Genomic DNA, 204,561 nt, shown 5'->3' with positions numbered 1-204,561 from the left:
AGACCTCACTTTGAGAACCTCTAGAGTCCTGTGTCGCTGCTTCCCCAGGCACTGTGGCAGTGGCCCACTCTGCCTGCCACCCCCCTTTCCCCTCACCCTGATTATGGGGCATGCAGTTGAGGGAGTGCTGGGAACATGCGGCTGTCCCCATGCGTCTAGCAAGCTGAGTCCAGCTTCCTGAGTGTTCGGTGCTGACATCGGGGCCCTGGTGCAGAAGCTGCAGACAGCAGCCAGGGCCTCTTGTGAGTTGGTCTTCTCCTTTCATTACAGCTTGGCACCTGCCTGGGCCCATGATCCTTCATCCTTCCTTCCTCTCCACATCTTAACTTGCCTGAGTGCTCAGTCTTCCAGAAACTACGGACTTCACCCCTCACCCCCACTGCAGTTCTAGAAACAGCTGCACCATCTCCACCAACTAAGCACACACACCTGGACCCACGGTTCATGCCTTTCCTACCCAGACTGGCTTGTTCCTTCTTAGATAGGGGACAACCTTCCACCTTTACGGAATAGCTTATAAAGATGGTATCCCATATCGGACTGCATAATTTACCACTGTGAATGGGTACTTGGAACTGTTAGACATGGCCAGGAGATTGCTGAATACACTACGGTTGCTGTTTATTTACTTAAGAGGCAGAGTTGCTTTCAAATTCTGAGCCCTACATTTAGAATTCCAGCCTTGGTTATTAAAATTTGCCTGTTTTGTCTATTTCATGTGCCAGGAAACACTTGTTGATTAATATCTCAAAAAATATGTGCTAATAATGTATGCCAGTGGTTTTATCACTAAGTAGGCAGAGTGTGGTTTTGTTTAAGTGTTAACTAATAATGCTTTGTTTTGTTGTGGGTTTTGAGTGAGAAATGTTCAATGTTCTATTTTACCAATAGAGTACAGAACCACCCAAAGCATTAGTCATTCCCCATAGCCCATCCTCAACCCACAGTTTTCTTTTAGTCCTGAAGTCTATTTTCATAAGCATGTAGACGTAAAAATGTCTGCCATGCAAACACATTCATGGGTTATGGAATTTTCTACTTGGCCTGCCCAGCATCTCAGTAATATCAGTAAGATCATATCCCTCTCCAGCTTGAAACCCTCCGGCAATGTCCAGAAAGATCCTTAGAATAAGATCCTTTTCTGGGCCCCTACTGGGCCTCTTCCCTACCTCTATGACCTAATCTCCTTCACTCACTGAACAAACTGTTCTTGAGCACCTAGGATGCCCCAGCCCTTTCCCAGGTGCTAGGGATGTTGTGGTAGAGTAGATAGACAAACATCCCTGCCCCGTTTGGACCTACATTTCGGTGGGGGGTGGCAGGGTAGACAATAATATAGATACAGGCATTATAGAGTATATTAGAAAGTGTTGAGAGCTATGGAGAAAAACTCATTAGAGTAGAGGACATAAAACGGAGTGTGATTTTTAGGTACAATTTTAGAAGGTCTCCCTGGGAAAGGGATGCCTGAGCAAAGACTGGAAGGCAAACAAATGGAAAGAGAGATCTTGGAAACAGCATCCAGACGACTCTTCCCAAGACTTTTGTTGGGTAAAGTGGAACAGAGGGAAAATTGGCATCAAGAGAGGTTTGTTTTGTTTGTTTTAATTGCGTAAAAGGTGGTAGATGGTACAGTGTGTTTCTATGCTAACAGAAATGATCCAGTGGTGGTTGGGGAAGTGGAAGAAATGTAGAAGAAAGAGGAGATCATCTTTGGATCTCCTCTAATGTAGAAGAAATCTCTAATGTAGAAGATCTCCTTTAATGTAGATTAGGATCTCCTCTAATGTAGAAGAAAGAGGAGATCATTTTTGGAGTGACATCTTGATTAGCAGTGAGGGGCTGGGATCTAATGCACAGTTCCTCCCAGGTAACAGGGAGGATGGATTTAGGCAAGAATCAGGTAAGTGAGTAGATAAGGTGTTAGGATCTAGCAGTGGGATCTCCTCTGAGTGCTTTAATTTTCCCAGTGAAATGGGAAGTAAGGAGGGGGTTATGGGTTGATTTGTGCCCACCCTCCCCCCCCCGAAAAAAAGATACGGTGAAGTCCTAACTCCCGGTACCTCAGAATGTGACCTTATTTGGAATTAAGGTCGTTGCAGATGTAATCAGTTGAGATCATACTAGAGGAGGGTGGGTCCTCGAATCCTCAAAAGAAGAGAAGAGACGTACAGATGCAGAAAGGAGAATGCCATGTGAAGATGGAGACACAGGGAGAAGACAGCCACGTGAAGATGGAGGCAGAGATTGGATTTTTGCTGTCACAAGCCAAGGAACACCTGGGGCCACCAGAAGCTAGGAAGAGGCAAGGAAGGATTCTCCCCTAGGACCTTCAGAGGGAGCTTGGCCTTGATGTCAGAGTCTAGCCTCTAGAACTGCAAGAGAATAAATTTCTGTTGTTTTGAGCCACCCAGTCTGTGGACCTTTTTACAGCCACCCTAGGAAACTAAAATGTGATTACTGAGAGTGGGGCGGGAGGGGTGCTGCTGGGAGTTGGCTGTCTAGGGGAGTGGGAGAAAGTGCTAGGGAAGCATGGCATAACAGCAGCCTGGAGACTCCCCCACCCCCGAGGTGCTGAGCAAGTATTTGAATGTATACAGGATATTTGACCGAGGCCAGCCAGCGTGGTCACCTGTTTTTCTCTAGCTGAGGTTCAGCTGCATGGGTGCAGGTGTGGAGTAGGCAAAGAGTTGGGTCTAACCAGGGCTGGCTTTTGCCAAATGAATGCAACATGTCTAGAGTGGGGAAGAGAGTGGCCATTTCTTCTGCCCAGAACCAGCTCCCACAGATTTCCATAGGACTCTGTATCTTACAGCCCACAGGTCTCCCATCAGCTGTCAATTCTTGGGGAAGACTTTCCCGACACTCCTCTCTCCACCACTGAAACCGCAGTGAACGTTTGCTTGCTTCTTTGATTGCTGTCTGAGAATGCAAAACTCACTCAGGCCAAGGATATGACCATTTTATTAATTGCTATATCCCATGAACCTTTAACAGTGCCTGGGACATTGTAGTGGCCAAAAAAAAAACATGCTTGTTAAATGAATGAATGAATTACATCAGAAAAGGAAGCACAGGTGTTGCCATCTATAGGTGGAAAAAATTAACTTGGTTTAACTGTGACCCAGATTTGGAGAAACAAAGAATGGAGACCATATTATTACTTCTGTAATTTTGCATGTCACTGCAAACATTCAGAGGATCTTGTTTGATTACTTGTACAGATATTTGACCTATATCACATATGATAAATATTAATGATATATAGCTTAGTCAAGAGTATGAATATATCTAAATACGTGTACAAGTATTTGAATGTATACAGGATATGTGACCTAAGAATATCTGTTTGCATGCATATATATTTTTAATGTAGGTGTGCATAAAGAATCATTGACTCAAGGGCATTGAAATACCTCAGTCCAAACTGTAGGCAGTAAACAGGGCTCAGACAGCCTATGAATTACTGGGGGGTCTGTGAAGCAAAGGGCCCCTGTCTTTGGACAGAGCCCTGCTTATTTTGCAGTTAAATGAAAGAGCCTTTCTGTCACTTTTGCTTGGCTACCGGGAATGCACATAATGCTGCATGTGTCCCAAAGCTGGTGGGCCACTTCAGGGAGGGCCCTGAAAAGAATCTTTATATTTCAGCCGAGCCGACGGATGAAGAGTTAAGAACTCAGGTTCCTGTGGACCGTTTCCATCCCACCAATGCCCAGAGGAGCCTGGGAAACCCTGGCCCCCTCCAAATCTGTTTCCTGAACCTTGAGCTTCTCTGGGCCCAAGTCTCACTGGAACTGCCCCGTGAAAGAAGAGGAGCGGTTGTGATTAAGGCGCTTTCCTAATGCTCGTAATGAGCCTCGTGATGTTCTGGCCTGGAAACCTGCCTGGGCAGACCCAGATGTTAGGACCATGACCTTGCGCCAGGCGTGCAGCTCCACCAGGCCCGCTGGAGCCCACTCTCCTCACCTGGCCCCTCGGCCACAGAAATAGACCCGGCTAAAAGCGTGTGCCTGGACACAGCGCCCCCATGCGGCGCCGCACACAACCACGGGGAGGGAGGCTGCCTCCTGGCTCTGGCCCACCTCCTCCCAGCACCATCTGCACAGAAGGCAGCAGAAGGCACTGAACAGGACATGATGAACTGGAGTTCTGATTTCTGAACCCACCCCAGTCTCTGGCTTACTCCTAATACTAATACTACTACTACTAATAATAATAATAAATGTATATGACTTAAAATTCAAAAGATATGAATGAACACAATGAAAAGAAGGTGTCCCTCCCACCCCTGAGCCCCAGCCAACCCCTCCAAAACCCCTCCAAAAACTGCTATCATCATACTTCTGGAGAGATTTACCAAACTACATGAGCATGTATACTCCCTTTATCCCCCCTTTATACTGAAAAAGTGTACTGCCTCTTGCTCTTTGCACTTAACCGTAATCTTGGAAATCTCTTCACATCACTTCACATGCAGTCACCTCATTCTTTTTGAGAGCTAATAATTCTCTCTTTGGGTGAGCCATGGATTATTAACTAGCCACCTATTCAACCACATCCAGGCTGCTTCCACACTTTTCCTATTATGGATTCCATAGCAATGAATGACATAAACCATTTCACATGCGTGCAAACATGTCTGTGGGATAGACCCCCGCGAGTTAGATAGATAAACTTGAGATTTCCAAACTATTGCTGAAATGACTTGGTTGGCTTGATTTCTTCATTGACACCAAGGAGGCCTGCCCTGCTTTTCCCTGGTTACCATCTCAGCTGGGGAAAGCGTTGGAGCTGTGGATTGGACATAACAAGAGCAACGATAACCACTAACTTGTCATGGCCCCTCCTCTGTCTCCAGCACCATTCGGTGCATGTATATTAAGTTGTCTACTCTTCCCAACAACCCACGAGGTAGTTTCTGTTATCCACTCCTTTTTACATATAAGGAAATTGAGGCAAAGAAGAGGGAAGAAACTTGCCTAAAGTTCCACAGCTAGGAACCTGTGGATCTGGGATTCACATCCATACAGCCTGATCCTAAACCACACCACCTCTCTAACAAAATAATCTAAGTGATTTCTTGGTTACTGAAGTCCCTTACAGCTGTTCCCACTGTGTATCTGTAAGAGGATGCTTTTCTGCAAAGCCCAAATGGGAACAATGTCTTCTGTTTCCAACTCCACCGTGTCCCCACAGGGAGGTTGGATGAGGCTTTTCAGCTCTTTGAAGACAGGAGCCAGGTCTGCCTGGTTCACCAGCTTCTCTGGGGTACCTCACACAGTGCCTGGCACAGCTTCCATGCTCAATTAATCTTTGTTAAATGAATGAATATTGTACCAGGGAATGACAATGCAAGAATAGCTGACATTTACTGAGCACTGGCTAAGTTTGCCATACATTGTCTCATTTAATCCCCTCAACAGCTCTCTGAGATAAAGTCTATTATCATTTCCATTACACAGATGGAGAGGTTAAGTAGAGAAGTTAAGTAAACTGTCCAAGGGCACCCAGCTGGTAAGCAGGGGAGTTGGGATTTGACCTCTGGACGTCTGCTCTCTGCCCCGAATGATTTCTGAGTGATGTCTGAGGTCCTTTCTGAACCTAGGTTTGTGAATCTATGGATTTCTCACCTAGGAATTGACCTGCATTGGGTGCAGGAGGCTGAAGGTAATAGTTGCACATCCTTTTAACTTTTGATTGAAGAATAACATACAGAAAGGGTACAGCGTGATGGATTTTTACAAACTGAACACAACTGTGTAAACTATACCCAGCTCAAGAAATAGAGCACGGCCAGCTCTACAAAAGCCCCCTTTACCCCCACCCAGTCACCACCTCCCCGAGGATGACCACTATTCTGACTTCCAAAGCACAAATTTGTTTTGCTTTTTTCTGTTCTTTATATAAATGGAACCATTTTATTGTTTGGGGTCTGGTTTTTTTTGCTCAACATTATGTATGTGAGAGTCATCTACATTGTTATGTGTCAATATAATTTGTTCATTCTCATTGCTATATAGTATTCTGCTGAGTGAGTATACCATGCTTTATTTTATCCATTCCATGGTGATAGCATTTGGGTAGTTTTCATTTTGGGGCTATTTCAAATAGTGCAGCTATGAACATTCTAGTACAGATCTGTTAGTGAATTGATGCAGGTGTCTGTTGGGTATGCCCACAGGAACAGAATGTCTTGATCATAGGGTATGGATAGGTTCAAGTGTAGTAGGTCCTGCTAAGCAGAGCTCCAAAGTGCTGGTACAGTTTACACTCCCCTCCTCACCCCCAACCCCCAGCCACAAAGGAAAGCTCTGGTTGCTTCACATCCTCACCAACACTTGATATTGTCAGTCTTTTCCTTTTAACCATTCTGGAAGGTGTGAAGAGGCATATGGTTTTAATTTGATTTCTCTGATGATGAATAAAGGTAAGCACTCCAAATCCCTTCTTTTAAAAAGTTCAGGAAACAAAACCTTTGTAGAACTACTGGATTTCTTTCTTTCTGAAAACTTAACTGAAAGGAACATTCCTTTCTCTTTGGGGGAAGAAGTGGTGAGCCCTCCCTTTCCCTTGGGATACCTTGGTAAAGCCCCAAGCTGGTGTCAGACTCATGGCCTATTCTCAGTCCCTTCCATGATTCTCTCTCCTCCCTCCCTCTTATGAACAAGAACCTCCAGATAGCACAAAGAAGACTCGCGTTCATACCATCTTTGTCAAGCATTTCTATTTCATCAAACCAGTATTTCCAACAAGGCCATGTACACACAGACCCAGCCTAGCACAGCCTTTGACAATCCAAACCCATCACCCACTCTCCTCACCTGGGCCCCTCGGCCACACAAATAGACTTAAGTATGCTCCAGATTAACCGTGGCATTCCAAATAGACCAAACCACATGGCTTTCCTCTCTGACAGCAAAACTTCAGAGGACTTTGCTGTACAAGATTCTTTCCATCCAACAGATATTTTCTTTATTGAAGCAGTTTTGATCCATCACAAACAAAACAGAATAAACAAAATCCCCAAACCTTTGAGAAAGGCATAATTCAGATATGCCAAAGTGGACAACTTGGGTCGGTGTGGAGGTGGCAGAAATACGGAGTTTCTAGAACCTGGAGAAGAAGTTATCGATGAGAGGCAGACAAGGGAGTAGAACACAACAGACACAGTCAGCACACTGTGTTTGCACCTTACAAGGAGTTCCTCAGTTGGTCGTTAGGGGCTGTCCCCATTTTACAGAAACTGAAGCTCAAACAGGTCATCATTTGTCTAAAGTAGCACAGCTGTTTGTGGTGGGACCAGAAGGCAGACCCAGCTCCTTTCAACACTGAAGACCCTGCTCTTACCCTAGGACCTGGAATAACTCCCAGAAGGCAGCCTCAGGAGCTGGCTCACCCCTATGCTGCTAGGTTAAACACCCAGCCCCATCTTTGGGCAGGACTGGCATGTAGAGAGAGAAAGCTGCCCACTGGACTCCCCACCAAAGGAGCACCGATCACAAAACCTGATAGCACCAAGTTTGGAAAAATTGTGAGTGTTAAAGGATGATCACTTCAGAAATAATTGCCTTGTAGAATAACATAGACCTCAACCCAGCTATTCCATTCCTAGGCTATCCCTATAGAAACTCATGGAGACAAGTACTGGGTTTTCACAGCAGCATCATTAACAATAGCAAAATCCTGGAAACAAGTCAAAAGTCCATAATGATAGAATGGATATAGATATGTGTGTGTGTGTGTGTGTGTGTGTGTGTGTGTGTATTTCATTCATACACTCTATGAAATACAGCTCCATGTATTATCATAGATGCATCATAATATCCCAGAAGATTACTTTTAGTAAGAAACTATTTCTATAAAGTTCAGAAACAAGCCAAAGTATAGGAAATACAAGTGAATGATTTAAAAAATTAAACATCAGGTATTGGTTATCTCCCTGTGTTACTGGGAAGGGGAAAACTTGAGCTTCAGCAATGTGGGGGGAATATTCTAGTTCTTAAGTTGGATGGTGGATACATGGGTATTTTTATTTTTATACTTCATAAATTACATATATGGCATATTATACATATCCAATATTTTCTAATTCATTTTTAAAATTATTTTTTTAAGTAAAATGTTTGAAGAACAGACACTGAACTGTCAAGAATGATTATCCTGAAACCGGGGTGCGGTGGGTGGGGCTTATGAGGGACTTTCATCTTCTATTTTATATATTTCTTATCATTTAAATCCTTTAGACCAAATAGGTTACAGTTTGTGTTTCAGGGACCAAAGCTTAATAAAGTTTAAAGAAAGAAAAAAGAAAGAAAGCTAGAAGTAAACCACTGTTTCTGGAGAGAAGCAAGGCTTAAACAGTAGCAGAAAGTTGTCTGTCCTGTACCGAGGGGCCTCACTCAAATGTGAGCCCTTCACATAGGGCCACAAATTTACACTTTAGACACTGTCTTCAGGAGAAGGTAAACACAGAGAAGTACCAACAAGATTGAAACAAGAAGATGTCTATCACATAGCTTCAAACCTGTGTCCCCTTACGAGCCACACTGCCCAGACTGTCTTCTAGGAAATATTTTCAATATTTTAAAAAATTGATCCTGTCATCATGCTGTAAATATGGAAGCTCTGTGAGAGTGTGAGTGATTTAAACATGTTAAGTTTGTTAAGTGTAAATGTAAAAAAGCATACGTCACACAATTTGAACTCTGTTTTGATGTCTCTTCGTGTTTGAATATATGGGGAGCCTCAAGGAATTAAAGCAGCGAAGCCCCTTGAGAGGCCCTGGTCTGCCTGGGGTCTGGGAAAGAAGGGGACAAGAAATAAGAAACTAAAACCCAGTTATAATTCCCCGGGGAGCAAAAGCCAGGATGCAATTAAAATTGAAGTAATTAATGTAGGATAACACCAGTGAAAATAAAGGGGGCGGGAGCAGAAGTAGGCCGGGAGAGCCTTCAGGCTGTGGTCCCACCCCTGTGAAAGCAGGGGAAGAAGGAAGGAGGGCTGGGAGGAAGAGCCTCACACTGCAGTGCAGCTTGGAGAGCAACTTGGCCAACCCAACATGCCGTTCAGCACAAAGACTGCCTTGAGGCATCCTTCTTGGGCAGAAATGACCAGTCCTAGTGTCCCCACCATGCTCAGCCATTGCCTAGAGAGGGCGTGGCCTCGACCATAGCAAAGTTGCTGCAGTGGGAGGCTCTCAGCTAACTGCACCCTTGACAGGTTGTCTCTTGAAGAGGGATCTGAGTGGCTTATCTCCGTAGCCACTCTGTGTGTGTGTGTATAAATGATTTTTGTTTTACAAAATGGTGATCATATTGTAAAACTGCTTTGTGGTCTGGTTTTTGTCCTAATTTATTTTTCTTAATTTATTTCACTGAGTACATTGACCCATATCGTTAAATAATTCTTTCAAAACTGGGGTCTAGGAACTTTGGGTATCTGTGTGACACCTGAAACTCAGAGCTAGAGCTCAGTAGATATGAATGTCAGTATTATCACATACAGCAACTGTTAAAAAAGCTGAAAAAGAGTCCAGACTTCAATTAGAGATGTGAATGAAACAGATCTAGTTAGGACTAGGGCAAATTGGGCCAAAGGGTAAAAGAAGATACTGACTGTGTTTTAAAATTTCAACTTCCATGTAAGACTATGGGAAGAGATGTTTATTTGGTGCAGGATCTATATTTCCTAAACAATTTAATTTGTACAGTATGTTCAAATACCATAATTACATGGAACTTTGAATAGGAAGTAAGACCTGGTAGGTTTGTACAGGTTAGTGTGAAATAGCAACACATCCCAAAGTAATTTGGGCAGAGAATAAAAATGTGTATGCAGGGACCCCTGAGGAGCCGGGGGAAAATGCAGAAGTGTTGGACTTCCTCACCTGGATTGTTGCTCATCTTCTCACAAACATTGAGGACTGGTGGTTTGGTATACTGAGCCCTCTATCTTGGTGCTCGCCCTTATGGAACTTGTTTCTGCCAAGGAGAGGCTAAAGCTACTTATAATTGTGCCTAAGAGTCTCCCCCTGAGTACCTCTTTGTTGCTCAGATGTGGCCCTCTCTCTCTCTAGCTAAGCTGCCTTGGAAGATGAACTCACTGCCCTCCTCCCTACGTGGGACCTGACTCCCAGGATGTAAATCTCCCTGGCAACATAGAACATGACTCCAGAGGATGAATCTGGACCCGACATCATGGGATTGAGACCATCTTCTTGACCAAAAGGGAGATGCAAAATGAAACGAAATAAAGTTTCAGTGGCTGAGAGATTCCAAATGGAGTCAAGAGGTCACTCTGGTGGACATTCTTATGTACTATATAGATAACCTTTTAGGTTTTAAGGTATTGGAATAGCTAGAAGTAAATACCTGAAACTACCACACTCCAACCCAGTAGCCTTGACTCTTGAAGAAGATTGTATAACTATGTAGCTTACAAGAGGTGACAATGTGATTGTGAAAGCCTTGTGGATGGCATTCCCTTTATCCAGTGTATGGATGGATGAGTAGAAAAATGGAGACAAAAACTAAATGAAAAATGGGTGGGATGGGGGGATGATTTGGATGTTCTTTTTTACTTTTATTTTTTTATTCTTAGTTTTACTTTTTCTGTTATAAGGAAAATGTTCAAAAATAGATTGGGGTGATGAATGCACAACTATATGATGGTCTTGTGAACAGCTGATTGTACACCATGGATGATTGTATGATATGCAAATATATCTCAATAAAACTGAATTAAAAACAAAACAAAACAAAACAAAACAAAACTGTGGTCCGGGGTTGAACTGCAAGGGATCCATGAGTTTTCTGAAAAGATATTCTAAATTTGTGGGAAAGCACATACGTGCATTTTCCCAGGAGAGTTTTTTTAGTTTTCCTTATGTCCTCGAAGGGGTCCAGAAAGATTAAGAACCACTAATCTAAAACATGGTTTTATGTCAGTGGGACACCCTGATTTATGAAATTAGTCCCCTTCTGTTGGGTAGTTTCCAATCCTTGGCTACCATGAATATTGACGTTCGTAAATCTTAGCCCAATATCATTACTTCCTTGGGATAAATTCCTACAGGAGCAATGCTATATCAAAAGGAACATGCCTCATCTTTAAGGCTTTTGATACTATTGCCAAATAGACCTGATGTCTGGGAATAGAGAGCTCTGGGTATAGGAAAAGTAAATCTGGTCAGTGGAACAGCCTAGCCCCATATCATTTTCATCCCTTTTTTTTCTCCATAATTCTTTCCAACATTTTCCTGATAAAGACACTGAGTCTCCAAGAGGTTAAGTGATTTTCCCAGGGTTACACTGGATTTAAGGCAAGCTAAGATTCAAACTGAGATCTATCTGGCTCCAAAATCCATGGGAAGGGGAGCTAGATATGTGTGTGTTGGGGGGGGGGGGGCTGCAGGTAGCCTAAGGAGGTAGCCCCCATTATTTAATCATCAATAACCTGAATCTTCAAATACTTCCCTTCTGCATTATTTGGATTCTTTTGATGGCAAGTGGCAGAAGCCCATCTCAACCTAGCTAAGGAAAAAGGAATTTGATGGTGGGAAATGGGCATGTGTCATGGAGCACAAGGGCAAGAATGCAGTTGGTGCCAGGTATGTGAGGGAAGGCACCCAATCAGGAATCAGGGTGCCCTCCTCACCCCTTCTCCCCTCTGCTCGCTGCTCATAGTCTATAGAGAGGATGTTAATTAAAGGGGGAGCTAAAATAAAGTTGTGAGAATTTTCCGGGAGCCTGTTAGGAGGGAACGTTGAGGGGAGATCTGAGGGTTGAGAAGAGGTCTAGCACTCAGACACCGGGGAGGAGCACTCTTGCAGAAGGGACACAGTGCCCAGCTCTGGGAGCGGAAGGCCAGTGTGGCTGGAGACCCTAGGGCACTGGAAGAGGGGCAGGAGCTAAGGTGGGCCAGGCCAGGGCAGGTGGGGGTGCCCAGGCCTATTAAAGGGCTTGCACTGTGTTCCCAGAGCAAAGGGAAACTGGTGGAGATGGCTAAGAGGGAGAGTGACATGATCAGAACTAAGTTCTAAAGAGATTACCACAGCTGCCATGTTAAGAATGGACTTGCAAAGCTAAGCCTACTCATAATTATGCCCAAGAGTCTCCCCCAGAGAATGTCTTTGGTTGGTCAGATGTGGCCTCTCTCCACTCTGTGGCTAAACTCACTGCCCTCCCCCCTACGTGGGACATGACTCCCAGGGGTGTAAATCTCCCTGGCAATGTGGGATATGACTCCCGGGGATAAGTCATGTGGGATTGAGAAAGGCTTCTTGACCAAAAGAGGGAAGAAAAATGAAACAAAATAAAGTTTCAGTGGCTAAGAGATTTCAAAGAGTTGAGAGGTCATTCTGGAGGTTACTCTTATGCAAGCTTCAGCCAGATACTGCAAAATGCCACAGTATGCCAAGCCCCAACCAACAGTATTCCTGAAAACCCTAAAGAATACCCTGGGCTCTAAGACACTATAAAAATTTTACCTATTAAATTTATTTTTTCAGAAACTTAAAGCCTCCAGATGGCTCCTATGCCAAATACGCTCTGAAACGCAGAGGTACTAGTCTCTCCAAGAACATCAACTAGTTTCATTCCTCTACCCCATAATGTTGACTCCCCTTTTCAGCACAAAGAAGTTAGAATGGTCATTGCTCAAATATCCCTGAAGACTGAGAGAATGATCAAATGCGAGGGAGGAGTGGTAATGGAGAAATTAGGATTTAACAAATGATTATGACTAGTGACTCATTATATGGATATTTCTTTTTAGTTTTTAGTGTATTAGAATAACCAGAAGAAAATACCTGAAATTGTTGAACTATAATCCAGTAGCCTTGATCTCTGATAATGATTGTATAACTATTTAACTTTTATCTTGTGAACATGTAATTGTAAAAACCTTGGGACTGACACCCCCTTTATCCAATGTATGGTTAGATAATAAGTTGGGAATATGGAGAAAAATACCCCTATGTAAACTATGGACAGTAGTTAATAGTACTAATCTTTCATCAATTGTAACAAGTGTAACTTCTGTTAAAAAAATAGAATTACAAAAAAGTGTTATCATCAATTGTAAAAAAATTTCTTCACCAATGCAAGTATTGGTGGTGGGGAGGTATATGGGAATCTTGTATTTTATGCATGAATGTTCTGTAAACCCAGAACTTCTCTAATAAAAAAATTTAAAAAAAATAAAAAAAAGAATGGACTTAGGGTGGAAACAAACCAAGTATCCAGTCACAGATGAACAGATAAACAAAATGTGGTCTATCCATACAGTGGGATGTTATTCGTCCAGGAAAAGGAACAAAGTTCTGATCTGTTACAACATGGATGAACCTCAAAAACATTATGCTGAGTGAAATAAACCAGAGACAGAAAGGGCAAATACTGTATGATTCCAGTTACATTAATTATTTAGAATAAGCAAATTCATAAAGAAAGAAAGTAGATTGCAAGTTACCAGGGGCTGGGGGCAAGAAAGAATGAGGAGTTAATGCTTAATGGGCACAGAGTTTCTGGTTGGGGTCATGGAAAAATTTTGGTAATGGATGGTGGTGACGGTAGTACCACACTGTAAATGTAAGTAATGACAGTGAATTGTACACTTAAAAATAGTTGAAATGGCAAATTTTATGTTGTATATATGTTACCACAAGAAAGAAGAAAAAAGAATGCACTTCGGGGTGGGGATTAGCTGCCAAGGATGGAAACCAGGAGATGGTGAGAGGTGAGAAGGTAGTTGTGGTGCAGGCCGAGATGATGGGGCTGAGATCAGGGAGGGGACAGTGGAGCCAGAGAATGGTGGATGGGCTTGAGATATCCTGGGAGGTGAGTGAACAGTGATTGTGGATGGAGATGTAGGGAATGAGGGAGAGGGGAGAATGAAGGGGGAATTCCTGTTTCTTGTTTGAGCAACTGGGAGGGTTGAGTGACAGATGATGGGACATCCATTGGGTAAAGCAGAGTTGAACAGGAAAATCAGGAGGAGAGGTGACGAAGGAGCTGAGTGGTCAGAGATGAGAGGTCGGCCTGGAGATGAGATTTGGAGTCATGGGTCCTGATGAACTTACCTGGAGAGACAGTATAGTTAGAGAAGATTAGAAGGCCTAGGACCAAGCCCTGAAGAACTGAAGGGCAGGAAGAGCCAGAAAATGAGGCTGAGGCAGAGTGGGCAGGGGAGAAGGAGGAGAACAGAGAAAAGAGTGTGACCATGAAATTCAGATAATGGTGGAAAGTGTCCATTGGCTTTGACAGCATGGGGGTCATAGGTGACCTGGACAGGGGCAGTTTCAGTGGGGAGGGGGCATGACTGCCCCATTTCATGGGCTCGGAGCTGGATCTCTTTTATTTGGGTAATAGAGAAATGGATGAATCCAAGAAGCCAGAGAACTTGGAGACATTTGTGCTACCTTTGTAAAGCAACATCAAAAAGTAAAAGGTCCCTGTGGCATTTTCATTCACCAGCATGGCTGGGCTGTGAGCTAGGAAAGAGGTTCCTCATGTCTGGAGGGCAACCTTAGGAAAACCCGAGAAACTGCTGGAGAAGCTGCTAACTGAAGCTCTGGGTGTGAAGAAGTTCCCCATCAGCCATCTGGGAGAAGAAGGGCCCCACCTCTTGGAGAATACCAGCCCCACAGGCAGGAAGGAAGGGTGCCTTTTTATTTATGCCTGGTCAATTTCAGAACTGCTGATGTCTTCACCTCTATTGTCTCTTCTTCTTTAAGTTTCAACTGTTTAATAGACAAAAATTTAATATTGAGGCCAGAGCTATATGTCATCCTCAGTCAATGTGGCACAAGTAATCTACTGGGGAATTCAAGAAAGGTTATGTTTCAGATGGGAACATGGAGAGAAACCGAGAGCAGCAAATCTCACCTGGGGCTTTGGGGGCTCAGAGACACAAGCAACTGGGCCTGGAGACTGAATATGAGACTGAAATTTTCACAAATCTGTCTCCCCGAGAAAATGCCTTTTAAACCTAAATTCTATTGTCTCTGGGAAACCATCAAGCAGGGCCAGGAGGCCAAGACATTCTCACAGCATTTCTCCTCTCAAGACACTGCACAGACTGGCAGCTGGCACAGATTTTTCTCTTACAAAATGCTCACAATTTACCAAGCCCCCAAAAATGCTCAAAACATGAAAAAGATTTGATCTATGCCCTCCAAGAGCTGTGGATGGACCACAAGATGTAGCAGTCATCCAAACGGCGCCCACCACATCTGAAGACTGATAGCGCCTCTATTTTTCTCCTTGTCAAAATAAATGGGCCTTTGTGATGAAAATGATTTCATGGTTTGATTTCCTCTGAGTTGTTCCAGCCCTCATTGAGGTTCAAGTGCCCCATTGATCCTCCCTCTGCTTTGGGGCTGGCTGTCCTGGGTGACCTTTACTCTGGGTGGGCCAGGAGGCCTGCCTGGGGATGGCTGCCTCTCTCCACAGCCCCCGGGACTTGGGAACTGACCCAGCTGGATCCCCCAGACCCCAGACTTCTCACTGGCTCTCTTGGTCCACGGGCAGGACCCAAGATCTCCTACTCAGGACAGCACAATTGCCTGATGGCCCCTGCTGTGCTCTGAATCCAGTACTACATTGGCATAGAGGCCAGGCTTCCCATGGACTGCTCCCAGCCCATGGCTCAATATGACAGAGATACTAAGGTAGGCCCGAGCCTGCGAGATGTGGGATCCTTCAACAGGTGATTTTGACCCAAGAACTCCCTTAGACAGCAGTCTAAGACCTTCCTTCCTTCCTTCTCTCCTTCACAGGGGTCAGACCTCCATTGAGGTCTGATTGTCTCCCAACCTCCTCCATCTACCTCCCCACTTTCCTGCACAGGCATTTTCTCCAAAAACTCTCTTGCATGTCTAATTCCATTTTGGTTTCTGCTTCTCAGAGGACCTGGGGTTCATACTAGCAGCATCCAGAAATTGATGGGAGAGCAGCAAACAGCCCTCATGTCCTTTGCCTGGAAAGCAAGGTCAATCTTATGCACAGTATATGGCAGTACCTTTCCATAATCAGGGTCATATTCTTGTCCTCTTCTGGAAAGACACAAATTTCCCCATGAGAGGTGCATATTGTGTTTTTTGTCTTTGTGTTTTATGCTGGAGAGTGCTGACACAGGACCCCAGCCTGTATCTGAAGCTGTCACTCGGAACTGAGCGTCCCCATGACAGATGCCTCAATGAGCAGACGATTCCACCTTCAAGTGTGAGTTGACATGTGACTTCACACTGAAAAACACTAAAGGGCATTGGGAAGCCATCAGCAGTTCCTCCTTTTTTGTCAGGTGATGTGACCTTTATTGACTCAGCTGCAAACCCAATTCAAAACCCTGTTCTAAATGCCACACTGATCCTCCACTCCTCTGTTAACACTCTCCTCTTCCAGAAGTTTGTGCATTAAACAAATATTATTGTGACTAAACTCACAATAATTATCATTTACCACTATGTATCAATGGAATACAGAGAAAAATTAGACATAGCCCTTGTTCTCAAAGAGCATACATGAGTCTCAGCTTTGGTTCATTTTGGTTCACTCAGTTTCAAGTCTTCAGTGGGGTACCAGGCCCCTCTAGCAAGCAGAGATGGTTTCTGATCATGTGGCCAACTCTTTGAACACTGAATGTTGTCCCCAGGAAGTCTGCTGGATTTCTAAAGGACATGCTTCTTTAATAAGAACCACTTTAAGCCAAACCACTGTTCATCTACAGGGCTTCCCTTAAAAATCACCAAAGAAACAAGACATTACCTTCAATGAATAACAAGAATTACAACTAATTTTCATCAGAAACAGCAGAATGCAAAAGTAAATGGAATGACATCTAAAATGTTGCAAAAGTGTCAACTGAGTACTCTATATTCAGTGAAAGTAAAGGAAATAAAAACACATGTTCACATACACACACAACGTAAAAGAACTCTTTACCAGTAGAACCACACTAAAAGAAGCACTGAAGAAAATTTTTTAAGCTAACAGGAAATTATCTCAGATTGAAGGCCAGACCTGCAGGAAGAATGAAGAATACTGGAAACGGTAAATATTTGAGTAAATATAAGACTACTTTTTCCTTTGTACAAATTTCTTTAAAGACTATAAGCTATTTAAAGCAAAGATAATAATTTATGTGGGATTTAAATAACAATTATTATCTGACATAATAACACAAAGGACAGGAAGGGATATTGTCAGAATAGTCCAATTTTTACATTGTTTTTGAAATGTCATAATATTGATTCAAGGGAGATTGTGATCCATTAAGGTTACATGTAATGTCTAGAAAAAACACTGAAATAATACAAAGAGGCATGATATATTTTACCCATTTAATCCTCACAACATTTGGGTAAACTAGCTCTCTCGGACTCTGGATCCCAACATTTTGGTAAATAGAAAAGTTCTGTAACTTTTCATTCTGGCCTCTGGGGATATTTCTAAGTAAAGGCCAGAGACTGCTGCACCCAATTGCTGCAGCACTTCATGCTTCCTAGGCTTTCCTCCCTTCCAGTCCTAAAATAAACACTCAGTGCTTCTCCTGGGAGCTCCCTCACTCCCCTCTCACGCTCTCTCCACGTGGCTTTTGCTTAAAGCTCCCTCCCCAGTGGGCTTCCAGCCCTTGGGGTCAGCCCTCTTGGCCATCAGGACTTGAAGACACACACAAACTATATTTGCAATGGGCTATTGTGTTCCAATGATGTCCCATGAATAATCCTCAACCATCAATTATTCTGTGGCAGCCAGGGCAAGAGGACCAGACCTGCAGCTTAACTGAAGGGCTGAGCAGGAAACTATCCAATAGTTTGGTGCTTTTGCTCCACAGGCAGAGACATTCCCGGGCTGTCCTTTAGGCCTGCTCAGCAGTTTGCAGTTTACAAAATGTCCCCAGGCTATTTTCAGCAGTTTTCCTCCCAGGCCTTCCACCCCACCCACCTACCAACTGGCATCACTGGGTTCGTTTTCCAATTAAGGAAATCAAGGTCTCAGCTATGCTTAACAACTGGCTCAAGGTCACAGAGCCCATTTAGGATCTGGATCAGAATTAAAATTTGTCCTGCACCAACAACTTCACCCAAAAGTCGACCAACTCTCAACTCCTGGAATCACTTCAAGACTCTTGGATCAATTCTGAAGGTCAGTCTTTTAGTCCATCTGATCTGCTTTCTAGGACCCCTAAGGTGAGAGGGACTGCAGAGAAGATTTATAGAATCACTGTTATAGAATGTCTGTACACATGAGAAAAGCTGCCTCTCCGGGCAGCCACGATCCCACGGGTACATGGCTTGGCCAGCAGGGGAGTCGTGGATTTCAGCGCCACTAGCCGCCTTGAGTGAGCACCTGTGTGCATGTACAGCCTATACAACCACACCTGACAGTCCTGCTGAGGAGGCAGTCTGGGAATTTCAAACTTTTCTAACAATCCCAGAAAAAAAAACGTTCAGGCACCTTTGTGACTGGTGTAAAGGAGCACGGCACAACCCAAACCCACTGGTTTTCAGGACAATACTGAGCTGCTCCTCCTGTGTATTGTGGTATGTTCTGGAGACTCAAAGTTCACCAAGGCACTCCTTTAATACAATGCAGCCAGTGCTTTCTTAAGAAGTAAACTCAAGGTACTAGGTGGGATAATTATCCATATTTCATCAAATTGAAGACACTATCATTTTAAAGATGCACCTTTGTTGTATGTATTACTAAAAAAGGAAAAGAAATGCTGCCATCAAACTATGGCACATGTTTTATCACTTAAATCTTAAATAGTACACTTATTGAAATATATCTGGCAGACTTAGTTTTTATCAGGGACCTTTGGTTAATTCTCAGGACTGAATCCCCCTCCCTGCACCTGCCTCAGTCACATGGCTGCAAGGCGCTGTCCTCTGTGAGACAAAAGTAAATCACCAGCACCTTCCCCAAGGCCGGCCCTCTGTTGTTTGTGTGGGGGTGGGGGTGGGAATGAGGACAGTAAAGCATTCAGGAAAGTGTCACATTTCCACCCTGAATGAACAGCCCTGACTCCAGTAGCAAGAAGCTGTAGAATTTCCCAGGTTTCCTGCAGGGCATCTGCTCTTGTCTACCTTTCAGAATGTCCCCACACCTTCCACAAACAGCAAAACGTTCCATCTAGTGTCTCCACAAAGTAGTGGGAGCTGCATGGAGGAAGGAGAGTGGGGAGAACTGGGGACCAATAAACTCCTTGGAATAAAATTCCCCATTTCATAAACCAGCACAAAATGCATCTGTGATTCATTCGTGTCTGCGGAGTGAGGGCCCGGGATCTGGCACGCAGGGCAGAGTGGGCAGCCCAGTGTGGAAGGAGGTGTCTGTAAACCAAGGTGTTAGCAGACAATTAAGATGTACGCTGACAACCAAGAGTCAGAAAACTAAGATTGCTCATTTTAAAGATGCACCTTAGTTGTATGTATCACTAAAAAAGGAAAAGAAGGCCAGCTGCCCTTTAAAGATTTGGGCTCCCCTTCCATAGTGCAGAGTTGTTGCTGCCAGGAATGACATTTCCCAGCCTCTGGGGCAAATGGCTGAGGCCAATAAAAAGTGGACAGAGTGCTGTATGCTACTTCCTGAGCTGGCCCATAAAAACCTCTTGCACAACACTCCATCTCAATTTTCCCCTATGTGTGGGCTGGACGTCAATGTTTAGGGCAACCTCGAAAGCCAAGAGTGGAAGCTGGTAGAGCCTCCATCAACCTGGGGTCCTCCATCAAGCTAGAACTGAATGGGACAGAACCTCCCCTTGCCCCTTGCAACCTTCTCCAGAAGATTAGATTCAAGGATATGGGAAAGAAAATTTGCTGTGATAAGCCCACTATGATTTAGATTTATTTCTGTTACAGTTACATAATTAATATGGTTAGCTGATAATAAAATTCTTATTAATAAACATGATTTTTTTATTAGCAAACTAAGGTATTGGTGAATAATTAAGGTGGTCCCATGTAGTAATGAAGTAACCTATGGTTAAGAGGTCCACTACATTCACTGAGAGAACTGACATCTAAGATATTCGCTGATAGCTCAAATTGTTTGCTGATGACAAAGATGTTAGTAGTCAATTAAAATATTACTAGACAACCAAAATGTTTTCTGGGTAACTAAGATGTTAACTGACAACTAAGAAGTTAGCAAGATAGCTAAGTAATCATAGAGATATTAGGTGGCACTTGGCTTGGAGTCCCTTTTCTCTGCTCTCAGACAGTTTCTGTACAGCGCTGACATCTGTATCCAGCCCACTGACAGCTAGTCCATCTCTAGAGTCCACCTACCAAAGCCTCTCCATCCCACTTTGTCCCTGTTTCTAGCTGGAAGGACTTGTCTCTTCTCCCGGTGATTGATGTGCCAGACACCACCTTTTGAGTGGCTCCTGCCTCTTCTATAGACCTCTAACGGGCCACCGATTGTCCATTACACCCCTTTCCATGCTCCTTCCTACCCCAGATGGTGTCTGACGAAGGCAAATCCCTCCCCCTAAGACCTGGTTCTCCTCTGCAGTTTCTGGTTCTTATGACAGGCAATGAGAGTGTAGCTGGAGCAGGTGTGGTGGATGAGTCCTTCTTTGGATGGGGCCAGGGGGTGAATCATCATCAGCTAAAACCAAATGAGGTTCTTCTGCTGTGCTTGGAAAGGACTATGCTGGCTGCTGTGAGACTAAGTAAAGTTGACCCCCTGGCTTTAGGTCCCCAAAAGGGTTCCATCTGTCTGCCAGAGGCAATGGCTCCTTGGGAGTTGTGAGTCCCAGGCTCCCAAAGTGAGCCCAACCTCTCCCCAGGCACAGGCTGATGGGATACCTCGGGATACCAGTGAGGTGTACCCATAGCCAGCCTATCTTCCCAGCTGCAGATCAGGAAACCGTAGTCTTGGCAGGTTCTAGGGTACTTTAGAGACAACAGGAGAGAAATCGGGCAAGCAGGCCTTTCTTTGAGAATCCAAGTGGTACAAGGGCCATTGGTTTGCATAAAGACTTTTGCAAACCCTGCAGTGGAGCAGGGTTTGAATCATGGCTCTGCTATAATCTTGTGTGGCCTTGGGCAAGATCCCTTATGCGGTAAAGCCCTTAAACAGTGCCTGGCATACAATTAGCTCTCAATAAGTGTTAAGTAAAATTGTTGCTGATGTTACGGCACCCAGAACACGACTCCTACACACAGTGTGTCAGGTCTAGGCGTGCTCGTCCAGAGATCCAATGAACAAGAACTAGAATTCAAGGCCTGGAAGTCAGGGCTTGAGGCCCAGGCTCATAGGAAATGAGTCATGGGAGTTTGGGTTCCAGGCCCCCACCTGCCCCCCAGGGCCTCATTATCCGCTGTAACCACCGCCCTCATGTGAGCAGGCCTGGGGGTGGTGTAGGAGGTTGGAGTGAGGTCAACCCCTCTGGCCATCCTTGTCCCTGCCCTAGAGGTCCTGGCTGCTTCCCCACTCCTCTCTCTGCCAACACTGTCAACATCCACCCATCCACCCTGCGGGGATTCCCCACTTGCTCACTTTTGGTCACCCCAGATTCCATTCTCCAAACTCATCTGCTTGGAGTATAGCCTTCAGCTGCCCAGGCTGAGCCCCGAAACACTTTTTCTGCTTGCTCTTTTCATAGGAGGAAAGTGGAGAGCAAGCGCTTCTTATTTGGTCCACTCCTGCACTGGGCCTTTCCTTGACCTATAGGGTACAGTGGGATCCGCCTGCCCAAGAAAATTTACCTTCTGGGGTAAATTTTGCCTGGTGGTCATACACTGGGCTTTCTCTACAAAGTAGATGGGAAGTTCTCAGGAATGAACACAGACTGGAGGTCAAGATACTTTATCACTTACTGTCCTGGTCTCAAGCAAGTCAGAGCCTCTCTGAACAATTTTGTCATCTGCAAATAGGAATGATAATGCCTTCCTATTTGGTCATATCCAGTGCCCTGAATCTAGTAGGACTGTCTCCAAGCCTCTCAACACATGGGGTATAAAGATAGGCCAGAGGCACTGTGCTTGGTTCAGACTCCATCCCATACTCCATTTCTCTGGTGACTTTGGCTTCTGTTCATAGTCTTTCCTCGCCCGCAGACTTGCTGCTTCTTGGCTTGGACTCTGGGTTTGGTAGTGCATGCCCAGCTGCTATAGGTATTGGTTGCTGATGGTGCAGCCATACCCTTCTCTGGAGACCTTTTCTTGAGCTGATGGGAGTACCCTCACCCAAAGATGCTCAGGAAATTACGTTACTTCCTCCCAGAGGTGGCCCACAGCTAATGACTAACAGATACACGATACAAAAGCCCAGCCCCCTTTCTCAAGAAGAGACAACTCTATGATGCCACACGTACATGCACCAGAGCTCCGGTTTAGAATTCCCTGGACAGAACAAAGAACAAGGACAAAGAAAGAAGAATAAGACATGCCTCTTCTTCCCTCCCAGGAAGGTAGCATGGTACTGTGGAGAAAGCATGAATTGTGAACAGAAAGGAAGACCTGGGACTGAATCCTGGCTCTAGCAGTTATTGGTGGTGTGACTTAGTAATTTACTATAATTTTCTAGGCTGCAATTTCCTTTTTTGTAGGATGTGGGTCATACTTGCAGTAAGGACTCAAGAGCAGTAGCAAAGCCCCTTGCATGGCACTTGGTACATAGTATGTTCCTAGAGCCTTGGCTCTTTTTTCCTCTTCTCTTCTAGGAGGAGAAAGGCTGTGTGGTGAATGGAGGCTGGGCCAGCTGGGGCAGGGATCATGTCCTCTTTAGCCTGTGGTCTGTAATGACCAAATCTGGCCCAGCAGGAAGTGTCATCAGTCCAGCTGCAGCATGTCCATGTGTACTAGTGGCTGATAAACCATCCTTTGGGGCCCAGTTCAAGAAACAAGCTACCCTTAAATGAAAAACAAAGCCAATTTTAGATGCTGAGCTTTTGATTTAGGCCATGAATGGCCGGAAAGTTTCTAATGGACTTGTCCACTTGGCCCCAAACCTCCTCTAGCTCACACCACTGGGCCATCCATACTCCCAGCAGCCTCAGGTCATAATCAGTAAACCTCAAGCCAAGTTAGCAGAGGGCAACATGATGCATGATGGCCACTCCATTCAGTCAAGAGGCTCCCACAGCAAACCCCTTTTCCAGTAACTGTTGTTGAGGGAATGACCCAGAGTCCGCAGGGAACTTTCTCCTCTGGGCCCCACGGGCAGCTGCCAGGCCAGATGTGATCTGAGGGCTCAGGGTGGGCTCACAGCCAAGGTTTCCAGCTCTTGGCTTTTCATCCCCTGCTCCGTTCTTACTCATGTCATAATCCCAAATGTTACTGGGCAGAAATGTCTGGCCGTAGTGGGGCCCAGAGGTTTGGGAGCCAGAATGACCGAGGTCATTTTTTAGCCTCCAGGTATCAGATTTTCTATTCAATTATTCTATTCACTGTCTCTTGGTAAGTACTAATGAGGTCTTGTTTTCAAGTTTTATCCTTAGAGAAAAGGTCCTTAAAAGTCATGCTGGTATCAGCCAACTGTCATGGATACTGTAGCTTTGACATTTTAGTGGCCAATTGCTCTGGCTTGATAATGTGCAGATAAAGGGTTTCCTACTCTCGTCTTGTCACTTGGTTTAGGACTACTTAGCTTACCTTAGGAAAAAACAAGACAATCAAGTAAAACCACTCATCCCTCCCTCTGTGTACCAAATGCCATGGGATTGTGCGTAGCCAGGTCGTCACTGGGAACATCTTAAATACCTGTTTTAGCGTTCTGGTCCCTGTCTTTCCTTCTGGCCCTCATCTTTCCCAACCTCACCTCATCATGTCTTGGTCCTCAACCAAGCTCATCCCAGTTAAACTGAAGACCGGGAAGAGAAAAGACTAGATAGAAACTGTGGTATGAGTGCATCAATAAATCCAGTGGCTCTTAAACGTTGCTGTCTGTTAGCATCATGTGGGGAGCTTTTAAGAGTATGGTGCTCAGGTCACACCCCACCAATTAAATCAGAATTTCTTGGTATGGGGACCAAGCATAGTATTAAGTTTCTTGGGTGGAAGTTTGATCCATATTGAGAACTAATGACTTAATTGCTGTTGCTAAAGTGCCCGAATCAGGGTCATCCACCGTGCGTCTCACTTTATAACATTCCATGTGTAGTTAGGCGCACAACCAATGTTTCTGAGGATGATGGGATATTTTAATCTGTTCCTGATTAACTCCTAGAATTAGAATATGGTTCACACATATGTGCCAAAGTTATACATGATAAAAATTTACTACTTAAAAAAAAAGGTCATATTAACTGCTGAACTGCAGTTAACCACATCTGAGGCTTCTTCACAAAAATAACACCAAATAACAAATATAGATTTCCAGCAACACAAAATGGCGAGATTCTCCCTTGTCTTCCTCCATTAAATATTAACCTCAACTAATGTTAATCATTGCCTTTGGCCGGTTCTGGTAAGAGCACTTAATTGCTGACTTCCCATAAAACCAGGATTCCCCTGATATGCCAGTGGCAGGGGTCTATTTCCAGCTGTCTCCCTAGCAACCAGACCTCTGCCACCGGAACAGAAGGAGGCAGCACTCGGCAGCATCAGTACTGATCCTCTGAGGAGAACTCGCTCTTCCTGATGCCTGGCTCTGGAGTCACATTCACGGAGCGTCACCATCTAAGGCCCACATGAGAAGAATTCCTGTCGGGCCCTGGTGGGGCTCTGGGATTGGGGGCCAGCGGCCCACAACCTGGTTCTCCGTCACTATGCAGCATATTTCACCCCCTGAAGGAGTGGTTATGAAGTGCTGCTCATCATTCATGTTAGCAAATGGCGCTTCACCCAAGAGCCTGGGAATCAGCACTAGAGCAGGCCCAGCAGGCGCATCCACTGGGGCTGGGGGAGGAAGAGGCCTCCAGGGCAGAGCTGAGGAGTGGTGGAGACTCATGTAGAGGGACTACCCCTGCTTCCCTTTTGGTTCAGAACAATCTCTGAGGACTAGAGTCCATGACCACATACTGGGTATTTGAACAAGACCCAAATGTCTTGTGGAGACCACCACCCACAATTCTGAGGCTTGGTTATTCGGTCAGCAGGGACTAACCATGCTGCTCCTGAGCCACGTGTGGCTCCTCAGTGTAGACTCATGCTCCTGGGTACAGCCTAAGGCAGTGCCATTTCTGGAATCCAGAAGCTCCTGGGCTGCCAGAGAGGCATTGTGCTCATCCTCACTTGCTTCTCTTTAATTCTTCCTGGTCCCACTCAGCAGCATCTCTGGTGGCTTCACACTGGATTGGATGGTGGGAGAGGAGGGCCTGAGGGACAGGCTGTAAGACTCCTCCCCATCACCCTCCTCCTTTTCCACAGCCACCCTCACCCCAGCACCAGACTACACAAGAGAGGCACACACTTAAGTCCAGTCCTAGTCTGAAGGTGAGTATTCAAATCATTTGTCTTTTCCCTTCCTCTGGGGAGGGAGATGTCTCCCCTTCATCCCAGGTCCAGAAGGAGGTTCCTCAGAGGCCCTCGTGGCAGCTGCAGTTCTCTGCAATCACTCTTGCACCAGGAAGTTGATGAGGGCAGTTCTGGGGGACAGAAAGGCCTTCTTAATGCTTCGCCCCTGTAAGAGCTTGACCCCCAGCTCACTTTGCAGAACAAGTTCATGGACTTTGTCCTGGTCCTGGGCAACTTGTTGGGGTACAGGAATTTTGCCACAGGCTTTGTTGTTGATCTGAGGAGGAGAAAAGTTGAGACAAACAATGAGGAAAGTCTTGAGAGTGGCAGGCAGCCCAAGACCCAGTTCCACTGCCTGTAAAGGGCACTACTGCACTTGTTTGGGGGAAGAGAGGAGGAAAAGTCAATACCCAGCTTCCCAAGAGGATAAAATGCAATCTAATGGATATGATTATGCCTGAAAACTGCCTAGAGAGAGAAAGAGACAGAGACAGATGCCGAGGCTGCATGTGAGGCTCCAACCCATGCCTGGAGAGAGGACTGCTTCATGTTTCCTGATCTCTGCCTCCAAATCTGGCCATGGTGGAAGGCATGTCAAAAACCCTCAGCATGATATGGCTTGGGCCATTTCCAGGGGGAGAGAGGTTACTGTGTCACTGGGATCAAATCTAAGTTAAGATCTGGGCTAACAGGGACTGTCGCATGGATTTTACCTGGGTCAGAAGTAGACTAATGTCTGGGGAACGCAGTCAACTCTCCTTTCTGGTGATAACTTAGGAACTGGACTCACACCTTATTACATTAACAATTATTTCCCTTGTTTAGAAAAGGCCAGTACAGTTCCAGATGTCAGTGGGTATTCACTGAATATTAGTTCAATAAGGATAAACCTTCATATCAAATATGAACTGACGTGTCACTGCTGAGGATGGCAACCACATGGCCCAGAGAGCTTCTGAACGGCTGTTTCCAGGCCTCCATCCACTGCTCCCACACGGACACTCAAGTTTCCTTCACTAATGCTACCATTTTTTACTTGGAAAATATGGTCATTGTGTCATGAAAAGTTACCTGAAATAATTTGCCAAATTTCAACCAAAGCGTATTATCAAGTGGTCCCTAATCCCCCACTTCATTTGTTCAGATTTGCATAGAACTCAGTGGCACATTTTACTGTTTGTGGTAGCAACCAAGATCACCAGATGAGAGACACATAAAACACTGTGGCCGGAAATATTTCTGAAATATTGTTGCTCAGTGTAATGAAGCTGCACAACCAGGGCATGTTGCTTAGAAGACTGTGGTCCCTGTGCTTTGTGTTTCTAAGTCTTTAGAAGTTGCCTTCTTTGCAGGCCAGGAGCTTGGTTTGACTGAGAACTTGGGAGAGATCTCCCACTGTGTCACACCCTTGCAGAAGTCCCAGAGGCTCCAAACATCGAATTATCAGACCCTGAGCTTGTTAATAAATCGAGGCACCAGCCCTCCCTTCTGTGTTTATTTTTCCTTTCCTATGGAACAGCATCTCAAGGAAATGTCTCCTTGGGGCCAGCATCCCTGATGGAGGGTGCGGGGAGGAGAGCATGCGTTCTGAGCCACACAGACTCATGCTCGACTCTCAGGATCAACTGATAAGCTGCTGGACCTTGGGCCTTGGATTTTTCTGTTCTTTAAAGATAGACTGCTCTGGATAAACCTGTGTCAAGTGACCAGTTCACTAAGCCTCTCTCTGCCTTTGTCAAGAGCCCCAACCAGATGGAAGCAGCCGGCTATGGGGCATCCTCTTTGATGCATGGTCTCAGTGCATCAACACGACACCCTCCTTCTAAACCCAGAGCTTTCTGTGCTTCCTAGAGGACCTGGGGACTGGTCCTGTCCATTGACTCATGAGAGCTCATCCAGGGGAGCTGATTCATTCTTTTTCATAGCCGGGCCTTTGGGGCCGGGGCGGGTCCAGTATACCAAGTGGTCTTTCCCACACTGCCGCGGGCCCCATCTCACGGTTTCTGGTTCCCTGGGACCTCCTTGACTTGCCTCAGGGTGAGTGAGTCTCAGTGGCACTTCCTCCTCCTAGGGATGAGGCACTGATCAGGGGGCAGCAGAACCCAGTTGGGACTCAATACTGGGCTTGGCCTTCAGGGGCCCAAAGCAGAAGAGGCACTGCCACACCACCTCAAACAGGCTGCTCCAATTTAGAAAAATCTTCTGTTCCCCTTTCAATGGCCTAGCCAGGCTGGTGGGCCTCCAACTTTTTCATCCCCAACTCATCACCTGTTCTAGCACCTCAGCCTCCCTCCCTTGGACTTTTTCAACAGCTGCCTGTCGGGCTCCCAGGCCATGAGTGTGGACCCCGTCCCAGCCATCCCCCCTCACCGACGTGAGGGTGACCCTGTAATGGTGAATAACAGTAACAGCTCCCATTTATTGAATTTTCACTCTGTGCCAGGCACTGTGCTAAGCAACTCACTTGTGTGAACATGTTTCTCTTCACCAAAACCCTGTTAGGCAGATACATGGCCATCCCATCCTCGCTGCACATGTGGGGAAGCTGAGTCACATGAGGTTAAGTCACTTGCCCAAGGTCCCCCAGACAGGATGACCTGATGTCGTCTTCCCCAGTTTTCTCTCCAGTGCTGTCCTGGCCATGGCCTCAGCTCCAGCCACTCCTCAGCTCATCTGCCTCAATGTGGCCGTGAGCTTTCCCCTTCCTTTGCTCCCAATGTTCCAGCATCCTTTCCTCCACTGGGAATATGCTGTTCCTCTTTCAAAGCCAGGTTCCCATGTTCCTTTCCTCACAATGCCTTTTCCAGTCTCCCAATTGCTGGAAGCGGCAATGCTGGCGCTAGCAGCAGTTACCACTTACTAAACAGAGTCTGACCTGGCTGTGTAACCTTTAAGAAGTTATGAGTCTCTTCCTGCCACTGTTTCCTTGTCTGTAAAATGGGGTTAGTCACAAATCTACCTCGTCCGCAAGCGGAGAAACAACAGGAGCTGCCTTCCAGGAATGTTGTGTACAGGGAATGAATTAGCATCCGTAAAGTTCTTAGAGCAGGGCCTGACCCAAAGTCAGTGCTCGCTACGAGTTAGCGGGTTTTGTCAGCGTATCCAGGTGCCAGCGAAGCACTTTGTGACATTTTCCCATTGAACCCACTCAACAAGCGGATAAGACAGGCATGTATCTGCCTCCATGTTATAACTGAGGAAACTGAGGCGTTTTATAAAACTGAGACGAACCCAGAATGGTCCAACTCTCAAGCTCTCACATCTCAACTCGAGGATCCCTACACTCCCTCAGGGGTGACACCCTCACAACCCTTGTCCTTCCCTTCCAGGCACTAAGCTCTAAGAAGTTGGGGGTGATGCCTCTCGTCTGTACCCTCAGCATCTAGCACACCCCGGCACGTCACGGGTACAGAGAACTTGTCAGCTGAACTGTATTACACTGGATCACATCAGACTGTGCTTGCAGCTTCCATTTCTGGCCACGGCAACAACTGGGCTCACACAAAGTTAGAACACAGGCCTCTGCAGAAGCTCTGCTGCCTGCTCCATGTGCCGAACCAGAGTTTCTAAAAGTGGGTGTGTTGGCAGGGAGTCCTACATATGTTTTTAATTTTGGTTTTTCATTTCAATGATTAAAAATAAATTACTTAACCAATTATCAAAATTAAATTTCTTTCCTGAAGCAATGATTTAAAGTAGAAAGATATTTTGTCAGAAGAAGACTTCAGTTTCTCGAGTTGCCATTTCTCAGCTGTTTTCTGAGGACAAGTTCTCAGGGTACATGAGATATTTTTGCCTTAAAAAATTGCTCAAGTTAAAGAAACTCCACTCTGAGCCACCGGGATGTTTTTGGATTTGAGAATTTGGGGACCTCTGCTGGGCAGCACCACCTCCTCCTCCTCCTGGCTCTGGGAGGTTACCGTGTTCACCCCCCACTCCTTGGGACAAAGTCAGGGCAGCAGAGAGCCAAGTGCCAAGGGGAGGTGGCAGGCTGAGAGGTGGAGTGGAAACAGCGGCTGGGAAGGAGCCTGGTCTCCTGGGTGAAATGCTGTTTCCAAATACTGACCTTTCTACTGGGCCCGGGGTTTGCACAGCTGCAGAAGGGCGGGAGCCTGGCAGGCTGAGCCTCTGGGCAGCCACTCTCCTTAGGCTGCCAAGAATGGCCACCCTTCCTGCTCTCAGGGTCTCAGGGTCTGCAAATGAGCCCAGATGGCTCTGAGGCCACCAGAACAGCAGCTGCTTTCCTCAGTCTCTTTTTAAAATCAGTGTCAGGGGTTTACATTAGAAAAACGTCCCATTTCACAGGAGGGAGGCTGGCTCAGCCTTTTCTGCCAGGTGTGGGCCTGAGGCTTCCCCTCAAACCTGCATCACTGGGATCACCTCCCACCCAGTATCTCTCTGTCCTAGTTCCTACTGTGTGGTCACTGTCCCCGGCTCCCCATTGCCCTGCTGAGGTCTCTGCCCAGTTGGTCATATCTTCTCTCTCTGACCAACCTGGTTTCCCCAGCTCCTCCAAGGGAACCTCCTGCTCCCCCTCCTGACACCAGGCCAGGCTCATGTGGCCTCTGGCCTGGGCCCTGCTGCTCTCCCTGCCCCCAGCGTGCTGCCCTCAGCTGCCTAGTGGCTCTTCAGCTCCCACCTCCTGAGGGAAGCCTTCTGGGGTAAGCCTTCCCTTCACTGACCCCCTTCTTACAGCCTGTAAAAGGGGTGGCTCCAGAATGACATGTGGCCCTATATTTCTGGCATGTCTATTCTCTTGACGTATGCTGAGAGCATCTGGACTCAGGGCCTCCAGGCTGTCCCTTGTGTCACCCTCCATGTGAGCCTTTAGAGAAGAGGGCTCGGACTCTATGACAAAGGGGATGTCTATAAGGAGAGAAGGTAGCAAAGGGGGCTGCATTGTAGTGATATTACCTGACAGCTGTGTCACTGACACATTACTTAACCTCCCATGCCTCAGTTGCTTCACCTGTACAACGGGGATAATAATAGTAACCTCCTAGGGTTGTCAGGAGGAGTAAATTGAGTGAAGGTGGCGGCCCCTCAGAGCAGGGCCTGCAAATCGCGAGTCCATAATGGGCCTGTCTCTCCTCTCAGTGGGAGGCTAGGGCAGGAGACAGGACACCTGGGTTTAGGCCTGGATCTGCTGCAAAATGCTGACATCTCCCTGACTGATAAAATCTTTAATCTAGCTGATTTATTTACACTCACCTTACAAATAAGCATCAAGATATCGCAGATCTCCTAGACTCTTAAAAAATTTAAAAAAAATTTTTTTTAAACAGTCTGCTTTTTGATAAAGAAACACACAGGCTGTAAAATTAAAGGGACCTGTCACACAATTGTGACTCATCTGGACAGGCAAGCAAATGGCTGCTCCTAAGCCTAATTTGTGACACACACAGTACCTTGGAGAGATCATGGGCTTTGACACTAGTCAGAACTGGGCGCAAGCCCTAGGCCGCCCCGTTTCCTAGCATGGGTCCTTCAATGGAAAACTCTGCAGTGAATTCTGACCACACTTAAAATAAAACCCGAGCTCCCCAGAATGCCAGAAAGGCCCAGTGGGCGACTCCAACCCATCCTCCAGCCTTATCGGTGTCCCCCCTCCCTTAGCTAGCTCGGCTCCAGCTGCACTGGCCCTGTGGCAGTGTCCGGAACATGCTGGGTTCTCTCTCCACATGGGGTCTTTGCCTGGATGCTCCTCACCATTGTGTCATCCCTTACGTGTTGCCTCAAATGTCTCCACTTCAGAAAGGTGTTCCAAGTCTCCCTAAAGTGGCTCCGCCTCAGCTACGCTCTCCTCAGACCCTAGGTTGGTTTCCTCATGGCACTTCTCACAATTTGTATCAATTCTTTTTTTCTATTTCCTTTTTATTTTTCCCTATCTCTCCCACTAGGCCTTAAGCTCCATGAGAGTAGGGATCCTGTCTGTCTTGTTTGATTTTGTACCCCCAGAGCCTAGCACTGGGCCTGGCAGAGAAGGTACCCAATAATTACTGTTGAATAAACAAATAAGCCTGGGAAAGGTAACTAGCATCTCTGAGCCTATTTCCTCAGCTGAAACAATGAGAATGGTAATGCCCTCCTCATAGAGTAATATGAGTTAAATTCAATTTTGGATGTATATTACCTGGCTCCTTGTATGGTTCAGAGGAGATATGGTAAAAAGGTCCACCCCTTGCCCTCCTGCCCTCTTGAGCCACATCTTAAGCTTATTTAAGAGATGTTCCCTGTAAGTGTGTCCCACATTAAATCAGAAACAAAAATTACAAAAGATTAAAGTATGAGGGAGTTTTTTGCTCTATAAAAGGTTTAAATGATAAACTACTCTTCTGCATTTAAAATGACATGACCCAATTAATCACAAAAAGACATTTTATGTAAGCTTTCTGAAATATATTATATAGAACGAGGTGGTGTTCCTGAATGGCCAACCACCTCACCCCACCCCCCCCCCGAAATAAGAGCAGCTGAATGAAACTTAGAAATATTGAAACAAAGCCCTCAGTTGTAAGTAATAAAATTAGAACCTTACTGTAAACCAGGAAAGGTTTGTATTTTCCCACTTTCCAATCCCTGGAGGGCCAAGAGAGTTTTGTTCTCACAAGTTTTTGGTAGATAGTGATGCACAAAACTGAAGGCACGGGCAGAGAGCAGACAGGCCGCTGTGCGTTCTCTCTGCTCAATCAAGTTACTCGTGACTGTTGTCTTGGGCTAGGTGGGGAGAAAGCCCTAACCAGAACCCCCTCAAAGCCGAGCCAGCAATCCCACCTCTAGGTATAGAACCAGAAGAACTGAAAGCAAGGATTGGACAGATATTTGCATACCTATGTCCACTGCAGCATTATTCACAATAGCCAAATGGGGGAAGTAACCCAAATGTCCATCAGCAGATGAACGCATAAACATACATATCCACCTACAATGAAATATTATTCTGCCTCAAAAAGGAATGAAACGCCACTACATGGATGAATCTTTAAGACATCTTGTTGAGTGAAACAAGTCAGACACAAAGGGCCAGATATTGTATCAGTCCACTTCTGTGAAACAGCTCGAATATGTAAACTTGGAGAGACAAAAAGCAGAGTACTGGTTGGAGGATGGTGAGGAACGGGGAGTTCATACATAATGAGTGTAGGGTTTCTGTTTGTGTTGATGAAAAAGTTCTGGTAATGGATGGTGGTGAGGGTAGTGCAACATTGTGAATGTGATTAACCCCACTGAATGGTATGCCTGGGAGTTGTTTAGATGGGAGAGTTTATGTTGTATACATTAAAAAAAATAAAACAAAATATAGTTACTACAGCTAAGAGATTTCAAATGAAGTTGGAAAGTCGTTCTGGAGGTTACTCTTAGGCAGGTCTCAGCTAAGTACGCAAGGCCTCAAGCAACCATGTTCCTCAAAACCCCAAAGACATACGGACCATTAAAACAAACCACAAGATAAAGAACTCAGTTAACTATCTAACTTGAAAGACACAGTACCCCAAATATTCACCAACCACAAATAACTTGTCTAATCTTCTTCTTTTCCTTTAAAAATCCTTGTCTGGAAATGCCAAGATGCGACATGATTTGGGTTGCTACCCCAAATAGAAATTCTAAGACCCCAAATAAATGCCTTTGTTGCCTTGCAGCTTAGTTTGTTATTTCTTGGTTGACATACATATGAGCCCACAATTTAAAAAAAAAAAGGCAACTAAAGAGACAATGGTAATTAAATGCAATACATGATCCTGGACTGGATCTAATAATGGAGGAGAAAAGGCCCAAAAGGACATTATTGGGACATATGAAAAAACTGGCATATCAACTGTAAGCTTTATATCAATATTAAAGTTATTGAATTTGATAACTATACTTAAGGTGGTTACATAAGTGAATATCCTTGACTTTATGTACATGCAAGTATTAAGAGTTCAAGGAACATGATGTATACAACCTATTCTCAAAGGTTTGGAAAATGATAGATAGATAGATAGATAGACAGATAGATGAAACCCCCACAAAATTAAAAATAAGAAGTCTTAAGGGTCCCTTTGAACAAAAGACTTCCTCCTCCCTCCCATCTCTTAGAATTTACTTTAGAAAACCTGCTTAAATTCTGTCTTTTGTCCTTTCAAAATATAATCAAGGAAAATATCACCCCTATCTCTCAAATTCCTGGGAAGAGGTTAGCATAACTTCCAGAGGGCTCCTGTCTCCAAACTGTAAGCCCACATCTGAAATACCTTGAGAATGTGTATGTAATGGGTTGGATGCACTTAGCGACATAAAAAGGGTGGGTTCTCTTTCTGGTTTTGCAATCTCTTTGCAGATTGCCTGTGAAGCATCACATTCTGGTTTAACGCTTACTCAATAACAAAATTGATTTTCTTTCTCTTCTACCTTTGGGGAGAGATTTTCTGAATTGGGTGAAGATTTTGTTTTTAATTATATTCCCCCAATAATAGATAGATGGATGGTTAGGTGGATGGATGGATAGGTAGAATGATATTGCAAATGCAACAAAATGTTAAAAATTGGTGGATCTGAGTATTTGGGTGATTGGGTATGTTGGAGTTCTCTGTATGGTTTTTGTATTATTTTTGCAACTGTCCTGTAAGTTTGAGCTTATTTCAAAGTAAAAAGTAGGGGAAAAAAACAAAAACAAAAACAAAAAAAACCCAAGCCAGTGTTTATAGGTTGCATGCAGAACAGTGACCTGCCCTGGCACATTTGCCACTAGCTCTAAGGCCAGGGGGAGACACTTACCAGAACCACCATCTCCACGACATCGGGCTGCTGAAGGAACTGAGGATCCACGGCTGGCCATGCCTGAAGCAGCACACCGGCATCCCAGGCATAGTGGGCACAGAGCTTCTGCGGTACCAGTGCCAAGCCTGCAATGCCAAGGCACAGAAGGGTCACTGTTCCATACTTCCTCCGAGGAGGCTTGTCAGAGCAGGATAAAAAAATCTTTGCTCCAAGACAGCCTGGCTTGGGGCTGTCTGAGGATTCAGAAGGCCACACCACAGCTTTTCACAGCCGACTTTCACAGCCTTTCCACTTACTGGCAGCCAGGCTAGTGATACCAGGTTTACAGGTACAGCTGATTCTTGCTATTCTACAGTAGTTATGTTCTATGAAGTTGCCACAAACATTGAACTAGAGAAGACCAAACCATTGCTCCCAGGGGAAACATATGGTTAGGTTTCTGTGAGCCTGTGGTCTCTACACTTTTAACCAACGGATATATGACCTTGTTTTATGTGCTTTTTTGCTTAAAGGTTTCTTATTTAAAATATATTGTTGGTTCATTAACACTGGACTCAGAGACAACTGCACTGTAACTCATGCCTGGACAAAGTTCATCTAATATATGTATTTTCTCCATAAGGCACATTACAGCCTTCTTGCCCTTAGGAACACTAGACAGCACTTCAGCATTAGATTTGGGAGTCATTTCAAATAGCAAAATCATCAACAAAAGGCATAAAATTGCGAAAAACATGGCACTGTTATACTGCGAAAAGGGCAAGTTTATAGTATGAGCTGAAACAAGAAGGCAGACCATCACCTTGTGACCCCAGCTGGGAATGTGTGCATCAGGTGACTTAAATTTTTTGCCACCCTGTGCATGTTCACAAAAGACTGTGAAAGCACCATGAGTATCAATTTCTGGGGTTACAAATAAATTCTGGTCAGTAGGCAAATTTGCAACAAACACAGAATCTGCAAATAATGAAGATCAACTGTAGCTTTTTTTAATTTGAAGTGACAGTCAGAGCTCTGAAAAGAAGGACATGCTGCTCTAAAGTGTGCATTTATAACAGCAAGGTGGATGATTTTATTTGGTCATCTCTCTGCAGAATGGATCCCAAAGTAACAAACCGCATTCGTTTCCTTCCTTGCCCATGAATGCCTATGGATTGGGATACCTCCCACCCAGGGCTTTTAGGGAGCCAAAATGCAATGAACAGTAGGCTGCTCTTTCTCTGCCTTCTCAGTGGGATCTCAACCACTGTCCCATTAAGCTTCCTCTTGGGAGGATCTCCACCTAATTGGAAAGAGCTTTCTCCAGCTTAGGGTGGGGCAAACATGAGGAACTGTGAAGAATGAAATTCTCAAGCACTGTTTCCCAGAGTGCTTCACACCACAGTTCCTAAAACAAAACCAGCAATGACCAGGACACACCCTGCTAAGCATTCAAGCAAGTGTGCAAGCACAACTGCAGTGCTCAGTGCTTTGGCTTCCTGGTAGGGAAAGCTTTGATCTAAAATTCTCTGTCAGTCTCATGAAGAAGAGATGCCTCTAAATGTGTAGGAAATGCATGCATCAGGGAAATGGAGGAGAGAAGTCCTACAAATGAAGGCCTCTACAGGCTAGGTTTGTATAAAAGAATGGGGAAAAAGCTTGTTTGTGTAACCTGCCACACACATCCAACTCAGAGAATTGGTCAGGGGAACACAAGAAAACATTATGTTTTCTCTTTGTAACTTTGTTAAGAAACCATTTACGAGCTGAGAGTGGAGTTCACCTTCTACCCAATCTACAGTGTACAGATGTAAATGCTGGATTGGCCAATGCATGTTTTACCTCCACTTTCAGATCATTGCTTGCTGTGGTCGTTGGGAAACTCAGTCTGCTGACCCCACTGCAGGTAGCTGGGGATAGAAGCGCACAGGGTGTCCTGTGCACACCCCAGTGCCAATCCCGGTGGCCCTCCCTGGCAGACAATCACCCTTTATCTATGGTTTAAGTGAAGGAAAATGGCCAACCATGAGATTTAGACAAAATTGTACTCTCTTCTGCTTTGCCAGGAGCAAAGACAAACTGGCCCCAAGTGGGGCTGTACAAATCATGCTTGTGGTCCAAAATAAAACCAAACAAATTGGGAAAATGATTTGTCCCGATCCCTGCATGCATTAAGGCCTGGCGTCTGGGATGCCTGGTGCAGCCATGTGACACTGCCCTGCTCCCTACACTGCCCACATCAGGGATCCTGGACACCAGTGTGGCCACATCCCCACTGCCTCCTTTTCCCAGAGGCAGACCCTGGGCAGGGAAAGGCAAGTGAACGAGCAGGCATGCTGTACGGACGCTGTGCACCCCCTTGCTGTGAACGGCTTTTCCCTCGGGGGAGGACTGGCCCTTCCACACCCCACTTGTTATAAGCTCTTGAACCAGGATGATGCATTTGAGAGATGGACCCACAGCTCAGGGTGGGTGCTGAGGCTGAGTCTGGGGTAGAGGGAATGAATTTCACCAATGCCAGTCTCAAGAATACTGGGCTGTGAATGGCAACTTTTTGTTTTATGTTCCTGAAGACTAACGTAATGTATGCTCCTTGCAGAAATTTTGGAAAAGGCCAAATTATAAAGAAAATCATGGTCACCTACAAAGCATTTTTTAACTTTTAATTTTGAAAGACAGTAATTTTTCCATGTTCTGAGATCAGTTTAAGATTTCTCTTCTGGCTTCTTTTTAAGGTTTCTCCCCCTTCCCACCCCCCAACCCCCATTTAGCTTTCAACTCTATCTGCTATTTTGTGTATGAGGGGAAAAGATATTTTTTAAAAAGAAATACATGGTTGACTTTCTAAACCCACTTTGTTGAATAAACCATTCTTTCCCTTGTGACTTTTCCTTCAAAACATATAACAGCAGTGATTATTTCAGGACTCTTCATTTCAGAGCTACTCAAAATGCCCATCTGTGATGAGATAGAGAACTTGGGTCAGAATGTAAACCAACACACTGCTTCCTTCATTGAGAAAGTCTTGCCATCAAAAAAAAAAAAAAAAAAAAAAAAAACAAGTCAGCTGAACTCAACAGTGTGCTTAGGAACACGGCTGATTACATCCCAGCACAAGCTACTTATCTTTTCCTGGATTCTAACAGTTCATGGACCACTCTGAGTAGCACAGGTCCATTCTATTCTGTTGACATCTGTCTTGATTCTTGTGCCAGTATCACAGATTTGTTGTATCTTTATAATTTGTCTTACTACCTGGTACTCTTGTTATAACTTCGTGCTGTCAAATAATCTGAGGGAAGTAAAGGCTCATCAAGGTCTGAGAAGTGAGTGGGGTAAAAGCTGAATTCCCAGTGTCCAGTGGGCCCCTGTGCCCTTGGGCTTTGACAGAAGCAACAAGGAGCTTCCTGCTCTTCTTAGGAGGAATCCTATTAAAACTCATATCTAAATGTAAGACAGAGGTCATAGAAGGGAGATAATCATTTCTTTAATTTAGCAGGCTGGTCCGCTGGCTTGTCTGGTGACCCAGCTGCAGTGGGAAGAATTCCAAAACCTCCGTATGGCAGTTGTACAGGATGCCTGGGAGATGAAAGGACCTTGGACACAAATGTTCTAGCCAGAAGCTGTTATAAATTCCACTTAAAAAAAAAAAAAAAAATGAGGAAGCCCAGCCTTCCTGGAGCAATCCGGATGCTTATTTATAGTGGCCTGGAACCCTGCCAGCATTTCCATATAAATGGGAGTGGGGCCATCCTGTTCAGCAGTATTTTGGACTCTGGTAGTATTTTGCCTCTCTGCTCTTTTTAAGGAAATAAAAATATTTCACATTTGCAAGGCAAATACAATGATATCTTTATGTGACGCTACCAAGGAGACACACGCCAGATCCAGGGTTGGCCTTTGGGAAGCACGCGGAGAAAGTCTGAACTCAGGATGGGAAGTGGCAAGGCCCTGGCACGTAAGGCCACCATGCAGGGCTGGCTGCTCCCCACGGCCCACCCCTTTCCTTCCCCTCCTCTGGGAGAGCTGTTGTCCCTGACCCTCCCAAGAAATAACCAAAACAAACCTCCTCTCCCACACTGAGAGCTGGGGTGGTCACGGCTTCTGCAGAGGGCAGTCCCCTCCTGGTGATCGTCTTCAGACCTGCTTCCACCCCCCATTTTCCTATCTCTTGCCCTCGCACATGCCAAAAGAGAGGCTGTGGGGACTCAGTGGCGTCTGATCTCCATCATGCTCATCTAGCCTTGGCAATTCCAAGGAAATGAAAACAAAGTTTTGCTTCTCAGATCGGAGGCTTCAGGAAGGAAAAAAGATTTCCTCATCCTGCTAAAGCCTACAAACTGCCAAGACATTGCTTCCTTTTCTTAGGGAAGGTCTCCTTTTATCCACTGAGTGACTGATAGAGGACTGTCAGGCTCCAAGAACTGTGGGCCTCTCCGAAATGTTTCCTTTCTATCCAAGGCAATAGTGGCCATTTTGCCAATAGGATTTCAAGTCTTTCCTAGAAGTCAGATTTAAATTCTGCTGCTCTCCAGGGAGAATCTCTGCCATCAAAATCTGCTTCCCTGGGGAACTCTGGGAAATGAAAATTTCTGAATTATCATGGAGAAAGCAGACCCTTTCTGCCCTGTCTTCCAGATGCTGAGACTGGGAGGGCCATGGAGGAGTTTCTGAAAATACCACTTATATCAGTCCCTCCTGAGGGAACTGAAATGAAGGAGGCAGACAGATAATGTGGGGCAAAAATGGAAGACAAAAGGGAGAGATGTATATATTATAGGATGAGAATGAGTTAATTACAAATTAGATTAGTATTGTTCTACAGCACAGGAAGACTAAGAAAGAATTAACAGTGCGCTATTTAAAAGACTTAATGTGATCACCAACACTAAATGAAAGAGCCATCGCTTCCTGCCTAAGGAGATAATGAAAAGCTGCATAACATAATATAATATGGCTGCAGCCTAGCCTGGCAGCCTAAAACACCACTCTCCCTTAAGGGCATTGGGTCTGATCAGCAAGGAATAGGTGCAAGTCCTGTCCTTTACTGTCAGTTCTAAAGCACAACAAAAGATAGAAGCAACCCAATTCACTTCATGAAGTCAGCAACACCCTGATTTCCAAATCTGACAATGCATGCTGAGAAAGAACTAGCCTCACTTAAGAAAATTGTGAAATTCTAAATAAAACACTAACAAATGTAACTTCTTATTTTCAAATAGAATTTAACAGTATATTAAAAATCTACCGCACAATGATCAAGATGAATTTATCCCAGCATAGCTTAATATTAGGCAATCAATTACTGGGCATAAATCATATTAAAAGCGCAAAGGGAAAAATCAAAAGCAGATGCCATATCACCTCAACAACTGAGCAATGGACCTTAAGTAACATTTAACTCCCATTCCTAATATGAGTTCTGGTAAACAAGGATAGAAGTCTGCTTCCTTAGCATGACAGGGAACATCTATCCTAAGCCAACAGCCCACATCAAACCCACAGGGAAGAGCTAGTTTCATTTAAATTTGGACCAAGACAAGGTTGCCTGTTGCCACTGATCTTTAAAACTGCATAGGGTTTTCTAAGCAGCATAACAAAGAAAACAGACACCAGGGCATAGAAAGAAGGAGAAACGTAATCATTATTTGCTGCTCATAGAATCCTAGAAAATCCAAGAGGACTTAACTCATTAAAAAAAAAAAAAAAAAAAGTAAGAGAGATGGATAGAGAACTTGGGGAGAGAATAAGTACACAAATATTGATATATATTTTTATTACATGTCAGCCATTACCAATGAGAAAATATAACAGAAAAAGTTTCCAGACACAAGAACAAAAGGTAAAAAAAAAATGAAGTAAAACAAAATAAAATACTTGAGGATAATTTAAGAAATGTACAGGACCTACATGAAGAAAACACTACAAACTTTGACTTGAGAGCATAATGGGAGACTTGAATAAAGGGAGGAGACAAGCCATTTTCTTTCATGAAACCCCAGACATGATAAAGATGTGAAACTTTCTCAAATTAATTCTAGTTTTAACCAAATTTCTATAAAATCTCTAGGAGATTTTGGGAGAATTTCATAAAATTATATCACTGAGAAGAATAAACAGGTGACAAAAACTAAAATAATTATGGAAAAGAAAGGAAAGGAGGCTAGCCCTAATAGATGTTAAAATTGTTGTCAAAAATGCAATAATTAAATCAGGGAAACAGAACATAGAGTTCCAAAACAGGCACTAGAGTGGAAACAGGGATAACTTTTTTGGGAAAATAATTTGGCAACATCTATATCAAGCTTCTTAAATATATCCATATCTTTTCCATTCCATGAAAATAATTTTAAGTGGAAATAAAGATTTATGGACAGAGATATCTATAGCAGGATTGTTTTTGAAAGTGAAATGTTAGATACATTAGTAGAATCGTCACAAAGTCATGGTGCATGTGGACAATTAATGCAACTGTTAAACATGTTTACGTTTATAGCTTATTATTAAATCGAAAATAGGGTTGAATTTTTGCTAACCCTGGGATACCAACCAAGCTCTATGTGAAGCAACAATGGTCAAACTGTTGCTTAGCCAAAAAGAATTGAAAGCAGGGACTGAAACAGATATTTGCAAACTGATGTTCATCAGGGCATTATTATTCACAACAGCCAAAATGTGGAAGCAACCCAAGTGTCCAACAACATATGAATGGATAAATAAATGTGGTATATATATACAATGGAATACTATTTCAGCTGTAAAGGAATGATGATGACCTTGAAGACATCATGTTGAGTGAAATAGGCCAGGCACAAAAAGACAAATGTTGTATGCTGTCACTGATAGGAAATAACCAGAATATGCAAATTCACAATGACTGAAAGAAGATTACAGAGTACGGGGGTGGGGGTAGGGAATGGGAGTTAATGCTTAATGAGTACAGAGTTTCTGTTTGGGGTAATGGAAAAGTTTGGTCATGGATGGTGGTGATGGTAGCACAACATGGTGAATGTAATTTACACCACTGAATTGTATACTTGAAAATGGTTAAAATGAGAAATCTTACGTTGTATATGTTACCACAATAATTTTTTTTTTTTTTAAATAAAACAACAAGAAAACTGTTGCTGCACATGCTGATCTGAGTGTCTAAATCCGCCCACATAGGAAACACCTGATGAAAGGGCCCTGGGACTTGGGGGACTCTAAGACTTCTTTCCGTACCTGCTCTGGGCTCAGAAGGTATGTGTGTCCCCTGACATCCATCCTCACGGCCACAAAGGTGCAAGGAGGCAGGGTGAGTTTATCACAAAAGGATTGAAAAGTTCACACCCAACACCTGATATCATGTTAGATGTTCCTGTCTGCTTAAGAATATTTGCAAATGAGCCAGGGAATTTCTGGAACTTGATTTGGGTATGTGTCTGAAAAGCCTTAATAATTTGTATGTCTTCAGACCAAGCTTAGATATGTATTTATACATACACTTAAATACATATTTTAATGAGGTAATTTTGAATGTGAACAAAATATTAGCAAGTCAGCTTTTGAAAAAAATAATGGATAATGTACAAATGTAAACAGTCGAAACTCCCAACAATAGAGGAATGGGTAAATCCGAACATTGAAATGCCATAATCGTTAAAAATGGTGTCACTGAAGAATATTTAATGACCCAATAATATTCATGGAATATTTAAGTGAGCAAATCAGGTGACCTCTAGAATAATAATAAAAACAACTAGATGAGCAATAAAGGAAATGAACTATTGGGACACACCACAACATGGAAGAATCAAAAACACTATACTCAGTGAAATCAGCCAGATAGAAAGGCGTGCACCTTGTCTGATTCCATTTATCTAACGTTTCTGGAAGAGGCAAAACCATGGAGACAGAAAGCAGATCAGTGGTGCCAGGGGCTGGGAGCAGGGGCAGGAATGAGTGCAAACATCCTGGGGAATCTTTTGGGGTAACAGGAATGTTCTAAAACTGATCATGGTGACGATTGCACAACTGTGTAAATTTATTTAAATCATTTACTTAAAATGGATGAATTTTATGGTATGTAAATTTTACCTTAAAAAAGAGACATGATAACTAAAACACAACACAACAAAACAAAAAACAACTAGATAGGTAAGTAATTATAATCATCAATCTGTACCAAGATGTTGACATTTGGTTGTTTATCTCTAGGAGTTAAGGGTAAGGGGATCTTTATTTTATCCTCTGTGCTCATATGTGAGAAATCAGAAAAAACAGAACAAAAATAAAAAACAAAAGCAGCTCCTGACATCTGGGGGCTAGTCTGACAATTACAGCTAGGTCTTGGTATAGGAAACCTGTACTTGATACTCATAGCCAGGCCATGTAATTCTCCTGTGGAGATAAATGCTTTCACAGAATATCAACATCAAACAAGGTCCATACTGGGATCACAAGACAATACGAGCCCACTTCATAATTTTGTTTACACACAGACGAAGACAAGATCACTGTGCCACCCACAAAATACCAAACATCTCCCTCTCTTGGCAAACATCAGTGACTGTTACTTCTTTACCAATTAAGAGCTTTATCCTGGGTTCTGGGGTGCCCTCCCTATAGATAAGATTTATTGAGATACCCAATCATAAAATTGTTCCCACTTTCTGACAGCATCCAATCTAGATCAACCCCCCACTTCCTTAGACTCTCCCCAAAACTACCTGACCAAAGCCTAAATCCTGTAATGTCCTTTCTAACACCCTCTTACTGAGAAGCTCCATGGTTCCATTGCAACAAAGAGTAAAACCAACTTGTCAACTATAGGTGTATTCTGGTGGTCTCTGGCTGGAGGGCACTGGTAGGATTGGAGGTTCACCAGGACTCAGCTGAGACCCTCACTGCTTTAGACTGGGACCCTTGACTCAATAACAGTGCACACATCTGAGACCCCTTGTGTCTCTACCTGCCTTTGACCAGGATCTCAGTTCACTCTGAATTGAACTCCTGTATTTTGATGAAGACCCTTGGTGTTGCATTTATTTTGTTTTTCTAGGAATAAGGTCCCTTTGGGATTTTTGGTTTCTGATAACATTCATATTTATCTTTGGTGAAATTGTTTTCTAGCATCTAACATCCATCTTGTCTGTCTGTCTACTTGTCCAGTGTCTTGCCTATAAGACGAAAAGTTTGTCAGGAGCAGATGGGCATAGACCTCTATCATTCTGTCCTCACACAGCCCTGGGAGCTGAGGCTCCAGGTTTCTTCTCAGCCTGGAGTCTCTGGACAAACTTTGTCCTGAGTCACCATTTCAAAGCCTTCTAAGGACTTCTTAGTCTCGTTTTTGTGTTCCAAAGAACTGCTTTTATTTTGGGTTCGTCCGCCCAGAATGAGGAGGTTTTGCCCAGCCCCTAATTGGTGAGGAATGGCCTTTGACCAGGCTCTGGAGATAAGAACTTACACAAGCACCAACCCATGGACACGTGCCAGTTCTCATGGAGTCTTCTCAGTTTAAAACTGTGCCCCTTCCAGGAGGGACAGCTGTTTTCTTTAGGTCTCCTCACTGTCATGTTAACTCCTGTGCATAACTTCCTAACTGGTACAATTTCATCAAAGATAATTTGGAGTTACAGAAAATTTTAGGGAACTTCTGACATGCACAAATTGTTAATTTGAGAGTTGCCTAGAACAAACAGGAAACAAAATTCTGACTGTGGAATGCCCTGCTTTAATGGGTATGAGACGCTTCCAAAAACAAATTGGATTCCAAAATTGCCTCCCTAAAAGTTTCTTTAGTTAAAGGTAATGCGAAAATGTAAGAAATTAAAAAAACTGTCTGCCTTGTAGATCTACCAAAAATCTATTCCAGTTCTATCTTTCCTTACCTCCTCTGCCTTCACTCTCCGAATCTTGTTCAACCCTCACAGAGTCCTTATATTTCCCACCTTCTCCTTCTAAATTGGTCACACCACCTCATTATCACTTAAAACTGCAACTTCTCTGGAAGTGGGATCCTGACACTGACTGCTATGTACATTTTAAGCCCCGGCCATGTTCAGATCTCTGTGCTATTGTTAAGGACTTCCCAAGTCCCCGAATAGAAAGAGAGAAATTCATTAAAGAACTCAGACTGGTTTTGGATACATATAACCTTGGCCTCTTAACCTCTGCTAACCACCTTTGGGTGGGGTCAGGAGATGCAAAGTTTGGTTAGAAAAGGCAAATTGGAAAGATCCAGAAAATGACTCAAAAAATAATGAAATACATTTTTGCTCAACCAGGATTACTTTAAAGCACACCAAGCAGGGCAGGATCTTTTGGGAACTATAGAAAAGGTCTTCCCTGCTAAAACAAACTAGACTTTGGTTCAATAATGCATGCATGCATGAATGAATCCATAGGAGACTTCAGAGAAAGGCCCATCAACACCTTTAGATGATATTCAGGATCAGCACTCGATGTTAACATTTCCAATGCCCTTTCCACTTATTTTTGGTTGATGTTTAAAGCCAATAATTGTAGCTGTGGTATGTAAATGAAAAATTGGCTGGCAAATCTCCCCATTGCATGAACTTCAGCATTTGGTTAAATATTTTGAAGCGGTTTTAGACACCAAAAAGATATGTAAGTAAGCTCATGGCTTTAAAGTGAAAGTAATTAAATAGGTCCTCCTCTTCCTCAAGGGAAGAAAAACACTTTTCTTTTGACAGACACCTGCTGAGAGTGTAAAAAAGGGGGAAGGACATTGGAAAAGGACTGTCCCATCTTAGCTTAAAAGAAAAAAAAACTAATGCTTTCTCCTCCTCCTGAGGAATTACGAAGGAACTCTGAGGGAGAATGTAGTGCCCAATTTCCAATGATTCCCTTAAATCAACAAGGAAACTATCTTTAATAATTGAAGGACATAAACGATAGATACGGGTACCACTCTGTCAACCATAAATTCTACCACATTTTCTACCCATGTCCCTTGTAGTCATAAAACTACTCATGTGGTTTTATTTAGGAATTTTGAACAATCCTGAAATTCTTGTCACCACTTAACCTTACACTGCAACTCTTAGGCCCTCACTAGTCAACGTGCATTTCTTCTCTGTGACACCTCATCAGTAAATTTAATTAGGAGAGATCTTTTATGTAAATGAAATTGCCAAATCAAATGCTCTGCAGATGGACTGTTTCTATTGATGGCCATTGGAAATTAGCCGTAGAACCTGTAAAATATTCTGAAGAGGCTGTTCTATGAAAGAAAAAGTCTGGAGTTCTTTCCATGCTGGTTCAGCAAAGTTCTGCCTTAGGCTTTCATCTGAAAGTCAGGCTTTCCCATGGGGGAGTGCTCCCTTATCTGCCTGTGCATCAGAATCACCCGGCAGCTGGTTGAAAACACTGATTCTTCACCCACTCTCCAGAGCTCCAGAATCAAGATCTCTAGGGACTGGGGTAGAGGCATCTGTACTGAATACACGAGAGCCTCAGGCAGTCAGCCTTGCTTCAGCCTGTAGTTTTGGAATAACGGATTTGGGGGATGGGTCTGAATTACAGTCTCAATGGGTAAACTTTGGATCTGCAATCTAATTCCAGGTGCTCTTTCTCCATCTGTAAAATAGCACTAAACACGAATTTTCCATCTTTAATGGATAATATGGGGCTATAATATGGGATTGAGGGAGGCTGGGTTATGAAAAGCAATGTTCTGTAGCAATACCGATATTCACGTTGGTCTGGGCACATTTTTCCAAAGGTGACGTGTCTTTCCCTTCAGCTGCGGTGACCAGGCTGAAGCAGGGCCACTATTCGGAGTACAAGACAGAGAGGTCCCTGGGCAGAGAGCTCAGGACTAAAGGCACTGGACCCTAGGACTGAGGACATCTGAGCACCGAATCATGTTCAAAACGAGGCTTGGCCACACCCTGATTCCTAGTAAGTGGTTAGACAAGGACTCCCCCCCATACCTGCCCAGAGCTCTGAGGTTATGTGAGGGGCCATCGGTGCAGCCATCACCATCAGGGCACACAGAGCATCCTCAAACTCGGGGCTGTGGAGCACAACTCGCTCAGAAGCTTGCTGAAAAAGAGGGAAAAAAAACACCACCATGTAAGAATGCTGAGGTGTAAAAAATAAGCATGGGTAAGAAAGGCCATTAAAGTATCTTAAGTCCAGAAACACAAGCAGGTAGGAAGAAACCTTTACCAGCCAATTTTGCTCTGGACAGAAAATGTGCCCCAAAGTATTAAAAATAGCTACAGCAGCAGCAACCACAGATCTATTGCTATTAACTGAGTATCGACTATGCCCTCAGTCTGATGCTAATACATTTCCTTCTCACCACTCCCTTTGGAAGGAGGTATTCTTACCCCATTTGACAGATGAAGAAGCTAAGGATCACAGAGGGACGGTAATTTGTCCATGGCATGCGGTTAGCCCATGAGGGAGCTAGGATTGGAATCCATGTCAGTCTTAATTCAGAATTAAACTCTTAACCCACTCCACTGGGTTTCTATGTGCTGCTGCCCAGTGAGAAATGTGCAGAGACTTGATCAAAGGTTTTACAACATGGAACCCCCGGGGCAGGGGTGTCCCCCCACCCTCTCAGGGATCTCCAGATGGCTTTTTCTTAAGCAGATCTGCCAGTTTCCATAAGCACAGGGCTTCTTCCTGAGGGGTGGCTAATCAGTTCACCAGTCACACCTATTCAATTTACACAGTATCTACCATATGCCAGCCTTTAGGGATAATAGTCCAAAAGGCACAGTCTCTGCCCTCAAGGAGCTTCAGCCCATTGGGTGGATATAGAAAAATGAATCAAGGATGTCATGGGATTCCACGGCTGGGTGTGAGCTGGAGTGTGCAAAGATTGGCCAGGAAGGGAGACGGGCTGAAGGAAGAGTGTGGATAAAAGGATATTGTGCAACCAGAAGTTCTCAGAGCACCTGAGAAAATCATGAGAAAAACTCGCCTAACACAGTCATGGCACTCAGTACATGCTAATAACATGCTGTGACGGAAACAATTTTGGTTTAAGCTTATATGTTTGTTAAAATTAAAAGTAGGGGCCCCAGTGGTATATTTGCTTGGGACAGAAAGAGAGGCCAAAAATATTATACATGATCTTGTTTTTTCATGAGTGTATACATGATGTTTGTAAAGCTGCCTCAGAGACTTGAATATAACTTCATGAAAAGGTGCAGAGAGAATCTACCAGAAGGGCTATGGATAGCACTAGCAGCCTAAATGGGGCCAAGAAAAAGGAATCTCATTTTTTTAATAATATTTGCCTTTTTAATCCTGATTAAAAAAATGATACACATTCAGCACTGAAAATTTGGGAAATACAAAAACACAACTGTATGACCAAGAAGAAAAAGCAGTGTATATTATCCCAGTCTCCAAAAAAATGCAAAAATATGTGTATATGCTCACACACATACCATAACATAAATTCAAAATTGAGATCTCTATCCCATGTACACTTTTGTATCAGGTTTTTTTCACTTAACATTATTATCACAAACATTTTCTGATATTAAGTATTCTTGGAAGACAGGATGTTAATGCTAGCATACTTCCTTCTTGATATAATGTAAATCATTTCACCATGCCTCCATCGGAGGAGACTTCTCCCAACCAAATCTCTACAATTATAAATGATCTGCAATGGACAACCCTGGGAAAAAGGCTTTAAGCAATGAAGGGGTACTGACTCTAGGGCCAGAGTGCTTCTTAGAGAGGTTACATCAACTACACACCATCACAGGTGTATGAGAGCCTGTCTCACTGTCTACGCAACAGCACGGAGGATGGTTGTGTTAACAACTTGGATTAATTCACAGTTCATGATCATTAGTGAGGTTGATTTTATTTTTCTCCACAAACTTATTGGCCATTTCTATTTCATTTTCTGTGAATTACTATATTTTCACATCCCTTGTCCATTTTTTGGTTAGGTATTTTCATATTAATACATAAGAGCTCTTTATATATTAAGGATATTAACCACTTGCCTAACATATTTGCTATAAATGTTTTTTCCCCCAGTTTTAAATCAATCTTTTAATATGGTATGTTTTCAAACACTGAAAATGTCAAGTTTTATGTACGCCTTTTTTTTGTAAATTTCTTCCACTGTTTTTCAAAGCATGGAGAGGCCTTCATTTTAAACAGCATTTGTTAATAGTTTTAATGTGCATTTTGTGTTTGCTGTTGTCCAAACAACTAACCACTTGTTTGAGGTAACATTTGTTGAAATTCCTTCCCTTGGCAAGAAAAATCATAGTCATACATAGCAAGACGATGCTGGTACTGAAAAAGCTGATTTTTGTTTTCAGTGAGAACAAATCTGGACCGTCTAGTTTAAATATGTATCAAATGTCAGTGATGCCAGGGAGGTATCACAACTCATTGAGGAAATCAGGAGGTGGGGACATGAAGAAAAGACCATGGCTGGAGGAAAGGGACCCAAGTTGCTCCCGGTTTTGTCCCTAACCAACTGGACATGTAATTTAACTTCCCTGGCCAAATTCAAGGGGTATAAGGTTTGTACCAGACAATAGTTAAGAATCTTCCAACAGTAAAACAAGGCTGCAACTATGGAGAAAATGCTTTTTTAAGATGACAGAGCCACGGTGGGGAGGTGACGCTGTGTGCAGCTGCTCTCTGTCCCCAACCTGGGATTCAGCAGCCCATCTCTCCACCTGGCTGGAAGCTGCCCTCCATCTTCTGCTGCCAGAGAATGAGAACAGACAGGCCACCTACCGAGAGGGCACCGCTGAATCCCATCAACTGAGAAATCACCGCATTCAGGGAGAAGTCTTCTGTGAAATGGGCTGTCACCTATTGGTAAAAACAGAATGATTCATTTTCTTCCAGATCCCTTTAAACTTCCTACAAACAACTGTATGATCAAAAAAAAAAAAAAAAAAAAACAACAAAAAAACTGAAATTAAGTAAATGAAATCAAAGATATTTGTAAATGTATTTGCTATCTCAAATAATCACTGTAAGGCTCACGGGCACAAAGATTTTTAACTCAAGGTCAATGTTCCCACTATTCCTGTCCCTCTTCCCCTATATCTGGACAGTGTTGGCTCCTGCAGTCAACGCTGCAAGGAAACGATGCTAATTACCTGAATAGGATGCAGAGCTCATTGATGATGAAACATCAAAACAAGAGTAAGCAGGAGATGGGGTAAAGGATGTCCTTCCCCTCAATTATGTGCCTTTAAGTCACAATACTGGTTGTTAATATGTGGGATACAGTTAGTTTTACATTTTGAAATGCAGAGTCAAAACAAGAACATGAATACAATTTGCCAGAATTTTCCTGTTTACTTTTTAGTTCTGACCATGGGCAAGAATATACAAAAATAACAAGCCTTCATGATGTCAAGAGTTTCCAACTTGTTGAAATAACCCAATTCTATTATCTGACAGAAGAGAAGAATCTGCCAAATTCAGGGAGAAAATATGCAGTATGAAAACAATCACTCAGGCATCACTAACTTCAGTTTTGTAGGTTCTGTTTCTCTGTGGTACAACACAGAGAATTGACACACAGCTGAAGAAGTGTCACCAAATGAGAACCATCTGACCCCAGGCCACTCCAGGTTATACAAACAGGAGAGGAAGAAACCTGCTCCTTCAATGCATCAGTTGTCAGAGTCCCAGGTAAGTGACCCTGGCTGAACTTACAGTCTGAATTAGCACATCTTAAAAAAAAACAACAAAAAAAAAACCTAAAGAGAATTTGGGATACCAGGTACCATTAACAAACAACTTCAGATTTTCAAAATGCCTTCTTTCAAAGACATGACATTTTACACAAAGTTCTTAAAAAGGGGGAATGTCATTGTAGTATAACAGACTTGTAGATAAAAAATTTAGATGAATTCTTTATCAATAAAGAATGTTTTAAAATGATTTAGACAATAACATACTATTCTCTAAGGAGCTAATATGAACAAATTATTTACAAAAATTAACCCTACAATAACTTATAAAGTGACAGCATGGGAGAAGCCCTGCTATGCTGGGTATCAGGGAGCTTGGATTCTAGTCTTCGCTCTGTTCCTGACTAGCTGTGTGACTTTGGACATGACATTTAACTTCTCTGGGCCTTATCTCTGTCCCCATCTATAAAGTGAGGAGGATAAAGAAGACGGTCTCTTAATGTGCCTTTTGACTCTAATTTTCTGCTTCTGTTACTACAGCATATGTAGCGTGTAATCAGCTAAGAGAACCCATTGTTACGTATGGAAACTTATTAAGTGGGCAGCTTCTCGGGACACAGGATGGACAAATGTGAGACATCATTAGAGGGAGCCATTTCCTGTGAGTCCCTCTTTCCATTAGAAAGTTTCGCACTACTTCTCTACCCTCGTGGAACATCTAAAATGGTGAGTATCAATTAACCAAGGCAAGCAGGGCCACCACAATAATAAGGAAGGAATAGACCCCCGGGGCCCACCTCAAGATAGGGAGAGCCACACAGACCACAAAGCAAGGGCACCCAAACAAAGCTCAGTTACAGACTCAACCAGGGTCCGCTGGAGGGTTCCTGACCTGAGAGATGACTGAGTTCTTGTACTCCCACAGCTTTCTCGCCACGGCTTTCTCCTTGCTACTCAGCAGCTGAGGACTGGGAACCTTCCCAGAAGTCCTGGCCTCAATAAACCGGGTCGCCAAGGACCACAGACGTTGCTGCCATCTCAGCACCCCAGGTAGAGCGTCGGCTGAGTTTAGTGTCGGTGAATGAGAAAGAGAAAGAGAATGATTGATTGGGTTGGCCGAGGAAGCACCTGTGAATTGATAAGACGCTTCACTGTGCCCCATCTGAGGGCAGAACAAGATGAGGGTCCTCCCTAGTTTCCAATGACTGGGATGACAGGCCAGGATTGACGTCATCACAGTCTGTGAGCCCTGGACGGCAGGACTACTCAAAGTGCTGCCCACCAACTGTCACTGGCTGATAGTGAGATCTGAAGCTTGGCCAGGATGCCTTTCAGCACACTGCCTCCTTCATAAGAAAGCTTGCCGTGACAAAAACATCCACAGGACTGACAGCGTGCTTGGAGACACGGTTGATTTACACTGTGGTGCAGGTCTCTTATCTCACATGGATGGGTGACACACAGAGGCAGTGAGTGCTCCGTGGACCATGCTTGGTGCTGCACTGATAAACAGTGTGGATGAAGTGCTTTAACAAATCCCTGTCCTTGTCGGATAGGGGAGCATTGCATATTTTAAGCATGTCCATCAAATCCAGGTGGTAATCTGATCTTCTGGGGAAGTTGAACAGCTGTACCCCCTGGCCTTGGGTCCCGCAGCTAACCAAGTTAGGGCCAGTCCAGGTCCTCTTACTCTTTGGCAACTGGACTAGGTATTCTCAAGCCTGGATGCATAACAGGACCCTCTGGGAGGCTTGTTAGGAACAGACTCCTAGAACTTGCCTGCCAGAACCTGCACCTGCACCTGTACTTTAACAAGTCCTCCCACCCCCGAGCCCCCCCCACCCCCCACCCAGTGATTCTAATGCAGCTTGTTCTAAACTGGCATCTATGAGTCACTGCTCCAGATGACACTTCTCACTAGAAATGGTATGTCAAGATAAATGCTGATTCCTCAAATAATGTACATAATTCACACAAATTTCAAGATCCGGGGCATCTGATTCTCTCCCCATAACAACACTTGGGGCAGATAACGTGAAGGAAAAATGAGTGATTGTTTCTCAGTTTACGCTAGGATATCCAGATTCCCAAGATTACTTTACCTCCCATCATTTTAGATCTAAACAACTTTGAAGAGTCAACTCTCCTCTGAGAGGGCTCTGGAGGCTGCTGTGGGAAGTTTAAAAGGGCTCAGGTAACATCAGGAGAGTCTCATCAGGGGTTTTCTGGATTGGTGAGGGAGGATGAAACTGTTCTAGAAATAAACCTTTCCAGGTAGAACAAGAGGGGACCGGTCTCTTTGGATCATAGCAGGTCTAGGAATAGCATGGAAGCCCGACTCTCCATGGAAATAATTCCCCAAGTGCGGTCCTTGTACAACTTGCATCGGCATCACCACAGAGCTTGTTAAAAGATAGATTCCTGGAGCTGCTTCCTGGGATTGAATCAGCAGGCCCGGGGTGAGGATTGGGAATCTGCATTTGCAACAAGTTCCTCAGGTGATTCTGAGGCTCACTAATGTATGTGAACACCAGTCTAAGAACGATACAGGATGCTGGATGAATTGTTACTTGCTTCATGGAACTGATTCCTAGAATTCTCTAGAACCAGTCTTTGACAAAGACATTTCCTTCCCCCCATTCCTTTGAGTCTGAAGTAGATCATAAAGGAAGCAGCCAGGAAGCAGGAAGGTGACTTACTCTTCACATCCCACAAGATATCCTTCTCAGGAGGGGCGGCAAAAAGGATGTAGAGCCGAATTGTGTCGATCCCATACTGCTCTACAACTTTCTCAGGGTCTACCCCATTGTGTTTGGACTTACTCATCTTCTCCCACGTCACCTCTAACTTCTCTTTCGTTTTTGCATGTATGGGAACAGGACCTAGACACAAAAATAATATACAGGTAAGGTATGTGTGATCCTGAATTTGGCTTTATAAAAATACATTCAATAAGAAAATATTTGGTGAGCAATTAAAAATGTCCATTTGAAGACTCAGTAATTCACTTAATGTGCCTCTTTTTCCTCCCTCTTTATTATATTATAAAACATGTTTTGCTTAATTTTTTAAATAAATGAGGCCCACCTCCATCCTACAAACCTTCCTTTCATGAATAAACAATGCAGTTATAATGGCCTGTGCCAGCTTTCATTAACCACCAAACAATTTTACCCCTTATAAGTAAATTGTTTATAAACAAAAAGGAAAAGTAAAAATGAGTAAGAAAGACTTGCACACATTGCTTCTTTTTTAAGGGTTTCAGGATGCCCTATGGAAGTTGGCAGCTGACCAATCAGGGTCTCAGAGCAGCAAAAGCAACCTGAGAGGTCACTTCACCTCGAGGACACGTTGCAGTCACCAAACACGATTTTGTACCATCAGGGCTCATGGAGATAATTGACTGGGCTCATGCTATAGGTGGTGGTCCCAACTGTGGTGCGAGCTGCCTGCATCTTGTTCTTTGAAAGTGTCCCCCCCTTAGATAGAAGGGGTTTTAAAAAGGGCCATCCTTAAACGGGGTGACCTTGCCAAGCCACAGTGGAAGGGACCACTAGAGGGCATCTGACAACACCAAGCTCCTTTCTCAAGAATTGGAGGTAAAGCAACAGAATAACTGTTTCGATGCTGTTGAACACCAGAACCATAAGGTCCAGAGGAGATGTGGCAAGACTTGGCCTTACGGCCACCCAAGGTCACTTTGTAAACTGAAATCAGGGAAGAGCAGAATCCAACCAGCAGAGGAAGGAGAGCAGAGCAGAAGAGCAGAGAGAAGTGGGATGAGGAAGTAGAGGCTTGAGAAAGAGAGAAGGAGAAAGGAGTAGCCTGGGAAGTTCCTACTCACTGTATTTCCTGCAACTGGGTCTGGGTGATGCCCCTATTATCATTGTGATAAACCTGACTTTGGGTGGATTTCTGTTCCTTCCAGACAAATAACCTCTGATTCTAACAGCAACCAACCCCCAAAGAGACAGATGTATATACCTGAAAGCCAATTCCATACTTCACGAGAGGTACATTCATTAAGTGATGGAAACCTGCCTGTGCTCAGTCAAAGAACTTCCACCCAGTGGACAAGTCTGCGTGGGAAGTGAGGAGACGTTCAGAAGACTGCCTGGCCTCATGACATCAGAGCAAAGGGAGACCGAAGTCCTGGAAGATGTTTTCTCCATGTTATGGTGAAGCTCACAGAAACATTGTCTCCCCTACTTCTCCACTGCCCTATCCCCCAGGCTGCAGCTGGCCTTTATAGCACTCATGTGCAAATTATGAAAAAGGCATCTTTCTGGGCAGAGAAGTTGAGAAGTTAGAAAAAGGTGCCCTCTCTTGGCAGATGTGGCCCTGAGTTGTGTGGTTTGGCAACTGGCTGGATTTCAGGTCCTGCTCATGCCTTGGTTGGGTGCCTTCGTGCAGTGTACAAACTGCACAGTTATACATGGCTGCCCTGCCCATAACACAAAGAGTACCTCACTAATGACTGAAATTCATGTGCCCCTGGATTTAGCTCCTCTCCCCTCTGGTCTGTGCTGGAGAAGCCAAATTCTGCTTCTCCAGCATCTTTTTCTCCCATGGACCATGCTAATCATTTCAAACCCTGATGTATTATTGCTTTAAGTAGGTAATTCCATAGACCACTTCTACCTAAAGCCTCTCTCTAGTGTTTGGCTTGGGAGGCTGCCTACCATCTAGGAGCTGTTGGGTTTACCTAATCTCATCCATTATGCACTGACTTTTTTGAATGTAATGGCCAGAGTGCTGGGGGTTTGGCGAGGCTGTCTCTATCTACCGCCCCTATTTTCAAACATGTCATTTATTTCATTTGTGTGCTGTGGGCACATAATATGCCCTCATCATGCCACTTGAGGATCTGGCAGGAAGAAATATCATAAGGTAGGGTGAAAGCACAGAGCCAAGAGGGAAAGGCATGAGGGGGACTGGGAGAAGAGGGAAGTCCAGGGGAATTGGGGAGAGGTATTCAGCTAGGAAAGTGCTAAAGGGGCTGCCGGGGGCAGGGGCTGTGCAAGAGTAAGCAGCGTGTTTCCAGGCCATGTGGGGTGGGGGAAACACTGGGAGTACCCCAGTCTTGGGACAGTGTCTCTTGGTTTGAGGCCTCTGTCCCTGTGATGAGTTGTTGAACATGAGTTGCGACAGAAAGTGATGCCCTGAGGTGATGTTACATACAAATGAAAACACCACCAGAAGCTGAACTGACACTTGAACGGGTTGGGGTCAGGGCAAGCTGAAGCTTAGAGATCACAAGGCCAACATGTCCCTCTCCTGGATTCTCCACCTGGCTCGGCCTTGAGGCGTAAGCCTGGTTCTTTGATTGCTCTTGGGCCTGGCCTTGGTTCTCTGAGTACCTGTGTACTTGGTTGGGACCAATGGGCCATTCCAAAGTGGTCCTCTTACCTGTGAGATCTACTTCGTTTCTTTGCAGATACTGTCCAGATGGCAGGCGGAATGTCTGCCCCTTGATAAGGCCTTGGGCTAGCAACTTATGAAAAGGCTCTCTGAGGAAAGATAACAGGAAAATAAACTGGTGGGGTGGAGATTAGAAGCATCCAGAAAACAGCAACACAAACTTCACCTGCTGATGGGCAGAAATAAATGCTCTTTATGAAACAGGTAGGCTGACCAATGCCATTTGTAAACCCATTTGTACACAAATGGCTCCTTATAAACAAGCAATAAAAAAACAAAGTCTTTCCTAGATAGCTTTTCATCCACAATGATGAGAATGCTGTCCTGCTTTTTTGAAATTGAGTGCACTTCTCCATTAGGGTCTGCCTAGCATATGTGGCCTGAAAGCTGAATAGGATTCTAAAGAAAGTCCACATCACAGCTGAAATGTTTATACAGGTCTGTAATAGCACCCAAACATGTGTGCACTTGTAAGTCTATACACAAACATGCATACACATATACACAAACATGCATACATGTTAAAAAAAAAAAAAAGAGAGAGAAAAAAACATCCTGCCTCAAAGGTTTGTTGGGAAGATTAAATGAAATGACTGCATAAAAATACTTGTAAATTACAAAGAACCACACAAATGTCAGCTATATGCCAAGCCCGGCACAAAGAGGAGCTAGAGAGGACATAGAGGGTTTACATTGGGGTTCTAGTCATGAAGATCACTTTTCTCCTTAACCTTATATATGATGCCTGCTTGCATTCTTTTCAAATTTTTAAAAGCATACAATTTATACATGGATATACCTTTTTTGTTCATATGAACTCTCCTTTTCCCCCTGCCCCAGCTTATTCCCCTCTGAAGAGGCAGTTAAATTTGGTGTAACATCTGGAAAAGTATGGAGACATTTTTCTATGCATTTACCTACATAAAGGCGTATATACATGTATACGGCTTTATAGATTTTTTTTTATTAAATTCAGTTTTATTGAAATACATTCACACACCATACAATCATCCATGATATACAATCCACTGTCCACAGTATGATAATAACATAGTTATGCGTTCATCACGACAATCTATCTCTGAACATTTTCCTTACATCAGAAAGAACCAGAACAAGAATAAAAAATAAAAGTGAAAAAAGAACACCCAAATCATCCCCCCATCCCACCCCATTTGTCCTTTAGTTTTTATCCCCATTCCTCCACTCATCCATACACTAGACAAAGGGCATGTGATCCACAAGGTCTTCACAATCACACTGTCACCCCTTGTAATCTACATTATTATATAATTGTCTTCAGGAGTCCAGACTGCTGGGTTGGAGTCTGGTAGTTTCAGGTATTTACTTCTAGCTATTCCAATACATTAAAGCCTAAGAGGTGTTATCTATATAGTGCATAAGAATGTCCACCAGAGTGACCTCTCGACTCCATTTGGAATCTCTCAGCCACTGAAACCATTTCGTCTCATTTTGCATCCCCCTTTTGGTCAAGAAGATACTCTCAGTCCCACGATGCCAGGTCTACATTCATCCCTGGGAGTCATACTCTGCGTTGCCAGGGAGATTTACACCCCTGGGAGTCGGGTCGCACGTAGCGGGGAGGGCAGCGAGTTCACCTGTCAAGATGGCTCAGTTAGAGAGAAAGAGGGCCACATCTGAGCAACAAAGAGGTACTCAGGAGGAGACTCTTAGGCACCATTACATACAGTTTGGACTCTTCTTTGTGGTAATGAGCTTCATAAGGGCAAGTCCCATGCTCAAGGGCTCAGCACATCAAACCGCCAGTCCCAATGTTTGTGACAACATCAACACCAGTCCAGAGGATGTCCAACACATCCACACCTTCCTCCAGATCCTCAGGGCTGGGGAGGGGGAGGCTGTAAATATATTTTTTATTATCTGCCCAAATTACTCTGGGATGTGTCACTATTTCACTCCAGCCTATACTAACCTACTGTATCTCACTTCCTATTCAAAGCTCCATGCAATTGTGGTGTTTGAACAAATCGACTGTAGAGCTGTACCGTTTAGAAAATTTAGATCCTATACCAAATAGGTATCTATTCCCTTGGTCTCATATGAAAGATGAAGTTTTAAAACACAATCAGTTTCAACCTTTACCCTTTGGCCTGGCTTGCCCTGGTCTTAACCAGACCTGCTTCATTCATATCACTAATTGAAGTCTGGGCTTTTTTTCAGCCTTTTTTTTTTTTTTTGACAGTGGCTGTATGCACTAATACTGACATTCATATCTGCCGAGCTCTAGCTCTGAGTTTCAGGTGTCTCAGAGATATGCGTTGTTCCAGAGACCAATTTATAGATTCTTTTTGATTTACATAAGTGGGATCATACTGTATGTATCATGATATGTATTTGTGTTATTTCACTTAACACTGTGAGCGGATTTTTCCATAGAGGTCCATTAGATCTGTTTCATTTTTTAAACAGCCACAGCTAGGCTGGGGCTTTGACACCCAAAGGCCCAGGTCTACATTTTTCAGGCCCCCCTTGGGAAGCAAGTTGGCTAATGAAACTGCCTCAGGAAGCTCAGAGAACTCCTGCCCACCACCAAACATGTGGTTCTCTCTACCATCTAGCCCGACTACCTTCCTGAAGGGGCTTCTTCTCTGCCACCTAAATGTACTTGCTCCTCACAGAGGCTGCAGAGATGCTCAGCGGGTTCCCTGCTCCTCAGAACTCGGTGCCTTCCGGTAGGAAGGCCCATCCCAGCTTGGGCTGCCAGAGAAACCGGATTCATTCTTCACTACTGAGCTCCCTGCGTTCCCTTCTCTGGAAGGCTACCCTGTCCTCTGCACACAGCCCCTGACACCCACAGGCCTTCCTTTGTGCCCTGCTGCATGGAGACCCCCACCAGGCTGTGTTATGCATTACAACCAAAGACTGGTCCAACCCCCACCTTGCACCCATCCCTGTATCCCCAACACTTAGCACTGTGCCTCACAAATGACAGGCTCTTTAAAAATGTTCACAGAAAAAATGGATGAATGAATGAACAAATGCAGATGAACAGAAAGATATCTGGTAAGATCAAAGGAAGAACTGGACTGGGGGTTTGCTCTGTTGTCTGTTCCTAAAGCCATCTTCACCTTCCATTCAATTTGAGGTAGTTTATATAAAGAGGCTATAACAATACAACACCGATTTTAAAACAAAAGAAAAAAATTGTATGGCTATTTTTTGTTGAACAGGTGAAGGAAGAGACTGGATACAAATACGTTTAAAAGCACAAAGCAAATGAACCCAGTATCATACAAGGAAGGGATGCCTGTCCCTAATGCCAGGAGCACCTGCGGGCTCGACAGGGCTAATTGGTCCACATACCCTGCGCACAAGTTCATGTTTTAAACTGAAATCTTCCTCAAATAATTTTACCTGCTGCTGCCTGACACAAAAGAAATGAACCATAACCTTTTCCTGATATGTTCAGTGCAGGCAGGATGAATTTTCTATTCTGGTCTTTGGCTCTGGTGTCTCTGCACCAGCTTTCGAGGTTTTCCCTCTTCTCTCTCACTGTGCACAGGTGGCTTTGGACACTCTTAAGAGAAATAAGAAAGCGGTGCCTTTGGATAGAAGGAGGGAGAGAATAACCTGGATTCCAAAGAAACAGATGAGTCGGATGACCCAAATCAGCAGCTTTCAGCCCCAAGAAGGGGCTGGGGAAGAAATAAGGGATCTTTTTCTCAGTTCTTGCAGTTTATGAAGTGGCGTAACACCGCCACCTTCTGGGAATGGATAGAATTGCAACCTGCCAGACTCCACTCTTCAGCTGTTCTACCAAAGGCTGCACTTTGCACTTCTCCAACCTCAGCTTTCAAAAAAAAATTTTTTTTAGGTAAACTTTTAAAAGAAGAATAGGTCATATTGAAAAATGTATAAATCTTAAGGGTATAATGATGATTTTTCACAACATGAATACATCTGTGTAACTAGCACCCGGATCAATTAACAGAATGTGATCGGACCTTTCCCCAGGCACTACCCAAGTGCTACCACTCTCCTGACTCCTAACACCATTGACTCATTTTGCCTGTTTCAGAACCACTTTTAACCGTTTCAGAGAGAGGAATCTCAGGTGCTTTCCCCAGAATTGGTGGGTATTCCCTCACAATATTAGGCACCCAAAATAAAGCCTGCTGGTTAAAGGATTAAGTCCTAATTTCTGAAAGTCAGCAATGATGCAACCTGACAGCCAGAGCTCAACTGGCCTCTTTAACTTCTCTGGGGCTATAATACCACAGGGGCCTTCTCAGAGCAATCACCTGGAGCACAGATGGCAAAACTTGGCACGACTGCCCCCACTGCTCTAGTGGTGTCTGTCTAGACGGCACTGACAGTAGCAGCACTTCTTGGTTAACTCAGACTTGAATCTCAGAATTCTTCTTAGTGTCACATTATCAGAAAGCACAGTTATTATGTGAAAGTTATTTATTTATTCAACAAATATTTAATGAGTGTCTATCATGTGTCCAGCACTGAGCTGGACCTTGGGGATATAATGGTAGGCAAAATAATCCCTGCTCTCATGGAGCCAGCCAGTTGCTATCATTGCCTGACCACTCAGAGCTGTGAGGGAGGAAGAGTCCAGTTATATTTGAAGATCAGCTCTCTACAAATCAAGTCCAAATTGCTCAGTCTAGCAATCAGGGACTTCTATCCCTCCCTTTCATGTCCTCGGCTCTTTCCGAATGATGCCCGTCATGTGTCCAGCTCCTCACTCACACTCTTCTCTCAACTGTAACCACAATTGCCCATCTGTCAAAACTCTCCTGTTCTTCCAGGCTCAGCTCATGTGCCGCCTTCACTGGGAAGGCCCTCCTGGGCAGAATTAGTTGTTCCTTCCTTGTTGATGTCACAGTGTGGTATCCATCATTGAAAATGGCAGAGATTATATTTCACTGTGTATTCAGGTGAGTTGCTTCCCTGTCTGTCTTCCTCCTATGATGGGTAGGAGGAGGAAAGTCCTTGAAGACCTTTCATTTCAGCACCTAGTTCCTAATGGATGCTCAATAAATTCTAATGATTTGAACTAAGTTGAATTTGTTTCAGTGAATGAATAAATGAACCTACCTTCAGCAGAGTTGGTGAACAATGTGGAGGGGGACAAAGTGGAAGGAGGAGACGAAGAAATAAAGAGGCGAATGAAGGGGCGGGCATTTAGATGCTATGGCTTTTGGTTGGGGCCCTGACTTTTTCTGGAGGAGGGCACATTGAAAGATTTCAAACTCCATCCGCTCCCAGCTGTAAGAAGGTCAACAGGAGCAAGGGGACGGGAGTGAGACAGTGCCCTGACAGGGTTCACATGGAATTTCACAGTGGGGACAGGGGTGCTTCCTAGCTTTTGGAATCCTGCTCATTCCCCAGTGATTCCCTCTCCCTTCCCTCCCTTCCAGGGCTTGAGGGAATGCTCAACAGGGTTTTGGGAATCTGGTTCTCACTTTCTTGGCTAAAGCTCAACTAGCCTCATGCGTAGTTTAGCTCTGAATGAGGAGTCACACTTGTTCACTCTTTCAGCATGCATCTGAACAACAGCTGGGTCCCCAGCACTGTGCATCTCATCAGCAAGCTCACAGGAGACAGGGCAGCCCACAGTGCCACAGTGAAGAGGCACTGAGTGCAATGTGGAGGCATGAAGTACTTGGGAGTGAGGGGCAAGGAGCTGCCAGGAGCCCCGCTGGACTTGGAACCTGGTCCTGCTGGCACAGAGATCCCACCACACTGCCAAGCTCATTCGTCACAGACTCGTGACAGGTGTAACATTTTTTCCCATTTGTTTACTCATTCATTCACAACATGTAGTGCTTGGGAAAGCAAGAGCAAATAAACTTGTGTAAGCAACTGAGTTATTCATTAATTATATTGACTGTGAGAGAGCTAAAAGTATGCCACTCTAAACCACACCCAAACCGCTCTGACCTGGGGACCAGCAAAGGTGGCTGTGTTACGCAGGGCGTCTGCCTTGAGGAAGGCCCTGGTTGGTTCCATTCCCATGATTACAAATTTGTGTCCTTTTCCCTCTGAGTCTTTTCTTCTTACTCCTTCAATACTGCCCTAGAAGGGGGTTACTTTTGCTTTTATAGCAGCACAGCTATATGCACCCAGGATAATAACCCCACTAATTCCAAAATTACAGCAGTAGAGGCCTCCTGGGCATTGAAGGCCACCTTTGTCCCATTGAAAAAGAAAAGGAGAAAGAAAGGAAGGGAAGGACGGAGGGAGTGAGGGAGGAAGGAAAAAGGAAAAAGAGAAAGAAAGGAAGAGAGAGAGAAACTGAGAGGGTGGGAGGGGGTGAGGTTTGTTAATCATTAGGATAAACAAGGAATTTCAGAACATGGATCGACAGGCTATTTTAAGTGTCCCTATAGAAATCATTGGGGAGTTCTCATGTACTAACCATAACATGGCTAAAAGAATCTCAGGACTCATAACTGACTAGTCACTGTGAGGCCATTTACCTAATTATGAAGCCCTAGAGGATTTATGTAGCCTGCGGCCCATTCTTCTCACCTGGTCAGGCAGCTACTCTGTAGATCTGAACAGGAAATAGAAGGCCATGGATCTCTGAAAATGGTCTCTCACTCAGAGTTTTCATTAATCAACTTGCATTTCCCTTCCCCTTTTCCTTGCCCTGTGCCTAGAAACATCATGTTCGTGTAATTAGTCAATGTCGAAGCATTAAGCCATGGCTCCTTCTTAAAATATCATCACTTCCATTTCCTTGCAACCAGCCAGTAGCACAGAAGGAGGTCTTATTAATACAATGATTCTCAAATAAAGCTTTTCTTCCCTTTCCTCTTCGTTTCCCAATAACCCCGTTTCTGGTGTGATCAGAGGAAAAAGGTCCATGGACCAGGGCCTGCAAGCTCTCAGAGGTCAACAGGTGGCTGTAAACACAAAAGCAGCGGCTTCTGACGGCCACCACTCTGTTGACTGCAAGCTGCAGGGAGAATTTCAATTCAGGGAATTTACTGTCGCTCTGAGTTACATTAAAGAGCAACAACAAAAACGGACAAGATTCCCATGTTTACAGCTGTCTCTCACAAAGGGAGAGAAAAGGCTTCCTTATCTCAGTTCAGTACAAATGAGCTGTGACACATTCTCCCTCTGCAATGTGTCCCTCTCTGCATCCTTTCATCCTAGTGCTGATGGCCAGGAAGGAGGAAAGCCAAAAACTGAAGCCTCCCCCATAAGTGCAAACCAAACTCAGCACACTCCCCTTCTTCTGAATATACACCGTCATTGAGTTTGTTTTTTTCCTATTATAAAGCTACACAATCCTTGTAAAAAATCTGGAAAAATCAGAAGTGCATAAAAAAATCACCAATAAGCTCGCCACACAGAGATAACTAGTGTTAACATGTTGGTATGGGTTTTCCTAATCACTTCTTGCTTGGTGTAGATGTATATATGTGTATATTTTTATAAAGACAGAGACTACTAAATGGTACCTACCATTTTGTATCTTGCCTTTTTCACTTTCCATTATTCAGATGTATTTCTCCACGTTATTAAATATTCTTTGTAATATAATTTAAAAGACTTGTATAAGAGTTCTCCTTATGGATGGGTCAAACTTTATTTACTTATTCTCTGCATTTTGGGCATTTGGGTCATATCCAGATTTCTAGCTACTTGAAATAGCATTTACTTGAGCACCTTGGCGCATAAGCTTGCATTTTTGATTAGTCTCAGGAAAGAGTTCTAGAAGTGCAATGTGTGTGTTCAAAAGTGTGAACATTTTTAAGGCTCTCACTATATATTGCCAAAAGACTTTTTAGAAAGGTTGTCCCAAACTCTCTCCTTCCCGAAGTAGATTAGAGTGCTCCTCCCATCCTATCTTCTTGCTTCTTTGCTATGAAAATGGGACCTCACTGCTATTTAATTTGTATTCCTTGGATAACCTGTGGGGGAAACATTTTACAGTATGCTTAATGGTCCTTTGTATATTTTCTTTTGTAAATTTCTTGCTGACATTAATTCCAGATTAATCATTAATCTGGTGTTTCAGACCACACAGTAAAGGCACCTGCTGCTCCCTGAGGTAGCACACCCAGCCCAGAGGCCAGTCTCTTAAAAAAACAGCTAAGACACCTCCTGATGGTTGAAACCACACATCGAAATGTGCAAGTGATTAAAGAACCATCCAGGACTCTTTTAGAAAACAGGAAAGATTATTAGATCCATACAAAGCTTTTCCCATTGTGTTTGAGGAAATTTAACCAGAATCCTAGAGGTAAGAGGGTGCTCAGAGATGATCAAGTCTTTCTTTTTTTCCTTGTTTTTGTTTTGTAATACATTTATTTGAAGGCTTTGTCAAAATGCACAGCCCTTTCATAAAGTATTTTGAGAAAAGGGAAGTGGAAAGAAGATGGGGCATGGACAAAAGCTTACTTGTCTGTTCCAATAGCATACAATGATCAAGTCTGTAACACAGGAAGCCACTGAGGGCCCAAATGGTCAGGTCTCTTGCTCAAAGTCACACCATTAGTTAGCAACACAACAGAGTACGGAACACAGTCTTCACTCACAATTCAGAGCTACTACGTGAGACAGTGGCCAAGGAGCTGAGGAATATAAAAATCATGCACAAAAGCTGTGGTTCTTAAGTCCATCCTCAAATGACAATGCTGATCAAAAGGAATACAGAAACAGACATAAAATTCTGATGTACACACATTTCAGAAACATTATTTCTAAATAAAGAGAAACATACAGATGACTGACAGGTCTCAATTCTTCCTCACAGGCCATCTTGATAAAATTGTTTGGAGAATTCTGAATTACTCATTAGAGAGAGTGGGTGATCTTCATTTTATCTGTGGCAGATCACTTTACCAAAACATATCTGACGAAAAGGTAGTGCTCAGAGATAGTTTTCAGAGGCGGAGGCCCTTGCCCTGATGGGATTCAACAGGAGTGATCCTGACAGCAGTGCTGAGAAGGAGAGATAAGACGACTTTCTTCAAAAAGGTCAGCCTTTCAAAGAACATTAAATAAATCTTTTTTTTTTTTTTGGAGGGGGGGCATGGAATGGAATTTTACTATCTGGAAAAGAATTTTAGAAAAACAAAAGAATTGCATAGGTGTATCTCAGCTGACATATAGAGCTGTCCCTTAAATTTGGCAGTAAAGCAAATTTGTGTACATGGAAGTATTGCAAATTAGAAATGCATGTGGGCAGAAATGGTATCATTCTCCAAACTGTATTTTAAAATTATACATGAATACTACAAATCTTTTTTTTTGTCCTTGAATATAGTTTTAAACCACTGTAAAGAAGGCATAAAAGTAGCCAGACATGGTCCAATAGCTTAGGTTAGTTGGCATTGAATAATCAAATACTTGGCCATTGACTGAGTCACTATTTCTACCAATATTTAGAAGCTGGCAGAAACATGCCCTATTGTTAAGGAGCCAGAAATCATTTACATATAGTCTTGGTTTCTAGACCTAGAATGGAAGGAAATATTTCTTTACGTTATTATTTGATCTTCAAACTTAACTTCTAACCAATTCTTGCTATTCTAAGGAGGATACTTCCTTTGAAGAACATAAATTTTTATCTGTTTATACCAAGGGGTTAAACTTTATTTATTTAAACAAATATTTTGCTGAAAATGTACAAGGTGAGAGTAACAGAATATAATTCCCATCTGTTTTAGTTTGCTAATGCTGCAGAATGCAAAACACCAGAAATGGATAGGCTTTTATAAAACAGGGGTTTATTTCACTACACAGTTACAGTCTTAAGGCCACAAAGCGTCCAAGGTAACACCTCAGCAACCGGGTACCTTCACCGGAGGATGGCCAGTGGCATCCGCTAAACCTCTGCTAGCTAGGAAGGCAGCTGGCATCTGCTCCAAAACTCTGGCCTCAAAACGGCTTTCTCCCAGGACGTTCCTCTCCAGCAAGCTTGCTCCTCTTCAAAACATCTCTCCCAGCTGCACTCAGTTTCCTCTCTGTGAGTCAGCTCATTTATATAGCGCCACTGATCAAGGCCCACCCTGAATGGGCGGGGCCACGCCTCCATGGGAACATCTCATCAAAATCATCACTGACAGCTGGGTGGGGCACACTCCAAGCAAATCCAACCAGCAGCAAAACTTCTGCCCCACACAAGACCACAAAGATAATGGCATTTGGGGGACACAATACACTCAAACCGGCACACCATCCTCAAGAGCTATCTTTACCCACTGAGGTAAAGAAGTTGTTACAGATAAGAGATGCAAACAGGATTGGTAATTTCTATAATCCAAGGTGCAAACATTTTAACTAACCGATTTAACTGAGGATTAATGCTGTTAATGTGTTTAGTGTTCTTCTGATTCAGATCAGTTTATTTTTAACATGAAGGTCTCAGGAACTAATGAGAAGAAACTTATTTAAAGCATTTAACTACACCCTAAATTAGCTTTCTGTACAACAGACTTCTTCTAATCCAGGTGTGCATGTGCAGAGTCAGGGAACAGGACCAAGTATGGGATACAGAGGGGAAGACTTCAGTGTGATCATCTCAGTGGAAAAAGGAAAAAGTGTGATAGAATTCCACATCTATTGATAATAAGACTCTAGCAAACTGAGAAGAGGGAACCACTTTAAGCTGATAAAGATGAAATCTACAAAAAGCCTCCAGTGTACATAACGCTTAATAGAGAAATGTCAAAAGTATTCTCTTTTAAGATCAGGAACAAGACTGAGATAATAACCATTACCATATCTACTCAACATTGTGCTTGAAATCCTAGCCAATGCAGTAAGGAAAGAAAAAGAAATAAAATACATAAGAAATAAGTAAGAAGAAACAAAATTGTCATTATTTACAGATGATGTGATTATCTATAAAGAAAAATCAAAAGAATCTGCACTTAAATTACTAGAATTAATGAGAAATTAGCAAGTTTTCTAGATAAATCAATATTCTAAAATCAACTGCATTTCTAAATAACAGCAACAGCAAAAAATGTAAATAAGATAGAAAAAGCATTTATAATAGTACCAAAAGTATAAAGCAACAAAAATGTGCAACCCACTGTGGAGAAAATGGAACTTAATTGAAGGATATTAAAGAAAACCTAAATAATTAGAGAGATACGTGGTGTTTATAGATAGGAAGACTCAATATTCTAAAAAGTTCAAGCTTTTCCCCAAACCGACCTATAGAGTCCATGAACTTCCAAATTCCAATAGATATTTTGATGGAATTTGACAAGCTGATTCTGAATTTTATATGGAAGCACAAAGATTCAAAAATCAATTATCCTGAAGAAGAGGAGCCAAGTAGGAGGACTTCCCTTACTGGACAGCAAGACTTACAAAGATAAAATAACAAAAGCAGTAAAGAACCAGCATAGCAAAAAACAAATAGATGAGTAGACAGAATAAAGATCCAATAAAGAGGCCCCTGTATATATGAAAACTTAATTTATGATAGAGAGGGCACTACAGATTGGTGGGGAAAAGGATGGACTGTTCCATAATGATACTGGGACACTAAAAGCAATAATCACAAAGGAAAGATGATTAAATTTTACATTAAATTAAGAATTCTCCTTGGCAAAGACACCATAAATATAAGCCAAAAACTGGAAAAAAAATAAATTTGGAATACATATTCCTGGAAAAGGATTAGTATCCAGAATATTTAAAGAAGTCCTACACATCAATGAAAGATAACACAGAAGAAATAAGGGAAAAGGACACAAACAGGGATTTAATGGATGAGGAAACATAGAGGTCCACAAATACATTAAAAACATGCTAAACTACATTAAGTAATTAATGTCTTCAAATTCAGGTTTAACTCACAAAGTGATCCATTCTATACCCAGCAGGTTGACAAAATGTAAAAAGCTGGATAATGCTACGTGTTAATGAATCCATACAGCATTGAGAACCTCATTTCTGTTGGTGGGAATGCAGGTTTATATTACCACTTTGGGAAACAGTTGGGTGTTACCTAGTAAAGTCAACATGTTCATACCCCCTCATTTAGCTATTTCACTCTTAGGTATACAGCCCAGGGAAATGCTGATATATGTGCATCAGGAAAATGGACAAGAATGCACACAGCAGTTCTGTTCATAACTGCACAAAACAGTCCAATGAGATCTACGATGGAATGGATAAATAAACTGAATTCTGTATGATGGAATACCAAACAGCAATGAAAAGGGGATGAAATATAACTCCATGCATCAATGCAGACGAATCTAAAAAAAGTTGAGTGAGGAAAGCAAGACAAAACAAAAAATACGATTCCACTTATGTGAAGTTCAAAGATGGGAAATGATACATATTTTTAAGGACACATACAGAGGTGATAAATTCATAAAGAAAAGCAAACAGATGAATAATATAAAGGGGTAGGCCTGGGGGAGTGGTGGCAGATGCAGGAAAAGGTATGTATGATTAGAGAGCGTATATTCTAAGATACTGGTAATGGTCTATTTGTAAACTGAGAAGTGGGTATATGGATGTTCACGTTATTCTTTAAACTTCACACATATATTAAATACTTATATATATATGTGATCTATTTCATGGGAAAAAAGCACCCATACATTTTTCTGAACACAGTGGGGAACAGATTATAGGCCCAATAAGAAAAGAATTCAGAAATTGATTTACAAAGTGATTCCCCAGCTTCCAGTCCATTACATACTTTTATTAGAGTGAAACTATCAAGGCAGGATTCAGCCATGCTCAGAAATAGAGCTTACCCAGAGAGGTACAGATGATCAACATGACCTCAAATGAGAAGCCATAAAAAGCTGTATAACATTGTGAACCATTCCTCTCTGTCTCACAAGTAAAAGTCTCAATTACTTAACTCAACTAAGCAAACAAAGAAGAGCCAAAAGCTGGATTCCATGTAAAGATGCAACACCATGTGTTAGGACTGATTAAGCAATACAAATGTACTTCATGGGTTAAGGCTGCCAATGATCTCTAAAGTATACTCAGAAAATAGGATTCTTCTGCTACATATATTTACCTTGCTTCAGAAGAACTGGCATCTGCTACTGTTCATGGAATTGAAATCTTTTGCAAAGTAGTATAAATGCTCACCTGTGCTTGACCATCTTTTGATCGTGGCAAAAGTGGCTAAAGAATCTTGCATAGAACAAGTGCATGACGGCGTGTTCTTTTCCTCCAATGTACAAATCCACAGGCATCCAATAATCTGCCAAGGCTGTGTTAAAAGGGCTGGATGAAAGAGAAATGGTCATTTTTAAAAACCCACTTTGTCACAATTGTGTAAATTAGACAGACCCATAATTAACTGCATATGCCCAGAAATAAATTATGTCAGGAAAACGCAGTGATTTCTTTTTTAAATATAATAAGAGAAAAGCTTATATAATAAAGGAGAAAAAAGCCAGATCAGTGCTATTTTATGAAATTTACAAGAACTATTGGTGACATTACCGATATATTTTAACAAATGCCATTTTCATAACAATAAGGACAAGAGGAAAACGTAACAGCCAAAAAAGGTATCTTGGCACAATGCATATTTGAATATTTAGATTTATTTTAATTTTTATTATGATCAGACTATTGGAGATTTTTTTGTGTGTTCTTACCCATAGAGGGCAATGTGGCATTTACCGTGGAGAATAACAAGCAGAAACTACAAATACAAATTCAACCTTATTTTTAAAGGCAGTCTTAAAATACAGATAGCAGGTGCCTGTATGAGGCTTACTGAATGCAATGAAGCAAATTTAGGGTAAACTGTCATAAAATAGCCCAACAACATTCTTTAACCTAATAGACACTTTTTAGCCACCAGAGATATAAAAGAAAGGTTTCCTCACACTCCACTGTCCTAACGGATGTCAGGGAGGAGAGGAAACTCACCTTCCCTCTGTTTTCTGGCTGGGATCCCAGTGGGTCTGTGACTGGGTAGGGTGTGTGTGTGTGTGTGTGTGTGTGTGTGTGTGCACGCCTGTGTGCATGTGCGTCTTTCGGGGGATAGCACTAGGGGAGACAGACGTCTCCATTCTCAAGGTAATGCCCTCACTTTATGTCATCCCCTCGGGTAAGTCTTTGCCTTTGGAGGATTTGTACTTCACGATTTCAAATATTTGTGAATTCTCTCCCCTACACCTCAATACATTATTTTCCAGCACTGACTTGGCTGGCTCCAGCTATAAGGCTGGAAGCAAGGGCCTGTCATTCAATAAGTACATAAGCCTGGCCAATACATTTGCATCTTAAGGCCACTTGGTTGTCTCTTCTCTTTTCACCATGACAGTATTCTGGTGAAATTAAAAAAAAACTTTTTCTTTTAGTTTGTGAAAAATGGTTTCCCAAAGAAATCCAACTGCTAATGCCAGTGACAGAAAAGAAAGGGTAGTCAAGGATGGTACTCAGCCAGACAAGTTTGGAAGATATTAAGGAGTGAAATGTTAAATATAGCTGTAGCTCGCTTCTATGATCTACCCAGGAAACCATCCTGGTGAGAACTCAAGGCAGTGCTGAAACGAACCATGTGAAAGGATTGTATTCTAGGGGGGAAATGACATGCTACGTGGTATTCACACATGGGGACTGCGGCGAGCTCAGGACGTCTCTCCCACCAGTCAAGGGTCCCATCGTAATTTAGAGTCTCTACCACTTGTAGGAAGGCTTTCCGTTATACAGAGGTGGTGAAGAGCCTGACTCCCGTTGCGTGCTAAGCCAGCTATTACTAAATGGAGCACACGGACAGCCCCATTTGGAGGAAGGAAGCCCCAGAGGGGGAGCCCCAGTACAGGTTAGACAGGGCATCTGGAGACTCCAGCCACAGCACCACAGCGATCCCTTCTACCTTTGTAGGGTACTGTTAACTTGGGGTCTCACTCATTTCTGGATGGCCTGAAGTAAAATTATGAATCGCAGTACTGTGGGGTGGAATTTTAGCAGGGGGAGGGTGAGAGCACCTGTCTCACTGGAAATAATATTATTTTACAACCAGTGAATAAGGGGGAACATTTTTATACATGGAATATAGGGTTTCAAGATAATATTTTGACTATGGAAGAGGGTAAGTTACTTTTAAACACAGTGTTCAGAATTTTCCTGTGTTCTGAAACAGTTTCCTTTCACTCTTACTTTCTTTCTTGATCTATTACCTACTGCTCTCTTTTCCTTACTTGGTTTAGTTTTTTTTTTTTGTCAAAAAAAAAACATATGCACAGAGCTGAAAAATCAAATGAGCTTATAATGAAAAATGGTGGTCTCCAGCCCCATTCCTTCCTCATCCCCCAGTGGTTAGAAACAATCACTTTTAATTATTTTACCTTTTCTTCTGGTAATTATTAAACATTTTATACTCTATTGATTTATCAATTTTTAGAAATTGTCTACTGCCTATATGTGATAAGAGATCACGTGCCTCAGCTCTCTCACACTCCCTGTCTCCTACCCTCCCTGTATAGTTGCATCACCATTCTCAGTTAAATAAATAAGCAACATTATGTTTTTATAATCCTATAAATGGGTTCACTACAAGGCCAAGGGGAGTATTATGATGGCATTTACTTCCTTTTTCTCCCTTTTATTTTTCTTGTATTTGGAATTTATTTGGCTGTGAATAATCTAACTTAATAATCTAATGTGCTCCCTTCAAGAAAGCCTGTTTCGAGGCGCACAAGTGACCAACAGCCTCCAGCTGTTGCATCTTTGAATCCACCGCAGTGCTCATGCCCTGCCGTGCTCTCCTGGGCTGCTCCGACACTCCCTGAGCATGAGAATTGGACAGAACCATTTCTGCTGGACTTGGGACTCTCTAATGACAAGCCTTGCTCTGTGACTCTTCATGGGCCTGGTTGAGACTTTCTCAGAGCTGCACTAGAGTCTGAGGTTTTCCTACCCAATCCCTCTTCCTTCCCCCGCTCCTTTCACAGCTGGCAAACCTGCATGGTCTAAGGGCTCTTCCAGCTACTCTTGCTCCCTCTTCTCTTTATCCTTCACAGGCATTTCCCCCAATAAATCTCTTGCACATCTTATTCCATTGTGGTGTCTGCTTCTTGGAGGACCCAAACTGACACATGCCCAAAGAATACAGCAGGGGGCTTTACCTGTGAGCATTCTGAGGGTCAGTGTATCTGAAGAAGTACCAAGCAGAATCAACAAAGGTATCCATGGTGTCGGTCTCTCTCTTGGCTGTTCCCTTGCACCTAATAAATGAAATTCATCAATTGTTTTCTTTTTAAATTTTAATGTAGCTTTCCACTAGCTTTTGAGAAGTCTATGAAAATGAGTATGAATTTAAAATGTCATAAGAACAATGTCATATCATGAAAAACAACTCAGAGAAAGCTTTTTTTTTTTTGGTATTGTACAGTATATGGTGTGTTAAAGAAATTTACAGAATAAATATTTAAATTTTTGACAACTGAAAGACCTAGTCTCCACTTCTCTGAATTTAACCTGATAGAAAATCTAACAACCTTAAAGGACAAAATGAGATTAAGGATCTCTTGTGTATTAACCTTTATTTCAGGCATGTTAAGTATGCCTTCGGCCAATGCTTACTTTATGATGCTCATGAAGCAAATCAATTTATGAAGAGAAGACGAAAACCCAATTGCAGCGAGACGTGCTGAAAAACGAACTTGAGTTTTTCTACAACTGCTCTAGGGAGAGGGGTGCTGAAAGCCAACAGGGTGACTCTAAGAAGAGAAATCTTCCCTTGGAGGCTGTAAAGGCAGTGGTGTGCTAGAGCCAGCTCATGAGAATCAACTGTTAGCATCTCTTCCCAACTCCACAAAAAGTGAGGTCAAATTGGTAGAAAATAGCCCTGGTGGCAGTCTTTATGCTACAGAAATTGGCAAATGCAACAGATTAGGGCCTCCCTCCTCCCCTCTTCCAGAGAGCTGGTTGTTAAACATTTACCAACGAGAGCCCCACTGCCCAAGAAAGAGAGTGAAGTGAGATCCTTGGTGTGTGAAGGGCTGAAAGGAAATAGCAATCCATGTCCTAGGGAAAACAAGATTCCACAATGCTGAAGCACATTCCGGGGTGGTGGATTGTGGGACTGAAGAACCAGGTGCTGAAAGCTGCAACCCCAAGGAAGCCAGGAGAGTGTGCCCTCAGGCCTGGCCCTTTGTCAGCTGAGCCATCTATTAGCAGGACTCCTCCTACTCAGGAGTAAGGATGGATGGAAGGGGGACCAGCCTTCTGTCCAAATACCTCACTTTTGGCAGTATAAGTCCTTGGGGTTCTTGGAAAATTAGGAGTGGGGTGGGGGGGATAAAGAGGCCCAAGAGACACTGATGAACTTTCCGCTAATACAGCATTTCAGGCCTTGAGTCTGTTTTTAATTAAAAATAAATGAAGTGTTGCATCTGTGAAGTAGTTCCTTCTGGTTTTATAGATACTATTGAAGGACACAGTTGCTCCCACCTCACCTGCCAATTTGATGGTGGGATTCCCTGGAGGCCCTCCATGACAGGCTCCTACCCCCAGAGGCCCTGTGCAGCTTAGTCAAAGGGTCTTAAGCTGGGCACAGTGGTGGTCCCTGGGAGTAGGAGCTTATCTGAGTGCCCCGAGGGAATCTTGTTTCTTACCACTCAGGGCTGCTTCAGGATGAATCTCAACAGTACAGCTCTAAAATAAAGCCAGGTGTTTTTATCTGGATAGCAATCAACTAGAACACAGATACCATTTTGGGAAATAATTAGAAGATACAGAAGACAAAGGTCCTTGCCAACCAGTAACCCCCCCCCCCCCCATTAGGGCACTGGTACAAATTTGGAAGAAAACATAGGGCTCAATTTTGGCTAAAACTTGCCACGCTGATTTTCTTTCTAATGGTCATGTTGGATTCAAAGACAACTAACACATTTTATAGGTAACACTAAAAACTGGATATAGAGAAAGGTACTTGGTTAGCAGGAGGGATAGATAAGGGTAATAACGTTATTATCATTATTAGCTCCAATAATAACACCAGGTGGCAGACACTGAGCCAAATGCTTCACAGCTCTCCAGAAATTCAGATCCGTATTTTGCAGATGAGTAAACAGGGTTCAAAGAGGTTAAGGAACCCACCCAAGGTCTTGGAACTCAAAAGGAAGGAATCCACATCTGCTGGACTCAGGTGCCTGCAGCCCTTGGCCACATGGGCTCAGAGACTCTCAGCTCTGGACACTCACTAGAATCATCCGGGGAGCCTTGACCAAACATCAAGGCCTGGGCCCTGCACCCCAGGAATTCTACAGCCAGGGTAGGGAGACTTACCCCCACCCACCAGGTCCCAGCTGCTGTAACTGCTGGGCTGAAGGCCCCCAACACACCAACAGGGAAGCCCTTTGTCACTGTTTATGAACAAAGAGAGAGGCCATTCTCCCCCTGGAGTGCAATGGTCTACTCTAAAATGGCCCTAGGCTTTCTATGTTCCTGCCTATTGTCCCTTCTCATACCTCAAAACTGCCTAGTTGAAGACCTGATAGGAAGACTGCTGTCAAGTCCCTGGCAGGAGGGCAAGAATGCTTCCATTTACTGAACGCCTGCTAGGTGCCAGGCACTCTGCAGGAGGACATGTATAAATTCTAATCTACTTAATAGCCCTTCAAGGGCAGTATTTTCGCTCCTGAGAGGAACCAAAGCTCAGAGAGGTTAAGTGACTTTTCCAAGGCCATACAGCTAGTAAGAGGCAGAGCTGGGACTGACTTCCCAGCCTGGGCCTTTCAATTGCACTACACGGTTATTTATTTACCAACCTAGTAACTTAGCTCTGTCCTGGAAGAGAACTAAATTATTAAAAAATATCTTCCTCATGATGTATAAGGCAGAGAAAAATGCTTCTCCATAGAAGGGGCAAGGAAAATACCAGAGCCTGGTTCTGTTATTTATTTGTTTAATCAGTTGGCATGGCATCATAAAAATCACACTTGAAGATATGCCAGTGAACTGACAGAGAAACATGATCCTACTTCCAAAATGAGAAGAAAGGAAATACGATGTTTCGGTATATTAAAGAATTAAACCCCTGAGCACACTTGCCTTCTTAGCTACTATTCTGCTACTTGTGATAAAATCTCCACTGTTGTCATAGTCATTATATTGAAAACTATAAGGCAGAGAAGAGAAAACATTTTGTTTCATCTTCAAGAAGGTCTTAGGAATATACAGTGGAAGTGGCCTTTTACAAAGCTATGATGAAAATGTGTAGCTTTTACATCAGTTGGATCAGAAGTTTCTGGGAAAGATCCTAACTGACACCTGCTGCTTGCACCAGCTCGGAGGAGAAGAGAGGTGAGGGTGTCCATCCCCGGCCCTCTCTCCACAGGTATTCTTTCCAGCCCAGTGGAAGTCAAGGCAGGGGAAGCAGAGTTAGCACCAGGAGGAGGAGGCTGTTTGAAACCCCCAAAGGGTGCGGGGCCACCGGTACGGGCACCGAGGCCGGATGTGGTTCCTCACCTGGGGCAGGAGCAGTTTACCCACTCCGAAGCCGTGGCCAGTGGGGATCCTCCCTTGCCGGTGAAAGATGTGATGCTGGGCAAGGTCACGGGCAAGTGGTCCAGAGGCACAGGCACGGGGCCGCAGGCTGGGCAGTGGACAACGGGGATGGGCGTGCCCCAGTACCGCTGCCGCGAGATCAGCCAGTCTTTCAGTTTATCACTCGTCACATCTCCCCCTACTCTCTTCCTCCGGGCTTCCTGAGTCAGGGCTTGAAAAGCCGCCTGCCGGGTCATGCCTGTGAGCTGGGAGGGAAAGGAGAGAGACCTCGTTCCTTCCTTCTTAAGAGCGGGTTCCTGCCCCCCACCCCTCCATCCCATATGGCTGTTGGTATGTGTGATTCTCCCCAGGGATCCATCTGTACAGGTGTTAGGAATTTTGTGGGTCCTTGGCATTTTTGCCTTTGTGGGACACTTCATCCAAAAATTAATAATAAAAATCGTATTTTACAACAGTGTTGGTTTAAATAGGAATATAATTTTCAACCCTAGAAGTTCATTTTTTTTTTCTGGTTTTAAAAGAAACTGAAACTGTTTTGGGTCCCCTAAAAGTACTATGGGCCCTGGGCCTGTTGTGCCTGATGGGCAGGTGAGTCCTGGTTTGAGGCCCTCCTTATCACCTGAACCCTGTGATTCCCACAGAGATAATCGAATGCCAGCATTTAGCTTCCAGTGAAGAACTGCATGATGTGTATTTTTAGTGACTACTCCATTGTCTGGAGAAAAATATCCAAAAATGAAAAATTCAATCTTATCCTAAAACAGAAGGACTTCAGGCAAGCAGGGGAATGAATTGGGGCCTCAGCTTGAAGGACCAGGACATCTCTTTTTGTATTTAAATGTTCTCATTCTATAGACACCAGGGCAGAACTCTAATAGTACAAAAGAGAAATCTCTTGTCTCCTGACACTTTCAGTGAAGCAAACTAATTATAAGTCAGTGTGGTTCAGTGAAGATGAACTGTGCATAGACTTGTGCCAGACATCAGGGGCACAAAGATAAATAAGATCTTATTTATGTTTCCCTGCTCTCAAGGAGCTTACAGTCACAAGGCATAAAGAATAAGAAAACATAACTGCATTTACCAAATGCAGCCCTTTTCATGAACAGTCCGTTCACAATAAGTGACGCGTCTTCCCAAATACGCAGCTCTCTACCAAGGGAACCACTTACGATCTGGGGGGATGTTTTCTATTCTATCACTGCCTGATATCTATTATCATATAATTAGGATGCAAATTATAACAAGTTCTCTTGAAAGTCTCCCTTCTCCATGGATTATTGTCTTTACATTCCAGAAGCTCATGAATGGAAAGAACCTTTTGCCATCCATTCTCCTTCTCTCCACTGAAGAATTCCTTTATTTCATGTCTTCAATCTAGAGTCAGAAGAGAATTCAACAAGACTATATGACACTTTTTGAAGGAAGCCAGAGAGTACAGTTAATGCTAGTTCTATACTAGGGAGGGGGCACTTATCTGGGCACATCCGAAGCCTTATTTTGGCCATGGGTGTCCACTTTCTTGCCCTGAACAAAGTTATCTGGGACCCTCTCACAGACACCTGGGAGCTTGCCCAAACAAAGTCTAAAAACAGAGTCCAGGATCAATATCTCAGAGGATGACTCATGACTGGGAATACAATTTATGAAGTGAAGACACAAACATGAAGTCAGAAAACACTGTAACTTCTTATAAAGGAAAAAGCCTTTTTGCCCTTATTCTGATTCTAAACAACAACAACTAAACCTGTAACCAGGTGGTCCCAAACCTGAAAAACGTGCATCTCGAGGTCTCATTGAATCAGGATCACCCAGCATGAGATTCATAAGCTCCTCTCCACTCTGCTGAACATTGGAATCACCCAGGGAGCTTTGAACACTCTTTATGACCAACCTTTCTCTTCTCTCCCCATACCTATTAAATCAGAGTATCTGGGGTGGAACCCAGCCATCAGTAGTTTAAAAAACTTCCCAAGTGTTTTCAGTGTGCAATCAAGTTTAAGAAAGAGTACTCTAAACCAGTACTTCTCAAACTTTAATATGCATACAAATCACCTGGGGATCTTATTAGACTGGGGAGGGTCTGAGATTCCACATTCTCAACAAATCTTAGGTGATGCTATGCTGCTGGTCCAGGGACCAAACTTTTTGAGTAACCAGGAGCTAAGCCGGTGGTTCTCAATATTTGATCTTTAGACAGCAGCAGCAGTACCACCTGGAAACTTGTTAAAATTGCAAATTCTTGGGTCCCACCCAGGACCCACTGAATCAGAATCTCTAAGATGGGGATGAGACAATCTTGTTTTAACAAGGCCATGAGGTGAGAATCACTGCTGTAAGCCATTTCCCATTTCCCTCTCCCGATCCTCTTTCATCACACTTTCTGGATTAGTTCAAACAGAGCTGGGGCAAACAAGAGATAACCTTAACCAAATAAATGTGACTCACAACTTCTCTGTTTGTTCTTGTAAATGAGTTGTACTTTAGTTGGAAATCAGTCAATAATCTAGGGGGAAAAGAAATCTTCTAGAAGAACAGCCAATTTCAGTCACCACTCCCAAGGAAACAGAGTTCCCCAGAAGAGATAATTTTCCTCTCTAAGAGCATATTCCCAAAATAAAATTTAATTACTTCAATACCATACTATTCTAGGATTGGGTTCGACTTCGAGTTGATAAACGTCTAGATCTTCTAGAAGAATATTATTCTGTTTGTATAGATGAAGAAACAAGGCTGTGTGATTGTTAGGTACAAGGATGAGTGGAGCAAGGTTATGATTTGCATTTGAAGGGCAAGGCCTCATCATCTTATCTCAAGGTCATGATTTTAGAGATAAGTCCTTAGGCCCATTCCATGGGACACGAACCTCAGCAGAGTTGATTAGTCTCTCTGTACCATCTGTCAAAGTTTCAATAACTTCTGAGTAGGACAGGCCCAGGGTTTGGGCTAAGATGGTATCCTCCAAGCTGGTGCTGGGAATGCCTATTCAGAGAGTAAGAAACATAAAACATCTCCTTCACAAAATGGTCAAAGCACAAAATAATTGACAGCACTGATGCTCAGCTTTAACTTCTTTAAGGAGACTCTCTTAATTACAGGAGTTACAAAACCACATTACATTCATTGAGAAAATGGAGAACAGTCTTGGAGAATCCGACTACCCTAACACAACCAGTTTATCATATTGGTATTATTTCCTTTATGTCTCTTTCCTTTTGCTTAGTTTATTTTTTTTTTTAATACTTGTAATTCTAAAATATACAATAAGATGGTAAATCACAAGGGTCTGGGGAACTCGCTGTTTTAATTCTCTCAATGACAGAAGACAGTGCCTTTCTCTTGAGAAGCAAGGCTGACTCCTTCAGCACCCAGAACCCTAGAAAAATCGTCGGGAAGTCGAAAGCTAGCAACTGTGTTTCTTCCTACTGTGCTTTGTTCATGAAGGCAATAATACATTCTGAATAGACATTTATTCTTCAAACCACATACGTCCTTGAGAAGACAGAGTTGAGCATAAGTAAATCACTAATCCAGAGGGGCTAAGGCCTGCTGTTTAGGCTTCAGCTATTTATAAAAAGTGTTTTTTTCAGTTTTTCAGTTGCTGGTCTCTAGGGCAGGGTTTCTCAACCTTGGCTGTACTGACATTTTGGACCAGGTAATTCTTTGTTGTGGGGGCTGGCCTGTGCATTATAAGATGTTCAACAGCATCCTGAGCTCCTATCAGTAGCACATCCTTAGTTGTGACAACCAAAAATGTCTCCAGAAATTTCCCTATGTCTTCTGGTGGTAAAATCAGCCTTGATTGAGAACCACTGCTAAAGGGTCATCATCTGTCATGACTATTGGAACCCTTGTGGATACAACACATCATGTGGTAACTGAGGAACATAAAACTAAGGATAACGCACAGAATGCTTATGTTCGGCCTCTGTGGACAACCTCTCTGAAGCACTCCCCTAAAAGGATGGCTTACTGCTTGGGAGATATATTATAAAGCTCTAGAGTATGATGGAAAGTTCTGTGGTGCAATGGAAATCTCTGTGTTGTTTCAGCTGTGACTTTTGACAAGAAACATCTAATGAAGCAAATAAATGTTCAGAGTGGATATGAAGGATACTGAAGGGTGAGACAAATGGCAAAAAGAAATATTACCACAATTTATGCTCAAGAAGGGAAAAGAGTCATTTATTACATTCCAAAAGTGTACAGTTTAGAGTAACTAGGAGTAATATTTGAAAGGAAATATTGTGACTAAATTTATTTGGCCACAAAAAGAATGCTTTTCATGGAACTACCATCTGACCTGGCAATCCCTGGCAATCTTTTTGGTATTTACCTAAAAGAATTGAAAGCAGGAACTTGGACAGATAATTTGTACACCAATGTTTAAAGCAGCATTATGCACAACAGCCAAAAGGTAGAAGCAAATCAAGTGTCCATCAATGAATGAATGGATAAAGACAATGTGGGATACACACACACACACACACACACACACAATGGAAATTACTCTGCCATTAAAAGGAATGAAGTTCTTATAATGCGATAACTTGGATGAACCTTGAAGGCATCATGTTGCATGAAATAAGGCAGACACAAAGGGATAAATATTGCATGATTTCAATTACATGAAATAACTAGAATATGCAAATTTATAGAGACAAAAAGAAGACTACAGGGTACCAGAGCGGGGGTGGGGGTGAGGAATGGGAGTTAATGTTTAATGGGTACAGAGTTTCTTTTTGAGGTGATAGAAAGTTTGGGTCATAGATGGTGATGATGGTAGCACAACATCGTGAATGTAATTAACACAACTGAACTGTATATTTGAAAGTGGTTAAAGTGGGAAATGTTAAGTTGTATATATGTTAATACAATAAAAACTAAAAAGGAAAAATAAAAACAAAAGAAATAAATGTTGGGCACATGAAGTTGAGTGGAATGGGAACCACTTGTAACAGTGCAAGTGGATGGTGAAATACTGTTTTATCTCTGTTTATTTCTGCTTATGTTCTTCTTGGATGGCAAGAAGCAGTAATTTAGAAAATGTTAATTCTGTAAGTGCGGGAAATGAAGCCAACAAGAAAAACTATTCCCCATGCTCACTTAAAAAAATCAGATATTTTTTTTTCCTTCAGAATTCTCAATACTGTATCAATGATTTGACTTAGAATACAAAAAAGTTACACCAACAGTAGCTTCCTTTGTTGTTTATCCTGGCTGACTGTTTTATTAAATTTTACTCATTACAAAACAAATAAAAGTAATGGGAAGAATTATTCCCTTTAAACCACACCTTTTCCAGGTTTAAATGGTCATAAGAGAATGACTTGAATGGCTTAATATCTTTTTTCTGTTTAGATGTTTCTTCAGCTCTCTTCATCGAAAACTGACCTGAGCACTATGAGGAAAAAACATGATTTTGATAAGAAATGTTTCTTCTGTGTGCTATGAAATAATGTGCAATAACTTTTTCTGCAGGGTTTTGGTACTTTGGAGACTGGCTAGGATCTACAGCATAATGTTACTAAAGAGAAATACATTAGTCCATCCTAGAGGCAGGACATCTACAACAGGGTTGTCTGTAAGCTGCCCATCCCTTTGTTCATCCTCAGACTTCCTGATATGTGACAATAGATTAGAACGCTCAAAAATGAGTACGACTGCCAAGGACATCCAATTTACGGCTCTAAATATGCCTTGTGTTTTACTACTGTTTCATGCTCCTTTTCTTGAATAACTCAAGTTTATCTACCCCACAAAGCCTTCACCAAAAACCCAGCCCACATTGATCACCTGTGCTTTAAAACTCCACCTCAGCAGTTGCTGTTGGTTCTGTGAATTCTGACACTGAATTTTCATCTGAGTTGTATTGTTCCCCACAGTGTACAAGCCCCACCAACTTTTACAGGCAAAAATCTGTGGGCCAGACATTTATTATTATTCTCAATAGCAATTAGCAAGGTGCAATATTCTTAGGATGTTTTCAAAATGTAGTTCTTAAACAAGGGATGATTAAATGAAGGGGCATTCATTTTTTTACAAAGAAGCAAAACAGATTATGGAACTAATGGTTGACTCTTCCAGTTGCTGGCAATAGGTAAGTATTTTGATCTTAAGACTGCAAAATAAAAATGTCTGGTGACATAAAAAATAAAAATTCTGATGATATTTGAAGAGCTGCTTACCTATTTTTGAATCCAGGGAGCCCTCGAAGTCTGCTTTGGCCATGATAACCACAGGGACCTCCTGCTGGGTGAGCACGTTTACAGCCACCACAGGAGTGCAGCAATCTGAAAATGAATGCAGAGAAGCGTGGACGCCAGTCAGCCGCGACACCATGGTCTGAATCTCAGAGGAGAAGAGTGAGAAAAAAAGCATTCCAAATTCTGTGTTTTGTGCTAATTGTTAAAGAATTTGTTCTTTGAAGGGTATTAATAGATAATTCACACCAGAGGAAAATCAAAAGCTTAAGCAAGCACATGGCTTGATGTTCATCGTGTTCATAACCAAGGGAGAGAAAACAGCATAGTTGCTTTCTAGATAGAGGGGTAAAGACATTCCCACCACCTCCTTTTCCTTTGGAAAAATACCTCAACTATACAGAAGAAGGAGAAACTCAAAAGGTATCTACATAGAAACTAGTAGATGTCTGAAATTCCAAATCACAATACTTTGAAGATGGAAGTAGATAGGGGAGTAGAAAATGACAGAGCCAAGAAGAGGAAAGAGATTTCCAGACACAGAAAGTCAAATATATCCTTTCCAAGTACTTCTTAGGAGATACTGGAGGATGTGTTCCAGCAACATGAAGGGGTCAATTAAGAAAGAGGCAGACATGGAATCCAGGAAACAGGGACTCCGAACAGGAAGAAGATAAGTAAGGACATTAGCAGAATAAAGAGGGAAGTTCTAGGACAACAGCTGTGCAGCAGAGGTCTGGAGAGTGACCAGGTCTGGTTGGACCTGGATGGGGAACCCTGGGAGGCATCATCAGGAATACAAGGGAAATGATGATATTATCTGGCAGGTTGGAATATACCGAAAACTGTCTTGAGAGGAGTTCTAAAGAGCTGTTGGTAGGTGTGGAGAGACTTAGCCAGGAATTCAAAGAACACAAAGCAAATGAAAAAAAAATGAGGAAATTATGAATTTTAGGAAAAATAAAGTTATATAAAAAGGAAAATGTAATCATAGTACACTTGGCTCAGCTGTGAATGATATTTATGTGGTCATTATAAAACACTTAATTTGGATTTATCCCCAAATTTTGTCCTCTTTAATGAAGCTTGTTACAACTACCACAGCAGGGAGACAAACCATACATATCTCACTGAATATATGTAAGGCTGGGAGCATAAAGACCCAAATATGGTCCCAAGGGAAGAAGAGATGGGGGGCTGTGTTGGTAAACAAACAATTAATGAATTCACTTGAGTTTACTTATCACTTAAGCGCTTACCAACAATTTTATTAACTCCAACTATTTAGAATATTTGCCATGTTTTAAGACTTCATGTAATTATCTAAACCATGTTTTACAACCCCGAAGTTAAAATAAAGCTAGGAATTAGGATTTATATTTCAAAGAAGTAAAGACAGGCTCTGTAGGTATCCAAGCAAGCTCCTATCTTCTTTCACCGTAGGTGTTAGGAGGCGCAGGGTTGGGGAACAGGAAGGGGAAAGAGTGAAATTCTACCTTAATGGTTCACCAAGGCTGAGGTTCAGCACCCACAGTACAGATATATTGGCTGGGAAATACCTGCCACCTGAGCCACCCTAGTGTTGATTCACTTCTCAAAGTGAAAAGTCATATTTCTGATTGCATGTTTTCCCTTCTCAAAGAAGAGGTGTACATTTTCCCATTCTGCAATTATGATATTATGCTATAAGGAGGATGCGAGGTGGGGGAGATGGAGTAAGAGGGTGAAAATTCTCAACTACCATAATAGGAAGTCACTCAGTAATGTGTGGAACCAGTGAATTGAGAGACAGCAGTGCAGGGATATCATACTGACACGTTGAGGCCCAAAACAGAGAAACAGCTTGCAGCACAGACTGCCAGCTGATGCCAATATCCATCTCCCCTGTTGCTTCAGCAATGGACTGTTTACTAGGCCATGTGGATGTCCAGCTAAAGGCAGCCCTGCTGAGCCTCCCCTGAAGCTCAGTGTGGTCATGGGTATTTCTAGGTCATGCCCTTAAAGGGTAGATATATGCCCATTTTTTTCCCATTTCTATGGAGCATTTGGGACCACATAAATAAGGCCAAGACCCTAGGAAGGGCAGAGCATGAGGACAGAAGGAGCCTTGACACTGACTGCCTCACAAAGTAGAGGTGTCATACCTGCTCAAGAGTTCCATGTGGACAAGAAATAAACTTCTGTCTTTTTAAGCCACTGTTTATCTAGGGCTCTGTCATGGCCACTAAACTTATATCCTGAGTAATACATGCCTAAAAGAACTAAAAGTGGTTGGGTGAGGAGGCTACTGTTATTGTTGTTTAAAATCTTTTAGCACTCTTTGACTTTGCATATAATGTACATACATCACTTAGATTTAAACAATACAAATTGAATTTTAAAAAGAGATGAAAATTAATCTTCATATATTATCATTTTACACTTGATAATTAGTAAAAAAATAGAAAAAAAGTTAGAAGGGTGTGCCAGTTTGAAGCTGTTATGGACCCCAGAAGAGCCATGATCTTTTAATCCAATCTTGTGGGGTGGGGCCTTTTGATTGAATATTTCCATGGAGATATGACCCACCCAACTGTGCATGAGACCTTTAATTAAATTATTTCCATGGCAGTGTGAACCTGCCCATTCAGGGTGGGTCTTGATTAGTTGACTGGAGTCCTTTAAGAGAGCTCACAGAAGGAAGGAGTTCACAGAGGCTGAGAGAGACATTTTGGAGAGAAGCTCAGATACGTAATCCAGAGTGTGACCCTGGGAGAAGCTAAGAGTCGATACAGACGCAGTCACTTGGAGATGCAGACAGAAAGACTCTGGAGTTTGGAGTTGCTAAGCTAAGAGATTAAGCCCAGAGTGTGCGCCGGAGAAGCTGAGAGAGGACCCCCAGACGATTAGAGAGAAACACCCTGGGAGAACAAGCAAGAATACACAGGAGCCAAGAGAGAGACGCTAAGAGAGACAGAAGCCCAGAGACATTTTGGAGAAAGCTATTTTGAAACTAGAAGCCAGGAGCAAAGGACCAGCAGATGCCAGCCACATGCCTTCCTAGATGACAGAGGTGTTCCGGACGCCATCAGCCTTTTTTCAGTGAACGTATTCTTTTTTGATGCCTTAGTTTGGACACCTTTATGGCCCTGGAACTGTAAATTTGTAACCTAATAAATCCCCATTATAAAAGTCAATCCTACAACCCAGAACCCATGAATCTTGAAGACGATTGTACAAAAATGTAGCTTATGAAGGGTGACAATGTGATTGGGAAAGCCATATGGACCACACTCCCCTTTATCTAGTTTATGGATGGATGAGCAGAAAAATGGGGGAAAGAAAAAAACAAACAAACAAAGGCACCCAGTGTTCTTTTTTTACTGTAATTGCCCTTTTTCACTTTAATTATTATTCTTGTTAATTTTGTGTGTGTGGTAATGAAGGTGTCAGGGATTGATTTGGGGGATAAATGCACAACTACGTAATGGTACTGTGAACAATCGAATGTACGATTTGTTTTGTATGATTGCATGGTGTGTAAATATATCTCAGTAAAATGAATTAAAAAAAAAAGTCAATCCATTTCTGGTATTTTGCATAACGGCATCTTTACCATACCAGAACACAGGGTAACAATGTTTGTGAAGCCCCAATGAAATGCATATATTATTGGATGTAGTGCTGTAAAGCCCTTTAGGAAACAACAAAGCAACACGTAGCAAGAACTAGAAAAATGTTCCTGGTCTTTGACCAAAAAATCCCACTCTTGGGAATGCTTCCTAAGGAGGAAATTCTATAGAAGTAAAGAGCTATGTGGACACAAATGTTTACAGCAGATATTTCTATAATGATTCCAAACATAAAAAAGGTCAAATGTTCAACATGACAGGGGAGATTTTGGATATTATGATACTATGATGATCAACTTAATAGAATATTATGTATGAATTAAAATTGACAATTGTGAAGCCTGTGTAAAAATAAACATTTTCTGATACCATATAAAATGAAGACAAGGGAATAAAGAGACAGAAGGAATTTTATTTTTAAGATAAGTGTTCATGGGAATATGAATTAAAAAGTTATTTGACCACATGCAAAAGAATGAAGTTGGACTCCTACCTCACAATAATAGAGAGAAATTGACTCAAAATAGATTAAAGACCTAAAGGTAAAAGCTAAAGCTATAAAATGCTTAGAAGAAAACATAGTGGAAAAGTCATGACCTTGGCTTTTGCAATGGACTTTTAGACATTATACTAAAACCACAAGCAACAAAATTAAAAATAGGTAAGCTGGACCTCATCAAAATAAAAAGCCTTGTGCATCAAAGGATATTGTCAAGAAAGTGAAAAGACAACCCACAGAAAAGGAGAAAATTTTTGCAAGTCATGTATCTGACAAGGGATTTGTATCTAGAATATATAAAGAACTATTAGAACTTAATAGTGAAAGACAAATAACCCAACTAAAAATGGACAAAGGATCTGAACAGACATTTCTTCAAAGAAATGTGAAGTAACAGAAGCATTTCATATGGCAGTTAGATAACAGCTAAAACACTTTAGTAATTGCAAAGGAAACATTTCAGGTAAAAAAGGTGCTCTGTGTTCTCAGGGCACCCACTGCAAAGATGGAAGGCCTCTCATGCCCTCTGGAAAAGCAGACAATTGACTTTCCTTCAGTATTCACCAAAGCAGTGCTCCATGCAACTAGTTCTCAGGGATATTTGGTGGGAATGGAGTCCTAGGGTCAAGTAAGTGTTAAAAGTGCCCCAAATGGCAGCCTCTCTTTGACAGTCACAATGCACATTAGTACAGCAAAGGTTCTGAGAAGTCCAGAGCAAAGAAATCTATTTTCCTTTATTCCAGATTATTTGAGCAAAGAAGCTTTTCTCCTCCACATAACACCTATTAACATGTGCTGAAATAATGCTATTAGAAACAGTTTGGTTAAAACCAAACTATAATCCCCACAACTACAGACTCTGTTCTTCACCCTTCATCCCATCCCCATGCTGATACAATAGTGAGCTGAAATACATGGTTCCAAAGCTCTAGGGTAGGGGTATTTTAATATTAGGAATGCAAGAAAAGACTCCAGGAAAATGCAGAACAGTGTCTAGAACTCTGATGATATTTCCCTATTGATATTTTTCATGGTTCTAGTTCCTATCAAATCAGAGCTTACATAATACAAATTTAAATCAGAGCCAGTCAGTTGAGAAAAGGAGGCAACATCAATGATTGTGGAAATAAACCTCAAGACGTCTAGTGAAGCACTTCACTTTTGCTCTCTTAAAGAAATCTGTGCCAAATTATAAGATGCTAAGCAACAGCGAGCACATTTAGACAACAACATCAGCAATCCAGCTGGCCAAGCCAGAAATCAGGAAATCGTTCCAGGATCCTCCGCCCTCGCCGCCTTCCCAATACTTCTCAGAGCTGTTTCCTCCTCTCCATTCTGACCACCGCTGTTCTGTGATCTTCACCATCTCTTCTGGTCCCCTGCCTCCACTCTGCCCCTTGTGCATCATCTACCTGTCACTTTCCTTCCCCAGAGCCCCTCAACACTCCTTCTCTGCCCCATGCCCTCCATGACCACCTGCCTGACAGCATCGTCACTTGCTCTGCTAAGAAAGCTAAACTTGGAAAGGTTAAGTGACCTTCCTTAAGTCATATAGATGGATCTGGGACCAGAACTTTAGTCATCTTATGCTAAATCAGGAGCCAATATGAAGAAATCAACTTAGTAAATGAAGGCAGCTATGTGCTGCCATGACCCTCAGAGATCATTGCTTTAATACTAGTCAGTCTCAAAACCTGACATTATAAGGGAAAAACAAGTCACTTGCCTGCTGTGAGTCAGTTGGCAATGGTAAATTCAGGTTTAAAATATAACTACAAAGCCCAGGAGGAATAAATTCATATCCCTATTGTAATTTTAATGATCCTCTTGGGAAAACTGCATTGTTTACAACATGCCATACTGCGTATCTGTATATACGTCACTCTAATATGATGTCACATGTCCAAATCCAGGGACCTGATGTGCAAATTCATCTAGAAACTTTGAATTAAATTGACACCTGCAAAAAAGAATATTTCCACTCTGAAAATTAGAAGAGGAGAATTTAGAGCCACGTATGATGTTCTGTTTGGAATTATTTCAGAAATTATTAACAAGAGGGGAGAAAGAAGCTAATGAATCACTCGGTACCCAAATGGAATGACTAGGTCAAGTCAGGTGTGCCAATACCAAAGTCGTCATGAAAACAGTGCTCTCTTCATATACTAAAATAATCTCTCAATTTTTTGCATATGAAAATGTTTTGAATTTATCTAGTGACTTTTGTCTCGGGAACTGTGTCTTTTATAACTTATTAGCTCATTAATCCCCTACTAATATTACCTCATTTTAATTTGAATCCCTAAAATAAACCATAAGAAAAAAAAAATCTAAGGACTAGATGCTTACATTTTTCAGTTTTTCAACTTTAGATATTATTCAACCATCATGGCCCTCAAGGAATCTCAAATTGCTCATGAGAGAAAAAACTATGAGTTTTCCCTCCAGTATACTGAACAGTGGAAAAGAATCCAAATTTTCTTTTAAGTGGAAAATAAAACAGAGGTAGCTATATTGGACTTTGTAAGCATACACTGAAATTTTAACTCAAAAGAAGTGGTGAAACCAAGTGATATCTGCTTGGTGGAGTGAATTATGCATCTACCTGGCTCTTCTCTACGACTCCTGGAAGGCAGGCATGCTCATCTATGCATTCCCAACAGAGTTTAGCATGTAGCAGGCTCTTGGTAAGTACTCACAGATTTGAATGTGGGCTTTAATGTCAAGTAAACAATCAAGTAGAGGAAAATTGGGATGGCACTGTTGATATCTCCAACCTGATATCGAGAAATGTTTCATTTCGTTTACTTCAAGAATGGCAATTTTTTTTTTAATCTTGAACTCACCATCCAAAATAGTTTTGTTATTATATTTATTACTCCAGACCCCAATAATTCAGATTGTGTATTTTGGGTTAAAATTTATACTCTATGAAAGGATAATATGGATGAGATTTTTGTAGAAATATTTAAATTTCTCCAGAGACCAATTTCTAATCCATAGTGGACTTCCTTTCACCTGCCTAGGATCCATATCCCCTTCCTCTGGTAGGAGCCCCTGCGTTTGTTTTGGAGAGCTGCCCTTCCCTCACTGGGTACAGTCCTGATGGGACTATCAAGGAAGGTGCACTATCTTCCCTTGGCCAAGAAAACAACCAGGGGTATCAGTTACACCAATCAGACCCCAGAGTCTACAACGAAAATCTCAAACAAGTGCCCAAGCACACCAACAGTGGCACCCAAGAGACTGTTGGCAACTACGGCCAAAGCCCCCGGGGCTGACCGGTCTAAGTGCTCTCCAATGCTGGGTCTTCAGCCTTCACTCTGAGTCAGCCTTCCAATATGTTCCCCTTTCCCTCCGGGTTAGCCAGAGATGGATTCTGTTGCTTGAACTCCCCAAATCTTCACTGACCAGTAACAACTTGATATGCTAATTCCAGGTCAGCGCATCCATTCACAACATGGGTCTGTACTGAGCAGGACTCTTCCGCTTAGATTACTGTGTCAATTCTTTAAAGTAATTAAGTTGCTGGAAAAGTTTCCTGTAATTCTCACTGGCTTCCCTCTAGTCCCTATCAATGTAGTTTTATGTAATGACGGAATTTATAAATTAAGCAGTTTTCATTCCTACTGGAAAAGAACCTTAGATTAGATTATATTTAAAAAGAGAGAGCTGAGCTATCAGTCAGATGCTCAAGAGGCAGACAAACTCATAATTAACAGCGAAACCAGGGGCAAGTAATTTAATGTTTTAAGAGCTCTTTTTTATCTTCATGTTTCAAAATTTTAAAAATAATAAAAAATAAAATTATGGTGAAGAACAAATCATTTAAGCTGATACACGTGAAAGGAGTATGAACTCTGTGAAGTGCTGTCCAAATGTACAGTGGCAAATCCTCCCATGTTAGCCTTAACTTGCTGACTTACCTTTGCCAGGGACAAATGCCTTCCGAAGGGCTTCCTTCAAAGAGCTATGCCCGTGTAAGAGTCTGTGGCTGGGAGAGATGGCAACGTGAGAAGTGCCATAAATGGCCTCGGGGGTGGCCGTGTAGGCAGTCAGTTTGTCTCCCGTGTCTTGCCCATCAACCTGGCAGGAGGAAAGCGGAGTCATTGCATGTCTCAGTCCTCCCTTTGGCTGTACTGCTCCCTCCCCGTCTCCCTGCTCATTCCCAAACAGTGGGGATGACTTCTGACCACCAGCCCAGGGCTGTGGTGCCTGGCAGGGACCAAGAAAGAAGAGAGAGAGAACAGAATTATAGCTTCTCTTTTGGAAGCTCTCCCCAGAGTGCTTTGCAGCCCCAAAGTGAAGGCAGCCAAAGTATGCTCAAAAAGAAGCCTTTCCGTTTTCTTTGCTCCTTTACTCACAGATAAAAAATAATCTTCATTGTTTCTGTTCTGAGAAAGGAGCTATACTTTCCTCCAGGATTTAAGACTATAGTAGAAAACAAAGTCATTTACTTTTCTAACCAGAAACATAGTTATTAAGATGATTACAATGTTTAAGAAAGAAAGAAAGGATAGCCTGAGCTGAGCTCACGACTGAGGGTTCCTCGAGCTGGCTAAAATGCCTTTCGAGGAAGACGCATACATTAGGCATCAAATGAATGCCAATCATGTGTCAGACGTGGAGGACACAGAGAGGAAAGGCATTCCTCCCTGCATGCATTCGTTCAACCATTCACAGAGGGCTAATGATGTGGGAGACACTCAGGGCTGAGAATTAAAAGACAGTCCAGAACTATGGCCTGAGTGCCAATGAGGGGCCACTGACAGGACCAGGCTTGGGGCCACAGAGGCAGAGGCACAAGGCCCTGCCCTGCAGGACTGTGAACATTCCTTTCCCTGAGACTGCATGTTGCCACATGTCATTTTCAGGTGAATCTAGGAATGGGGATGAAACTATTTTCACAATAAAATGTTGGGCGGGGGGAGGGAGTGGAGAAGATATCCCATGCACAGCAGGTGAATGGTTCAGAGACCCACATTTTTCTCCCTGGTTGAGGAGCAAAGGCCTTCCACATGGGGACGAGGCCCATTCTAACACAAGGGCCTCCAAAAGAAGAGATGACCCTGCAGAATTTAAACAAAAATCCTGCGGGACAGAATTTCTGAACTCTTGCTGCCCTCTCAGAAGAGGAAAAGCTTTGTACAAGATTTATTTTTTCAAAGTACATGCTCCCTTGTGGGGGTTTCCCACCTCTGCAGTTGGAGTGAGTTGAGTCACCTTTGGGAGGAGAGGGCACAGGGAATTATGAGCTCGGTGACAAGCATCAGGTGCTCAGGAGATAGATGCCTGGAACACTAAAGAGCACTTCGGTTGTTGGTAGGAAAGAATCTAGAAACACGTTGACTTTCTCTCTCCCAGCTGTTGCTTCCTCCTCCTAAAAGTGTCGACTGGGTCTGAGATGAGGGAATGGTTTGGAGGCTAATAGGGCACAAAAGTCTTGACTAGAGAAGGAGAAATCAGAAGGGATAAAAAGAACACCCAGGTAAGAAACAGAACAATCCTTTAGTCAGTAGAAAAGTTTTAGGGGCCCTTCCAGAGTGGGTGGGCCCTAAGCAGTGACCTTATAGCAGTGTTTCTGCAGCAGATCACCTCTTTTGGGCCCTGGTGACCATGTAATCATTAACAGCTTTAAGTCTGTCTAGTTTTGAAATCGTGTAACAGCTTCCGTTCCCCTGGCTTTTAAACTGTTCTGTGTGGACTCCTTCGAGAATATGAGAGCTATGGACCCATTCTTCAGGAAAATGTCTACACGTTTTGCATGTAATTTCAGGGAGTTCACAGACCTCCCAGAACACCACGGACCCTCTACATTTGTGCTGTCCAACACAGCAATCAGTAATATGTGTTTGTGGAGCACTTGCAATGTGGCTAAGTGTAAAACACACAGCAGATTTCAAAGACTCTATCCTAAAATAAGAATGTAAATGATAGGTTTAACATTTTAAAAAATCACATTTGAAATGATAGTAGTTTGGATATATTAGGTTAAATAAAATGTTATTTAAATTAATTTCACCTGTTTCTTTGCACTTTTTAAAAACACAGCTACTAGAAAATTAAAAATTACACATGTGGCTTGCAATATCTTGCTTTTGGACAGTGCTGTTGCAGAGTTCCAAGTGGCTGGCTGGTCTGTTCAATGAGTTCCAAAAATATGGAAGGGGATTTTTGAGCATTAATTGCTGGAGATGCTACTACTTGATCACTGTGCTGGTTTGAATCTATTATGTCCCCCACAAAAGCCATGTTTTAATCCAATCTTGTGGGTGTAGACTTATTACGGGTGGGATCTTTTGATTAGGCTGTGTGCCAGTTTGAATGTATTATGTCCCCCAGAAAAAGCCATATTCTTTGATGCAATCTTGTGGGACAGATAGAATAGTGGGGATTAAATTGGAACGTTTGAATTAGGTTGTTTGCATGGAGATGTGCCCCACCCAGCTGTGGGTGGTGACTCTGATGGGATACTCCCATGGAGGTGTGACCCCACCCATTCAGGGTGGGCCTTGATCAGTGGAGCCATATAAAACATGCTGACTCAAAGAGAGTCAGCTGTGAGTGATGTTATTTGAAGAAGAGCAAGCTTGCTAGAGAGGAATGTCCTGGGAGAAAGCCATTTTGAAACCAGAACTTTGGAGCAGACGTCAGCCATGTGCCTTCCCAGCTAACAGAGGTTTTCCGGACGCCATTGGCCATCCTCCAGTGAAGGTACCCGATTACTGATGTGTTACTTTGGATACTTTATGGCCTTAAGACTGTAACTGTATAGCCAAATAAACCCCCTTTTTATAAAAGCCAATCCATCTCTGGTGTTTTGCATTCTGCAGCATTAGCAAACTAGAACAGGCTGTTTCCATGGAGATGTGACTCACCCAACTGTGGGTGAGACCTTTTGATTAGATTATTTCCATGGAGGGAAATAAATAAAGTGGGTCTTTATTAGTTTACTGGAGTCCGTAAGAGAGCTCAGGGGACGACACTGATCCAGACGCTTGGAGGTGCAGACAGAAAGATGTTTGGAGACACTACGCTAAGAGATGAACCCCAGAGTTTGCCCTGGAGAAGCTGAGAGGATCCCCAGAGGCTCAGAGAGATACCCTGGGAGAACAAGCAAGGATGCACAGTAGCTGAGAGAAAAGCTGAGAGAGACAGAAGCCCAGAGACATTTTTGAGAAAGTCATTTTAAAACCAGAACCCTGGAGCAAAGGATCAGCTGACGCCAGCCACGTGCCTTCCCAGCTGACAGAGGTGTTCCAGAAGCCATCGGCCTTTCTTCAGAGAAGGTATCCTCTTGTTGATGCCTTAGTTGGACATTTTTATGGACTTAGAACTATAAATTTGTAACCTAATAAATCCCCTTTATAAAAGCCAATTCATTTCTGGTATTTTTCATAATAGCAGCTCTTGCAAACTGGAACAATCACCTTTAATGTGAAGTCCAGATGGCAGCCCACACAGTCCCCAATCCAGTGGGCCTGCATGCCTTTTATTCCATACCATTCTGGAAGGTCTGCCAAGGCGTCCTGCATGGCCTGTGGGAATGAAAGGAGAAAGGAGAGGTAGACAAAGAAAGCTTTATTTAAGAGACATCAAAGCAAACGATTTGGGGCTTGTTAAGGTGGGAAACGTGGGGATTGACTAAAGGAGGTTCAGGATTTAGTCCTCTCCTCATTCACTTGCTAAGTCAGGGGAGCCCAGCAAAGGTCCGAAACGATGCACTCCTCATGGATCAATTAGGTGAGTGGGTTTGACGGAAATCTATCCTGAAGGAGCCAAGGTTCCACAGAAGGAAGAAAATTAGCAAGGAAAGATACTAATTAACATCTTTTGCAATTCTTTCCCATAGTTGGGAACCAAACAAACAAAGTTCAAGTTTATGAATTTTGAAATAGATTTTGAAGGATAAGCCATCTGTGGGTATTATACAACTCAACTATATCATATATAGAACATTATACATTACATCTTTGATTAAAAAAATAAAAATTGCACAAGGGAAAGCATCACATTAATTTGCTATTAGAAACACACATTTATTTTCATCCTTATTTGTCCACTTTAATCCTAAATTCCTAAAAAAGGGAGGTCTCTCTATAAATTATTCCCTATGGTCTCAAACACATCAGCCTTTATCATCTCATGAAGAGATCTGTTCCTTCAACAGATGGATTTAAAAGCAAATCATATATTTGTAATGTGAAGATTCTAATTTTAAATTCCAAATCATATTATGATTAACACAGGTAACATAATGAAGCTTTATTGTCTAGTGCTTTCTGATTTGTCAAATGCTTTTCCATATACTTTTTTCCTCACACACTTGGGTAAGGCTGTTCATTTTCAGAAAAATGAATTTCTGCTGAGAGGTTATATGGCTCATGCAAGGTGCAGGACCAATGAGCAGGGACTAGAATCCAGACTTAACAAGAGTGTTCTTTCTGGTATCACAGAGATTTTTACTCTACTGTGTGATCAGTGAAACAATAAACAATGCAGACCATTTTCCATACCTGTCATCCATCTATCCATCCATCTATTCAGAGAAGTCAGGAAATTCCAAAATCCAGAAATTTTTTCAGAGTATAAATTGTGGATAAGGGATATCATCAAGCCAACCATCAACCTGTTCATTCGTTTGTTCATTCTACCGGAATATATGAATTAATCTCCACTCCAGGCCCTCAGCTAGGGATTGTGGGCCCAGTGTACACAAAGCAGGATGTTCCATAGTCCCCATCATGAAGTTTAAATAATGTACAAATGTTGCTATTAGTTGGGCCACTGATTAAAATTCAGTGCTCAATGCTGTTAGCATCAAAGGGTTGTGGATGTGAACCAAGGAAAAAGAAAAATAGAAGGCAGGGGAGAAAAGCAGCAGAGTGTAAGTAAGGAGAGATACAAAAGAGCTGGGAGCATGGATCACAGGGAAGGGAAGGAAAGTCACAGGGGGTGGGTGGGAGAGTAAAGAAAAGCTCCAGAAACGAAAAGAAAGGAAGGAAAAAGAAAAGGAATTTGAAAGCAGAACCAATACAGATGGGTATTGGAGAAATGGTGCAGGTGAAGGAATGGAAATTGAGGAAGGAGAAAAGTTCATCGTGTGTGGTGCCCAAGTAGCTAAAAAACAATGTCTGCCCACAGTAGGGTGCAACGAGCAGCTGCTGAAACAGAAAACACTGGGCTTACTGTCTGGTCAATAATGGTATAAGCCTGCCACGTGGCTGTCAATTTTCAGTGAAAAGCAAAGGAAAGAGGGAACAGAGTTATACTAACATTGAAACAGAAATCAGATGTGTGTGCAACTGGAAAAAGGAGCACATGAGAAAGCTCCAGTGATGACTTCAAGTCATCTTTTTAATATAACATAGCATCAAGGCTCAATCAAGATAGTCACCCTTCTGTTCTTCTACCATCCAACCTGCTGGACATGACACACTCAATACAATCCTTAATGCAACCCAAATTGTGTTTATAGTGTCTTTCTCAACAAAACGATCCTAGGATTCTCCCATTTTTGGACTGGTTGCTCATTAAAGGTGGAAATACATTTTATGAAGAAATGTAATCAACTAGAAACTGTAGGCACTTAAAATCTACCTGGTCATTTGGAAAGGAGAGCCATGAAAACCAAATGGCTGATGAAGAAGAATCAGAAAAATTTAAGCTAAGTTAAGAAATTTAATAGTTCAACAGGCTCTGTGTTTCAAACACTTTATAATGTTGATGAAACTATATTCTACTAGGTATGCTTGTCAAACCTCCCAGGGTAGGATCAAGGTTATCTAGAGTTGCTGGTTTTAACTAAAGTAAGGAGATCAACACATGCTAATGCCAATCATATGTTCCAGCTTCTTGTGATTGTCAGAAGACTTTCCATAGGAAATACAAAATATTTTCTGATTACAAACAAAGTTTGCCCAACAGAACCACTATGTTTCTGTATTTGCCTGAGGGAAAAATGATTTTTCAGAAGGGGGAAAAGTCCTGCTTAGTCTCTTCATTATGCTTCAGTAAAGTGGCTTTGTTTCACTTTCTAAAAAATAGCAAGCCTGCCTCAGGGCTCTTGGGGCCTTGACATGTGCTATGTTCTTGGCCTGAAACACAGTTTCCTCAACCTCTGTATGGCAGGCTTGGCCTAAGTGTTACCCCTGAGAGAGGCCTGCCCTGGACACCCAGTCTAAAGCATGTCTCCTATTATTCACTGCTTGTTGATTCTCCATGCTAATTGTTTGTATCTTCTTTTGCTTGGTTGCTTACTTGTTGACTGGCTGGTGCCTCCTCTGGACTGTAAGCTACCTGAGGGCAAGGACCATGTTCAATTTAGTTTACCACTGTACACTCAGTACCAATAGTTCCTGGTACACAATAAGCATTTAATAAATATTTTTGAGTAAACAAAAAAAAATGAGTAAGTGAATTAAAGCATAAATGAAAAATGGGTCTTCTGCTGGGAAAAAGTAGAGACAAACCATTTCCCTTCCTCTTTTCCCCTATTGACAAAGAAGAGGAAACCTACATTTAACAATATGGATCAGCCATGGGTCTAGTTTCAACAGACCTGTCCTGGTACCACACTACTGACTGTGGACAGATGGCCTCATCCTCCATAAAGCCAGGGGAAGCTTGGCTCTTAGTGGAGCCCTTCAGTTTCACTTATGTCCCTTTCTTTCACTCCCTCAGGGATCTCAAGATGGCTCTATCCCAGGATTGTAAGTCTGCAAACTTTCCACTTTAAGAGGAAGCTACAAAAGAAAAACAAAACAAAAAAAACTGATACCAGATTTATTTTTAAATGTGAATTTTGGGGCATTCAAAAGTCACTCATAGTGATGGCCTTAAGGCAGAAGAGCTTGACTCATCAAAGAAAAGTTAAAGTATATTCCATAGTAGTTTAAATATATTTAGTTGGATACTAATTCTTTGGAGACTAACTGCTTACGTAAAGGATACATATGAATACTCAGCTAACTAGAATATTGATTGAAACAGCCTGTTCCCTAATAGCTCCAGATAAATAGTAGTTTCTATATTTTCCCTTCCTGGCTTACATAAATGGAACATGAACTTGCAGAGCTATCTATGGATGTAATGATGTAAGAACTGCCCGAACACAAGTATTAGAAACTTGAAGGGGTTTCTGTTACTGACAGCATAGTAACAACTAATTTTAGTACGATCCAGAAGTTAATGGGAGTTCTGTGATTCAGTCTTTGTAATATTTTCTTAAAGATACATAAGAAATAAAACCAAATCAGTTGGTAAGATTTGCAACATACAGTTCATCTAAAATAAGGCTATCCTATAGGTAAGTTCTTCCAAAGAAATGAGTTGCTTGGAAAATGAGAAAATGGCACGTAGTATCTTAAGTATAAGTAAATCACATTCCACAGTTTCCATGTACTTGTCAACTTCAATCACAAAATGGCCATGAGCTCTTATATAGAAGACACTGTATGTGGTGTAACAAAGGGGGCCAGGAAATCCAGAGGTCACAGGAACATATTGATCTGCACCACTGGTATTCAATCAGCAAACCTGGGAAACTATTGGCCAAACAGCTCAAGTTCTTCACAGACAAATTATAAGAAAAAGAAAGGGGGACAGGGGAAACCTGTAGGTTAAGATACTTAACAGGCATTATCACCTAAAAGGAGGGACAAGAATAAACTATTGAGACCAGGGAGGCACATTTAAGTGAGAAAACTATAGAGAAATGTAAGTGATTGTTCTAAACATCAGGAGAGTGGCTACTTTAAGGGAGAGGGAGGAGGTTATGATTGGAATGAGGCATATGGATGGCTTCAGGGGTGCTGGCAAAGTTCTGTTTCTTAACCTACAAATTTGGTTGCTTTATAAAAATTCAACAGCTATATATTTATTTTATATGGTTATCTGTATTTCATTTTACAATAAAAATGTTTAAAAAACAAAACACCTTATTGCTCAATTTGGTATTGTGTAGGTCACACTTTTTTTTTTAAATTCAGTTTTACTGAAATATATTCACATACCATAAAATCATCCATGGTATACAATCAACTGTTCACAGTACGATCATATAGTTATGCATTCATCACCCCAATCTATTTCTGAACATTTTCCTTACATCAGAATCAGAATAAGAATAAAAAATAAAAGTAAAAAAAGAACACCCAAACCATCCCCCCCATCCCACCCTATTTGTCATTTAGTTTTTGTCCCCAGTTTTCTACCCATCCATCCACACACTAGACAAAGGGAGCGTGATCCACAAGGCCTTCACAATCACACTGTCACCCCTTGTAATCTACATTATTACACAATCGTCTTCAGGATTCCAGACTACTGGGTTGGAGTTTGGTAGTTTCAGGTATTTACTTCTAGCTATTCCAGTACATTAAAACCTAAGAGGTGTTATCTATATAGTGCATAAGAATGTCCACCAGAGTGACCTCTCGACTCCACTTGAAATCTCTCAGACACTGAAAGTATTTCATCTCATTTTGCATTCCCCTTTTGGTCAAGAAGATATTCTCAATCCCACGATGCCAGGGCCAGATTCATCCCCAGGAGTCATATCCTGCATTGACAGGGAGATTTACGCCCCTAGGAGTCAGGTCCCAGGTAGTGGGGAGGGCAGTGAGTTTACCTGCCGAGGTGGCTCAGTTAGAGAGAGAGAGAGGGCCACATCTGAGCAACAAAGAAATACTCAGGGGGAGACTCTTACACACAATTATATGCAAGTTTACCCTCTCCTTTGCAGTAATGAGCCCCACAAGGACAAATCCCATGATAGAGGGCTCGGTACATCAAACCGCCAGTCCCAATGTTTGTGGCAACATCAACACCAGTCCAAGTGAGGAAGTCCAACACTTCTGCACCTTCCCCCAGCTCCTCAGGGTGGGGGGGCTGTAAATATATTTTTTATTCTCTGCCCAAATGACTTTGGGATGTGTCACTATTTCACTCTAACCTATACCAACCCACCATATCTCACTTCCTATTCAAAGCTCCATGCAATCGTGGTGTTTGAACAAACTGACTGTCGAGTTATACTGTTTAGAAAATACAGATCCTGCACCAAATAGACATCTCTTCCCTTGGTCTCACATGGAAGTGGAAGTTTTAAAACAGTCAGTTTTGAAGGTCACACTTTTAATTCCACTCTGCATATGATCTGAACTCAGAGTATGGTGTAGGAAATGTTGATCTATGATCCCTGTAACTTGGCTGCAAACTCTTTGCTTTTTCTTCACATCCTACAAGAGACCTGGCCCAGAGCATAGAGCTGTGCCTTGTACTAGACCAGTGCTCATTAAATTCCATTTAATCCCCTATACTTAGAGGAGGAATCAAAGAGCAGTACCATAGAATCAGATCCCAGGGAATCTAGGAAGGGAAGGAATAACCTTTGTAGAACACTTTTGATGTGCCAGGCACTTTTATGCTTGTTGCCTCATTTAATCTTCGAAATAACAGCATAAGTCAAGTAGTATTATCTCCACCTCCCAGATGGGGAAATGAGTTTCAGAAACTTGCCCCAAATCATCCATCCACAATTACGGGATGAAACTCCAGAAGCAGCATCTGAAGCAAGGTGCAGCTGACTCCTAAGTCCACATTCATTCCTATACCCTATTCGGCAAGTATTACTTTCCAACAGCAGTACTTACATTTGGCTTTCCCATATCTGTATTTCAGACAGTTTCAACTTATCATTCTGTATCTTAGAAGAGATCTGTTTCAATATTCTTATTTACATTTTAATTTTATTCCTGGAAGAAAGACTTTGGTTACAGAACCATAGAGCTAAGGGTGTCATCAAAATCCCTCCTCTTTTTGCCACAGAGGTTTGACAGTCTGCCTAGTGTCAGTTAAGTAGAGCTGCATCAAAAACTCATGTCTCTTGGTTCATTACTCAGCCCTCATTCAACTACGACACACCCTCCTGATAGTAACTCCCCCCCAACAATGGCACAGTGAACTTCAATTGTTCTGGCCACCCCGTACCTGAAGTTCCTTCTTTCTCAGGGGGAAAGATGGGTGAGTAGCAGGGTCCTACTATCAAAATGTGAAAGGATGAAGACTATCCATGTTCTACTCCCCACCCCTCTGAAGCTAAAGAGTGTAACTAATCACTGATTCAGTAGTCTTTGAGCATTCTGGGGTATACTGGTTTGGAGCTGTTATGCACCCCAGAAAAGCCATGTTCTTTTAATCCATTCCTGTAGGTCCATACCTATTGTGGGTCAGACCTTTTGATTAGGTTGTTTCCATGGAGATGTGACCCTGCCCATTCAAGGTGGGTCTTAATCCCCTTGTGGGAGTCCTTTATGGGAGGATGAAAGACAGATAAAACTCAGAGAGATCAGAGAAGCTAAAAGAGAAATCCCTGGAGACATATGGAGAGACAGAGAGAGCCATTTTGAAACCTGAACCCAGAAGAGAAGGTCCAGCAGCAATCGCCATGTGCCTTCCCATGTGACAGATGGACCTGGATGCCAGCAGCCTTTCTTCAGAGAAGGTATTCTCCTCTTGATGCCTTAATTTGGACATTTTCATGGCCTTGGAACTGTAAACTTGTAAACTAATAAATCCCCATTGAAAGAGTCAACCCATTTCTGGTATATTACATTCCGGCAGCTTTAGCAAACTGAAACATGGGGTGACCCAGGGGCATGGGGTCAACTGGCTTAGCTGCCACACCAGAGTCGAGAGGCTGGAGGTGCTAGTACCACTGGCAGCAATGGCTTAATCAGACCATCCTGGCTGTCCCCGGGTTCTTCCCCTGACTGCTGCCTGAGACTGGGTCTCCAGCATTCCCATCCAACTGAGAGCAACCTAATCCACTTCCGATCAATTTATTGTTGGCTTTAAGTTAACCACAGCAGCTTTATGTTGTTCATAACCAAGTTTCCTAACTAATATCAATAATTTATAGAAGTTTCAATGTTCTGATATGGCACTGGCTTGATATCATTGCAACAAAAGTGTAAAATCTTTATTATATAATTAATATAATTGTTATAATAATTCAGATAATACTTCACTCAACTATTAATCTATCTCCTGATGAAATTATGCTTTCCAGGGGGATTTTCAATTTTTGGAGCAGTTTAGGGGGATCTTAAAACACAACAAGCCCTTAACTAGTGCATTATAACTGAAAATCACCCATGGCTTTTCCTCTCCAATGATCAGTGGAATTTCATATAACTTCCAAGCACACTCACACATATCTTTCTAAAATAAGACCTGCATTATGTGATTTGACAATTAGCCCCATCTCTCACTCTGTCCTTCTATGCCAACAGAAAATTCCAAGTTGACTGAGTCCATTTCTCACAGCACTTTATCCCACCTTCACCCAGGATTACCGAGCCACTAGTATATACGCCCTCTCTCATTATGTTTTTTATTTTGAGATTGAATTGTTAAGGTTGTAATACTTCTTGTAGATGCTTTGCTTAAAATATTCAGATCTCGATGAGGACAAAAGATTCAAACAGAATGAAATGTGAATTTTTGATATGCTAATTCAGGAAAAAATGCCTGCTTAAAACCTAACCAAATCTATGAATATTTTTAAAAAATCAAAAGAAATAATAATCACATTACGCAAAACTGTTTTTTGATGAACAGGGCTTTAGAGAGCACCTTGACCAACGGCTCCCAATAGCCTCTCTGTCTTCCCTGGGCTGGCCTCCACCAAATTTCCACCACCAGAAGAACCAGGTGATCAGCGTTTACAGTGCTATATTGTGCAACCTGAACTTTTTTATTTGCTTATTTGTTTGGGTTATGCAAGACTATATCCTTCCTGCATCTTTTGGTGTTAAAATTATGGTAATAGTAGATGGTATTCATTTCATTTCATGTCTTTACAGGTGGCAAAGAGTTGGCAGTCCACCCCCCACCCCCATCCCTTTCCTGCCCTGGTCAACTTCAATTTATAGAAATCTTACTTGTCTACAGAAAACCATTCAGACTTTTTAAAAGAGCTATGAAATCTCTCTTCAAATAAAATCTGAGGGGACCGAATATGTAAGAGTTGGAAGCTGAACTATTCAAAGAGATGCCCTGCCTTCTCCTTTTACCCGTTCCTATGTACTCCTATGGGTCAGACACAACTTGAAAACCATTAACCTATTCAACTCCCATCATTTAATATATGAAAAATGGGGTTCCTGGAGGTCACATGATTTCCCTAAACACACTCAACCCTTTAGCAGAAGACCCAAGATAATAAATAATCCAGGTCTTCTGATCCTTCTGGGACCACCTTGCTCAGTTTCCAGCTATCTCTTTGCCAATAAAACAAGCTGCAAAAACTAGGAATAAACTTTCCTTCAGTTTTTACATTCCATGTATTATGCTAATCAGACTTCAGACTTCACCTGGAAGACAAAAAATTATTGTATTTAATACTCATCTAATCTGAAGTCATATTGTAAGGTTTCTGTGTGGTTACCATTTAGCATGCAGAAGTATGCTATGATTTGAAAAGGGGCCTTTTCATCACTTTTGCTAGAATAGGTCTGAATAGACAGCCTCTGTTGCTCCAGAGGTACACCATCTGAATGAAGATGCTTTAGGGAGCAGTTGAAACAGAACTGTACATTAATGTGTCTGAAAATGAGCCAATGGTTAAGAACATGAACCAATAAGAGATGCGCTGAAACAAATATCTATTCTAAAAGGCCAATCAAAGAGGCTTTAGTAAGACAAAATATAATCAAGAATAAGAAAGAGAAAGATTAAAACTAAAAAGCTGGGAATAAAAAGAGGATTAAATATAACATGGCTAATCTGATTCTCTCTTTAAAGAAGCAAAAGTAATGTCAGGAATAAATCCGTACTTCCCGAGAGGACAGTGAGTGAACTAGCGTTAAGAACAAAGTGCATCATGACCTCAAATAAGAATTCTAAAAGAAGTGGTTTGAAAAACATGACACATCGTAGAAGATTTGGGTGAAAAAAAGTTTCAGGCAAACTAGGAGGTATGACCTTATAAAACAAGTGGATTTATTAGCTGTTAAGGAGAGGGGTGAGAAATGAACCTTGAGAGCTGGACACAGATTTGAGATAGGAGAAGATTTAATTAAAAAGGGCATTTTTTTTTAAAGGTTAACACTTCGCTTACTTCTGAGTCAGTGAGATATGATTAGCAATTCCTTCTGAACTATAATTTGTATATTCTTTTCTACAACTTTTCCTTGCTGCCAAGAGTTCTTTATTCTTTTCTAAGAATCATTTTGATATAATCACTCCAAAGCCACAGTGCATGAGTTCTAATAAAGGAAAATCAATTCTGAAAACAGTAAGATGTTTAAGAATCTACAGGTCCTCTCTAGACTATTCTAGATATTCGGAATAAACTTTCTCTTCACACTATGGTTCTATCTCCTGCTTTGACTTTGGCATGAAGTTATGAAGGAAGTTTTTATACATTAAAAAAAACTTACTTGGCATGACATTTACCTTGCTTGAATTTAGAGAGGACATGATAAATAAATAGACATAAAGCCTCTCTATGATAGCTATACTTTAACCTCTCTCTCTGAATTGCGATATGTGTTTTCAGCAGGATTCCTTTATTGTAGTACCCCAATGCAAAATATTTATTTACAAATACAATTCTGCTACCCAAGAGTTTCACCTCCAGTGAAGGTGCTTTGTTTTGATTTGTTTTCAGTTTGCTTTTATGTTTTCCAAATCAGGGCAGGGATCAAAAAGTGTGGGGAACCCTGAGCCAGATGGTCTCTCAAGTTCCTTCTAGTTTTAAAATCCAGATGTCTCCCTAAGCCAAAGAACTGCACTAGTGACACCAGCCTTTTCTCAAGGCGACCCCTCAGCATGGTCTCCTTCCTCTAGATGGAGTCCAGGCTAACGCCTTGAGAAGGAAGGAGGCCTTTAGACCCAAAAAGGCCGAGCAGGTCGCTCAGAAGAGACTACTCAAGGGTTAAGAGGAAGGTTTAGTGTTTGCTTTGAGTTACTTTTTCCTGATCAAATTTACATTTATTTACAATTTATCACATTGTCAATACAGCATAAGAAGTATATTAATTTATTTGCCTCATTTCCCTTTGCTGTCATTCCTTCCAACTGGGAAACAAACAAAAAAAGAAACCCTCCTGTGTGCAGAGCACATGTGCCACTCCGGAGGCTCTGTGTTTCCTTCCTAAGTTCTATCGTTCTCATACAATTTGGAGTGGGTGTGGGCAGGAATGGCTGTCTTCAATTCCCTGACAGGGAGGCACAGTGGAATGTGGGCAAGAATCCAGGGGTAAGGGAAATACGGTTCATACAGAGAATTAAATGAATGAGACCACGCAAACCTGTGAATAAGCATTTGGTGGGAGACCTGGCAGTGGGAAAGGAAGACCATGCATTTAGGGAGAGGAAACCTAATTGAATGTATCATCTCTGGAGTCTGCTGATACCTTTAGTTTCTGAATCCCAGAATCAGGGCCCAGCCCTGCACCAATCCTGGTGACCTGTCCCCAGGCAGAATTTGTCCTTTGGCCTACTGACAGCCAACTAGCTGCCTCCTCCCGGCAGCCCCATCTCAACTGCGATCAGGACACCTGAGGTTATGTCAGTTCCTAATCTCCTCTAGGCAGCCTCTTGCTTACCTGGGAAGGAGAGCTGAGGACTGCCAGCCTCAAACTGCCTCCTTCGGTATTGCCTCTGCTCAAACCAACTCCCACCTGAGCCCTTGCACACTGGGAGAGACTGGAAGGTGGAGAAGAACAGAGCTCAACTTGTAATAGCTTAGGAGAGATAAGATCCTGGAGAGGCAGGGAAAATAGAGACAAGAAATAAAATACTATGTAAGAAGGTGTAGAATTTAATTAGTTTTGTAAGACAGGGAGACAAAACCAGATCCTGAGACCCAGGAGGCAGAGCCTGCCATTTCCAAAGGGAAAGATGGCTGGGCCATGGGGGCAAATTCTGGCTGGAAGACAGGGCACTCAGAGGGTGTATGAGCACTAGTTTGAGAGTCCACGGGTTGAGAGCCTTTATCAGCTCGACACTCCTACCACTCAATATTTTTTTAAGAGGGGAAAGGATAATGCCTCCCTCAGCCTTGACTGACCAGAGGAACATGGTAGGGATAAATGTGATGATAGTTTTAAAACCACAGGGCTTTTAAGAGAAAAGCCTCACAGTAGATAAACCTAAGCATTATGATCATTAAATCCCAACCCTGGCCTGTGTCTTCAAGGCTTTTTGTCCTGATGGTCCTGCAGAGAAGCTGACATGTCTTGCTCTTCTTGGTTCTCGGTCATTTTGCCCTCTCTGTGCACACCAACCACATGAAGGCCTGGCAATCAAGGCACTGCATCTTAGGATCTTTCTTGGGGGCAGAAGGCAGGGTGGGGCCAAGTCACAAAAGCCTACTGACCAATCCCTTTGCAAAGCTTCCTGAGTGCACAGGGATGCGTTGGTTGCTGTTACTGAGAGGCATTTCCTGGCACGACCTGTGAGCCAGCCTCTGTTCTGGGACTGGGAGAAGAAAGCCAGGTCACGGGCTCAATTTTCAAGGGGTGGCTGAATGCTTTCATAAGCAACCCAGGGCCTCAGGGTTGTAACAAGGGCACTCGAGGGTCCCCATTCCAGAGTTCAGGTGACTTGCGTACTCAGGGGGCATTATGCACGTTGGAGACCACACCCTGCTCTGCTGCTCCGCCTTGGCTATCTGTGCTCTAGCCTCCTCCGCCATCTGCTGGAATAGCTCTTAGCACAATTCTCCTCCCTTTCCCTCACCTTCTCTCCTCTTCAGCCCATGGTTTCACTCTCTGCAGGCTAAGAAAAGACCAATGTATTCTGTAAAGGCATCTTTTCTGTATCTGCAAGCTTGCAGGTGAAGTCAGAAGAGGAGAGGCACAAAGCGGATAGGGAAACAGGGAACTTATTTCCTCCCATCCCTACTGATCTCACAAAGGCTGCATTGTTGCTTGTCACCTTCTCACCAGCAGAAATTCTACTTGGAAATACTTAGTGAGGTTTCCTGAATGTCTGGAAGGCAACAAAACACTCCCTTACAGACATTCTGCGCATCCCATCTTTCATTTCCTCTTTGGAACTGGGCAGACTTAGGGTCCCTCCTCTTCTTCCTCCTCCTTGCCAACCCTTGACCTCTACACTCTCCTGCAGTGTGACGGTGCTCCCACTGACTATGACTGCCCGTATCTGTGACTGTCTCCTGCATGGGTTTCCAAGCTCCTTAAGAGCAGGGACCTCAGTTTTTCTGTTCTGTATTCTTAGCACCCAGTCCAGGGTCTGGCCAGGCACTCAGGAATGAATGAATTCAGATCACCTCAGAAAGCAGTATAGACTGTTGGTTAGGAGCTCAAGCACCTGGATCTGAAGCCCAGTGCTGTTACTCGTTACCAGTGTGAGCCTAAGTTTCCTCATCAGTAAAATGGGGATAACAGCAGTCCCTACCCTCAATGGGTTAATGTGAGGGTTAAATAAGATGGCATAAATAAAGATCTGAGCAAGGATCAGGGATAATCAGGCAGGAAATGGAGGGTGAACATGAACTTTGTTCACATTATAGCAGTTGCCAATGAGTCAGATTTACTCCTAAAAATGTGGAAAATATAACTGCCAACTGGAGCAGGAGGGAGGTGTCTAAGCTAGCACAATCAGGGGGTGCTTATGTCTGTCTTAACCAGTCCCCCAGGGGCTGAAGGCATGCAATGCAGCCTTAGGGGGCAACAGGAAGCAGCAGCAGAAATCAAAATCACAGATCTCTTAGAAAAGTTCACATGGGAGGCCTTCTTTCTATTTGTCTCTCTTTCCAATCATCACCCTGCTGTCAGGCGTTCCAGACTCTGAATACCCTTTGCTTTCTGTATGCAACTCTCAAATCCACCCCCCCCCCCTTGCTCTCACCTCAGCAGTGCTGCCCACACAAGATCCCTCCCACATATCTCTGCCAAGACTAATTCACATTCTTCAGATACTCCTACTGCAAGTTTTCTTTTTCACAGAAAGAGTAGCTGAAATCACTTCTAACATTTCACAAAGAAAACAATCCTAGGGAGACTAGATGGGGGGTAAGGGGAGAAAAATCAAATAAATCACAGAACAAACTTAACCAAGCACTTTTTTAATACCAGGGTTCCCTGTAATTTTCACATCAAGCCTCTGTCTTTAAAATTTGTAAATTAAATGAATGAAGGGATGGCTCCTTCACAAAGGCACCTTCCAAGCAGACCACCAGCTATACGTCACAGAAGAAGTTCTCAGAGCTGCAAAATACAAAGCTCTAAAGATAACTGACGAGCACAGCTCACTGGTCATCACAGTACCCATTCTCCATCTCCTTCCCTCTCGTCCACTTTGACTATATTAAAAACTAAAAAGCCCAAGCCAGCTTTCCTAGTCTTCCTAGAAGATGGGGATGGCCACACGACACATATGGGGCTAACAGGACATCAGTGAAATTGCTAAGGGTTTCTGGGATAGTTCTTGCTGTCCAGATAAAAGGAACAGTCACTGACCCTGCTCCTTCTGCCTCTTTCTGTCCTGAATGGAAATGTGATGTCTTTAGCTGCAGCAGCTATCTTGAAACCATGAAGTGATGTGCAGGAAGGAAAGGTCCAGACAAGCATGGAGATGACAACTCAGAGCCCCACCACTGTTCAGTCCTAGCAACTGTGATTTGTTGTATGAGAAAAGTAACTTCCCAATTGTTTAAGCCTCCACAATTTGAGTTTTCAATTACTTGCTGCTGAAAGCATGACTAACTGATTCAATAGCTGTTCCTTATCTACATAGCAGGAACTTTTCACTAATTCAAGAATATTTCTAGCATACTGGTTTTAAGGCAGATGTCCTATCTCATTTGATCTTCTTTGTTTTGATCCATGTATCTAAGCACCTATTATTCGCACCTCTCACCTCCAAGTCTCATGGATAGCCTACAAAAACACAGATCTAACCATGTCATTCCCTTCTTTAGAATCCCTTAGAATCCCTTAATGGTTTCCCATAGTCCCCATGGTAAAGCCTAAATTCCTTAAGATCTAAAAGGCCCTACCTGATCTGGCCCCTAACCAACTCTCCAACTCCTCTAGCCCTATCTTCAGTCTCTCCTCTTGGCTCTCTCAGGTCCAGTTACAGTGTCATTCCTTCAGCTTCTTAAACCCATGTATTGTTTTAAGGCCACCATACATGCTGTTCCCTCTATGGGGTAGGCTTCCTTCTCTCCAGCTTTATGGCCCACCTAACCCTTATATCCCTGTTTGTAGACCATACAGTAAATTTTTCATTTCAGATATTATACTATTCTGTTCTAGATTTCCAGTTAATTCTTTTGTTATAGTTTCCATTTCTTTCCCGAGATTCTCCATCTGTTCATTCATTATGACCATCTCTACCTTTAAGTCCTAGAACATTTCTATATTAGATTCCTTAAAGGTCTTACCTGCCAATTCCAACATTTGCATCATCTCAGGGCCTGTTTCTATTGGGCTGCCTTTTTTCTTGATTGTGGGTGACACTTTCCTGCTTTTTGCTAGTCTAGTAATTTTTTATTTTATGCTGGACATTGCAGATTAAACTTTGTAGGGAGTCTAGATTATGTTTTCTTCCTGTAAAGGTGGTAAGTTTTGTTCTGGCAGCACCTTTTGAACCTGTCAGGCTTTATTTTATTTTTTATTACAGTGAATTATTTTGATTTTAATAGGTTGTCATTCTTACTCCTAATGCATGGCCTTTTTGGGTCTCAACTGAATACCCTTAGCAGGGCCATAATTCCAAGGCTCCCAGTATTGCATAGACCCTGGTATCTCTGCTCTGCACTCTTCCCCACACCAACCACTCTTCAAGGAGTCTTGCTCTGTGTTTGTACAGCCCAGCCCTCACCCAGTGATCTACAGTGAACATAGATTTCTGCTCAGCCCTACCCTCCCACATCACTCCCTCTTCTCCTGATTTTCAGGGAAAACCAAGTGCTGACCTCCAAATATAGCTTTTTCAATAAATCTGTACAGGAGTTCAGCAAGAACCAGGCGAGTCACCATGGTAACTAACCATTTCTGCTGAACAGCTGAAAATGCACAGCTGACAATTTAGAGAATAATGTTCCTCAGTTGGGTTATTACATTTCCAACCAGAAGCATAGGTCAAAACAAAAGAGCTAATTAGATGGCCTTTCCAACAATGCCTATTAGAGTCATCTGATGGGTTCTTGAGGTGACCTGGCATCCTTCCCAGTAATACAGTAGCCTCAACTGTCAGCAGATATAGGCAGCATCCTCGGCTTTGTTCTCATTCAGTCTCCAATATTACCGTATGCTTAAAAGGAGCAAGGCACTGTGTTAACAAGTTCTAATGGGTACTTTTCCAAATCCATATGTTATTCTCCGCTGCACTCTGAATAAATTATAATGGGAAAACAGCCCCATTTAAGGCATGTCTTCTGGATGAGAAAATTGGAGTTCATATTTCTATATGGCATTGAGTATTATGAGTTGGTGTGCTGCTCTTAAAACAGAAGTTCTAATTCAGCACATTTTGTAGTGATCAAAGGTTATTTATAACTTTGTGCTTTCTTTGTATTTAAGAACTGTCATATTGAATCTGACCCAAAGTCCATTTTGGTCCAGTACCCTATCTATTACAAAGCTACCCATAGGCTACTCTGGAAGGGCACAACTATGCTTCTTACAGGGACTACTGTCAGGGAAGAATGACCATGACATCCCTGAGTAGGCTTGAGGACATCTTTACCTTTTCCAACCTGTTTATGTCAATCTGATGCTAGTAAGATAAAGAGATCATAAAATTGCCATGTGAAGTGTTCCTAATTTATTCTAATCACTCACCTCTGGAGTTTCAAGAAGATGACGCTTCAATTCCAGTAACCTGAAACTTAATAGGCTTAAAGAATATCTTATACGGAGTGGCTCCAGCATAAACAGATCTGGCTGTTTTGCCCAAACAATTCACGATTTAATAAGTAAGCCGCCTCCTTCAACCATTGGCTTTGCATCGAATGCCTGAACATGTAAAGAGTCAGAAGGCATCTTAAAGACCACTTGGTCAAATCCCCTCATTTTATGAGGTCCAGGGACCTACACCAGTTTACATTGTTAGTCAGGGATACAACCAGAGCTAAAATCCAGAACTTTGATTCCTGGCATTCTGGCCTTCCTGGATGGAGGCTGGCCATCTCTCCACTCTTTTTAGATGGTCTTCTCTGGATGCTATGAAATTTCATTCTATCTTTCTTGAGGTCTTATCAGAACTATACAAAGAGAGATACTTTTTTCTTCCTTAGCTTTATTGCTAATATAATTTTGGATAAAGCTGAATGTTTCTTGGCCTTTGTGGCAGTACAATGATTCAGTGAGTTGAAAGGTCAGTGAACAACAGCCTACAACGACCTCCAGATACCATTCTTGACTCTCAACAAGAGACTCAAACTTATCACCCTCTGAGTAACCCTGATGCTCACCTGCTTCCTGTCTGCACAACTACATCTCTGAGAGCCCTTCCTAGAGTTCCCTGCCATCAGAGGAGCTCTCCGCACACAGGAGATTTTAGTGTTACATGTTATCACGTAAGGCATTGTTGGGGAGCCTCCAAGCTGACACTCACCTTTGCATATGCAGTTGTCTTAATAAACCACTGTTTGAGGTACTTCTGTTCCACCTTTGCTCCAGAACGCCATGAACAACCATGTTCATCCACCTGCTCATTGGCAAGCACCGTTTGATCCACTGGGTCCCAGTTAACCAAGGCCTGTATAATTCATGAAACAAAATAATGCAATCTGATGAGTTCTCATAACAGGATCACTTCAAGGTTCCCTATCACGTGAGAGGATCAAAAGTGCAATAGCTCTACTCTGAGACTTGAGGGCATCTCTTTGGAGGATTGCTCAGCAAAGAAACCATTAGGCAAGCTGTAAAAAGAAAACACAAACTGCTTCTGTGCTTTCATTTTATTAGAATGGGCTTGTGAAGGAAGCCTGTAAACATGTGTCTAACTTAAGTTTGCTATCTTCTTGCATGAAAGCATGCACTTGTAGGATTGTTAATTTTAGTGAACAGAGAAAAAGAAGAAAAAAATGATACTTATTACTACTCAGCAGAATTGGGTTATTTTAAGGGAAACAAATATATTTATTTTACCATAAAGAGCTAACATTTATTGAGTGATTACTATATGCTAGATGCCAGGCTAAGGTTGGCTCATTTAATCCCCACAACTTTTTGAGGAAAGTATATTTATTGTCTCCATACTGCAGATGAGGAAATTGAAGGATAGAGATTAAATCACTTGCCAAAAGTAACGCAGCCAGCAAATGCTGAATACTGTCCACTTGTCCCTCCAAACCTTCTCTCCACCTTTTTCACCCTGTCCTGTGACCTAGGAAGCTGACCTCTGTGGACCATTGCCTGGCTGGGTTTGACCAGTGAGAGGTACCTGGGCTTCCTTCCCCTGGGGCCACGGCTGGCAGGGGCCACATGCCTTTGCTGAAGGCCACAGCTCCTGTCCGGCAGCCCTCTCCTGCTACAGTTACAGTTCTCCTAGGTTGCAGTAACTGCCGCCCGACGTTGCCCCTGCAGCCTAGGTGTGGTAAAGGCTTCCTTCTGTGGCCAGCACCAACTGTTTCCTCATTCCTTGAGGGTGTCCCTCAACAGTGCACATACAGTCCCTTAGTTACATTTTCTTCAATGATTCCTTTTGGATGTATCAGCTATTTTCTGCTGTGATCCTGACTGATCCAGAGGTATATCGAAAAATTACATAAAAAGTAGGGTGGGAGAAAGGCTAACCCATGTGTGGATTGTAATTTTACTATTAAAAAGCAGTATATTCATTGAAATATATAAGCTTGTAAAGCCTAGATTTGGGGAAAGACATGAATGATCTTTTGTTTCTTCTAAAATAAGCCCCCCCCCCCAAAGCCTTGAATCTCTAAATATACAGGGAAACAAAATACAGCACAAAAGTATCTTAGACCTAAAAACTTTAGGTTAATAAACCAAAGGTCGTTTACTTGTCTATTATCACTTCCTGTTTTGGGGGAAGGGAGGGGTAGCTACAATTCAAAATAAAAGGTGAAAGGAAACGGCCAAGTAACTTAATTAGACAGCTCATTCAAGAGGAAACTTGCCCCCCCAAAAACAAACAAACAAACAAAAATAAATTAAAACTGTATAAAATAGAAAAGGGAAGGAAAAAAAGTCCTATATACCTCTATGTCTGCCCATGCAAACCTCAAAGAGTATGGAAGAAGCAAACACTTGGTTTGGCACATCACAAAAATAAATAGGACTTCATTTCCTTATCAGTATTTCCCACATGGCCTGGCATCTCTCAGGCTCTAGGTTACAATATGCAATGAGGAAGATATGCTCCTAAGAGGTTTACGCATTATAATAAAACCCAGGTGTTGAATGAAAGACAAATAAAAGCAAAACACAAAAGTTTTTTTTTCCCCACTGAAAGACTGGGGGGAAGAGGAAAAACACCAAATGAAACAGAGTATCAAATCAAAGATGCATCAGCCATGAGAACCTAGTTTCTTCCCAATGGCACAATCTACATCAAGCACAGAACTGCAGTTAGGACTCAGACTTTTCATAAGTGTTAAACTAAGGGTGGCCAAAATCCAGGACCCTGGAGTTCAGGGAGGGCAGAAGGTGCAACCTCTGGAAGTCCTGGAGTTGTTCCCCAAATCCCTTTTCTCAAGACTCCTCTTTATTTCACTGTCTCTATCATATAGAGTCCCTTAACGCCAAGGTCTTTCTTTATCTGGCCTTTCTGGATTTTCACAGTTTGAACATTTACTTTGATGGATGCTCTGATTTTCAAGCAAAAGACAGTCTGCTGCAAAGAATATGATTTCTGGACAACTCACTGACTACATTCATTTCCCTGGTTGACATTTATATCCTCTTCCACACTGAAGACAACTCCATGCTCCTTAGTAGTTAACTAGACTATTACTATTAATAACAATATTTATATTTTGAAATCAACATTAAATCAATATTGGAATCATTAGAACATCTACAAACATAATGAACTCAGGAGATTTTATCTACCGCATCCCTCACAACAGTAATCTCGCAACCTCATAAAGACTTTCCAAATAAAATAATTTCCACAGTTGAGCAGGGTTAAATATTAGGTTTATTACTTTTTGTTTGAGTGATTTGTGGAAAGCTTTCTAAAGTGCACACCATAGCCCAATTACAAACATGCAGTTGTCACGGGCATAAGAAGTCAAATCTGTACAGTGATGGTGGGTACCCACCTCCTTGCCTTCTTCCCCAGCCATCTTTGGACCTGTGGGAAACTATGGGCCACCTTTAGATTATCTGGGCGATACTGTCTTGACTTTGCTTTTATCAGCTCTCCCCTCTCTGTGACTAAACAGCTGCACGGCCTGCTGCTCCTGCTTGTTTGTCTAGGTCACCTGTTTCAAACCCCCATTATTTCTTATTGCATTGTTACCACTTCCTCTTCTTCCTCTGTATCCTCCTTCCCCTTGCCTCCCTGGGCCTCACCCCTTCAAACAGGGTGCCAGTCCTTTCTAGATCATATCCTCCATTAGCATGCTTTTGCCTTCTGGTCAATGTATTACTCCTTGGGCACTTGGCTACTCTCCATCATTTTCCTTGCTTCATTATCCTCAAGGTCTGCTTTTTTTTTTTCCTATCAAAGAACTTTTCTGAGCAAATGTCAGAATCTTGAAGGTTGGTAATGCATAAGTTTATGGGTACTAACTTACTCAAGATCTATTCGCTTTTTCTTGAGAAAAGTATGCTTAATTAAGGAGCACCACATAGATCATATTAAAGGATCTAACTCTCAAAATCGATCCTGCTCCACTCCATCCTGAAAGGGCCTGAAATTGCACTGGGTCCAGGAGCGGCTACCCAGGCTATCACCTTCCAAGGCCACAAGGTGGCAGAGTGGGAGAGGCAGCAAATTTGTGTGCAGGGTTTCTTTCAGGTTTCTTTCCTGGAGAGGAGGCCACGCTGCAAACCTAGTTCAGGTGTGTGAATCAGCACTATCAACAATTGCCACTGAAATTGTGGAGGCAGCCGAAGACAAACTCATAATTTAGGTGGCTCTCCACAGTTCCCCAGAATGTCCCAGCACAACACATCATCATTCTTCTCCCTAATAACTTTTAAAACCACAGAGATGAAATTAATGTTTTGCCAAGTAGAGGTCTTTATATAGAAATTTATGCCTGAAAATATTTTTGTTCTGTGAGAGCAAGCACAGATTCCATTTGAAACAGAACTGAACATTTTGGTGGACAGTACTTGTTGAGAACAAAACACTTAAATGCTCTGTTCAAATACTTTCTCTAAATGTTCATTTACACATGTTATGGCAGAACTGAATTTAAGTGTTAAGGCTTTCTTTTATTAAAGAACAAAAAAGTTACATTAGAGCAAAAGTCCTAATACCTGAATTTCATTGGGTAAATATGCTTTACAAAGTACGTTACATGCAGTCTTTCTAAAGTCAATGCCATAGTTCTTAATTTCAAAAGTTTATACTTAAAAAATAAACCATAGAGAGGGTGGGGCAAGATGGTGGCATAGGGAGGTGTAGAATTTAGCTAGTACTCTGGAACAACTAGCATATAGCCAGGAACAACTAGTAAATAGTCTGAAACAACTGCTGGGGGACATCTGTGAACAGACAAACATTGTACACTAGTCTGGAATGGGTGAAACAGCTGAGATCGCAGCATAAGAACTGTAAGTAAAACTCCCCAAACTGCGGAGCTGGTGCCCCTCCCCCACTGGCAGGGCAGGCTGAGTTGGAAGACTTCCCTGTGGGAAAAAGAAGCAGTCTACTACGAGGAAGGGAAGGTAGCTAAACCAAGTTTCAATTGCGGTTTCAATGAATGAATTTGGACTACTGAATACAAGCTAGGAGCACAGATAAACCTGGAGTAAGCAGGAAAGGAATCTGGAGGTTCCTTCCAACAGAGAGGAGACAGGGTTACTGGAAAAAAAAATACATAAATAAATAAAAACAGAGGCTTTTGGAATTGGGTGAGCTCAGAATACTGGAAAACAGCTGTGTCCCAAGAAAAGGGGCACAGAGAACTGAGCACCAACTCTGGTCCTTGACTGGAACTGGGGAGCTGGGGACTGGCTCTGAAAAGGGTATTTCTTTCTTTTTTCCTTATTTTTCCTCTGGGTCTAAGTAGCTTATTAAAGAAAGCCTCAGGTATTTTCAAATGTCACTGCTGACCAAGGCAAGGGTGGAGTCAAGATAGTCAGAGAGTCAAAGGAAGAAATCAAGTGTAGGAGATAAATCCCTAAAGGGCTTACCTTCCCTGAGAAAAGGGGGTGGCAGGGCCAGTTCAAATGGTTGCCCTGGCTCAGAGAACTCAGACCCTAGAGTGTGGGGGTAAAAACAGAAATAGCTTTTAACAGAATTTGCTTCTGACACTTTCAGCCCCTAGCAGGGAGAAGGTATACTGAGAATTAAAGACAACACACCTCTTTACACTGGTGAGGAGCTGTGAGCTGACAAGCAGCACCTGCTGGGAAGGACAGGAAAAGTACAGTGTCTAGAAGCCTCACAGGAAAGTCTGACAACTTTCTGGGTCTCATCCTCAGGGAAACCTGATACTGATTATACTCTCTTCCTGAGACCTGGGCCTGTCTGGTCTGGAAAAATCTGATTGGGGTAATCAAGGAAATAAGACGCCTAGACAACAAAAAATTACAAACCACACTGGAAAAAATGAAGATATGAACCAGTCAAAGGAACAAACTTACATTTCAAATGAGACACAAGAGTTGAAACAACTAATTAAAGATCTTCAAACAAATATGTTAAATCAATTCAAAAATCAAATCAACAAAGTGAGAGAAGATATGGCAAAAGAGATGAAGGATATAAAGACATTGGGTGAACATAAAGAAGAACTTCAAAGTTTGAAAAAACAATTGGCAGAACTTATGGGAATTAAAGGCACAACAGAAGAGATGAAAAACACAATCGAGCCATACAACAGCAGATTTGAAGAGGCAGAAGAAAGGATTCAGGAACTAGAAGACAGGACATCTGCAATCCTGCACAAAAAAGAACAGATAGGGAAAAGAATGGAAAAATATGAACAGGTTCTCAGGGAACCAAACAACATGAAGCACATGAATATATGTGTCATGTGTGCCCAGAAGGAGAAGAGAAGGGAAAAGGAAATAGAAAGAATAATGGAGGAAATAATCACTGAAAATTTCGCATCTTTTATGAAAGACATAAAACTGCAGATCCAAGAAGTACAGCATACCTCAAACAGAATAGATCCAAATAGACCTACTCCAAGACATATTATAATCAGATTATCAAATGTCAAAGACAAAGAGACAAATCTGAAAGCAACAAGAAAAAAGCAATCTATCACATATGAAGGAAGCTTGTTAAGATTATGTGCAGATTTCTCAGTAAGAACCATGGAGGCAAGAAGGCAGTGGCATGATATATTTATGATACTGAAAGAGAAAAACTGCCAACCAAGAATTATATAGCCAACAAAACTGTCCTTCAAAACTGAGGGAGAGTTTAAAATATTTTCAGACAGACAGACACTGAGAGAGTTTGTGAAAAAGAGAACTGCTTTACTAGAAATACTAAAGGGAGCACTACAGGCAGATAGGAAAAGACAGGAGAGAGAGGTTTGGAGAAGAGAGTAGAAATGAAGACCATCAGTAAAAATAGTAAAGAGAGAGAGGGAGAGAAAAATAAAAATAAAATATGACATATAAAATCCAAAAGACAAAATGGTAGACGGTAGACATTATATTGAGTAAAATGAGCTAGAAACAAAAGGACAGATACTCTATGGACTCACCAATATGAACTAACATTGATGAGTGAAATTTGAGAGCTAAAGTTGAGAACACAGGTTGTCAGGAGATAGAAGTTAGAAAATGGACATTTGATGCTGACGGAGTACAGAAGGTTCAACAGGAATGATTGTATAGATCTAGAAATGGATAGCATAATACTGTGTGATAGCAGCACGATATTGTAAGTACTCTGAACAAAGATGAGCGTGAGTATGGTTGAAAGTGGAAGGCTAGGAGCATGTCAGACACCAGAAGGAAAGATAGAAGATAAAGACTGGGATTGTATAACTTAGCAAAACCTAGAATGGTCAATGATGGTGATTAAATTTACTAATATAGGAATGTTTTAATAGAGGGAGAGCAAATGAATGTCAACATTGCAAGGTGTTGAAAATTGAATGGTATAGGGGAAAAAAATACAATCAATGCAAACCAGAGTCTATTGTTAATGGTAATATTGTAAGATGCTTCCATTAATTGTAACAAAGGCAATATACTAAAGCTAAATGTCTATAAGAGGGGGGTATAAGGGAGTGATTTGGGATTCTTGGTGGTGTTGTTGCTGTCTGACCTTTTCATTGTATTTTATTTTATTTTTATTTTTCTTCTATCTTTTATATTTTTCTTCTTCATTTTTTTCCTCCTTTTCCTCTGTTTTTTTTTTTGCAGAAGAAATGGAAATGTCCTCATATAGATTGTGGTGGTGAATGCATAATTAAGTAATTATACTGGGAATCTTTGATTGCTTACTTAGAATGGATTGTATGGTGTGTGGATAAAGCTGTTTAAAAAATAAACAGAGGGAAACAAGCGCTGGAGAAAACGTGGAGAGAGGGATACACCTATTCACTGTTGGTAGGGAAGTAGAATGGGGCAGCCCACTTGGAGGACAGTGTGGTGGCTCATAGGAAGCTAACTATGGGGTTGGCATATAGTCCCGCAACCCTGTTATTAGGTATATACTTGGAAGAACTGAGAGCAGGGACATGAATGGGCATTGCACACTGGTGTTTATTCTGGCAGTATTCATAATTCACAATGGATGGAGGTGACCTAAGGGTACATTGACTGATAAACGGAATGGTGAACTGTGGTGTAAACATACAATGGAATACTGAGTGGTGGCAAGAAGAAATGAAGTTGTGAGGTATGCAACTAGGTGAATGGACCTTGAAGACAGTATGCTGTGTGAAATAAGCCAGAATCGAAAAGACAAACATCATAAAGCCTCACTAATATGGACTAACTATAATGTGCAAACTCGGAATTGAATCTGAGAGCATAGGTTATCAGGGGAAGGCTTATGGTAAAAGTTCCTAGACTGTAAGCTCTTACAGCAGTCCCATCTATTCAAGAATTGTAATGGTTATTTCTAAATTCTGAGATAATGGGCTGTTTGTGTATAACCTGGTCGGTCCCTGGAACTTCAGCATCTGTGTAACACCTGAGACTCAGAGCCAGAGTTTGGCAGCTATGAATGTCAACATTATCCCATACAGCAAATGTTAAAGAAGCTGAAAAAGAGATCAGACTTTAATTAGAGGTATGAACAAAATGGACTTTGTTAGGACTAAGGTAAACCAGATGAAAGGGAAAAGGATGATATTGACTGTGTTTTAAAACTTTGACTTCTGTGTGAGACCAAAAGAAGAGATATTTATTTGGTGGAAAATCTATATTTTCTGTAGCATGCTAAATAATCTAACTTGTATGGTCAGTTTATTCAAACACCACAATTACATGGAACCTTGAATAGGGAGTGAGATCTGGTTGGTTTGTACAGGTTAGCATGAAACCCTGATACATCCCAGAATAATTTGGGCAGAGGATAAAAAGTATTTGCAAAGCTCCCTTAAGGGACTGGGGAAAAATTGGAATACTAAACTTCCCCACCTGGGGAATTCCTGATATTCTTGCAAGCACTGGGGACTACCATTGTAATAGGCCAGTCCCTCGATCTTGGGGCTTGCCCTTATAAAGCTTGTTACTGCAAAGGAGAAGCTAAGTCTATTTATAATTGTGCCTAAGAGTCACCCCCAGAGAACCTCTTTTGTTGCTCAGATGTGGCCTCTCTCTCTAAGCCAACACTGCAGGTACTCACTGCCCTCCCCTCTATGTGGGACATGACTCCCAGGGGTGCAAATCTCTCTGGCAATGTGGGACATTACTCCCAGGGATGAGCCTGGCCCCAACTTCGTGGGATTAAGAAAGCCTTCTTGACCAAAAGGGGGAAGAGAAATGAAACAGAGTAAAGTTTCAGTGGCTGAGAGAGTTCAAATGGGGTCAAAAGGTCATTCTGGAGGTTATTTTTATGCATTGTATAGATATCCCTTTTTAGTTTTTAGTGCATTAGAATAGCTAGAAGGAAATACCTGAAATTGATGAACTGCAATCCAGTATGCTTGATTCTTGAAGAAAATCTTATAACTATATAGCTTACACAGGATGACTATGTGATTATGAAAACCTTGCAGCCCACACTCCCTTTATCCACTGTATGGACAGATGAGTAGAAAAAAGAGGAAATAAAGATAAATGAATAATGGGGGGAGGGGGAGTATGAGATGTTTTGGGTGTTCTTTTTTACTTTTATTTTTATTTTTATTTCTTGGAGTAATGAAAATGTTCAAAAAACTGATTGTGGTGATGAACGTACAACTGTATGATGATACGGTGAACAAGTGATTACATACTTTGGATGATTTTATGTCATGTGAATATATCTCAATAAAATTTGCATAAAAAATAAACCATAGAAATTGAATGCTGACTGACATCAATATGGTTTATATTTTAAAGTCAATTTGAAAATAGCCATCCATAAAAAGAGATCTACCTTGAAAAAAATACTTCAGATTAGGGCTAACTCTAATCTTCTTACAATGTATCAAATGTACAGTTCTCCATTCTATTTTTTATTTTTTTAAGATCATGGTATTTTACTGGTGACTTAAAAAAAAAAAAACAACAAAATTAATACAACTAAAAACACTGAACTCAGCCACTAGCAATAGAAACACCACCTTTTAAAGTGAAAAGTCACAAAATAATCTATAATCTAAATTGTTATTCCCTAATATCTGTCCATAGACAGGCTATCTCAAAATTCGCCAGAAAACCTTAGATTTTATTTGTTTACTTTCTATTTTTCAACATAGTTACTCCCAGGAACTCCACAAGTGCATTCAGATGGGCATTTACTGAGTACCTACTCTGTGCCAGGAACCACTCCTGATTCTTCACAAGCATCCACCTGTTTAAGCCTCAGAACAACCCTGAGATAGGGAAAAGGGCTTATGGCGGGTAGAATAATGACCCCCAAAAGATGTCAATGTCCTAATCCCTGCAACTTGTGAATATGTCACCTTATAAAGTAAAAGACCTTTGCAGGTGTGGTTAAGTTAAAGACCTGAGATGGGTAGATTATGCTGGATTATTTAGGTGGATCCTTATAGGAAAAAGAGTCCGAGTCAGAGAAGGAGGTGCGAAGATGGAAGCAGAAGTCAGGGAGCTTTGTGATAGGCTGCTGGCTTTGAAGATGGAAGGGGGCCAAAAGCCAAGGGATGCAGACAGCCTCTAGAAGGTGCAAAAGGCTCTCCTAGAGCCTCCAAAAGGCTGGTTGTGTGGGAAATATCACAAACTTTAGCTAGTGTTCAATTTCACCACTACTGTACACACAGGGTTTCTTTGTTTCTTATTTAACAATGGTGCATTCTAAGATGGAGTTTTACACAACTTTAAAAGTGCAGCTCATTTCAACTTACCTCCTTTTGATAGGTCAGCCCAGCTTCATAAAGTTTAATAAAGAGGTACTGAGTCCATTTGTAGTAATCTGGCAAACACGTAGTTATTTCCTGTCAAAGAGAGAAAAAAACACATATAGGCCATTGTAAACATTTCCCCCAATGCATGAATGAGCCTTGCAATTCTATTTTGAGAGGCAATGAGACTGCAAAAATATTTGCCAAACTATTATATTCTCACCAATTCGTAAAGTGAAGGAAGAAACAATTTGTTGTGTGGAGATAGATGTTATACAAAGGTTACCCCCACCTTTCACAGGATATGTTCAATGATGAAACTCAACTTCAAGTATTCTGCACAGTCCCTTTCTCTCCCTGCAGGGAATTACCAGTGAATTACATTGTAAGGAAAAAATCAGGTATTACTATTTTTGCCAGCACACACATTTTAGAGTCCATGAAGCTAAATCACGAATGCAGCTCATTTTGAAAGAATCACAACATTCAAGAGGAATACTTGTCCACTTCAGTATGATCCGCATTTGAAACAAACCTTGTGTTTCTACATATCACTAGGGCCTCGCGGCTTCTTTAGATTCATTATTCCATATATTCCAATGTGTGAATTGGGAAGACCCATTAAAAACATTATCAAATATTAAACTTAGTCAGTGAAAAACCACCTGCTTTTTATTTCAAAGCCTAAATCAAATGTTCCCCAAATTTACTTTACGTCCTGAAAATATATTTGCTATATAACCTTTACATATAGGCTATTGATTAACCAGCCTACAGGGTTTGAAATTGATAAAGTCAAACAAGCATAAAAACCTCTACACTTTGTTTCCTTTATAGTGCTCGTCCTTAACTTCAAAAATAGCTTACACAGAAATGGATGAAAGGCAGGGTATATTCCAAATGGTTCCGTTTGTAATGGACTTTTAATAGAAGGCTTACTTCTATCAAAAATTCAAACAACTCTGTTTTCTTTAAGATGAATAAATGAACAGAGAGCTTAAAGCCCAGAATGGAGACAGCACGTGTGATAGGAATTGTAGGAAGACGGTGTCAGGTAAACTTCTGGTGCCCCCAAGGGGCTGTTTTTCCTGTATAAGATTCCTGGTCCTTTTATGCGCAGTTTTGTGAAAATAGCAGAGTAATAACAATTAGAAAACTTTTTTTTTAAGTGTAAATAACTCTGACCATCAGCTGCACCTTGTCCCTGCAAAAAAAGAGGTAGTATGTAACCTGACAGTCGAAATAGTCTTGCCCAAAAGGACTTGAATAGACATTTCTCCAAAAAAGACATACAAATGACCAATAAGCATGTGAAAAGATACTCAGTATCATTAGCCTTTAGAGAAATACAAATCAAAGCCACAATGAGATAAAACCTCACACCCACCAGAATGCCTATTATTTTTAAAAAAGGAAAATAACAAGTGCTGGTGAGCATGTGGAGAAATAGGAACCGTAGTACGTTGTTGGTGGGAATGTAAAATGGTGCAGCTGCTGTGAAAAACAATTCAGCAGTTCCTTTAAAAGTTAAACATAGAACTACCATATGACTCAGCAATCCACCTTCTATGCATACACCCAAAATAACTGATAGCAAAGACTTGGGCAGATAGTTGAACACCAATGTCCACTGCAGCTTTATTAAAAATAGCCAAAAGGTGGAAGCAACCCCAATGTCCATCAGCAAATGAAGGTACAAACAAAATGTGGTACATCCTTACAATGGAATATTATTCAGCCCTAAAAAGGTATGAAGTTCTGATACATGCTACTCCATGGATGAACCTTGAAGACATCACGCTTAAGTGAAATAAATCAGACACAAAGGAACAGATATTGTATGATTCTACTTATATGAAATAGCGAGAATATGCAAATTCATGAGACAGAAAGTAGACGAAGACTACAGGCTGGAGGTGGGGAGAATGGGAGTTAATGCATAATGGGTGCAGGGTTTCAGTTTGGGGAGATAGGAAAGTTCTGGTAATGGAGGTGGTGAGGGTAGCACAATATTTTACATGTAATTAATTCCACTAAATTTTATGCTTGGGATTGGTTCAGATGGGAAAGTTTATGTTGTATATATGTTCCCACAATTAAAAAAAAGAGAGAGAGAGACCAAAGAGACAATAACAACTAAATCCAATAATTGAGCGTAGACAGGATCTAATAATAGAGAAGAAAATGCCCAAAGGGACATTATTGGGACATATGAATAAATTGCAATATAGGCTGTTAAATTTCTTGAACTTGATAATTGTACTTAAGGTGCTTACAAAAGTGAATATGATTGTTCTTAGGAAAAGTACATGGAAGTATTAAGTGTTGAAGGAGCATGATATGTAACAACCTTCTCTCAAATGTTAAGAAAATAAATAAATAGATAGATGATGGATTGACAGATGAATAGAATGATATAGGAAATGTGGCAAAATGCTAAAAGTTGGTGGATCTGGGTATCTGGGTGGCAGATATGTTGGAATTTTCTGTATGGGTTTTATGTTGCTTTTGTGACTGTCCTGTAAGTTTGAAATTATTTCAAAATAAAAAGTATATATATATATATATATATATATATATATATGGCATGAAGACCACTCATCCAGGACCATTATTCCAATTGCTGACTATTTTATATTAAAGCATGCTGTTCCATCATGCTGAAATGCTTGACCCATCTGCTCAGAGGAGGCTGCAGTGTCCCGGGCACAGGGACTGTTCTCTTGTCCATTTTATTCCCATCTGCTGCATACAGGGTCTCATTACTCCGTAATGTCCACTCAGTGAGGAAATGCCAGAGCAGACACTTGCAAGGCTCACCATAGTCCAGTTTCACAAGAACTATAAACGTAGTTTATAGTTCAGAAATGCAGTTCCTGAAAAAGTCACGGAACCCTTCTGGAACCTCTCTAGATTTGCTATTAAAACAAACAAACAAACAAAAAACCCCAGCTATTTCTAGTCTTTAATGCCACATCTCAGTCAAAATCATACAAGACATCTTTCTGAAATTAAACTGCTTAAAAGTATTTACTTTAGTCAACTGGTTAGAAATTGAGACCCCCTTTTCCTGTTTTCACTGGGGACCTCTTACTCAAACCCCAGTCCTATAGACAAGGCCCTTCTGGGAGTTTTAGCATCACAAAGATGTTAACAACCCTTTCTTTCTCTCTCTAAAGCAGGGTTTATCAACCAGGACAATTCTGAACACTCTCCACATCCCACCTCCACTCCTGCAGGGAACTTCTGGTAATGCCTAGAGACATTTTTAACTGTCACAAGTGGGAGAGGGGGTGCTGCTGGTATCTAGTGGGCAGTGAAACAGCCTACAGTGCACAGGCCAGCCCCCACAACAAAGAGTTATCCAGCCCTGAATGTCAATAGCGCCAAAGTTGAAATACCCTGCTCTAAGGGTTTAGATCTCATTTGTTTGAGTCTATAACCACAAGCAGATTAAAAGAGAATCAGCCACACAAGTAGGCAGCCCCATCTCTTTGCCCACAGGAGCACTGCACAGTGCCAACACAGGCCCTCAACTAACACTGAGACCAACCAGAAGACGTGTAGTCTTGGGTTGCCGGCAGATGAAATTCTGAAACCCTATTATGCGTGCATAATGCTGTTCCCTGGGAATGAGTAATTGATTTTACTATCTAAATTTTAAATTATTTAATATGCCCCCAAGAAGCTGTCTGACTTGGAAAATCTCATATATTAAATTCATGTAATAATTTCCTATTTTGAAGTTAGAGAGGCATGCAGTGTTTTTTTTTAATACATGTTTATCCCCGTCCATGAAATAGCTGTTGCCCAAATAAATGTTTAAAGATCATCGGCTGGAATCTAGCCCACAGCACCCAAATGTTCAGACCCAGCCCTGCCTGTAACCCAGGGTTGGAGGGAGGGGTGGGACTATGTGCGTGGGGCTTCCTTTTGCCGACATCTGCCCACAGGATAGCACCAATGCGGTAAGACTTCCTGGTGAGACCACCAGAGACGTCAGATGAAGGCTGTTCACTGTGTTCCAAAATACCTTTTCATTTGTGTCTCTCCTTTCCCTGTTTTCCACATAACCAACACCTATGTTAGCACACACTTGTTTTTAATACAAAAAGCCAAGGAATTCAAAGTTATAGCCTCAAAAGCAACCACAATTTGGCCACATTCCATATAGATCTACATAAAAGTGTCAACTTTTATATCCCCCTGAGCTCTAGAAAGTGCAATCCAACTGCCAAGAGACCAAATTTACACATCTGGGATCTCAACTAGAATTATTTCTCCACACTGCAATGTTACATTCTATAATACCTGGTTTTTAGCACTTAAAATAATTTGTAAATTCACAGCCCGACAAAGAAGGTGAACTCTCTCATCCTTTGAGACCTGCCACTCACACAGTGACCGTACAAATTAACATATAAGGCAGCTCTGCTGGTAGCTCCTGCAGCATAGTGGGTCGACAGTGACAAAGTCCAAGAAGACTGAGCCACAGCGGCCTCCCTTATTGTGCCTGATATAAAAAGCATTTGGTCTGCAGAGGAAGGTTCACCGCAGTCACCTTCTAGTTGCTCCACAGCAGTCTCCTCGGAAGAATACGCCTTGCTCCAGGGAAAGAGGCTGAGAGAATGTGACCTAAGGGAAAGACAAGTCCTCATGACTCCAGTGGGGAGCCCTATGTCTGTCCTTGCATCACCACTAGTTTTGTTTCCCTCTCTATAAAACAAGTTTCTAGAGGGTTCTAGAAAGTGTTTCCTTGTTGTGGAAATAAAGGAAGAACACCCAAATGAGAACAAAGTCTATTTATTCAGAGCTTGCTATAGCAAGGGAGTCAGCCACCAGCACTTCTGTTTGGCAGACTCAACAGCAGGCAGAGGAGGAGGAAAGATTTAGAGTGTCAAAAAGAGAAGCCCTCAGGTGGGCCCTCACTGGAGGCTGCTGGCACGAAGAAGCTGGAGGTGGGCTGACTAGAAGCAGAACACCCTCCGTGATTTTTAGGGGAGCATATTTGACTTTCTCTGGTTAAAATTAGGAAGCTGTCAGTTATTGATAAAGTCCCAGTTGTTTGGGGTCTGTTGTTACAGGGACAATGGTGTGACTTCCAGGGATGTTTGCTGCACCTAATGGCCAGCTTCCTAGACCTGTTCTAGCAGCAGTGGGCCAGACTTTCCTGGTCTGGTCACTGCTGATGGTGAGTGGGTCAGAGTTTCCTGGTCATTGTCCCTTTGTATATTCAGTCTCTCACTCTCTAGGAAATGGGTAATAAGCCCATCTTTGGGGTTTATTGTTGTGAGGATAAAATATGCTTAAATATGTAAAGCACACCCCTGGGCACAAAGGAGGGATATCAAGCTTGCTACTCCCCTGGCCTTTGTTCAAAGAGTATAATACAGGAGGGGTGAGCCTGGCGTCATTATCACACACTCAAAGAGGTGGATGATGCCCCCATCAGATGCCTGGGAGAGGAAAGGCTCGGATAAAAATAGCTTACTATTTCTTACCAAATATTGGTTTTCTGACTAAATAGAGTTGGTGTTTTTGAGTGAAAGGCCCAAACATATGGGACCCAGATGGAGAAATCCACACCAGACTTGTCCCGGATACCTCTGGGAGCAACTGACCCCGGGGAGGGCCTGCCAGGTCACCACCTATACCTCATCCCCTTCTGCTCTGGCAGGATTTGGTTGGGTCTTTGTTTCTTGGTCCAGCTGTATCTCTGACAGTGATTGAGGACCAATCATAGAACAGTTCAAATCAGTCAAAGCAACTGTGTATTTAATTTGCATTGCAACCTTACAATGTTTAGGTTATCTATCAAGAATTTTTTAAAAATCGAAACAAATAAAAACCTGAGATAACATGTTCGTTAAGTCAGTTATTTGGTAGCCCTGTGCAGTGGAAAACACACAGTAAGAAAGGTACGCAACTACCATGCCTCACAGTTTCTAGTGACAAGGCATTGTAGCTCCCACTCTGTAGTCTCACTCTGAGCCTCCTCTCTTCAAAACAAGGAATCCTGGAAAAAGGAGAGAGGCATGCACATATCTTTTATCATTTTTGTTATTTTCATTTTTTGGTTAAAGGGAAACTTAACTTTATTAACTTGCCTTTTATTCCTTCCCAGGCTCTCTAACCCTAAAGGGCAGGGGTTCGGAAAGCACAGCACAGCTCACAGAGGAGACACGGCTCAGGATTCACGTTGGGCTTTTATATATGTTTGAGGTCCCCATCCCCACTCCCATCCCCCTCCCAATACATCCAGCCTGCCTCAGAGGTTCCTCGTCAGTGATGGTTCCAGGTTCCCGTTCACAGGTCTATACATCTGCTGTGTTGGAAGAAGAGGCTCACGAAAAAATCTGCCTGATCACAGGACATGTATAGCCACCTACACACAAGTCCTCTAAACTTAGAATTGGTTCTCACACCTGGTTGTAGTTTGAAATTGAGCTTTGAAAGTTATTGATGCCTGGGTCCTACCTCCAGGTATTGAATGTGCAACCAGGTCTGAGAACCACGGCAAAGAAGGCACATCTCCTTCTTCAATACTGCATAAGAGAAAGGCCTCTCCTCTCTGTGTCTTGACAGAACTTAATAAAACAAGCTTATACAGGAGCTAAGAGCACAATTTAATGCACATGAAATTTCTCACAAGGCACCAAGTACATTGTGCTAGGAGGGATCTTTCAATGACTGTGCATTGATGCAAATCCTCCCCACACAGCCCAGCCCCACCCAACACAGATTCTCTTGGTCCTTTTATTTGATCCTCACTCTTGGTTTTCACAAAATAAACACAAACAGTAAGAAATAAACACTTTAAGCTCACCTTTCTGGCAACAGACACAAAAAAAATTATTTGACAAACTACCTGTGCCAAATGACCAGTTGCTTAAAAATGCCAGACTTTCTGACAGCTCACTTCTCTTCTTGGAGGAGAAATAGTTTTTGAAAGGAAAACTGCATGAACACCCAGCAAGAGTAGCATGCCCTCCCTGGGGCTTCAAAGGAAGAGGAAGTAGGGAAAATGATGAGTTTCTCACTCATCCTCAGGCAGGAGGGAGACACAGAGAATGAAGGCCAGGAAACTAAGTACAGCCCTGGCACTGAGTCTGAATTTCCTCTTTCTGCATCGAATAACCCCCGGGCAGTTTACAAATAATAGGACACATCTGAGTACAGCTCTACGCCATCATATTGCTCTTCCCTACAGCCTCTCATCTCATTTCCCACACTGGCATTGTGAATGAATGCTGCTTTACAGATGAGGAAACTGCCCCCCCCCCCAGGGAGTGAATGGCTCACCCACAGCTGTCCAGCTCCTGAGGGGCAGGAAGGAAACAGAAACCAGGTCTCCTGACTCAGGGGCATCAGGCAATGAATCAGCACCTGGGGAAGGGCAACCCAGTCAGCCCTGATTGACTCAAGTACATGTGCTCCAAGGGGGTCAGGGGAGATCAAGTAAGAAGAATGGGCTTGAGTTCGCCTAGGTAAAGGAATACCATGGTGAGTATATTCTCTTAGGAAGAACAGCAGTAGTAGTAGTAATAATAGCTGACATTTACAGGGAGCTTACCAAGTACTAGGCCCAGTGTTGCCAGTTGGGAGCCTCTCTTTTAGTTCTCACTACAATCCCAGGAGGTATTTACTGCTGTTATCTTACATTGGTTTGACTCTCCTAATTAAAATTGCAATTCACCCGACCCTCCTTCTCCTCTCTTACTCCGCTCTACTTTCCAAAGTACTTACGATCTTCTAACATACTATACTATTTACATATGTATTATGTATATTGTCTGTCATTGTCCCTCCTGTTCCTCCTAGTAAACTGTAAGGTCTCCCTATGAAGGAAAGGATGTTTGTCTTTTTTCCCCACTGATGTATTCCAAGTGCCTAGAACAGTAACTGGTACAGAGGACGTTTAATAAATGCTTGTTGGATGAATGAAACATAGCTTTACAGATTTGAGAATTGAGACTCAAAGTGACTTGTTTAAGGTCACATGGCTGTTAAGAGGCACAATTAGGATCCAAACTTAGGTCTGAGTGAGTCTGCACCATGTGATAAAATTATATACAGAAAATCTTGGGGACCTCTCAGAGTCCAAAAGTCCATGTCCTACTTCCTCTTTGAACTCCTTGAGTTTCCTCTTGATACTTTTGAAATTTGAAATCCCCACCAAGATGGCTGACCCAGATAGCCAATCAAGACCCTAGTTCATTACATTTGACCCAATTCATAATCAAGCCCACTTGCCCTAATCCCACCACTATAAGACAGACAAGCCCCCATCCAATCAGTGACGACTTCCTTTTCATGTCTATAAAAATTACTTGCCATCCCTAGAAGCTCGAAGCTGTTTCCATTTTTGCAAGTGATCCAGCTTCCCTACTGCAGTAAAACTTTTGGTGTCCCGAATAAAATGCTGTAAATTGCAAATTTGACTCCAATTTGTCATTTGACACATGGGAAACTATTTCTTCCTCTCAATGCCACCCCAGATTTTGTTTTGTAAGACTTTCATGCTGGTTTTGCTCAAAGCAAGGAGAACCAAATGAATTAAATATTCACTACAAATACATACATATATATTTGTATTATGAGTGATGCTTACATCGTTGTCTTTCCATCTGAATATTTGTACAATTGGCTCTAAAGCTAGAACAAATGAAACAGTTTAATTATCCTATCTTTGACTTACATAAATACTACTTATAATTTTTAATGACATGGGAAAATTATATTTGATATAAAATTGTATATATTTTACACTTTCAATTATATTTTTTAAAAAAAGAAAAGGAAAGAAGAGCAGACAAAAATGCCAACATAGAAACAGTGGGATGTCTCAGGGTGACTCTGAAAATAGGTAGTTTTTTATTATTATAAACATTTTTTCTGCACTTCACTGATTTTGTACAGTGACTATGTGTTATTTTGAGAATTAGAAAGACAAATGGTCTATAGTTTTATAGTTCTTGAAAACAGTTTGGAGTCAAAGGGAAGAAGAAAACCAAAGAGTTGAGTCTATAGCAGTAGGGAACAGGCCCTGGTGAGACATCTTCAAATATACTGGGTAGGCTTTCTGGAGTCATATCAAGACACACCCAGTGGAGTTTAAAGGAACCAGGAGATAGTGCCCAACGGACAAGTAAATGCCCTAGCATTACCACTGAGAGGCAGTCACCAACAAGGCCTCTGGGCAACCTTAGTGTGTATATACATAACCAGTTCTGACAACCCAGACCCTGAAAGGAAGGACCTGGCCTAAATGCAGAACCACAGGGGGATTCTATGGGGGAGGAGAGGTCACTGGCCACGATCCTTGGCTAAGAAGCCCAGGCTGGCCAACTCACCTTCTTGGTTGCTCTTAATGAGAATCAAAGGAGCCTGGGGAACATCTTCATCTGTGGATAATGGACAAGAGTGGAGGGTCCCAGAGTCGGGCTGCCAGGGCTCAGATCCTACCCAAGAGCTTGACCAATCTATACCTCATCTTCCTTGTTAGTTATGGCTGGTTGTGGCAGGCAGCCCTAAGAAGGCCCCAAACCAACACTTTCTCCTGGTGCTCATGCTCTTATGTAATTCTCTCCCCACGTGTGGGCTGGACCTAGAGACTTGTTTCTAATAAACAGAATACAACAAAAGTGATGGGATGTCACTTCCGAGATCAGGTTACAAAGGGACTATGGTTTCTATCTTGGGTATTCTCTTTCTCTCTTTTTCACTCTCTCTCTTGCTCCAAAGAAAGCCAACTGCTATGTTGTCAGCTGCCCAATGAAGAGGTCCATGTGGCAAGGAATGTAGGGAGGCCTGCAGCCAACAGCAGCAAGGATCAAGCCTTTAGTCAGCAGCCAACCTATATTAGTGAGTCTGGAAGCAGATCCTACCCCAGTTGAGCCTTCAGATGAGACCTTAGCCCCAGTCTTGATTGCAGCTCTATGAGAGATCTGTGCAAGAGGACCCAGCTAAGCCATAGAAACAGTGAGGCAATAAATGCTTGTTGTTTTAAGCTACAGTGTGTTAGGGCAATTTGTTATATAGCAAATACATTGGTAAAAGGGGTCAATAATTGGACCGAATCCTGGGATAGATGTGAAGATTAAATGAGACAACATAGGAAAGTACTTGGCAAATGCCTGGCACATGGCTGATATGGGGAAAGTGATCCCAGGAGTACTAAGGGGATCCAAGAATCACCAGGCTCCCTTCCCCACAATGTGGGTACAGAATCAGTCTGATTCCCAGGCCTCAAGGGCATGACAGGGAAAACTAGACCTCTTGCTCCTGCCCTAGTGAACTGAATATTAAATATTAAGTACCCTGTCTTAGTTTCCTGGCTGCTAAAACAAATACCCTACAATGGGTTGGCTTAACAACAGGAATTTTTTGGCTCACAGTTCCAGAGACTAGAAGGCTTGCTTCCTCCCAGGGTTGGTATCTTCGGGCTGGCTAGCAATCTTGGGGTACCCTAGCTTTTCCATCACATGGCAATGTACATCATGGCATCTTCTCCTTTCTCTTCAGGTTTTTGTTCACCTCTACCTTCTGGCTACTCCCAGTGGCTTCTCCTTCCACGTACAACCCCTATTGTTTATAAGGACTTCAGTCATATTGGATTAAGGCCCACCTGCATTTAGGTTGAGCACACCTGAACCCACAAGACCAGGGGTTGGGACCCGAACATGCCTTTTCTGGGGGACATGATTCAATCCCCAACAACCCCTTCTTCATTTAGGACCTACCATAGACCATTTGGCCCTGTACAGAGTAAGAATTTGGCTTACAAAAAGAGTTCTGGCCTTTGTCCTGGCTCCTGGGGGTGGAGGGTATAACTTCTAAATCCTTGGAATTTTCCCTGGTGGGAGTATCTTTTGTTATTCATAGTGGGCACCAGTCTACACCTGATAGTTTATGCTAAGGAGATAATAAAGTAGGGCTAGCCACAGTAGTGTTGGGGGTGGGGTGGGGGAGGATACACCAGAAAGATCAATTATGTGATTAGGGGGCTGAGGCTTTGAGCCAAGTCATATCAGCCTAGTCTCCTGATCTCAAGGGAGGGAAGAGGGGTTGGAAATGGAGTTCAAACATGTGGGCATTGAATCAATGATGACTACACAATGACACTCCCACAAAAATTCTGGACACTTGAAGCTTGGTGGGCTTCCATAATTGATAATACTCATTGATATGCTGGGGGGTGAAGCATTCTGACTCTCTGTGGAGAGAACATGGAAGTTTGTATTTAAGACCCTCCCAGACCTCATTCTATGCATCTCTTCTTTTGGTTTCTTCTGAATTGCATCCTTTCTTGCTATTTTAAAACTATAACTGTTAAGTTTAACACTTTCCTGAGTTCTGTAAGTCATTCCAGCAAATTATCGAACCTGAGGGCGTGGGGGGAACCCCTGAATTTATAGCCAATAGGTCAGAAACTCCTGAACTTGCAGCTGGTGTCTGAAGGGCAATTTTGTAGAGGATTGCCCTTAACCTGGAATCAGAATTGTATTGCATTTAGTGTTGGAAGTTATTGAAGTCATTTATACCCTCTTATTTCAGTCCTCAAGTTTTGTTCATCTTCCCAAACAGGCTTTTGGTTCCTGAAGGCAAGTGGAGAACACAGGATGGAAGGAGCAGAGGGCCAGTAGGCCAAAGCTCTGCCATGAACTTACTGGAGAGCCTGGACACATGACTCTGGGCCTTGCTTTCCTTATCTGGAAACAGGGATTGGTAACTGTTGTGAGCCTAAAGGGATCTGAAGAGAATTAGCCTGCCCTCTTCAACACTGCCCAGACCAACGTGGTTGCACAGCAGGCGTTCAAAAGCTCATCAAAGTGACAAATACATCAAGCTCCACTATGTCTAAAAAGCAAATGAAAGCCTTGGGACAAAGCCCTTGCTAATGGATTTAAATATAGAAACCTTCTTTAAAAATGCCTTTGTTCTTGGAACCACAGTCTGGCTTAACCATACTAAACATTATCAAATATGGGTGCAGATAAGAAAACGTTGTCCCAACTCACATTGCACAAAGGGCTCTGAGAAACCTGAGCACAGAACCTCCTAACCTCCAAACCTCCAAAGACAAGTGAAGAAGAGCCACGGCATCTCCATTAGCAACTTCCACAACAGCAAAAACAAATGATGGTGTTTCAGAAGAAAACACAATGACATCAGTTTCTCTATGCCCAGGTGTAATGGTCATTCAGCATTTTAATATTCCCTCACTTAGTCCACCAGTTACAAAACATTCACTAAGTGTCTACTACCCAGTTCTTATCCTAAAAGACTCATCAGTAGACTAGTATGACAGAGAAAAGGTGGTGCTGAGAAGAGAAAGAAGGGGTTTTCCACCTAACTCAAGGCTCTGTTTGTTTCTTCACTCATTCATTCATTAAATCATTCTACAGACATTTATTAAGTATCAACTACTTGTCAGCACTGGGCTAGGGAGCACAAAGACAACTTCTCCTTCCATTACCCAAATTAAGACCATACTAAAGCGGGTCTTTCAACAGTCTCTCCTCTCTTAAGATTTCTCTGAATTTTCATTGCCACCTCACATCCCATTCCTTCCCATTTATCTCTGAGGGAAAAGAGAGGCAATCTCACCCCCAGCATCATCCCCACTCACATCCCATGGCCCTGGACCTTCTCCAGGTACTACTTTATTCCACCTCACTTGCATCTTCCTGGGCAGCTCCTTGTCATCCATAAGCCCAGCCAGGGATCCCTGTCCTGGCCTAGATGAATGAACCTCTTCCCTGCAGGTCACTTCCCTCCCTGAACTGTTGTCCCCCATGATTCCCTTCCACAGCCCCTTCCTCACGTTGCTTCCCCTCTGCCTCCTCCCTATCCCTCTTCCTTCAACCATCTATTAAATGCCCTTTACCAAGGTTCTGCCTCTGGTCTCCTTTACCTTCCCTGTTCTCATCCCCTTAGCAGAATTGAGGGAACAGGTGTTAATATCAGGGCAATTAATTAATCTTGACCTAAAATTTGTCTAAGAACTCATTTTTATGCAATTATGTTCCTTCATCTCAGGACTAACTTCAGGCTGAAAATGAGCATTGAATGAAAATTGCAAATGACAAATGTTAGACACTGTGCTTTTATAGAACATGCATGTTTTTTTTCCTTAAAGGTCTTATTTTTCAAATCTAGGGCTACAGCTAAATTCTCAAGTAATTTTAAAGGTACATGTTCTTGTGCTCCCGAAGCCAATTTAGACAATGAGTATTTTGGAGGGGAAATCATGGTCTTTGCAGTTTTAAAGCAACTCAAACTGTCTCTCTGAACTGAAAACAGCTTGATCAGAGAGCTCCTCTTTTTGCATTTTCTTGACCAATACTTTTTGAGCACTGTCCTTTTTATGGTAACTTGAAAGCTGTTTCCTGCTACAAACTGTAGAAGATTCTGTGAACTAGTCATAATCAAACAAGAAGCAACACATTGCTTAATTTTTTAGTAATTATTCTTTGCCAGCTGACAGAAATTTCATCAAGGCAGTCTAACAATACAGATACGTAGTTTATAAATATTTTCCCCACTTGGGTACAGAAAACCATCCATTAAAGTACAGATGAGATTAATGTGTTTGAGCTGCAATTTGTTATCGGTCTGGCTGGGGAGATGCCAGTATTTCAGCTGCACAAGCCAAACTTACTCTCTACATATGTTCCATTTTTCTGGAAGGAAAAGAATATTACTTATTCTGCAGCATACCTGAGAATTTCAGGATCACCAGGACAGAATAATCTGAAAGACGTTTTCACAAATGCCAAGTTTCTAGGCTCCCTGAAAAATACGAGGGCTATTTGCTAGAATAGGCTTGGAACCAGAGGAAGAGGAAATATCGGTTCATCAGTCCCATGGATGCGGTGACAGCAGGGCCCAAAGTGAGCTGTGCTGCTGCAGGCAAGCTCCATAAGCAGTGAGTAGCAGAAAGATTTCACACATGACACAGACCAAGAAATAAACTCATAAACTTAATTATATACATATATAGAAAATTATTTTGAAGATATTTCAGTCCAATGGCTTTTAAGGGAAGGGCTGGGAGTGGGGAGACACAGAATAGATTTTCACACGAGATGGGGGATTTTTATAACTACACATGTGCTGTCTTTTGCTTCTGGAAAGATGGAATAGATATACTTTTCCCTATTGTCCTGCTAAGCACAACTGAAAACTCCATGCACTATATACATAAAACAAACAACAGAAAACTGGAGAGAAGAATGCAGACCAGCTAGGGACCTTGGGATCCCAAGAATGACCCAGAGGTGAATTCTCTGGAGCTTCCTTTTGCCTCATATATCCCAGAAATGGAGCTGATGAAGCCGGCAACCCAGAAACACCAATGGAATAGAACAGAGAGCCCAGAAATAATCTCACACAAGTAAAGACAACTGATTTTTGACAAAATGGGTAAAAACAATTCAGTGGAGGAAGGACACAGTCCAAAAAACAATTAAAATTTGTTAGAGCAATCGGATATCCACGGGCAAAACAATAAAGCTCAACCTACAAACCTTAGACAAAAATTAACCCAAAATGGATCACACATTTAAATGTAAAATGTAAAACTATAAAACTTTAGAAGATAACATGGAGACAATCTTCAGGATCTAGGGCTTGGTGAAGAGTTCTTAGATATGACACTAAAGGGATGATTTCTTTTTTCATAATAGAAAAAAATCAAATTTGGACTTCATCAAAATTAAAACTTTTGCTCAATGAAAAACCCTGTTGAGAGAGGAAAGCCTGGAGGAAAATACTTATAAATATACATATTTGACATAGGACTCATATCTAGAATATATAAAGAATTCTCACAATTCAAACATTATAAAAACAAACAACGAAAAGATGTTCACCATCACTAGCCATTAGGGAAATGCGAATTAAGACCATGATGAGATACCACTGTACACCTATTAAAATAGCCAAAATAAAAACTAGTGAAGATACCAAATGTTGGTGAGGATGAGGAAAAACTGGATCTTTTATACATTGCTGGTGGGAATGGAATATGGTATAGCCACTCAGTAAAACTGTTTGGTTTAAAAAACTAAACATATACATACCACATGATCCAGCAATTATACTCCTAGGCATTTAGTAAGAAATGAAAACTTATGCCTTCACAAAAACCTGTACACAATTATTCATAGACACTTTTTGGTAATAGTCCAAAACTGGAAGCAATCAAAATGTCCCTCAATAGGTGAATGGCTAAAACTTACAGTTTAACTATTGTAATATTACTCAGTGACCTATATCATGAAATACTACTCAGCAATAAAAAGGAGCAAACTATTGATACACACAACAACTTGGATAGCTCTCCAGGGAATTATGCTGAGTGGAAAAGAAGAGTCAATCTTGAGAAGTCAGATACTGTTTGGTTCCATTTATACAGCATTCTCAAAATGACAAAATTATAGGTATGGGAAACAGACTATTGGTTGCCAGGGGTTAGGGATGGTGCCAGGCGTTGCATTAGGTTACTAGGGGCTAGGAGTAGATGATGGGGGCATGGATGTGACAATAAAGGGGTAGCATGAGGGAGATCTTAGTGGTGATAGAATTGTTCTGTACCTTGATTGTGGTGGTGGTTTTATGAATTTACACATGTGATAACATGACATTGAACTATAAACGTAAATAGCACCAATGTCAAATTCCTGGTTTTGATATATTACTTAAGATGTAACCATTGGTGAAAATTGAGTGAAGGGAACACAGGATCTCCCTAACTATCTTTCAAACTTCCTATGAATCTATAATTATTTCAAAATAAAAATTTTATTAAAAACTCACATACTACCCTCCCCCAAATGCACATCTACTATCGTGAGAATCATGGGAGTAAACAAGTTTCACTGCTGGGGGAGGATACTGTATGCTTCCAATGTTTTCAGAACAGTTGAAAACCAATGACTTGGTCCATCTACCTCATTTTACAGATAAGGAAACTGAGTCTCAGAGAAGTAATGTGACTTGCTCAAGGTCATGACACAGCTAAGGGAGTGGCAGAACTGGGCACAAACTCAAGTGACTATTGGAAGGAAAAAGAAAAGGAATAGAAGGAAAAAACTTACTACAGCTGCCCTACCAGCCACATCAGTTAGCCAAGTCAAATAAACAAATGACTATTTCTTTAGAAGGAGAGAGGAAGTATAAAAACCAAAGTCAGGAGGGCGGGGCAAGACGGCAGACTGGTGAGCTGTAAGTTTTAGTTACTCCTCCAGGAAAGTAGGTAAAAAGCCAGGAACTGCGTGGACTGGACACCACAGAGCGATCTGTCTTTGGGCATACTTCATACAACACTCATGAAAATGTCGAACTGCTGAGATCAGCGAAATCTGTAAGTTTTTGCGGCCAGGGGACCCGCGCCCCTCCCTGCCAGGCTCAGTCCCGTGGGAGGAGGGGCTGCCAGCTCCGGGAAGGAGAAGGGAGAACTGCAGTGGTAGCCCTTCTCGGGAACTCATTCTACTGATTCAAACTCCAACCATAGATAGACTGAGACCAGACACCAGAGAATCTGAGAGCTGCCAGCCCAGCAGAGAGGAGACAGGCATAGAAAAAAAAGAAAAATAACACGAAAAACTCCAAAATAAAAGTGGAGGATTTTTGGAGTTCTGGTGAACACAGAAAGGGGAAGGGCGGAGCTCAGGCCTTGAGGCGCATATGCAAATCCTGAAGAAAAGCTGATCTCTCTGCCCTGTGGACCTTTCCTTAATGGCCCTGGTTGCTTTGTCTATTAGCATTTCAATAACCCATTAGATCTCTGAGGAGGGCCCTTTTTTTTTTTTTTTTTTTTTTTTTAAATCCTTTCTTCTTTTTCTAAAACAATTACTCTAAGAAGCCCAATACAGAAAGCTTCAAAGAATTGCAATTTGGGCACGTCAAGTCAAGAGCAGAACTAAGAGAGCTCTGAGACAAAAGGCAATAATCCAGTGGCTGAGAAAATTCACTAAACACCACAACTTCCCAAGAAAACGGGGGTGTCCGCTCACAGCCACCATCCTGGTGGACAGGAAACACTCCTGCCCATCGCCAGCCCCATAGCCCAGAGCTGCTCCAGACAAGCCAGTGTGACGGAAGTGCTTCAAATAACAGGCACACACCACAAAACTGGGCGTGGACATTAGCCTTCCCTGCAACCTCAGCTGATTGTCCCAGAGCTGGGAAGGTGGAGCAGTGTGAATTAACAAAGCCCCATTCAGCCATCATTTGAGCAGACTGGGAGCCTCCCTACACAGCCCAGCAGCCCAGAACTGCCCTGGGGGGACGGCACTCACCTGTGACATAGCACAGTCATCCCTCAACAGAGGACCCGGGGTGCACGGCCTGGAAGAGGGGCCCACTTGCAAGTCTCAGGAGCCATACGCCAATACCAAAGACTTGTGGGTCAGTGGCAGAGACAAACTGTGGCAGGACTGAACTGAAGGATTAGACTATTGCAGCAGCTTTAAAACTCTAGGATCATCAGGGAGATTTGATTGTTAGGGCCACCCCCCCTCCCCGACTGCCCAGAAACACGCCCCACATACAGGGCAGGCAACACCAACTACACACGCAAGCTTGGTACACCAATTGGGCCCCACAAGACTCACTCCCCCACTCACCAAAAAAAAGGCTAAGCAGGGGAGAGCTGGCTTGTGGAGAACAGGTGGCTCGTGGACGCCACCTGCTGGTTAGTTAGAGAAAGTGTACTCCACGAAGCTGTAGATCTGATAAATTAGAGATAAGGACTTCAATAGGTCTACAAACCCTAAAAGAACCCTATCAAGTTCAGCAAATGCCACGAGGCCAAAAAGAACAGAAAATTATAAAGCATATGAAAAAAACAGACGATATGGATAACCCAAGCCCAAGCACCCAAATCAAAAGACCAGAAGAGACACAGCACCTAGAGCAGCTACTCAAAGAACTAAAGATGAACAATGAGACCATAGTACGGGATATGAAGGAAATCAAGAAGACTCTAGAAGAGCATAAAGAAGACATTGCAAGACTAAATAAAAAAATGGATGATCTTATGGAAATTAAAGAAACTGTTGACCAAATTAAAAACATTCTGGACACTCATAGTACAAGACTAGAAGAAGTTGAACAACAAATCAGTGACCTGGAAGATGACAGAATAGAAAATGAAAGCATAAAAGAAAGAATGGGGAAAGAAATTGAAAAAATCGTAATGGACCTCAGGGATATGATAGATAATATGAAACGTCCAAATATAAGACTCATTGGTGTCCCAGAAGGGGAAGAAAAGGGTAAAGGTCTAGGAAGAGTATTCAAAGAAATTGTTGGGGAAAACTTCCCAAATCTTCTAAACAACATAAATACACAAATCATAAATGCTCAGCGAACTCCAAATAGAATAAATCCAAATAAACCCACTCCGAGACATATACTGATCACACTGTCAAACATAGAAGAGAAGGAGCAAGTTCTGAAAGCAGCAAGAGAAAAGCAATTCACCACATACAAAGGAAACAGCATAAGACTAAGTAGTGACTACTCAGCAGCCACCATGGAGGCGAGAAGGCAGTGGCATGATATATTTAAAATTCTGAGTGAGAAAAATTTCCAGCCAAGAATACTTTATCCAGCAAAGCTCTCCTTCAAATTTGAGGGAGAGCTTAAATTTTTCACAGACAAACAAATGCTGAGAGAATTTGCTAACAAGAGACCTGCCCTACTGGAGATACTCAAGGGAGCCCTACAGACAGAGAAACAAAGACAGGACAGAGAGACTTGGAGAAAGGTTCAGTACTAAAGAGATTCGGTATGGGTACAATAAAGGATATTAATAGAGAGAGGGAAAAATATGGCAAACTTAAACCAAAGGATAAGATGGCCGATTCAAGAAATGCCTTCACGGTTTTAACGTTGAATGTAAATGGATTAAACTCCCCAATTAAAAGATACAGATTCACAGAATGGATCAAAAAAAATGAACCATCAATATGTTGCATACAAGAGACTCATCTTAGACACAGGGACACAAAGAAACTGAAAGTGAAAGGATGGAAAAAAATATTTCACGCAAGCCACAGCCAAAAGAAAGCAGGTGTAGCAATATTAATCTCAGATAAAATAGACTTCAAATGCAGGGATGTTTTGAGAGACAAAGAAGGCCACTACATACTAATAAAAGGGGCAATTCAGCAAGAAGAAATAACAATCGTAAATGTCTATGCACCCAATCAAGGTGCCACAAAATACATGAGAGAAACACTGGAAAAACTAAAGGAAGCAATTGATGTTTCCACAATAATTGTGGGAGACTTCAACACATCACTCTCTCCTATAGATAGATCAACCAGACAGAAGACCAATAAGGAAACTGAAAACCTAAACAATCTGATAAATGAATTAGATTTAACAGACATATACAGGACATTACATCCCAAATCACCAGGATACACATACTTTTCTAGTGCTCATGGAACTTTCTCCAGAATAGATCATATGCTGGGACATAAAACAAGCCTCAATAAATTTAAAAAGATTGAAATTATTCAAAGCACATTCTCTGACCACAATGGAATACAATTAGAAGTCAATAACCATCAGAGACTTAGAAAATTCACAAATACCTGGAGGTTAAACAACACACTCCTAAACAATCAGTGGGTTAAAGAAGAAATAGCAAGAGAAATTGCTAAATATATAGAGACGAATGAAAATGAGAACACAACATACCAAAACCTATGGGATGTAGCAAAAGCAGTGCTAAGGGGGAAATTTATAGCACTAAACGCATATATTAAAAAGGAAGAAAGAGCCAAAATCAAAGAACTAATGGATCAACTGAAGAAGCTAGAAAATGAACAGCAAACCAATCCTAAACCAAGTAGAAGAAAAGAAATAACAAGGATTAAAGCAGAAATAAATGACATAGAGAACAAAAAAACAATAGAGAGGATAAATATCACCAAAAGTTGGTTCTTTGAGAAGATCAACAAGATTGACAAGCCTCTAGCTAGACTGACAAAATCAAAAAGAGAGAAGACCCATATAAACAAAATAATGAATGAAAAAGGTGACATAACTGCAGATCCTGAAGAAATTAAAAAAATTATAAGAGGATATTATGAACAATTGTATGGCAACAAACTGGATAATGTAGAAGAAATGGACAATTTCCTGGAAACATATGAACAACCTAGACTGACCAGAGAAGAAATAGAAGACCTCAACCAACCCATCACAAGCAAAGAGATCCAATCAGTCATCAAAAATCTTCCCACAAATAAATGCCCAGGGCCAGATGGCTTCACAGGGGAATTCTACCAAACTTTCCAGAAAGAACTGACACCAATCTTACTCAAACTCTTTCAAAACATTGAAAAAAATGAAACACTACCTAACTCATTTTATGAAGCTAACATCAATCTAATACCAAAACCAGGCAAAGATGCTACAAAAAAGGAAAACTACCGGCCAATCTCCCTAATGAATATAGATGCAAAAATCCTCAACAAAATACTTGCAAATCGAATCCAAAGACACATTAAAAAAATCATACACCATGACCAAGTGGGGTTCATTCCAGGCATGCAAGGATGGTTCAACATCAGAAAAACAATCAATGTATTACAACACATTAAAAACTCGAAAGGGAAAAATCAATTGATCATCTCAATAGATGCTGAAAAAGCATTTGACAAAATCCAACATCCCTTTTTGATAAAAACACTTCAAAAGGTAGGAATTGAAGGAAACTTCCTCAACATGATAAAGAGCATATATGAAAAACCCACAGCCAGCATAGTACTCAATGGTGAGAGACTGAAAGCCTTCCCTCTAAGATCAGGAACAAGACAAGGATGCCCGCTGTCACCACTGTTATTCAACATTGTGCTGGAAGTGCTAGCCAGGGCAATCCAGCAAGACAAAGAAATAAAAGGCATCCAAATTGGAAAAGAAGAAGTAAAACTGTCATTGTTTGCAGATGATATGATCTTATATCTAGAAAACCCTGAGAAATCAACGATACACCTACTAGAGCTAATAAACAAATTTAGCAAAGTAGCAGGATACAAGATTAATGCACATAAGTCAGTCATGTTTCTATATGCTAGAAATGAACAAACTGAAGAGACACTCAAGAAAAAGATACCATTTTCAATAGTAACTAAAAAAATCAAGTACCTAGGAATAAACTTAACCAAAGATGTAAAAGACCTATACAAAGAAAACTACATAACTCTACTGAAAGAAATAGAAGGGGACCTTAAAAGATGGAAAAATATTCCATATTCATGGATAGGAAGGCTAAATGTCATTAAGATGTCAATTCTACCCAAACTCATCTACAGATTCAATGCAATCCCAATCAAAATTCCAACAACCTACTTTGCAGACTTGGAAAAGCTAGTTATCAAATTTATTTGGAAAGGGAAGATGCCTCGAATTGCTAAAGACACTCTAAAAAAGAAAAACGAAGTGGGAGGACTTACATTCCCTGACTTTGAAGCTTATTATAAAGCCACAGTTGCCAAAACAGCATGGTACTGGCACAAAGATAGACATATAGATCAATGGAATCGAATTGAGAATTCAGAGATAGACCCTCAGATCTATGGCCGACTGATCTTTGATAAGGCCCCCAAAGTCACTGAACTGAGCCATAATGGCCTTTTCAACAAATGGGGCTGGGAGAGTTGGATATCCATATCCAAAAGAATGAAAGAGGACCCCTACCTCACCCCCTACACAAAAATTAACTCAAAATGGACCAAAGATCTCAATATAAAAGAAAGTACCATAAAACTCCTAGAAGATAATGTAGGAAAACATCTTCAAGACCTTGTATTAGGCAGCCACTTCCTAGACTTTACACCCAAAGCACAAGCAACAAAAGAGAAAATAGATAAATGGGAACTCCTCAAGCTTAGAAGTTTCTGCACCTCAAAGGAATTTCTCAAAAAGGTAAAGAGGCAGCCAACTCAATGGGAAAAAATTTTTGGAAACCATGTATCTGACAAAAGACTGATATCTTGCATATACAAAGAAATCCTACAACTCAATGACAATAGTACAGACAGCCCAATTATAAAATGGGCAAAAGATATGAAAAGACAGTTCTCTGAAGAGGAAATACAAATGGCCAAGAAACACATGAAAAAATGTTCAGCTTCACTAGCTATTAGAGAGATGCAAATTAAGACCACAATGAGATACCATCTAACACCGGTTAGAATGGCTGCCATTAAACAAACAGGAAACTACAAATGCTGGAGGGGATGTGGAGAAATTGGAACTCTTATTCATTGTTGGTGGGACTGTATAACGGTTCAGCCACTCTGGAAGTCAGTCTGGCAGTTCCTTAGAAAACTAGATATAGAGCTACCATTCGATCCAGCGATTGCACTTCTTGGTATATACCCGGAAGATCGGAAAGCAGTGACACGAACAGATATCTGCACGCCAATGTTCATAGCAGCATTATTCACAATTGCCAAGAGATGGAAACAACCCAAATGTCCTTCAACAGATGAGTGGATAAATAAAATGTGGTATATACACACGATGGAATACTACGCGGCAGTAAGAAGGAACGATCTCGTGAAACATATGACAACATGGATGAACCTTGAAGACATAATGCTGAGCGAAATAAGCCAGGCACAAAAAGAGAAATATTATATGCTACCACTAATGTGAACTTTGAAAAATGTAAAACAAATGGTTTATAATGTAGAATGTAGGGGAACTAGCAGTAGAGAGCAATTAAGTAAGGGGGAACAATAATCCAAGAAGAACAGATAAGCTATTTAACGTTCTGGGGATGCCCAGAAATGACTATGGTCTGTTAATTTCTGATGGATATAGTAGGAACAAGTTCACAGAAATGTTGCTATATTATGTAACTTTATTGGGGTAAAGTAGGAACATGTTGGAAGTTAAGCAGTTATCTTAGGTTAGTTGTCTTTTTCTTACTCCCTTGTTATGGTCTCTTTGAAATGTTCTTTTATTGTATGTTTGTTTTCTTTTTAACTTTTTTTTCATACAGTTGATTTAAAAAAGAAGGGAAAGTTAAAAAAAAAAAAAAAAAAAGAAAAACAAGGAAAAAAAAAAAGATGTAGTGCCCCCTTGAGGAGCCTGTGGAGAATGCAGGGGTATTCGCCTACCCCACCTCGATGGTTGCTAACATGACCACAGACATAGGGGACTGGTGGTTTGATGGGTTGAGCCCTCTACCATAAGTTTTACCCTTGGGAAGACGGTTGCTGCAAAGGAGAGGCTAGGCCTCCCTGTATTTGTGCCTAAGAGTCTCCTCCTGAATGCCTCTTTGTTGCTTAGATGTGGCCCTCTCTCTCTGGCTAAGCCAACTTGAAAGGAGAAATCACTGCCCTCCCCCCTACGTGGGATCAGACACCCAGGGGAGTGAATCTCCCTGGCAACGTGGAATATGACTCCCGGGGAGGAATGTAGACCCGGCATCGTGGGACGGAGAACATCTTCTTGACCAAAAGGGGGATGTGAAAAGAAATGAAATAAGCTTCAGTGGCAGAGAGATTCCAAAACGAGCCGAGAGATCACTCTGGTGGGCACTCTTACGCACACTTTAGACAACCCTTTTTAGGGTCTAAAGAATTGGGGTAGCTGGTGGTGGATACCTGAAACTATCAAACTACAACCCAGAACCCATGAATCTCGAAGACAGTTGTATAAAAATGTAGCTTATGAGGGGTGACAATGGGATTGGGAAAGCCATAAGGCCCAAACTCCACTTTGTCTAGTTTATGGATGGATGTGTAGAAAAGTAGGGGAAGGAAACAAACAGACAAAGGTACCCAGTGTTCTTTTTTACTTCAATTGCTCTTTTTCACTCTAATTATTATTCTTGTTATTTTTGTGTGTGTGCTAATGAAGGTGTCAGGGATTGATTTAGGTGATGAATGTACAACTATGTAACGGTACTGTAAACAATCGAAAGTACAATTTGTTTTGTATGACTGCGTGGTATGTGAATATATCTCAATAAAATGATGATTTAAAAAAAAAAAAAAAAAAAAAACCAAAGTCAGCAAAAGACACAAAGTCAGGGAAGAATGAGGAGAGAGGGAGGGCAACAGGAATATGAGGAAGGAAAAGAAGAGGAAAAGGGCCTCACTGGAGTGCCTTAAGCCATATTGTCCAGTTAGCTGGGAACAGTGTTATTGCTGTGCTTTAAAATCCCATGTGTCTTGGAATAATTTTCAAAAGCAGTCCTTTCTGTACTGGGAAAAGTTTTCCAGGTTTTCTTTTCACATCCCTAAGGCTGTTTTTTAACCAACTTGATCATCAGTAGCTTTCTGGGTCCCTTTACTCCTTCTCTTTCCAGCATTTATTATTAATCCCTCCTTGTGGAAAACTCCCTTTTCCCTGTTGTCTGTGGCACCTACTGATGCAATTCCCCTTGTATCCCTGAGACTCTCTCTTGGTTATTTCTTATTCCTTGACACCCCAATCCATCCTGGGCCCTCTGCTCTCTTTACAGTCTCCTTTAGCAGTTTCCCCCAATTCCTTCATGTTTGATAATCTCCAAAAGACGGCCACCAACAAAGACCTCCCCTGCCTGTATGTGCATGCTGCTCCTTACACTAAGAGGTGGAGTCTAATTGTCCTCCCCTTGAATTTGGGCCGGCCTTCATGATTTACTTGACCAATAGAAGGCAGCAGAAGTGATGTTCTAGGCTAGTTCTAAGCTAGGTCAAATGAAGCCTTGCAGCTTCTGCCTGGGCCTCTGAGGAGACTAACCTTGGGACACTTATTCTTGTAGACGCTCCCTCTCAGAACCCAGACACCAGGCTGTGAGAAGTCCAAGTCACATATAGGCCCCCCTGTTGAGGGCCCCAGTTGAAGCCCCAGCTCACAGCCAGCATCAACTTCTGGCAATGTGCACAAGCCACCTGTGCAATCCAGGTAAGCCTTCAGATGACTCAACCCCCAGTTGCTATCTGAAGAAGAACTGCCTGGCTGAGCCCTGTCAACCAACCCACAAAACTGTGAGAGACAATAATAAACTGTTTTAAACATTTAATAAAAGTTTTATTATTATATAGTAATAGATAACTGGAACATCCATAACTTCTACAGAAATGGCTCCCAATTCTCCTATTCCAGCACTCTCCAACTATGCTCCAGGCTCAGATTTCTAACTCTTTACCAGAAGCTCTGGAATATCCCATGGATACATCAACTGCAGGGTCCCTCCACTGCAGCGTTCCTCCATTACAGCATGCATTTACACACACATACACACGCACACACACAAGAGGGTTGTGCAGGGATCAGAACAGTTCCTGGAGTTGGTCAGCAGATTGCAACCCACTGACCATGGAGGACTGATATCCACTAGTGAAGCTGCCTTGTTCTGTCCCTTCTCTATGTGAATAAACGTCTTTCCACAGAGCCTGCGTGAATCATGCATTCGCTGGCAATCCAGACAACTATATTGGAATTGATTGGCATCTCTTAGGTGTCTCTCTTTCTGACCAACAGTTTAATGTAGCATGCAGCCCAAAACCTGTGATTCCGCTCATTTGCTCTCCACTTTCCTGAGGCTGTATCCCTTGCTTCCCCCCAGAGACAACTTAACTGTCTTGTCTCCTGTCTCTGCTTATGCTGACCCATCCACGTGGAAAGTTTTCTTTATCCCTCCCTGTCTCTGGCTCAAAAAATCACCCATTCTTCAAATCCCACCTCCACTGCCACCTCCTCAGGGAAGGAAGTTTCTCTTGACCCATGTCTGCCAGCAGGATCTGACCTCTGCCTCCTTCGCCAATCCCACCACTTCACCTTTCCCTCACATCACACTTATTTTGCATTGCTGTATGTTACAATCATTACCTCCCCTAGTCTGTGAGAGGCCAGTGGATCTTTTTTTCCCACTTAGTACCTGGCTTGGTGTCCCAATGTGTTGGTTACAAAGTAGTTTAGTAATAAAATAAAGAAATTTTGAGGTTTTACATAGATATGAAGAGTTGTTTTAGGTATTTATTTTCAAGTTAGAGAAATGATGAACCTGTGTCCAGAGATCACCCCAAAGCAGATCAACGTGTTGCACCATTTGTGAAAGTTGTAATTTCAAGTATTTTGCTGGTATTCCAAGTTTTTAATTCACCAAATTAAATTTCATTAACACCTCCTTTGGGGCTTATGGAAATACTTTTCAGAAACAAATGGGTTTATCAGACTGTCTGGCTGCTGCTTTAAGTTTCTGAACCAACAAACATCCTGTGGCATCCTGTGGCATCCTATTGTAAATAGTGGGGCAGGGATAAGGAGCAGGCCAGGGCAAAACAGTGATCACACAAGGGTAACTGGAACTTTTAATGAGGTGTTCTCTGTATCATGTGGAAAGTTCTGGGGTCAGCATTCCTTCTGGAACTTCACACTTGGGTTTCACATATCTTTCTTATAAGGGAAATTCATTTAAGGATGCCTGATGTCCGATCACTTTGAAGGATGAGCCATTCTAGGATTAGAGCTTTTCACTGTATCTACTAGCTCGAAATTACCTTTTCGAATAACCTGTCAAAGTTACCGTTACACATTTTATCTTTTCTTTGAGGATTTATACCAGAAACATATTTCAGGCGAGCCTAGAAAAGTATAAAACTTTTCTTCTGCTAAGTTCTGGGAAAATGCAAGGGAAACTGGCAAATGGACCAAGGACCATGCCAGCTAAATAAATTTGCAGGGAAAAAAGAAATAAAAGGTTGAAGGATTGAGGGGGAAAAAAGAGATTATTCTCACTTAATATGATAGTAGACTTAGAAAATTTTCAAGAATCTACAAAAATCTTAGACTCGATAAGTTTTAAGCAAGAACATGAAATCAACATAAACTATATCATACTGATATATAATAGAAACAAATGGATAAAAATTTAAATTTTAGAAGGATACCATTTACAATTGGATTACAAAGCATCAAATACTAGAAATAAATCTAATAAAAGATGTACAAGACCTGGATGGGAAAAATTACAAAACTTACATGAAAATAAAATTTTCAATTCCTGAATAAATGAAGAGATATACTATGTTCATAGACTGAATTATTTAATATTTTAAATATGACAACTCTCCCCAAACTGACCTATAAATTCAGAGCAATATCAATTAAAATTCCAAGTCTTTTTTCTTTTTTTAGAACTTACTCTTGGAAAAAAATCACATTGCTCTTCCTGGATATCAGTAATTAAGACAGAATAGTATTGGTGCAAATAAAAACCAATGAAATAGAATAAGAACCCATGATTTACAACAAATGTGGCAATGAAGAGCACTGGGAAAAGGATGATCTTTTCAATAAAACGGTGGTAGGAAAATTGGGCACACGTAGGGCAAACATGAAATTGAATCCCTAGCTCATATAATTCACACACAAAAAATCATCTCTTGGTGAACTGTAGACCCAAATGAGAAAGACAAAACAATAAAGTTTTAGAAAGTAATGCAGCAGAATTTCTTTATGACTTTAGGATAGGGAAATATTCTATAAACAGGACACAAGGACAACTACCCATAAAGGAAATGATTAATAAATTTGATTGCACTGAAACAAACATATCTGTTCATCAAAAATTACCTTTAAAAATTTAAAAAGGCATGGACCGGGAAAAGATATTTGCAACATTTGTATTTGACATTTATACCAGACAACGCAATCCTATCTGTAATACATAAAGAACTCTTGCAAATGAATAAGAAAATGACAGACAACCCATTGGGAAAAAAAGTACTTCCCCAAGAGGTCATCCAAATAGCCAATAAACATAAGAAAAGGTGCTCAATCCCTTCTGTATTCAAGGAAATGCAAATTAAAATATAAGTGAGATACCCACCAGATTAGCTAAACTTAAAAACTCTGATAATACCAACTGTTGTGAGAATATGGAGTAAAAGGAATGCTAATCAACTCCTGGGTAGGAATTTATATAAGTACAACCACTTTGAAAACCAGCAATATCTACAAATGCTGAACATACAACTACCCTATGACCCAGTTATTCCACCTCTAGATATACACTGACAGAAATGAGTGCTTATGGCACAAGGACCCACAGATGAGAATGTTCATAGCAGCACTGTGATAATAGCAAAAAAACTGGAAATAACCCACATATCTAGAAATGGATAAATAAATGCAATGGGTAAATAAGCCACATTATTTGTACAAGGGGATACTACATAACACTGGATATGAATGAATTACAGCTGCACCCGATAACACAGAGGATATTAAAAATACAATGATGAAGGTTCCCACTGGCCAAATTTGGATATCTTGAGCATCAAAAAGAAAATGTGTAACTGTTTATAACAGACTGAATAAATAAAAATCAATGTATCTATAGTGATAGGAGAGAAATAAATGGAAGTTCTTCATTACATAAGAATGCCAGCTAATAGACGTAGAAGGAATGATAGAAGTAAACACTCACCCATTTTGCAATCTCTAATGTAATAATAATCAGGCAAGGATCTAAAATCCTGGCTGAAAGGTCACTGGGGAACAAAATATTCATACAGTGCCAAAGTATTACTAGCAAAGTATGACTAACAAATTGTAAAGGGGAAAGTGTACCTTTGGGGGTTGGGGGGAGAGAGAGAGCCTTCAGCACTTCAAGTGATCAAATTTAGCATCACTCATAGTGAGACAACTTAACACTATGCACCTCTAGATGTAGATATACTGTTTAGATCTCATCACCTATGAGCACATTGTGGGGCAAAAAGTATAATGCATTCTAATCAAGCTCTATAGGTAATTTTCCATTTACAATTACATAAGGGGCTGGGTAACAATTTAAAGATACTACAGCAGATTGTATTTTCCAAAAATGGCTATGCCAATATATATCCCACCCCACGTGCTTTTGTTATGCCACTGACACTCCTCTTTCCATGGAGAGGTAGGTTTTATGTTCCCTACCTGGCATGTGACCAGGCCTATGACTATGGCAGAAATTGACACTAAATAACTTCCAAGACTAGGCCATAAAAGAAGATTCAGCTTCTGCCTTGCTCTCAGGACACACACCTTGGGAGCCTTCAGCCAACACTTAAGATGTCTGGCTCCCCTAAAGCCGCTAGGCTGGAGAGGTCACACAGAGATGGAGATATGAGCCTAAGGAGCCCCCACTCTTCCAGCCCCCAGCTACGAGACATGTGAGTAAGCAAGCCCTTCAGAAGAATCCAGCACCAGCCTTCCAGCTGTCCCAGCTCAGGCTGAATGGCTCAGAGACTAGCTATCCCTGCCAAACACGACTCAGATTGCAGAAACATGAGGAAATCAACATCGGTGTTGTTTTAAACCACTAAATTTTGGTTTGGTTTGTTAAGGCAGCCATAATGACTGATAGAGATATTTGAGGAATCAAACAGACAAATTCAAACTCTAAGACACTCTATAAAACCACTACCCTAAGCTCTTAAAAAAAGAGTCACAACTAACAAAAAAAAAAAAAAAAAGATAAGGAGACGTGGAAAACAGAATGACTGTCAAAGATGTGCACACCTTAATCCCAGGAATCTGTGAATATGTTACATTATGTGGCAAAAAACTTTGCAGAGGTAATGAAAGTTACAAACCTTAAAATAGGAAATTATTGTGGATTATCCAGATAAACACAATGTAATTGCATGAGCTCTTAAAAGCAGAGAATTTTTCTGGTTGGAGTCAGGAAAATGTGATAGGAAAAAAAAAAGAGATTTGAAGCATCAAGAGGACTTGACTCACCATTGCTGGAGGAGGTCAAGTGGAAAACATGAGAAGAAATGTGGGAAGCTTCTAGGTGCAAAGGCTTGCTTCTGGCTGAAAGGCAGCTAGGAAACGAGGACTTCAGTCCTACAACCACAAAGAACTGAACTCAGCCAACAACCTGAATGAGCTTGCAAATGGATTCTTCCTCAGAGCAACTAGTAAGGAACAAGCTCTGCCAACACTCTGATTTTGAACTTGGAAGACCCTAAGCAGAGGATCCTGTCAAGCCCACCCAAAGTTCTACCTACAGAAACTACGGTAATTTGTTAAGGCAACAAGAGAAAACTAATACAGGGGATTTGCCTAGATTTAAAACAACCATAAGAGTTATTCTTGGGACAATTGGGGAAATTCATATATGGACTGAATATTAATTGATATTGTGGAATTACTGTTAATTTTCTTAAATGTCAAAATGGTATGTGGTTATGTAAAATAACATCCTAATTCTTGAGACAGGAATACTGAAATATTTAGGGGTGAAGTGCCACAATGTCTGCAAGTTACTCTCAACCAATGCGGTGGGGCAGGTGTGTGTGTGTGTGTGGGGGGGGTAGGATATATATTATAAACATAAATAAAGAGGGAGATAAAGCAAATATGACAAATTGTCAACAACTGTTGAGTCTAGCTAGAAAGTATATGACTGTTCTTGGTACTAGCTTTTCAACTTTTCTGAATGTTTGAAATTTTTTATAATAAAAGATTGGAGAAAAAATGTTGAGTTGAAGCTAGATACAAAAGAATACATTCTATTTATGTAACATTAAAAAACATATGTGGGTGGTAAGCTACATTGAAAGCAAGGCAGTAATTGCCATAAATGTCAGAATAATGTTTACCTCTAGTGAGGAGAGATGGAATTGTAATTGGAAAAGGGCACACAGAGAAGGCAGGTGATATTTTATTTCTTAATCTAGATGGTGGTTACACAAATGCTCACTCACAATGATGTGCTACGCTATACATATGTTTTATGCTGTAGTCTATTTGTGTCTAATATTTCACAATTAAAGAAGTCATAAAATTCTCGTATTTCTAAAAACAATGCCCACTTAAAAATTGTTTTAATTAATCTTTTATGTTTTATCTTATGTTAGAAAGAATTGAAAGCAAGCCTGTATTTTGATTCTTACCTAAGATCTGGGAGAACAATCATTCCCCAAATCCTTTTCTCCTAATCGAGAAAGAAAATCACAAATTTCTAAATCAAAAACTCGAGGATGGAGTCCAGCAATCTATGCTTTAATAAGTCCTCTCAGGGATTCTGATGCTTGCCAAAGTTTGAAAACCACTGGTATATCTATAAATAATCCTTGCTATTCTCATGGAGTAACAACTTCCTCTTCAAGACCTTTTAGATACTTCTTCCAAACACTCTTATAAAGCCCATTGTAGTCTTAATAACCATAGGCACCCACTATACCAAAGATTATGGACCAGACTGGACTGTCTGATGGACAAGACTCATCTGGAGGCCTGATTCAGCCATGGAGAAAGGTTTTGTACTCTTCATTTCTAAGGTATTTAAAGAGTGACCTAATCTCTCCCTATCATGACAGGAAGTATTCCCTTGGAGAGAAGCTGAGGCTCCCCACGTGTTAGTTACAAGACCCATCGTCAAAACCTAAGTCTCCAAGATGAGGGTCCAAGATTCTGTCTCCAGAAAGCATTTAACAAGCATTAAAATGGAAAATTCTATTCCCATTAACAGAGTCTGTGCATCCTTGATAGAGATGACCTGTACTGGGCTCATGGCCACCCGCTGGGGCTGCGGTTAAATAAAATTCCTCCTTGAATACATTTATTGATCAGCCCCAGGAGACCTCCTTCTTTGGTTAGGGACAACAATCCAGGAAGAGTCCAATCTTCGTGAGGCAATGAAAAACTTATCTCCCATGTTTCAGGCTGGCAAGTATTGAGCTGGCACGGCTCTATCCGAGGTCACCTGCCTGTGTGCTATACATTACATAAATGTTAAGATGTGGTTCCTGACCTCAAGATGACTATGTTTCTGTACAGTAACCCTGATCCACCAACACCAACTTCCCTATAAATAGATAAGTACTAAAAGATAAGCTGCCACATCATTTCAGCTAAAACAAAGATATCACCTTTCCCCTCCTAACTTCCAATCCAACCAAAGGAAAAACCTCCAGAAAAAGGTTAATTATCTGACTCTGACAGAGAACAAGTAATCCAGAGCCAGAGATCTGCCAGAACAAACTCTGCTTCACCTCTGTAAGGACTTCAAAGAGGACTCAGAGTCAAACACATCGAGTGCCCGTTCCACGTTGTCAAGGCAACCACTGCCTGCAAGTCTCACAACGGGAATCTTCCCGATCATGTATTCAGGGACCACAATGATTACTCAGGCACTCACTTGCCCCAAGTTTCTTTGTTTTAAATGATTCTTTAAATTCTTTTTAAATAAAGAATTTTTAAAATATATCTTTCTATTATTCTGGAGCCCTCGTTATTTCTTGCAGCTTAATCTTCCCTATCAAACATCTAGTCCTCTATGTAAATACATTGCCAAGGTATTTTAAGCCTTGAAGCAGTAATAATTTTCATTTCATAATCATACAAACCATGCTGTCTGAAAATAAACTCACACAAGTATAGTCCAAACAGCCCGTGTGTTTTCGATGGAAAGAAGGTGCTGCATTCCCAAATCATGATAACAACATGCGGATGGGAAAGAATAGGCTAAAACAAAGACCTGCAAAAGTGCAAACAAACAAACCTATGATTAAAAAATACTTAGGCAACAACTAGGGAAATCTGCAAACTGACTAGTACTCAGTGATACTGGATGGGGGCAGGGGTGTAGATGAAATAAGATTGGCCATGTAATAGCAATGGTTGAAGCTGGGTGATGGGTGTTTGGGGGTTCCCTATACCAGTCTCACATTTTTAGTGTAAGTTTGAAGTTCTCCATAAACACACACACACACACACAAAACAAAAAGGCAGGAGAGAAAGAAGTCAGGCAGAAAGAAAGGAAAAAGAAAGCAGATTAAGTGGAAGAAAGGGATGAGAGGGAACAGGGGCAATAGAAAAAGGAGGATGAAAGGGAACGAAGATGGAGAAAACTCAAGAGAAACAGAAGCAAGGGGATGTGTGGGGATGCCACAAACCCTTTAGCAGCCACCTTACTGTATGGCATTAATGGACAAAACTTAGAAGAGCTCACAGTCACGGAGCCTGCCCTCGTAAAAATCTTGATAGCACACAGCTCTGATGTGGAATGCTGACAACAGCTTCCATTTACACACAACCTCTTCCACTGCTCTGCAGGTAACCACACTCCACATCCTTCCCAGCCTGCAGGGAAGAATATGGGGACACATGCTGAGTTTGTCTCAGTGGACAATTCCCTCAGGGGTCAGAAATAGCTGTGCTCCCCTGGCCCTGACATGGGCAGAGTAGTCACCCTTATTGCTAGGCATCAACATGTACAGAAGGCTGAACATAGAAAAACAAGAAGGAAATCAGGCATAGGAATTTAAAATCCAATGAAAATGAGTGCAAATAAAAATCCATAAATTCTCCACAATAAAAAAAAAAAAAAAAAACCTCAGAAAACAGTCAACTTTTGATTAACTCCACTAAGGGAGTTAATCCAAACCTCATTTATGTCCAGTCCTGCAGTATGTTTCCTTTCTTTTTGTTTTGTTTTACTTACTCACTGGAATATGGGTGTTTGGGGACTGCTCAGCAAGCACTATAAATAATAAAGCCTTCCTCTGGCAGTTTCCACAGGTATTTCTTTGAACCCATGTGGTTTTGATTCTTTCTCTCTTAACTTGTCTGATTTTGGAGAGAACCCCTAGGGACTGCTCTTCCCATCCCCCAAATTGTCCAAATGATTCGTTTAAAAAACAGGTCCCCGAAGTCCATTTCCATCAAGATTCATACCCCAAGCTTGGTCCAGAACCAGCCCAGGCTCTAGGACAGTGGTGAGATGGAAGAGATCAAAGTCAGAGACATACCCATCTCTGTGGGTCACACCAAACAACTCTGTAAACTGTCATAAGGAACCCACAGAGTCATCTCCTAGAACTAGTTCATGATCACCAAAGCCCTCATCTGAACCCATGAGAGTGGAATGCAGTCCACACATTCTCCCTAGAAAGGCTGACCATTATTCCACTGAGTGAGGACTCCACAAAGAAACCTGCTCTCGCTCGCTCACTCATTACGCAGTTTGGAATTTTTATTTCCCCTTTACTCTTCCCTGAATAGATGTCCAGCTATTCAAATTCAGCTTTCAGTTTCTTACTTTCCTTCTTCTCAAGGTGATACAAGCTGTTTTGAGAATACATCTGAAATACATTCCAGAAATGCATACATTTTTTAATCCAGATAATTAAGCCCCTTATGTAAGAAAGATGAGAATGCAGCTCAAGAGCCGGACTATTAGCGTCCAACGGGGCTTCCCAAACAGGGATCAGCAGAAGAATGATGCCATGGTCCAGGTTTTAAAACTGGCTTTCTCCATCTGAGGGAGGGAAATAACATTTCTGAGACAACATTTTGAAAAAAAAATATTTGGATAATTGCCAGCTAGCCATATGCTGAACTATTTGGTTTTTATGAGACCTTAGAAATGTGACTTGCAAAGGGCACAGATTTGCCCAGACAATAAAACAAACCATTCCTCTACCCCCTCACCTTACTGCTTTGCATTTACTGAACAGATTGTAAAGGTTTAATCAAAAGGCACTTGTGGACTCCTGGGCAATATGGCATTATGAAAACATGCATCTAAACGTGTTTCCATTATTCCCATTGAAATGACTGACAGAATATAAAGATGGGAGGCCAAGAGGACTGCACGAAAATTGGAAACAACAGAAGGTGTCATCGACATGCCAGAAATGTCAAGGAATTTTGGCAGATGGGATCAGACTGAAGAAAAGTACCATAAGCCCTCCTAAAAAAAGTACCCCTCCCTCCTAAAAATAGGCTGGGTTCTTGAGAAGCAGGGCCCTGGCACCCTTACTCAAAAAAGCAAGGTCTGGAGGGACAGTGGGATATAGGCACATGGGAAACTCATAAACTGGATACCCAGTGGCCGTGGGCTCAACATTGTTGAAAGCAGTTATGGGTACGGAGTTATCTTTGATGCCACAATGTATCTGGCACCAAGGGTGGTGATTCCCAAATCCAGATTGAAACAAACGATACAGAAATAAATGATGTAAAAGAAAATGATGCAGAGACTACACTGGGCACAACTTATACTCCACTCCCTTCAGGGGCTGCTGGATCTATAAATTGATATAGATATCATATAGATATACTACTCCACCTCACTCAGGAAATGGCAGAAATAATCCACAAGGCGACTATGAAAGGATTCTGAAATAAACACAAACACAGCATTCCAAACCTGTGAAAAATATTTATTATAAGAAACAAAAATAAATTTTCAAAATCATCTCCTTGTGGTCTCAAGAAAATTTATGAACATATATGGTTTGTGAAGATGAGATAAGACAGGAAAACAAGGAAAAGAAAGGTCTAACTGAAAAGCATGAGAAAGAAAATGGGAACCAAATGAGAAAAGGAAAACAAATCTAAAAATACAACAGAAAAATTAATATTGACATTAGAAACCATACAAAGCACATCAATTATGTGAAAAACTGAATTATGATGTGGAAAGATCAATGCAGAACATGAAAAGTTCTTCCAGAAGACAGAGAAGAACAAAGAGCCCCAAATCACAAAAAAGATGGTGATAATAATGGAGGACAGAGGACAGAGGAGAGAGAACTAAGTACATACTGATTGATAGTCAGTGTTCTTTGAGAAAGAGATCCTGTGAAACTGTCATTTTGAAATGCCCACAGCTTGGATCAAAAGTGGTCATAAGCCAGCCAGATAGACACAGACAGACAGATAGATAGTTAGACAGGGGTGGATTGATAGATTGACATGACATACATGGCAAAACGTTGAAAGTTGGTGGCTCCGGGTATCTGGGTGCTGAGGTATGTTGGAGTTCTCTGTGTGGGTTTTGTATTGTTTTTGTAACTGTTCTCTAAGTTTGAAATTATTTCAAAGTAAAAAGTTCTTTTTTTAAAAAAAAAAAGTAGTTATAAGTACCAGGCAAAATTAAGGTAAAAGGATCAATACTGAAATTTGATGAAAATTTCAAATTTTAAATAGCAGGGACAGAGAAAGAACGAATCCAACAAGAATTAAAATGAAGGTTAAAATATTAATATGTATACAAAGACAGACAATTCTGGCTGGCCTTAAATTCCTCCATCAAAAGACAATGGATGAGGTACTGGTGGTTACATAAATCTGTATAAGCACAGAACTAATCACACATACATACACACGACTGCATGTAAAAACTGGTGAAATCTGAGGAAGATCTGTAGTCTGGTTTATAGCATTATACCAATGTCAGCTACCTAGTTTTAATATTGTGCTACAGTTTTGAAAGATGTTATCATTGAGGGACACTGGGTACAGGGTCCAAAGGACCTCCCTGTACTATCTTGGAACTTCCTGTGAGTCTGTAATTTTTTTTTTTTTTTTTTAAGAAAATAGATCAAGGTCTACCACAGAGATCTGAGAGAAAAAGATAATAAGTAAAGAATTCCATAAGCTGCTGTTTATAGGTTAGAGCAACAGAAAGTCATTCTCAGTTATAAAAATAATGCATGATGCTAGAGAATCTAAATCAAGAGTTAAAACAAAATCCTAAAAAATTTCACAAATAAAACTTTTTTTAAAGGGCAGTCATGCTTTAAAAGGTCTGCTCTGAAACTAGAAATAATTAATGAACAACAAATTTAAATAATTGCCATGAATATGATTACAAAACTGAAAACAAAGATGAAACATAATGATTGAGAAATGATACATGACTGGGAAAATTACAATATGACAATAAATTAGGCCTAAAATCTCAGAATATACCAAAAAGAACTCCTAGAAAATAACTTTAGACAATGGAAAGTATAACTGTCTGCTAATTTCCTTATCTTTATGGAGAGCAAGAAAGAGATACTATCATATTTTTATGTTCATACTGAATATGTGTAAAAGGGGAAATAAAAACCTTAAAGGTAACTTCTAAAAGAACTAAAACACAGAATTGGTCATTTTAAATCTCCAGAAAAAAAAATAATAATAAAATCCAAAATGTGACATACTGTTTAAAAAAGAATGCATGAAACTACATCTAAGATAGTCTAGTTAGAAAATAAATAACCAGTTATTAAAATAAATACAAATATCTTAAACTTTCCTATTAAAAAGAAAGACTAGAGATCGGCCAAGTAAAGATTTTTCCCACACGTCTTTGCCCCTCTTTTAAACTGTCTAATCAACTGCATGTGCATCTACAAGCAATACACCAAAAAAAAGTCAACAAAGATTAAAAAAAAGGGGGGGGCAAAACATATCTGGAAAACAGAAACATAAGAAAGTATGAATGGCACTGTTAACATCAGACAATGAGAAGAAAGCTGTTACCAGATTTTAAAACAAATTATAAAAGCAAGTATAATTAAAAACAGTTTAGTAATGACATAATAATAAATGGATCAAATGAGCAGAAACTAAACAGTGAATAACAATAATCAATGATGAAGAAAGGACTGTTTAAAAATAACGAACACAATTGGTTATTTATAAAAAGTAGTAATGCCTTGTCTTATATCACATACTAAGATAAATCCAGGTGACTTAAATGCAAAAATTAAGCCACAAAAGATCAAGGAGAAAATATAAATGTATTTATCTTTACTCTGCTAATAATAATCCCACTATAAACAAAATATAAAGCAAATGACAAACTGAGGAAAAATATTTGCAATAAAATAAAAAATCATTAAGAAAAGGACAAACGTTTCCCATCCATATTAGCAAAAAACATGATAAAATCCTTCACACATGCATACCAAATTCAAATTCTCAATAAACACATGAAAAAAAATCACCATAACTAACAACAAAAAAAAATATGAATGAAAACAACTGCGTAATAACTTTTCTAGGTAAAGTCATGGTGAAACAGGCAATGTCAGACAAAACTGGTAGGAGTGCAAATTTGTATGACCTTTTCAGAGGATAATTTAGTAATGGGTATCACAAGCCTTAAATTTGTTCCTGAATTTTTTGAGAATTCTTATTAAGGAAATAATAAAATATATGCACTAAGAGTTCTGCGCCAAGTGTGGGGAGTAAGCACAGCAGTCATAAATTGGCCACTGGATTGAAAGCTCAGCTATGCCACTTGGGTTACCAGCAATAAAATAACATCAGTACAAACACCATAATTACATGGAACTTTGAATAGGAAGTGAGATCTGGTAGGTTTGTACAGGTTAGAGTGAAATCTCAAAATATCCCAAAGCAATCTGGGCAGAGAATAAAAAGGTATTTGCAGGGCCCCCCTAAGGAACTGGGAGAAAATGTGGAAATGTTAAACTTCCCCACCTGGGATATCACGACACTCTCACAAACATTGAGAGCTACCAATTTAGTAGGCCGAGCCCTCGATCTTGGGGCTTGCCCTTATGAAGCTTGTTACTGCAAAGGAGAGGCTAGGCCTAGTTACAATTGTGCCTAAGAGTCATCCCCAGAGAACCTCTTTTGTTGCTCAGATGTGGCCTCTCTCTCTAAGCCAACTTTGCAGGTAAACTCACTGCCCTCCCCTCTACATGGCACATGACTCCCAGGAGTACAGATCTCCCTGGCAACGTGGGACATGACTCCCAGGGATGAGCTCAGACCCAGCATTGTGTGATTGAGAAGGTCTTCTTTACCAAGAGGGGGAAGACAAATGAAACAAAATAAAGTTTCAGTGGTTGAGAGATTTCAAATAGAGTCAACAGGTCATTCTGGAGGGTATTCATATGCATTATACAGATATCCCTTTTTACTTTTTAGTGTATTGGAATAGTTAGAATGTTCCAATTCTAGAACAGCTGAACTGCAACCCAGTAGCCTTGATTCTTGGAGACGAGTGAATAACTATGTAGCTTACATGGTGTGACTGTGTGATTGTGAAAACCTTGTGGCCCACACTGCCTTTATCCAGTGTATGGACAGATGAGTAGAAAGATGGGGACAAAAATTAAATGAAAAATAGGGTGGGGTGGAGGTGGGGGTATGGGATATTTTAGGCATTCTTTTTTACTTTTATTTTTATTCTTTTTTTTTTTTTTGAGTAATGAAAATGTTCAGAAATTGATTATGGTAATGAACGCACAACTATATGATGGTATTGTGAACAGCTGACTGTACACTGTGAATGTCTGTATAGTATGTGAATATATCTCAATAAAAGTGAATTTTTAAAAAAAAGAGAACCCAGGAACTCAGGGTAGGGAGGGATGGCATCAGTAAAAGTACTTATGTTTTGGACTTTCTAAAGATGCCTGACTCCTGGTAAGTGCTCAAGAACTAGTAGATGGTAGAAGCAGGAATGGTGACATCAATCTGCAGCACTGTGCTGTATGTTCAAAATCTCTTATCTGAAATGCTTGCAGCCAATGTTCTTCAGAATTCAGAACTTTTTGGGTATTGTGGTAGGTTGAATTAGGCACCCCAGAAAACAGGTTGCAATTCTCAATCCCATTCCTGTGGGTGTGAACCTATTGCAAATAGGACTTTTTGAAGATGTTATTTTTAGTTAAGGTGTGGCCAACTGAACCAGGATAGGTCTTAATCCTATTTCTAGATGCCTTATAAAAGAGAAAGCCATGAGGAAAAGGAGGAAACTGGAAGTCACTGGAACCCAGAAGAGAAAGGAGAAGACATCACCATGTGCCAGAAAAGCCAAGGAACACCAAGCATTGCTAGCCAGCTGGAATACTACCAGCCTTGGGAGGAAGCAATCTTTCTAGTCTCTGAAACAGAGAGCCAATAAATTCCCATTGTTTAAACCAACCTATTGCTTGACATTTGTCATGGCAGCCAGGAAACGAAGACAGATATTAAGAGGTAATAACAGTACATTTACTTCACCTGGACTGGGATAGCCTCTGGCAATAAATCATATTACTATTCCTATAGTAAAACACATGAATATTCATTCTAAGTGAGGTAAACATCAGATTTGTTCAGATTTTGCAGTCAGATGAGTTATCAGAGTTTTCTGGACTTCAGATCTGCACATTAGGGCTTGAGAATCTATATTTATAATAAGGAAGGATTAGAATCTATCTAAAAATAAAATAATAAGGAGATAGGTTAAATAAATTATGATACAGGCATAAGATGGAAAACTATACAGCTATAAAAAGCTACTTTTTCAAACATTATTTAAAGAAAGAGGAAAATGTTCATGAATACTAGGTAAAAAAAGTAAGAAAATATATATGCATTATGAATTTAATTTTAAAAATTAAATTATATACATATTTATAATACCACACTGGCTTCTTTATGCTTTTTTATACTTTTCTGTTTTTCTCATCTTCTATGATATTTAGGAAAATAAACCAATAATTTTTTTAAAAAAATCATTTAGGGCTGATGCTCCTGGGCAGGGGTAGGCTAGTTATCATCCTAGAAGATTAATAAGTCCATCTCTGTCCTCAAGGAATGTATATTCGCATTAGTAATTTCTCTCTGCCTTAGACTGTATTTCATTAGTATAGATCAGCTATTCTCAAGACAACTGGACCCAGGCACCAGGACTTTTTTACACCTCTGCCAAATGAAACTCTGATGACCTTGCAAGTCAGTAGTAAAATGACCTTGTTGGTACACTTAAAACTTGATTGAGCACATGTTCGTATCTTAAGCTACCAAAAAAAAGAGAGAGAGAGAGAGAGAGAAGAAAGGAAAAGAAATTGAGGCCTGTTCAAATGTGTTTAACTTTCTTTTTCACTGTACTCATCAAATCTCAACCATTTAAGAAATTGTTGGAGGAGGCAGCGGAGGAGACATCATTTGGGTTTATTCCAGGTGCTTCTCAAGAGTAAAGGGATGTGAACTTCACAGGCCCAGTAATAACCCCTCTCCCTGATCATTCTGTGGAACACTAACAGGGACCATGACATTGGAAGGGGCCCTTCATGGAGGGGACAGTAGGAGTCATCTAACCCAACAGGTCACCATCAACATCTAAAGGGTAGGACTTTGGCGAGAGCTTTGAAGGTCTCTGTTCACATTTAGCATGAATGTTCTTAACACCCACGTGGCCCTCAGTGAACTGCTCCTGTGTCCAGAATGCTCCACTGTTTTAATACACAGTGTGAAAGCATTTTACACCAAAGGTTATATATGACAGAGTCTTTACAGGAGGATATTATCCTCACTTCCAACTTGGAATAAAAGGTAACTTGGTCAATTAACTTAACATCAAATTCCCTGAAAGGACCAGACGGGTTGATATTTAATCATTTTTACAGATTCCAACAGTCTTTTTAAACTGCATTGCTGAGAAGAAAAGAAATACCTGTGCAAAGCCTTATTCACGCATATATCAGAGCAATAAGATGTTAACTCTCTTAGGCTGATCCCACAAAAAATTACTTGTTGGCAGGCAAATTACCCACTTGGGATACTTTTTTATTTGTAGGGCATTAGTCCTTTCCTCCTGCTTCCTGCCTCCCTCCCTTCCCTTCTCCTGACCCAGAAAAGAGAAGGATGAAATAAATGTGCAGAGGCTCCATGCAACTGGGACCTTCTTTAATATAACGGCCCTCCAGGAAAAAAGGGTCAACTTACCCTATCCCAGTTGAAACACAGGCCCAGTCGATCAAGTTGTTTTCTCATGTGTTTAATATTACTGTCAAACAAAGGGTAGAAAGTTTGGTTTTTAGAGGGGGAGAAAACAAACATGAGGACATTGTGATGGGAAGCTGGTAAAAATCTAAATTATTCAAAGGGGGGGTTGTGTTGTTTTGCCCTGGTAATATAATTAAATAAATCACTAAGAATCAGTGAAAATACCAACATATTAGAAGACACCTATTATTTGGACACATACAGAAACCACTAGAAACCACACTGGTCTTTGGCCCCGAAGACTGCTCTTTCTCCTAACCATTCAGCCAGCCAACCCCTTCAATATGTGCACTCCTGGCATACCAATATGTTTGTATTATGGGAAAATTTAAGCCAAGCATTTGTCATTTTAAAAGCGATTGAAAATAAAAACTTAAAAGTACAAATTGTGGAACTCTGAAAGAAACCATATAGTACTTCGTTAATCAAAACCTAAAACTGTCTAATGATTGGGAAAGAGGGACAGAGGAGAGTTAATTGTAATGTAATATGGAATAAGGAAACAAATCAATCTTTTTCTTATTTTTTTTTAAAAAGACTAATTCATTTCTATTCCATCCTCTTTCAGTTCTAGCAGACTGAAAATATTAAAAACCATGAAAAAGTCTTCAAGGTAATCTCTGATTGGCTAGTAACTCATTTCCAGATTCTAGGTCCTATGATAAGTACTTTGCAGAACAAAGTGTTTAATCCCAATCAGATGAAGTAGGAACTATGACAATCCTTCTTTCACAGATAAAGAAACTAAAGTACAAAGAGGTTAAGTAATTTGCTCAAGGTGACCAACTAGCAAGAAGGGAAGGCAGGATTTGCACTAGGTAGCCTGACTCAGGGGCCATTTTCCCAACTGCAGTGCTTTAGTGCAGGGGTCAACAAACTTTTTCTCATCAGGGCCAGACGGTAACAGTAAATATTTTCATTTTGTGGGGCCATGCAGTCTGTTACAACTATTCAATTCTGTTACTGTATCACAGAAAGGAATGGGTGTGTCTGTGCTCCAATGAAACTTTATTTGCAAAAGCCAGTCATAGGCTGGATTTGACCCAGATTTGGGCCGCAGTTTGTCAACCTCTACTGCAGTTCACATTAAACTATTTTATGCCACCTTTGATGGGTTTTATTTGAATCATCATTTCCTCCTTTTTTTATCACTCTCATTAACCTAGAATTAACCATAATTGGAAAAGTGGAAACCAGGGGCTAGAAAGAAAAAAGAGAAGTGGATGGTGCAGATGTTTTTACAATGTAGCCTTGGGCAGTATAAAGTGAAGGAGGAGAAGGATGCTGGGGACAGGCCCTGAAATTACTCTTCTATATCTCTGAGGTGCGGTCGCGGTTACTGCTTCTAGGGGGAGGGGCGGCCGGTAGCTGAGCCCTCAGCTCTCGGGGCTGCTTAAAGGGTACCGGCGGCGGGGGCTCTTTCCCGGAGGCGAGGGCGAGGCGGAGGACTTGGCCGGGTCCTCGGCGGGAGGCGTGCAAGGTGAGGAGGGCGGCGATAAGGACAAGACACTCTTCATCCAGTAGGAGTATGCGCCAAAGAGATTTATTCAGGGGTGATTACAGGTTATATAGGCTGGTAAGAAGGGCAGGGCTGGAAAGGAGGTGAAGCAGCCTTAAATGGCAATACTGAAGGGATAGGGGCTAGGATTGGTTCTGAGAGAACGCAGGAGCCGTTGCAGCGGGGCGGGGGTTGTTCTGGCCACGGTGCATGCGCGCTGGCGGTGGCAGGAGTGGCCTTGGCACCAGGGAGTGAGTGGGTAAGATAAGGAAGTGGGGAAAGGGCAGTTGGGAGAAAGGCGGTTTCCTCCGGCAAGCCTCCCCTGCCAGTGGCATTTTGGGTGAGGAAAAGGGAGCTGCCTTGACCTCGCTCCCCAGGCTCGGGGGGGCTGCAGAGGGCACTCACGCCCGTACCTACTACCCTCCCCAGGGGGTGATCAGGTCCCCTGGCCCAGGCCTGGCAAGCCGAGGTGCAAGCTCAGTCACCCGCAATTCCCCTTTCTTTTCTAATTAGAGGAAGAGGCTTTACCGGAGAGGCCCACTACGGGTGAGGGAAGGGGGAGGTTAGGGAAGGGAAAAAGGGGTTGACGGTGGCCCAGCGAGGCTGGAGCTCAGTGTTGGTGTGGTGCCCGGGCGCTTGACAATGGCTTCGCTGCAGCGGGCTGGGCGAAGGTGAGGGGTTTAAAGTTCAGGGGTTCAGAGAAGCTGGAACTCGAGGCGAGAGCGATGTTCAGGTGATTGAGAAGGGCCTCGCGGTTGGCGAGTTGACCGGTGGCGTTGAGGTCGCGGAGGGTTGGCTGTCATCTTGGAGTGGGGGGCGTCAGAGGTGGCGAGTTGCTGATACTGGATTTGCACGAACGAGGAAAAAATGGCATCCGTTTGTTTTCTTACAAGCTGGACAATTTTGCGGATGAGGCAGGGTCCTAAGATGAGAGCTAGAATAATTATTAATAGGGGGCCAAGAAAAGGAAGGATGTATGGGAGGATGGGAGTGAAAAAACTGGACCAATAACTGGTGGCTTCACGATCTCTTTTACGCTTTTCCAGTCCTTCTCGGACCCTTTTCTGGCTGTCCTCGACGAGACCTGTGGAATTGGCATATACACAGCACTCTTCTCCCAGGGCGGCGCAGAGGCCTCCTTCTTTGAGGAGGAGAAGGTTAAGACCTCGGCGGTTTTGGAGCACTACCTCAGAGAGGGAATTGACAGAATTTTTTAGATGGTAAATAGCGTTTTGTAAGTGATGAATGTCTTCGTCAACAGCCGCCCTGAGGTGAGTTAGGGCGGAGTCTTGACTGGCTAGTGCAGCGATTCCGGTGCCAGTGCCGGCAAGACCTAGGAGGGAGGCAATTGTGAGGACGGTGATGGGCTTTCGCTTTTGCAGAAGGGCAGGAGCTGCAGTTTTTTCCAGACGGAGGAAGAAGTCTTCTTCGCTGTGGTATAAGACCCTAGGGATAAGGACAATTAGGAGGCAAGTTTCTTTATATTCATTGATGACATTCGTGCTGAGACAGGGGGTAAGTCCTGTAGAGGAACAGAGCCATTGGGAGGAGTTATGAGGAATGAGAAATTTTGCTGAGCTGCTGGGAGATGAGTAGCTGGCACAGGCAGTGAGGTCGGGAGAGTTACTGGAGCGAGGGCGGACGCACTTTCCCGTATAGGAGACTGAATGAAAGGTTAGGGGGACGGCAGAGGTATTCCAAATGCATTCCAAGGGGCTGTTTTCTGTGCTTTCTGAAAAGGAGAGGTTGGAGGCAACGGGCTCGTATAGTGAGGAAGAGGTGGAGAGGCAGAGCCAGCAGGATGAGGTAAAATTGGGGTTGGAGGAGTTTACTGAGGTAAAGGTGGCTTGGATGAGGCTGAGGAGGGGAGAGGAATAACGAGAAGGGGGCAGAGGAAGCTGGGGTGGTGGGGTTTGAGATGTAGTTGAAGTGCGTTTAGCCGGAGCTAAGGTACGGCTGGAGGGTTGTGGAGAAAGAGGGTTAGTGACTTTGTTGGGACCAATGTTAAAGGGCCTTTTTATAACAGTATTTTTCTTTGGTTGGTTTATTGCCTCCTTTCTTATGAATATAAGGGTTCCCCGATCGAACCCCGATAGCCAAATTCGGAAGCCCCAAGTCTTACCCAAGAGCCAAGACGTATCGGCAGGGTTTTGTATGGTGAGCATTAGTTTTTTAGGACAAAGGTACCTGTTGAAATAGCGATAGCCTGAATTTTGGCAAGTATACGGGATTACTGCGAGGTTTAGAAATTTGTCAGGGACAGAAGGTTTCCAGCCAGTGGCTAATGTTTCACACCCCCAGTACGGGCAGTAATAGTTTGTTGGGGATTTGCAGTATGATTTTCCAGGATTTGAAGCTGGACACATATAATAATCCTGAATATTTAAGCTGCCTGGATAACTAGGAAGTTTTGGATTAGGAGGGACAAACAGATCAATGGCATAAAAGACGAAGGAGGGAGATCCTGCTGTGGTGTTGGAAAAAATTATTGTGGAGTCTTTCCAACGCGCAAGGGTCCACTTCCAAGGCTGGTGGGGATCGCCCTGGGTAGAAGAGGCAAGAACTAACATGACCATTAGAAGGGAGGTTATGCTTGGGTGAGGGTTGAGAGGGTGTATGACATGGTGTTTTGCTTGTTTATAGAGGCGTATAATTTTTCTAATTTCTCGCCGCTGCTGCGCTCTGCTCGGACTGGGGTTCAGGCCCAGGTGTACTGTTGTCATCTGGTGCACCAGGCTGCGGAGACGACGGCGTTCCCGTCTCGTTGAACGCGTGGTTGCTGGTGGCGGGCCGGATTGCCCTTCCTGGGATCCATATTGGTTGTTCTGCATCATCTGGGAAAACACAAGCAAACCCGCGCCCCTGGGCGAGAAGTGAGGAGGGACCTTTCCAGGTATTATTCTCCGGGTCCTTCCAGTAAACCATCGGGGCCTGGGTGGGCCTATACGAGGGCCCCCAATGTTTATGTAGGGGCGAAAGCCCTTCCTTATTGAATGTGAGTAGATTAAGGTGAATAAGGGCTGCTATAACAAGGTCCCCTGGAGTTGCCTGGGGGAGCATTGCCCTTTCTTTTTCAATCTGTATTTTTAAGCGGCGATGGATTGCTTCTACAATGGCTTGCCCCTGTGGATTATAGGGGATGCCGAAATGATGGGTGATGTTATATAACTGAAGAAAAGCCGCAAAAGAGGCACTGCGATAGGCAGGCCCATTGTCTGTTTTTAGGTCCCAAGGGACTCCCATGAAGAGAATTCCTTGTCTCAGGGCTTTGATACAATGTTTGGCCGTTTCCCCGACGAGGGGGACTGCATAACACATAGCTGAAAAGGTGTCAATCATTACATGTACATACTTGAGGCGCCCAAAGGACGGAACATGAGTTACATCCATTTGCCATCTAGAATTTGGCTTTAAGCCTCGTGGGTTGACTCCTTGAGGTTGTAAGGGGCCAAGTGGCGCAAAGGGTGCACAAGTTGCACAATTGCGGACAAGATGTTTACAGGTATTTAAAGGAAGGTCACATAGATGATGTAACGACGTAGCCGAAAAGTGAAACCTGGAATGCAATAACTTGGCCTGGTTAACAGCGTCCCCTGGAGGGGCCGCTGTGTTAGTTAGCATAGCTTGGGTAGTCTGAGCTGAGACCGCTTGGTCTACTATACTGTTGCCATTAGCCAAGGGCCCCGGAAGGCCTGAGTGACTACGAATGTGGCTAACGAACCAAGGATCTTGTCTATGCTCTAAGATGCTTCTGAGGTTAGAAAGTGCTTTATCGATGGCCGAGTTCCCAGGGAAAAAGGTGGAAAATGCAAGGACTCGGCAGACCTGATACGTGTAGAGGCTGTCAGTGAAAATGTTTACTGGGTGGCTGCAGTGGGCGTTTAGTGCGTATGACACTGCCAGAATTTCCCCCACTTGGACCGAATGAAGGTTGACATAACTGAATAGGCGGGGTTCCGGATGGTCCTGCGAATAAGAGAGGAAGGCGAAACGGGTTTTGGAGGCATCAGTAAAGACGGTATTGGCACCCGGGATGGGTGCAGAGGAGGGGAAAGGATGGAAGGGGCTGCGGAAGGGAAGCTTGGCGAGTCCCTGTAACAGCCGATGGCTAGGATAGTGGCAGCTGAATTCCCCATGAAATCCTTCTAAAAGGATTTGCATGTCCGGGTTGTCACGTATAAGCAGGCGGGTCTGGCCTGTGTCTAGGGGCCAAACAATTTTCTCTGGCGGCTCTCCGAATACATGAACAGCCAAGGTAACTAGATCTGAAGCTAGGCTAATCCAGAGCCGCACTGCGGGGCAAATCTTCCTAAGTTGACTTTTAGCGGGATGCGCCCAAAGTAGAGGGCCTTCCTGCCACAGGCAGCCCATGGGTGTGCCGGGCGTAGGGAGGATGAGTGCTATAAGATTGCCCTCTCTAGTGCTGAACCTGTTGAGACAGCAGGCGGCGAGCGCCTTGTTAATGGCAGCAATGGCCTCCTTTGCCTCCTGGGTGAGCTTAATGCGCCGGGAGATTGCTAGCGGCGGGGCTTCAGGGACACTCAGCAGCATAAAGAGTGGTTGTAGCTGCGCTGTGGTGATCGGCAACGCAGAGCGGAGCCAATTGATTTGACCGCAGAGCTGTTGAAGCTCAGTGATAGTGACCCGGTCCGGTATGTCCAGCTGGGGAGCGGACGGAGCAATGGTTTTATCAATACTGAACCCTAAGAAGGCTAATGGTGGCACAATTTGAACTTTATCGAGTTGAATCGTTAGGCCGAGGTCAGCTAAATTAGTGGTGAGGTCTTTGAGGATTAGAGGAAGCGTCTCGGCGTCTTCAGAGGCCACTAAGATGTCATCCATGTAATGGATGAGCATGGCCTGCTTTCGCAGGGGGGCCACTGCGTGATTAACATACATTTGGCAGATGGCCGGACTGTTACGCATCCCTTGAGGGAGGACTTTCCATTGGTACCTATTAGCCGCGCCCGCGTGATTGGGGACGGGAACTGTAAAGGCAAAGCGCGGGCGGTCTCGCTCATGTAGCGGGATGGAAAAGAAACAGTCTTTGATGTCAATGGTGGCTACGTGATAGTGAGCCGGGATGGCTACCGGATGGGGAAGGCCAGGCTGCGGGGAACCCATGGGAAGAATATGCTTATTGATTTCCCACAGATCATTGAGGAGCCTAAATTTCCCTGTGGTTTTTTTATGAATAACAAATACTGGCGAATTATTGGGACTAGTAGAAGGTTCTATGTGGCCAGCATTCAATTGTTCTTGTACGAGGGCTTGGAGTACTACCAATTTATGCGTGGGAAGGGGCCACTGCTCCACCCATATAGGTTCCTCAGTATCCCACTGCAGAGGAACGGGCGCTGGAGGTGTTAAACGAGCAGTGGCGCACATTATTGGGGGGGCTGCGTGGTAAGCACTGCCCCAGAGGCGGCGAGGATGTCACGGCCCCATAAAATTTGGTCTATGGTGTGTAGAAATAACGGGCGGAAGGTACCTGAGTGGCCTTCTCCATCCTCCCACTTAATGGGTCTTATGGCCTGAAGAGAAGTAGAGGTGCCAGTGGCTCCCACTACCGAGGGACCATCAAGAACCATGCACATGGTGGCATATTGAGTGGGCATGCAAGAGATTTCTGCCCCTGAATCGAGCGTGCCTGTGTACCATTGCCCCTCTATTTTTAACTTACGAGTAGGTTTTTCTGGAGTGAGGGGGACTGTCCAGAGAAGCGTTTTATTGTTGGAGCATTGATTATTTTTATTGGAACCGGCCGGCACGCTGCCTCTTAGGGGCGGGGCTGAGGCTTGCCCCGCTTGGAGTTTAAAGCCTGCTCAGTGCTTTGGTGTTGACTACCGCCAGGGCACCAGGGATAGCAGAATTTTTTTAAATCTTTCTCGTTAAGGTCTCTGTGGCTGCTTTTGCAATCGCGCGCCCAGTGATAACCACGTTGGCAGCGCGGGCATGGAGTGGGAGGGGGGCGCCCATTGCGTTGCATGGGAGGCGGGCGTTTGACCTCCGTATTGGGGCATTCCCTGGCAAAATGACCGCTTTGCCCGCATTTAAAACAACCGGTGGTGGCGGCCAAGGCGGCAGTGACGGCGCCAGAGACAGCCTGGGCTAGGGACGTGGCAGCTGGATCAAAGGTGCTGCAGGCGAGAACCCAGTCATCTATCCTTTTTTCCCGCAAGGGAAGAATGGCTTGCTTACAGGGGGGGTTAGCTCCTTCTAGAATGAGTTCGCGGGTGAGCGCTAACTGGGCTTGGGGGTCGGTAACTTTTCTAGCACAGGCCTCTTCAACCCTGGAAACGAAGGTGGCAAAAGGTTCGTTTGGCTCCTGGAGGAGCTTGGTAAATTTGTCAGGTCGACGGGCAGAGCAATTGGCAAACGCGCGTAAGGCGATGCCTCTGAGGACAGTCCAGAAGGTGGCAGGGACATTAATATAAGCAGACGCATTTAGAAATGCTCCAGTGCCCAAATAGGCTTCAGGGGGATGATAGACTCCAAGGGCTGCGTCTTGCTCACTTTACTTAGCTGCTTCCGCCTGGAAGTGAGCACGCCAGTCAACAAACTGACCGGGGTTGAGAATGGAACGGGCAAGCGAGGCCCAGTCTTGGGGGATGCAATAGTCCATGCCGAGATCCTGCAGTATTTGGGAAGCGTATGGGCTACCTAACCCGTCCTCCCTGACGGCCCTGCGAAGCTGCTTGATAGTATCTGAGTCAATGGGATACCAGTCATACGGTTTCTGTGGGGTGGGGGCAAGGTTAAGAGGAAAGCAGCGAAAAGCACGAGAGAAAGGAGGACGCGCTTGCAGAGGGCTTGGCGCGGGAGTGGGGGTAGGGGGAGCGTTGCCCCAAGGGTTGCCTTGAGGTGTAGAAGGCAGCCAGGGGTTGTTAGTCGGCGGGGTGGAAGGAGCGGCGGCAGCTGCCGGTAGCGGCTCCGAGGGGGAGCTCGCCGAAGGGGGAAGCGAAAGTGGGAGGCCCCAAGCGTCGCAAGATGGCGGCGCGGTGGGCGTGGCTAAGACACAAGATGGTGGATCAGCCCCGCCCTGTGAAAGGGCGGGGTTCAAGGCATAAGATGACGGACTAGCTCCGCCCTGTGGAAGGGCGGGGTAAAGCGTATGCGGTTTCCGGCCCAGCTTAGGGCTGATGTCATCGCCGGAGCATTTCCTCCCCTCGATGGAAGAAGAAGGAGGAAGTTCGCCATCTTGGCATGGCGCAGTGTTAATTTGCTTTTTGGGAGTCACCTCGAGCGCGTTGTTAATCTGCTCGACTAAGGACTCCGTGTCCGAGTCATGATTTGAATTAATATCGCTATCTGAATCTGTTGGCTGGGTTGATAGGGCCTCATTGGATTTAACGGGGCCTCGATCAGGGGGGAGGGAGCCTTGAAGGCAGGAGCGGATGGTTATCAAGGTGGAGAGCAAGCCGGGAGGGAAGCGCTTGCTCTCATGTTCCATGGCGTTAGTGACTCGATCAATAAGACGATCATAAGTAACAGGGTCCCAAAGATGGCAAGTGGTGAGCCATGGGTTAAAGGGCAGCAGGAGGTCCCAGTATACTTGCAGCTGCCGAACAGACACTTTGTAGCGATGAGTGTCTAGGAGACCCGCTAGAGCACGAACTTGAGGTGCTTGGCACGTAGACAGACGATTACCCATAGCTGAGGGGGGAGGAGGGGGGGTTGTTTACTGAGCAGAGAGAATGAGATAAACTGTGGCCGCAAGGCCGAAGGAGACGGCGAGAGCGGAAAGCAGTGCCCTTTGGCAACGGGAGTAGTGGGGGGGGGGGTTGCAAAGAGGCACACGGCGCCAAATGAGGAAACAAAGATACAAAGAACTACAGCAAAGTAATGGAGGGGAAGAGGGAGAGTGTTAGGAGGAACGGGGGTCATAGAAGTGCGCATACAAGAGGACGAAGAGAGCGTGGGGGAAGGGAGGAGCGGCTTCGGAGCAGTGAACCTCCCACGGCTCCGGAAGCGGCGAAGGAGAGGCGGCCCTTACCTTGCAGGCGAGGAAACGGGAAGCTGGAGAGGCGTCCGGGCGAGCAGGCGACCTGCCAAACTGTTGTGCGGAGACGTTCCTCACACGGGGCACCAGTTGCGGTCGCGGTTACTGCTTCTAGGGGGAGGGGCGGCCGGTAGCTGAGCCCTCAGCTCTCGGGGCTGCTTAAAGGGTACCGGCGGCGGGGGCTCTTTCCCGGAGGCGAGGGCGAGGCGGAGGACTTGGCCGGGTCCTCGGCTGGAGGCGTGCAAGGTGAGGAGGGCGGCGATAAGGACAAGACACTCTTCATCCAGTAGGAGTATGCGCCAAAGAGATTTATTCAGGGGTGATTACAGGTTATATAGGCTGGTAAGAAGGGCAGGGCTGGAAAGGAGGTGAAGCAGCCTTAAATGGCAATACTGAAGGGATAAGGGCTAGGATTGGTTCTGAGAGAACGCAGGAGCCGTTGCAGCGGGGCGGGGGTTGTTCTGGCCACGGTGCATGCGCGCTGGCGGTGGCAGGAGTGGCCTTGGCACCAGGGAGTGAGTGGGTAAGATAAGGAAGTGGGGAAAGGGCAGTTGGGAGAAAGGCGGTTTCCTCCGGCAAGCCTCCCCTGCCAGTGGCATTTTGGGTGAGGAAAAGGGAGCTGCCTTGACCTCGCTCCCCAGGCTCGGGGGGGGCTGCAGAGGGCACTCACGCCCGTACCTACTACCCTCCCCAGGGGGTGATCAGGTCCCCTGGCCCAGGCCTGGCAAGCCGAGGTGCAAGCTCAGTCACCCGCACTGAGGGGTAGGGTGAAGAAGGGAGCTTGGTCCTTATAAAAGGAGCTGATGTAGTGGGCCAAGAGCATTATTCTGGGTTCTGATGTGAGGCCCTGAAGGACTTTATCAGTCAAGAGAGCGACGGGCAGTACTGATCCGTGTGTACAAAAAAAACTGCAGCACAGGTAGGATTGGGGGGCGGCAGAGAGTTCCCACTTGGAGAAACCTGCAACCAGAATCAAGTTACCATATATTTCCACACTGAGTATCTAAGTTCCTCTGGCTTCCGAATGGTAAAGGCAAACAATTAATAGAATTTTCAGAGAAATTTATAATGTAGAATTTGTATATAAGTCAAACTATGGTCAAAAAGAAGAAGAGCATCATAGAAATTTAAAAACATATCCTTCCAGATGTAAATATTCACAGAAAAGGGAATAACTTTGTAAATAATAAAGCATCAAAATGAACACACGAATGAATACCAAAAACCTGTTATTTCTTAGATAAGAATACATCATTCTAAAAGGCAAATGCCAACATACAGAATCCTGTTTATCATTTAGCAGGCTGGAATGTTTTGTTTGCTTTGCTTTCTATTTTCATCCATGGGTTTAAAAAAAATTTTTTTTAATATTTCTGTATACAAGTGTTTGAATATGACTATAAACACATACCTTTGTGTCCAACTTTCTGGATGTAGATGTCTCTCGATCGCAGCATTTTCGGCAGGCAATCCAAATGCGTCCCATCCCATGGGGTTGATGACCTAGCACCAAGAAGAGAAGTATCAGCCAAGGCAAAGCCTGAAGACCTGAACCGGTCTTCTCTTCTGGACAATAAACAGCATTCCCTCCTACTAAATGCATGATCCCTTTCTGGATCACTTCAAACTAAGCTTATGAAAGCCAGCTGGCTACCTATCAACACAAGCACTGAGTAGGTGTTTTGGTGAGTACTTTTTACTTTCTTATCTATATTTTCTGTAATGAACTTGAATTGTTTTTTTAAATAATAAAAAAAAGCTTTCTTCCAATTTCAAATGTATATGTATGTGTGTGTTTGTGTGTGTATAATTTATAGGTGGTCAGAAGGCTTACCTTATTTCAGTAATTTCCAATTAAGAAGCTGTGCGGGCCATTTTGTGAGCCAACTAGTCACAATCTAAATTTAAACTTAGATTAATTAAAATTAAATAAAATTTAAAATTCATTTCTGCAGATGCACTAGCCACCTTTCAAATGTGCAGTAGCCACACAAAGCTGGTGGCTAGCAAACTGAACAGCACAGATATAGACCATTTCCTTTGCCACAGAAAGTTCCCTGAGCAACGCTGTGCTGGACGCGCAAGACTGATGATCTCACGAGAGGCTCTTGTCAGCCCCAGCACTACAATGACCTAAAGGTGTGTTCCGACTCGTAAGTGGCCTGGGGTCACTTCTCTTTATCAATAGTTGCCTGAATTACAGCATAGTTCCCATCTTTTTGTACTTGTCTCAGAAGCCTGCTCGAGCTCACCCAGAAACCACAGCAGTTCTGCTCTTCTCCCTTCTTTCAACTCCTTCTCTCACCTAACTGAAGTAACACACACTCTTTTGAAAGGCCCATTTATCATTTCTTTCTGAAGTCCATGTCTTTTTTCCCTACAGTAAGGAAGGGAATATCCCCACCCCTATTCAAAGAGCCAGATATACATGTAAACTAACTTAGAAATATACCTAAGACCACAGCAGGGAAAAAGACTGGTAAGATATTCTATAGAACAACTTTTGAGACTACAAGTAATAAATCTTTTGACCAAGTCCTATACAATATTTACACTAATTTTTAAAATATCCTATATTTTTAGATTAATTGCAAACTGCTAGCTATGCTTTTGGTATCTGAAATTTTCCACATATAGTTTCCTCATCGCCCCTCAGTTTCCTCATCTGTAAAATGGATAAAATGGGTAAAATAACAGTAACTACTTCATTGGATTGTTGTGAGGATTAAATGAGTTAATATAAAAAAAGTGCTTAGAACAGTGCCTGTCATACACTGAAGTGCTGTATATAATGTTAGCCTATAGTATATTATTATTATTCCTAAAGATTATTGCTTTCTACTCACTTCCTATAAGATAGTTCCATTCTCAGAAGAGCAAGGAATCACAAGATCTTAGAGATCAAAGAGGCTTTTAAGATATAGCCTCTGTGTCCTCCCCATCTTATTTGACAGTCTAAGAAACTGGGGCCTGGCGAGAGTGAGCTGGCTAGTTAGGTCACACTAGTAGCAATTACCTTAAGCAAGAATAGGCCAGTAAGTGTTCTTTTCTTCAAACAGATGACCAGGTATAACTCAGTGGCAGCTTCAATATCAATATCAAGTTCTCTCAACCTAACTTATATGCCAAGACCAGGAACATCAACTTGAAACGTGTGTGGCATCTGGGGATGCCAGGTTTTCTGCCCACTGTTAGGAAAGACATCCTGCTTTTATAAACAGTTCCCTACCACCCTCTGATATGGATTTCAGCCACAAAGTTCACAGAAACAGCTTCTCTCCTAGCCAGATTTCTAAAGCTCACCTATGAGGTGAGGATTGCTCAGTCAGGCTCCAATATCTGTAGAAAACAGCCCATTCCAGTCCATCCTCATACTTCCTATCAGGCTTCTGCTCTGCCAACTGCCACGAGCTGTTTTTTCAGTCATGTAGAGAACGTGAGCTTATGCTCACATACATTTCCTTGTACGACGAATAATAATACTGAGAGGCACTTGCTGGCACCACCTCATCACACACGTAAATCAGAAAGGGACATTTTCACCTAGAGAAACTGGTCCCATTTTCTTTTATAAATAATCTTTCCTGTAGTAATGCATAGTCACTGTAGACCATTTAGTAGAGAAAAATATTCAGAAGAAAGTAAAACTCACCTGTAATTCTACCATACAGCCATATAGAAGCAGTTAAATTTGGTAAATTTATATCCAATTTTTCTCAAAATTGGATATTACTTAAATATGTATTTATCTCCTAATTTTTTCACTGTATATTGTATCAATGCACCCTTTTAGTAATTGCTTTGAATGGATGGCACCTGCTGTATTTAACGGTTTTCCTAAAAGTTGTTTCCACTTTCTACTTTTATAAAAAAGGATGTGATAGAACATTCTTGGGTATAAATCTTTGTGCATACAACTGGCATTTCCTTTGGATGGATTTCTAGAAGTGGAATTACTGGGTAAAAGGGTATGAAAAATTTGATGGCTTTTGCTATATACAACTAAATGGCATCCAAATCACGCTTTCACCTGCATGTTGCATGCGAGTACCCAGAGAGTTTTCTTCCATCCTTAAGTCCAGCCCGTGGACCCTCCTGAATGCACACAAGTGTCATCTGCTGACCACTGGCCATCCGTCTCAAGGTCCACAATCACCTGCAATTCAAAGTGTCCCAAACTGGACTCATATACTAATTCCAGTCCCCAGATCTGTCCTCACCCTAGTCCCTGCCTTAGCAGGTAACATTAATAGAAAAGTCATGCTTCTCCCAGCAGCTAGAGCCACTTGCCAAAGTCATATTTTCATTATGCACATTATTATATTTAATTGGGTTTTGGTAGTCTGATGGATTGTTCCTTTCCCTTCCAGGAATAATTCCATCTAAAGAATTAAGGCCATCCATCTAAAATCAGAGCCACTTTATCTCCTTTGGCCAATGAGCAGGACGTGCTAACAGGCTGGCTCTCCAGGAGGCTGTGTGGTTTGGGGGAAAGTGTCCTGAACCCAAACCTGCCATTTACCAGCAGTAGGACGTTAGGCACTGTGCCAGTTTGGATGTATTATGTCACCCAAAATAACAAGTTCTTTGAAGCAATCTTCTGGGAGCAGACGTATTAGTGTTGGTTAGGTTGGAATCCTTTGATTAAGTGTTTCCACGGAGACGTGACTCAATCAACTGTGGGGGAGACTTTTGATTGGATAATTTCCATGAAGGTGTTACCCCACCCATTCAGGGTGGGTCTGAATTAAATCACTGGAGCCATAAAAAAGAGCTGACATATTGGACTGCAACCAAGAGAGACACTTTGAAGAACACACAGGAGCTGAGAGTGGAGCTGGAACACAACCTGGGATCAGCAGACGCCAGCCATGTGCCTTCCCTGCACACAGAGGTTTTCAGGATGCCATTGGCCTTCCTTCGGTGAAGGTATACTTGTGTCGATGCCTTCATTTGGACATTTTCACAGCCTTGAGGTTGTAACTTTGTAACTAAATAAATCCCCTTTATAAAAGCCAATCCATTTCTGGTATTTTGCACAATGGCAGCATTAGCAAACCAGAAAAGGCACATAATTACTTTCACTTTCAACTTTAAATCGTGACTGAGAGTAGCTACCTGGAACTGTTGAGAATGACATGCCACAATGTCTGTGCACCCAGCACAGTGTGGCAGACATGCTGTTGGGGCTGCTGCTGTCCTCTGCTTTCCTGATCTTCAGCACTGGCAGCTCCTCACATCACACATCACAGGCTCCCTTGCTAAGATTCCAGCCCATGTTTCTTGGCCACATTCAATACAGTCACTCTAGCTGACAACAGGTGGGAGATACCATCACCTCACACATATCTTCCTCCACATACGTTCACAAGGATGGGTTACTTACATCAAGCCTCTGTAGAAGGCTGGTGCCGGGCACTGGAAGTTCTTACCCAACCAAATAGACCATGGAGGCTCAAAGGGCCAGCCAGGTACTTAGCCCTCATTTCAGAAAAAGGGCCCCCTGCAGTTCTTTTCTACGTAATTAATGGCTCTCATCAGGTGCTTCAACGGAAGGCGGCCCAGCTGTCCTTACCACAGCTAAATGGAACAGGGGCAGTCCATGAGCAGAAGCAGGGGCAGTCCATGGGCAGGAGGGGACTGCCTAACTAACCTGGGCAAGCTCACTGCCCAGAAGGATTTTGCCATCCCGGGGGGAGCTGGGGGAGAGGATGTGAATCGGACCTACTCAGATCTGCTTTCTGGGAGGGACATAGGCTTAGAGAACAGGCAGGGCTGTGGATCTCTTAAGCTTGCTGTTGCTCTAGGCAAGGCTGCTTTGCCGTGTCCGTGTGCTATATTCCCCAGTCTTGGTAATCTGGGAAGTCCTGGAAGTCCTGGATTTCCAGACTGAGGTGACTCCCAAGCTATCTACTTCATCCCTGCATCCACACTACTCCCCAAGGGCAATCTGAATGGGCTTCTCTCCTTTCTTCTTTATTTGTGTTTTTCAAATTCTAAAAGTAATGCAAACTTATTCTAACAAAGAAATGACATAATGCAAAGATATATAAAGGCAAAGCTGATCCTCTCCCCTGGCCCATTCTCAACAACTGATGCAACCAGTAACACCAGACTTGGTATCTTTCCACATCTTTCTCCTCACTTAAATTCATATATACAAACATATATACTCATACAAAGGAGCTTTGTTTATTTGTTTTTATGGAAATGGAACCTGTCATACACATTATTTTATGAGGTACTTTTTTTAATTTAACATTTTATCATGGCTGTCTATACAAATCATATGTAGGAGAGTGGGTAAATATGCCTTTTTAAAAATTTTTAATATCTTTATACACATATTCCCTGAGTTTATCTTTTCTATACACTTTTATGAACCAGACTAGACATATCCCAACCCAGTTGATCTTTCTGACCTGAGGTCTCTTTTCCTCTTGCTAAATAGGGGAGACCCAAAGTGTTTCACCCTGCCCTCCTCCTGGGAAAGTGCTACTCCTCTAACTTCATTTAGTCCTGGTAGGGACCGCTAATCTCAGAACCCATCCCCCTGGCTACAGAGGGAGGCAGGTGCCCAAGGCTGGACCAACCCGAGTCCTTCTGCAGGCTTGTCTGGAGCTGGGTGGGGTGGGGGCTCTCTTTTCAACTTGATCAGGGGCCATAAAGATATGAGACCAGGGCTCTCAGACACCTTGAGGAGATGTCTGAGACATGGTTGGCAAGCTGACTAAGGAAAAGGGTACAAGGCTCAGGGCGATACACACTGGGAAATGCCAGGGATTACCACCGAGATGGCCTGGGGGGTCGGAAGGGACTATAGTGTTAGCTATGCCATGTATGTGTTTATTTAAGGGGAAATACGCTGAAATTTAATTTTATGTACACCTTAAAAATATTTTTTTTTTTTTAAGAAAGGAAATAAAGAACAGGAAAAGGACCGTTCCTCCTCTAACACAGAAGGAAGTAGAGTTAAGAGTTTGGAGGTAGAAGGAAAGGAAGCTGCAACCGCGGGAAGTAGAGTTAAGAGTTTGGAGGTAGAAGGAAAGGAAGCTGCAACCACGGGTGGTCTGCCTTCCCAGTGGAAACAGAACAGTGCAACTCTTACTATGTGAGAGCCAACCAGCTCCCTAGAAATAACGACCTTTCTCTCCCTTTCATCCTAAAACAAAACTTTACATTTGAAATCAATTCAGCTTCTAATTGAGAGCAACCATGGTTACTGCTTCTCAAAAACACTGCTATTTTCAGAGTGTCATGGTTTCTTTGGAGTAGACTCAAAATTTTTTATTTCCAAGAAAAGAGGAACACATTTAATTTTGTTTAGTAAGCTTAATAACCCACCATTAGTATAGACAGGGGGATCCAAATCAAGTGAATACCAAGAGTACAAAATCCAAATGACTGTGCCTGGGTCCAGAGCAGAAGACCTCCTCTGGGAATGTGGTGGGACGTGACGGGCAGATCAATCAGACAATTTCCCATCAAGGCACTGAACCAGCAATTCATTCTCCCTTTCAAATTTCATCTGCAAGAATAAGCCTTAGAACCCCACCATCTACTTTCAGATGCTACAGGGATTTGAAAATTTGAAAAGTAAATGCCATACTATGCACTCCCTGGGCACTTAACAAACACTTGTTGACTGTCTGGCAAACTGGAAACTGATGAAACATAGATTACTGTTCATTTGCTAGGAACCTCCTTGCTTCCTGATATTTATGGGCAATTATATTATGATTATGCAGCTTCTAGACACACCACCTAAATTTCCTTCCTCCTCCACAATGAATAGCAAAATGGCCCAAGTGGGAAACTATTTGAGCTGTGGCCGGTGGCTTTTTGCCTAAGACAAATTAGTCTAACCGCAGCTCTGTGACGGGGACTTGGCACCTGGATGCTTTAATCACTCCACTTTTGGACCAGAAGGTGCTGGGGAGACCAGCTGAGGTCGGAGGCGGGTAATTCTATTTTGCAACCATCTGTGCATACAACATATGAAAACACAACAAAATTACCACATGGTGCTAAGCTTTAAATATGTCATCATTCTATGAGTTTAAGAAGAAATCAATTGGCAGTGCAGCTTTTTCTAATTACGGAAACAGAGTAATTTATCTCTGGCTTCAGATGGCCCCTGCTTAAACATTCAGACCTCAGGACTACTTAATTATTGCTACTATTAATTGTGTTACACTTGAAAATTCCATTACGGTTTTAAAAGCGTTTTCTCATTGATCATGTCACATGAAACTGGCAACAAATCTGTGAGGTGGGTAGGGCAGGTCAATTGTCATGCTGTTGACAAAAGCCCCTGATTCTCGATCGATGCATCAGCCCCAAACCAGCTGCCTCTCCACTTATAAAGGCCACCACATCTAATCTATGTACGTGTCCATGGTCAGGGCAGCTGTTTGTGACTCTTAGCTTTCTTCTCACTCCAGTGGAATCTGTTTTTGAACCTAGAGAACCACATCCACTTGGCTCTGTGGAGCACCGCATCCCATTCATCAGTATTTTCTAAGTGCCAAACCTGCACCACTTGCACTGGAATTACCTGAAATGCTTACTTAAAATGCGGATTCTTCAGTCCCACCCTAGACCTACTGAATTACAATCCGCCTTTTTAGCAAGCTCCTCGGGGAATCATGAGGCACTCTAACCTTTAAGAATCACAGCCACACACAGAAAGGCTTACAGGGCATAAGTGACTGGATGCCCAACTTGATGGTGACAACTCTTATGTTCTGAGTGGCATTTTTCAAACTACATGGGCTCAAATTTAGGGGTCTGCTGTTTCTCTCTGATGGTTTTTAAATTTTAAATTTTACATTAATAATAATCTTTAAAAAAGAAACTCAAGATAAGAATATTAAGGGTCATCTGGATTCCTTTACGTGGTAGTCATTGGAACCCTTCATAAACATGTTGATTCTCCTCTCCACCCCGGGCCATGGTAGGAGTGTACTTCTTTACCTCTTTGAGGTTATTTGTGGCCACATCAGTGGAAGTGACGTTTGTCTAGATGGAAGATTCAGGAGCCAGTGTGGATTCACCATGTCCCCTCCCCCCAACCTCGGAGATCAGAGAAGCAACACCTGAAATAAGAACTACCATCAGCCTGGGTCCTCACTACCTTCAGCAGTCTTCCTACTGGCATATGCTAGGCATAGCTCAGCCAAGAAATAGATGGTTGTTTTAAGCCACTGAGATTTGGGGATTGTTTATTACTGCAGGAGCACTTAGCTTTTCCTGATTGAAATACCTTACCACCAAGAAATGCCACGTGAATCGGGTGTCAGAGGTTGCCTTTGTGTTTATAATCATGTAAATATCAAGTGGTCACCTAAAGTGACAGAGCTTCGCTTTTAATTCAATATTTACTAAACCAGACAAAGATTTTGTCATTGGGAATTTATGAGTTCTCAAGTTTGAAAAACACTGTTCTGGGCTGTTAACACATAGAGTGAGCACTTTGTCCAGACCTAAGCAAAGGAGTTCTATGTTTTTTAAAACATCCATTTAATCAATCAACTCACAAAGAGTTAAGGCTTACCAGATTGAAAACTCCTTCAGACTACTGGTTATATTTGATCATTAAACTCTTGACACACTGTTAACACAAAAGTTAGACAGACAGAACTTCCCAGCCTTTAAGAAGCTTATAATCTATTAATGAACAGATAAAACAACAAGTGGAGAACATAGGGACTTACCTGACGTTAGTTTGTGGTTCTAACTAAAGCTAAATTAGTTAAGTACTAAACTATTTCTTGATAAATGTAGGCTGGACAATCAAGGACAGGTTTAGGGTGGAAGTAAGAATTTAAATGGGCCTTAAAGAATGACAAGGACTTACTCATGGAGGACATGGGTAAAAAACAGAAGGGGTAAGAAACAGAAGATCATATTAATGACTAAAATTGCACCTAGTCAAGGATCGTAGATTTAGGACACTTAGGGGAACAGGTCAAATAGAATCATCAGCAAAAAGAAAATAGAAATACTGAATAATTTTGGACTCTGTTAAAAAATATTTATGGTTAGTATACAGGTTAGAATTTAAGAGTACAAGAGATTGGAGCAGGGAGAGTGACACAGGGACTTCCTAGATACGAGATAGTAAGACTGTCAAGTCCTGAGATGCAGGCCCAGGTAACATGGCTTCCCAAGTGAGAAAATCCTGCCTTTTAACAAAGCATGACAATCCACCTGAGCGCTGATACAGCTGGGGCTATCACAGCCTGTGTGCCATAGCCCTGTACTCCTCCACCCTGGGTGTGTGTGTGTGTGTGTGTGTGTGTGTGTGTGTGTGTGTGTGTGTGTGTGTGTGTGTGTGTGTGTTTTTCATCTTCCCCCAAGGGAATTGCGATAACCACAGCTTTCAGGCACACCTCTGTGAGCCACAAGGAAGGCATGGGAGAGCTCTAATGCCCCACTTGCATTCTTGTCTTGTTTCTCTGCTTTGCACAAATCATTTGCTGCTATGGGAGAAACCAAAGTAAAAGCAACCTTGAACTTTCCAAGTCATCATTCTCACCCATTCTCAAAGCCAAACTACAATCTGTGATTTGTGATTTACTATGAAAAACATAAATCATCGTAATTCTCATTAACAGATTAAAGGAGACAAATCTCATGATCACCTTAATAGATGCAGAAACGGCATTTGACAAAAACCAACAACCATTCATTGGTACAAATTCTCGGCAAATTAGGAATAAAGAGGAACTTTCTCAACCTGATACAGTATGTGAAGATGAAATGAAGCAGGAAAAGACTGGAATAAATCGGGAGAAGGAAGTAAAGATGTAGGAGAAAAACCTGGAGAGTGGAGTTTCATGCCAAGAGAATGAGTGTTTCAAGAAGTAAAAAGGGGTCCACTGTATTACATGCTGCTGAGGGCTGAGAACAATGAGGAAAGACACACCATGGAGGTCACTGGTGGCCTGGAAGAGAGCAGATTCAGAGCAGGGGTCACTCCACCTTTTACTTCCCATTATGCTTTACTTAGTGTGTCTTAGAATTACTCCACATATATCATTCATGAACAAAGCGAACAGAGCAAACCAACCAATAAATTAAAAAATTATACAAAAAGGCAATGCTTACTGAGTTTTCCTTAAGCATTTTCAAGCCTGATTTTCAAGCTCAGACTCCAATATCTCTAGTTAATAAAGTAGAAAGCCCAGTGTTTAGAATCAAGCTGGTGTTCAATGACTGTTGACTGAATTGATCAATACATGTGTCAGACCCTGTTCAACAGTCCAAGATCAGACATTCCTCTCCATTCAATGAGTGAGGATCATTGAATTCGACCTGAGTCCAATCTCACTCCATCTCTGGGACTAGTCGTGCACTGGGAAGAAAGGACTTGAAAACAACAGAGTTCAACAGGCTTCCAAATTGTTGACAATTAAATTGAGGTGTCTATTTCTCTTTTGCCACATGACTTAAGAATGGCAGGACAAGTTTTTGTCTAATTTGATGATTGTATTTGGGATGCTCTGACTTAAACATGGGCTATGAAAAGTAACAAGAAATTAATTTCAGGGGAATCTGGAAAAAAAGATGGCTTATCATGTTAAACACAGCAACTGAAACTGAGGAACAAACAGAACGCTGGGCGCCTGCTAATAACATACACTAAGATACCATAAACCAAATAATAAATAGTGGTTTCAAACACAAGGTGCAAATCAACTCATAGGATAGATAATATGAATTGCAGGCAAGGATCTGCAGTCAAGCTGCTTCTCAGAGGGCAACTCTATGTGGCATACTTCAGGGATTTGCTTTTTAAATGGTGGTGAATGATTTTACTGAGCAGCTCAGAGTAAATCAGACCAGTATAAATAATTACAGCTCCCACTTCTTAAGGGATTATTATGTGCCTGCCACATACACTATCTCGTTTAAGCCTCACAACAACCTGTGAGGAGGAATTATCGTTATCCCTATTTTAAAGATAAGGAAAATGCAATCCAAAGATGTTAAATGACTTGCACAGGGTCATTCAACTAGAAAGTGGTAGCATGGGGTTCAAACACAGGTTGTCCAACTCCTGGATCTAGCCCTGACCCTGGCTTTCCATGAGGGGGGATCCATCTCATCTGTTGGGCCTGGGCTGCCTACAAGGGCCCTAGTACCTCTGGGCATGGAGTTCTGCCTTGAGCTTCCTCTATAACACCCCATCCGATCCAAGGGAATTAGAACCCGCCCCCCCCACACACACCCCTAGCCATCTACCTGCTAATAGGCTTCCCTGTACCCTATCATAAATGTACAGTTTTGTTGTGAAAGCTTAATCTTCAGCGATTTGCCTGCACTCACTAATTGTCCAATTAAGGTAGCATAAGTAAAAAACAAGACAAATCTAGTTGAAGAATCACAGTTAAATAAAGAATTATACTTCAGGCAAAGAGTCAATTTACTTTGTGCCGTTTTCTAATAAACATTGCAGAAATGATGAAAAGCAATGTCTGGGAAAATAACATCTGACATAAACCAAGGAGACAAACACCTTTGGCCATCCTAAAATGGAGCACAAGTCTCTGAATTTTGTAGTAGTAAGTTATTAACCCTTCATGTACCAAAGAATGTTAGAACTTGCCCTTCTTTTTATGAGTATTTCTTGCTGCCAGTGTAAGTTCAGCATAAATTTTCATGCCAATTATGACAACTGATACATTTGCCTTTCTAAAGGAAAATCTTTACAAAGAACTGGGAGGCAGTAGGTATCATTTGTACAGGCCCTGACAAGTTAGTAACAGCTATAGCCAGTGGGGTGCCGGTGAATGTTTCTCTGGCTCTCTGGTAGAAAACAAAAGAGCCTTGATTTATAGTATTTGCTGATTACCATACTGTAAATACTTCTACCTTTGCTGATTTCAAGCTCTTAAGGTGATTAAGGAACACAGAGTTGGGTAGAAAAGGGCACAGTCAGCTCTCAGGAGCCCCTGCTACCAAGCACTAAGATTTGCTGGCTGTGTACTATGTGCTGGGTATGTTACTAAGTACTTCGCTGCCACCCTCTTTGAATCCTTCTAACAGGCCAGTGAAGTGGTTCTAGTTATCCCCATTTCAAAGGTGAGAGGACACTAAGGTCTTGGGCAGGTTAATTAAATAACTAGTCAAAGGTCACTCAGCTAGTAGGTGTTAAGAGCTGGCATATGAATCTGGCAGTCTGGTTCAGTAGTCCATGCTCTCAGCCCCTCTTCTATCCTGCCTCTCTCCATGGGTGATTAGATAGGTATTGATCATTTCCACCTATCTTAAAGATGATGTGTTGCTAAGGAGTAAAGAGCAGGTTCTGGGGTAATGGGCAGTGGGGATGGGAGACTGACCCACATCAGCCAAGGAAGGCTCTTTCTCCTCCGCTCTAATGGTAAATTTCACCTCGTCCTTCAAGATCCATATCAGATGTTCCCTCCTGGGTACAGCCTTCGCCAATTTCCCTAGAGTTAAGTTATTCCCCCAATTTTTTTTTCTTATAAAAATTTATTTTTTCCATTATTAAGTAAATGCATGCTCATTAGCAAATGTGGAAAACATAGACTAGAAAAGAAAAAATCTCTTGTGGTCCCACCCACAGCATTTGATCCACAGGTATATTATTGTATTCATTCTCCTGTACTATATCTTCCTATATATGTCGCCCCCACCAGACTGTGAACTCCTACTGGGCAGATGTCATGTGTTATCCATATTTGTAGGTGCCTTTCATTCCACGCCACTCCCACCCCAGTTCCATCCTAGCACAATGGCCAGCACATGGCAGCCCCCTAAATATTCTGGTTGCTTTATTATGTTTTCTGATTCATGAAAGGAAACACTGAGCTTTTCAAGTTTATCTTCAAAGCTGTCCTAATGTTAACTGAAGTAGATTTTCTTCCTTTGTCTTTTGATCACACTCTTATTGAGCTGAGTGAGGCAGAAAAGGGCCTTTCCAGCAGGTATCCTTCCTTACCTGCATGCCTCTCATCTTCTGGAAGCGTGCAATGGTGTCGCTGATGGTGTAGACTCGCACATGGCCCATGTGCAGCTTGCCCGAAGGATAAGGGAACATGGAAAGCACATAAAACTTGGGCTTTGATATCTAGAAGAGAATGACAAGCCAATGAGTATTTATTAAGCATTTACTGGGAATCCTGTATATACATAATATTTTGGCACTTTACTCAAGGTAATAATATAACATTTTAAAAGAGTGCTTTAAAAAAACTGTTCCCATAATATATACTGACAAAAATGCCAAAAACCACAATTCAAAGCCCTGATTAAAGCTAAAGAATGTCCAAAATAATGCTGGACACTTCAAGGTGCTAATTCCCGTATATATTTTTAATCTCTTTATATACATTTTTTTTCTTTTAACAAAAAGATTCTTTAAGACAGTTTCTATCTAGGTCTTAAAGAACTATATGCTTTCTAAATAAGCTCCAACACATATATCTATATAATTCAAACAAACAATAGTTGAATCACATAGATATGACATCTCTAAAAATGGAGCCCCTTCCTAAGTTCCATATAGCAGCATTCAGTCTTGGATTTAGCAGTAAGAGCAGAATGCTAAGGCACCAGTTTGGATCCTGGGTTTCCCTGCTATATTATGAGCTGATTTTTCAACAGAAAAAGTAGGTACTAGTGAAAAAAATCTAAGCCAATGAAGGAAGAAGGTTGTTTTTTCCAGGGGTGATATATAGGCAGCCTGTGACCAAGGGTATCACTCTCCAACTTCCAAAGATACAACTTCCTCATGAGAAACACAAGGAAAACTGTAGATAGAAAACTATACCTATATCTGAACACAATGAACAAAGACCAGGGAGTCCTTATTGGATCACTAACTTTCAGAACCTTAGTCTTCCAGCAGTAAAATGGGGAAAGTTGTCAGGAGTTTGTGCACTTGTGGTGAAAAGTCTCCAAAGGCAAGGTAGATTCATTTAATTGATTCCTTGTTGGGGTACCTATTGTTCAAGGGTAAGGACTGTGTCTTAATTACCTCTTCCTCCCCCAACAGTAAGAGTTTAATAACTATTAGATAAACATTTATTGGCCTTTGTGCTCCCAGAGCCTGATTACTGGCCTCTGTGGAGCAAGCAGTTGTTACCGAAGGGCATTTTATCCAGCAAACTTCACAAACCCTGTCCAGGTAATAGAAGTGATCCCCCTTCTCAGCCTTAAACCCTTCCCTGGCACAGGTGAGGGGTTTTGGGAGGTGGGGTGCAGCGACGGGGGAGGGTCCTCTGAAAGATGAAGAGCAACAGGTAATTCTGTTTGATCCCTGAGGGTCGGGACCATGAGCTATTATCACTATTTATTTTATTTATTCCTGCCTTCTTTCGTTTTTCTCTTTCTGTCCTTACTCCCTTTCTAGAGCTTTAATAGAGTTCTTTAAGGCTTTGCTTTCCCCCAAAGTAATGAAAGCAAATTCAAAACAGAATATTAACAATCCTTTTTATGTGTGAGGGAGAGGGTTGTATTTTGGCTAAGTATTTGCATGACTGATGATGGACATAGTCAACTGTAATCAGAGGAGCAGAAGAAACCAGAAATCAGATTATTTCCAAATCTCATTTGAGACATCGATTTAAACACCCTTCAGCCAAGAAGCTAAATGAACCATTAACAGATCCACTAGCAAGTAGCAAAATAAACTAGAGTGGAACCTTTCTCTGTACTGTCCTTCCTCTAGAAAATCACCAAGGAGTAGAAGTAAAGCTGCCTGAAGGCAGAAAAAGGAGAAAGAAAATAAAGACGGAATCTGGATAATACACAAAGTGGAAAATCATCTTGAAATGCTGAAGTAACAACTGAGATTTAATTATATAAATGGGATGGAAAGCAGTGTGCTGATCACGTGCTTTAATTGGAAATTGCAGAAGTGTGGGAGAGGACCTGAAGTCTGCAATTGTAACAAGAGATTAGTTTTGGGGGGCAGGTGGAGGGGGGTCCCCGACTTAATAATTGGTTTCAAGTAAGTGAGTGACAGATAAGCTACTCAGCTTGTAAATAAATCCCTCAAAAGAGGTATATGACCTCATTCTGTGACTCAGTGCAGAAACTGAAATAAAAAAATGGTCTACTCAGTCAAACCTTATTCCTTCTTGATACAGATTGGGCCTATAACCTTTTCTTTGAGAATCTGTAGGGATATGGGTGAATAGCTGTTACAGAGTTCTTTGGGAGCTGAAAACCCAGTAAGAATCCTTGAAATAGGCAATTTCTAGTTTTTCATTTTAAAGTTTCCACATGAGAAGCATTTTTCTTCTATTAAAATCATCTTGTTTTATTACGTTAATATTTTTTATATTACGTTTATTTAACATCACTCTTGCTCAGACACTTTCCCACAAATAGCTTCTTCACTAGCATCTCCTTTTTGTTCAACAGAGATTAAATAACAAAATCAAATGATACTAGCTAAGTCCAAAACTGAGTTGATAAAAGACAGAAAAGTATTGCTGGAATAAGTTTTCAATATTCATGAATATGTTTCTGTTTATTGCAGGAAAAGTATTCAGCTTACTGCCTGTCCTTGCCTTTTGCTCTTCTGTGTGAATTAAGTCATTTCCCTGTGACAGTGGAATGAGTTCTACATCCTGGGGGAGGAAAAGGGAGAAGGAATTATGGGAGTTTATGTTAAAATTGAGCAGGAATATGATTGAAAGGGAAATTTTCATAATTACATAAAAGTGTAAGGATTTAAGCCTCTAAAAGAAATTAAGATTTTATGTGATGGGGAAGAGATGGCTTTTATAAGTGGGTCCTATTATTTCTGTCAGCTTCTAACGTCAGGAGGAAAATGACTTCTGCTTCTCTATAGCTGATGCTCTGAAGCTATCGCCGAGACCAGAGGATGGCAGAGTAGAAGGAAATCCTCAAAAGAAGTCCAGAGACCTAGTTCTGGATTGCCTTTTCCACTAGCAGTGAGACCTTAAGCAAATTTCTTTGCCTTTCTGGGCCCAGCTTATAAACTATAAATCAAAGGAAAAGCAAAAGAAGGTTCCAGGTGAAAGAATGAGCTCAGGAATTAAATGTGTCTGGATTTGAATCTCAGCAAATTACTAGGTCTCTTTCTGAGCCTCAGTTTTCTTATCTGAAAAATGAGGCTAATAATACCTATTCCTTAGGGGTTTTTAAAGGATTAAATGAGATAAATAGAAAGATGGTGCCTGACACACAGTAAAATGCTCACCAAATGAAGTTCTTCTTATGATGTGATTACAGTGATGACGGCAAGCCATTTAATTTATAAAAACTCATTAGGTGGATTTCAAATATCCCTCACTCCATCTGAGTGAGGTCGATTATAAACACTTCAAAATCTACCAGCTTTCAGTCATATGCTCAGTTCCTGATAAAGACACACCACATATTTTTATCCTCAGGTAGCCTTTATTTATGTAATACTTCAGTTTCTAAAATGTCCTTGGTCCACATTTTCTATTTGATTTTCAGAACAATTCTGTGAGATACACACTGCAGGGACTTACTTTATTTATAATGAGGAGTCTGAGGACCAAAAAGGTTAAATGACGTGGCTGAGACCACACTGATTTCTTGTATTACAGCCAAGTTTCTGGACTCCTCACTGAGAATTCTCTCTACTTGACTTTTTCCCAATTCAAACTCTGTTAGAGTGCTACCAGGGTGGTATGCACAATGGCCTGTAAGCTATTTTCCTAGTTATCAAAACACAGTTTATTTGGGACCATTTTAATTAAAAAAAAAACAAAAAACAAAACATATGCTAAAGAAGAATGGCATGTCACAAAATCAATAAACTCCAACTTCAAGATGTTTGGAAGTCACTGAATTATGATCTAAACCAAAGACAAGAAAAAAAAAAACAAAACTAACTTTACTTCCTCATCCAGAATTAAACTCCTCTTTAGAGCTTGCTTCCAAAATACATTTAGTTAAATTAGGCTGATCATGTTGACATGAAGGCTTTTCACTTCCTAATGAGATGAAAGTCAAAGCTTTAATCTTACTATTATAAATTCTATTCAAACCTTTTTTTTTAATAACTTCATTTTACTTGCTATATACGACATCTCTCTCAATACCAGATCTTCTTTCTAATCAAGGCCAAAATTCATTCTCAGATGAACACAAATAGCCGTCATTTTTCATAATGTTCATAATGGCCAATCTCATAGAAAGAATGAGTCTGATGACAATGAGAATTAGGAGATGGGGAAAGCCAATTCCATGAAGCGGGGTCTTATGCAGTTATACAACTGCTTGCCTTTGGCCTAATCTCTTTAATTAAACATAGAGGGACCATTCTGAAGACTGTATTATTTGACTGGTAATTACTACAAAAGGAAAATCAGACTTCAAGAGTGAAATCCTATCTTATACTGTTTCACTCCGATCGGACTCAAACATGCCATGGACCAAATCACATCTCTCATCTGTCATGTTAACTAATATTGAGTGGTAAGAGTTAACATGCCCAAGACTGATCCCCAGCAGGCTGGCCTCCTGCAGAGCGCTCCATGGAAACTGGCTCCAGCCAAGTACTTAAGACAATCAATCAAGATAGAGTGCCGAGCTGGTGCATCAGGACCAGAAGCCACGGGTCCTCTAACTCACACAGCTACAAATGCAAGGTGGGACTCCAGCCCGTGATGAAACCAGAGCCAAACATAACACTAAGATGGCAGAACAGGGTTGGAGGCCAAGGTCATGCCAGAGGAAGGGAGGTACTTCTCAGAAAATGTAGCTCAAAAGTTCCACAGCTGAGGGGCCCAGGTCCTTTTCTGGAGTCTCACATCTGACCCTGCCAGATCCCTGCGCACTGCCACACCGTACAGTGGCTACAAAGGACCCAACACCTGCTACTGCTCCTGTCTTGATGAGTTGCCCCTAGAATTTCTGGACTCATTGCTGTCTGCCATTCACCTAGTAGGCACATTACTACCATATACCATTCACCTCATTGGAAACACTTCCCAGCACTATCCTTGTGTCCTCATTTACCCCTCATAGGCATCCTTGGAAGTAGATGGGCACTATTATTATCACTCTCCATTTTCGATAAGAAAACCGAAGCACAGGCAGATTCAATAATTTGGTTCAAGATCACATACTTAATATACTGCTTGAATCCAGATAATAAACTGCTTGAACCCAGATGGTATGACCCCAAAATCTAAGCCCTCACCCCTCTTCTCTACCTACTCAGAATTTCTCAGAATACTCACATCAGCTTCCGAAATTTTGGAGGGCTGTTCTTTTATTCGTTGATGCCACCATTTCTCTACATCCTTTCTTGTCTGCATTGTATACTCTTTTGTCCACTCCCCCGTGGCACTGTAAATACCTCTGGTACATCCTGGGATAATTCTCCTTTCCCACTTGATGATATCTGGCCTGCCATTTAGCTGCCTTTTCAGAAGAGAAGCATAAAAACTCAAACTCAGTCTCTGCCAAGCAGAAGCCATTCTTCAGAAGGTGGGGAGGCCCTAAAAGAGAGCAAAAAAACACACTTATGAGCCACCCAACTCAGCACAGTCCCAGTGTTCCTTGCCCATTCCCATGCTCTTCCTCTTACTCTTTCGAGGATTTCCTTCACTGAAAAGAATCCTTTAGAAGTTTGGTTGAAGAAAATATAAACTTTTTAATGGACAGGTGGCCAGTGACCCTGAGACACCAAGGATACAGAAACTCTGCAGGGACAAGTGAAGGCACCACCTGGGCCAGGTCCTGCCACAGCCTCCCAGGTTGCAATGGAGCCCCTCCCCCATCTTCCCTTTAGGCCAGCAGCACCTGTCCAGCAGGCTTCACTTTCCACCTCTCCAGGTCTCAGAAGAGCACCACCTTGCCTTGGCCTTTGGCTCAAATATCAGAAGATATCTGAATTCAGGCCCCCACGGAGGACCAAGACTCTGAGTTATTATTAGCATTTTTCATATATATTATGAGTTTAAATGTACCTCTGTAGGCTGAGCCAGGAAATAGCCATTATTCAGAAGACTGTTTACTCTTTAAGTCCTTCATTCATTTACCAAATAATTACATGTGCCTCTAGGTCCACACACTGTTCTAGATGCTAGGGATACAGCAACGAACAACAGCAAAGCCCCTTCTCTCTTGGAGCTTACAAACTAGCAGGGAAAAATGGACAATAAACAAAGAAATAAATCTATAATGAAGAAAATTGGAAGGGGGTCACTAGTGGGAGTCAGGGAAGGTCTTTCCGTTGACTATTCTTATAAATTCAATCAACATTTCAAGTAATTTTTTCGAACACAACCCATAGATTGAGGCCCACCAGTATATCCAGTTGTAATTCAAAATTCAATTTTAATGTTTCATTGATTTCCTCCACAAGTGAATTCCAGAGATGACTTCATTGAACAAGTTTCCTGTTCTATCACTATTTGAAGGATTGAGGAGAGACTTCATCAAATATTTAAGATTTATGACTAAATAGCCTTAACTTTCTGCCTTCTTGCATAACAGCATTCAAGAAGCACTACAGTAAAGAAACGGATGAAAATGGACCTTTCAAAAGCAAGAGAAAATAAAGGAAGAAACTGGCCCCCTAAGCTAGTGTTAATTCTTTCCACATCTACTAGAATTTGACCTATTTCACAAAGTACTGTATCACGAATGTTGCCAGGAGGATTTCTCATAGGCTTAGAGAAGTGGGTTTCACACTCACATAAAATGGCACCACAGTGTTGGCATTTTACAAGTCAGTCTGCCAAAGCTCCTGACATACCAATTCTCACTGTATTTAACATCCCTTGCTTCTTTGGGAGTGGAGTCAGAGAAAGACTAAAAACAGTCTCCCCATCAGTTGGGCATGACTATTTTAAAGTTTACAGATGCCATTGTAGATATTAGGGATAACTATATGAAATTGGTTGAATAGCAGCAATTCCATCCATATGACCAATCTAATATAGATACACTTTATACAATTAAGGCAATTTCATTTATCTTTAGGGATTGGGTTTCTATATAATTCGAACTCTTCACAGGAGTCATAGATTTCATGGTCCTCTTGCTAAGTCAGCATTTCCATACCCTTGCAAACAAACGAATGCCAGCTTATCAGAGGGCACCTAAATAGACAGATCCCTGCCATTTTTCTTCTAGGTAGCATTCCCCAAAAACACATAAGGAGAGTGTTCTGGGCTATCACAAAAAAAAAAAAAAAAAAACAACCACCAACAATGGGAAACCACAAAGTTATAAAAATACAAATTGACCTGAATGAACTGCGGACTCACAAGTTTTGGGTTTCAATGCTGGTTAGCCACTGTGATTAGTGAAACACCAAGAATATGGACAGATTTCTATCCCTTGAGGCACCAATATGAAGGAAGGTCATTCTTTCACTTTAAATCCCAATGCTATCTCTATAACTCACTTATACTAAATACCAAATACTAACTACACATAACAACACTCCCTAACTACAGAACAAGAACTAGCTTTCTAAAAATGTTTTATAATACCTGGTTCAAAAATAACCTCTCTTTTGCATAAACCAGTGGAATAGACTAGAGAATCCTGAAACAGATTCGGGTATTTAAAATAATTTAAAGTTGGTAAAGAAAGAAGCACAGACTAGAAAGTGATAGATTATTCAATGAGTGGGGGGAAAAATTCAAATTAGAGCCTCTCTTCTATTCATAGACCAAAGTAAATCCCAGGTAGATTAGGGAATTTTTCAAAGTGCCATAAAACAAGACAAAAATACAGATGAGTATTTAATTAATCTTTAGAAAGTACAGTATGTTCCATCCTGAGCATAAAAGCAATGGAAGCATTCACAAAGTAAAATATTAGTAAATCTGACTTTGCAAAAATGTAAAATTTCTGATCAAAAAACATCACAAACAAAATTAAAAAGCAAACGAGCTGAGAGAAAATGTTTGCCAAAACTGCAATGACAAAAGGTTATCCTACTCTATAAAGAGGTCACATATGAAAAGAGAAACACTAAAACTTAAATTTTAAAAATGGACAAAGGAAAATAGGAAAGATGAAATACAAATGGCAAAGAAATATATTAAAAAGATCAACTTTACAACTAATCAAGGAAGTGTAAATTAAAACAATGAAATATTTTGCTTATCAGATTGGCAAAGACTTGTTAAATGAAAATAAATACGCATTTTTATACACTGATGGGAATGTAAATTGATTTCACTCTCTGGGGAACAATCTGATCATGTGTGTCAAGACCCAGGAAGTCAAGTTCACACCCTTTATGTCAGGGGTCCCCCAAACATCCTCAGGTTCAATGATACATTAGGAGGACTTACAGGACTTGGCATATAGTTGTGTTCATGGTTATAACTTATTACAGTGAAATGATACAAAGCAAAATTAGCAAAACGAAAAGGTGCATGGGATAAAGTCCAGAGGAAACCAGGTGCAAACTTCCAAGGGTCTTTTCCCAGTGGAGTCAAACTGGATGCACTTAATTCCTCTATCAACAAGTTGTGACAACATGTGTAAAATGTTGTCTACTAGGGAAGCTCATAAATAATCAGTGCCCAGGGTTTTTACTGGGTGCTCATCAGGGCCACGCTTTTTTTTTTGGGGGGGGGGGGGCGGGGAACGCTAATAATTTATTAAACAGGTGATAAAAGCACATGGCACAAAAGTTTTCAAAAATTTAAATCTCTTTCTCTCCCACAGTCACTCATTTCCCCTCACTGAAGATATAAGATGTTACTTGGTTCTTCTGTGTTCTTCCAGAAACAGTCTATGCATTTACAAACACAGACATATATGAACTTATGTACAGTCAGTCAGCTTCTCTGACTGACACATGTTAGCATAGCCTACTCACTACATGGCCCCTCCTTGCCTCATTTTTAAATACAAAATGACAGTCATGAATCCCCAGACAGTTAGGAAAGTCGGCAACTTGAGAGAGACTAATAGAAACAAATAAAAACTATGACCCTGGAGAGAACAGGGACAGCAGAGATCAGAAGAAAATTTTTTAAAAATTGAACACTAATTCTTATCCACAAAGAGATTCCAGAAAATACCATAGCCATAAGATGGAGCAACTAATAACAATGACGTTTTCGGAAATTAAAAGGATATGGAAGTTAAAGAATTAATCTAGGAGGTCCAACGTCCAAGTGATTTGACTTTTTGAAGGACACAGCAAAGCTGTCCCCACCTTTTGCACCTGCTCTTCCGTCTGCCTGAAGGCTCCCCCGAGGCCTTTCCCACTGCTCCCTCTCTCACTACATTTAGACCAACTCAGACGTCTCCAGTCAGGGAGTTCCTCCCTAACCACCCGCCTACAATAGCACCTTCTAGCCCCATCCAGCTTCTTTTTTTTCCAGAACATACATCTTTTCCTGAAAATTATTTTACATAGTCAATTGTTTACTTGTTTATTGTCTATCTTCCCAACTAGAATTATTCAATAGCTGAAAGCAGAAATCTTGTTTATCTTGTTTACAGGAGGGAAATGAGGCAGGATCGTCAGTGCTAAGAGCCACTGAGATTTGTAACCTCCTGGTTGTTGGCATGTCCTTTTGTCCTGCCAGGTTTAGCCATTCAAGAACAGGCTAAAGCAGGCAGAGAGTTGAGTTTAACCAGTATGGTGATTACATTATGTACTTGTTCCAGTTTGCTAATGCTGCTGTTAAGCAAAATACCAGAAGTGGATTGGCTTTTAAAAAGGGGGTTTACTTGGTTACAAAGTAACAGTCTGAAGGCCATAAAGTGTCCAATGCAAGGCATCAACAATCAGGTACCTTCACTGAAGGATGTCCATTGGTGTCCGGAAAACCTCTGTTAACTCAGAAGGCATGTGGCTGGTGCCCACTTGCTCCCAGGTTGCATTTCAAAATGGCATTCTTCAAAATGTTGTTCTTGGGGTGTTTTGTCCTCCCTTAGCTGTAGCTCCTCTTCAAAATGTCACTCTCAGTTGCTCTGAGTTGCTCTGTCTGTGAACTCCTTTATACAACTCCAGTGATCCAATTAATACCCACCCTGAATGGGTGGGGCAACACCTCCAAGGAAATTATCCAATCAAACATTTCACTGACAGTTGATTGAGTCACATCTCCATGGAAACACTCAATCAAAGAATTCCAATCTAATCAACACTAACATGTCTGCCCCCACAAGATTGCATCAGAGAATACAGCTTTTTCTGGGGGACATAATATATACATACTGGCACAGTACCCTAACAAATACATGTTCTTAATCTTAATCAACATTCCTGTGAGTGCGAACCCACTGTAAATAGGCCCTCTTAAAGATGTTATTTTTAGTTAAGGTATGGCCTAACTGAATAAGGGTGGACCTTAATCTGGATTACTGAAGGCCTTATAAAGAGAACCCGGAAGTTCTAGAAGCAAGAAAGGAAAGAACATCACAATGTGATAGGAAGCAGAAATACAAACCAAGGAACCCCAAGAATTGCCAACAGCTAGCACTAGAATGCTAATCTTTGGGGAGACAGCCAATATCTTTATTTTGGACCTCCTCTAGTCTCAAAATTGTGAGCCAATAAATTTCCATTGTTTAAGCCATTATGTGGTATTTGTCATGGAAGCATGGCAAACTAAGACACCGAGGTTGGTATTTTGTTAGGTGAGTACTAGAGGCAGAGAAGGGCAAAGGAACTGGGGGTTCATGCAAGAGAGTAAATATAATAATGGACAAATAGAATCTAGGTTGGATATAAAGGGAGTGAGAGTGAAGAGGTGGTGATGGGCAATGAAAATAGTCAGTCAATGGAGTGGAGATACTGATAGGGATAATGAATTGCTGGAAGGAGTTCTAGAGTTAAGTGGTGCTCCAAACTGCTGGAGTAAGAGTACTTGACATAATCTCACTTCTAAGAAATTGAGGATGTGATAAGAGATGGCAATGCAAAGAGAGAAGAAAGATGATTAAAAACTCAAGACAAGGAGACTTCTGCTTTCAAGCTATTACAGAGCAACTTTCCTGTTGAGAACAACTAGTAAAGATAGATTAAAAAAAAAAAATGGTAAAAGGCATCAGAAAGCTACCATGACACTCAGAAACTTCAGGAGCAAAAATCATAGAAAGAAAGGAAACACAATGAATGAAGTAAGCTATCCAGGCATTTGCTGCCTCAAAGCTACATGAGGCTCAGAAGCCTAGAAGTCAAGCAGAAGGTCAAAGTGGAGACTAGGAGCTTTTAGCAGTCTCACAGAGATGTGGATACAGAAAAAATAATAGAGTTCAATGTTATAGGAAAAACCAAGACTCAAGTCTCAAGAAACCATGTTCCAGAGGAAAAAAGGGAAGCAAAGAGAAGTGGACCTAACAACTGGGGCTGGTTTTCCCCTTGAAGCATTCTCTGATTCATAAATAGTGTAGACCATGAAACAGAAAAATCAAGCAGAAAGTGGCAGCTAAGAGGCTGGGAAGCTGAGCAGAGCCATCCACGGTCTCATGGTACTGGGGAGATAAAAATTCTAGTTCAGGGCATTACAAGATTGAAACACACTCTGAATCAGCTCAAAACCTAATTAGATTAAGGTGATCTGCTGACTCTAATAGCCAGCTAAAGAATATCCTCCGAAGGAAGATGACATTATGCAGAAACTACCATTTTTCATACACTATATCTCGCATTCAATTAAAAAATCATCACGTACACCAAGAGACTGGACTAAAATGAAACAAAACAAAACAAAAAAAACAGACATGAGAAAGAAACTCACAGTTGATCCTGATATTAGAGTTACCAGACATAGACTTCAAATTAACTAACATGTTCAAAAAAATAGATGACAAGATGGGAAATTTTACCAGAGAACTGAAATCAATTTAAAAGAGAGAATCAAATAGCAATTCCAGAAATAAAAAATACAATAGCAAATTAAAATGTAACAAAAGGGAAACAATTGGAAATCTGAATTCTATTTGATAAAATTAAACAATTATTGTTAATTTTTTTAGGTTTGATAGTGGTATCATGGTCATATTTTAAAAAGAATTCTTATCTTTTAGAGCTACATATTAAAATATTTTTAGATTAAGTGATATATGATGTATTAATTTACCTCAGGATAATATGGGGTAGAAGAGGTGGGTGGGTATGATTAAAAAATTAGCCATGAGCTGATAAATGCTGAAGCTGATGATAGGTACACAGGGTATGTATTTTGTGCATACTTAAAAATTTCAAATAAAAACATTTTTTTAAAAGAAAGCAATAAATGGGTTTAACAGATTAGACACAGCTAAAGGGAGCTTCAGTGTTCTGGAAGATGTATCAAAAAAAAGTTCAGATTGAGGCACAGAGAGAAAAAAGAATAGAAAATACTGAAAAGAGCATAAGAGCCATATGGGCACATATGTGTCACTGAAGTCCCAAGAGGGATGGAGAAAAAGATTAGGGTAAAAGTAGAGCTAATGGCTAAAAATTTCCAAAATTGATGAAACAAAGTTTCAAGCTGTAGATTCAAGAAGCAATATAAACGCCAAACAAGATAAACACAAAGAAAAACACACTTAGAGGCACATCATAGCAAAACTGCATGCATTCAAAACCAAAGAAAGGGGGCCTATTGTTTTTCATTACTATTTGCCTTTCATTATTATTTGCATTTTTAATCACATATATTTATTACTTTGATCTAAAAAATAAAAAGAAAGCATCCTATATATAATATCAATAAAAAGAAATTAAAATAATCTTATTGTATGACTCAAATATTTAAATAGTCTTACATCTATATACAAATGAATTATTTCTACTTATTATTATCCTCGATGAAGCAAGCCTAAATGATACTGGCTCCAATATAATTAATGTAATAATAAAACCAACTCTATGCTTGTTTACCTAATAAAGGAGGTATTAATATAACCTTATGTGGGGGGGGGATATCCATAAGATTCCATAAGGCTGTACAGTCTCTTACAAATTTCATTTCGTCTTTTCTCATAATCACAATTTACTGAGTGGCCACTCTTTGCGAATGGTACACCAAGAGCTAATTATAATTCTATCTAACAGGAGCCAGTACACGTATTTTCTGTATCAGAAAATTAAAAAAAAAAGCCAGACCTGTATAATCCTGTACATGGACCATACCAGAGCAGCTATGGTGCCAGAGGCCAGGCATCTAAAGATATATTTTAGCTATAAAATTTTATAGAAAATTTTAATCATTTTGCTATTGAAAATATCTGGCTTTGAGTGACTCAGCTGACTTATGATTAGCCATAATTTCTCAGAAATTCTTGGATAGTGAGAAAAACCTAAAATGAATTTTTTATGTTTACCAAATTTAACAATTAAGTAACCTGGCATTGTGATATATTTTGTAAACATTTACTCAAACTGATTAATTTCAATTTTCATAATTCACAGAAATTTTTAGAGACTCTTGCTCAAAATGTATAACAGCCCGTAGCAGATGAAATGGCTTTGCCAGTCCTCTCTCTGAAAAAGAATAAACAAACATTAACCTAGCACACTGCCTCTGAAAGGTTTATCTCTAAGGTAGGCTTTGCATTGATGTATCTTCAAAGTTAGGTTGTTCTCTGGGGATGGTGCCCGGGGTCCTCGGGAGACCTCCCAAACTCTCCCCAACCCACTTCAGTCTACTTCCTTGCATCCTCCACACCAAAATGGCAAAGGTGTTTTCAACTATTCTCCTTCATTGTGACATTCGCTCAGACAACTGAGCCACACTTACACTAAACAGCAAGGAATCAATTTTCTAGCCAAGGTAAGACTGGAGGGGAGCTATGGAGCATGAACCACTTCTTTAGAGAGACGTATAAGGTCATGTAACATGATTTAACTATATACCCAACTTTTCTGCCCTTTTCTCCCCAATCCTATTGGGACAAAAAGTCAGTAGAGTAGACTGAATTAAATGCCAATTCCAACACTGAAGAAGTTGAAAGCTTTTGAAGTCAACACACACTGTGCTTTGATCTTGCACTTACTGAAAATAATGACCCTGCTGTTACTATATTAGTTATTGATGGAATATTACGAGTTTTAACAAATATATAAGAATATAGAACAAGAGGTTACCAAACTGCAACTTACGAGCCACATCCAAAGTATAGTTTATTATTATTCCCTAACTGAATCATAAAGAATGAATCACATGTATATGAAACTGTTACCAGTGGTTATATTTGAGGGATAGACTGCAGGGCATTTCCATTGCTGGTATATATTTTTTCTTTCTGTAACAGCTGAAAAAATAATAGCAATGAATGCATATAACTTTTATTAATTAAAATAGACACTTTTAAAGAATAAACCATAGACTTGAAGAACTGAAGAAGGCCTTAAAAATCAGGTTAATTATATATTTTTACTCTAAATTGTGTATGAAGTAAGACTGCAGTGGATCAATTGCAAATTCAATGTGTATTAAGAGATAGCCAGGTATAAGTGAGAGGCCGAGTGGAAACCAGGTAAATGAACTTCTTGGCCCTGCTCTAGGCCTTGCAAAGTAACCCTCCTCCAAAGCCCTAATGGGCACTGCCTCTTTCTAGCATCAAGGAACAACCAATCTATTAAAGGACTGTGCATAGAAAGGATGTAAAAGGCATCTTGTTCTCCATTTATGATCAACTTAGCCCTTTTCTTCTTTAGCTCTGGCTCATCCAGGTCCTTCCATAGATGCTTGGTGTCTTGTCTCTTCTTGCACCTCTTTCCAAAGCATCACTCCCCACTTCTCCAGCCTTCATTAGAGTAAGCCCTGACCCCAACCTCAACTGGGGCTTACATTTGAGGTTTCTGACAATCGTAAGGGTAGCGGCATGTGGCCTGAGAACTGGATCCCCAAAGACGATCACACATGGACAAAGAAAATTAGGGGAAGAGTAGGAAGCCAGCAAAGAAACAGAAAACATGGGAGAAGCACATGGGGGAATTTGTGTATGCACAAAAGGATTGTGTGCCAGAATGTATCTGGGAGAATTCATCTTAAAGAAACCAAGTCTGGTGACAAAATACATATTTTTGCTTTTGTAATTATTAATTCCCTGTGTGACCTCAGGCAAATATTTCCTATCTGGAACCTCAGCTTTCCTCTCTGTAAGATTAGAGGTAGACCCAGATGATCTCAGGATTTCCGAGCCCTAACATGCAATAGTGGCAATGACCTTTGGTCCACAGAGATACACTGGATGAACTTTAACAGTGTTCAAATCCCCATTCTGGGGACAAAGATCCAAAGATGTTCTGGGGGAGAGGAGAGGTGAGGAGAAACTGTACAAAATTGCGTGTACATATACGTTCTTCTGGGAAAGAGGTCCAGAGGTATCAACCCTGTCTGTGGCTCGAAGAGCCTGAATACCTTGATTTAGGAGTTCCCTTCCAGATCGGGAAATTGCACGGCTCCAAGACCACCTATCTCAGCCCACACCTTCCCTTCCTGCTCCTATGAAGTCAGAACCTCACAATCAGGAGAACAGGAGATTGGGCTTCGTTTCTCGTCCCGCTGAGCCCTGGCCGAGGTTTTTACCTGCTCATAGGCTCTGACTTCGGCACCTGGTTTCGGATCCCGCTTTTAGGTGAGCACGGCCCGGCCCGTCACCATGGGCGCCGCCATGTTGGCAGAACAACAACTTTATTGATAGCGGCCGCGGCAGACACAAACAGGAGGGGCGGAGCTGGAGGAGTCAGGTTCGCGCTCGTGTCCCTGACTCCCGGCAGTACCCGGGACCCGGGCGTCTGCGCGGCGACTCCAGGTCCCGCCTCCCGGCTCCTGGCCCGGAGCCCCGCCCTTCGGCCTTGGAGGCTGTAGTGTCCGGCGTCGGTATAACTCCACACATCTGGGACACAGATCTTCCATTTGCAGCCGGTTTGTGAGAGCCGGCAGTTTAGTGGCCCTGGGATGAACCGGCAGCAGGTCGTGAGGGCCCTGGGAGACTCCAGAGGACAGGGTTTAAATTCCGGCTGCTACTGTCTACTAGGCTTGGACAGATCTTTTCCCCTTCCTGATGATTAAGGCGTCTTAATGATGATCCTCTAGCCCTGGGAGGGTAATTACCTCGCCAAGACTAGATTGGGAGTAAAGTGTACTTTTCTCTCCTGAGTAGTAGGCTAGGAGTCAGGAAAACATGATGCCTGACCAATCACATTCCCAGAGAAGTTTGTGTAACCCAATGCCCAACACCCAGCAAGGGTTTCTTCTCCTACCCCAGCTCTTTTCCTGGGTGTTGTAAAGCTCCAATGAAAAGAATTGCAAAGTACCCGTGGTGTTAAAGTATAATTTTCAAAATGGTTAAACCTGTCCAAAGGAGAATTCGAAGAACACATACACCTAGACAATCAGAAATGCTGAAATGAATTAGCTAATTTTGCAAACTGGTTGATATTCTATAGGGCAATAAGAAGTAGTGTTTGGCCTGATAGGTCTCTGGAATGCTGGGTATCTGTGTGACACCTGAAACTCAGAGCTAGAGCTCGGCAGATATGATTGTCAGTATTTATGCATACAGCAACTGTTAAAAAAAAAAAAAAAAATAAAGCTGAAAAAGAGCCCAGACTTCAATTAGAGATATGAATGAAGCAGATCTGGTTAAGACTAGGGCAAATTGGGCCAAAGGGTAAAGGTTGAAACTGACCGTGCGTTAAAACTTCAACTTCCATGTGAGACCAAGGGAAGAAAAGTTTATTTGGTGTAGGATCTATATTTTCTAAACAATATAATTTCTACAGTCAGTTTGTTCAAATACCAGAATTACATGGAACTTTGAATAGGAAGTGAGATATGGTAGGTCTGTATAGGTTAGAGAAATAGCAACACATCCCAAAGTAATTTGGGCAGAGAATAAAAAGATATATTCAGGGCCCACCTGAGGAGCTGGGAGAGGATGCGGAGGTGTTGAACTTCCTCACCTGGATTGTTGCTGATGTTCTCGCAGACACTGGGGACTGACGGCTTGACATGCTGAGCCCTCTGTCTTGGGGCTTGCCCCTATGAAGCTTGTTACTGCAAAGAAGAGGCTACACCTGCTTATAATTGTGCCTATGAGTCTCCCCCTGAGTGCCTCTTTGTTGTTCAGATTTGGCCCTCTGTCTCTAACTAAGCCACCTTGGTGGGTGATCTCACTGCCCTCCCCCCTACATAGGACCTGACTCCCAGGGGTGTAAATCTCCCTGGCAATGCAAGATATGACTTCCAGGGATGAATCTGGACCCGGCATCATGGGATTGAGAACATCTTGACCAAAAGGGGGATGCAAAATGAAACGAAATAAAGCTTCAGTGGCTGAGAGATTTCAAATGGAGTTGAGAGGTTACTCTGGAGGAAATTCTTACGCACTATATAGATAACACTTTTTAGGTTTTAATGTATTGGAATAGCTAGAAGTAAATACCTGAAACTACCAAACTCCAACCCAGTAGCCTTAACTCTTGAAGATAATTGATTGTATAATAGTGTTGATTACAGGGGGTGACAGTGTGATTGTGAAAACCTTGTGGATTGCACTGCCTTTATCCAGTATATGGATGGATGAGTAGAAAGGGGGGGACAAAAACTAAATGAAAAATAGGGTGGGATAGGGGCGATGGTTTGGGTGTTCTTTTTTATTTTTATTTTTTATTCTTATTCTGATTCTGGTATAAAGAAAATGTTCAAAAATAGATTGTGGTGATGAATGCACAACTATATGATGGTACTGTGAACAGTTGATTGTACACCATGGATGATTGTATGGTGTGTGAATATATCTCAATAAAACCGAACTTAAAAAAAAAAAGTAGTTCCATAGAGAAGACAGAATTTTGCAGATGGTTGCAACTGCTGAAACACTATATGGATGTTTCTTTTTAGTCTCTGGTGTATTACAACAGCTAGAAGGAAATAACTGAAATTGTGGAACAGTAACCCATATCAAACCATGAAATTTGCTCTATATAGACTCGTTAACCTGTACTTTGAAAGTTACCACTTTTCTGCATATATGTTATATTTCACAATAAAAAATGTTTTGTTTTGTTTTTTAAAAAGTAGTATTTGGGAGCCATCTTTTTTTACTGGGCTGAAATCAATTGTACCTCCACCAGACAAAATGTATCCCCATTACTAACCATATTCTACACTTTAACTTCTACACTTGCAGAGTTGTAAAATAGCTTTTCAATAGAAAGACAAACAAAGGCGCACACTCCTATGGAATCAGATAATCTTGGGACCAGCACTCCACCAAAGGGATACACAGTAAACCCTTTTGCCCCATTCAAGTCTTTAACAAATTTTCCCAACAATGCAAAATCTAAAAATTGTGTTATTCAAAGTGTGATCTCTAGATCACAATCAGCATCACCTGGGTGCTTTTAGAAATATAGAATCTCAGGTACCACCCTAGACTTGCTGAAACAGACTCCGCATTTAAAAAATCCCCAGGTGATTCTTAGGCACATTGAAGTTTGAGAAATACTCTCCTAGAAGGTTAGAGCTAGAAAGGATCTTGAATAACATTCTAGCCCCACCTGCTCATTTTACAGATGAATAAACTGAGGCCCAAAGGAGTTGACTGTCTTGCTCAAGATTATACAGCAAAATAGTAAAATGTTTGCTATTCAAAACTGGGTTTCCAGACTGCCAAGACAGTGCCCTTCCCAAATTGAATAATGAAAGATTACAGCAGAGCTTAGACAACATCTGGTCCAATCAGCCTTACATTAAAGAGGAGGACACTGAGGTCCAGAGAGAGGGCACAGCTTGCCTAATGTCACACAGTTAGATGATGGCAGATCCATGATCCCAACTCGGGTCTCCTGATCTCCCCACCCTGAAACCTGATGCTTAATTTACATTGATATCACAAAAACATGAACTCTTACATTAACCTTCCACATTTGAAGTAATTTAACTTTCAGGCATATTGTGCTGCATCAGTATATAACTAGAGCATCCCTTTCTCTAACTTACCCAAAACACTAAGAGCTAAATAGCCTCTACCCTCACTTTGGTTCAAAATCTCTTTCCTCTTATGAATTAAAACTAACATTGACATTTCTAGGAGATTATTTCAAATAGATTTCTTTCTAAAAGTCACTTGCTTTACTGGAAAGTTGCTATTTTTACATCAAAGAAGACACTAGCATGAAAGTAAATCCCCTTTCACTCTTAAAGAGCTTGCTGCAAAGATACATTATTAAATGAAAGAGACAAGAAATACATTTGTTGGTATATGCAAGGAAGGAAATCTAGAAAAATATGTCCCAAACTGTTTCCTGTGATAATCTCTTAAGTTAGTGGAATTATACGGACCTTTCTCCTTATGACATGTTTCTGTGTCCCTTTTACTTTTTCTATTAGCCTATGTGGTAAGCTAAGTAATGGCCCCCAAAGGTATCCAGATCAGAATCCCTTGAGCCTGTGAATGTTACCTTATATGGCAAAAGAGGCTTTACAGATATGATTAAATTAAGGATTCTGAGGAGGGGAGTTTATCCTGGATTATCCAGGTGGGCCCTAAATGCAATCACAAGTGTCCTTATACAAGGAAGGCAGAGAGAGATTTAAGACCCAAGAGGAGAAGGCAATGTGACCGCTGAAGCAAGATGCTACACTGCTGACTTTGAAGGGGAGGAAGGAGCTATGAGCCAAGGAATGCAAGTTCTATAAGTTTGCAAGGGCAAGGAAACTGATTCTCCCCTAGAGCCTTTGAGGGGAGCGTGGCCCTGCCTACATCTTGATTTCTGCTCAATGAAACCATGTCCCATTGATCTCTTTGGCCCCATGGTAGCACATGGTTGGTACTAGGTATATGGTTTTTTTTTTTAATGCAATCATTGCAAATGGGGAAGCATGTATAAAGCAAATAGGAGTAATCAATCTTTCTGACATCATAGCTTAGTCGTCATGGGTACCTGCTCCAGATAAAGACAGTCTGGCTGTCAGACAGC

The 204,561-nt window shown here is 41.9% G+C and overlaps 1 protein-coding gene across 1 annotated transcript; it reads right to left on the bottom strand.

Annotated features, from left to right (window-relative positions):
* Positions 1-23,300: 23,300 nt before the first annotated feature.
* On the bottom strand, positions 23,301-200,260 carry LARS2 (leucyl-tRNA synthetase 2, mitochondrial). Its single transcript, XM_037848996.1, has 21 exons — positions 200,162-200,260; positions 189,893-190,153; positions 184,642-184,770; positions 172,084-172,175; positions 161,113-161,173; positions 119,623-119,712; positions 109,614-109,757; positions 92,444-92,551; positions 88,940-89,099; positions 80,889-80,993; positions 77,567-77,682; positions 74,662-74,945; positions 71,316-71,414; positions 68,317-68,454; positions 55,213-55,313; positions 52,503-52,685; positions 50,696-50,865; positions 48,890-48,967; positions 46,090-46,201; positions 34,169-34,296; positions 23,301-25,685 (listed from the first exon to the last, which is right to left on the bottom strand). Exons 2-21 carry the CDS (start codon positions 190,130-190,132, stop codon positions 25,506-25,508), a joined length of 2,718 nt encoding a protein of 905 aa, XP_037704924.1. The 5' UTR covers positions 190,133-190,153; positions 200,162-200,260; the 3' UTR covers positions 23,301-25,505.
* Between the last annotated feature and the right edge of the window lie 4,301 nt (positions 200,261-204,561).

This window comes from Choloepus didactylus, chromosome 1 (assembly GCF_015220235.1).
Source record: "Choloepus didactylus isolate mChoDid1 chromosome 1, mChoDid1.pri, whole genome shotgun sequence".
NCBI lineage: Eukaryota > Metazoa > Chordata > Mammalia > Pilosa > Megalonychidae > Choloepus > Choloepus didactylus.
This window is presented reverse-complemented; position numbering and strand designations above follow the sequence as displayed.

What these genes read in the sequence shown, in the direction of transcription:
- LARS2 (XM_037848996.1), bottom strand. Translation starts at nt 190,132, where the DNA reads ATGGCTTCTGCTTGGCAGAGACTGAGTTTGAGTTTTTATGCTTCTCTT. An exon ending in AGACAACTGCATATGCAAAG is followed by an intron (nt 92,552 to 109,613) that starts GTGAGTGTCAGC and finishes TCATTCCCACAG; the next exon opens with GCCATGCAGGACGCCTTGGC. An exon ending in AGAACTCAGTCATCTCTCAG is followed by an intron (nt 48,968 to 50,695) that starts GTCAGGAACCCT and finishes TTTTACCAATAG; the next exon opens with GTGACAGCCCATTTCACAGA.